The 261084-nt window shown below is 50.1% G+C and overlaps 5 protein-coding genes across 10 annotated transcripts; 1 reads left to right on the plus strand and 4 right to left on the minus strand.

Moving 5' to 3' along the window:
* Positions 1 to 60995: 60995 nt before the first annotated feature.
* PEG10 (paternally expressed 10) lies at positions 60996 to 75058 on the minus strand. The gene is made up of 2 exons (XM_031940769.1): positions 75029 to 75058; positions 60996 to 62550 (listed from the first exon to the last, which is right to left on the minus strand). Exon 2 carries the CDS (start codon positions 62062 to 62064, stop codon positions 61111 to 61113), a length of 954 nt encoding a protein of 317 aa, XP_031796629.1. The 5' UTR covers positions 62065 to 62550; positions 75029 to 75058; the 3' UTR covers positions 60996 to 61110.
* A 304-nt stretch (positions 75059 to 75362) lies between these two features.
* Positions 75363 to 132683, plus strand: SGCE (sarcoglycan epsilon). Of its 5 annotated transcripts, XM_031940770.1 has the most exons (13): positions 75364 to 75540; positions 97647 to 97754; positions 104893 to 105015; positions 106267 to 106424; positions 110070 to 110142; positions 118794 to 118992; positions 121040 to 121202; positions 123118 to 123329; positions 124025 to 124051; positions 124683 to 124871; positions 128602 to 128645; positions 129673 to 129707; positions 132404 to 132683. In XM_031940770.1, the coding sequence occupies exons 1-13, from the start codon at positions 75456 to 75458 to the stop codon at positions 132452 to 132454; spliced, it is 1467 nt and encodes a 488-aa protein (XP_031796630.1). In that variant the 5' UTR covers positions 75364 to 75455; the 3' UTR covers positions 132455 to 132683. The 5 variants fall into 5 exon arrangements, with proteins under 5 accessions (XP_031796631.1, XP_031796630.1, XP_031796632.1 ...); XM_031940771.1 differs by lacking the exon at positions 124025 to 124051 and having other exon boundaries at positions 75363 to 75540; XM_031940772.1 differs by lacking the exon at positions 129673 to 129707.
* Positions 132684 to 138543: 5860 nt separating this feature from the next.
* Positions 138544 to 151178, minus strand: CASD1 (CAS1 domain containing 1). 2 transcript variants are annotated; one of them, XM_031940776.1, is made up of 18 exons: positions 150679 to 151178; positions 149527 to 149623; positions 148369 to 148489; positions 148115 to 148159; positions 147800 to 147862; positions 147507 to 147551; positions 147165 to 147288; positions 146816 to 147030; positions 146319 to 146741; positions 145989 to 146078; positions 144235 to 144354; positions 143646 to 143802; positions 141378 to 141457; positions 140913 to 141014; positions 140197 to 140337; positions 139916 to 139993; positions 139688 to 139780; positions 138544 to 139269 (listed from the first exon to the last, which is right to left on the minus strand). In XM_031940776.1, exons 1-18 carry the CDS (start codon positions 150809 to 150811, stop codon positions 139003 to 139005), a joined length of 2394 nt encoding a protein of 797 aa, XP_031796636.1. In that variant the 5' UTR covers positions 150812 to 151178; the 3' UTR covers positions 138544 to 139002. The 2 variants fall into 2 exon arrangements, with proteins under 2 accessions (XP_031796636.1, XP_031796635.1); XM_031940775.1 differs by having other exon boundaries at positions 144235 to 144296; positions 145958 to 146078; positions 150679 to 150961.
* Positions 151179 to 163536: 12358 nt separating this feature from the next.
* Positions 163537 to 191587, minus strand: COL1A2 (collagen type I alpha 2 chain). The gene is made up of 52 exons (XM_031940777.1): positions 191409 to 191587; positions 189545 to 189555; positions 189020 to 189037; positions 188387 to 188422; positions 187238 to 187321; positions 186025 to 186081; positions 184815 to 184859; positions 184627 to 184680; positions 184481 to 184534; positions 184143 to 184196; positions 183878 to 183931; positions 183482 to 183535; positions 182335 to 182379; positions 182079 to 182132; positions 181955 to 181999; positions 180780 to 180833; positions 180365 to 180463; positions 180222 to 180266; positions 180026 to 180124; positions 179695 to 179748; positions 179487 to 179594; positions 179246 to 179299; positions 179061 to 179159; positions 178470 to 178523; positions 178193 to 178291; positions 177272 to 177325; positions 176806 to 176859; positions 176651 to 176704; positions 176508 to 176561; positions 175777 to 175821; positions 175138 to 175236; positions 174546 to 174653; positions 174248 to 174301; positions 173074 to 173127; positions 172643 to 172696; positions 172501 to 172554; positions 172296 to 172403; positions 171743 to 171796; positions 171261 to 171314; positions 170563 to 170724; positions 170337 to 170444; positions 169936 to 170043; positions 169267 to 169320; positions 169063 to 169170; positions 168746 to 168799; positions 168256 to 168363; positions 167928 to 167981; positions 167343 to 167450; positions 166647 to 166905; positions 165999 to 166189; positions 165414 to 165656; positions 163537 to 164548 (listed from the first exon to the last, which is right to left on the minus strand). The coding sequence occupies exons 1-52, from the start codon at positions 191476 to 191478 to the stop codon at positions 164402 to 164404; spliced, it is 4104 nt and encodes a 1367-aa protein (XP_031796637.1). The 5' UTR covers positions 191479 to 191587; the 3' UTR covers positions 163537 to 164401.
* Positions 191588 to 247919: 56332 nt separating this feature from the next.
* Positions 247920 to 250865, minus strand: LOC100915785 (nudix hydrolase 24, chloroplastic). Its single transcript, XM_012550359.3, has 8 exons — positions 250643 to 250865; positions 250032 to 250267; positions 249894 to 249957; positions 249615 to 249760; positions 249182 to 249300; positions 248943 to 249090; positions 248731 to 248827; positions 247920 to 248643 (listed from the first exon to the last, which is right to left on the minus strand). Exons 1-8 carry the CDS (start codon positions 250782 to 250784, stop codon positions 248597 to 248599), a joined length of 999 nt encoding a protein of 332 aa, XP_012405813.3. The 5' UTR covers positions 250785 to 250865; the 3' UTR covers positions 247920 to 248596.
* Between the last annotated feature and the right edge of the window lie 10219 nt (positions 250866 to 261084).

A 261084-nucleotide genomic window follows, 5' to 3' on the forward strand; every position in this document is an offset into this window, starting at 1 on the left:
GCTCCCTGGGAACAGCAGGACCAGAGACAAAGATGGACCGGGAAGAGGTCGTGCGCGGGCTGGAGAGGCGGGGTCTGCTGATCAGTCAGGAGCCAAAACTTTGAGAGGGAACCCAACTGACAGCTGGGGGGAGGGGGTAGGGGAGGGTCAGGGCTGCGGTCCAGGGGGCGTGGGGAATGATGGGGAGGTCAGACTGGAGATTGGGGCCCAGATCGCAGCCACTCTGGACCATGAGGGAGTGAAGTCCCTGAGAACTGACGTGCAGCGTCTTGTCCCCTCCAAAAGCATCCACCCCCAACTTGCGTCCGACTCTGACAGAATGCTAAGGAGAAATGGGGCTGCCACAGGCGGCCTCCCTGCCTCCACACCATTAGTGAGGGGAGGAGGCGGGTCAGTGGGTCTGTCTTCCTTCCCCAACATGAACTAAGAGGATGCTACTCAGAGCACGAGGCTGCCAGCTGAGCCTCCTGGAGGGGGGTCCAGGGCAGAGGAACCTGTAATACCTTAGGTTAGCCTGGCAAGGGATGAGAAGTTGCCATTTCTTCTTTGGAAGGGAGTGAGCAGCTCAGCTTTAGAGTGAGGGGCTTCTCTTGACTGACAACTCACATGTACTGCTGGACTGGGTCCTTCCTGGCCCCCGCGCTATAAAATAGATGCCATCTGCATTCAGTGACTCGGTTTCTCCTAAAGAGAAGCTTAAGAGCTCAAAGTCATCTGGAGGACACCACAGGGCACAGCCCCTGGGCCTGGAGGTGAGACCAGAGTTCAGTCTGTCCTCAGACACTTCCTAGCTGCGGGCTCTGGGCAACTCACTTAACCAGTCTGCCTCAGTGTTCTAAAGTGGAGATGATGGGAGCACCTCAGGGCTGTAAAGAGCCAATGAGGTACTTAAGGTGCAGATAGTCTGAGCCTTGGCATACAGTGGGTGCTTAATAAATGCTTGCAATCCCAACCTATGCAATCCCAGCAGTTGGTAGGCAGTGGTCACTGAGAATACCAGGGGTCTTGGGCACAATGCCAAACTGCTTGTTCCGTCAGGGTCTGGGCTCTGCAGGCGGGCAGCCCTACTATGTGCCAGCCCCAGGGACACAAAGAAGGACAAAAATCACTTCCCACCTCAAGGCCTGGGCATCCTGGGAGCTTCACCGGCCCCTCTGGGGAGCCCTGGGAGGATTACAGGACAAAGTGCCGCCAGCCTGTGGAGGGGGCTCGTGGGGCGAGGGTCCCCCTGCCTCTCAGGCCAGCCCGGCTGTGGCTCCCAGTCACGTTCCCACCCAAACCCCACGGGCCCTCCTGGAATCCCAGGGCTTATCCCCACAGTGGGCCCAGGCTAGGCCCCGCAGGCCGGGCTCTCCCTGCCTCTCCCGGCCCAGGCACCTGCACCTTGCAGCCACATTTTTACTGGTCTGACGAGTTTCCCAGGCTCCCAACCTTAAAGGCAGCCCCGGGCCTTCCAGTAATGTGGGTGGGACGGGAGGGACTGACTGGGTTCCCTAGTTGCCAGGCTCTGCCAACGCCTTTAAACTGAATTTAAATTTCTCTTTATTTGGTGACTCCAGAAGCTGCCTGGGAAGCTATAAAAAGCCACTTCTCTGGCACGGGCCAGAGCTGCCCTCGGGGACCAGAGCCCCAAATAGAAGCAAGCGAACAAGGCAGAGAGGAGGGCGGCTGGGCGGGAAGGACGAGAGTTCCCCCCACCCCTCCCGCCACCCCCACCACCTTGGCCTGCCTTCTGCCAGCTGTCCGGACCGGGGCCTTGCAGGGACCGAGGTCCGGGGGGAGGGACAACCGCCAGCTCCCCCACCGAGGGCCGGAGCAGCTCCGAGGGGCGGAGGCTCAGACAGGCCTTTGGGATGGGGCGTCTGTGCGGTCCTCAGCTAAACAGCCACTCTAGGGGACTAAGTGAAGCCACAGGGCCGGGCCGGGCTGTAAGAGGCCCTCCTGCCCCCACAAAGCTTGCTTTCCTTTCAGGGAAAGTCACCGGGGCAGGGCAGGGAGTTTTCTTACTAGAGTCCTGAGCCTTGAGCTAGAGGTGAAGAGGGTGGGGGACGGGAGGCTTAAGGTCTTAATCCGACCCTCCCTAGTGGGACTGGAACTTGGTGGAGGAAGCAGGAAGGGGGGTGGGGTGGGGGGAACTGCCCTCCTGCAAAGGCCCCAGAGGCCGTGGACCACTGACACCAGCCCAGAGTCCTCTCGCCCTTCTCCCAGCGTGCTCCCCATCCCCCAGGACTCGGGCTCAGGAGCCATTAATTTCCAGGGGTCTCATAAACACAGGACTGGGGCTCTCTCCGGACCTTGTGTCCAAAAGTACTCATGTGCTCCCAAACCCATTTTCTGTTTACTGAGGAGTTACTTACGGCCTCATGATAGAGTTTGCAGCTGGTGCCATTCTACTCTTATTATCTGTACTTTTTCTCATTATTTCCCTAGAGATTCTAAATCTTACCCCATATAAACGAGTTTTTAAAAAAAAATTATTGTTCAGGTCTATAAAGCATTCCCATGGCAAATGTTCTTCAGAGAGCCATTCTAGACAGTCATGCAAGAACCTACTTGAAACAACAGTTTTAGCAAAGATGCCGGATATAAAATAACCCCCCACAAATCATCAGCATTTCTGCGTATTACTGACAAAACCCGGCATCGAGAGATACAAAGAGAAATTCCATTTTTTTTTTTTTTTTGGATCATTAAGGTCTTTATTGGAAATTTCTTTTTTTTTTTTTTTTTATAGCTTTTTATTTACAAGTTATATGCATGGATAATTTTACAGTATTGACAAATGCCCAACCTTTTGTTCCAATTTTTCCCCTCCTTCCCCTCCCCCCCTCCCCCAGATGGCAGGATGACCAGTAGATGTTAAATATATTAAAGTATAAATTAGATACACAATAAGTATACATAACCAAACCGTTATTTTGCTGTACAAAAAGAATCGGACTCTGAAATAGTGTACAATTAGCCTGTGAAGGAAATCCAAAATGCAGGTGGGCAAAAATAGAGGGATTGGGAATTCTATGTAATGGTTCTTAGTCATCTCCCAGATCCTTTCTCTGGGCGTAGCTGGTTCAGTTCATTCCTGCTCCATTGGAACTGATTTGGTTGATCTCGTTGCTGAGGATGGCCTGATCCATCAGAACTGGTCATCATATAGTATCGTTGTTGAAGTATATAATGATTTCCTCGTCCTGCTCATTTCCCTCAGCATCAGTTCGTGTAAGTCTCTGCAAGCCTTTCTGAAATCCTCCTGCTTGTTATTTCTTACCAAACAATAATATTCCATAACATTCATATACCACAATTTATTCAGCCATTTTCCCATTGATGGGCATCCCCTCAGTTTCCAGTTTCTGGGAGAAATTCCATTCTAAATAACTGTAGACAAAATAAAATACTGGGATGTCTTTCTGCCAAGACAAAGCCAGGAACTAAGGAACACAATTACACCAGTAAATCTCCATCTAAACAATTGGGAAAATACCCATTGCTCATGGGTGGGCCGAGCTAATGTAACAACGACAATTCATCCGGTGTCGGGGAGCCCAGAAGCCATGCAGTGCTTGGAGGGGGCAGATGGGAGACCGATCCCGAGCCCAGGAGAGCAGGGACCAGCTTGGGGGGGAGGGGGAAGGGCGGGAGGTGCTGGACGAGGATCTGAGCTTGGCCTGGCCTCTCCGTATTCTCCGGGAGGGTTTGGGTCACGTCCCAGACTTGCCGGAGGCTCGGCACTCGTGATGCTGCGGGTCAGCGGCGGTCCGGAGATCTCCCCCCGCTCTCCTCAGCAGCCCGCAGGCAGGGCGTTGATGCGGCTGGCTGCCGGCTTAGGGCAGGGACTACACCCTCAGCTCATTTCCCGGGTTCTTTGACTCTTGCTCACCGACCAAGCCCTAACTCCGGAATCCCGGAGACTTTCCTGGGTGGAGGTGCATGACAAAGAAGCAAAGCTCCCCGGGGGAGGACAGGTGGAGAGGCTCGGATCACTGAGCACCCCTGACTCCGCCCCTCCGCCAGCTCGCCCTGAGGGCGCATTAATTAGTTACTTGATAAATCTGGAATACCTCCAGAGGGTTTCTGGCTACCGAGGCAGGCACTGGGGAGCGGTCCCTGTGTCTTACCCGAAGGTCGCCCGAGCCCAGCTCAGCCTTGCCCACGTCCCCCTAGGACGTGCTGGCTGTCCGGGCTCAGCTTTGCCCCCCTCCCCCCCGGACGTACTGGCCGTCTGGGCTCAGCTTTGCCCACGCCCCTTCCCTGCCCCCCCACCCAGGACGTGTTGGCTGTCCAGGGTTGTGTTGCCCATCAGCTCCCAACTCAAGTCAGCTGGTTAAGGTCAGTATTTAAGTGCCTACTGGATGTCCCGGAAAAGCCAGAAATTCCTAATTCGGCCAGAGGGCAAGGGCTCGTGCACCAGAAGTAAGCATCGGGCTGTTTGCGGGGAGAGAAGGCTCCTCTTGGCTCTAATGCACCCCTGCTCTGGCCGCGGATCTGGGGAAGTGCCCTGCGGCCCCTGGCACTGCCAGCCATGCCAGCGCCCCTGAGGTCGAGGTTGGCAGAGAGGGCCCAAGCTGCTGGGAGCTGGCACAAAGTACCACAATCCCTCCGGGCTCAGTTTCCTCATCTGTAAAACCACACGATTAAACTCGATCGGCTCTTGTTCCAAAGCAACACTGGCACGATTCTACTGCAGGAAACACGTTTAGAAATGCGCTTCCTCAACTAAGACCCGGTGCTCCATTGCCAGGGCCTCCAAACCTTCAGTCACTCTCTCTGGGTCTTCAAGGAGCTTTCCAGTTGCTGGAGGGAGCGACTCCTTCTGAGTGATTCCGGGAAGGAGGTGGCCCCCAGAGCCGGAAGGGGAAACTGCTCCCCCTCCTCAGGGATCCCCCGCAGTTCAAAACTCTGGATTGCCTTAAACTGAGCTCTCCTGAGGCTGGTAAGTGGTGAGTGGGCTCGTCAGTTTAACACCTGTGAACAAACTGCTCTGAAATGAGAAGGGAGCACCAAGATGTGGGGGCAGAGACCCCTATGGTCAGTTTAGGTGCTCCGGGGAAGCTGTAAACTGTAAACCCTGCAGTAGCCAACCAATGGGGAAACGGGAGCAAATGCTCCTTAAGAAGAGGGTTTGTCTTAGTCCATTTGAGGGGGGGGGTCCCCCCTCTTGCAAGAATGTTCCTGAAGGGCCTTCCTGATTCACCGGTGGCTTCCTGGGGTTCTCCATCAGCCACTTGTTTCTTACAAGTAGGCAATCTGTTAGTGCGGCCTAGAACCCCATTCTTGTGCTTCAACAGCCACATAAGCCACTGCGCTCTGGGGTCCCAACACTGGCCAACTTGGGGCTGCAGAAATAAAGCGAGACAACTAAAGTTACAGAACCACCCAAACCGTCTCGGTAGATTCTGGAACTTTTGAGATTAATCATTACGGAGCCTTGCGATGAACCATTGCAAGAAAGAACCCCAGGAACTGACCCTCTTCAGAAACACCTTTGGTAAGTTCTGACCCCCCACCCCGTTCTGTAGAATTTATTTCAAGGAAGAATAAGAATTAGAGCTTATAAAAGTTGCTTTTAAAACAATCGATAAAATCAAGCTCATCACAGCCCATGTCCCTCTGTTTATCCCTGTCAATTCAAGTCAGATTAAGAAAAGAGAAGACTGGAGGATTGTAGAGGAACTTGAATTCTGCCTCACCTAGATAGAAAAGGGGGAGGCAGCGACCTCAGAGGGGGCCCCACACTCTGTCCTAGCAGTTCCCCAATCCCAATACCTGCAGCTGGGGTGGGGGCAGATCAGGCCCCATGAGCAGCATTTTCTGAGCCCTGCCACCTGGAACTCTGACCTGCCCCCAGCCACCCCAGCCCTCAGCAGACTCCATCCAGCTCCTGCCTGAGGGGAGTCTGGGTGTCCCTGGCAGTGCCTTGTGTGGCAGAGGGAAGGGGGGAGCCAGCCTGCCTCTGTCCTTGGTAAGCCCACCCTGGAATATTTCAGTTGGAGAAAGGTATGAGCGATGTTATTTTGTCTCTGTTTGCCCAGTTTCCTGATTGGTAAAGAGAATTAATAATGGTGTTTGTGAGGATCACATGATTGCAAAAGTGCTTGACATAGGGCAAATGATAGCATCTGTGTACACATTTGTATAAATGTGAATGGTTTTATTGAATAGAATTGTTTTGTACTTGATAACTTTCTAGGGGATTTTAGATCTCACCCACCTGTATTTCCAGTGTCTAGATAAATGATTTTCTGGGGGGTAATTTGGAAGTGCGTCCAGCTAAATTACGGGATCTCGAAACCTGGGCTGCTGAGGAATAGGAGGAGAGAGTCTTTTTCTCTTGTCCCCTTCTCTCCTTCCCGACTGCAGCAGGGGTGGGTGGATGAGAGACAGACAAGGAAATAGACTTAGTGCAGGGAAAAGGAGTTGGCTGCCACTGAAAAAATTCTGGAGGCAAATGGCCTGCCTTCCGAGAAGAGACTCACAACAAGAGAAAAGGTCTGTGTGAAGTGGGAAACAGCCCAGAGGGTTGATTAGAAAACCTTGTGAGAATTTAGGGAGTCTTACAAACTAAAGTTAAGTCAATTTTGAAATATATTTTTTGGGTGAGGCTGAGGCAATTGGGGTTAAGTGACTTGCCCAGGGTCACACAGCTAGGAAGTGTTAAGAGTCTGAGGTCAGATTTGACCTCAGGTCCTCCTGACTTTAGGGCGGTGTTCTATCCGCTGCACCAGCTAGCTGCCCTTTGAAATAATTTTTAAAATTGGTGTGCCTGTGAAAAATTGAACCTTGAATATAAATTATCTGACCTATTTTTGTGATCATGAATTTTAGGAATTATCTTGTTTTCTCCCTAAAACAAAAGGGAAACTTTAAGAGAACAGGAAAGTGAAGCCTAAGTCCTCTAGAGAACTCCCAGAGCTAAAATAGCTTGTGAAAAGGGAAAAAAATCCTACCAGTTTTGTCCACTACTGATGAGACTCGGTAAATACTGACTGATAATTAGTTCTTTCTAGATTTGTAGATTCCCAATCTGGCTGCCAGACAACAAATTGTATGTGATGGTTATTAACTGAACAACTTCGAGGTGGAAAATGTGTTTAGAACCTGTTTTTTAGTGTTGCATGACTGCTATTTAGGGAATTAGGGAAATAAAACTAGAAAGTTTAAAGACAGTTACAGCTAGGACCATTTGGGGATCTGCTAGGAAAATTGTAAGATTACTAATTACATTATTTGGCGTTATTGTCATACTGTTAAAATCTAAAATGGGTGATTGCTGCTTTGTTCAAAGCACTTTGCTTTAGCGTATGAGGATGTGCAGCAGAAGTAGTCTGCCCTCTCCCTTTCCACAGGGATGAGGAGGTGTCAAAGAGCACAGTTCACAGTAATCCTAAGGATAAAAACAGACTAGAGCAGCAGAGCATGCGATCTCTGTCAATTCCCTTTAATTTTTAAATTTGCCAGGTTTCCTGAAACCATCTTGCAAGCCAGGTTATCGGCCCTGGAAAAGGAACTTGTGAGTGATGAAATTCCCCAAAAAGGAATGGGCTTAATGAGGATTTACAAGTTTGTTTATTATATAGAAGTGATTTCTAATGATTGATTTTCACTAAGATTAGTTTAAACTCGAGCAGAAGAAAAAAAGAAAAACAAATGAAAGGTGTTCAGTGAAATCTCTTGTGTGTGTGAGTCTGTTAAACTTTATTGTGATAAGACTTATTTAATTGGTTGTATTGTTTAAGGAATCTTAGGAGCAGAAATATATATTTAGCAAAATCATTTGTGTAGCATTGAACTTAAAACCAACTATTTATCAATTTGAGTTATAAGTTTTCAGTACTAGTCAATATCTGTTTTTTTAGGGTATGTAATTCTTGAGAGCTAGACCCACCTGAAACTATTGGTGAGACTTGGTATTTAAGAGAAAATCTCTTGGGACCATAACAATTCAGGGATGATTTTTCTGGTGGATCACTAATACATTCCAGAGAAGTGCTACAGGCCACTCAGAGGGATGTGATATGGGTTGAGATTTGTATCTTGGCGAAAGCTGGAGATAGAGCCTTTGGCTTTGCTTTAGGTGGGATTCTTTTGGCTGTTTCCCAGTTGTGTTCCTATGTTTCCACCTGATTATTCCTGGGTCTGAAATTATTATTTTATGATTGGTTGTCAGCTATGACTCTTAGCTGAAGCCAAACAGAGCTAAGGATGCTTTATTCTGCTGCTCTCACATTTCTGATTTTTTTCCCCCTCTTATAGCAAATTTCTCTAATCAAAGCAAGTGGTCAGTAGAAGAGATGAGCACAATCTGTCTTCAAACGGAAAATATGTAGTTATATCCTGAACAATCAATTAAATGAGTATTTTACCTGGTCATCTGCCCATCCCATAATCTTATGATAAAAGGAATAGTTTTAATCACCAAAAGGTGATACTATTGCAATGCCTCTTCCCCAACTGCAACATCGACCTTCTTAATTCCATACAGGATGTCCTGGTACTGATCTCATAGCTCCTTATCCCAGGAAGCTCCTTTAATGCCCACCTGCCAGCCCTTACTAATCAATCTACCCCCACCGACGTGTGTCTCCCACAGATGTGGTCCTCTGTCTCTTTGGGGACTCGCCACCCCCAAGATGCCTGTGTCTAATCTCTTTGACCACGTCCAGCTGATTTTGCTTCAGACATCTTAGCTTCCAGTTCCTGGAATATTGATCTTTACGAGGTCAGGCTTTTTTTTTGTCACTGGACACCTCTGCAGCCGAGCTTCCTTCTAGCTTTGGCCCAGACACTTCATTCTTTCTGGATCTATTATTTGTACTCTCCTTAGCTCTTTCCCAGTAGTGTGCTGAATGTCTTTCAACGTAAATGTGCCCATGACTACTCAGAGGTGTCTCCAGAGTCTCGAGAGACAGATGTACTCAGGTTCTGGAAACCTAGAACTTAACTGGAAGTGAGAATTAGGATTAGGATTGTCAGAGCATACACGGGCCATCCGTGTTTGAAAAGGATAGGGATACTCTCAACCAGAGGAGCAGGAGCAGGAAGGTGAAGAACCCAGAATCCAAATGATAGGAAGTTTGGTTCAGAGAACTCGGAATGCTTAGCCTGGAGATGAGAAGTCTCAGGGCCGAAGGGAACGTGATGGAGATGGTTTCTAGCACTGGAAGGGCTGTCGCAGAGAAGAGAGTTGAAACTTATTCTGCTTATTCTCAGAGGACAGAATCGGCAACAAATGTAAATACAGATTTCATTTCACATAGACTGTGCTCCCGGCTGGCCCCGACCCAGTGTCCACAGCTCTATCTGTCTCTCTTCCTAAGATGCCCTGGGCCAGATAAATACCTCCTTGGGACTTTTTCTTGGCTTTCCCAATCAGGACTTGATCTGGCACAGTTTTTAGGTTTCTGTGGGAAAGTGTGCAGGGAGAGCTAGGAAAAAGGCAAGCGCCCTCTCACTCCGCCATTTTGTCTCTGACCTTCACTTGGCAAACCCACACATGTTCCTGATGGAAACACAGAATAATTAGGAAGGAGATCTTCACGTCCTTGGGTTCTTCACCCAATCAGAGGATCCTAGATCCAGACAGGGAGACCTCATGGGCCAGCTAAAGAATGGAGGCTGGGGTGGAGGGGTGGGATTGTTTAAAAACCCAAAAGTAAACAGATGGTGCTGTCGGTGGCAGAATGAATCCAGAACTCCAAAAAAGAACCTGGTCTTTCCAGAATTCGGCACTGCCTCCTTGACTTTCAGGGACTCAAGCCCTTCCTCAGTGGGCCTTCCCTCATTGACTGACTATTCTCCAGCGACTCCAGGACATTTTCAGAACCAGATCCAATCCCTCCGGCGACATCCGGAGCTCCTGGAAGCTCTCCCTCTCCTAACACATCCTAGGGCCACAGGGATTTCTCTGGCTCATCCTGACTCAGCTGCCAGGCCTCCTTCAGACAGAAATAGCTAACTCACATGTGTGAGGCTGTTGACAGGGAACCCAAGGGCACGATTTTCAACGTACCCCTATTGTTTGGGTGCTACCTCGGCTCGGCACCCGTAACCTTGGCAATAAAGCAACTTTGTGGGCCTAACTCTTCCATCCTTCAGGGAACTCCCGATTCTGAGCTCTCTCCGCTCGCTAGCTCTACCCGGCCGGCACACGGAAGGTCAGTCGACAACGGAGCAGCCGAGAGGGGTCTCTGAGCCTGGCTGGTTCCTGTCTGGTGAAGAGAAGCAATATGGTGAGGGGTGGGGCTGGCGCAAGAGCTTTTCTGAGCAGAGGAAACAGGCTTTCTTTAAGAAGATGCATATAGCTCCAGGCTTGCTTTGGCATCAACTCCAGAGATGTGAGGAGAGGGAGGAACTGGGACAGGGTTTATTGAGAGAGATATTGAGAGAGACAGAGACAGACTGAGAGAGACAGAGACAGACTGAGAGAGACAGAGACAGACTGAGAGAGACAGAGACAGACAGAGACAGTGAAATTGAGAGAGACAGAGACAGTGAAATTGAGAGAGACAGAGACAGTGAAATTGAGAGAGACAGAGACAAATTGAGAGAAATAGAGAGATTGAAAGAGAGAGATTGAGAGAGACAGAGACAGCGAAATTGAGAGACAGACAGATTGAGAGAAACATACAGAGAGATTGAAAGAGACAAACAGATTGAAAGAAAGAGATTGAGAGAGACAGAGACAGACTGAGAGAAACACAGATTGAAGGCAACAGAGAGATTGAGAGAGACAAAGGTACAGAGAGAAACTGAGAGAGAGAGATTGGGATTGGGAGATTGATTTCAGAAGGAGCAGCTAATGGGGGACAGTGGCTATTCAGTGTGGCCCTGATTTCCAGCTTCAAGAGACTTCCTTTGAGACTTGAGAGAATTTTCCCTTGGAACAAGGGCCAGAGAGCTTGTTCAAGCCTTGCGGGGTATCCTAAGCTCTGGAACCTCTCTGATTTGTTTACTGTTCTCTCGGGAGATGGCTTAGTTTACTATCTACTGTTTGCGCAGAACTTCTGAGTGGCTGGCACTTAGGAGTTTCACTGGAGAGTGTGGGCCACCATTCCTGCCATGAGCACTTTGGCTTTGAACTTGTTATTAAGCCGTCGGTATTTAGGGGAGCTGCCGGCTTGCTTCCTCCCTGGAAGACTGGAAAGGATTTGGAGCCCGGGGTTGCCTGGAAACTTGCCCGACATCGGACCCCCAACTGTTCTGCCGGCCCCTCTTCTCCCAGGAGATGGGGAATGCATGCGAGCGGTCCTGGATAGCCTGGCACTCGTAGCTAGATTGTGGATTCGAAGTCCTTGTATTGGTCCTCCTTTAGTCCCTCTCTGGGGAACCTCCCAGCCTCTGGCTTCTGCTATTTGTGCCTGAGGCTCCCCCACCAGGAGGCCCGGAGGTGAGTGATACCTTCATGGCCAGTCCCTGGGCACGAGAAACTGGACAGGGGGCGGCTGGGGTCTAACGGGCTTTCTTCCTTAAAGACCTTGTTTAACTCTGTTTACATAAAAGTAATAATGAAGGCATAAAGATAAACAGATGTGTAGGTGTTCATTATTGGGTTTATTTTACTTGTTGCCACTAAAGCAGATGGATTGACACAGTGTTACAAGTAAACACTCCCTCCTGTGCAATCCTTGCCCAGAAGACGGCTCCCTTGCAGTTTGCAAGGTTCCGGGGGAGCCCCCAACCCGTCCACCCCCTCCCACAGATGCAGAGGCTCATGGAACCTTCTTCCCTGGGAAGAGCCTGGAAGGTCAGTGCCCGAGGCAGAAACGGCCCCATCTCCCTAATGCTCGGTGCGGAAGTTAGGAGCCCACTGGACTTAGAACAAAGCAGACCCAGAAGTGCTCACGGACCTCACCTTCCAGTGGCGAAAGGGCCCCAGGTGTCCGCCCCGGCCGCCCTGAGCCCTCGCCCCGGGGATTTCAGTTCCTCAAGGTTGGCCAACAAAGTCTCGTTGGAACTGGCTGTTACCTTAGAAAATGGAAGCCATGCCATGTGATCAGATATACCTGCTCCCCCAAAGAAATAAGCAAGGAAGGGTGGCAGAGAACGCCAGCTGAGAGACCAGCAGGACCATGGAACGGAGCCATTTGCCCTCAGAGCTGACTCCCCCAGGTCCGTTTGACATGGGGCTGATCCCCTGATTGGGGGCACTTCTGGGACCCCATCGTTCCCCATGGCTGCTCATTTAGGCAGAGCATCCAGAAGCAGGCTTGTGGGCGGGGGGGAGGGGAGCTGTTGCCCCTCCCAGGAAGTTCCCCGAGTTCTGCGGGGAGACAGAAGAGCTGCCCTCTAAGCTGGGCCCCTCCTCACGGTGCAGAAGGCAGGGCTTCCATCCTGGATGCGCCCATGACCTTGCTCCAGCCCAGCTTCCCTCCCACCCAGGTCTCTGGTCACAAGTGGAGGCTCAGAAACTCTGGGACTTTGGGATCGGGATGCTTTAAGATTCTGGGGACTTCCTGTGGCCCCACTCTCTGTATGGCAAGTCAGGTCACGTGTCCAGAAGCTGGCTGAGGAGCCCGGTCCCTGCTCAGCACGTCTGCTCTTCGGCCAGACCCCAGCTCACTCCCACAGGCAGCGTGGTCTTTTGCTTCCCGGATCCTGGGACAGGGGCGAGCACGCAGAGGTGCAAGCGCACACGTAGCCCTTGGCAGGCAGGTGGGTCCCGTGGGCGGCACTGTGGCAGCGGGCTAATTCCTGGGCAGCGGGAAGGAGCCGTTGTCTGGGTGCTGGCGGGCGCCGGGCTTGGCGACGGCTGAGTTAGGGGGAAAGTGGGACTTGGGCAGCCGCTGACTGCAGAGGAGACGGCCCTCACACCTTGCCCTGGGACCCCTCCGGCCTTCCGGCCTTCTCGGGGCTTTGCTGCTGCTTCCAGGTCCACCGAGCCCCCCGGGCCTTGCACTGGCCCCCTGCAAAGGCAGAAGCCGGCTCTCCGGGACTGTCTTACCTGACTTTCCCTGGGGGAGCTGGCTACGGGGAGCCGGGCTGGAAATGGGAGAAGGCTCCCAGGAAGCCTCCCAAGTCCCGATGAGGAGCTGGGAGCCCCACTGCCCCCATGAGAGGGCCTGGAGGTCGAGGCTGAGAGCCGGCCTCTTGCAGGTCTCCCTTCTTCCCGAGGGTCTTTTAAAGTCCTGCTTCTAGAAATTGTATTTTACAAACGGGGGAGCTCTCAAATTCCCAGCGGCTTTGCAGGGGGCCAGTGCAAGGCCCGGGGGGCTCGGTGGACCTGGAAGCAGCAGCAAAGCCCTGAGAGGGCCGGAAGGCCGGAGGGGTCCCAGGGCAAGGTGTGAGGGCCGTCTCCTCTGCAGCCAGCGGCTGCCCAAGTCCCACTTTCCCCCTAACTCAGCCGCTTTGCTGGGGATCTTGGGGATCGGGCTGCACTCCTCTTGGGCCCAGCCATTTCAGTTAGAGCCCCCTTCCCTCTCTCCCTGTCACCTCCACGAGCCCCCAGCTGGAGGAGTCCGGATGCTTTCCCCAGGTGCCTAGTCCAGTGTGGACATTCCCCCCAGGCCCAGTTCTGGCCGGCCCTGAGGAGGGCCCCCTGGGGGGAATAGGACCATCAGCATTAAGTCAGAAAATGAATTTCAACATTGAACTTGAGGTCACTACATTTGGTGCCTTCTTCCCAATTAACCCCAAGATGTATGAGATGTGGTTGGCCGCTCCCTGCCCCTGGCCACCCTGCGGCTCTGCTGGAGACCTTAGAGCCTCGGCCAAGGCTGGGGAGAAGCAGACATCCCGACCAGTCGGTTTCTAGATTCTTCACAGCCTGTTCTTCCGTTGTCATGGCAACTGTCTCTCCGAAGTGGGAGGGGGTCTGGAGCATAAGGGGGGAAACGGAACAGCCTGATTGTCTAGGTTGCCATGCTTACCCATCCCTGGGTACAGGACGGTTTGGCCAGGAGGGGAAATCGAAAAGCCTGGTGAGATCTGAGAGCCCAAAGCCAGGCTCTTGAGGCCCCGAGGATGTCACGCAGAAGCACAATCTGGGGGGCCGGGGGGGGTGTTGGGAGGTCTAGGGCCAGGAATGCTCCGGACAGTTTTTCTTGAGTGGCTGAAGGCCGCGCCATTTCCCCTCTCAGCATTCGCCCTCCCCAGCCCTGGAAAAGTGCACAGCCAGCTCTCCACAGCAGCCGTGGGAAGCCCGAGCTGGTCCCCTGGGGAACCGAACCCCCGGAAGAGTTGTTCCCATCGCCTGCTCTGAACATTGCAGGGATTGGCGAGGAAGCCGTTCTGGGCACTGGGCAACGGGGCCCCCAGGGCTTCATTTCAGTCAATATTGTCACTGGTAAGACCTGAAAGAGGGGAAGCGGGGGGCGGGGCTACGGGGGCCAGAAGGGAGACCAACCTGCACAGGCTGCACCTTCAGCTACTTCATCAGGTTGTGACAGTGAACAACAAGGATAAGTAATAATGACTTTGCGGTGACCAAACTCTCCAATGGAGTCTCCTAAGTGAGGGTGGGACTTGTCAGGGCTTCATCCCAAACAAAGCCCCCTCGGTGTCCTGGTGAACGGCTGATGCTATTTTTATCATGCTGTCTGCCGGAGATATATAGTAAGCACACACTGAAGGGCTCGGCCACTCCATGGAACCAAACTCTAACCTCTTATTGGCCTTTCCCCAGGAAACACTGGGAATCCTTCCTTATGGAACTCTCCAGGGAGGGAGTCCATCCACTGAGCCGTCAAAGCCAAGGCCCAGGGAGTTCAAAAGGCCCAGGGAGTTCAAGAGGCCCAGCCCATCGGAACCGGTCTGAATTGCAAGTCTCTGGTCCTGTGTTTGTCCCCTACAGTGGCCCTTTCCACCTGTGCGGGACTCTGGGCAGGGAGACCTGGCGGACGAGGCCTTTGTGAGAGGAAGCTCGAGGTTCCCTCGCATCCCGACCAGCACTAGCTGTATGATCCAGGGCGAGTCTCTGAGCCCCAGGAAGCCCTTCCTGGGGCCAGACTGCAAGAGGGCCCCCTGCCCTGGGGATGATGGCCGACCAAGGGCTCTCACCCTGATTTTGCCTTTGCCTTCTCTCCCTGCTTCCAAGCCCTGCAGGCACCAGGCCAGACTCCCAGTGACCCACAATGAAGACCCAAAGACAGTAGCGTTAGCCCACAACTGACCAGCAGAGACGGGATCCAAAGCATTCTCGCCAGTGTGGAGCCTGCTCGAATCACTAAGATGGGCAAGGCCGGCGTCCTTCCTTCTCAGAGCTGACCATCATGTTAGAGGCGAGCTCGAGTGCATTTGACTGTGGCTGCTCAGACCAACGCGAGCCCGGGACGCTTTGCCACAGGCTGGATGCACACAGTCCATGACACGTGGGGGGGCTCCTCTGATGCACCCTGCGCTTCTTCTGAGCTGCTTCGGTCCTGGCGCTCCCAAAGCACATAAAGCACTGAGGATGGCCTGGCCCATCCCAGAGTCTCCTGGGCCCTACATCATCGGGGTTTGTCAGGTGGGGGACAAATGTCATGTCTCACACTAGGATCAAAACTTTCCAAGCCCAAAGGGAGAAAGGCGTGACGACCAGCCGCTTGTTTGCAAAAGGTCGGAGGGTTTCAGTCAGTGATCGGCCCAGCAGGACAACGCGGGGCTGAGAAATCTGAGGCAAATGTGGGCTGTGTAAAGGGGCTCCTGCATTATGGTTTGTCCCTCAGTTTGGAGGAGGACTAATGACGTCGTGGGATGATGCTCATGGACTAGGGCTTAGCGAAATAAAGGTGACTCTTCCAGAGTCAGTAAAGGCAGGACAGAAGTCAGGACGATGGCCAGTGTCCCAGGACCCAGGGATGGCCTTGGCCGGGGATGGAAAGCGCCAAGGTCCCCAGCAGCACCTGCCCCAGTAGCCTTCTTGGCTGCTGGAACAGACTCTTGTCTCCACCCATTTCTCGGGAGGAAGTCTTCATACGCTTGGGGCAGGCAGTCCCCCAACTCACCAAGGGCTCCGAGGCTTGCTGGCTCCCCACCCCCTGCTTTAGCCCTTGTGCTCAGGTAGTTTTACGGAGTTGGGCTGCTTCTGCTACAGCTTCCTGAGGATGAGAGTTGAGTGCCAAAGGCAGAACAGCAGCTCTGAACAGGGCTCTGCAAAGCCTTAAATCAAAGGTGCTAATCCTCTTGATTGGTACCTTGGTACCGCACCCACCCAGTATCATGCAGAGGCTGTGGGAGAGGGCCGGTGAGAAAGGCTCGTGGCCTGGGTTCGAGGATGGCCAGCTGGCTGCCCGGGAGATGGAGCCCTGATGTAGCAGGTGGGTGGGAGGGGGAGGGCACTTACAGTGGGCAGCTCTCTCCTGTCTCAGCCAGAAGACAGCCATGATTCTGATTTGCCACCCAGGAGAAAACAGAGACAGCCTCCCCTTCCCTTCTCCTCTCAGCTATTTGCATGTTCTTTCCCCCTTTAGACTGTGGGCTTCTTGAGGGCAGGGACTGTAGTGTGTGTGTGCACGTGTGTGTGTGTGCGCTCATGTGTGGAATAGGAGATGCGTATGGACCTTTCCTTATATCCTTCCCAATTAGCACAGTGCTTGGCTCATCACTTAATAAACGCTTATTAACTAAATCTCTGAAAATGAAAAGCAACTGCTTTTGCCCCAGTCTCTTCATTTCCCTGCTGGCTGAACTTCTCTGGGCTTCTCCATCCTGTCTTGGCTCAGGTACCTCCCCTGGCCCCTCTTCCTTCTTTTCAGCTCTCTTCTGAGTATTGTCTCCTGCACTAGAGAGTGAGCTTCTTGGAGTCAGGGACTATCTTTTGCCTTTTTGTGAATCCCCATGGCTCAGCACAGTGCCTGGCACGTGGTAGATACTTAATGTTTACTGCCCACCTTGCACTACACACATTTTCATTCTGATATTTTGCCAGAATTTTCAGTGTTTTTGGTTTCACGTAAATCTACTTCTTTGGCATCTTGGAATTTCGAACTGAAGAGGGTTTAGCATTTTATTTAGGAGAGAAACTTCTGTTTATTGAATTTTTAGAAAATTTAATTTGTAATAAGTTTTTTCATAAACCATCTAATGCAACCAAAATTATAAGGAAAGCAGAAAACATTTTGCAACAAGTTTCTCTGGTAAAGGCCTCATTTCTAAAATTATAGAGAACTGAGTCGAATTTATAAAAAAATACAAGTCATTTTCCAGTTACTACATGGTCAGAGGATATGAACAGGCAGTTTTCAGACAAAGGAATCAAAGCTATCTCTAGTCATGTGAAAAAAATGTTCTAAATCACTATAGATCAGAGAAGTGCGAATCAAAACAACTCTAAGGTACCATTTCACACCTATCAGAGTGATTAATATGACAAAAAAGGAAAATGTTGGATGCTGGAGGATTGGGGAAACTGGGACAAATGTACTATTGGTGGAGTTGTGAACTTTTCTAACTATTTTGGACAACAATTAATTTGGAGCTTTGACCAAAGGACTATCAAACTGTGCATCCCCTGGAAGAAATGCCTACATTGACCCACACCTAACACCATATACCAGGATAAGGTCGAAATGGGTTCATGATATAGACATAGAGTGACATTCTAAGCAAATTAGAAGAACATAGGATAGTTCATCACTCAGATCTGTGGAGAAGGAAGAAATCTGTGACCAAAGAAGAACCGGAATACATTATGGAATGCGAAATGGATAATTTTGATTATAGTCAGTTAAAAAGGTTAGGGACAAACAAAACTAATGCAGACAAGATTAGAAGGGAAGCTATCAATGAGGAAAACATTTTTACATTTAAGGGTTCTGCTAAAGGCCTTATTTCTAAAATATATAGAGAATTGACTCAAATTTATAAGAACTCAAGCCATTCTCCAATTGATAAATGGTCAAAGGATATGAACAGACAGTTTTCAGGTGAAGAAATTAAAACCATTTCTAGTCATATGAAAAGGTGCTCCAAATCACTATTGATCAGAGAAATGCAAATTTGGACAACTCTGAGGAACCACTACACACCTCTCAGATTGGCCAAGGTGAAGGAAAAGATAAAGACAAATGTTGGAGGGGATATGGGAAAACTGGGAAATTGATACATTGTTGGTGGAATTGTGAATACATCCAGCCATTCTGAAGAGCAACTTAGAATTATGCCCAAAGCACTATCAAGCTGTGCATACCCTTTGATCCATCAGTGTTTCTACTGGGATTATATCCCAAAAATCTTAAAGGAGGGAAAGGGATACGTGCAAATATGTTTGTGGCAGCCCTTTTTCTAGTGGCAAGAAACCGGAAGCTAAGTGGCTGCCCATCAATTGAAGAATGGCTGAATAAACTATGGTACATGAATGTGATGGAATATCATTGTTCTGTAAGAAACAACAGCAGGATGATTTCAGAGAGGCCTGGAGAGACTGGCAGGAACTGATGCTGAGTGAAATAAGCAGAACCAGGAGATCATCATACATGGCAACAAGAAGACTATACGATGATCAGTTCTGATAGAAGTGACTTCTATTCCAACAGTGAGATGCTCTAAACCAGTTCCAATAATCTTATGATGGAAAGAACCATCTATACTCACAGAGAGGACCATGGGAACCGAATGTGGACCACAACATAGCATTTTCATTCTTTTATTGTTTGCTTGTATTTTGTTTTCTTTCTCAGTTGTTTTTCCCTTATTGATTTGATTTTTCTTGTGCAGCAAGATAACTATATAAATATATATGTGCATATATTGGATTTAACATATATATTAACATATTTAACATGTATTGGACTACCTGCCATCTAGGGGAGGGTATGGGGGGAAGAAGCAGAAAATTTGGAACACAAAGTTTTACAAGGGTCAGTGCTGAAAAATTACCCGTGCATATGCTTTGTAAATAAAAAGCTTTAATAAAATAATTTAAAAAAAGAAATCTCAACCCCCAAAAAACAACAAAAACTGTGTATACCCTTTGATCCAGCAATATTACTGCTAGATCTATTTCCCAAAAGGATCAAAGGAAAAGGACCCAAAAGCACCAAAAAATGTATAGCGGCTCTTTTTTTGTGTGCTCACTAAGAATAAGAAATTAAAGGGATGCCCATCAGTCAGGGAATGGCTAAACAAGCTGTGACATATGATGTGTGGAATATTTGAGTGCTGTAAAAATTAATGAGCAGGATGCTTTCAGAAAGAAACCTGGGAAAACTTACATGAAGTGAACAAAGTGAAATGAATGGCAAAAGGAGAATGTTGTACACAGTAATCGCGATATTGTAAAATGAAGAGTTGTGAATGACTTGGTCTTCTCAGCAATAGAATGAGCTAAGTCCCAAAGGGCTCAGGATGAAGCATTTATCTGCCTCTAGAGAAAGAATGAATATACAGACTGAATACAGATTGAAACATAGCATTTTTCACTTTCTTTGAGTCTTGTATAAAGTGACTAGTATGGAAATGTTTTACATAATTGCACTTGGATAACCTATATCTGATTGTCTACCATCCCAGAAAGGCATAGAACTTGGAATTTAAACCTTTAAATAAAAATGTTTAAAATTTAAAACAAAAAGCTAAATTTGCTGATAAACGTGTTTAGATAAATGATTTGTTGAAGTACACTTTTATTCTATTTGTATTCCTTCTCTCTCAGTGAAGTTATCATTTAGAAGTTTAAAATTTTTTGAATGTTATATCTATTTTTGGATCTCTTATTTTGGATTATTCTGGAATTTTTCTTTCTTTGCCATTATTGCATCAATCTACTCCATCTCCATATTGCATTTGCATATGGATGTCTATTAATTTAAGATGCTAATGTGATGAGAACATATCTAACTTCCTTGTTGTAATTGTGATTATTTTGTCTACTTGCCTTGCAGATGCTTTCTTCACATTAATAATCGTAACAGGGCATTGCTTTTTGTATGAAATGTTTTATAATGTTGTGTCCAATTTATTTTTTTATTGGGTGTTTTTCAATTTCTAGATCAATCTGTTGACAAGATATTCCTTGGAAGATGCTGTAATGTTTTTATGTTGGAAGCTCATGGCAGCTGGCAGGGAGTGGAGATTTCCTGATTTTAGGGGTGAGCCATCAAAACTCAAAAACTGAATCCCATAGGGCATTGGGAAGAACTGTCCCAGAACTAGGAAGTTATAAGAGGTTGGGGGAAGCACTCTGACTTACCCAATCTCCAATCTTCCCGGAATTTTAAAAATAGCTGACCAAGTACAATGACAGTGGGAAGCAAAATTTGGTAACTTATCTTTACATCTCATCTTGAAGAAGAAGATTTGGTTAAGAAAATAAAGGTCTCAATGAGGAAGGAAGGATGGAAAGTAGGACTATAGGAGGGAGTCTCACCAGGGAGAGCAGCCAGAGCTTGGTCCACTGCCTCAGGAAGAGAGCTTGCTCACAGCTAGGACTGAGCTGGGATCTCCAAAGCAGAGAGAGAGAAGGCAGCCCCCCTGCATTCTCTAGGGGAACACCCCTTCCATGTCGAGGAGAGCTGGGTGCCCTGGGCTGCATAGAGAGGGCTTGCCTCCCAGTAGTCCCCAGAAGGAAAACTGCACTGCAGAAAACAGAGATGAACCCACGACAGGAACTTACTCGGGAGAATCCTCTGTTCCTCCTGAGGGCTCTAGCCTGGCCATAGGGCTGAGCTTAGGCAAAGCTGGTCAGCTCTTGACAGGGACAAGATGACTTTTTTGACTGAAAATCATCAAGGCTTTCAAGAAGAACCTATGACTCCCCTTCAAACATAGAAAAGACAAAAAGCCTTGAGTTGTTCTGGGCATCAGCCAAGTGATGGAGGTAGCGGTCCTGAAGTGATGGTCCCATACCGCACTGAGGGGAATCCCCTCTGGATCCCTGGCCCAGATGGACGGCACTTAGAAGCAGCCTGGGCAGTTAAGAATGATGCAAGGGGTCGGGGGACTGCAGGGCTTGGCTGCCGGAGGCTATCTCCAGGGACTAGCACAGAACTGAAATAGTCATTGCGCCGGGATAGCCCAGACTCTGCCCTCCAGTGGCATCATTTAAGCCCCAACAAGGGGCATCCGTGAGATCAGAGACTCCACCCCAGCCTCTGGGAGGACATTTTCCATGCTGACCCAAGGAAACTAAGCAGAGGAACTACCCCAAAAGGTGCGGATCCCAGAGGAAACTCACAGAAATCTGGTGAGAAGAGGAACCAGGGTCAAAGCCATTCCACCTGCAAAGGGAACAGCCCAGGAGTGGAGACCACGGCAGAGCCCCCCCCCCCCACACACACACACAAGCTGCCAGCCAGAAAAACCGAAACCAAACAAAAAGGTGCCCCCCCCCCTTCAATTATACCTACAGCAACAGGAGGCAAACAATGGAAACAGCAGCCCTGGGGGCCAGAAACTAAGAGGAACAGGAGGGGCCACAAATCCTGAAAGCTAGTCCCAGTGCCAGGAAAAGCTGACGGGGCCCTCCAGAGTCAGGCAGGATCATCAGCGATCCCTTACCGAGCTGCCTGATGGATGGAGCGCAGGACCCTGGGGACCTAGTCAGCCTCTCACAGGATTTGACTTGGAGGACTGAACGACAAGAACTTGACATCTTTGTGGGGACCAGAGAGTTCCCCAGGAAGCTGTTGGGGTCCCGAAAGCTTTAAATGTGTCTCCTTGGGCTGGGGCTCGAACCCATCTCAGCGAGGGGTGGCCCCCGGGGGAGCCCCTTCCAATCCGCTGATGGCAATGGCAGGATTCTGTTCCCACCCGCAGGCTCCCCGTCCTCTCGTGCTGTGGCCGTCCACGTGACCAATGCAGAGGGGGAGGGAGAGGTTCCAGCAGCGCGATGAGGGAGGGTCAGAGGAACAACGTGGTCTTTAGAATCCCTAGCTGCCCCCGACTCAGCAAACAGGTGCAGCAGGAGATGTTGCGAGTTCAAACCCAGCCTCAGCAGCTTAACTGGCCCGGACTCTAGGCAAATTATCTTAGCCTGTTTGTCTCCATTTTCTCATCTACTAAATGAGCAGAAGGGGATGGCCTTCCAGCATCTTGCTGAGAAATCCCAGATGGGTCACAAGGGGTCAGCTACTCCTGCAAATGACTGAGCAACTGGAAGTCTGGGGAAAGGAAGGAGCGTTTGAAGCAAGGGCTGAACCCCAGGACAAGCGTGTTCTTGGAGGAGCTCACTGACCCCCCCTCCCAATTCTGGGGACACTCTAGGAAGGTTCTCTCTTCTGAGGGTTCGCCTTCAGCTCAGGACACGGCTGCCTAGCCATACCAGCACTGGGCACAGCAGTAAAGCAGGACATACAGGGGTGCTCCTAAGGGAGCAGAACCCTGAACCCCAGGAGCTGGCAGGCCAGTGCCCCTTGCCTAGAACTGGAGGAGACCTGGGGTGAGCAGCAGACTGCTGGGGCTTCTCAGAGGGGACCTGCACCGGGGCTTCGGCTAGATCCCCACCCAAGGAAAAATAAGAAGTTGTTAATGGCGCAGCTCAAGTAGGTGGGGCACCTATGGCCTTTCAGAGGTGATGGAGAAAGCAGTTGGGAACATGAATGACCTGGAAGATGACTGTACCTCGTGGCAAAGACTAGAAACATCTAAAGAGAGTTTTCCACTGATATGTTAGCATTGTGGTTAAGTGTGTGAGCCACATTTATCTCAACAACATGAGGATAGGCAGATAGGTGAACCAGAGGATAGAATGCTGGATGTGGAGTCCAGAAGTCCCGAGTTCAGATCTTGCCTCAGACATCTGCTGGTTATGGGAACCTGGGAAAGTCACTTGACCTGTGTCTGCTTTAGTTTTTTCCTTTGTAAAATGGAGATGATAATAGCCCTCACTATATTCAGTTATTGTGAAGACAAGATAGTATTTTAAAATCCTGACTATTCTTGGGGTAATCATTCTGCTGAGACCAAGGCTGGTCTGAAGGCCCTCCAAAAAGCTAGTCAGAACATTACAGGTCCCTCCTCAAAGGTATTTTGATATTGACCACTCTTCTCAATATACCCTTTCTTTTATTAACTCTTCTATTTTTCCTGCAGGGTAAGATAGATTTCTATACCCTATTAAAAATGTGTGTTTTTCCTCTTTGGGCCAATTCTGATAAGAATAAGGTTCTCACTCTCTTCCTCCTGCCCTCTTGCTTCTTTTTTATGGCAGATAATTTGTACCATTTTACTTCTCTCCCTTTCTCCCAGTATTTTCCTTTCACACTTCTTAATTTCATCATTTTAAAAAAAGATATTATTCATATCAATTCACACCTGTTCCCTCTATCTATAGATACTTCTGATTGCCATAATCATGAGAACATTGAGTTACAAGTATCATCCTCCCATTTAGGAATATAAACAGATAAGCTCTATTAAATCATTTATTATATCACTTTCCTGATTACCTCCTTATGCTTCTCCAGAGTCCTATATTTGAAAATCAAATTTTCCACTCAGCTCTGCTTTTTTTCATCACAAATGTTTGAAAATGCTCTATTTCAACGAGTGACCACCTTTTCCTTTGAAGGATTATACTCAATTTGGTTAAGTATTTGATTCTTGGTTGCAATCCTAGCTCCATTGCTCTCCAGAATATCATATTCCAAGCCTTCTGATCCTTTAATGTAGAAGCTGCTAAATCTTGTGTTATCCTGACTGTGGCTCCACTCTACTTGAATTGTTTTTTTTTTTTTTTTTTTTTTTTTTTTTTTTTTTCTGGATATTTGTTATACCTTCTCCTTGATCTGGGAGTCTAGAATTTGGTTATAATATTCCTGGGAGTTTTCATTTTGGGACCTCTTTCAGGAGGTGATTGGTGGATTCTTTCAACTTCTATTTCACCTTTTAGTTCTAGAATATCAGGACAGTTTGCCTTGACAATTTTTTGAAAGATGATCATGACTTTGAGGAAGACCAATAGTTTTTAAATTATCTGTCCTGGAACTATTTTACAGGTCAGTTGTTTTTTTTTCTAATGAGATATTTCACATGTTTTTCTATTTTTTTCTTTTTTTTGTTTTGCTTTATTGTATCTTGATTTCCCATAAAATCATTAGCTCTATTTGCTCCATTCTAATTTCATTAGCTTTTTGTTTCCTTTTGCACCTCTCTCAATTCTTTTCCTAAATTTTCCTCTCTCTCCATTTTCAAATCTTTTGAGTTCTTCCATGGCCTGAGGCCAATTCCTATTTTTCTTTGAGGGTTTGGATGTAGGAGCTTTGACTTTTCTATCTTCTTCTGAATGTGTTTTGATCCTCCTTGTCACCCTAGTAGCTTTCTATGGTCAGAAACTTTTTTGTTGTTGTCTGCTCATTTCCCTAGCCTATTAATCTGTTTTTGACTCCTTGTTAAAGTAGGTCTCTGTTTCCAGGTTGGAGAGTTCATTGTCCCAAGCTGTTATCAGAGCTCCTTCTAGAGATCTGACCACAAGTCCTTTTTTCTGCCCCGGAATTGTTGGAAGCGTCTGGGCCCCAATAGCTGTAAGAGTTAATATGCAAAAACAACAGAGTGCTGCTTAGCTGGGGCTGGGGTAGCGCTGGCGTGGCCTGCACTGGGCTAGGACACTGGACGCCCACCTAACCTTTCTGCAGACCTTCTAAGTCGTTTTTGGTGTCTCTGACCTGAAAGGCCTGGAAACCGCCAGTACTGACATTGATTCAGTCACTAGACCCATTCTTACTTTGCTTGCACAGGGTCTGGGTTGGGTCTGTGACACTGGTGCTTCCTTCACTAGGACTGTGCACTAGACTCCCACCCTGGTTCCCCAGCCTTTTCCTGCATTCCTTCCAAGTTGTCTTTGGCTGAAAAGTGTTCTACTCTGTCTTTTGGGGTTTTCTGATGCACTGTTTAGAGTCAATATTTAAAGGAATCTGGAGCAGTTTGAAGGAGAGTTTGGGTGACTTCCTGTCTTTGTTCTGCCATCTTGGCTCTGCCTCCTGCATGATGACTTTGGTCATAGATGGACAGACCAAAAGATGGATACATTGGTATAGATAAAAGAAAAAAAGGAAGGAATAAGAAGAAAGGAAGGAAGGAAGGAAGAAAAAAAAGGAAGGAAGAAAAAAAAGGAAGGAGGGAGGGAAGGAAGATAGATAAATAGATGGGTGGATGGATGGATAGATAGATGGATATATAGAAAGAAAGACAGAGCCCCCACATGATACTTATGGCCAAATAGGTTATCTAAATAGATATGCATAGCTCATGGGTGACATGGAAAGACATCTCTACTGTGCTCCACTCCTCTCTGAGAAAAATTACATTTTCTACCTTGAGGGCATCAAGAAAAAGACCAGCTACTTGTTCCTTACCTCATCATCAAGAGGAGAATTGGGCTAGAATTCAACTTCATAGATATCTACTGTGGTCTAGAGATCCAAATTAGGGCTGAAAAGGGAAGTCTCTTTCCTGGGCCCATGGGAGGCTAAGCCTTAGCTTATAACCGCTAATGTGGCCCTCTCCCACTAAATGATGGTCACACAAAGGACTGTACCAAAGAGTGAATAGTAAATAGGTCTATTTGTTCAAGCAAAGAAGCAAGATAGAAATTAGAGAATACTGAAAAAAAGACACCGCCTCCCCCAATGCAGGAAGGAATGAGCTTTTTATCTAGGACTGAGCTGAGTTTGAGGTTTGAGTGGGTGAGAGTCCAACATCGGCCCCAAAGTTCCATTCCAGCAGTTTCTAAGGAGTGTGAATGAGGGGATGCCAAGGGCCCGCCTCCTCTCCCCACCCTCACTCCATGTGTCACCCTCAGAGGGTCGAGCCCGAAGGCTCTCTCCCTGAGAGGTTCTGGTCCTGGCTCTGTCGTCACTCAGGAGGCAGCAGTGGGTCCCACCAGTCCAGACTGGGTTCCGTCTCTCTGCCCACGTGCAGCAGAATGCCTTTCACCTAAGTTACAGCCACCGAGGAAGTCTCTGGGCAGCAGGAAGGGGGCCGGGCGGAAAAGGAACTGGTGTGCCAGGTCAGAGAGGGGACATCATTCAGGCCGATCCTACTTGGTTCACAAGGGCTCCTGTAAGGGTCATTACTGGGTGCCGAAGCTCTGCCCGCCGTGCTCTCTGCAGGCCACGCTCTCTCTTGGAGGCAGAACCCCCTCCCAGGAAAAGGGGTCTCGTCTCAGCAGATGAGCCTGAGTCCCCCCACCAAGAGCCCAGAAGTCTGGCGCAGGACCGAGAACCCTGGCGGTTCCTAGAAACCCCTGGGGTGTGGGTAGTTCTCACCTGGCTCTGCTCCAGACTTCCTCACCCCCCGGGGAGCCTTTCTTCTTTTTTTGGTGGGGGCTCCTCCCTGGAGTGGAAGCTCCTGGTGGGCAGGCCCTGCTTCCTTTTGTTTGCATTCCCAGCACACAGCACAATAGCTGGCCCCTAAAACGCACAACAAACTTCAGTGGGCTCAATCTCGGGGACTAAAGGGGGGTTTGAAGTTCTGTGTTTGATCTGGGTCCTGAAGGGTTTCCACATGACCCTGAGATTCCATCTGCACTTCCTCCAGCCAGCACCCACTCCCCTCCCTCACCGCTCAATGAGAGAAGTCCCCAAGAATAAAGGCAAAGCCCTCCGGCTTCCGCAAAAGCAGCTTTGTCCACGCCATTTCCATCCAAATCATGGGAGAATGTGAGCGATGTAGCCCTGTATGACCAGGAATGAAGCCCCCAGCCCGTGTGCCCACCAGAATTCAGCCTCATGGGCCGGCTGCTGTCTGGGACAATGCCCGCTATTGTTCGGGGAGAGGAAACACAGGTCCCCTTGTTGCCAGTTTGGAGTGAAATTGGAAGCCTTGCAAGGCAGGGGCACAAGTCCAATTCCTCACCTCCTTTCTCATTTGCACTTTGCTGATAAACCCAAGGAAGGGGCCCCAAAGTGGGGTTTGGAGAGCCGGAGGTGGAGACCAGCTAGTCCAGCCCCGTTGCTGGCCATCTCCTGGTTATTGTGCCTCCCCCGCTTAGAGGAGCCAGAGGTGGACATCTTGTCACCTGCCCTCCCTGGATGAATCCCCATTTTCTACTCAATTAAAGGGCATTAATGGGCGGCTGCTGCCATGGCAAGGTCTCAGCAACCCTGCGCATTAGCCAGTGCTTCAGTTCTCCTTCCCATCTCCCCTCTCACTGTCCTGTTCCTATTCTCCCTAGCCCCCAACCCCAGCCCCTACCCTCGTCAACAAAGAAGCTAGCAGAGGGCATCACATAGTTACCAGGAACACAGACCAAGGTAGGCTCGGCCCCTACCAAGTGTGTGACTGTGGGTAAGCCGTTGAACTCCTACCTGCCTCGATTTCCTCAGCTGTACATTGGGGACCTCTCTCAGGGTTTCAGTCAGGATTCAAGTTAAAAGTCCCCTGCTCACAGCTCCCATAATAGGGGAAACAACACGCAAGCAACTGTGTACGAATGAGACAGACGGGAGAAATCTCCCAGGGAAGGCACAAGATGAAGATGGGATCGGAAAGCTGGCTTTTAGCGGGGACTTCGGGGAAGCCAGGGGGTCTGGGAGGCAGAGACAAAGGGCAGGAGTTCTCAGGATGGGGTCCGTAGACAATGCAAACATCTGGAGGCGGGAGATAGAGGGTCACGTGTAATGGTGAGGGTTTGTGGCCACAAATGGTACTAGAACTGCCTGCGACTTCTCTGAGTGACCCCTAGAATTCTGAGGATTCCGCCATTCTCTGGGGACCCAGGGAGAGAGGTAGAGGGATAGAGCTTACCACTGTACCCAGCACATAGTAGGTGCTTCTTAAGTGCTGTGGCCTGAGCCTCTTTCATACTCTTGGGTCTTATCTTGCCGGCCCAGCAGCCGGCCCCCATCTCTTGTCCCCCAGCCTGAAAGGCCTTTCCCTTCTCCCCTCTGCAGTCCTTTGGGACTTCTCACAAGCACATTCCAAAGCCACCCATGCTGCCCCTGCCCCCTTCCTCCCACAGAGACTCCATTTATTCTTGTTCTTAGTGCTGGCTCCCCCACTCAAATGCCCTGGACTGGCTGGCAGGGACTGCCCCCCCGCACAAGCCCCTCTGGGGAGGAGACGCTGATGGAACGTTTTTGAAGCAAATGGAAATTTTCAGCAGCAGAAAGTGCCACAGACGGGAGGGGACTGTGCCTCCCACCAGGGCTCTGGAAATCCTCTGGCTCTTACCAAGGGGTTCTAATCGATGCCCCGGTCTCCATTTTTGGCTGAAGCCTGCCCCCAACCCCCTCCCTCCCCCCACCTCATCCACTCCTTCCTAGCTTCTTTACAAGAAGGAAACCTGTGGTCTTTTTCCAAAACACAGCCAAGGTGATAAAAGTTCAGATCTTTTATTGTCTCCTTCAATATATCCCGGTTAGCTCAGGCCTATCTCTCTGCTTGGTTCTAAGAGCTCCGCTAGAATGTCTCCAAATCCAAAGGTTTGTCCTTCCAATTCTAGCCAGCACCAAGGTAGAAGATACAATGAATCTCTCTTGCCTCGAAGATAAGGCTTGTGGGCTTCCTCACAGAGTGCTCCTCTCCGACCCCTGGGAATGTTCCCAAATAACTCTCTCGAGTGGCTTACTGGAGCTGTATTTATGCTACTTCTCCAAGAGTGGGATTGTGGGATATCTCCCAGCATGCTCTCTGGTCCTAAGACCTTCAAGGGAGGTGTGAATTCGGATATCTCTTTCTAAACCCTGAAATCTCCCAAACATGTGAACTCCAATGAGTACTTAAATATTTCTTGCTTCTATGAGCTCTCTAAAGGTGTGAACACAAGCATCGTTTCTATCAGTTGTACTTAGTACCTTGTTTCAAGTTCTGGCCCAAAATATCTCCTAAGATCAAATCAATCATATTGAACCAGGCTAAATTAGATAATTATTGTCTCTATCAACTCTAATGGCTTAACACTTTGTCAAGATTCCAACAGAAACTGGAGGCATTTTCTCCTCCTAAAACTTAGGGCCACACTGTTTGCATCCCAGTGGTCCAGACCAGTGGGGTCATTATGTCAGGAGATCTTTTTCCCTGTAGCGGACAATGGGAAGCCTGGTAAACTGAGTCCCACTGAGCAAACAGACAACTTTGCCTAAGTAAGGGAAAGAGAGATGACGGGACAAGAACATCAGCCACTTTCCTGCTTGCTTTGTCGATGCATCCATCCAGCGGGCTCGGGTGCCTCCTCCTCTTGTACCACATGGACCATTGAAACAGTCCTTGGCCGTTGGTTAGTGAGTTCTGAACCTAACCCACTTCCTCTCCAGAAGGAGGCTGTTCATTGCTCTCTCCAAGCCTTCCCTCTGTTCTTCTTCCAGGCCCAAGGGGCACCGAGTAGCCAGTGAAACTCCCTCCTCCCTCCATTGTTAATTTTCTCACAGTTTCAGAAAAAGAAACAATGGCCAGGGCTAAGTTTGTTTCTCTCAGGAAGCCAGTGGGCCCCTTACAGGTCTTGGGCCCTTCTGAGACCAGCGGGTTTCCTGGTACTTGCGGGATCCTTAGTGACTCTGTTGTTGGCTGCAGCCATGGCTTTTTTAGGGAATAATTCCTTGAGCGCAGAGACCGCCTTTCGCTTCTGCATGGCCAGCATTCAGCTCAAGGCCAGGCCCGCCATCGGCACTTCACAAATCTTGAGCGATTCCTTTCCATTTGGTTGATTCTGTCTTTCAAGAAGGGGCATTTGGGGGAGCTGGGGGTGGCCTGGAACTCTCCTTATAAATTTACCGCTCCCTGCTTTCTCTCCCACTTGCTCCTAACACTGTGGCTTCTGACCTCAGCTCGCTGTTCACATTTTTCCTTCCAACCTTGGCTGAATTCATGTCTGAGCTTCGCCTGGGGGTGCAGGGGTGCCCCCCTGCTCTGGAGCGCCCTTGTCTCTGGGGCTCCTGTCACCAGAGAGCTCAGCAGGTAGGTTCTCATACAAAGCTGCTCCTCCTTCCAACCCTAACCTTTCAACTTGGGATACCTTGTTAGAGCCGCTCTGCGCAGGGGATATCGCAGCCAAACTTCCGCCTCCTGAGGTCTTCTCTGCTTTCTTGGGCCGTTGGGCATTGGCCCATTCCAGGACCTCAGGGAGAGCTCAAACTGGGGGCCCCCAAGCTTTCAGCTGTTCCCAGAGAGATCGCCAGGGAGTCCTGACCCAGGGTCTGAGTACTTTGGGCTGCATCCAGTGGAAGTCCTGGGGGACTCTCAGGGGAGCCCTTCAGGTGCAGAACAGCCCTGACTATTTGGTCCCTTTGGTCTGGGATTCCTGCCCTTGGTGTCCCTGGCAGCCTGAGCTGGGGCTGAGGACCTAGCTCCAGCTCCAGCTCTGCTTCTGCTCATGGTCCTGGCACCCATAGAGGGCCCCCCAGCCCCCAGCACCTCCCCTAGATGTGGGTCTGCACCAAACCCATGACTCAGAATCAGGTCATCAGCAGTGGAGCTGTCAGGTGCCCTACTCCGGCTCAAAGGCCCTGCAGGATCCTGCCCTGGCCCTCCGATGGTCTCTAGGCACTGGGGTGCTCCCCAAGGCTCACTCCTGGCCATCCCCAGGGTCCCCAGACATCCTCCTCTGTGTCCTGATACCGACATGGGCTAGAAAAATGGTGGGCTAGGGTTTGTTTGCTTAGCTTTTCTTTTTTATAGCTTTTTATTTACAAGATAGATGCATGGGTAATTTTACAGCATTGACAATTGCAAAACCTTTTGTTCCAACTTTTCCCTTCCTTCTCCTCCCCCCTCCCCCCTCCCCCAGATAGCAGGTTGACTAATACATGTTAAATATGTTAAAGTATAAGTTAAATACAATATATGTATACATGTCCAAACACTTATTTTGCTGTACAAAAAGAATCGGACTTTGGAATAATATACAATTAGCCTGTGAAGGAAATCAAAAATGTAGGCGGACAAAAACAGAGGGATTGGGAATCTGATGTAGTGGTTCATAGTCATCTGCCAAAGTTCTTTCACTGGGTGTAGCTGGTTCAGTTCATTACTGCTCTGTTGGTTGCTTTGCTTTTCTAATGAGGATTTGGTTCCACAGATTTTTTAATTATTGGGAAGGAGAAGAGGTGTGTGTGTGTATGTGTGTGAGTGTGAGTTGTGTGATGTGAATATGTGTGTGAGTGTATGTGTGATGTGCATGTCATTGTGTGTGATTGTGTGAGTGTGTGTGAGTGTGTGAATAAGTGTATGTGTGATATGTGTGTGATTGCGTTTGTTGTGATTGTGAGTGTGTGAATGTAAGAGTGTGTGATTGTATATGATGTGCATGTGATTGTGTGTGAGTGTATATGTGATTGTGTGGGTGTGATATGTGTGAGTGTGAATGTAAGCATGTGTGAGTGTGAATGTAAGCATGTGTGTGTGAATATAAGCATGTGATTGTGGGTGGTTGTGTGAGTGTGATATGTGTGTGTGTGATTGTGTGAGTGTGTATGTGTAAATGTAAGTATGTGTGATTGTGAGTGTGATTTCTCTGGGGGCATATGTATGAACGTGTGGGGGGCAGGAGGGAGTGGGCTTGTGTGACAGCTGAATTGGGCATCCTACTGGTCTGCCATCTTGTCCCTGCTTCCAATAAATCCGGTGGCTGTGATGTTAATAATTCAGGAGCGCCTTTGCATGTCCATGTGCCCCACAGACCTGTGCGCTGATGCAAGCGCTTTGTCATCGAGATGGCTTTCTCTTCATGGTCCTCCTCTGTGTCCAGCTGCCTTTCCTGGGGGTGACCCGATGACTTCATTTGGCAGCAGTCTGGAACCATAGAATCCAGATCTGGTGGAGCTCCTGGTCTCCATGGACGGTCTGATATCCAAATTCTTGGTCTATCTTTCCTATTTTTCTCCTATTCACAATCCTCTTTCCAGTTTTATCCTCAAATTCCCTTGAGTGAACTCACTTCAGTCGGGTCTTTCGCCCAAGTTCCCTTTAAACTTGCTTTCTCTTCTTCCCTACTTTAGGAGATGATATTTGTCACCGTCTCCCATCATTCTTCTTTATAAGATTTTACTAATGGGTTTATGTTCTAAATTGGTGTTGCCTTTGACTGCAAATGTCAACCCCCTTTCCGCCCACCTCGGGAAAGATAATATATTCAACATTACAGTGAATCCTAATGCAGAACTGACATGACCTAATTGAAGATGAGTCCCTTGAATAGACCTCCTCTTTCTAGATCCCTGCCCCTGGGTCCTACCAACTCTGGTCTTGACCACCCTGTCAGACCAGGACCAGACATTTTCCAGTGGTTATAGCGACGGTTAGACCACCATGCCTGAAGTCAGAAGGATAAATGAAAGAAGTTGAGGGAAAATTAGGGGAAAAGATTTATGCAATAAAATTATGAAAAGAAAGTCAACCAAAGATCTAAAAACTTAAGGAAGAAAACAACTCCTTCAAAATTAGAATTTGGTAAAGGGAAGCCAGTGGCTTCATAAGACACCAATTAGCAAAACACAAATGAATGGAATAAAAAATAAAAGAAAGTGAAAAACAATAGAAAACCAGCTGACCTGAAAAACAGATCAAGGAAAGAATATAATAAGAATTATTGATCAACCTGAAAAATATGATTAAAAAGAAGAGAGAGAGTAGACACTGTACTTCAAAAAATTGTCCTGAAGTTTTAGAACTGAAGCGTAAAATAGAAATTGAAAAAAATCCATTGGTCACCACCTGAAAGAGATTCCAAGATGAAAGCTCCCAGGTCAAGGAGAAAACACTGCAGGCATCTAGGGAAAAAACAATTTAAATACTGCAGAGCTACAGTAAGGATAGCATATTAAAAGACTGGAACGTGATATTTCAAAGAGCAAAAAATCTGGATTTGCAACCAAGAACAATTTACCCAGCATAAGTGAGTATAATCCTACTTGTGAAAAAACCAAAACTATATCTAATGAATTAAAAAAGTAAAAATGTTAAGAGACGGCATCAAGATGGCAGAGTAAAGGCAGGAACTTGCCCAACCTTTCCCCCAAACTGCTCCAAATTCCTTTAAATAATGACTCCAAACAAATTTTAGAGCATCAGGAGACCCAAAAAGTTGAGTAGAACATTTTCCAGCTGAAGCAACTTAGAAGCTCAGCAGGAAAGGTGGGAGTCCAGCAAGTAGCCCCAGCCCCAGCCCCAGCCCCAGTCCCACTCCTGCCTGGCCAGACCTCCAGATCAGTGCAGTCCTGGTGGCTTCCAGACCTCTCAGGCCAGAATCACCAAAAGGCACAGGGAAGGACAGCAGAAAAGGTCTGGGGAACCAGGGTGGGAGCTCAGCTCCCAAGGCCTGGCCCTGGCCCAGCTCCAGCCCAGACCCTGAAATAGCCCAGGCGATAAAATTCAGGATAGCCAAGGTGTTTTGCAATTTAGAGAGCAGTTTATTCACTGGCCCAGATGGATCTCTGGATCAAGTTCCCTGATGAACCCAAATAGAGACAGGCTTATAAGCAATTCTTGTTCTGCCTTACGGTGACTCGACCACTCGCTTGAGAAGGGGGATGATGGAGAGCTTACAGGATGTCTGACATTATTAGGCAAGCATTCTGTCTGAATATAACATTTCCCTTAATTTAGTTTAAGCAACATTTTCCTATAAGCCTGAGCCCCCTTGACCTAGGGATGAAGGGGCCAGTCTTTTGTCCATTTCACTCCCCACTTTTTATGTTCATAGTTGTGACTCATCCGAGGATAACGGGGAATAAGTACGCAGGGAGCTACAAGGAGGAGAAGGAACAAGAGGATTGGACCTGCAATTAGAGTGACTGATACCAGGACATTGAAGCCTTATAACTGGCCTCCCGGTCATCCAACTGCTTACACAAGGAGGCAAGAGATTCCCTAATGACCCCCGACCAATTTGAAAAACTCTGCTAGGGAGTCTAAGAAGGCAAATGTAAGGCTGGAGAAACTGAGGCAAGGTAGAGATCAGAGAGCTCCCAACATTCTATTAATTGGAGAGTTTGACAGGACAGGGCTCTATTCTCAAAGTATCCAGTGGTGAATGTGAGTTAGACCAAGGCAGGGGTGGGATCAGAACATTGAGACTGGAAACAGAACAGTGGTTCTGACAGCATGGTGGGAGATACTGAACATTCTGATAGGAGCCAGGAAGTCTGAACTCCCCCTTATCTTGAGTCTCATATTAACAATTTATAACCTTAGAGCAAGTGGCCTTCAGTCTTCAATGAACCAGAGGGGGAGTTTTGCAACTCAGGGGATTGAGGCAAAACAGTTAAGGAAACTGAGGCAGAACCAATTAGGGAAACTGAGTCAGGACAATTAAAGAGGATTGTGGCCCAACATTCCACACTCTCTCTCTTCTGAATCCTGTGTGAAGCAAATAAACCAAAATAAAACTAGAAAAAAAATGCAAGGGCAAGTCTCTCCCTGATAACCCCAGAGTTAACAGCAGTACAAAGGCTCCCTGTTGCAAGCATGTCGGGTCCTCTGCAGTTGGGGCACTATTTTAGCCAGAGAATCCAGTTTGAGATTGTAATGGGCTGAGGTTTGAGTTGATGCACTGAGGTGTCAAGTATGTGAGGCTAAATAGTAATTGGACTATACTCTATTAATATACGTGATTGGATAAAGAATGGTCCCTGCCCACTCTCAGTGCAAGTCCTGATGTGTTGTATAGGAAATGACGATTTTGGTGGGTGGAGACAGAGAGACAGGAAGAGAAGCTGGGAGAGATTGGCCTGGGTTCCATACTCCTAGCTGCTGGTCATGTGGCTGCTGGTCATGTGGCTGTTGGTCTAGCTAGCTTCTTGACTCATCTACACACATTGCTATTGCCCATTCTCTTCCACCTCTGATCTTTCTTCACTGAGAATAAAGACTGACGATTTTCCCCTAACCTGAATTCCTGACTCCGGCTGATTTTAAAATACACGGTCTTCACATGAGATGAGCAGTTCACTGTGAGTTAGGTGGTCTGCAGTCATTTGTGCACTTAACTCGGGCTCTGCTTACAGAGCAGCAGGGCTCAAGGGCTCAAGTCCATTCAGGGGGGCAACCCTTTCCTGGGGAGAAGGGGGAGGCTTGGAGTAGCTTCACCTGTCCCCGCCCAGAGGAACAGACAGGGCTGCAGAAAGGATCAGATTGCAGAGCAGATTATGCACAGTTAGATCATCAAGGCAGGTAAACTCCAAACTTTTAGATGCCTGATATCAAACTACAAGGTCCTTTGAGATTGCTGAAATACTAATTAATGAACTGGGGTTACAGGATTGGACAAATAGATCAGAGAGACTGCCAGTCCCAAGAGAAGTGTTTGATTTCTGGTTGTTTCTTAAAAAAAAAAAAAAGAAAAAAAAATCCCAAGAACTGAGTCCATCAGGGCAATTGACAGAATAAGGGGTTCCTATTCTTTCAGGTATTTTTAGAAAAATATACCAGTTTTCCCAACGTTCTATCTCTTCCTCCTTTTTTTTTTTTTTTTCATGGAAAGGAATTATCAAATGACCATTCCACATATAAAATCCCAAGAGTGAATCAAAATCCCTATACATAACAGACTAGTACAGTAGCATTTCCTAAAAATCCCTCAAACATAACAGCAACAGTTACATAGTTTTAACAACTCCCACCCCAAATCTCAAACACACAGTAACAGATGACCCAGTCAAGGTTTAACAGTCAATTATCAACTATTCCCACAGTCCCCCATATCAGTTTATCAGGTGTGAGGAGACAAAGCTTCTCCTGGTGAAGATGGTCAGTGGCTCTCAGTCCATGCAGCGGATGGATGTGCCATGCTGACAATCAAAGCTGATCAAGGTCCCAGAAGCAAGTCAGTATCTGTGATTTGACACAAATTTAACAAATAAAGGTTAGAACAGTCTGAGATAAAAAGAGTGGTCCACAAGACTGCTGCAAAACCTGAAGGGTGAGCAGCTTCCTATGTGAAGAGGTGACTGCTTTACAAGACAGGCATCAACTGTAGTCTCAAGTCTTAACAGCAATTAGGTCTCACAGACACTGTTAATTGTCCTCTTATCATTTAGAAACCTTAAAAAAACACAAATACCCAATAACAGACAGATGACCAGGCTAAATATTTATTTGCCTAAGCATTTAGGATATAATGGTTACATATAATCAGACTGAAAATAGCAAGGTATGACATAATTGAATTGCATTAACAATTCTATTGACCATTGCTCTGACCATAGAGATCAGTTATGGGAGGAAAAATTGCAAGAACTTAACTATAGCATAACATAAGCAGTCAAAACTCAACCTTCAGCACATACAGGATAAAATGGCTTTAACCCAGTTTTATTCCAATAAATTGTCCCACTGTCAGAGAGTAGAGCTTTAAAACTCCCATAAAGTATTAACTAATTAACTATAAGCCCAAGAAATTTTACTTCCAATAACAGGTTCCATTAATCAAATTACTGGTAAATCCTAAACAAATATTTACCATAACCTTATAGTGATAACAGTAAGAAATTTGTCCCAATAAGTTCACAACTTAATTATCCAAGTAGATGTTTCATAAGTGAACATTATACATACAAATCAGTTTGCTTTTTTAAAATACCCAATACATAGAAAAATATCCCAAATTGCATATTGTCCATAACAGAAACATTTTCAAAAGGACAAAGAAAAACTTATTTTCAGAGGCCCTTTAAATAACCTCAGGATGACCCAATACAATCAATTTAAACTTATACAGAATGTCGAAATACCATATGAGAGAATCTGAAAGATTCTTTAAACTTTTAGAAATAATTCTACCAAAGTATGGATCACATTTATGACCATATTCCTCAAACGAGAAAACCATTATGTATCAAGAAACAAATAGTCAGTCAACCTAAAAAGTAAGCCTGTCCCTTTAAATCAGTTTGCTGCACTGGCAGTAACTTGATTAAAAAAAATGACTGGAACACACTTAGGGGGGTGAGGAGAGGAGAGGATTCCCTGTGGCCATCCTTCCCCCACTCTTGCACTCCTGGACAAAAATTTCCTCATGTTCCCCACACTCAATTTCTTACTCTGGAATCCTTCTCAAGAGGTAGCCCATCAGTTTCTTCCCAAGTCTACCAGATTCCCAACCTTCTCCTTTCATGCTACATACTTAAACAATCTCCAACAACTTTCCTAACTAGATGCTCCACTGCTAAAGTAGCAGGAAGCAGTGGGGGGTGGGTGAGTTGAATCTTTATCTTTGAAGACAAAAGATCCTCTTCCCCTTTCTCTCTCCCCACCTCTTCTTTCTGCTGCCAAAAACCTTTCTCTTACTTCCTAAAATCATGCAAACCTTTAATTGTTCCTCCTCAGAATAAACAGATCTAGCATGCAAAGGCAATCAAAATTATTTTTCACAATTTTCAGAATCGTCCCTAAGTTCCTAATCATTTTTTTTTCCTTTCCTTGTTTACTGGAGCAAAATAATTCCTTAAAAAATAGAATTGAGAAATCAAGACACTATTTTTAAAAAATGAACAAAAATGGAAAAATTGAAAAAAAAAGTGAAACATCTCATTGGAAAAATAACTAACCTGGACATCATCTTTCAAAAAATAATCAAGGAAAACAGTCTTGATATTCTAGAATTAGAGGGTAACATAGAAATAAAAACCTATCACCTCCTGAAAGAGAATCCCCAAAGAAAAACTCCCAGGGATATTATAGCCAAGTTCCCAAACTCCCAGGTCAAAGAGAAAATAGTGGAGCCACAGTCAGGATAATACAAGACTTAGCAGTTTCTATTTTAAAGGACCAGAGGTCTTGAAATATGATAATTCTGGACAGCAATGAAGCTAGGATTGAACCCAAGAATCACCCTCTCAGCAAAACTGAGTATAATTCTTCAGAGGAAAAGGTGGATATTCAGGAAAATAGAGGCTTTTCAAACATTTGTGATGAAAAGAGCAGAGCTGATTGAAAATTTCGATTTTCAAATACAGGACTTTCAAGAAGCATAAGGAGGTAATGGGGAAAGTGATATGAGAAGGGACTTAATAAGACTTATCTGTTTATTCCTCCATGGGAGGATGATACTTGTAACCCAATGTTCTCATTATTATGGCAGTTAGAAGGTGGGCATAGATAAGGGATAATATATATTTTTCTCATATCTCTTGATGATGATATATAATATCTCATGAGAGATGAATGTACTGGGAGAAGGGGAAAAGCAGAAGTGGAATGGTGCAATCTATCTGCCATCAAAAAGGAGGCAAGAAAAACCTTTTGCAATGGAAGGGAAGAAGGGGAGGAGAGGGTGAGTAAATTAATCATACTCTCATCAGAATAGGAAAATAACATACACACTCAACAGGAGTATAGGTTACCTATCTTCTCCTGCAGGAAAACAGGAGGAGAATGGGATATGGGAAGGGGGGGGGTAGCATGATAAAAAAAAAAAGAGGACATATTGGGGGAAGGAGTGGTCATTAGCAAAATACTTTTGAGGAGGTACTGGGTGAAAGAAAAGAAAATAAATGGGGATGGGGAAATACAATTAGCAATAGTAAATGTAAAAAAAAAATTTTCACCCAAGTTTCTCTGATGGAATATTATTATTCTCTGGAAAATGCTGAGTAGGACGTTCTTAAGAGAAAAAAAAAAAAAAAAAAGACCTGGAAAGTCCTCCATGAACAAAGTAAAATATACTGTACACAAAGTAATAGCAATGCTCTGGAATAACCAGCTGTAAATGACTTTGTCATTCTCAGTAGAGCAATCATCCACAATTCTGAAGGCCTTATGATGAAAAACCTATCCATACCCAGAGAAGGAACTAATAAGAGTTTGAATACAGATGGAAGCATTCTCTATTTCTCTCTCTATCTCTCTTTATTTTTAACTTGATTTTTACTGAGGGTTTTTAATTTTCATTAGGGTGGGAGATCTATGTTTTCTTTCACAACTTGACTTTTATGGGAATGTTTTACAGAACTTCACATGTGATTTCTTAATTGTGGGTGGGGATAAGGGAAAAAACCTAGAGCTCAAAAATCTTAAAAAAACAAATGTAAAAAAATTGTTTTGAAAATAACTGGGAGAAAATATTAAATAAATTAATCAAAGTTCTTAAGAGAATGAATTAAAGGAGTGTTGATTATTTCTGAGGTAAAGACCAGAACTGAATGGGAAATTTGATTTACAAGAATCAGAAGAAACATAGGAAGGTAAACATGAAAAACAAATTATAAGGGATTTAATGCGGTCAAACTGTTTATTTCGTATATGGGGGAAATTATAACTCTTAGGAATGTTATCATTCCTAGGGTAGTTTGAAAGAGTATAAATAGATAGAAGGTTCTGGATTGAATTGAGTATAATGGGATGATCCTAAAGAATAAAACTGGGTAAAATTGAAGCAATTATCTCATACAAATAAGGCATGAATGGAAGAATTACTATTATGAAAGGAGAAGTGGAAAAGGTGGTGACAGAACTTGTTCTCATTAGAACTGGATTAAAGAGGTAATAACATATCTAAAAGGGTATAAAAGCCATTTTAACATACAGAGAAATAGGAGGGCAAAGGGAGAGATTAAAGGAGGGATTTTTGGAAGGGATTTAGATTTGGGAAGTCAGGGATAAGGTAAAAGAGAGAAAAAAGGATAAACCATGAGGAAAAATAAGATGGAGAGAAACACACAACTAGTAATTCTAACTTTGAATGTGAATAGGATGAACACACCCATAAAATGGAAACAGATAGGAGAATGAATCAAAGACTAAAACGTGATAATACGTTGTTGACAAGAAAGGTTTAAAAATGTAAAATATACAGAGAATAAAAATAAAGGCTAATAGAATTTATTTTGTTTTTCCTGATGCAAAAAAAAAAAAAAAAAAAAAAAAGGATTGCCAATCTTATTCTCAGACAAAGTTAAAGTTAAAATAGATTTAATTAAGAGAGATGAACCGGGAAATTACATCATAATAAAAGGTACCATAGATGATTAAGTAATATGCATCAAATATTATAGTATCCACATTTTTAAAGGAAAAGCTAAATGAATTACAGGTGAAAATAGATAGCAAAACTATAATACTGAGGAACTTCAATCTTCTCGACTCAGAACTAGATAGATCTAACAAAAAACAAAAAAAAACAAAAACAAAAAGAAAAAAGAAGAAAAAAAGTTAGGGTATGAATAGAATCTTAGCTAGATATGATAAATATCTGGAGAGAATTGAATGGGAATAGAAATAAATATAACTGTTCCTTACCAGTAGGTGGTGCATTTATAAAAATTGACCACCTATTAGAGGAAAAAAAAAACCACAACTTTATAATTAAGTGGGGAGGGGAAGCAAAAATGTTAAATGCATAATTTTAAAACCAAAATTCAATAGAATTCATATTTAATAAGAGACTACAGAAATACAGATTGGAAAATCAATTGAAGATTAAATAACTTAATTTTAAAGAACGTGTGGATTAAGAAACCAGTCTTAGGAACAATAAATAATTATATTGAAGAGAATAATAGTAATGAGACAACATACAAGAACTATGGGATGCAGCAAAAACAGTAATGGGAGGAAAATGTGTATCTTTAAATTATTCAACCAATAAAATAGAGAAAGCTTCGACAAAGAGACCTAATTCAGTTTCAGTCGATCAATGATGGACAGAAGCAGCTACATCCAAAGGAAAAAACACTGGGAAATGAATGTAAACTGTTTGCATTTTTATTTTTCTTCCCGGGTTATTTTTACCTTCTGAATCCAATTCTCCCTGTGCAACAAGAAAACTGTTTGGTTCTGCACACATATATTGTATCTAGGATATACTATGACATATTCAACATATATAGGACTGCTTGCCATCTAGGGGAGGGGGTGGAGGGTGGGAGGGAAAAAGCGGAACAGAAGTGAGTGCAAGGGATAATGTTGTAAAAAAATTATCCTGGCATGGGTTATGTCAATAGAGAGTTATTATAATAATAATAAAAAAAGAAAATGCCATATAAAAATAAATAAATAAAATAGAGAAAGAATGGACCAATGAATTGGCTACACAATTTAAAAATCTAGAAAAAGAATAAATTCAAAATACTCAATTAAACACCAAATTGGAAATCCTAAAAATCAAAGGTGAGATTAATCATATACAATGTAAAAAAGTCATTGTATTAATAAACAAAACTAGAAATTGGCTTTATGAAATAAATAATAAAATAAACCAACCATTGGTTAATATGATTTTTAAAAAGAAGACCAAATCAGCAGTTATCAACACTAAAAAGGGTGAATATACTACTAATGAAAATAAAATAAAAAGAATTGTTAGAAGTTATTTTGCCCAAATATGTGCCAATAAATTTAATAATTTAATGGAAGAATACACACACACACACACACACACACACACACACACACTAAACTGCCTAGATTAAAAATCTAGAGAAAATAGAATATCTAAATAAACCTATTTTAGAAAAAGAAATTGAACGGATCATAAATGACCTCCTTAAGAAAATACCATCAGTATACAATGGATTTGTAAATGAATTCTACCAAACATTTCAAGATCAACTAATTCCAATATTACATAAGTTATTTGGATTAATAGGTGTAAGAAACAAGCATTTTAGCAATAACTTTATGAAGCTGCTGGTAAATCAGGAAGGACCTTTATTAAGGCTCTAGAAAAATCGAGTGTTCAAAAAAAAAAGTGAGGGCACCCTGCTAAGACAAACAGCTTTTATTTCCTATTCCCTATTTGCATTTCCCTTCTCTTTTCTCCCATTGGTTGGGTACCTTCAGGGTTTACAGCCTACCTGGAGGACCAAACCACACACATCCCTCTTCCCTCACATTTCAGTGCTCCCTTTTTATTTTAACCCATTTTATTCACAGGTGTTAAACTGATAAGTCCACTTAACCCTGGGGTTTGATTAGACAGCCTGGGGGGGGGGGGGGGTTGGGGGTTGGGGTTAAAGCAATCTAGACTCTTGTATTGTGTTTTGAGAACCTGGGGGAAGGAAGCAGTTTCTCTTTCCATGCTCTATCAGTCACATCTTTGCCCTGGAATTACCTAGAGAGAGATCCACCCTCCCACCCCCCCCACCCCCAGTTCCTTGGTTATACAGAGAGATAGTTATTTAAGGCTTCAAAGTCTTTGTCCTAGCCATGGAGTATTATATGCCTAACCATAAGCCTAAATGCAAAGCAACATTTCCAAACATATTTCTTTCAATAGGCAAAGAAGGACAAATACAATTCTAATACCTAAACACAGAGGAGCAAAAATAGGGAAAGAAAAATATAACCTAATTTCACTAATGAATATGAATACAAAAAAAAAATTAGCACTAACCAAGAAACTACAACAATACATCACAAAGATTATATACATGATGACAAAATGGGAATCTATACTAGGAATGCAGATATGATTTAACATAAGGAAAACAATTAACATAAATTGATTATATCAATAGCAAAAATAATGAAATTCATTATTATATTAATAGATGCAGGAAAAAACCCAACTTTTTTTGTTCATTCCATTTAAAAACACTCAGAATCACAGGTATACTGATTTTCCTTAAAATGATAAGAAGTATCTACCTAAAACCATCATGAGGATAATAATCTAGAAGCCTTCCCAATAAGATCAAGAGTGAAAACAAAGATGTCCAGAATCACCAGTATTATTCAAAATTATATAAAAATGCTATCAATAGCAATAAGAATAGAAAAATAAATGGAAAAAATCAAAATAGGCTATGAGATAATAAAAATATCTCTATTTTGCAGATGATATGATGATATGCTTGGAAAATTCTAGAAATTTAGAAAAAATCTTGTTGAAACTGCAATTTTGGCAAAGTAGTGGGATATAAAATAAACCCACATCAACTATCAGCATTTTTATATAACATCAATAAAATCATACAAGGAGAGATAATAAAAGAGATCCTATTTAAAATAGCCATAGACAGCACAAAATACCTGGGAGTATAACTGCCAAGTTTTTTTTTTTTTTTTTTTTTTTTTTTTATTATAGCTTTTTATTTACAAGATAGATGCATGGTAATTTTTCAGCATGGACAATTGCAAAACCTTTTGTTCCAACTTTTCCCCTCTTTTCCCCTACCCCTTCCCCCAGATGGCAGGTTGACCAATACATGTTAAATATGTTAAAGTATAAGTTAAATATAATATATGTATACATGTCCAAACAGTTATTTTGCTCTACAAAAAGAATCGGACTTTGAAATAGTGTACAATTAGCCTGTGAAGGAAATAAAAAATGCAGGTGGACAAAAATAGAGGGATTGGGAATTCTATGTAGTGGTTCTTAGTCATCTCACATAGTTCTTTCTCTGGGTGTAGCTGGTTCAGTTCATTACTGCTCTATTGGAGCTGATTTGGTTCATCTCATTGCTGAAGATGTCCACGTCCATCAGAATTGATCATCATATAGTATTGTTGCTGAAGTATATAATGATCTCCTGGTCCTGCTCATTTCACTCAGCATCAGTTCATCATCAGCATCAGTCTCTCCAGGCCTCTCTGAAATCCGGTTGCTGGTCATTTCTTATGGAACAATAATATTCCATAATATTCATATGCCACAATTTACCCAACCATTCTCCAATTAATGGGCATCCACTCAGTTTCCAGTTTCTGGCCACTACAACGAGGGCTGCCACAAACATCCTTGCACATACAGGATCCTTTACCTTTAAAAATCTCTTTGGGATATAAGCCCAGTAGTAACATTGCTGGATCAAAGGGTATACACAGTTTGCTAACTTTTTGAGCATTATAACTACCAAGATTACTCATAATCAAGAAACTATCTGAACATGATTACAAAATACTTTTTATATAAATAAAGTCAGATTTCAATAATTAGAGAAATATTAATTCTTAAATATTAATTAATTAAGATAGGCAGAGCCTATATAATAAAAATGGCAACTCTACCTAAACGATTCTACTTATTCAATACTGTTCCAGTTAAATGACCAAAAACATATTTTAGTGTGCTAGGAAAAAAAAAATGAAAAAAAAAAATCTGGAAGAACAAAAGATCAAGAATTTCAAAGAAATTATTGAAAAAAAATCTAAAGGAAGCAGGTTTAGCAGTACCAGATCTTAAAGTATAAGGCAATAATTGCCTTATAATAACACAGTCTTACAAAAATACTGAAAACTATCTTTACATGTATTTAGGAAAATAAAATATGGGAATATGTTTAAAAGGTTTGCACACTGAGTATAAGGCAATCATATCACTAGGGAATCATTATTGTTGTAAGATTAATTGAATCATACTGAACCAGAGAACTATTAATCTCCATGTAAACTAGATATCAATTCCACTGACTTAGCACCTGGTAAGAATCCTGGTTTCAAGTACAGAGTTCTGGCCCATTACAGTTGTTGTCCTTCATTCTCCAAGAGGATCAAAATGATGTCACGATGTTAGAGTTGAATTACAGTGTAATTCCAGTGTCCGGCTGTGGCTGCTCAGACCAATGTGAGCTCGGAACACTCTGCCCCAGATCGGACACAAACAGTCCATATGAACATTCGAGGTGGTTTCTCTAACTGTGCGTCTCACTTTTCTTTGTTTTTGTTTTTGATTTTTTGGGCAGGGATCTAATTCAGTCCTGCTTGGCTCCTAGGGCTCAGCACCTTTTCTGATGAGGGCACGCCATCCTGGGTGGTCCTGTGCCAGTGTGTCCCATGTCATACAATTGAAGCTAAAGTTCTTGAGAGACCTTGAGAGTGTCCTTGTGTTGCTTTTTCTAACCACCTTGTGAGTGACTGCCCTGTGTGAAATTCTTCATAAATCAAAGTGGATACATAACTTGGATTTAAAAGGGGAATATCATAAATACATTAGAAAAGCATGGAACATATTACCTATCAAACTTATTTATAGGAGAATTTATGAATAAATAAGAGAAAACATTGTGAGATATAAAATGGATAATTTTGATTTCATTAAATTACAAATGATTTTCTACAAATAAAACTAATGTAGCCAAGAAAATTGGAAGGGAAATACTTACAGACAGATTCTCAGAAAAAAGTCCATATAGTTTTGTTAAGTGATTATGAATATGAATCATTCTCCAATTGATAAATGGTTAAAGGATATAAACAGGCAGTTTTACAATAAAGAAATCAAAACCATGTATTTTCATATGAAAAAATTCTCTGGCAAAATAAGTGTTAGAATACTCGGGATTGTCGTTCACAATTATTCTTTGAACAGTATTGTTCTCACTGTATACAACATTGTCTTGATTCTACTTGTTTCATTATTTCCTGCAAGTATTTCCATGTTTTTCGAAAATTATTTCTTATATAGCAGGAATATACCCTCATAGTCATATATGACTGTGGTAGCTAGATGGTAGATAGGGTACTGGACCTGTAGTCAGGAGGATCTGAGTTAAAATCCAGCCTCAAGCACTTATTGCTTACTAGTTGTGGACCTGGGCAAATCATATAACGGCAACTGCCTTGTCAAAAAAAAAAAAAAAAAAAAAAACAAAATATATATATATATATATATATATATATATATATATATATACACACTCTTAGTCATTATTGATTTAAGAAATGAAAATTAAAACAACTTTTTTTTTTCTTTTAATAACATCTCACACCTATCAGATTGGCTAAAATGATAGAATAGGAAAATGAAAAATGTTGGAGGCAATGTGGAAAAATTGGCGTAGTAATACATGGTTGACAGAAATGGGAAATAAGTGGGGCAGCCAGGTGGTGCAGGGGAGAGAGCACTAGCCCTGATGTCAGGAGGACCTGAGTTCAAATTTGCCCTCAGACACTTAACACCTGTGTGACCCTGGGCAAGTCATTTGACCCCATTACTTTGGGGAAAAAGAAATGAGAACTAATCCTATCACTTTGGAGAGTAATCTGGAGTTATGCCCAAAGAATTATGGAGTTGTATATGTGCTTTCTCTCAGCATTGTCACTGTTAGGTCTGTTTCTCAAGGTAACGAGGAAAAAGAGGAGCCCATCTATTGTAAAATGTGTATAGCAGCGCTCTTTGTGATGGCAAAGAACTAGAAATAGAGGGAATGCCCATCAGGCAGGCGGATTATGACTGTGAGGGGATATTCCTGCTACATAAGAAATCATTCTAGAAAAACATGGAAAGACTTGCAGGAAACAATGAAACAAGCAGAATCAAGACAACGTTGTACACAGTGAGAACAATATTGTTCAAAGAATAATTGTGAACAACTAAACTATCCCGAGTATTGGAAACACGATTTCGCCAGAGAAAAAAGGTGATAAATAGAAGTATCCGCACTATGGTGTTACGTATGTACACGCAAACATACATACAGAATGGCCGCCTTCTCTAGTGTGAAGCCTGGAGGGAGGAAGTTCTGTGACCTTTAAGAAGTTTGAGATACATCATTTCTGGGTCATCAATCATGCGATTAACAATGTAGCACATTAACTGTTATTATGTTACACGAATGTTACATTAACAAGAGGCTGAGTGACATAACGAATGACAAAGGGCCCGCAGGGAACCACTCAGCTCTCACACACCGTCCGGGAAGAATGGGTGTCCCCGGGAAGGGCGATGGACCCTGGTTAACAGCGAGAGTGAGAAGCAGGCCGTTCTGACGAAGGGCTGGAGGGCTTACTACGATCACGTGGTTCGCCCCCAGATGACCTGGGCAGTCTTGGGCAATGTAATCCAAAAAGTCACGTCCAGACCCGACCGCGCTGCGCACCACGGGCTGCCCCACGTGGGGCGAAGAAAGCTAAGCCAATCCGAACGCTTCCGGGCCGTGACCTTCAGGGACCGAGCGGGCTTCCGGAAAAGTGCCGGCCCTAATGCAACACCCGGCAGCGATGGGAGAACTGAGTGAGGAGGGAGGGGGAGAGACAACTTTGCTCAGTTTGGAACCTGAAGTAGAACCAGAAAACGAAATGTTGGAAACAAAAGTGATGTGAATAAAGGGAGAGTTTGGCAGCCGTAATTTATCGGGAATTGACCCCGATGTGTACGATTAATCCTAGCAGAAATCGGCACTAGCGCGCGCATGAATGTAGCCACAGAATAAACTAGACACGGGCTATGCGTGTCTAATCATAGCCGCGGAAACGTTCCAACTCCTCAGCGCTCGGCCCATCCCCGCTTTCCGAGGGGACCCAGCGCGCGCGCGCGGAGCGCATCCTCTGCTGGATTGGGGGAGGGATCTGTGGGAACGCTGAGCCGGGGCCGCTAGGGGGCGCCGGGGTGCTCGGACCGCCGCGCGGGAGTCGGGAAGGCGCGTCTCCCCAAACGCTCCGCGGCCCTGGGCGGGCCGTCGCCCCTGGGCCTCAGTTTCCTCGTGTGTAAAACGGGCTGGACAGGACATGGCAAACCACTCCAGGAATATTCCAAAAAAAGATCTCAGAAGAGCAGCGCAAAGCTGCCCTGAATCGGTCACGTCGGGAGGTGTCAGTCAGTCAGAAGCGCGTCGGGCCCCGTCGCCTCCGCCCCCCAGCCCCGGGTGCTTCTCGCGAGACAGACGAAGCCCGGTCTGGGCGCGGACTATGCCGCCCTCTGCCGGACGTTCCTGGCGCTACACCCCCCCGCGCGGTCCGGGGGGAACCCCGAAAGCGGCCCTGGAACAGCCGGGGCCATCCGCGCCCCCCGCCCGCACCCGGGCCTCGCGCTCGCCGGCGGCGAGGGGGTCCCGGGCCCCGGAGGACTCCCCGACATCCCCTCAGCCCCCGTTCCTCCGCTGGGCCACGGGACCCTAGCTTACCTCTCAGAGCGCCTGTGAGGCGGACACGCGGGAGGGCCTGACCCGCTTACCCCCCCCCCCCGGCCTCGGGCCGCCCCCCCCCCGCCGCGGTCCCGGAGGGAGCACCCGCTAACGCTGGAGCCGCGGGGAGCCTTCCGTCCCCCCCCCCCGTTATCCCGGGGAACTGAGTCCAGGGAGGGCAACTTCGGGCGCGTCCCCGCGGCTGCGGCTTCCCCCACTGGCACACCCCCGGCCGCCGTCTGCTCCGGCTCACTGAGCCCGCTGGGACACGGCCCCGGGGCCCGGAGACCCTTGCTGCTGTCACCGCGGGACATCCCTGCCCCTCCTCCCCTCTGCTCCTGGCCCTCCTCCCCCCTCCACTCCTGCCTCTCCTCCCCTCTGCTCCTGGCCCCTCCTCCCCTCTGCTCCTGGCCCTCCTCCCCCTCTGCTCCTGGCCCTCCTCCCCCCTCCCTGCTCCCCTCTCTCCTCCCCTGCCTTGGCCCCCTCCTCCTGCCTCCCCCCTCCTCCCCTCTGCTCCTGGCCCTCCTCCCCCTTCCTGGCCTCCTCCCCTCCCCTGCCTCTCCTTCCCCTCCACTCCTGCCTCTCCTCCCCTCTGCTCCTGGCCCTCCTCCCCTCTGCTCCTGGCCCTCCTCCCCTCTGCTCCTGCCCCTCCTCCCCCCTCCACTCCTGCCTCTCCTCCCCTCTGCTCCTGGCCCCCCCCCCTGCTCCTGGCCCTCCTCCCTCTGCTCCTGCCCTCCTCCCCTCCCTCCTGCTCTCCCCTCCCTCCTGCTCCTGGCCCCTCCCTCTGCTCCTCCCTCCTCCCTCTCTCTGCCCTCCTCCCCTCTGCTCCTGTCCCTCCTCCCCTCCGCTCCTGCCCCTCCTCCCCTCTGCTCCCTGGCCCCCTCCCTCCTGCTCCCTCCCTCCCTCCCCTCTGCTCCCTGCCCTTCCTCCCCTCCCTCCCTGCCCTCCTCCCCTCCTCCTCCTCCTCCCTCCCCTCTGCTCCTGGCCCTCCTCCCTCTCCTGCCTCCTCCCCTCTGCTCCTGCCTCCTCCCCTCCTCCTCCCTCCTCCCTCTGCTCTGGCCCTCCTCCCTCTCCCTCCCTCTTCCCTCTCTTTGATACCTCCTCCCCTCGTACTCAGCCCCCTCCCTCTGGCTCCAGGCCCTCTCCCCTCTCCTCCTCCCTTCTCCCTCTGTCACCTTCCCTTCCTCCCCCCCTTCCTCTCCTCCTTTCCTTCCCCTCTTCTCTTCCATGCCCCCCCCTCCTTCCTCCCTTTCCTCCCCCCCTCAGCTCCCTCTTCAGTGTCTTGTTTCCACTGCCTCGGTCCCTTCCTCCTCTTCTTCCCCAGTTCGTCCTCAAGCTCTTTGCTCCCTTTCTCCTCCCTCCCCCCCTGTCCGGTCTCCTTCTCTTTCCTTCCTTTCTCCTTCCCTTTCCTTTCCTCTCCCCTCATTTCTTCCCCTATTTTCTTTAATCATCTCTTTTTTCTTTCTCCTTTCCCCTAGGGTCCCCTTTCTCTTGTTTCTCCTTATTCCTCCAAGGTCACGTTCCCTCCCTCCTCCCTTCCCTCTCTAGGGGAGCGGGCGGCTTCCCTCCCCTTCCCCAGGCCCCTCCGTGGGCTCTCTTTCCTTCTTCCCCTTTCAAAAATCTTCCCTTGCTCCCCGAAAAGCTGCCTTAGAGTGTAAAGTGCAAGAAGGTGGGCACTGGCCAGGGGACCAAAGCAAGAGGGTGAGAAGGGCCAGAGCTCTGAGGGAAGGGGGACAATCCACCGGCCCTTTGGATTTAAAGAAGCTTAAGTGGCAGAAAAAAGAACGGGGGGAGCTTGTGTGGAGTGGCCAAGAGCCAGGAGAGAGCTGCCCCTCCTGTTTGCTCTCCAAGGGAGAATGAGCCCGAGGGGGTGAGGAGAGAGCAGAAGGGGCTTCCCAGGCCGCACTCCCTGAGGAGGAGAGAGGCCGGTGAGATGCTCCTCCCAGGCCGGGCAGAAGTCGGCAAATGGGGCTCTGGAGCCTGGCTGGAGGGGCCTCCAGGGTGGGGAAGGGCCCGGTGAGTTTGGCCCGCCCTTGGGGGCGATTCCAGGCCTCATGGGCTAAGATCTGGCCGGTGGGCACCTCCAGGACGAGCAAGAGCCCCCATGAGAACAAGTCAGCCGAGAGGCCCCGTTTCCTTTCTGGGACGGCGTTATTACATGAGTAGATAATGGGAACGCTGCTTTGGGCAATGCCTCCTAGCTGCGTGACCCTGGGGAAATCCCTCTGTCCTCTCTGCCTCAGTTTCCTCATCTGTAAAATGAGCTGGACAAGGGAAAGGCAAAGCATCCCAGGAAAGGCCTGGAGGGAGCATCTCACCGGCCTCTCTCCTCCTCAGGGAATCATTTCATGAGAAATGTTGGGGGTGTCCAGGGAACAGTTTGAATAGAAAAAGACAGGGATATCTGTTGCAAGTTCAGTGAGATTCTCCCCCCCCCCCCCCCAGCACTAATATGGCCACTCTTGGCTCCCATTTCTGAAGGGCACACGGCCCCGGGCTCCCCCTCCCTTAGGCTTCTGGAACGAGGTACGCAGATTTAGGGCCCCTGGTTTGAGGAGGGCTTGGATGAGCTGGCGAGCCTCCAGAAGAGGGCCCAGCACGGAGAGGGGCTTGGGCCCCTGGGGAATCAGAAGGAAGTGAGTCTGTTTGGATCCAGAAAGGATTCAAGTTTGGGCGGGGCCCTGAGTGCTTCTTTCAGATATCTGAAAACAACCTTGCCCAATTCTTCCCCTAGTTCCTAGTTCCCCTAGTAACCCCAGAGGACAGAGCCGGGGAAACTGGGCTCCCCAAAGCATCCTAGGTGGAAAGGGCTGCCTCAAAAGGAGGCTTCCCCTGCTTGGAGGCCTTTCCAACCGGACAAGTGCGTGCCAGGCTTGTTGGGGCAAGCGTTCCTCTTCTCTGTGAGATTAGGGTTACTCGGAGCACCCGTGGAGGATCTGGGTGGCACCTCGTTGTGGGGGAGAGAAGGAAAGGGCAGGGAGGAGACAGAAAGGCAGAGACGGGGGGGGGGGGACAGAGGGCAGAGTTAGGTAGATTGTAAAGCTATAGAAACAGATGGTGTAGAGCTACGCCTTTTTATAGTCTCATATATGTGCATGTTAAATGTATGTGCAGATTCCATCTCTATAGTTGTATCTGCCCTGCAGCCGTCCTGTCTACCTCTCTCTCTCTCTCTCTCTCTCTCTCTCTCTCTCTCTCTCTCTCTCTCTCTCCTCCCTCCCTCTCCTCCTCCTCTTTTCCTCTCCCCTTTCTCTTTCTCTTCCTTTCTTTCCCTCCCTCTCCTCCCCTTTTCATCTTTCCTCCCTCCCTCTTTTCTCTTCTTCCTTCTGCCCTCTCTTCTCTTCTCCTCCCTCTTTCCTCTCCTTCCCTCTTCTCCTCTTCCCTTTTCCCTCCCTCCCTCTCCTTTCTCTTCCTCCCTTCTCTTCTCCCTTCCTCTTTGTCTCTCTCCCTTCTTTTCTCTCTCATCTCTCTCCACCTGACCTCTTACCTTCCCAGACTCCCTACACTTCCCAGGACTCACCACTACACAGGATGAGCATCTCCTCTGGTGTCTGTCTAGGGGAAATGTCCCCCAGCTTCTGTCCTGCCCTCTGCCCAAGGCCTTTCCCAGCCACACATTCTCAGCCCTGCCCTTTCCCGACACCCCCTGGTTTGCACACAGTGCCTCAGAGGGGAGTTCCTCAGAGCAGGGGCTGAAGTTCTGTCTCCCCGGCACTTAGTGGGGTCGGCACACGTCTTGTCGTCTGACCACAGATTCTACACAGTCACACACACGCATCCGTAACACAGACACCTATGTATAAATACACATATACAGGAATTATAATGTTGGCAATGACCAAGTGACCAAAGTCTCCTCATAGAAATTCAGTCGCAAGTTTGGACAACAGACCTTTGGTTTCACTGAAGACGAGAACCTTGGCGTGGAAATCCCTGTCCCCTGGGCTCTTCCTCGCTCATTGGGGCCCACTGACAACTACTGAAAGTACAGCTCTGAGGGTCTGTGATGGGCCCACAGAACCGGGTCTTCCCACAGAACTGGCCCCTCCTTTTTCCTGATCTAATTAGCAACGCCCCAACCACTGGGAACCCTTCGGAGGGGAAGGGCTGGGCTTGGATCCAAAGAAGGCTAGTCCCCCAGCACTCCCTGAGTGATGAGACACAGCCCGGGAGCCCAAAGCAGGACTCTGCAAATGGCCCAGGAGAGCCAGAGGTTCCGGTCTCGGGGGCGAGGATGGCCCCCCCACAAGGTGGCAGTAGTGGGAGTTACTCTCAGTACCTTTCAGCATACAAACATCTCCTGTTAGCTACACAGTCAGTCCAGTTACTGGCCTGGAACTCCAGGGGAGTCTTGGGGCCACCAGAAGGGAAGGGGGAGGCCAGGGGGGCGAGGACAGGCCGTCCTGCCAGGGTCAGATAGAAGGGACAGAATGGGGGAGGTCGGGACATTCACCTCCCATGTCTGGGACTCACGGACGTGTCCGTGTTCTGTACGACTCTGTGTGGGAGTGGAGTCTCCAGATGTGCAGGAGCAAGGGTTTGTGGTAAACCGGGACCCCATAGAGGAGGTGTTGTTGGTGTGTTTTTCCTGTTGGGGCTTGGGAGCTTCTGGGGAAAGGGGTTGTGTGAGGGGGCCAGGGGGGGAGGTTTGTTGGTTGTGGGTTTGGGGGCCTGAGGGAAAGGGTAAATAGAAAATTTTGTTTTTTAAAGGGGGGCCAGGGAGGGTGGGGGTTTAGGGAAGTAAGTTTGAAAGGATTTGGGGATGGGGGCTTTAGGACTTGAGGGGAAATTGTTGGGTTTTGGGGGCCAGGGCACATGAGAGGAGGTGTAGTGGGGGGCTGGGAGCCCGATGGGAAGTGGTTTTTTTTGGGGCTTTTAGGAGCCCCCATGGGAATGAGGGGGGGGGGCTGCAGGAGCTTGCATGGGAGAGGGGGGGGTGTAAACAGGACTGAAGGAGGGGGGAGGGGGCTGCAGGGAGCGCGGGGAGAGGTGGGGGGTGTTTTTGTATCTGAGGAACCAAGGGAGAGGATGGTGGGGAGTTTGGGGCTGCAGGGGAGGGGGTGTTGGGGGGAGGGCCCGAAAGGAGTGGGGGGGTGGGGTGTGGGGGAATTTTTTGGGTGGGGGCTGTGGGGTGTGGGCTAAGGGGGAGAGGGGTGGGGTGAGTTGGGGCGGGAGTGCATGGGGAGGGGGGTGTGTGTGTGAGGGGGGGGAGGGAGAAGGGGAAGTGGGTGTGTGTGGGGAGGGGGGGCAGGAGTGTGATGGGGAGAGGGTGGTGGTGAGGGGGTGCAGGGAGGGGATGGGGAGAGGAGGGGTGTGGGAGGGGGGCGAGGGAGTTCAGGGAGATGGGGTGTGTGTGTGTGTTGGTTTGGGGCTGGGGAGTGATGGGGAGAGGGGGGGAGTGGGGGAGGAGTGGGCAAGGGGAGAGGTGTGTGTGTGGGTGTGTTGTGGTGGGGGGGGAAAGGGCGGCGGGGAGAGTGGGGTGTGTGTGAGTGGGGGTGCAGGACTGCATGGGGAGAGGAGGTGTGGGGTGGGGGGCTGAGGACGTTGGGGGAGGGGTGGTGGGGGGGGGCCGGGGAGCTGTAAGGGGGAGGGGTGTGTGTGAGTGGGGTGGGGACTGCAGGGGGAGGTGGGTTTGGGGTGCAGGGGTGTAATGGGGAGAGTGGTGTGTGTGTGGGGTTGGGGGCCAGGAGCGTGCATGGGGAGAGTGTGTGTGTGTGTGTGTGTGTGTGTGAGGGGGGGGCTGCAGGGAGCTGTGCATGGGGAGAGTGTGTGTGTGTGTGTGTGTGTGTTTGTTTGGGGCGAGGAGCTGAAGGGGAGAGGGAGGGGTGTGTGGTGGGGGGGCTGCAGGGAGTTGTGTATGGGGAGGTGTGTGTGTGTGTGTGGGTGGGGGCGAGGAGCTGGCATGGGAGAGGAGGGTTTGGGAGTGGGCCAGGACCCGGGCATGGGGAGGGTGGTGGGTTGAGGGGTGCAGGAGCTGCAAATGGGGGAGGAGTGGTGGTGGTGGAGGGGGGCTGCAGGGGCTGGCATGGGGAAAGAAAGGTGTGTGGGGTGTGCGGTCGTGTGTGGCGCAAGCAAAATGGGGGAGAGGAGGTGTGTGTGTGTGTGTGTGGTGGGATGGGGGGCTCAGGGAAGGTACCCGGGAGAGGGGTGGAGTGGGGGCTGCGGGCGCAGGGGGAGGAGCGGGGGGGTGGGGGCCGGGGGCCAGGGGAGGGAGGTGGGTTTGGAGTTGGGGCAGGAACTTACATGGGGAAGGTGTGGGGTGGGGCTGCAGGAGCTGGCAGGGAAGTGAGGGGGGGAGGGGGCTGAGGGAGCCCGGGATGGGGAGAGTGAGGTGGTGATTGCAAGGGACGTCAGGGGAGGTGGTGAGGAGGAGGGGTGCAGGAGCGTCCCAGGGGAGAGGAGGGGGGGTGTGGTCTGTTGGTCTGTTTGGGGGCTGCAGGAGTGCATGGGGGATGATGTGTGTGTGGTGGTAGTTGGCAGGGCGCAGGAGTGTGGGGTAGTGGGGGGTTCAGGGGGCATGGGAGGGGTGGGGGTCAGGAGTGATGGGAAGGGGGGTGGTGTGTGGGGGGGGCGAGGGACGTATGGGGAGGGTGGTGTGAGTGGAGGGGCTGAGGGTGTGCATGGGAGATGTGGTGTGTGGGGGTGGGGCTGCAGGGGGTTGAGGTGTGTTGGGGTGGGGGGGTGGGAGCTGTGGCATTTGGGGAGGGATGGAGGGGGCGCAGGAGCGTGCATGGGGAGAGGTGGGAAGGGGGGGGGACTGCAGGGGAGAGTGGGTGTTGGGGGGGGGCTGCAGGAGGCCAAAAGGGGGAGGGTGTGTTGGGGAGTGGGGGGTGAGGGAGCTGTGCATGGGGGAGTGGTGGGGGGAGGGAAGGGTGCAGGGATTTATGGGGAGAGGAGGGGGTGGAGCTGCAGGGACCGCATGGGGAGTGTGGGGTGGGTGGGGAAATGGAGCAGGATTTTGCATGGGAGAGGTGGAGGTTTGTGAGTTGGGGCGGGGAGCGTGATGGGGGAGGGGAGTGGTGGTGGTTGGTGATGGGGGAGGAGTGGTGGGGGAGGGGTTAGGGGGTGAAAGGGGAAGTTGGTGGTGAGGGGGGAGGGGTGAGGGAGCGTCATGGGAGGATGTTGTGTGGTGGTGGGGTGTGTTTTTTGTGTGGGGCTCAGGGGTGTGCATAGAGTGGGGTGTAGGGGGGGGAGGGAGCGTGGGGGGGAGAGAGTATGTTGGTGTGGGTGTTGTTGGGGGCTGGGGGGTTAAACATGGGGAGGAGGAGTGTGGTGGGGTGCAGGGTGCAGGGGAGGGGTGTGTGTGGGGAGGGGTTGGGAGTTGATGGGAGGGGTGGGTTGGTTGAGGGGGGTTGACTTCATGGGGAGAGGGGGGGGTTTGAGGGAGTGTGCATGGGGGAGGTGGGTGGGGATGGGGGGAAGTTGTGTATGGGGGTGGTGTGGGGTGGGGGCGGGGCCGCATGGGGAGGGTGTGGGAGGGGGCTGCAGGAGTTTTTTAAAGGAATGAGGAGGAGGGTAGGGACCTGCAAGGGGAGTGTGGTGTGGTTGTGGTGAGGGAAAGAGGCCAGGGGAGTTTCATGGGGGAGTGGGGTTGGAGGTTGGGGCTGCAGGAGCGATGGAGGAGGTGGGTGGTTGGTGGAGTGGGGGCTGCAGGGAGGTATGGGGAAAAGTGAGGTTGGTTTGATGGGGGTGCGGATAAAGGGGAGAGTGAGTGTGTGTGAGTTGGGGGCTGCAGGGAGCTGTGCATGGGGAGAGTGTGTGTGTGGACTTGTGTATAATGAGGAACTGGGGAGCTTGGGGAGGGGTGTGTGTGTTGGTTTGGGTTCCCAAAATTCTCATCCTGCCCAACCTCCTCCCCTTTTTTAAAGTACTAGAATGACTAGGGCCCTTCCTTTCCCCAGAATTCCCTTCTGATTCCCATTTCTGAGCCAGCCAGTGGCAGAGCACCGGGTTATACCTACAGAAAAAGCCAAGACTCCCCTGATTTACCGCCCCTGGACCGCCTGGAACCCAAGGGTGCCCGGCAGCTGCAGATCCAGCTGGATCCTCGAGTGGCCAACTAGGAATTGAGCAGCACCGGAAGTATAGCTTTTTGAAGTTTATTTCAGAACACAAACATATATCACTTTTTTTTTTTTTAAACATAAATCACTTAACATTTATTTCAATGACTAACAAGCTTTTTGTTTCCACCAAAGAAATAGGATTTTGATGAGAGTAGCCCATGAAGATAAGCTGTGAAGGCCCTTCTGGTGGGCGCCTTCCATCCCTTCTCTTGAGCGCCTTCCAATCTCTTCTCGTGGGCGCCTTCCTTCCCTTCGTCTGGTGGGCGCCTTCCTTGCCTTCTTCTTGTGGGTGCCTTCCATCCCTTCCTGCACTGCTCTCGCTAGTCTGAGCCCCGGCTCGTCCCTCCCCCTCCTCCCCACCTCAGACCCTCCTCCCTCCGGGGCTCAGACGCGGAAAGACCAGGACCGTGGCGCGCGCGGGCCGGGGCGGGCCGCGGCTCCGGAGCCGCGCTGCACAGACGCTCCCGGGAGGCAGCGTCCGGTGCGCGCCCTGCTCTACGGAGGCGGGCGGATCGTCCCCGCTCTTCCCGAAGGCCTCCGGCCCGCGATCGAGAAGGACGCAGCCACGGTGTCCCCGCAGCGAGGCTAACTAGCCCTGGCAGACACGCTCCTCCGCGGGCGCGGGCGCGGGCGCTGACGGACAGCGCCCTGCAGCCGGCTGCTCCGGGACCCCAACCCACGCTCGTCGCAATTTCCTAAGCCCAGGTCGCTCACCGTTCCACGGTGGCGCGGCCAGGAGGCGGCCGGCGGCCGGCGTGGGCCGGATCCGGAACCGCAGCGGCCCACCGCGAAGCGTCGTCCTCTGGCGCGATCCCTCTGGAAGAGCGCTCGACACTCGGGGCGCGGCCGATCGGCTCCGCCCGGGGACAGGCCCCGGGCGCTCCGGACTCGGCCCGACTGGGCGATCGGCTCCGCCCGGAGCCACGCCCCGACGCTCGGTACTCGGCCCCTGTTGTGGAACCCGCAGAATAGCTCAGTGGCAGTGTGATGGGGGGGGGCAGCGAGGCTAACTAGCCCTGGCTGTTTCACAAACGGTAACAACAACACAACCAACAAGGATTACACGGGACATGCAGCACCGCAGATAAGCATAGGACAAAGTTTCTCAAGGAGGAGCGCGCGCGCGTGCGCGCCGGGACCGAAGCTTCCTCCTGGGCAGTTGGCGACATACAGAACGTTCTGTATGGGGAATTTGGCAATCGAAGACTCTGTGCGTGCTGACTCACGTCCATCAGGGCCTGTCTCTGCTCTGGTGTTTGCTGGACCGGGGGCAGGACTCACGGCAGCCACGGCGGGGGGGGGGGCGGAGGCGAGCAGTTGGGGGGCGAAGGGGGAGTCCAGCAAAGGCGAGCAGTTTGGAGGCGATTGATTTCAAGAGAACAGGCAAAAGTGGCGTGTGGCTGTCCAGGCGAGCAGCGCACAGAGGGTCCCCCGGAAGTACCGGGGGCGGCTCCGAGCCTCCCAGAGGGCCTCGGGCTTTCCTGGTCAGCCTAAGACAAGCTGGTGGGCTTGGCCCCCTGGAGAGCATCTGGGCTGCCTCGGGGCAGTCTCTGAACTCTCTGAAGGGGGGAATGATCATTGATAACAACCGGGAGCCAAGGCTGCCCCTCGAGAGGCTCCGAGGCTTGGGGGGGGGAACAACTGGACCGGTTCCGGAGAGAGGGCAGGCAAGTCTTGGTTAAGGCCCTCTTCCTGGGTCCTAGAATGCCCCCCTCCCATGAATCCTTTGGTGGTTCACACGGACCAGGTAGAGCAGGAATATTGATAGCAGAACATTCTGGCAAGATGTGGGGAACAGGCAGAGAAAGTGGGCCCCCAACAAACATCCTTGCACCGTAGAATTTCCAGTAAGTCAAGTATTTGTTAGAGCACCCACATTTATGAAAAAAGCGGCAAACCACTGGGCCAACAGCTGGTTGGTGATGCAATCCCTTGAGCCCAGAGCCCAGTGCTTTTGGATTCAGGTGAAGGGTGGGGGCCCCCAGCTTGCCTGTCCAGTCTGTCAGAGCGCTGGCACATCTTGCAGGTGGTCACACAAAGTAACGCACGGGACCTCGCAGTGGAGGCCACCCCAGCCCCTGGCTGCGAGACCACGGGTGTAATGACAGAGCCAGAGGACTTGGGTCTGTGCGCTCCCCGACGGGGTGTAAAGGCACGACCGAATGCGCAAGAGCACCTCGGAATGAGCTGTCCCCAGACCACAGGTGCTTCGCGGTCTGGGGCTCCTCCTCCTGCTGCTGCTGCTGCTGCTGCTGCTGCTGCTCGAGGGCTGGCCAGATGGAAGCAGGGGGTGCGAGGCTGGGGGCGGGCCTTCCCGTCCTGGGGCTCGATGGCGGATGGATGGACAGACTGGGGATGCGCATGACCTGGAGATGAGGCAGAGGGACTCAGGCCAGTGGGGAGTGCTTTCACCTGGGGAAACTCCAGAGATACTCTAGTCGGTTCCGGGGCCCTCCTAGCCAGATTGGAAACTAATTTGGGGAGGGAGGGAAAATGTCTTCGTTGGGAAACTGGGCTCGAGAATATTGGAGCCAGGCTCGGGAGCTGAGGTGGGAAATTGGGGCGCGGGAAGGAGCTGGCCGAGAACGGCCGCTCCCCCACTCACGCCGGCTTGGCCGATTTGGGATTTGGGCTAAGTGAGGGTCCTCTGAAGGACAAGGAGAATTAAGGGCACTCTACAGGGAGTAGCGGGGCGCGTCTGGCTCCGACGGCTACTCAGACGGGTTTGGGTACACTGGTGCGGACCGGCACAGTGTCTCCTGGCTCTGGAATTCTTACTAAAGGCTTGGAAGTGGACAATAACTTTGATCTGGGGAACCAGGGAGGGCCCTGGCAGAGGTTGCAAAGGCCGCTTTTGAAGGGGTGGGGAATGGATGTCGGGGCAGAGTGGGGACGGCCTGGCCATCCCCTAAGAAATGGGTTCTCACTCCTCAACTGGCCTGGACGCCCTACCCGATGGGATGATGATGGCCAGTGGGCTGGGACAGGGGGACCTCGGATGTTTGGGGCCCGCGAGCCTGGGGGCTGGGGCTGGGGCTGGCCAGGAGCCGGAGACTGGCCCGGGGGGCGGGCGAGTTCTCCCGAGGAGCACAGCAGCACATGCCAGATGGGAGCTTCACGCAGTCAAGCAGCCAGCAGCGGAGGGTCATAAAGGTGAAAAGCTCTTGGGGGCCAACCAGTCCAGCCCGCAGTCTCAAAACCAATCCCACCAAGAGCTGCCCCCACCAGGGTTCATCCAGCCTCCGCTTGGTTTCCTCCAGGGATAGGCAGCTCACTCCCCAGCAAGGAAGTGCCCCTTCATCTGCAGAAAGCTCTCCTGGGGAGGAAACGCTTCCCTCCCCCACACCGGCAATCAGCTGTCCTAAAATTTTTCACCAGGGAGGTTCAAAAGTGGGCAACAGGACGGTGGCCCAGAAAGCGTGTGGAGGCTGGCTTCCGGCGGTGGGGGCTCCGTCCTGGGGAGGGGCACAAAACGGGGTTCCAGTCCCCACAAGGACTGAAAGAATAAGGCAGGATCCCGGTGCCCGGGAACCTTGGAAACAGGGGGATGCAGAGAGCATGGATGGGGGGGGGGTCAGTGCTGGCAGTAGTATACACGGTCAGAGGAGGACCAGCAGTAAGGGGGTCTTGATGCTGGGCCACACGACCCACAATCTTCTGTACAGGATGGTGGGTTTTCAGGAGCCTCCTGCCCAGAGGCCAGATTGATCTAGGAGCCGTGAAAGGCTAAGCGTATAGGTGGCAGGGGGTGGCCCCAGCTGGAGGGGCTGCGGCGGGGGGGCCGTCCTTTAGCTCAGGGGCGGGGGGAGGGTACACTCACTGGGACAATCACGACAAAAAGGGACCAGCACGGTTGTTGCTGGTGCTGATTTCTTGTAGCTGGTAGACGGTACCAATTTTGGCAATATATCACACGGTGTTTAGACGTACGGTCTCTTCTCGGTGGGTCGCCACGCGTCAAAGGCAGCTCTGATCGCTGGCGAGTTCCTTCCAGGTGGCAGAACAGGTTTTTGAGTTGCTAAGCTTGTGGATAAGGAGGGACAGAGGCAGAGTGGGCCCGCTCCTCCCCTTGCCTGGGAGGGGGCCGTCCCAAAGGCCATGTGTGAAGCGTCAGTGTCTGCAGAGAATGAGAGATGGCCGTCCTGGAAGCGTGAAACTGAGGTCATAGTGTGGGTCAGCGTCTCCGGGGCTCTCAGTGGCGTCGGGGAAAGGGCCCTTCTCCCTAAGGGAGCAAGGCGAGGCCGCGGCCCCTGGATGGTCCTTAAGGCCCCTGGGTGTCGCGGGGAGGGCGCCGGTCCGGGATGACAGTGGCCCGACCGGAGTCCGTCCGGATGCCTTTGGGGGGCGGGGGCGCCCCGAGAGTCACACGACGAGACGCTTCTCCAGGTTAATGTACAGCCGGCGTCTGGGAAGCCGGTCCGGAGTCTGGCCAGACGGTCACGGGGATTGGTCGCCGGGCGGTCAGCCCCACGGCCAGGTGGTGGTGAGTGAGGTGGTCACGAGACGTCTTGCTGAGGTCGCTGGAACGGGAGGATGCGTTGCGGAAGCCGGACAGCGTCAACGGATGTTGGAGGTGACCAGGAAGGGAATCAAGCAGAGCTTCCCGCTCATTTCCCTTCCCAGCATGGACCAGGTGGTGTAGCCCGCCGGGGAGCGGGTCCGGTAGATGGGGGCCGCCTGCAGCTGGTACAAGACGTACGGAGCAGAGGGCGGCGGGTACTGGTTCCAGACGGCGATGGCATTGGGGTTCTGAGAGTCGTTGCAGAGGTACAGCTCTCCCACCTTCTTCATGATGACCACGGGGGCCCCCACGGGGGAGGCGGGCTGCACGCAGACCCACTTGACGTTCTTGGCCAGGAAGTCACGCACGGCCATCAGCTCCGGGTCAGACACGGCGTAGGGGCAGCCGGCGGGGGCCACGGCGTAGTTGTATGGAGCGTGGTAGGGGACGGCCTCCTGGGCCACGGGCACCAGCACCTCCTGGACGTCCATGCCCGCGGGCACCATGCTTGGCGCCATCAGCAGGGCGGCCCGGCAGTTGTGCTGACAGTATTCGGAGTCGAAGACGATGGTCCGGGAGCTCCACATGATGGAGGGGTTGTGCTGGGTCAGCCAGCGCACGCCCAGGACCACGGGGAAGAAGGGGGACTGGGTCACATCGAAGGAGAGTCTCTCGCGATGCTCCCCGATGTCCACCACCAGCTCCTGGGTCTCCTGGGTCACGGGGCCGGAGGCCAAGGGCCGGCCGTCGATGGCTTCCACCAGCACCGGCCAGTACTTGATCTTCACCGGGATCCCGGTCTGCGCGACGTAGTCTTGGTCTATGAAGTTGCCAGAGGCACCGGAGTCGATCATGGCACGGACGGTGCAGTAGGAGCCGTCCGGGAGGTGTAGCGTGATCAGCAGTTGCAAGTGAGAAGATGACGCGTCATCTGGGGGGGACCTTTCTGTTTCAGGCCCGGGCGCTGGGGGTCCCTCTACAGCGGGGCCAGGGAGTTTCCCACCCCAGAAGACTTTGGCTTCTTGGACGGACAGTTGTCCACGTAGTGGCCAGCCAGCCCGCAGTACATGCACAGGTTCAGCCTGCGGCGGCGCTCCCTCTCCTCGGGGGTCAGCTGTGGCCGGCTCACCAGCTGGCCGGACTCGGACTCGGCCGGCGGCGACGCGGCGCTCTGCGGCTGGGGCGAGCCGGACGGGGACGCGCCCCGGCGCGAGTTGAGGCGCCCCTCGATGCGCAGGCACTGGTTGATGAGCGCGGGCAGCGAGCGCGCCACCTCCACGCGGGCCAGCTCGTCCTGGATGGGGTCGCTGAGGCCCTCGAGGAACTGGTCGATGAAGGCCGGCTCGTTCCAGTCCAGGTCCTGGGCACAGAGGCGGAAGGCGCTGGCGTAGTCCAGCACGGAGCCCAGGCCCTGGCGCAGGCGGCGGATCTTGCGGTTGGCCGCCTCTTTGCGCTGGGGGTCCTCGAAGGCCTGCTTGAACTCGTCGATGAAGGCCTCGTAGTTGTTGAGCAGGGGGCTGGACTCCAGCAGGTAGGGGGTGGCCCAGCGGGCCGCGCGCCCCTTGAGCAGGCTGGTGAGGAAGCAGACCCGCACGTGCTCCGTGGGGAAGTCCTCGGGCCGCAGCTCCATGTAGAGGCGGCTCTGCGCCAGGAAGCTGGGCAGCATCTCGGGGGTCCCGTCGAACTTCTCGGGCAGGCCCACGGGGCACTTGCCGCGGGGGGCCGAGAGCCCCATGGCGCCCACCGGGGTGGCCTGCAGCTGCCCCCGTAGGTTGGCGTTCTCCTCGGACAGCTGCAGCAGCTGGGTCTGCAGGGAGCTGTTCTCCTCGGTCTGCTGCAGGAGCTGGGCCCGCAGGGCCTGGACCTCGGCCGTGAGGTCCTCCATGCGGCAGCGGCGCGCCGAGGCGCCCGAGCCGGTGCTGGTCGGCATGGCGGGAGGCGCGGGGGGGCGGCTGAGGCGCGTGCGAGTCAGCCCTGCGGAGGGTTCGTCACTGCGCAGGGGCCAGAGCGCGGGGAGGCGGCGGCCCCGGGGGAGGCGGCACCCGGCCGGGGAGCCCCAGGGACAGCCTGAGCCGGCCAGGGGGGACTCCTCCAGCAGCGAGAAGAGACGGTCACGAGGGCGGGGGTCGGCCAGCGGGCCGCAACTTCAGCGGGAGTTCTCCCGAACCCCCGTGCCCCACCGGGCGGGGCCACTGCAGGAGGATACGACCGGGGCTTCCCAATCACATTGTGGGGCTGTTCTAGCGCAGGCCGGACTGGGTTGGACGCTGCCTCCCTGATGCCTCCTCCGGAGCCCCCACCCCCCACCCCAGGGTGGGGGGTCTGGGTTTAGACAGCTCCCAGGTCCGGCTGTCTCCTCAGGGTCGGTGCTCGCAGGTAATGGGGTCTGCTTCCCGAAGGGCAAAGATGCTCGTACCTATGAAAAAAGAACAGGGAGGATGTCAGGTGAGCTGAAGGCGCCCAAGGAGACCATCGGGGCCAGGGTCTGATTCCCTGCCAAGAACACAGAAAAGGATGTAGAAAAGAAGCTTGGGAAGGACCCAACTGTGAAACTGGGGAGGGGGAGGCACTGAGGGGACTTTGGGAGGGGGAGCACTGAGGGGCTTTTGGGAGGGAGAGACACTGAGTAGGCTTTGGGAGGGGGAGGCATTGAGGGGAATTTGGGAGGGGGCAAAAATGAGGGGACTTTAGGAGGGAGCAGAAATGAGGGGGCTTTGGGAGGGGGTATGAGACTGAGGAGCTTTGGGAAAGAGAGGCACTGAAGGGTCTGTGGGAGGGGGATCCACTGAGGGGAATTTGGGAGGGAGAGACACTGAGGGGACTATGGGAAGGAGGGGCACTGAAGGGTCTTTGGGAGGGGGAAGCACTGAATGGAATTTGGGAGGGGGCAGAAATGAGGGGACTTTAGGAGGGAGCAGAAATGAGGGGGCTTTGGGAGGGGACATGAGACTGAGTAGCTTTGGGAAGGAGAGGCACTGAAGGGTCTGTGGGAGGGGGATCCACTGAGGGGAATTTGGGAAGGGGAGGCACTGAGGGGCTTTGGTAGAGGGCATGGGACTGAAGGGCTTTGGGAGGGGAAGGCACTGAGGGGTCTTTGGGAGGAGGAGGCACTGAGGGGTCTTTGGGAGGGGGAAGCACTGAGGGGAATTTGGGAGGGGGCAGAAATGAGGGGACTTCAGGAGGCAGAGACATTGAGGGCCTTTTGGGAGGGGGCAGCCCTTAAGGGGACTTTGGGAGGGGGCAGAAATGAGGGGACTTTGGGAGGGGGAAGAACTGAGGGGTGACACTGAGGGGACTTTGGGAGGTGGAGGCAATGAGGGGCTTTTGGGAGGGGGAGGAACTGAGGGGAAGTTGGGAGGGGGCAGAAATGAGGGGACTTTAGGAGGCAGAGGCACTAAGGGGCTTTTGGGAAGGAGAGGCACTGAGGGGACTTTGAGAAGGGGAGGAACTGAGGGGGGACACTGAGAGGAATTTGGGAGGGGCAGAAATGAAGGGGCTTTGGGAGGGAGCAGAAATGAGGGGACTTTAGGAGGCAGAGGCACTGAGGGGACTTTGGGAGGGGGCAGCCCTTGAGAGGACTTTGGGAGGGGGCAGAAATGAGGGGACTTTGGGAGGGGGACGAACTGAGGGGTGACACTGAGGCGACTTTAGGAGGCAGAGGCACTGAGGGGCTTTTGGGAGGGGAAGGAACTGAGGGGAAGTTGGGAGGGGACTTTAGGAGGGGGAGACACTGAGCGGTTTTGGGAAGCACTGAGGGGGCTTTGGGAGTGGGAGGCACTGGAGGGTCTTTGGGAGGGGGAGGCAATGAGGGGAATTTGGGAGGGGGCAGAAATGAGGGGACTTCAGGAGGCAGAGACATTGAGGGCCTTTTGGGAGGGGGCAGCCCTTAAGGGGACTTTGAGAAGGGGAGGAACTGAGGGGGGGACACTGAGAGGAATTTGGGAGGGGCAGAAATGAAGGGGCTTTGGGAGGGGGCAGAAATGAGGGGACTTTAGGAGGCAGAGGCACTAAGGGGCTTTTGGGAGGGAGAGGCACTGAGGGGACTTTGGGAGGGGGCAGCCCTTGAAGGGACTTTGGGAGGGGGCAGAAATGAGGGGACTTTGGGAGGGGGAAGAACTGAAGGGTGACACTGAGGGGACTTTGGGAGGTGGAGGCAATGAAGGGCTTTTGGGAGGGGGAGGAACTGAGGGGAAGTTGGGAGGGGGCAGAAATGAGGGGACTTTAGGAGGCAGAGGCACTAAGGGGCTTTTGGGAAGGAGAGGCACTGAGGGGACTTTGAGAAGGGGAGGAACTGAGGGGGGACACTGAGAGGAATTTGGGAGGGGCAGAAATGAAGGGGCTTTGGGAGGCAAAGGCACTGAGGGGCTTTTGGGAGGGAGAGGCAGTGAGGGGGCTTTGGGAGGGGGAGGAACTGAGGGGACTTTGGGTGGGGGCTTTATTCTAAAGTGACTGAGAGACATTTGTGCTAGAAAACTGGGGGAAGAGTAGACTACAAAAGGTCCAGGGGGGGTTGAGGCTGTAAGACTAGTAATGTGGGTAGATTGTGGGGTGGGGAGGTTAGATAACAAACAGGGATGGAGGAGTTTGAGGATAGAATATATTAAGGAGGGTAGGCTGGGGGTGGTGATTATAAGAGAATTAGAGAGGGTGGGGATAAAGCAGGGATAAAGAAAGTGGGGAAGGGGCCGGAGACAAAGTAATCAGGATAACTTGTGGGAGCAAGAAACATTCAAAATGGGAGGGGAAGAGGGGTCAGTGTGAGAGAGTAGTGGTAATGAGCAGGTTGTGAGGAGGAACTAAACTACCCCCCAAATAGGGAAGGGTTTGGGATTAAAGGATAGGGGGAAAATGGGGAGGGGGCTGTATTATAGAGACAAAAAGGAAGTGAAGGCTGGAAGACTAATGTAAGAAGGACAGATTATAGGAGGGGGTAAATGTGTAGAAAAAGGGCCGGGGTTTTGAGAACCCTAACCCCAGGGACCAGATGTAATAGGAGTGTGTCGTGGAGAGCTGGATTATACAGAGATGGAGAGAGGTATCAGCTTGTAGGACAAAGTCATTGGGAGCCTAAATTGTGGAGCCTAGATACAAAGGAGATGGGGAGGGGGTAGCAAATAACTGGGGGAAGGGTTAGAATTTTTAAAACGGGGGAAGGACACCGAGTCTCCAGGAGGGCAATAATGAGGTGGTGGGAAAGTATTTAGAGATTGGGGGGAGAGGGTCAGAGGATGCCACAGTCAAAGAAGCTAAATCATTTTTTTTTTTTTTTAAATAGGAGGCGGTGAGATGTTACTGGATCATGGTGTGGGGGGTGGAGTTTAGGGATTTATGGCAAAGATCTGGGGAGACTAGAATCTAAATAGATGAGAGGGGTCTTGAATAACCTTAACCCTAATCCTAATGACATTTTTAAGGGGGAGGGTCTGTTCTAGATTAAATAGATGGGGAAGAGAACTGAAGGTTAGGAGTTCTAGCAAAGATCTGGGGAGGCTAGAATTTAATAGATGGAGAGAGACTTTGATAACTCTAACACTCCCCCCCCCCCAGGGACCTGGTGTAATAGGGGCCCATTGGGGGGAGCTGGACTTTAAAGAGATGGGGAGGAGCTCAAAGGTTAAGGATTTATAGGAAAGTGTTGGGGGGCTTTGAATCTATGGAGCGAGGCTTTGAGTCTCAGGAACCGTAGCAATGAGGGTCTGTGGTGGGAGGTGGCAGAGTATTCAAAGATTGGGGGGATAGGTTTTACTACACTTAGGGAAGCTGTTAGAAACTGAGGAGGGGCGTGAGTGAAAGGAGTGTCCTAATGAGGGGAACAAAGGGGAGGGGACAAAATGTGAAGCCAGAGCGTGGGGCTTTGAGAACCCTAACCCTAGGAACCTGATGTAATGGGGGTCCGCCATGGGGAGCTGCAGGATAAAGCTGAGGAAGGGCTTGGAGGTCAGGATTTATAGCAAAGAGTTTGGGGGGCTCGAATTTTACCAGATCGAGAGACTTTGCAAGCCCACCCTAAAAATGTGCGCTTTTAATGGGGGTTAATCGTGTGAAGCTGTATTACATAGGAATGAAGAGGGGTTGCAGTTTAGGGATTTATAACAAAGATTTGGGGGCTAGAATTTAAATAGATGGGGAGGGGCTTTGATAACCCTAACCCTCCCCTAGGTACCTGATGTAATGGGGAGCTAAAGAGATGGATGGAGGACTGGAGATTAAAGATTTATAGGAAAGTGTGTGTGTGTGGGGGGGGCTAGAAATAGATGGGGAGGGGCTTTGGGTCTCCAGAACTGTAGCGCTGAGACAATGGTGGGAGGTGGCCAAGTATTCAGAGATTGGGGGGGGATGGGTATTATAGTTAGGGGAGCCAACGTTAAAAATGGGGAGAAGGGGGGTGATGTTGAAGGAGTATCCTAATGAGGGGAGTATGTGGGAGGGGGTAAAATGTAGTCAGGGTTGGGGCTTTGATCACCTAAAGCCTAGTCCTCCCCCCCAGGGGGAAGGCACTCCTGGTCATGGGGGAGGGTGTGGAGAGGAGAGCAGGAGAAAATAAATGCTCCAGGAGGGAGTTTGAGCACAGAGTACAGGACATAGTGAGGAAATGATGAGGGGGAAGCGGGGGCTGCACTAGAAAGAGACGGGGAGCTGAAGCTAGCAGTGGCGATGAGGGGAGGATGTGGAGGAGGTGGGGGACACGGGCACATTCTAAGGGGACGAGGTAGGGATTTGGGGCTTGAGAATTACATTGGATTGCGAAGAGATGGGGAGGGATATGAAGCAAGATGACCCCAGTGAAGAGGACTGTGGGGGGCGGGACAGTTAAGAGATGGGGCCGGGGTAACCCTGACCCTAGAGGATTGCGATATGGGAGAGGATTGGGGGAGGGGGAGCTAGATTATAAAGAGAGGCAGAAAAGGGCTGGGTCCGGAGGTGGGCAGTCCTAAGGGGAGGTTGTGGGAGCCAAATGATAGCGAGATAGGGAGAGGAGTAGGGATGATACACAATGACTAAAAGGGGAAGGGGACTGATTCTACAGGACACTAATAAAGGGGGAACTTGAGGGGAAGGACAAATAAAAATGGGAGGCGGTTTGAGATTAGTCTACTGTGAGTGGAGGGAGAACCGACTCTAACTAAGGTGAGGGGTCGAGGTCTTGGCTCTGAAGTACTGCAGGGACTTTGGGGGGCTAAAGTATAAAAAGGGGGGCAGTTTGGGATGAGAGGATTATAGCTATAAGGGCATACTGTAAAGAGGGGCTAAAATACTGTTGAAAATAAGGAAGGTTTTGAATCTTTAGCACTAAAGGGGTGGGGAGGGGTCCTGAGATTTGATAATATCCAGAGGAGTATGGGACAGTGGCGGCGCCCACCAATTCGGGGGCTGAGAGAGGGGAGGGGCCTTGATAACTCTACCCCTAAACGCCCGTAGCAATAGGCTTAAGCTTTTTGGAGGGGCTGTTTGGAGGGGCTAATAACAAGGGAGGGGGGGTGTCACAAGGCGGGAGGAAGGAACATTGGAAAGGGGGCAGGATGATTGGGATCCAGAGGCCCAAGAAGACCTGGGGCCAGCATTTGAGAAGGAGTTTAAAGGTTGGATTCTTTTAACTACGTTAGAACCTAGGATTTCTTGTGATTGTTTTTATTGTTTTTAGATGGTTTGGGAGATTTTTGGAGGGAGTCAGAGTGAGGGAGTTGAAAGCCATGGCCTATATTGATAGAGATATGGAGGAAGCTTGAACTAGAGGACAGAAATCAGGCTAAGCCATATGAAGGAGGGGGCGGGGCTGCAATGATGGGAAGGGGTCCTGAGGATGAACCCAGAATATGGGGTATGTCGTAGCAGGGTCGGGGTGAATTATTAACAACATCCTCCCCAGGAGAGAGAGGTGCTTTAGGGCTATACAGATGAGAAAGGGGCTTAAGGCTAGACCAGGATAATCAGGGAACATGCTAATCTGTAAGGGTGGAGAGTGGAGCTGAAGTACCTTTAAAGAGAATGCAGCGGGTAAAGCTTTTTGGGGGAGGGGTGAAGATGAGGTTGTAATTGTGAGGAGGGCTCTAGTTTTGGGGAGGGGGCTTGAGATTGATGCCCAAAAGCCCATTAAGGTGACTGGAGGGGGCTCTAGTTTGGGGGAGGGTTTTGAGGATTAACCAAAAACCATTAAGGGTGAGGTTAAGAGGGGGCTCGTATGAGGGAGGGGGCTTGAGATTGGTTCGAACCCCATTAAGGTGAGGCTGTAAGAGGGACTTGTTTTTTTTGGGGGGGCTTCAGATTGAATCCAGTAACGACCATAAAGGCTGGACTATAAGGGGAGGGGGCTTGAGATTGGATGCAATAAGCACCATTAAGGTAAATTTGTAAGGGAGGAGGCTATAGTTTTGGGGAGGGAGCTTGAGACTGGATGCAATAAGCACCATTAAGGTGAGGCTGTAAGAGGGACTCTGGTTGTTTTTGGGGGGCTGCAGATTGAATCCAGTAACTACCATAAAGGCTGGACTATAAGGGGGGGCTTGAGTTGGATGCAAACCCATTAAGGTGAGGTTGTAAGAGGGGGCTCTAGTGATGAGGAGGGGCTTGAGATTGAATTCAGTAACCACCATTAAGGTGAGGCTGTAAGAGGGACTCTGGTTTTGGGGAGGGGGTTTGAGGTTTGATCCAGTTACCACCATAAAGGTGAGGTTGTAAGTGGAGGGACTCTAGTTTGGGGGAGGGGTCTTGAGATTGAATCCAATAACCACCATTAAGGTGAGGCTGTAAGAGGGACTCTGGTTTTTTTTGGGGGGCTGCAGATTGAATCCAGTAACCACCATAAAGGCTGGACTATAAGGGGAGGGGGCTTGAGATTGGATCAGTTGCCACCATAAAGGTGAGGTTGTAAGGGGGGGCTCTAGTGATGAGGGAGGGGTTAGATTGTTCTCCACCTTGGTGAGGCTGTAAGAGGGACTCTGGTATTTTTTTGGGGGGGCTTCAGATTGAATCCAGTAACCACCATAAAGGCTGGACAATAAGGCGAGGGGGCTTGAGATTGGATCAGTTACCACATGAAGGTGAAGTTGTAAGGGGGGGCCTCTAGTTTCGGGGAGGGGACTTGAGATTGGATCCAGTAACCACTAAAGGCTGGGCTATAAAGGGTGGGGGTTTGAGGTTGCATCTAATAACCACCATTAAGGTGAGGCTGTAAGAGGGACTCTGGTTTTTTTTGGGGGGCTGTAGATTGAATCCAGTAACTACCAAAAAGGATGGACTATAAGGGGAAGGGGCTTGAGACTGAATCCAGTAACCAGCATTAAGGTGAGGCTGTAAGAGGGACTCTGTTTTTTTTTTTGGGGGCCAGTTGAATTTAAAACCACAAAGGTGGGTTATAAAGGCGGGTTTGAGGTTGCATCTAATAACCACCATAAAGGTGGGCAAGAGGGAACCTGGTTTTTTGGGGGCTTCAGTTGAACAGAACCACCATGAAGGCTGGACATAAGGGAGGGGCGAGATTATGCAAAAGCACCCAAAGGTGAGGCTTAAGAGGGTCTGGTTTTGGGGGCCAGATTGAATCCAGTAACTACCATAAAGGATCGACTATAAGGGGAAGGGGCGAGATGAACATAACCACCTGGTGAGGAAAAGAGGGACTCTGTTTTTTTTTTTGGGGGGGGGCTTCAGATTGAATCCAGTAACCACTAAAGGCTGGGCTATAAAGGGTGGGGGTTTGAGGTTGCATCTAATAACCACCATAAAGGTGAGGCTGTAAGAGGGACTCTGGTTTTTTTTGGGGGGCCTAGAGAATGTAACCACCATAAGCTGGACTAAGGGAGGGGCTTGAGATTGGATCAGTTGCCACCATAAAGGTGAGGTGTAATTTTAAATGAGGAGGGCTGACCGAACCAGTAACACCATAAAGGCTGGACTATAAGGGGAGGGGGCTAATTGAACCAGAACCACATAAACGTACATAAGGGAGGGGCCAGTTGATGCAATAAACCAAAAGGTGAGGTAAGGGGACCCATTTTTTGGGGGGCTGCAGATTGAATCCAGTAACCACCATAAAGGATGGACTATAACGGGAAGGGGCTTGAGACTGAATCCAGTAACCACCATTAAGGTGAAGCTGTAAGAGGGACTTTTTTTTTTTGGGGGGGCCCAGATTGAACCAGGAACCACCAAAGGCGCCATAAAGGGGGGGTTTGAGGTTGCATCTAATAACCACCATTAAGGTGAGGCTGTAAGAGGGACTCTGGTTGTTTTTGGGGGGCTGCAGATTGAATCCAGTAACCACCATAAAGGCTGGACGATAAGGCGAGGGGGCTTGAGATTGGATCAGTTACCATATAAAGGTGAAGTTGTAAGGGGGGCTCTAGTTTCGGGGAGGGGCTTTGAGATTGGATCCAGTAACCACTAAAGGCTGGGCTATAAAGAGTGGGGGATTGAGGTTGCATCTCATAACCACCATTAACGTGAGGCTGTAAGAGGGACTCTGGTCTTTTTTGGGGGGCTGTAGATTGAATCCAGTGACCACTATAAAGGCTGGACTATAAGGGGAGGGGGCTTGAGATTGGATGCAATAAGCACCATTAAGGTGAGGTTGTAAGGGGGGGCTCTAGTGATGAGGAGGGGCTTGGGAATGAATCCAGTAACCACCATTAACGTGAGGCTGTAAGAGGGACTCTGTTTTTTTTTGGGGGGCTGCAGATTGAATACAATAACCACCATAAAGGCTCTACTATAAGGAGAAGGGGCTTGAGACTGAATCCAATAACCACCATTAAGGTGAGGCTGTAAGAGGGACTCTGGTTTTGGGGAGGGGGTTTGAGGTTGAATCCAGTTACCACCATAAAGGGGAGGTTGTAAATGGAGGGACTCTAGTTTGGGGGAGGGGTCTGAGGTGAACCCAAAACCACCATTGGTGAGGCAAAGAGACCTGGTTTTTTTTTGGGGGGCTTCAGATTGAATCCAGTAACTACCATAAAGGCTGGACTATAAGGGGAGGGGGCTTGAGATTGGATCAGCCCACAAAAGGTGAAGTGTAAGGGGGACCCCTAGTTTGGGGAGGGGCAGTTGGATGCAAAGCACCAAAGGTGAGGCAAGAGGGACTTGGTTTTTGGGGGGAAAACCAGAACACCATAAAGGATGGACCATAAGGGAACTTGAGACTGTCGAACCACCATTAAGGTGAAGCTGTAAGAGGGACTCTGGTTTTTATTTTTTTTTTTGGGGGGGTTCAGATTGAATCCAGTAACCACCAAAGGCTGGGCTATAAGGGGTGGGGGGTTGAGGTTGCATCTAATAACCACCATAAACGTGGGAGGCTGAAGAGGGACTTTTTTTTGGGGGCTGGATTGTCCCAACAACCACCATAAATGCTGGAGTATAAGGAGAAGGGGCTTGAGACTGAATCCAATAACCACCATTAAGGTGAGGCTGTAAGAGGGATTCTGGTTGTTTTGGGGGGCTTCAGATTGAACCGAAAACTACCATGGCTGACCATAAGGGAGGGGGTTGAGATTGGATAGTGCCAGGGGGGGAGGACTTGGTTGTTTTTTGGGGGGCAAAGATTGAATCGCAACACCAAAGTCTGGGCCATAAAGGGTGGGGTTGAGGTTGATTCCACAACCCCTGGGTGAGGGCTGTAAGAGGGACACTTGTTTTGGGGAGGGGTCTTGAGATTGAATCCAATAACCACCATTAAGGTGAGTCTGTAAGAGGGACTCTGGTATTTTTTGGGGGGGGCTTGATTGAATCCGAACCACCATAAAGGCGGGAATAAGGGGGGGGGCTTGAGATTGGACGTACCTAAAAGGTGAAGGAAGGGGGGGGGCCTCTAGTTTCGGGGAGGGACCTTGAGATTGGATCCAGTAACCACTAAAGGCTGGGCTATAAAGAGTGGGGGATTGAGGTTGCATCTCATAACCACCATAAAGGTGAGGCTGTAAGAGGGACTGTGGTTTTGGGGAGGGGCTAGGGAATGAATCCAGTAACCACCATTAACGTGAGGCTGTAAGAGGGACTTGCTTTTTTGGGGGGTGGATTGAACCAATAACCATAAAGGCTCTACTATAAGGAGAAGGGGCTTGAGACTGAATCCAATAACACCATTAAGGTGAGGCTGTGAGGGATCTGGTTTTTGGGGGTTATTGAACCAAACCACCATAAAGGCTGGACTATAAGGGGAGGGGGCTTGAGATTGGATGCAATAAGCACCATTAAGGTGAGGCTGTGAGAGGGACTCTGGTTTTTTTTGGGGGGCTGTAGATTGAATCCAGTAACCACCATAAAGGCTGGACTATAAGGGGAGGGGGCTTAAGATTGGATGCAATAAGCACCATAAAAGTGAGGCTGTAAGAAGGACTATGGTTTTGGGGAGGGGGCTTCAGATTGGATCCATTTACCACCAGAAAGGTGAGGTTGTAAGTGGGGGGGGCTGTAGTTTTGGGGAGGGGGTTTGAAATTGGATGCAATAAGCACCATAAAAGTGAGGCTGTAAGAAGGACTCTGGTTTTGGGGAGGGGGCTTCAGCAACCACCATAAGGGCTAAACTATAAAGGGAGGATCCAGTAAAGGCGCGGTTGTAAGGATGGGGGTCTTGCCACTGGATTAGTTTGAGAGCAGTGACAGAATGCGGGGGCGGGGGTTACAGTCCCAAAAGGTAGGACTCCAGGTTGCTTTTTAGCGTCTGTGCTGGGGAAGAGGCTGGGGCCAGGCAACCCCAGCAGCTGGGGGGCTGGGGGGCTGGACTGCAGTGAGTGGGGAGGGGAGGGGGCGCCCTGCAGTCCCTCTGCTCCGCGTAGCTTGGAGCTGGCCCGAACAGTCGGGGGGGCGAGGGGGGTGGCCGGTTTGGGGGGAGGACCGTGCAGGCAATGGCGCAGCGGGCGGTCTGCTGCAGAAATCGGGTGGGGTCCGCAGTGGCTGCGGCAGCAGGGGCAGTGCCAGGGGCCAGCCCACTTCCGGGGTATCAGTCTCCCCATCTCCATCCCGCAGCCTTTTGCTCCTCCCAGGCGGTGGTCCGGAGATGGCAGACTGCAGAGGAGGGGGCGGGGCGCGGACCCCTCCCTCCCAGGCTACGGAGGAGGGGATGGGCACTGCGGCTTAGGGGTCCAAGGCGGAAGCAGGCGGGCTGCGGTGGGGGGGGCACTGCAGTATTGTGGGGGGGACTGGGCTGCGGTAGCTGTCAGCTCCCCAGAGGCGGGCAGAGGTGAGGCGGGGCTGGCGGGGTGGGAGAACGAGGGTCCGCATTGGCCGCTTCCGCATCTGCAGAGCGGTCCGCGGGGAGGGGGAAGGAGCCGAGAAGGGAGGGGGCTGTGCTGGGGGCAGCAGGGGGCGGGGCCAGGCCGCAGCCGTCAGAGGGGACGCCCCTCCCTAGTGCGGCACAAGGCACCCAAGGGAGGGGGGAGAGGCGGTCCGCCGCCGCCGCCGCCGAGCCATTTCTTCTTACCCAATTACCTGTACCCGCAATGGATTCTTCCAAATCTTTCCCCGGAGATTGAGGGCTACTTGGAGCCTTGGAGAGCTAGTCCCCCTCCCCTTAATTTACAGGAGAGGAAACTGAGGCTCCAGCGGTGAAGCACTAGCTACCGCAAAGCCGCACTAGCGAACCCTCCTGTGACGCCACTGCACCACTTGGAGCCCGCCCACCCCTCCCTCCCCTCTCCCCCTCCTCCAATCTCTAACAGCCAAGTCCGAGTGCCTTTTCTCCATCCTCACTTCCTGGTCTATGCGGTATTTGCTCTGCAGACCACCCCCTCCCCTCCTGGTGGGGTCCCGCCCACCTGTCTGCTGCAGCTTTCCCACCCAGATTTTCGACGCAGTTCCAATTTCTCTCTGCCCCCCCCCCCCAAGGTAGATGGCCCCCTCCCCAGGCTCTGTCTTGGACCCCTTTATCTCTACCCCATTTCTCGGGGTCTCCTCAGCTCGTTTGGGTCCAGCTATTACGCCAAAGACCCTCAGATCGATTCAATGAGCCCGATGCTCTTATTTCTACCCCCATTTCTCGGGATCTCCCAGCTCGTTTGGGTCCAGCTGTTAAGCCAAAGACCCTCAGATCGATTCGATGAGCCCGATGCTCTTATTTCTACCCCCATTTCTCGGAGTCTCTCAGCTCGCTTGGGTCCAGCTGTTAAGCCAAAGACCCTCAGATCGATTCAAAGAGCTTGATGCTGCATCACACCCCCCCCCCACTATAGAATTCATTCGCATCCCCCCTTTTCAAGACCTTCCCAAGGGGGTTTCACACCCCATCTTCGGACTCCCCATTCCTTCACCGTCCGCCAGCCACAGTCAATCGGCAATCATTTTCCCTTCTCCGTCCCCCGCATTTTCATCCATCACCAGCCCCCTCCCCCCTCATCACTCACCTGGACTACCGCAATGGGCTCAGTCTCCCCCCAATCTTCCACACAGCTGCCCAAGTGAGGCACAGGTCCTAGCGCGTGTTCCCCACCCCGCCACCCCCACCAGTGAGCTCCAGGGGCTCTCTATCGCTCCGACCACAGAGACGAACGTCTCGAGCGGGCTTTGAAAGCCCCAAGAAGGCTGTCCCTCTCTACCTTTTGATCAGAGAGCCTTCTCACCGTTTCCCGTTCCGGACCCTGCAAATGCTAACCCTCCCGCACCTTGTCCGGGGCCTCTCTCCCCTCCTCCCTCCCTCCACGCTCTCTCCCTTCTCCCAGGTCAGCTCGAGACGCCTTCTTCCCCTCGCAAAGTTACTTTGTAGCTTTCCGGGATCCTCTCAATGTCCGCCCCCTAAGACCCTCCAGGGGCTGAGCCCATTTTGACCATCAGCCAGCCCTGACGCAGTAGGCGTCAAACTGAAGCCCTGAATGATAAGAAAAGAGGGTGGGGGCGGCCAGCCAGGGCTGGGGGGCCTCAGGGGGCGGCGGCCTGGGGACTGCCCTGCTCGAAGGCGGGCTCCACCTTACCCGACACCCGGCTCTCGGACAGCCTGGCGGACTCGAGGTGAGGCCGGCCCGCCCTGGGAGGCGCCGGGGGGGCAAGGGCGAGCGGGCTGGGGTCCGGGGGGCGAAGGCTGCAGGAGCGTCGGGAGAAGCGACTGCACGAGGCGAGACTCGACTCCGTCTGGGCAGAGCAGAGCGCGGGGCGGGCTACAAGAAAGCTTGTGCGCAGGCGCGGCGGCTCCGCTCCTCCCCCGCCCGCCAGGGGCCTGGCCAGCACTGCAGAGGCAGCTGGCGGGGGCGGGGCGGGCCGGCCGGAGCGCTGTAACGCCGAGGGCGGCCGTCAGGGGGAGGCCGAGAGCAAGGCCGGCCGGGCCGGGCGGGGCTGAGAGGGGCCGAGTGGAGTGAGGAGCCTGGGCTGAGCCCGAGCCGGAGCCCGAGACTGAGGAGGAAGATGCTGCGGGCGCCGGGAGGAGCAGGGGGGGGACCCTGCGTGGGCAGGAGCTCCGCCAGCGCCGCAGCCTTGCTGCTGCTCACAGGTGCGTCTGCGACCCCCAGGATCCCCGGCGAAGGACGGGATGGGCCGTGAGGGGGAAAATGGGCAGCCGAGAGGGATTCCACCCCCCCCCGTGTCCCGCGTGGGCCAAAGGGGCGTCTCAGCGCTCCCCTCGGGGGGCCGCCGTCTTCCCGCCGCGCAGGGGGGGGGTCTGTGCCGACTCTCCCCTACACAGGCCCGTGTCCTGAGCACTCTTCTCCCCTCCCCCTCCCGTGGCACCCACTCGTGATGGAAAATATGAGCTGCTCCCCCATCCCCACCCCCTGAGTTCCAGAGTCTCAGCTGCTGCGGCCTCCTTTTCTCCCTCTGCCTTCCCGAGGCTCCAGTGCGAACTCAGGAGGTCGGTCCTAGGGGCACTCAGGGGGACTCCCCCTCCGGGCCCTCCCTTATTGCCCTCCCCGAAGCCTCCCATGCCCCCTGCTGGCCCCCACTTCGGCAGTCTGCTGTCCCCCAGGAGCCTTCCTGGGCCCTAACCCCAACCTCACACATGCCAAGTCCTGTGCTGGCTTTGCCTGCCATTTAGCCTTTTCCCCTTTGCTTGGTTTGCAGAGGGTGCCCAGTGCAGGCCCGGTAAGACCCAGGTACAAAGGTCTGCTTTTCCTGGGATCCCAAGAGGAGCCGGGATTCTGATGCAGAAGGTCTTTGTCCATTTGGTCTTTCCTGTGTGGATGGTTGGGCCACAGGCTTGGGAATAGTGGTGGGTCTCCGGCCAAAGGCGTTCTCATGATGGAGGGCGTGAGGGCACAGGCCTATCCGACTCAAGGGCGTGTCTCTTCCATTTTAACCCAGGGAATTTGGTGACTATAACCCTAACTGCCCAACCCTGTCCCCAATCATGCAAGAAACCTAGATAACCCAGGTTCTTTCTGCTCTTGCAGCTTTCAGGTAATTTCTACATGGATAATCTTGTTCTGCTCTACATTTATACCCAAGACACACTCACATGCACACACAGCTCATACACACCAAAAAATCCGGGTCAGGAAATAAGGAAAATAAGTCAGGGGAAAATAATCCAGCCCACTCTGGTTCTCCTTAGAATTCCTGTGTGGGCTCAAGCTCCCTCCACCTCTTCCCTCAGCCTCAGCCACCCTGTGGGACTCTGCCCCCTTGGCCTTTACTCTCCTTAGAGACACCAACACTGGGCTGTGCCCTAGGATGCTGCTCACCCGGCCTACTTCTTTAGTAGGGAGATTGTTTTCTCCCCTTCCTGCCCTCCTCCAATATACTGGGCTGGTCCTGCGGATGATGGTAGGCCTTTCCTCTCAGCTTCCTCTCATTCTAGCCATCCAGATCCTTGTAAGGGCTGTCAGCCAGCCTCTCAGTCATTTTCCCTGGCTCCCAGGCTCCCTGCTGATGCTAGCCACTGCCCTTTCACGGCAGTCATCAGCATACATCCTGACATCCCCTCATTCGGGTGAAGTCCACAGGGATGATCCCTCTGCCCTTGATCTCCATCTCTGGGGTGTCCTATGGCCACAGTCCTATGCTCTGACTTCTTGTGTGATTACAGCCTCCTATTCTTCTTCTCCCCCTGGGCCTTGCTAGCCTCCAGTCCCTCCATGCTCTCTGCCTCTCTGGACAATGCTGGCTGCTCTGGACAAAGTTCAGATGGAACACTGTCCACGGTCCTTGCACCTCCTGTGGTCCCCAGCTCCAGGTTCCTTCCCTACTGTTGGTCTTCCCAATCCTCTTCTTTGCTGGGTAGTTCTCCAGTCCCTCAGCATCTGTTCTGAACCTATTACCACATCCATACCTGTGCCCATTTAGAACCTCACCTCCTTTGAAAAAATGAAGGTGAGAATGGCAGCGTTCCTCTTTACTTTTCTAGCCACATCCCACGGTTCTCCTTTGCTCTGGGCTCAGTGGAAGAGGCAGTCCCCTCCTGTCACTCCTCCTCATGTCTTCATTTTCTTTATTTTTGTTTCCCCCCCCACTTTTATAGATCTTTTATCCTTAATATTTAATCCTTAAATATTATTATTTTCAAATAATAAGATTCAGAGATCGTCTTTTGCCTTCCTCCCCTACAACAAAGACAAAAAAAGAAGAAAAAGAGGAGAGGTTGAAAGCATTTCAGTCCAACTAGCCCATTCCTGGACCCTACCTCGACAGCCAGTGAGCTTTTCCCCTACCTCAGGATTAGTGGGGGAAGGGAAACAACATTTTCTCTGCCACACCTTTGTTTTGTTGGTTATTTAATTTGTGTATGTTACTTTTCTTCCTTTGCTTTGCTTCCTTCATTCTATCAGTTAAAAGAAACTTTCACTGGCTTCTCCGAATTCTTCATAGTCATTATTTCTTATGGAGAAGTAATAATTACTATTTTCATGGATCACAAGGCAATTCCCCAATCAATGGGAGTCAACTTTGTCTTCAGTTCTATGCTATAACAAAAAGTCCTGCTAAGGATATTTTGTGGTTAATGAGACCTCTCTTCCTCTCTTTTGTTTTTCCTCTTTCCCTCCTTCTCTCTTTCTTTCCTTCTCTCCTCTCTCTCTCTCTTTACACACACACACACACACACACACACACACACACACACACACATCTAGCAGCAAGTGGAATCTCTGAGTCAAAAGATATAGATATTTTAGTCACTTTATTGTCTAATTAAAAATTTCTTTCCAAAATGGTTGGACCAATTCAATAAGCTACCATCAACAGAGTAACAAGGCGTTCATCTTTCCACAGCACCCCCAGTATCAACCAATTCTATCTTTTATCATCTTCCCAAATTGCTTAGTGAGTATGAGATGAAATCATGGGGCTAATTTGATTCAAATTTCTCGTTAATGATCTGTAGTATCCTTCACGTGATTGTTAATAATTTGCAATCTTTTGAGGACTGTGTTCATAGTCTTTGGCCAATGGATATAAAACCACTGAGGAATGGTGGCCCTCAGTATTGTCTATATGGATATGTGTGTATTTCCAAAGCTCATCTAATATCAGGCATTTCAGGAACATTTGATATAAAGATATTTTCCTCCAATGACAATTTGCTTTTGTGTGTTAGTTAATTGAATTTGTTGCTTATGAGGGCTTTATAGTTTCAGGTCATCAAAATAATCAATTTTATCTTTTCTGCTCATCTCTCTGTATTGCTTGATTAAGAACTCTCCTCTTTGCTGCAGATGTGGAAGATATTTGAGCTGATTCTCTTAATTTTTTTTAGGATGTGAACTTTAACATTCAAGTTATGTCTCCATTGTGAGATTATTCTCTAATAGTCACCCTCCTCTTTATCCATGGTCTCCTTCCCTCAGTACCTATAGATGTGCCCAGGTCTTTCCTATTCTGGTGAAAACCTTCCCTTAGTGCCATTCTTCCCTCAATCTATTAATATGTATATATAGTTTCCTTTCATAATCAGATTTCTAGAAAAAAGCTGTCTACACTTTATCACTTCCCAATTACTTTTTTTGTAAATTAAAAAAATTGGATACTTATTATTTTTAAATTTTGAGATCCAAATTCTCTCATTCTTCCCAGTCCCTCTCTCACCCATGGATAAGGCAAGCAAGATGGTTCACATTATACAAGTGAAAAAATGGAAAATCTATTTATGTATTAGCCATGTTGGGGAAAAAAAGGCAAGAAAAATAAAGAAAGTGAAAAAGGTATGCTTCAATCTGCCCTCAGATTTCATCAATTGTGTCTTTGGAAGTGGATAGTATTTTTCATCATGGGTCTTTTGGAAATACCTTAGATAATTGTATCGATCAGAGTATCTTGAGTCATTCACAGTTGATTATCATTACAATGTTGCTGTTATTGTGTACTATGTTTTTCTGGTTCAATTCACTTTGCATCAGTTTATACAGATCTTCCCTGATTTTTCTGAAACCATACCTCTCAGATTTTTTTTTTACAGCACAATAATAAATATCACATCAAATATTACAATCATATACTTGTTCAGTCATTGTCTCATTGATGAGTTTCCAATTCTTTCCCACCACGAAATTCGTGCTATAAATATTTTTGTATTTTTGTATCCTTTTTTTTTCTTTTATCTGTTTGAGATACAAGTCAAGAAGGGTATTGCTGGATCAAAGTGCACATACATTTTTGTAGTCCTTTCAGCATACATCCTGACATCCCCTCATTCGGGTGAAGTCCACAGGGATGATCCCTCTGCCCTTGATCTCCATCTCTGGGGTGTCCTATGGCCACAGTCCTATGCGTAAGTCCTTAAACTTGAGCATAGTTTAAACTGCTTCCCAGAATGGTTGGATCAGATCACAACTTTACCAACAGTGCATTAATGTCCATATTTTCTTTCCCACATCCTTCTTCTCAGCATTTGCCATTTTTCTTTTTGTCATGTTGGCCAATATGATGGATATGAAGCGGTACCTTAGAGTTGTTTGAATTTATATTTGTCTAATTATTGGTTATTTGGAACATTTTTCATATAACTATAGATAGTTTTGATTCCTTCTTTTGAAAATTTCGTGTTCAGATCCTTTGACCATTAAACAGTTGGGAAATAGCTCTTATTTTTATAAATGTCATTCACTTCCCAATAGATTTGAGAAATTAGGCTTTTATCAGAAAAACTCGCTACAAAATTTCCCTCCAGTTTCCTGCTTTCCTTCAAATTTTGACTGTTTTGGTTTTGTTTATGTAAAAGCTTTTTAAATTTCATGTAATCAAACCTATCCATTTTATTTTCCATGATCAGACTCTCTATGTCTTGTTTGGTCATAAACTCTTCCCTTCTTCATAGATCTGAGGAGTAAATGATTCCATACTTACCTAATTTGCTTATGCTATCATCCTAACAACCTCAACAATCTAAATCTTATATACATTTTTACTTTATCTTGGCAAATGGCACAAGATATGTTGGTCTATGTCTAGTTTCTGTCCCATTGTTTTCCACTTTTCTCCAGCAGCTTTTATTGAATAGTGAGCTCTTACCTCTAATGCTGGAGTCTTTTGGTTTATCAAACTCTAAATTATTATGAAATCTTTTACCACTATACATTGATTACCTGATCTAGTCCACTGATCCATCAGTGTATTTCTTAGAAAATACAACATTGGTCTGGTGATTTCTACTTTGTAATATGGTTTGAAATCTGATACGGCTAGGCCATTTTTCTTCACATTTGTTTTCAATTATTCCCTTAATATTCTGGACTGTTTGTTTTTCTACATGAATTTTATTATTTTTCTAGTTCTATAAAATAATTGCATAGATGATTTTATAAATATTTTATTTATAATTTACTTATAAATTATAATTAGGTGATATATTTTATATAAATATAATTTCTGCTATTTTATAATATAATTTTATTTATGACATATTTATACTAATTTGAAATTACTATTTATAATTAATGAAACTAAAATTAGTTTGGTTGGTATGACAATGAATTAAGTACATTACTTTAGGTAAAGGTATAATTCATTTCCCCCCTCAATCATATTTTATTTTTCCAAATACATGTAAAGATAGTTTTCAACATTGACTTTTATAAGATTTTGTGTTCCAAACTTTTCTCCTTCCTTTACCTGCCCCTTCCCCAAGACAGCAAGTATTCTGATATAGGTTAAATATGTGCAATTCTTTTAAACAAATTTCTGTATCTGTCATGTTGTACAAGAAAAATCAGACCAAAAGGGGGAAAAAAAAAAAACTTGAGAAAGAAAAACAAACAAACAACACTAAAAAGTAAAATCCTATGCTTTGATTCACAGTCTCTAGTTTTTTTGGCATTGAAAGCTCTGAATATTCTGGTCTCAGCTTGTTTCCCCAGGATGACTAGATTTTACTCCCCCTTTACACGGTGTGTCTGAACCAAACATATCTGCTCACTTGCTGTTTCCCACTGATGGCGTTCCATCTCCCAGCACCTCCTCTTTGCATAGGAGTTCCTCTCTCTGCCTAAAATGCTCTCCATCCTCTTTTTCACCTATTAGGAACTTCAGCAGACCATCTGAGATCAGCTCAAGTGCCACCTTCTGCAAGAAGCTTGTCTTGATCTCAGCGGTGATTTAGTGGTTTATCCCTCTCTGCCTTCATCATTTTGGGTTGGTTTTTAAATAGCCTGAACGCACTTTTGGGTGAATGTGTCTTTTCCTCCTTTTGTTCCCTCTCCATACCCCCATCTCCCAGTAGAATGTAAGGTAGGAACCCACCTTCTTTTCTATCTATTCCACCTAGCATGTGGTCCCTGGTACATATAAGTCTGGGGATCTGTGATTAAGTTTCAAGCATGCTTGGGAGATTCTCTGAGGGAAGGATTTTGAGGAAGGGTTTCACTCTACTAAGCCAGAGTGGGTGACATCTGTCATGTGTCACATTTGCAGATGAACGTCCTTTTTTTTTTATTTGTACTAGGGATACAGAGAATTCACAATTCAAGTGGGAGAAAAGCGAATATAACTGAAAACACATTTCCATTGAAGCTTCCCAAGCAGTGATTGGCAGCCTGTGGGTGGATAAAACTGCTGGCAGCAATGTTAATAACATGCTGAACACTCCCGTCTTCCATAGCCCCTCCCTCAGAGACTTTGGTTGTAGTTTCTGGGCTTTCAAGAAAGTGCAGAGACTAAGAGTTAATTGTAATCTTTACAGGAATTGTGTGTAGCACTCCAAGAGGGTGAGGAAATTCAAGAGATAACTCTCACGGAGAGTCTGAGAGCGACTTGGAGAGTTAACTCATCTTTTGAAGGAAGCCTAAGGTGTGGAGAGAATATTCTCTAATGGAAGTCTAGATCTAGTTGAAGTCTTCCATTCCTCATGAGCAAGTTAACTAAGTTCTCATTAATTCTGAGAATTCCTGCCGTTCAGAGAGGAACTCAATTAATTTATGTTTTGAAGAAAGGCAGTTAATTGACATTTCTGAGAAGTGAGAAGTGCCGAGCTAACTACATTCTGAAAAGAACAAAATTATTGATCTGTGGTCCCAGAGGCCTTGGCAGCTGGCGGGTGAGAAGCATTCCACCTAGTCCCCAGCTCCTTTGCCCTGCTTTGCTAAGGCCCAGAGGGATTCCTCTGCGACCTTTCTCCCAGCTGATACAATGTTAAGCATCTATGACTCTGTGGTTTTTTTTTTTTTGTTTTTTTTTTTACTGTTACTAAATAACATGGGCAGTGGTGCTGGAAAGGGAGAGAAGAAAGCCCCAGGAAAAGAGAGGGCTTTCCAGTTTTACAGGTGGGACCTCGATCAGTGAACGAGTGACTGCATTTTATGTCATTGCTGAGGGGATGCCAGAACATCCCCTTCCAGTGACTGCCCTTGGATCAGTGAGCAAAGGGAGAAATAAAGTGACCAATGGGTGTCTGATCAAAAGGAGGGGCTCACTGTCCTCTTTGAGGGCTTATTTGCATTAAGAGTCATTCCATGTGGAGTGGAGTCCATTACACTGTAGAGTTCACAGTGGCAACTGTGAAATTGCCACAATTCTATCGGGTGCCTCTTGAATTACAGTAAAACGGGGAAATGGACTGACTAAAATTAAGTGAAGGTCCCATAATCTTTTTAAACTCAATATTCCTTTATTTGGCACTTCCTAGGTACAAGAATTGGGGGTGGCAGTACAAAGATAAAAATGGTAAACAGTGTTTACCACCCAGGGAGCTTACATTCTACAAGATAGAGGAAGCCCTTTCCCATTAGAAAGCTGAAGAAAACCGCTTCCCATCCTTCCATTAACATTGGAACCTTTTGTTTCCAATCCAGAAGGCTGGATTCGGAAGAGCTGATTTGTTCTAAAGCTGGCAGGCTGGCTTTCATAACCATCAGATCACCCGATCTTTTTATGAAGACCTGAGATGCCTTTCTTTCATAGGTGGGGTTGAAACAAAAAAAAAAAATTAGTGTTTTCCCGTTGGGAAAATTGTGGCTCTTGGTGGTGGTCAGGTCAGAGCAGTGCAGCCACATTCATCCATAGCAGGGTTACAAAGTTTCATCTTTTTTTTTTTATTTATTTAATAGCCTTTTATTTACAGATTATATGCATGGATAACTTTACAGCATTAACAATTGCCAAACCTCTTGTTCCAATTTTTCACCTCTTACCCCCCACCCCCTCCCCAGGATGGCAGGATGACCATTAGATGTTAAATACATTAAAATATAAATTAGATACACAATAAGTATACATGACCAAAACATTATCTTGCTGTATAAAAAGAATCAGACTCTGAAATATTGTACAATTAGCTTGTGAAGGAAATCAGAAATGCAGGTGGGCATAAATATAGGGATTGGGAATTCAATGTAATGGTTTTTAGTCATCTCCCAGAGTTCTTTCTCTGGGCGTAGCTGGTTCAGTTCATTACTGCTCCATTGGAAATGATTTGGTTGATCTTGTTGCTGAGGATGGCCAGGTCCAGCAGAACTGGTCATCATATAGTATTGTTGTTGAAGTATATAATGATCTCCTGGTCCTGCTCATTTCACTCAGCATCAGTTCGTGTAAGTCTCTCCAGGCCTTTCTGAAATCATCCTGTTGGTCATTTCTTACAGAACAGTAATATTCCATAATATTCATATACCACAATTTATTAAGCCATTCTCCAACTGATGGACATCCATTCAGTTTCCAGTTTTTAGCCACTACAAAAAGGGCTGCCACAAACATTCAGTGCACATACAGGTCCCTTTCCCTTCTTTATAATCTCTTTGGGATATAAGCCCAGTAGTAACACTGCTGGATCAAAGGGTATGCACAGTTTGATAACTTTTTGAGCATAGTTCCAAACTACTCTCCAAAATGGTTGGATTCGTTCACAACTCCACTAACAATGCATCAATGTCCCAGTTTTCCCACATCCCTCTCAACAATCATCATTATTTTTCCTGTCATCTTAGCCAATCTGACAGGTGTGTAGTGGTATCTTAGAGTTGTCTTAATTTGCATTTCTCTGATTAATAATGACTTGGAGCATCTTTTCATATGACTAGAAATAGTTTCCATTTCTTCATCTGAGAATTGTCTGTTCATATCCTTTGACCATTTTTCAATTGGAGAATGGCTTGATTTTTTATAAATTAGAGTTAATTCTCTATATATTTTGGAAATGAGGCCTTTATCAGAATCTTTGACTGTAAAAATATTTTCCCAGTTTATTGCTTCCCTTCTAATCTTGTCTGCATTAGTTTTGTTTGTACAAAAACTTTTCAGTTTGGTATAATCGAAATTTTCTATTTTGTGATCAGTAATGATCTCTAGTTCTGCTTACAAAGCTTCATCTTAAGAGTTCCCTACATTGTCTTAGACCTCATGGTGGACAGATCCACGGCTCCCCTGGTAATTAGCAGAGGGACCTGCTCTCAGCAGCAGAGCTCAGCCTTCTCCTAATAGCTGCCATGAAGGGAGGAGAGTCTGAACTTCTCAAAAAAAAAAAAAAAAAAAGGTTATTGTCATCTCTTAAGATCAGCAACTTTCAGCCTTAATGGCATTTGCCTGGCTTAATTATTTCAAACTGAAATACAGTTTTAGGAAATTAGGAAATTAGGAAAAGAAAAAAATTGCCATGTGCACAACAGAATGTAAGAAAGATTCAAAATATAAAGCAATACATTTTCATTTCAAGAAAGACTATATGATAAGTACTATACCTTGTGTCCAGACCTATTCATCTTTGCTTTGTTGTAGGTTTTCTTTTGTTCTCTGCTTTGTACTTTTTACTAGATTCTTTTTTCTCCTATCTTCCCCTCCCCAAGGCAGCTGCAATGAACATGTATACATACATATATATATCTATACAATACATATACATAATACACACATGAGTATATATACATATTTAGACATATACATTCATATGTCTGTGTAAGACTATACCATCCAGTTTGTCCTCTGTTTCTCTGAAGGTGGATAATATCTTCTTTTTAAACTCAAAGTCTTTCCATATTTTTCTGATTACACCAACTCATCATTTCCTATACCACAGCGATATTTCAACCTTATAGTTTCTAGCTGTTTTAATAGTCTAAAACCATATGGATTGATAGGACTGACATATAGTGTAGTTTCTCTATTTTCTCTTTTAATTAAATTTATTTTAGCTGTAATTTTGTCTGAGATCATGATGTAGTCATCCTTGGGGTTTTTTGTTTGTTTGTTTTTTAGTTTTCAACATGAATTTTGTAAGATTTTTCTTACTCTTCCCTTAACTGCCCCCTCTCCAAGCAATCTGATATATATTAAACATGTACCATTTTCCTCTTTCCCTCCCTTCCTTACCTTCTCCCCAAGACAGCAAGTAATCTGAAATAGGTTAAATTTGTGCAGTACTTTCAAACCTATTTCTATATTTGTCAATTGTGCAAGAAAAATCTCTAAAAAGAAAAAAAATAAGAAAAAAAAAAACAAGCAAAAAGGTGAAAATAGTATGCTTCAACCCATATTCAGTCTCCAAAGTTCTCTCTCTGGATGCAAATGGCATTTACTATTCCAAGTCTACTGAAATTGCCTTTAATCACTGCATTGCCAAAAAGCCAAGTCCATCACAGTTGATCAGCACATAATCTTTCTGTTACTGTGTACAATGATCTCCTGGTAAAGCTCATTTCACTCAGCATCAGTTCCTGTAAGTCTCTTCTGGCCTCTCTGAAACCATGCTGCTGATGGTTTCTAAAAAAATAATATTCCATAACATTCATATACCATCACTTATTCAGCCATTCTCCCACTGATGGGCATCCACTCAGTTTCTAGTTTCTAGCCACCACAAAAAGAGCTGCCACAAATATTTTAGCACATGTGGGTCCTTTCCCCTGTTTTATGATGTCTTTGGGATATAAGCCCAGTAGAGACACTGCTGGATCAAAGAGTATGCACACTTTGATGGCTATTTGAGCATAGTTCCAAATTGCTCTCCAGAATGGTTGGGTCATTTCACAACTCTACCAACAATACATTAGTGTCCTAGTTTTCCCACATCCCCTCCAAAATTTATCATTTTTTCCTGTTATTTTAGCCAATTTGAGGGGTGTGAAGTGGTCCCTCAGAATTGTTTTAATTTGCATTTTTCTAATCAATTGTGATTTAGAACGTTTTAAAATAGGAGTATAAATGGCTTTAATTTCTTCATCTGAAAATGGTCTGTTCATATCTTATGACCATTTATCAATTGTACTCCTCCTTTTTTACATAATAAATTCTATTCCTTATGTTTGTGTGGATCTTTTTTCCAATCCCTCCTGACTCTTCTGCTTTACTCTTACCTGCTTCTTTGTCCTCCTATTACATAACCTATCCCCCAGATCCCTCCCTTGTCTTCTTCCCTCACCCTTTTGCTTTGCCCGCTTGTTTCTATGTGAATTTAGAAGACTTTTGTAGCCTTCCAAATATATATGTTGTTCCCTCTTTATCCAATTTCTATTAATCTACACCCTCTTTTGTGCCCCTCTTATTCTTTTCTCCCACCCTCTTATTTCTTTGTAAATTTAGAACACTTTTATTCCTTTCTAAATGTATATCTTGTTCTCTAACTCAGATCTGATGTGATTGGGGTTCCCTCTAAAGACCCCTCTTTTATCATCTTCCCCTTCTTATCCTTTATTCTTTTATTTCTTTCTGAATTTAGAAGATTTTTATATCCTTCTAGCTATATGTTTATATGTTCCCTATTTAACTGATTCCCATTGAGAGTAGGGTTTCAGAAGTACCAGCTCTCCTCTCCCATCTAATTCCTCTGTGTCACTTCTTTCTCTTGAACCTCATTTGTATAAAATCATTAATTTTTTTTACCTTTTCCTACATGATACTCAGCTCTATTCCAGTCTTTCTTTCAAACTACCCAATTACTAATGACAACCTTAGACATATGTTTACATTTCAGTACATAAAAATTAAAGTCTGTCCTTATTGAGTTCCTTAAAATTAGTCTTTGGTGTTTACCCTATATTTCTCTTGGATCTTTATATCAAATTTTCTATTAAGTACAGGTCTTTTTGCAACAAAATCCTTAAAGTCTGGCAATTCATTGAATATTAAAAATTTTTTTTGTTCAGAATTATGCTTAACTTTATTGAGTATGATATTCTCAACTTCAACTTCAGGTCTTTTGCTCTTTGATATATAGTGTTCCAAGATCTGTAGTCTTTTATTATAGCCACTGCTAGGTCTTGTATGATTTTAATTGTGGCTCTGACATATTTGAATTGGTTTTTTTTTCTTATTGCCTTTGATTTTCCTCTTGATTTCAGAATTTGGCTATGATGTTACTTTAGGTTTTCCTTGTAGGATCTCTTTCAGGTAGTGATTACTTTCCCCTCTTGTTCTAACACTTCAAGACAATTATCTTTAATTATTTCTTGCATTATTGTATCAAGATTCTTTTTTTTTTTTTTGATCATAGCCTCCAAGTAGTCTGGTTATTCTTAGGTTTTTCTCTTTTTGATCTGTTTTCCATGAGTTGTGTTTCTTATGAGATGCTTTGAATTCTCTTCTATTTTTCATTCTTTATAATTTTATTGTTTCTTGGCTTCTCATAACTTCTCTGACTTCCCCTTGCCCAAAGTTGTTTTCTTAAGATTCTGGATCTCCTTTTGCACTTGGTTGACTTTCTTTACATAATCTTTTTTTTTTTTTCTAAAATTGTTCTTATTTAAAAAAAAATTTCCTCAATCTCTCTCGTTTGATTTTTAAACTCTTTTTTGAGTTCTTCTATGAATTCTTTTTGGACAGACCATTTGGTGTTACTCTTTTGGGTAGGAGAGGCTTTTATTACTTTAGTATTTTCCTTTGAGGATGAATCCCAGTCCCCCCAAAATAACTTTCCATAATTGGGCTTTTTCTCTTTTGCTTGCTTTTTTTTTTTTTAAATAGCAGCTTGTTATTATAATCATCTCTAGTCCTAGATAATAATCTACTAGGTGTGGTAGATGTGCCTCCGGCTCAGGTCTTTCTATAGTTCTTCCTTCCATCCTAGAACCCCAAACCAAGAGCTCTACCTCCTATAAGTGCCTTCAGTCAGCAGCATTCCTGTCCCACTGCCTCTGCACTCACCAGTCTTTGCCGGTTTCTTCTTGCCCAGTTTCCCATCTTAGCAGTACAGGTAGGCCTGGTATTTCTTATCAGCAGAACTTCCCTCAATCTTCTCAGACTCAGACACCTGATTCTCTGCACTTTCTAGGAAGTGAAGGTTCCTGTGGTTGAGGCTGAGGCTGTCTCCCAACCCAGTCATCCCCAGGATTCACTGTTTGCTATTTTGGAAGAACTGGCCTGGAGGTGTTAACATCTCACTGGGGCCAAACCTCTGCCCTGGTATCTTTTTTTAGATCTCCAGTTGTACCATGAAGATCACTGTTCTGCCCCAATCCCAATTTGTTTTTAATTGCTCATATTTGCTTTGAGACACAATTTTGTCTTGTTTAGGGGGGAGAGATCTGGAGAGCTTAGAATTTTCTGATCTGTTCTGCAGATCTTCCCAGCATCCTCACTTTTTCTTTTCTTGACAATGAATGTGATCCTTTAAGTAAGTTCTTTTGTTATATAAAAGCCAAGGGTAGCCTGAAGAAGGACCCCTCTCCACTTTCCCTGGTAGCATTTAGCCTGCTCAGATCAGTTTCCCAAATCTCATCCAAAGGAACAGACTAACAGAGACTCTTGTGTGTATGTGCTTTTTAGGCCTTTAGGTCTGGGGCCATTTGGTCCCTTCTTCCAGAGCTTTGACAAACTTGAATGGGATTAGGATTCACTTCATGGCGGCAGGATTGATTTATTGTGTGGTCATCCAAAGATCATTGCCTGGTCTCCAGAGATGTAGCAGGAGTCTCTGGGTGGGTAGGATGTTCTCAAGAAAGAAGCATCTCATGGTTTCATGGCACCTTCCAGCTGATGTCTAATTGAGTGTCAGCTTTTCAAAAAAAAATTGTCCTTTCGAAAATGAGTTTTCTTATACTTTTGAACAGTTGAAGGCTGCTGAGCAGCCACAGTGGACAAAGAGCTGGGCCTGGAGTCAGAAAGAGCAGAGTTTCAATCTTGCCCTAGACTCTTCTTGGCCATATGACTCTGGACAAGTCTTTCCTTTGACCTTGCTAATAGATATGAAGTGCTTTGCAGACTTTAAGTAGTGTATCAGGGTTCCTTGTTAGAATTATTAAAGTATCATTTGAATGAAGGAAGCATACTATGCACTTATGAGTCTTGGAGCTCCTAATTTGTGTGCCTCAATGGGAGAGCATGTAAGTATACTCAATGTTCTTGCCAGCCTTTCTCATCTATTACAGATATTATAATCTGTTAATACTCTTCACTTGAAACTTATAGAAGTACCATTCCATGGATCATACAATTAAGTCTTGGAGAATTTTGAGGGGGTTTTCAATTCAATACATCTTTTTAAAATCCCACAAGGCCCAGAGTTTCTTTGTCATAGAATTGTATTTAATTGTTGCCTTCACTTCCATTAATAATGACAATACCAACCAAATACCCACCAGCCCCAAAGAACAGAAGAAAATGGGATTTGTTAGAAATTAGGAATTCTAAAAGTGTCTCTTCAGAGGAGAGCAGGCAGTCTTGGGGCTAGTTTCTAAAGGCCGGCCGTGGAGTCGGAGGACCTCATTTCTTCACAGATAGGCTGGGGGACTGGACAAGCAGTGCTTGGTGGTATAGGTAACTTCCCCACACTCCACTTTTTTTTTTAATTGAAGCTTTTTATTTTTCAAAACAGTGGACAATTCTTTGACATTAGCCCTTGCAAAACCCTGTGCTCCAATTTCCTCCCTCTTCCCCCCTGCCCTCCCCTAGATGACAAGTAGTCCAATATATGTTAAATATGGTAGAAATATGTTAAATCCATTATATGTATCCATATGTGTACAATTATTGCACTGCATAAGAAAAAAAAAGAAGCAAAGTAAAATGCAAGCAACAAAAAGAGCGAAAATGCTCTTCTGTGGTCTACACTCGGTTCCCATGGTTCTCTCTCTGGGTGTAGATGTCTCTTCATCACTGAATAATTGGACCTGGTTTGAATCATCTCACTGGTGAAGAGAGCCACATCCATCAGAATTGATCATCATATAATCTTGTTGAAGTGTATAATGATCTCCTGGTTCTGCTCACTTCACTTCACATCAGTTCCTGTCAGTCTCTCCAGGCCTTTCTGAAATCTTCCTGCTGGTCATTTCTTATAGAACAGTAATATTCCATAACATTCATATACTTCAATATATTCAGCCATTCTCCAACTGATGGGCATCCACTCAGTTTCTCGGCACTATTAATGGGCCACCACAAACATTTTGCACATGTGGTCCCTTTCCCTCCTTTGAGATCTCTTTGGGATATAAGCCCAGTAGTAACACTGCTGGATCAAGGGGTCTGCACAGCCAAACTTCACATTTCAAATCAGCCCTTTTGTTCAGTTGGACATGAGGAGAAACCTGCAGTTCGGTCTCTGAGCCTTCCCCTTCTCTCCCATCATTGCTCTCCCATTGTCTCTCCTCTCTTCCCACAAAGCCCTGTTCCTTCATCCAGCCATGGAGTGATACTCCTATCTACAGGGCTCCCCTCCTGCTCCAGACAGTATCTCTGGGCCCAGATGTCCCTGTGCTAAGGACCCAAACCATGTCACAATGGCCCATGGAGTCTTTGGAGAGACCTTGCCATGAAAAGCCTTAGGGTAAAGGGCATTCGATGCTGAATTGTATCACCTGGGAATCACACCAGCACCAGAGTGCCGCCCTGCTCACCTCACAGAGTCCTTAGTTTCCCTCCGGAGCTCAGCTCTGAAAGCTTTCTGACATCCTGAAGTTACTCTGTATCTTCTAGAAATGATTTCTCCTGTTGCTTTGGGTGTATACATCCAGCTCCCCCAAAGAGTGTGTGAGGGCAGGGACCATTTCCTTCTGATTTGTGCCCTGGAACTCCAGGCCCTGCCTTGATAGGGATAGCTGAATGGTTGGTGTAGGGGCTGTAGAGGGAGCTTCAGAGCCATCGAGGCAGACTCTTCCCCTTTTGGAAATGGTTGTCCAGGACTGGGTGCAGGGCACACTGTGGCTGTACTGGGCTTCGGCTTCAGAAGATGACTCGATGTCTGGCCTGTCTCTAACCTGGGCCCTCTTGTATCTTGTATTTGAGGCTTGCTCACCTGGTCTTGTCAGCTCTGACATCCAGTATCCCTGGCCCAAAGGATCATCCTTGACTCGCTGGCCATGTGTAATCTATGGTCCTGACCGCACCCCTCTCTGCTGACTTGCTCCCTCTCACCCTGGCAGGTGCCCTCCCCTCCCCTCTAGGCGCTGACCCTGCTCCCTCATTGGATTGGGTACAGTACTGAGGTTAGATAGTCTTAAAGACTGAATGAATGTTTGTTATTTTGAAACAGATAGAATCCATGGATGGCCTAAATAAAACTGCAAAAACTGGCAGGAATAAATATAAAGTTTTACGGTTCAAAAAATAATTTTGTAAACATGGGACTTCGGGTAGGGAAAAGCTTGTGTGTGTGACCTTTGGCAAGTCACTTCCACCTGCTTTAGTTTTCTCAACTGACAAACCCTTCTCTTAGGGTTGTTGGATCAAATGAGATCCTATTTGTAAAATCCTTGACGCAGTGTTTATGGTACAGTATATGTCGTATAGAAATGCTTAGTCTTTTCCCGCCCTCCTTTCTCAATTAGTTTAATACTTAGGGAAAAGGGTGTTTTGTTATGCTAATCATAATAGCTAATATTTATATTTTGTATTTGATTTATGGTTTTATATTAATTTATTGTGTGGGTTTTTAAAGTGATTTTGGAGCTCAGACTTTGGAGCCAAGAGATTTGTGTTCCATTCCTAGTTCTTCTTATTAACTCTATAAACACTCTCAGCCTCAGTTTCCTCATCTGTAAAATGGTGGGGTTGTTCCTTCCAGCTCCACACCTGTGATCATATATCCAATGCGCAGCAAGAAAGCGTGGAACCAGACCAGAAAGAGTATGAGCACTCCACGGTGTCACAAGGGATGACAAACGCCCCGTTTTCCGAGCTGAGCTTCTTTGCCTGCTCTTCACTTAGGGTCTGGGGTCCCAGAGATGGACCCTCCCCCAAAAAACACTTACATTCACACTTTCTCAGCATCTTAGGTGCAACTTGGTGGAGAGATGATGTACTTTATTGACTCATCAGGCTAGCCTGATGCATTTCTAACTATACAATCAGCCACTCACCTTACACAGCCGGTAGTAAAACTTTTAAAGTTAAAAAAAAAAAAAAGGACCATAGATGCTAATCTATTAAATTAACACCTAATAATACATCTTAGTATACTTATGAACCTCAATCACTCTTTTCCACTAGGGCAGACAGTAGCTAAGGGGAGAGAAATGTTCAGGGAAGCACCGAGGAGAGGAAAATCTTGGTGTTGGGCCAACTCGGAACCCAAGGCTTTTGCGAGTCAGGTCCACTCAGAAACTTCTGCCCTTCACAGTCCTCCTCAGTTCACCCTTGCCTCCAGAACCTCTTTCGCTGGTTTTGGGGGATGCCAGAAGCAATGCTTTTTCTTCTCTAATCTAAATAGTTTTTAAGCTCTTTCATTGATAATCCCCTTTAAAAGGCATTTGGGAACCATTAGCTCTTTAGGAGGCTGTCAGTTCTCTCTAAGCTGGGCCACTGCCAGGCTCACCCAAATGGCCCTCTCTGGACAGTGCGCCCAGATGGGCCAGCTCCTTGCTTGCCAAGATCCGCCTTGTCCAATTAGACCGGAGCACGGGCCGACTCTTCAAAACTGCCTGCAAAGTGGCCGGGATGGCGGCAGAGAGAGCTACTGCTCTCTCCAGCGCCAGGACCTGGAGGGGAAGAGTTGGCGCAGGCACCCTGGGCCCCGTCCCTTCCCTCCTGGGAACCTTTCAGGTTCTTTCATTAACCATCCCTTTGAAGGATGCTCTTTAATCATGCTTTGGTCACCAAATGTTGATTCTCATTTAAAAAGTTTTATCTGTGGGGCAACTGGGTAGTGCAGTGGATAGAGCACCAGCCCTGAAATCAGGAGGACCTGAGTTCAAATCTGATTTCAGACACTTCCTAGCTGTGGCACCCTGGGCAAGTCACTGAACCCCAATTGCCTCAGGAGAAGAAAAAAGTCTTATCTTCTCTAATGATAAGTGATATATGTAAATGAGCTGATATACTGTCATGCTTAGAACTTCTGGAGTCAGGAAGACTTATCTCCTGGAGTCCTTATCAGATGTCAGACACTTCCTAGATGTGTGAGTCTAGACAAGTCACTTCACCCTGTTTGCCTCAGTTTCCTTATCTGTAAAATTAGCTGCAGAAGGAAATAGCAAATCACTCCAGTGTCTTTGCCAAGAAAACCCTAAATGGAGTTACAAAGAGTTACATCACTGAACAACAACAGCAACTCCGTGCTTTGCAGCTTTGAAGTCCCCTGCTTGGTCCTCCCCATCTTTGCTTCTCTCTGCTCATACTTTTCTGATGAATCCAAGATCTCTCTTTGCCTCTTTTCCTACACGTGCTGGTCACCATAACTTTAGAGGGGAGGGCTTTTACCCCACAGATTGTTTCCCCTCTCTAAGTGTCCAAACACCACCTGAAAGCTGCATGTCTTCATACAAACATTGTGTGTGTGTGTGTGTGTGTGTGTGTATGTGTGTGTGTGTGTGAGAGAGAGAGAGAGACAAAGAGAAAGAGAGAGAGAAAGAAAGGAGAGGGGAGAGGAGAGAAGAGAGAGAGAGAAAGAGAGAGAGAGCGAGGAGAGAGAGAAAGGAGAGAGGAGAGAAGAGAGAGACAGAGACAGACAAAGACACAGAGACAGAATTAAAACAAAGATTTTTTTCCCCTTTTCTTAGGAATTGAGAGGTTCACCCCCAGTAGTGGCAATCTCCCACATCATTCGACAATATCTTCCTTTACAAAGACGGTTTTGGGTGCCTTTACTAAACAGCTCCATTATCTTAAAGGGCCAGTCTAGCTTAGCAGCTGTATTTAATATGAACCCCCTTACCCCCACATGTTATTCTGCCTGCTTTGGAAAATCAGTCCTCCCCTGGCCAGTTTATTGTGATTCCCCAGGGCAGGAGAGCCATGTTCTGTGTGGGCCGGGCCTGGTTCGCCCCATCTCAGTGGGAAAGCTTTATTTCAAACGAGGGGCTGGTGGAGCAGTTGCCCATCGATCAGGAACTAGCTGCGTTAGTTGTGGTGGAGGGGCCGAGGCTGAATGCTGCAAGATGAAAATCTCCCAGTTCTGCCCAGAGACTAGATGGAGAGGCCCCTCCTTCCGCTTTGCAGAGGTCGGGGACCATGGCAACGCTGCACCTCATGTCAGGCTGTTGCCAGCAGCTTGGTTAGTTTAGCTAAATGGAAGTTCCCCCCTCCTCTTCAGTTTTTGCGGAAGGGAGGGGGAGGCAAGCCCCTCGGAGGGCTTAGGGAGAGGAATATATTGGGGAGTGTAGACAATCTAAAACTAAAATGTATTCGTGCAATTAAATACGTGTGCATATCACACCAAACGAAAGTGTGGATTTCAAGCATCAATAAACACGTATTAAATGGCGACTCTGCGCCAGTCACCATAGGCATGCAGAGACCCCAAAATGGCCACTGCCCTTTCCTCTGGGAGCTCCATTTCCTCCGCTTCTTTGCGGATTCAGGTGATCTTAATCTTATAGGATGAGAATCCATCTTGTGAACGGTGGGGTGGAGAACAAAGATATATTGACACTTGAGGGGAAAAATGTCTCTAGTCATTCTGGTGCCATTTTAGTCCCTGTGCTCTCTAGCAGGATTATCATGGAGATTTGGAAGGTTATGGTGAAACTTTTTTTTTTTTTTTAACAGCTTAGTCTAGTGCCTGGAACACAGTACATGCTTAGTAAATACTTATTTTTTTTTCTCTCCTTTCCTCTTCTTCCTTTCATTTGTTGTCCTGCTTCCCTCCATAAAGCCCTACAATATAATGAGATAATCTTTATGTTTCGGGGTGTTTTCAACCCTAAAAATACAGAACCTGTGGCAATTTGAAGACACAGAATCGCAGACTCTCAGAGGTGGAAGGAACCTCAGGGGATCCCTGATCCAACCCACACTGACCCACCATCTCTTGTGCAGTGTGCCCAACATGTGACAGGCACTTCAAGTGTCGGGGAGCTCATCACCGACAAGGTCATTCCTAACAAATCTCCAAATTAACAAAGGATAAAGTCAGCTTTATCAGTCTATCACAAAGATTTTGTTAACAGGGGTAAAATGCTTATTTCTTTGTTCTAGGACTTACCAGCCTGCATGGACATGTTTCTAGTTGGCTCTAAGGGCAAAAATTTCCCCTTATCTTAAAAGATCTTTGGCATCTGTTTGAATTGCTGTGAAGTTCAGGCCAAAAGAAAGAGAGTTATCACTGCGAATAAAGCTTGTTCTATGTAAGAGTCTAGGTAAAATTTTTTAAAGGGAGAATCAAGGCACCTAAAATTGTTTGTAGGTATCTTAAAAAAAAAAAAAAAAACATGCTACAGAAATCCCGACTCCTAAAATCTCTGGGATGTCTCCCCAGTTGTTCCATTCTGACTGAATCCTTGATCACTGACTAGGATCTTCTAAGTATATCCAGCAATGATCAGGAAAAGGGACAAGCTGGGCTTTAACCCAGCCAACAGGGATGGATCCTCATCCCCATCTTGGTCCACAGCATGGTGGCAAGCACAGCAAACCCACTGGTTTTCCAGCATAGGGACTAGGGGTTGCCCTTCAGCTGAGCAGCCATCTCTGGCTTAGCTGATCCATGTTCTGCACCTCAGGACCCTTTTGTGTTTCTCATTGATGCCCCAGGGCCCCATATGGTGCCTGGAACACAGTAATCACTGTTATATTGTGTGTTATATTGACTCTAATCCTACAACCTCCAGGAGTCCTTGTCTTGATCTAAATGAAATCTAGCCTCTGCATCCAAGTGTTTTATAAGTTCCTACAGAATTCAGGGTGCTCTTTGGATCAGTTTCAGGATTGTTAGATTTTCATTTGGGTTTCTCAGGGAAGAAAAATGGGCACTCATCCCTACTATGGATGTACATAAGAATTGAACCTCCATCCTCATGCATCCCCAGAAAGGTCAGCAGAGCTCCCATAGAGTCACCCTTCATCCTCTTGGCTCTAGGAAAGCAGTTAGACATTCATTATATCCCTTCTAGCCTCTGCTGAGAAAGATCTGACCTCACAGCACTTGTGGGAATAGCTGCAAACCAACTCCTTCTTCCATGTGTTTCAGGGATAGGGAGACACCCTGCAGATGAGGCTGCGGATTCTGGTTGTGAGCGACTCCCTCTGTGCAGCCACATCCGTGTTTTCTGCCAGAGTACCGGCCCCTTTTGGAATGTCTTTGTTGCCAGGGAGACAGATGGCTCTCTTCCTGGGAGAGAGTGTTTTCCTGTGGCGGTGTTTCTCCAGGAGATTTTTCCCATTCCTTTCTTGGTCTTTTTTCATTTTAAAAATGCTAGTAGAGATGCTTATCAATTAAGCCCTGGATTTGGGAGGGAGAGACGCAATTGCAGATCTCAGATATTTACTAGGTGACTGGCTTGGAGCCTCGGTCTCCTCATCTGCCTCTCAAGGTTGGGGTGAGAGAAGCACTTGGCAAGCCTTGGAGTCTTGGGGAAGTGCTGATGAAGACTTAGAAAGTGCTTCATCTGGGCAATCACCACTGACTTTAAATAAGCTGCCGGCTACCGGCCAACTCTGCTCAGTAGGGACCTGTGGAGGGAACCGATTGGCAATAGTTTGAGTTCCTCCAGAAGGTTAATGAGAATACTTGGGCGTTTAAATGTCTGCCTTTTACACATGTGTACAAGCTGAATGTTTTCTTGGCATAGACTGGAGTCTTTACGTGTATGCACAAAATATACACATCTGAATCCTGAAACTTTGGCTCTCCTTTGGGCAAAGAACACAAGGAGATTTCAAAACAAATTTTAGGCAAATATCATGAAACTTAATATCTCCACATTAAACTAGATGATGTTGAAAACTGTTCGGCAAAATCTGATGCAAAAGTAAAGATACACTAGTTGGGCTAGGAGGGATCTGGTCCCAACTAACTGTGCTTGATCTGTGGAAATCTCCTTTGATCTGAACATTAATTCGTTCTTTTTTGTACATTTGTTTTATTCTGAAAAGCTTTTTTAATAAGCAGTGCTGATGACATACATGGGACAGTGAACTGGAAGACGAAACAAGCCAGCAGTTTTATTATCAGCAGAAAAAAGGCTGCTGAGAGGAGCGACGGTGAGTTAGGTGGTGACTTGGCCCCCGTCAGGGTTTGGGGACATGTCCGCTTCCACTTTTCCTCCTGCTCTCCCTTTCGTGTCTGGTTTCTCAAGCAATGGTAAGTCACTCACAAAAGAACGTCTGTTTCCTGATCTTCTAAACCTTCTGCTCCTTTCTGTTCTTCATCTTATTTTTTTCTGGATCCTGCAGCTCCTGCCTTCTTTTGCCCCATACGCCCACTGCTCTTGCCTTGACGGTACTTCCACGTAACATGTGCTTGCCTTCATGCTGCAGTTGTGCCGTTTCAGCCTGTCTAGAAGTAGTTAGTGTGACATGATCTCAAGAGACTGGAACTGAACCCTCAGGAGAGGCTGGCTTTGGCGTGTGGCTGTGTGCTCTGCGCTGTGGTACAGCTGGGGATACCGAGGAGAGGGGATCTCTGCCTGCAAGGGCCATCCATTTTGGTGGGAAAGGAAGTAACTGGCCACACCCCAAATCGACAGAGTGTAAATGGAATATCAGAAAAGATAAAGAGCTGAGGGAATTAAGCGAATGGGTAGTAGGGGGGGAATAGCAAAGGCTCCCTGGAGAAGGCGGAGAAGGCGGACTTTGGAGTTTACAAGAAAGTCAGGAGGATGTGTGAGGAAGGGAAAGCATTGAAAATGTGAAGCAAAGCCAGGAAAAGAGCACAGGGCTGAGAGATGGGAGTGTCCTATGTGAGCCACAGCAAGGCTGGAGTCACTGAAATCCAGAATCCAGTATTAGGACGGAGGACTTTCTGGTTGATCCTGAAAGTAGCAGGAGCTCCTGGAGTTAAGGGGGTGTATGTGTCGGGTGAGGAGGAACATGGTCAGACCGATGCTTTAGGAAGCTCACTGGCTGGGTGAGTGGAGGACAAGGACACCCGTGGTCCCGGCCCCAACCCGGAGGCTTGTGGTGAGAGCCTGAGCTAGATGGTCACGGGAGAGAAGAGGACAGTTGGAGAGACTTGGCAGCAGATTGGGTATGAAGGGCAAGGGGGCAGGACTAATCAAGATGACCCCTAGGTTGCAAGTCTGGGTAACTGGGAGGATGGCAGTGCCCTCCACAGTTATAGGGAAGGCGGGAAAGGGACAGGGATTGGGGAAAAACATACGGAGTTCAGGTTCGGACTTGGTGAGAGATCCAGTTCAAACTGTCCAAAAGGAAGTTCATGATGCGAGCCCATACATCAGCAGAGGGGTTATGGCTGAGCAGTGAGATGAGAGAAGCTTCTTCTTCAGGTTAAGAGTTGATTCCTTGAGAGCTGATAAGATCAAGCAAAATAGGCTAGAGGAGGAAGAGAGGAGGGCCTGAGCACAGATTGTTGGGGGGCACCCACAGTCAGCTGGTGGGATCTAGATGAAGACCCGGCAGAGAAGGTGGAGGAGCTGGCAGAGAACCAAGAGAGGGATGGGTCAGGAAAACGTGGCTGCCGGAGCCTGCTGCAGAGATGTCCAGAACGATCAGGACTGAGAAAAGAGTTAGCGGGGAAGAGCTCATTGGCAGCTCTGGAGAGAGGAGTTTTGGGTGAACGGGAAGGTCAGAAGCCCAGCTGTAGAACAAGAACCCATTTACTAAGCACCTGCTGTGTACTTCTAGCACAGTGGCAAGTGTTGGGAAGGAAGCGGAGGCAGAGAGTGGCGTGGATTTTCCAAGGAGTTTTGCGTAGAAAGAGGGGAAAGAAAGAGGGGACCACAGGAAAGTTTAGATGGATCTCCTCCATCCTGTGCTGTTCACTTTTTTATTTTTTAAAGAATAACTTTTTATTCAAAATAGTTTTCAACATTTATTCTTGCAAAGTTGTCAAACAGGATTTGGTATTCATATGTATTAACTTGAATCTTGATCTGGGCCAATTATGCAATCATTTATGATTTCTTGATGATTCTACATCGATAGCCCAAAATTCTGTTAGGATACTTTGCTAAATTTTTAGATCCACCATAGTTAGTATTTCCTGATCTACAGGTAATCCAGGAGGAACCTTTCAGTTGATAAGATTTAAAATGGCCATATGTATGCATGAGAAAGAAGAATGGATGGAAGAAGGAAAAGTGTGGAGGTGGCTCCAATAAACTGCTGTTGGGGATGAGACCCTGGACCAGAGTGGAGCCAAGAAGGGGAGCTAGATGGTGAGAGCCACGTGGCAGGAGGGCTTCCGGACAGGCTGTGTGTGGGAGGGCCAGGCTGAGACCAAGCTTGGAGAGTTCTTTCAGGCCTTGAATTAAAAGAAGAAGAAAGAGGTAGGTTGGCCTTGAGCCATCATTGTAAAGGAGCTGCCATTCTATCATGAGCCTGCAGACACAGATGGGGATTCTGTTTGGAGTCTTTCCATTTCTATTTTGGGTTGTGTTGTGGATTTCCCCCTTGGGTTAGGAGGATTGTGGGTTGTTGTAGTTATTTTTATTCCAATGAATTTGCTGCGTCTGCCTACTACTAGCTGTATGATACTGGGCAAGTCACTTAAACCCATTTTGCCTCAGTTTCCTCATCTGTAAAATGAGGGTATGTGTCAGTCAGTCAGTAAACATTTATTAATTGACTCCTATATATTAGGCTGTGTCCTGGGGACAGAAAGGAAAGCAGAAAGATGATCCCGGTTCTCGAGGAATTTACAGTCTAATGGGAGAAACAGAGGAAAGGTCCTCAAATAAAGGGAATCAGGAAGATTTGCAGCAGATAGGATTTCAGTTGGGGCTCGAAGGAAGCCAGAGAAGCCTGGGGACACTGACAGTGTCCTACATGGGTAGGAAACTTGTCATTGATCCCCCAGGCCACTGGGAACTCTTGGAGTGACATGAAGAGGAAGGGAGCTGACCCATGTGGATCAGACTTTGGAAGTAATTGAAGCAGTTCCCCGGGTGGCGTCATGATCCCTTGAAGTCTTTTCCCTAACCCATGAGTCTGTTCTTTTTGTTCTGGACTCGTGGGGGGAACTCCCAAGGGGAACAAGAGTTCCCCACAAGGAAATTCACAGAGAAGATTGTGCCTGTGTAACTTGATGAGTAGGAGGGACAGGTTCAAGCTTATCTGGACAGAGTTTGGCTGCAAGTCTTCTTGAACCCGAGACCAGCCGTCTCTCCACTCTAGCTTGCAGCCTCTCTCTTTGCTTGAGGAACCAACAACTAAAACCAACGTGTCACTAGTTTTCCAATCCATTGGCCAGTGAGGTGTTGGGGAAGTCCATATTTAGCAAGGGTAGGTACATGAGATATTGGGAATGGGCCTAAAAGTCAAATTAGCAGAACACTCAAAGAATTTCCTTGCAAATCATCCACTGGTAGAAGGCATGAAGACCCCTGGCTACCAAGAACTACTTGGTCTTCCACTCATTTGGCCCAGGCTACTCCAAGGGGTCCTGGAGCAGTGATGCCCCAGGCTTCCTCATTGCAGCTGGGCCTTGCATACTATTGATGCTTAATTATCACTGGAAAATGGGGACCCAAACCTCCAGGTTTTCCTTAAGGGCAGTTTTCCTAAGGCATTTATGTGTGCCTTAAGAAGCAGTGTCTGGGAGGATTCTGGGAAGATGGCAGAATAGATGGGTGAATTTCAAGCTCTCCAGATTTTCCCTACAAATAAAATAAATTTGCCCCTCAGGACGAATATAAACGAGTGAAAAATCAAGAAGGCAGAACAGGAGTCCTCCTGGTGCAACAAGAAGATTTGAAGCAAGCCCCTGGGCCCAAGATTAATCTGTGTGAAGTGCAAATATCTCTGGACTAGCTCCACAGAAATACAAGGATGGAACTCAGGCAGAACCACAGAAACTTTCACCTTCTGGACTGTGTGTGGAGTCAGGGTCTGAGTCATGGTAAAACCAAGGAAACCTCAGCTGATTAGGAATGCCAGGCCCAGCTGTGCTTCAGAGAAGCTCACTGGGAGGGAAGGAACCAGTCCACAGGGAGTGCAGGGTCAGGAGGCTGGGAGACTACAGGCTGCTGACACTTGTAGGAAGGTGGAACTTTTGGTTTGGGGTTCCAGGTCAGAGAAGGGAGCCCAAATGAAGTTAGAGGTACCATCTTCCCACCTCATGATTAGAGGTGCTTAAACTAATACTTCTTTTTCCCTGAGGCAATTGGGGTGACTTGCTCAGGGTCACAGCTATGAAGTGTTAAGTGTCTGAGGACACTTTTGAACTCAGGTCCTCCTGACTTTAGAGCTGGTGCACTATCCACTATGCCACTTAGCTGCCCCCACTAATACCTCTTATTTACAAAGAAAGAAAGAAAAATAAACTGGCAAAGAAGAAAGAGCCCCACCATAGAAACTTATAGGAACTGGGAAGACTTGAGTTCATCTTCAGAGGAGGATACTGAAGTAAAAAAAAATTTTTTTCTACCCCAGAGAGTAATGTGAAATGGCTTCCTTTGCAGAGAAAATTTATGGAACTTAAAAAAGAATTTAAAAATCAAATGAGAGACATTGAAGAAAAACCAAAAAGAAATTTAAAAACCATCCAAGAAAAACAAGATTATAGGAAAAATGTTAACCAACTAGAAAAGGAGATCCAGAGTCTCAAAGATGACAATAATTCTTTGAAAATTAGAATTGGGCAAGGGGAGGCCAGTGAAGCTATAAGATAACAAAACAGTTTATAAAGAATGAAAAAATAGAACAATGTGAAACATCAGAAAAAACGATAGATCTGGAGAACAGATCAAGAAGAGAAAATAAAGGACTAATTGGACTTCCTAAAAGTTGAGACTAAAAAAAGGACTTTGACACAATAATGTGAGCAATAATGCAAGAAAATTGTCCCAGAACAATAGAGCATGAGGGGAAAGTAGAAAGAAAAAACCCACCAATCATGGTCGCAGTGAGATCCTTTGTGGAAAACACATAGGAATATTATTGCCAAATTTCAAGACCCTCAGATCAAAGAGAACATTCTGCAAGAAACAAGAAAAAATAATTCAAATATGCTGGAGCTACAATTAGAATTGTTCAGGACTTATCAGCCACCACAATACAAGACAATAAGAGGTCCTGGAATCATATCCACAGACAATCAGAAGAACTAGGCTTGTGGCCAAAACTATCACGTCCAGCAAAATTGTCTGTAATGTTGAATGAGGAAAAAAGAGACATTCAGTATACTTGCAGATTTTTAGGACTTCCTGTGAACCAAAGCCAAACTTAACAGAAATTTTAACATATAAGAGCCAATATCAAAGATCAGTTTCAAGAAACTCAACCTGGACAAATTGTTTATGCTTCTTATATGTACTATAGGGTTAAGATTGACATCAACAATAAGGAAGCTCAAAAGAAAGATTGGGTCAGTTATGGTAAAAATAGTAGTTATGTTATACAAATGAGGTGCAGAGGGAAAATAGAGGCATTAGAGCTGGGAAGAGTGCTCATAGTTCTGAAAACCTGCTCACATTGGGAAAGGGTTAAATAGGGAACACTACATATATACCACGAAAGGTATAGCACCCTCCAAAGTCTATAAAGAAATAAGGAGGGAAGAATGGACAGATGGGGAAGTAAAGGGTGAGGGAAGAAGACAAGGGAGGAATCTATGCTATTAAGTAATAGCAAGGCAAAGCAGGAGCAGAGTTAAAGCCAAGAGTCAGCAGGGATAGCCGGAATCCCTGGATCTCTTGGAAAGATATGCACGTGTGTATGTGGGAGGATGCATGTGTATCTATGTGTATGTATATATCTACATAAGCATACATAAATATATCTTAACTATAGCCTGCTTAGAGGTGGGGGGGGAGAAGAATAAAATAAAAAAAGATGCTCAGCAGGGAATAAAAAAAACAGTTTACAAGGGAGTAAAGAAAAGATTGGGGGTGGGGGGAGCTTGATTTATTGTTTCCTGGATGTCTGAGTTTATTTTCCCAGAATAGCTAAACATGGAGCTACTAGGCAGTAGTACCTGGGGCAGTGGTGGTGCCAGTGGTGCCAGTGAACCTGGGGCATGTGGTGGTGATGGGATTGACCCCGACAGCCTTTTTTACCCCTTTCCCCCCACCTCCCTGCAGAGTAAGGTCATAGTCAGAGTCACAGCTAAGAGCCAAGGAGTTTTTATTTTATTTCACTTTTTGGCAAGAGTGGCCATCTCAGACTTCCCTCCCAGGGAGAGGCAGGGGAGGGACAGCTCCCCCAAGGTCCTGCTCTCGCCCACCAGGCAGCTCTCCTTTGCCTTTTGCTGACTGGTCATCTGGGCTCTTTGAAGACCGTGGTGTTGAAAAGAATGCTGCATTCTGGCCAGGAAACAACAGAAAGGCAGCAGGCTTTGTTTCTTGGCACAACTGAGCAAGTGCAAAGTCCTATGGCAAGGGAACATCCGTGGGCTGGTGCCTGCAGACGTGGTTCCATGGCTCTCCCTGGGGTTTCTGCTTCCTTTGCAAACACGGCCCTTATTTTGGCTCAGTGACGTATTGGGTTCTGCCTCTTTGCTCTTGAGGATTGAAAAGCCTGGCTGTAGTCTAGGTGGGATTCTTTACCTCCTGAGACACGGTGGGGCATGGACCACTGGAGAACTGGGGCTCCCACCCTGGATCTCTTGCTGTTTCTCACTAGGGTCAGTGACTTTGACTGATCTCAGTGCAAGAGCTGGTCAGATTTCCCCCTAAGGAAATGCTTTGGAAGCCTTCAAAGGCTGAAGAGAATAGGAACGAGTAACAATTCCTATGCTGCCTGACTGAAGAGATGAGGGCAGTTTCTCTCCCTGGACTAAAGGGTTGGGCCCTGCTGCTAGATACAAACGTGTCCAGTTCACTGCTAGATACAAGTGTGTCAAGTTCATTGCGAGATACAAATGTGTCCATTTTGCTGCTAGAGGCAAGTGTGTTCAGTTCCCTGCTAAATACAAATGTGTCGAGTTGCTACACATGTATCCCTTGGTCTCTGACGTCTGTCTCCTCCTGCTTGGGGCTGCGTGGTAGCCTCTGGCCAGGGATGCCCAAGCTGCTGCAGGCCGGGCGGGGCCTGGCTCCCCGCTTGGTTCTAAAGCCGCCACAATGTTACTAACCAGTATGTTCCGCCTGCCGCTTTTATTTCTCCAGATCTGTTCCCGGCACAGAAATAGCGAATGCGCCAGGCTGGGGCCGGCTGCCCCCCTCCAGCCAGCATGTCTCACCTGCCTCTTTTCTGTCTCTCCTTTTTCCTTCCTTTTCAGTGTACACCATTCTCTCTAAGGTACAGTCTGACCGGAACGTGTACCCATCTGCTGGAGTCCTCTTTGTTCATGTCTTAGAGCGGGAGTACTTTAAAGGGGAGTTTCCCCCGTTTCCGAAGCCTGGTACGGGATGCTTTGATCTTTCTGCAGGGGTGGGTGGGGTGCTGGAGTCAGTTCAGTGTTCCAGGGCCCGAGAGAGGGCCAGCATTCCAGGCAGGGCCAAAGTGTTGGGATGGGAGACCTGGAAGCAGATGAAAACTTGTCGGCATGGTTTTTAGCTTCAGCGGCATTAGCTTAGCCCTCTACGAGTGGTTATCATTGGGCAGTTGTCATTTTCCCAGCGAAACATTACGAAGGTTGTTGCAGAACTTGGAGTTTTGTAACATGTGTATAAAATTTCTTCTTTGTGAGAAAGTTAAGGTCAGGGTCAGGACCACAAAAGAGAAGCTGCAAACGTTAGGATAAATAGATTCAATAAAGAATCAATTGGGAGCATTACTTACTAGAGTCAGCAGCAAGACTGTAAAAAGACTGAGGAGGGGGGAGAAGAAGGAGGGAGTTTGAACATTTACTCACACGATGCATGAACATATAAGAATGTATTTGCATTGTGTCTGTAGACACGACTGACTAAACGTATTAAAATAAAGAGAAAATCATCTTTTTTATTCATTTTTAATGGTAGTATCATGGTTGAAAAATCCATAAAATGTGTTTTGCTCGGGATTAGAAGATAGTCAAGTGCAAAGAACTTTCCATCCCAGAATTGTTCCTGTCGCCAGCATCAGCCCCCACCCCAGCGTTGCCTTGTTTTTCCATGGGGAGATATGCCCACAAGGCAGGTTTCTTTCTGTGAGTGGTCGGGGCCTCTCGGCTTTGGGACTGAGACTGGCTGCTCAGGTGACCCGGGCCTCCCATCCTGCCCAGAAAGGATGGATGGCATACCAAGTTCAAAGCCAATTGGTCTCTGCTCCAGTTGTTGTTTGTTTCTGAAATGTAGGGGGCCCCAAACAGTCAGACCCCAAGCATTTGTTAAGTACTTCTTGTGTGCCAGGTACCCACCTCTCTAAGGTCCACTCATGAGGGTTAGACCCGTCACCTTTCTGTTCCTTTCCCAAGCAGGGAAACAGGGTCTTCCCAGGGGACTTGGTGAAAGAGCCATCTGCTTTTCAGCAAGTCAGAGCAACCTTCAGTGAGCCTTTGCCCTCCAGACTTTTCTGGCATCTGGAAGGGACCCCGGGCCTTATTATCTTAGCATATCTGATATTCTCCTAAAAGCAAGGAAGACAGAAATATTTTCAGAAATGCAAGCAAGTGCGACTGGGGACAATGGCTATCGTGCAGGTTTTCCTTAATAACCTGTTTCTTGCCTAGGGGAGATAAGTAACGACCCCATTACATTTAACACAAACTTGATGGGCTACCCGGACAGACCTGGCTGGCTCCGCTACATTCAGAGGACACCCTACAGTGACGGCGTGCTCTATGGCTCACCGACGGCCGAAAACGTGGGGAAACCAACCATTATTGAGGTATCCTCGGCCTGCCCGGGCCCCTTGGGGACTTGAGACCAGGCGGGGTGAGACTGAGGCTCTGTGGTTGCTCCCCTTTTTAGGGAGATGGTGTCTGGAAAGACTTGGTAGGAAAACATTCTCTGCTTCTGTTCTCAGTGTCAGATGGTTATAGGAAAATCGCATTCTTTTCTTACAACCAGGGGAAAGACCAAGCTCAATTTTCAAAAAGAAAAGTAACAGGGCAGTTAGGTAGCTCAGTGGGTAGAGCACCAGTCCTGGAGTCAGGAGGACCTGAGTGCAAATCTAAATTTTGATACTAGACATTTACTAGTTATATGACCCTCGGAAAGTCATAAGTGCCTCAAAAATACAGAAGTAAATGAAAATAAAAGCCATTGTGATGTCTGCACCTACATGGCCTTGAAGGTTCCTTTGACATCCCCTCTGGGGCTCACAGCCGGGAGGCTCCTTCTCCAGGAAGCCTTTTGCAATCTAAGCTTGGGGAAGGAGGCTCAGAATTCCCGCAACCCATGCCCAAGACTTCCTTGTCTCATTCTAGCATCTTTGATCTTTGCTGAGCCGTACCTTTCTCCCTCCCTCACTGAAGTAAACGTTCCTTGCGAACAAGCTGTCTGGTAACCTTTAGCCACTGCGGCTACTTGCCCTGTGGCAGCTGGCTAGGCTCTGGCAGCTTCCAGGCAATCCCCATACATTTCTGGCTCCTTCCTCTACTTTTGAATATTACCGAGAGCAGCAAGCTGTCCTGGAATTAATTAGTCAACCAATTAACCTTCTGAGGAAATGCTGTACTTTGTATGGCCACCTGATGTCGCTGTGGCTGCCTGTGAGCAGCTCCCCTCCTTCCTAAGCCCATGGACTCAGTGGCCCCCAAAGACTTGTTGAGATAGAACCTGGATTCTGCTCCCCCCTCCCATCCCCACGTCTCAGTCCCCACCCTGTAGCTTGGCTCATCCTGGGGGAAAGGCCCTGTCACAGGACGCTGTGACAGCTAACTAAATGCCGCAGCCAGTCAGCCAGAAGCTTCCAGACAAAGATCTGCAGTGCAGACTCCTCCTTTCCCACTCCCATTCAGCCCAGCCAATAAAAGAGGGCTGAGGTAAAAAAAAAACCCCAAAGCGCCGATTGGACAGGCTGAGAGCTCCCCCAGATTTCTTCAGCAGAGCTGACTGCCAGGGAGGGGAAAGGGCTGGAGTTCTCTGCTGTGGTCATCTCGGCCCTTCTGAGTCACCCAGTGAGTCCTGAGCCCCAGATCTCCACCCCCTTTCCCATCTACGTCACAGCTTCTTGCCTATCTCCCACCTCCACTCAGCAAACACACATCTTGGAGTGCCCCCCAAATCTTCCATTAATTCACTGGTTTAGGAAGCTCCCAAGTGAGCAAAAGACCCGAGACCCCCGACAGCTGCTCAAGATCACAGAGACAGCAAGCAGCCAAACCCAGCTTTGACCCAGGTCCCCTCCCTCCAGACACCCTGACCTCCCCACTGCACCACACTGTCTCCTGCCAGCGTGTGCAGTCAGGTTTTGGGGAAGGGACTGAAAAAGGAGGCCTCGGACCCCAGAAATACCAAAGGAGCACAAAAAGTGGGATGGATTCTGGTCATTGGCACGGAAGGGACCCCATGGTCAGATCAGCAAAGAGGGCTGATCTCACTGTCAGGGCTGTCAGGGCAAAGGACAGAATTAAAAAGCAAACTGAAAGGATGATGAGGAAAGTGGAAGTGGGGGCAGTTGAATCCACTCAGTCCTAGAAGTCTAGATGAGTGATTAGCAGTGAGAAAGGGCAAGTGGGCATCAGCACTGCTGATCCTGATTGCATATGGCTACCCCTGCCACCAGAAGGCTCCCAAAGCCCCTCAGTCAGGTGGAGGCCAGAGACAGGGCAGCCTGGAGAGTGGGGGGAGCCATTCAGGCTGCCCAGTGACTTAAAAACCACAAATGAGCTTTTTCCAGGCTGTTTTTATTTATTGTTGAACATCTTCCCATTATATTTGATCTGGCTCAGCTGCACTTGGGAGTTTTGCCTGACACCTCCAGGTTAGAGTAAAAGGCGTTGGTCCCACTGGTCCCATCTTACAAAGATGGACGCCGGCCTTTGTCTCATAAAGCTGAGAGAACAAAGCCAAGCACTTTACTCTAATTTAGTTAAAAGTCAAGCATTCAAGAATGAAGATTGAAGAAAGATGACAATCCAAAGAAAACTGGAAAAGATCTACCCCAAAACGGAGGTGGAAATAGTTTGCCTCATTGAGGACAGTGGATCTTCCCATGTGGGACCCATGTGGAACGGGCTGGCCTTTTGTGCTGACAGGGGAGGTGTCAGAGGAATGGTACCCCAAAGTTGCCAGATTGGGCCACATCTTTCTAGAGATTTGTGCCAGAAAAGGCACGGTGGAGAGCGTGCTGAGGGATTGGAATAAAAGGTGTCAGAAAGAGGGAAAATTACCAAAGGGGTGGCAAGGTCTCGAATCTTATTTATAAGCCTAAAGGTGACTGAGAAATCTGCCCTGGCATTTAGGAATCATCATTCATATCGGAGTGTACTTGAGTGTGTGTTCTTGAGTGTATTTGAGGAGTGTGGCGGGAGTTAATGACAGCTATATCTTTACCCTCCTAGAACAGACCGAAAAAAGGGAGAGAACAGGTCAAGCAATGGATTCAGTGGAACAAAATAGTGCTCTCAAGGCATCTTCCAAGTTACATCAAAATCTTGCACAATTCATTGAAAGCCCCAGCAGCAAAGATATCCTTGTCCAATGGCCCTCTGAAGGCAGGGAGGTATCTGCTTACCCAAGGTGTCACCGCTGCAATGGAGGAGACGCAGAGCAGAGTCTGGGGGTTGGAGGGGTCCTTCTGTTATCCCCGTTTAGAGATGACACAGGCTTGGTTGCCTCGGTTCCCAGCAGAGCGCAGGGCCTCCTGGCAGTGATCCGTAATCACTGTTAAAAGTTTCACAGGAAAGGCCAGATGGACAAAGCTAGTCTGACATTCAGATTTCCTTGTTATTGGTTCTTCATTCTTGAAGAGGAGCAGTGACATCAAGAAGCTCACAAGTGAGTTGGACTTAAGTGAGACAGGACTGTGGAAAGTGACCAGCTTCGGATGCAGGGGGAAACCTCAATTTTTTTCAGGAAAGTCTTTCCCAAGTTTCAGTTTGTCTGATTCAGTGATTTAAGGCTTGGTAAAAAAAAATGGGGCCCAAAAATGTTTACTTTGCTAACTTAAAAAAATCAATCTGAGTGGGAAAGATCCTTAAAGTTTCTGGACAGAACAGAAACAGTTGCTATTTACTTGGCTCATGGGCCAAGATTTCAACCTGCATTTGCATGAGACATCGTAGAGATTGTCTGTAGGTCCGGGAGGCACAGGACAGATGGATGATGAATTGGGCTGGAAGTTGGACAGGAGGAAGAGATCAGTACTGGCAAAGGCAGAGAGCCTGATGTATGGAGGGTACAAGGGGAACTGAGGAGTGGCATCTGTAGTATTAAACCAGCTTAGTTCATTATTGTCCAACTGCAACTACACTTACTCTGGGAGGCTAAAGAAAGCTTGCTTTGTCCTTGTGAAGGTGAATGACAAATGCCAGCTGAAGGGCATTTGTATTTTCAGATCAGCTCACCCCTTTTTTCCTCCTTCTAGATAACAGCCTATAACAGGCGCACCTTCGAGACAGCACGGCACAACTTGGTCATCAACATCATGTCGGCAGAAGGTATGTCTGACATCAGAGTGACTTTGGAGCAGGGTAGGGGCCTGGATGTGCATGCTGAAAGGGGACTTAGCCAAACCATAGCCAGGTTCAAACAGCAGGAAGAAATGTTGTTGAAACTTTCCTGAAATATTTTATTTCTGATCTATAAACTGAGGGACTTCCATAGGGTTTTCTATGTGGGACCTTCCTCCCCCATTTAATCCTACTTACTGTCAACTACCTGTGTGACTCTGGACAAGTCAGTTCCACTCTCTCTGAGCCTCATTTTGTCTCCTTGTAAAAGGAGAGGATCACAGGCCCTAAACTACAGAATCCTGAAATGAGATTCTTGGGTTAAAAAACAAAAACGCCTCAGACAAAGTTAAAACTAAAATAGATTTAATTAAAAGAGATAAGCAGAAAAACTATATTATGTTAAAAGGTGCTCTAGCTAATAAAATCATATCATTACCAAATCTACATGCCTCCAAATGTTATAGCATCCACACTTTTAAAGGAAAAGCTAAATAAATTACAGGTGGAAATAGATAGTTAAACCCTAATAGTGGGTTTTTCTTCTCAGAACTAGATACATCTAACCAAAAAATAAATAAGAAAAAAGTCAGGAAGATGACTAGAATTTAGATAAGTTTGATATATTAGACTTATGGAGAGAATTGAATGGGCACAGAAAGGAGTTTACTTTTTTTCTCAGTGGCAAATGATACCTTTAAAAAACTGACCATATATTAGGGAATTGTGCCATATATTAGGGAATTAAAAACTTATAGTTAAATATAGAAATATTAAGTCCATCATTTTCAGACAAAATTATATTTAATAAAGGAAACACAGATTAAAAATTAATTGGAAAAAATAACCTAGTCTTAAAGAATAAGTAGGTTAAAGAACAAGTAACTAGTTTTATTAAAGAGAATGATGAGACAATATACCAAAGCTTATAGGAGGCAGCAAAAAGGTCATCAGAGGAAAATTTTTATCTTAGATCAACAAAACAGAGAAAAAGCAGATCAATGAATTGGGTACGCAGTTGAAAGAACTAGAAAAAGAACAAATTAAAAATCTCCAAATAAGCCCCAGATTGGAAATCCTGAATACTAAAAGTAAGATTAATAAAACAAAATATGAGAAAACCATTGAATTAATAAATAAAACTAGGAACTGGTTTTATGAAACAACCAACAAAATAGATAAACCATTGGTTAATATGATTTTTTTTTTAAAGAGAGAAAATCAAATTGCAAGCATTGGAAATGTAAAAAGTGAACACATTACTCTTTAGAGATTCATACCTAGTAGTGTTGTTAGGTCAAAGGATATTCATGACTCTATAGCCCCGTGGGCATAGTTTATATCTCTTGAACCTTTGTCAATTGGGAAGTGGCTCTTTTTTTTTCATAATTAATATATTATTAAAGAAGATAAAATTAAAGTAATTATTAGGAGTTATTTTGTCCACCTGTATGATAATAAATTTCACAATCTAAGTCAAGTAGAATACTTGCAAAAACAAACTGCCTAAATTAATAAGAAAGGAAATAGGATATTTAGATAAACCTATTTTAGAAAAAGAAGTTGAATAGACCATCAGTAAGTTTCTAATATCAGGACCAGATGAATTTGCAAGCAAAGTCTACCAAACATTTAAAAATCAATTAATTCCCATTATAAATTTAAAAAAAATTTTTGTAATAATAATAGGCAAAGAAAGAATCCGAACAAACTTCTTTTATGAAACAAATAAACTAAGAAGAACAAAAACAGAAAAACCATTACACTCCAATTTCATTATGAATGTTGGTGCAAAAATCTTAAACAAAGTACTAGTAAGGAGATTATGACAATATATCACAAAGATTATGCATTGTGACCAAGTAGGACTTATGTAAGGAATGCAGGGATAGTTTACCATAAGGAAAACTATTAACTTCATTGATTATGATAGTAACAAAAGTAACAAAAATCATATGAATATCTCAATAGATGCAGAAAAAGCTTTTAACAAAACACAGCACTGATTCCTATGAAAAATTCTTCAAAGCATAGGTATAAATGTATTTTCCTTAAATTGATGAGAAGCATATATCTCAAGCTATGAGCAAACATATGAGTATAATAAGCAAGAAAAGCCTTTCCAGTAAGATCAGGAATGCCCTGATCACCAATATCATTCATTACTAGAAATTCTAATAATAGAAAAAAAAAAAAAAAACAAAGCAAAAGAAATCAAAGGAATTAGAATGTTCAGGGGGTAATAAAACTATCTGCTTTTGCAGATGACATAATGATATATTTGGAAAATCCTTGAAATTCAACTAAAAAGTTAATTAAAACAATAATTTTAGCAAAGTAGCAACATATAAAACAAAATCCACTTAAATCATCAGCATTTCTATATATCACCAACAAATCCTTGCAAGAAGAGATAGTAAGGAATTTATGATAACTGTGGACAATACAAAATGCCTGGGAGTCTACCTATGGAAAGACAAACCCAGGAACTATATGAACATAATTATAAAATAATAATGAAAAAAACTAAAGTGAGATTTAAGTTATTGGAGAAATATTAACTTCTCCATAGATGGGCAGATAAAATAAAAATGATAATACTACCTCAACTGATCTATTTATTCAGTGCCATCCCAATTAAACTACCAAAAATATTTTGTTGAGCTAGAAAAAATAATAAAATTCATCTGGAAGAACAAAAGGCCAAAAATAGTAAAGGAATTCATGAAAAAAAAGGTAGAAGGTTTATCAGTAACAGGTCAAACTATATTTTAAAGCAATAATTATCAAAACTATTTGGTATTGGTTAAGAAATAGAAAAGTATATCAGTGGGACAGAGTAGACATATAATATTTAACAGTAAAGAATTCACTTGATGTTTAATAAACACAAAAACCTAAGCTATGGGGATAAAAATTCACTATTTGGTAAATAAATGCAGTTCTGGGAAAACTGGAAAGCAGTCTGGCAGAAATTAGATATTGATTAATTTTCTTACATTATTTACCAAGATAAGATGAAAATGGGTATATGACTTAGATATAAAGCAGAGGTGTGAAACCTTTTTTCTGCCAAGGGCCGTTTGGATCTTTATAACATCATTCATGGACTATGCAAAAATTGTCAACTTAAAGAACTCAAGCAGTGGCTTTCAGCCTTAGAAAAGGCTTTTGAGGGTCTTAAAAGGGCTTCTGGGATGTACCTTTTCCACCCCTTATGTAAAGAGAGGTAAAATAAGTTGGTTAATAGTAAACTATATTATCTATTAGATTTATAGATAGGAGAATTTATGAATAAAGAAGATGTAGAATATATTGTGGGACATAAAATAGATCATTTTGATTACATTCTGTTAAACAGGTTTTGCCCAAATAAAACCAACGTAACCAGAAAAAGCAGAAAATTCAGGAGTGTAATTTATGACCAGTTTCTTGGGTGAAGGCCTCATATCTCAAATATACAGAGAACTGAGCCAGATTTATATATATCGCTGAATTATTCCTCAATTGATAAATGGTCAAAGGGGAAAAAAATCAAAGCTACATATAGACATAGGGAAATGTACTCTAGATTAATATCGATTAAAGAAAGGCAGATTAAAACAACTTTGAGATACCATTTCACACCCATCAGATTGGCTAAAACAATTAAAAGGGAAAATGAAAATGTTGGAGGGGATGTGGAAAAGTGGGATACTAATTCCATCAGGAAAGTTCTCTGGAATAATTTTACCCCCAAAGTTATAAAACTTCCTGAGCTCTTTGACCCAGCACTATTACTACCAGCTCTATTTCCAAAGATGATCAGGGGAAAAGGAGAAGAATCTACATGTTCTAAAAGGTTTCTAGCAGCTCTCTTTGTGGTGGCAAAGAACTAGAAATTGAGGTGACTGATGCCCATCAACTGGGGAATGGCTGAGGAAGTTGTGGTATATAATTGTGATGGAACACTACTGTGCTTTAAAAAATGATGAGCTCCCATGATCTTAGAAAAACATGGAAAGAGACAAAGAACCATGAAAAGAGCAGAACTAAGAGAATGCTGTATACAGTGACAGCAACACTGACTGAAGGACTCCACTGTTCTCAGGAATCAGCTGCAGAGGATCTAATGAGGGAAGGTTCTCTCATCTCCAGAGAGAACTGGTCTGTGGCAGTTTGTGATGTCCACATAGAAGTCCCTGTCTAGTGGTGGCCTTTGGGGGTTGGGAGAAGAGCTCTGGGGAGACTGGGAATTCAGAATGTGGCAAAATAAATAAATGGAGCAACAAGAGCCACTTAGGTCACCATTTGCTTGCTGATAGTTTGCCATTAAGTAAATATCAGAAAATGTCATCTTAAAATGGCTGTGTTCTCAGATGCTAATTGTTTTCCCAGGATGCGCCATGATATCTTTTGGGGGATCTGTGAAAACCAAGGACAAGAACCTTGTGGAATTTCAGGGTCCACTTTCCTTGCCCCTATTTTGGGTTCAGACTCATTGTTTCTTTCCCCCGAGGCCTCCGATACTTAAAGACATGGCACTATTCTTGAAAATTTTTATAGTCAGAAATAATGTCCACCTCTGGAGCAAGGATAGGGATCTTTATGAAGATGCTAAGGAGGGACGAAAGGTGATTAGCAGAACCCCGTCCCCCTGCTCTGAAATGGCCACCTTCCTCTGCCGCTTTAACTCCCTAAATGCCAGCTCTGCCATTTGGCTCGAGCACCTGATTGGGAAGGGACCAACCCCCTCCCCCCCCCAGAACTATCAATGTCAACATTATTTTGAAGTGGAGGGAAACCCTCCTCACTGACTTGGGACAGGGTGACAGAAACCCCTTTTCCTAATGGAGTTGCCCCTCTTTGCCTTATGGGCCAGAGGCAGGCACGTTCTCAAGCTGCCTTTGTCTGTGTTGGTGGGACAGAGCTCCCAGCGGCCGAGGCTCTCAGTGGGCCGGGGCTTTCTGGCCTGGTGCTTCTGCTGGGAGCTGACCCTGGAGCCTGGGGCTGCCTCTCGGGATAGCAATCTGGGAGAATTCTCATGAGCTCTCAGTGGTTACAGGGATCCCAGATCCAAACCAGCCTCACCAGGCAGTCTCTCATCAGAAAACAAGCATTTGTTAAGCACCTACGGTGTGCAGGCCCTGTGCTAGGGATGCACAAGGAAGGAAGCTGCCTAATGGAAGAATACTGTTAGAGCCGGCCAGCATCCCTGCAGCAGGTTCCTGGCGCCCACGGCCCTGCCCTAGGCTTGCCAGAGGTGTCACCGCATTGGCTGGTTTTATGCTGCAGAGGGGCTGATTGATTACCTAGGAAGACTGCGGGGGAAGTGGCTGATTGATGGCTCCCGGGGACTCAGCTCCTGAGTCCTGCAACAGGCTCGACCATGGAGCTGAATTTTTATCCCAATGGATGTGAAAGTGAATTTGAAGATTTGTGGGAAGAGAAATTGTCTTAAAAAATATGCTCAAATGTCCCTGAAGTCTCATCTGTTTGTAGGAACCCCCACAACACAGCACACTTCCATCCTTACGGCCTTTGAGGTCCCTGTATACTCTATACCTCCATTTCTTCTACTTTTGGGGGTCTACTCCACATCTCCCTCTTTCTAGCCTTTGAGGAGTCCCCCATAGCATAACACACCTCCATCTCTCCAGCCTCTTGGGGTGGTCCCTCAGCACTCTATCTCTCCTGCTTTTAGGTCTCCCAATAATGTAGCATTCTTCCATATCTTCTGCCTTTGGGGGGGGGCTGCAGCTCTCAGGCCTTTGGGGGTCTCTACACAGTGTCCCACATCTCCATCTCTCCTGCCTTTTGGATGGTCCCCCCATAACACAGCACATCTCCATCTCTCTGGCCTTTGGGGGGGGGTCTCCATCTCTCTGGCTTTTGTTGGTCCCCGCACAGTGTCCCACATCTCCATCTCCCCTGCCTTTGGGGTGGTCCCCCATAACACAGCACATCTCCATGTCTCTGGCCTTTGGGGGGTCTCCATCTCTCTGGCTTTTGGGGGTCCCTGCACAGTGCCCCACATCTCCATCTCTCCCCTCCCACACTTTGCCCAGGGATCCAGCTGGCCTGTTGGCCTTTCTCTTGAGAGCCGCCCTGCTGGGATGGCGGCCATCTTGTCCTCCTCCTTGTCCCCTTGCCCCGTGACCAGGCTGCCGACATTTTCCTGATGGTATTTTTCCTCTGCTTTTCTCAGAGGCCCCTTCTCCTGTGAAAGCTACCGAGCAGAGCCACTCAAGAGGCTGTGGCCATGGCAACGGCCGCCGACCGCTCCGTGCCTCTGCCCCCACGCCCTTCTTTGCAGCAGATTCTTGTTTTCACTGTGAACAAAGCAGGAACTGGGGAGGGTGAACAATGATTCTCCAAATGGGAGAAAACAAAATGGAGACTGGCTAGCGAGTGCAGGGGGGTGGACCGCTGGGCTTCAAACGGCCTTAAGGAAATGCTTTGTAGCAGTAAGTGCTGGGATCAGCCCCAGGGCGCTCAGGCAGAGAGGGGTGAGCCCAGCTGTGAACCCCAATATAGCCCCTTTTCCATGTGAAGTAATGTTATAGGACAGAGTGAAAGAGAAAGCGCAGTTTGCAAGCCAGGGCATAAACAGCAGAGGGGTTTGGGAAATGCCCTAGTGCCGGGCCATTTCCAAAGGCTCCTTCCAAACAGATCCAAAGGATCCCCTAGTTGGGGCTCCCCAGTGTGGGATCTGGGGGAAAGGCATGAGCCTGAGACCCTCGAGGTTGCAGGAGGCCACCACGTTCTGGGGATCAGCTGCTGAAAAGGTGCCTGTTACTACAGGTAGCCCCAGTTGGTTGTATTTTCCAGATAACCAGTGGTCTGGCTGATGGCCAAAGGTTTCTGAAGGAACCAAGTGTCCAGACACTGGCGCTCCTTCCTGTTCCTCTTCTCCCTTGTGCTTCTCAAGGAGGGCAATATTCCCCATGAATAAAAACAAATTATTCCCCAAAGGGAAGCCTTGGATGTCTCTAAAGGTGCTTCTTTAGCCATAATGTGGAAGGACTAACAGGCGGCGTCCTTGTGGAAAGGCTGCTTTTTTAACCATTTGCGGGAGAGAAACTGAAATTGAGAGCTGTTTCCCACAGGCTCCTTATTGAGAAAAGAATGTTGGGTCCAAGCTGCCTTTTACAGTTTCAAGGATTTGAGGCCCAAAATGGTGCTGAAGGAGTGGCTGAAATCTTCCCTTTCTCTGTCCCCTAAAGGGCTATGGTGGAGCCCAGCCCCCAGTTTCTGGTAGTAAAGGTAGGATACATGGTGGAATGGCTCTGGAGCCCTGGACCCCAGATTTGGTTTTCTGACCATTGAGTAACAGGAGCCAATCAAATGCTCTTATAAACACAGGGACATGTCTCCACAATTGGAGGGGAGCCAAGTGGGCTAATGCTCCAATTGAGCTGAGGTTAGGGAGCAAAATGAGGCAAGCCAAGGTGGTGGGGGTGGGAGTTAGTAGAGCTATTGGGGGAAGGAGAACAAATCAAAGAAAGCACTGCCCAACTTTTTCTGATGAGATGAATGATTTTTGAACTGGAAAGGGTCTTGATCCCCAGATCAGTCAAGGGCTAGTAAGAGTCCTTGGCTGCCGGGGGCAAGATCTATCTGTATGACCCAAGTGACCTTCATCCTAGGGTCTGAAAGAGCAGGCAGGGGTGGGGGCTGACCTCCTAGAGTGGAGGAAGAAGAGGGAGCCATTCCAGCCTAGACTAGGGAGGCTGGCTTCCATCCCTGAAAACTCCTAAAATGGATTATTGACGGGATGGTCGCTGCACATCCAGAAAGGGAAGCAGTCATTACTGTGGGCCATGATGGCTTCAGCAAGAAGGGGATGTGTTAGTCCAAGCTTATTTCCATTTTTATTGGGACTGTGGATATGTCCAACTCTTTGTAAAACAATTTGGGATATTTTTAACAAAGATATTGGAGGGATTTGCCATTTCCTTCTGCAGCTCATTTTACAGACGAGAGAACTGAGGCAGACAGGTGAAGTGGCCAGGGTCACACAGATGGGCAGCGTTTGAGGCTGGATCTGACCTCGGGAAGAGGAGTCTCCCTGGCTCTCAACCCCACACACTAGATAGATCTGCTTTGCCAGAATGGCCGAGGGCAATGTGGTCGTTTGACAGAGTATTTCATGCTGATCTTATGATTAAGAGGACTGAGTTAGCTGGCCACACAATTAATATTCAGAACTAGTTGAATGAGTGGACCCAAAGGGTGGCTGGCCATAATGTGGTATCTGTTTGGAAGGAGTTGCATACACACACACACACACACACACACACACACACACACACACACACAGGTCTGGGTGGGGTCCTGTGCTTTTGGGCAGTTTTATCTTGGATGTCATGTTCCTCCCATTTGCAGATGACACACACCTGGGGAGGGGGGATGCTTAGGACACTGGGTAATGGGGAAAGGGTTCAGAAAAACCCCGATGGACTAGAGCAGTGATCGGCCATTCCTCCCGGGGGCAGAGGGACTGACTTTCAGCCACTGCGTCTTTTCTGTGTAAGCTGCCGAGCTGCTTTGAGCCGGGATCCTGTTTCCATGGCAACAGTGCTACCACTCTCGGTGTGTTCATTGGGTTTCTGTAAATTATCAAGTCCGACATGTACATTTTTCTCCTCAAAAACTAGATTTCCCGTTACCCTATCAAGCAGAATTCTTCATAAAGAATATGAATGTGGAGGAGATGCTGGCCAGCGAGGTTCTCGGAGATTTTCTCGGGGCAGTGAAGAATGTCTGGCAGCCAGAGCGTCTGAACGCCATTAACATCACGTCAGCCCTGGACCGCGGAGGACGCGTCCCCCTCCCGATTAACGATATGAAAGAAGGGTAAGCAAAGACCACGTTTTCCTGCGGCGGCGTGTGGATTTCAAAATGGCCGACCTGGTTTTCAGCATTCTCACCCACTTTATCCTAAATAAAAGCTGTTTCCCAAAACTCTTTAGTAAGGTCAAAAAATCCTCTATCAGATGTAACAATAATAACAGTTTTCCACGCTGAAAAGGGGGGTGATGGAGAATCGCCATCTTTTATCTTCCAGTCCCCCTATCTGCAGAATTCTTGTCTTGCCATGCCATCAGAACTGTTGGCTTACCCTCTACTCCCTGGCTAGGAAGGGGCTGCATTTGTTGGGGGGGGGGCAAGTCACTTAGATCTGAACCAGCATCTCGGCCTGTCGTGATCTCTGAAGCCTTTATTCCACGGGTTAGGTAGTTCGTCCTCCATACATCTGAGGAACTCACTGCCTGTGTCTTTGTCTGAGTTGTTGATAAAAGTGGTAAAGAGCATAAAGCCAAGCCCAGACCCCCTGGGGTGCTCCATTGCGGGCCTTCGTGTTGCCAGGGAACAGAAACTCTCCATCCTTTGTGCTTGGTCATTTGGCCAGTCCTGCATCCATTTAACTGATTTCCATTTCCACTTGGCAAGTCTGTACTCCTCCCGCAATCAATAGTTTGTGTTACATGCACTCCCAGCATGAAATCACACGTCCCCCACAGGAGACATCAACTCCTGGACGGGCCGACTTTCTGGGTTCTGTGCCCATGTTGCAGGTTGTCCAAAATCCAATTCTCCAGTCATTGATTGACTAATGGCTTGTGCTGAGCTGAGGGCTAGGGATGGAAGGAAGGGACTGGGGAGGACCCAGGATTGTCCATCCTCTGCCGAGGGGAGCCGGCTCCACTTTGGGAAAGCTCTCCTCAGCAGGGTGTTTATCCAGTTGTGGAGCTGAAACTTGCTTCTCCAAGGCCCTTCACCAACATGGCTCCTAGCACACAGGACTGAAGTTTGAGGAAGGACATGCAAAGCCAGTGGCTCTGCCCTCCTCTGAGCACCCTCTGCCAAGCTGGAGCGGCCTCTCACAGGTTTGCTGGCCACTCTGCTTCAGAGTCCACTTCCCAAGGATGTTTGCTTTCATGTCAGCTTGGGGACAAAAGGGGATCCACTGACTGGGTGTCTCTGTGTGTGTGTCTCAGTCTCCCCCCCTCTCTCTTTGTTTCTCTCGCCTCCTGTCTCTGTCTCTGTCTTTGTTTCTGTCTGTCTCTGAATGTCTGTCTGTCTGTCTGTCTCTCTCTCTCACACACTCACACACAGTCTCTCACACATGTGTTTCTCTCTCACATACAATTTCTTGGTCTGTCTGTCTCTCTTTCTCTCACACACACACTCACACACTCATCTCTCTCACTCCACCCCCACGAGGCGGCACATCCGCAGGATGATATCTCAGCAAGGGACTCTCCTGAACCCCCCCACCATTAGCCAGTCAGTACCTTCCACTGAGCGTCCCAGTGGATTGTCACTCATTCATTTTAGGAGAAAACCTGCTTTGGAGACTGATTTGTTTTGCCCTCATTGGGTTGAGAGCCAGCCCACACCCTAGTCCTATCTCTCTCCCTCTCTCTATCTCTGTTTCTCTCTTTATATCTCTCTCCTCCTGTCTCTACTGTCTCTATATCTCTGTATTTCTCTGTCTCTGTCTCTCACACATAAACACACACACACACACACACACACACACACACACACACACACAGTCTGTTTTTCTCTCTGTCTCACACACATATAATTTCTTGATCTGTCTCTGTCTCTCTCTCACACACACATACTCACACACACACTCACACACTCATCTCCCTCACTCCACCTCCACGAGGCGGTACATCTGCAGGATGACATCTTAGCAAGGTGCTCTCCTAAGGTCCCCCTCCCCCCTGCCTCCATTAGCCAGTCAGTACCTTCCATTGAGGGACCCAGCAGATTGTCACTCATTCATTTTAGGAGAAAACCTGCCTTGGAGACTGATTCGTTGTGCCCTCATTGGGTTGAGAGCCAGCCCACGCCCCAGCCCCGTCTCTCTCTCCCTCTCTCTCTCCAGGGTCTATGTGATGGTCGGTGCCGACGTCCCCTTTTCCTCCTGTTTGCGGGAAGTGGAGAACCCGCAGAATCAGCTGCGATGCAGCCAAGAAATGGAACCGGTTATAACTTGTGATAAAAAGTTCCGAGCTCAGTTTTACATCGATTGGTGCAAGATTTCCCTGGTAAGTATCTCTGCCACTTTGAAGGTGTGAGGGCTCATGGGGGTGAGGGGGAGGCTTGATGGGGCAGCATCGCCCCAACAGATTTGCCGCTGCCCGTATTTCTGTCAATCGCGCCAAGTCTCAGACCCGATTCCTCGCTGGAGGACAAACCCTTCTTGGAGACTCCAAGTCTCTTGAGAGCAGAGGCTGCCTCCTTTGTGCTGGGCACATAGGCCCTAATAAATGCTTCTTGGTTGCTTGGAAACCTGTCTCTTCTCAAGCAGATGCTGGCAGTCGGTTAACAAATATTAGGCACCTACTGCATGCCAGGCACTGTGCTAAGCCGTGGAGACACAGAAACACAGAAAAGTTCCTGCTTTCAAGGAACTTCCTGTGAGTTGGGGCAACCAGCCAATCCTCCTGCACAAACAAGAAAAATCCGGGTAAACTAAGCAGCAGAGGGAGGCTCTGGGCTTCGGGGAGAGCAAGGACAGTCCTGGAGAAGGTGGGACTCCCCACTGACCTTGAGGACTAAGGACAGCTCCTCCCCTGGCTGGGGCACCAGCTTATGTCTGAGAGGCCTGGCTTTTCCTTCAGAGAAGGTCGGGCTGCGCTGGGAGGGAAGGTTCCACTTGGGCTACTTCACCCCAAGGCCCAGTCCTGGAGGCTGGAATCCTGGCTTTGCCGTTTCCTCCCCGTGGGATGCCCTTCCCCTCTCTGGGAGCTTCCCTGCCCTCCCAGTGAGTGATCTCTGCGAACTTGACAGTCCCGCCAGCTAAAAGCTCACAGTCCTGCGCTGTTAAGTTAGTCCGATGCCCATTTGGGAGGCGCTTCCTGTGGATGCCAAGTCCTGGGCCCGCAAAAACCGGCGCAGAGGCTGCCCTGGCCTGGGAAGCTTCCATTCTGCCCAGCGAGAAGGCTAGAAGGCTAATCCTCCCCCATGGGAGCAGAGCGTTCAGTCATCCCACATCCCCACATTTCTCCAGTGTCTGCTGAGTGCCCAGCACTGTGCCAGGTAGTGGAGCTACCAAGACAAAAGAGCCCTCCCAAGAATTGGATTTAAAGGTGTCCAGCAGCTTTCTGTCTTAGTGGCTTCAAACCTGGTTCCCACAGGGGCTTGCTGCCTTGGGACGTCCCTGGGGCGGCTTGCAGTCTCAGTGACAGTCTGAGCCGGCTCCCTCACGTCCCATTCCAGTAATCCCCATTTTCCAGTAACCCCCATTCAGGCGGGTGACAAATGTGGGGGACACATCAGTGTTTTCATCTGGTCAGTCCTGGCCCCAGTCCCTCAAACTCAATGCCCCCAGTTCTTTCTGAGCTGAAAATCTTTAGCTAGGGTGCCTGGAGGCCATCATACGAGGGATGGTGCTGGCTCTGGGACCAAGGAAATCAGGGCTTAAATTCTGGGGGAGCAGGAGCATGGGGGAGCATCCTTTGTGTACAGTGAGCTCTCTGGGGGCCTTCTGCCTGGGCCCAGCGTCTTTGTGGAGAGGACGCCCAAGGGGCACGCGCTGGTGAGCTGGCCCCTTGCAGCTGCAGGTTGGGAATCCCACAGTCAGAGCTGGGGGAAGGGGGAAGCTGGTGCTGGTCCACATGCTTCTGTGGCATAGGTGGACACCTCTCTTTGTCATCTGGGACTCACCAGAGTTCCGGGTCTTGCTACAAGTGGACAGAGGCTCTTTTCCTGGGATTCCTGGTTGCCTTGTCTGCTGTCTCTGGATAACTGGGAGCTGGTGGTGGCCAGACGAACCAGTGCGCAGGACTCTGGGCTTAGAGCCCTTATAGTTGTGTGCCTGTGGGCACAGCCTTTCCCATTTCCCCATGAGTGCAGCTGGTTGTGCTCGGGCTCCAGGATACAGCGCGGCCCAGCCCTTGGCCCGCGGCTCCCGTGGCTCTCTGCGGCTAATCCGGTGTCACCATTTTTCTCTCACTGCAGGTTGACAAAACCAAGCAGGTGTCCACGTACCCGGAGGTGGTGTGCGGGGAAGGCATCCTGCCTGACGGGGGCGAGTACCGGCCTCCCCCAGACTCGCTGAAGAGCAGAGATTACTACTCGGACTTCCTCATCACGCTGGCCGTGCCCTCGGCCGTGGCCCTGGTGCTCTTTCTGGTGCTTGCCTACATCATGTGCTGCCGCCGGGAAGGCGTGTGAGTACTCCGGCCTCCTGCTCGGGAAGAGTGGGCCGGCTCCTCCACTCACCACAGCCAGCTCCCGCTCCCGAGGAGCTCCCGGGCCGCAGACTTCTCCCCAAACCGGCGGAAACCGTGGTTTCCTCTCACCCGTGTCCCCTCACCGTAGACCCTCCTCAGTGCACCTAGGATTCAGATCACATTGCGCAGTCCCAGGCAGCGAGACAGCCCCTCCAGAGCCAGCTAGGGCCCAAGGATGTTCCCGCTCTGACTTGGGCGTGGACGGAAAGGCAGTGGCCGCGTGGGAGTGGTCCCGAGGCCGGAGACTCTGTGCGGCCGGACGCTCCGCGCGGCCTCTGTCACCCTGGACGCTCTGCGCGGCCTCTGCCGGCCTGGCGGGAGCCGGAGGTTAGAGCGGTAACAGGCTTGGAGTCGTGGGTCCCACGCGGCCGCAGGCCGAGGTAGCAGGCAGGGAGCCAGCGAGCAGCGCCGCCCGCCCTCCATCGTCCACGTCACCCAGTTCCATCCCATCTCCGCCTTTCTTGGTTGCAGGCCGCAGCTTCTTGTTTTCCATGTGCGTCTCTCATCAGTCCCGGCTCTGTGTGCGCCCTCTGCGGCCTCTCCACCTCACGCTCGACCACCATCAGCACATAGTTCTGATGTTCCCGATATCAATGCTATGATTTAATTCATACATTTTGTTTTGTTTCTAGGGAAAAGAGAAACATGTACACCCCAGAGTAAGTGTCTTCTTTCCTGCTGTTTTTGTTCCCATTGACCTCCATCTCTCCGTAGTCCTCCACGCTTCATCCATGTGTGTCAGGCGCTTGTTCCATAGTTTATTCCAACTGCCAGAGCTGCTTTGTTAACTAGACAGACCTTGGAGGGGCAGGAGAACCAGGCCCAAAAGAACTCCAGGCAGGCGCCCCCCTTTCCAGCGCAGACTTTCAGAAAGAGTGGAGCGAGGGCAGCCCCCGAGTGCAGAGATCTCCCCTAGACCTCCAGCCAGAGCTCTCCCGCCCCGACTTTCTGCGCATCCGGGAGATGCCCCCAGGAAGGAAGGGTCTGTGTAAAAAAACGGGAGAGAGCGGCAGAGTGCCCCAGAGCACAAGGCCCGCGCTCTCGGCAGGGAGATTTCCGCCAGCGCCGCTCTGCAGTTTAGTTTGCCGCAAGGATCCTGGATCTCGAGATTAGCCAAATGACTATTTCAAGCTCCTTCCCTACACTCTTTGCTAAATATGTTTCCTGTTTCAGAGGTAGTCTAGCAAGCCTGAAATGCAATAATCTCTGTTCTGATTTCTATAACTTTTCAGGCCTTCCTGTCCGGAGGAGCCCGTGACTCTTAATGATTCTTTCTTTCTTCTGACCTAGCATCCAACTGGTTCATCACAGCGCTATCCAGAAATCCACAAAGGAGCTGCGGGACATGTCCAAGAACCGGGAAATCGCTTGGCCCCTGTCCACACTGCCCGTGTTCCACCCGGTCACTGGGGAGATCGTCCCCCCGCTGCACGCGGACAGCTACGACAACACCAGCATGCCCCTGATGCAAGCCCAGTCGTAAGTAGCAGCGCTGTTGGCTGGGAGTGCCCAGGTTCTGCCCCAGAGCCGCTGGGAAAGTTTCAGAACACGGGCAGGTGTCTGAAGGAGCTTGGTGTGGGATGGGGCCTGATTACAGGCTGGGCCACGGTCCAGCCGGGTGCTCTGAGCCCAAGGCCAGTCACATCTGCCCAGGATTCAGTGCGTGGAGCTGAGCTGGAGGGACCCCAGAGAGGCTGGAGCCAACCCTCCGAGCCTCTGCATCTCAGTGATTCTCCCTTTAGCTTCAGCTTTTTAAGGGGAATTTCCCACCATGCGTGAGCAATGGGATGCTGCTGCTTCTCTGCCCACCTTCTCCCCAGCCCCGCCTCTGCCATCAGCGGCCTGCCCCAGTCTCCATCGGCCCCTGGCCAGGAGCCGGCCGCGGCCATTTCCTTGTTCATCCTCGTTTCCTTCTCTGGTTTCCCTCTTGGCAAGCGCTCCAATGCCCTCTTTTGCAGAATTCCCTTTCTTCTCTCATCTGCCCCTTTCTCAGATCAGGAGCATTGGGCTTTCCTCAAACCTGGGTTGGGGAGGGGTGACTTTCCCCAGTCCCAGCCTCCCCAGAGCTGGCGGGGAGCGGTGGCCCCATCCCTTGGGCCCAAGCGGGCTCTTGCCCAGACCGACCTTGCTCGCTGCCCTGCTCCCTGAGTGGTGGATCTCGGCCTCTTGGGTGCCGGCTCGCCAGCTACGGTTTCCATGTCTGTGGAACCCAGTGTGATGTCTGAGAACATCTCTGTGAATGGCCTTTAGCCTTCAAACTCCCTGGGCCTGAAAACGGCATGCTGAATTCAAGCTTCTTGCTCCAGGCCTAGGATCCCCCTTAATCAGGCAGAAGATGCTGCAACAACCATTTCTCACTTTTCTGTACATGATTTCCAGAAACTGTCCACAAGGAAATCGCATTTTCCCATTGAGACACTGTGGCAGGTTAGGGTCCGGTTCTTGACCAAGAACTTGCTCTCCCAGAGGCAGAGCTTGAGCAGTGCTGGGCCGTAGAGCAGAGACCCCTGTGGGAGCCCCTGCCAGCCCTGGAAATCACGGCAAAGGGGCCAAGACTTGACGCTTTTGAGCTGGGGAGGATTTCAGAGGCTCGTTTCATTTCCTCATTTTTATGTTGGCAAACCAAGAGTTGGTTAGTCGCCCCGGGTCATCAGACTGGCCAGTGGCAGGGCAGGGGTTGGCACTCCCATCGCCTACGGCTTCTCAGTCCCGCGCCATCCCTCCCTTCCTTCCTACCCCAAGATGTGGCTGGGCTGTGCCCTACTGTCCCCAGGAGTTGGAGCCACACAGATTTCGGGCAGTGTGACAGAGCCGGGGTCCCTGGGCCTGGAGCCCAAGCAAAGTTTGCCCTTGGAACAGGGCTGTGCCTTAGGTGAACAGAGCTAAGCTATGAACTTGACCCCTCAACTCCTCAGAGCCTGAGGTGGGGCACGGTGTGTGTTGGGGATGGATACGCCCCCCGACATGGGGGGAGGAAGCAAGTTGTATGATGTGAGCACTCCTTTGTTTGAAGAGAAAGCGGGCACTGGATGTCCAGGGAGTGCTCATTGGGGTGGAAAGCACAGGGCTTGCTCCGTGGGAGATGGAAGGCCGACCCATGGTCCATCACCACACCAACCATGGCCACGATCTCGTATTGTTCCTGCTTGCCGTCTCAGACTCTGAACATGCGAGTGGGCAGGCCGGATCCTTCCTGGACTCGCTCTTCCAGGGCAGGAGGCAGTTACCTCTTCCCTGAATCTCTTCCAAGTCCCCTTTTTGACAAATGGTCCCTGCAGAGCCTTCTCATTTGGAAGGCTTCACACTTAGCGGGGAGGGGCTCCCTTGTTGAGCTGCTCTTCTTGGCGTGGCTCCTTTCTCCTCCGGTACTCTTCACCAAGTGCAGGAAATCACAAAGGCTTACCTGGAATAGCAGAGGGATTAAGGGGTCCCTCTTTGGCCTGGAGAGCCGTGGCTCTGGCCAGCGTGGCTCCTGCTGAAGAAACTGGGCAAAGGGAAGGCTGTAGCTGTAAGGGCGTGAGGGTGGTAGCTGGGAGGAACATCGAGGGAAGTTATCCTCAAATGGCTGTCTCGCTCAGGGTCCTTCCCATGATACCGTAGCAGCAGATGCCCGGGCCTGCCGCGCTTTGTGTGCACGTGGGGGCTGGTGCCAGGAGTGGGAGGTTGGATGTACTTAAGGAGGGGGAGGCTGCCCACAATGACAAGGTCTTGTGGATGCTTAGCAGTCGAATCTGCCACGCGCCAGCCTCCCGGGAATAGTACGGGCTTGTGATACGTGTCTGAAAAGGCAGTTTTGCCCACTCTTTTGCCAACAGCAGGTAGATAAGGAAGCTTAAATATTCTGTGCGTCATGTCTACTTGATGAGTAAAGTTTTACTTTTCTTGATAGACATGGTTTGTTCTGGGTGGTCATTACCCAATGAGTTCTTGATCACTTTTGTGTCATGGATTGTCCGTCTAGCAAATTCCCCAGACTCTCTCAGAATCCTGTTCTTAAACACTTACCCTATCGGATCACAAAGGAAAACCAACTGCATTGAGATAAATGCGCTTTTGGCTCCCCAGTTCCGCAGACCCTGAAGTCTATTTGTGACTCAGGGTGAGGCTCCTGAGTTCTGGTTCTCTGGAATAAAGGAGAAAACAGCTCCTAGAAAAGCCAGTGGCAGAGCAGCAGAACACTGTGGGGCCATTTGGGAAAATCTAGGCCCCGAGACCGAGGATTCCCCTTCCCTCCCCCTCGCCCTTTTTTGCCCAAATCTAAATCTTTGCAGGGTCCCAGCACAGGAGGCTGACTGGGATGAGCCCGTATGTGATGGCCGCCGACCCTCATGGCGACTGCTCCTTGGACAGTGGCCGGGACTGGAGCCTGCGTGATCACGGGGGGAGGGGGCCGTTCTGTTGTTTCATTTGTGTCTGAGCCTCCCTGACCTCGTGGGGGTTTTCTTGGCAAAGATACTGGAGACCTTGGCCACTCCCTTCTCCGGCTCATGTTATCGATGGGCAAACAGGGTGAGGTGACTTGTGCAGGTTTAGGACTTGTGAGATGAGATTTGAACCCGGGAAGAAGCGTCTCCCTGGCTCCAGTCCCTGCACTCTGTGCCCTGTGCTGCCCCCAGCCCCCAGCCAGGGGTGAAGAGGAGCCTAAATGCCCACTGCACCTGGTCTGGAGGGGGAGACCATGCTGCGGTGCTCTCCCCCTCCTCCTCCCCTCCCATTCAAACCCCGCTGCTGCCTCTGTAAGGCACAACCTCTGGTTTTACCTGCCCCCAAAACTTGGCTCTCCCTCCCCCCACATTCTCTCTTCCTCCTCCCTCCTACAAGCTCTCCTCCTCCTCCTCCCCCTCTCACATACTCTCCTCCTCCCCCTCCCCTACCCCACAGGTTCTCCCCCTCCCCCTCCCCTTCCCCCATGCTCTCCTCCCCCTCCCCCTCCCCCATGCTCTCCTCCCCCTCCCCCTGTTGGGTTCCTTTTCAGCGGAAGCTCCTTGAGGGCAGGGCTGACTCCCTTTCTGCCTGGGTGTCCCGGGCTCAGCCAGCGCTTACTAAGTGTTCGCCGCAAGCCTCGGGCTGGGGAGGAAAGGAGGAAGAGCCACCCACCTGCTCTGCCACTGGGCTGTGCCCCAGGACCGTTAAGCAAGGAACCCAGCTGCCTTCCTTGCTCTGCAAATCATCTGCACCCTTTTTGCTCAAAAGTTCTCATTGTTTTTAGGAACCTGCCACCCCAGACTCAGATCCCACAGCAGCAGGCGGCCGGTGAGTACCCCGGAGCCGCGGGCGCCGCCAGTGCCTGCGGGCCTCATGCCGGGGACGCACGGGGGAATCAGTCCGGGGGATCAGTCCAGGGAGGTCGGGGGGTCGGTCCAGGGGGTCCGTGGGGGATCGGTCCCAGGGGGGTCCGTGGGGATCGGTCCCTGGGGCGGATGGTGCGGATCAGGGCTGAGGGGACGGCAGGGAGGGCGCCTCGGCTTCCAGGCCGCTGCTAACCGAGGAGATGAAACCGTGACTGGGGGCGGCCGCGCGCCAAGGTCCTGCCCTGGTTATGGGCGCCAGGTCCCAGAGCGCGCTGCCGCGGGGCAGCTGCTGGGGACACCCGGGGGCCCTTCAGGAGAGGGCGCTGCCCTGAGAGGGGCTCACAAGGCTGGGCGTGGGAGGGTGGCCCGGCTCTTCCTCCTGTCCGGCCCCCCCAGTCCTTTATCCCTGGGCAGCCCCTTCTCACGGCGGGGGGTTTCCTCTGGTAGCTCCCGGCTTTCCTCCTCCTTGGCAGTTGCTGGTGGGCACTGCCTTTGCTGAAGCCCCACCTGGCTGCCCAGGCTGGGTCCCCCCCCTCCGGGACTGGCCCGTTCCCTAAGCCACGTCGCCCCCTCCCCATCTGGGTCAGTCTCCCCTCCCCTTCCCCCCCGCCCCGTTCCTAAGCCATGCGCCCCTGGCCGCTGGTCAGAGTCTCCCCACCCCTTCCCCCCGCCCCGTTCCCTAAGCCATGGCGCCCCCTGGCCGCCGGGTCAGAGTCTCCCCTCCTCCCCCCGCCTCATTCCCTAAGCCACGTCGCCCCCTCCCCATCTGGGGCAGAGTCTCCCCTCCCCTTCCCCCCCGCCCCGTTCCCTAAGCCATGGCGCCCCCTGGCCGCCGGGTCAGAGACCAGTTGGCCCCGGGCTGGCGGAAGGGCCGCCCTGGGGCCCAGGCGTTGGCCCCGACAGAAGCCAATTAAGGAAATGCGCCGGTTTCCATGTTTGGTGTTTTTATTTAAAACCATCTTCTCTGTTCCTGCTTTCGGGGCTTTAAGGAGAGTTCCGTATGACAACTTTTCAAAGATTTGAGGCAAGTATCATGAAATCCTTGTCCAGGTTTTGGCCCAAAGGGCGAGAACCTTGTGCCCTCCCAGGCAGGCTGCTCCCCCCTCCCCCCTATGTGGACCGCTACTTTTCAGGTAAATGTCCCCAGCAGGGGGAGCCAGAGCGACCATCAGGCGCCCCCCTGTGGCGGCTTCCCTCAGATTCTTTCTGTTGGGAGGAGGGAATGGGGGAGGGGCCATCACTCCAGCGTCACGTGTCCAGACTGCATTTTAAAGAAATGACATACTTTGTCCCTGCGAGGGAGGGGGAGGGCGGTCGTCCCCATTTCACAGATGAGGAAACTGAGTCTTGGAACTCTTAATGCGAGGTCCCCAAGGTTGGGCCCAGCCCGCGTCCTCCAGGGTGACTCGCTCCCGTGGGACGGTTTAGACGCCTCGGGAGCATCTCGAGAAAAGACAGCAGCAAGTGGGGGGGGGGGGGGGGGGCGCGCGGGGGGGGGAGGGGGCGGGGGGGGGGGGCCTGGGGGGGGCCCAGCCCCCATCGCCTCGGCCCCTTTTGGAGCTGCGAGCCCGGGTGGGGATGGGAAAGGCGGCTCTTCCCCGCTCCGCCGCTGTGGGTCCTTCAGCAGACACGGTGTTCTCGGGCAGCAGAAGGGAGGAAGAGGGGAGGAGAGCTCCAGGGGCACGGCCCCTTCCGTGCGCCGGGCCAGTGGGCAGGCAGGTACAGCTGAGGAAACTGAGGCAGAGATAGGCGGCCCACCTGCCTCTGCGGGGAGGGGACTGTGGGCTCTGCTCAAAGCCCGAGCATCCGGGGAAGATGCCTAGGCCCCCCCTTCTCCCCCCAGCACAAAGATGCCCGTTCTCCGATCCCTCCCATCTGGCCGCCAGTTTTCTTTAGGAAACGTCCTGCAGAGCCCAGTTTGGGCCCCAGCCCCGAGTCCGGCTTCCCGGGCCGGCCAGGTCGCCGGCCGGCCCCCCCCCCCCCCCCCCCCCCCCCCCTCTGGCCCCCCGGCCCGCCCCCGCCCTCCCCGTCTGGCCCCCCGGCCCGCCCCCGCCCTCCCCCTTCTGGCCCCCCGGCCCGCCCGCCCTCCCCGTCTGGCCCCCAGGCCCCAGAGGTGTGGCGCTCATCTTCCCCAAGTGCCCCCAGCCCCTCCTCGGCCGGCCCGGGGTGGGCACAGCTGGGTGCGGGCGGGCGTCCTTCCCCTCTCCCCGCCCGACGCGGAGCTTCCCCCGCTCCCGTCCAGCCTCGTGCGCGCCTCGCCGCTCCCTGACCGGTCTTTGTCCCCCTGCTCTCAAATGGCTTGCGGGGCGGTGCCCCCGAGGCCGGCCTTGGGGCCTCTGATGCGAGCAGCCCCGCAGGGCCTCCCAAGGGGCAGGAGACGTTTTGCAGAGTCGTGGGGCCCCGAAGCCGCGTCCCGCCCCTCTGGCCCGCCCACCTCCGGGGGTCCTGGGCGCGGGACACCCCCTCCCCGCCGCCGCCTGGCCGGGGATGATGGCGGATCTCCCTGAGGAGACGCGCGTGTGCTGGGGGAGGGGGGGCGCTCACCAGAGAGGATTGCTGGCCATGGGCACCAATAGCCTCCTGGGCAGGCAGGCGGGTCCTCGCTGCGGCCGCGCTGTCCCGATCAGCCCCGAGGTGCGGATGTCGCCGGACACCCCCCTGCGGCCTTCAGCTCCCCTGCCTCCGCCAGACTGACTGCAGTCGCGGGGAGTCCCTCCCCCCCTTGGACCCCGGGCCGGACGTCCCCCAAGGCAGGGGCCGGGGCCTTCCCTCCGGGAATGGCGAAAGCCTCGAGCTTCAAAGGGAGCCCCTCCTGGGGAAGGAGCCTCGAAGCCGCCCGCGGAGGCCCGATTCCGGTGGCTTCCCCCGGAGCAGAATGGGGGTGGGGGCCCGCCTTGTCTCTTCTCTCCCAGGCTGGCGGCATGAGGGGCCCGGCCCTGGGCGGGGCAGCTGCGCCACGGGGGCTGGGGGTCTCCGGGCCGGTGGGCCTGCCCCTCCTGCAGGTAGCCTGAGATTGAGGCCGCCCCAGATTGCCCCCTCAGCCCCCCGGCGCGCTCTCACAGGGCCAGCGCCGCGCCCGGCCCGCCCTGCTCCGGGGTGGGGAGGGGGGAGATGTCACATGGACAGGTGGGCGGGGAGTCGGGGTGCCTCCTGTTCTCTGTGGGCTGCCGGGGACTGGGGCGGGGGGAGAGCAGAGGGGGCTCTGGGGAAGGCCATTTTCCACGTGAGTCCCCTTCGCAGCCACGCCTAGATGCCCTTGCAGGGCGCGGGCTGAGGGCCGTCCCCGGACACGGCTTCCCACACCGGCTCTCCACGACCGCTTCTCCTCGCCAGTGGCCTGAGAAGCCGGGACGTGTGGGTGCTCACTGAGGAGCAGCGTTCTGAGCCGCGGCCAGGGCCTCGGGCGGGGGATTTGGGGGCGCCGCGGACCCGAGTTCCAATCCCGGAGTTTCCACTTAGTGCTTCTGACTGTTCAGACTTCAGTTTCCTCACCTGTGACCTGGGGCTGGGGCAGTGGCACCGGAAGCTCCCCGGGGCAGCGGGGGCGGGTGCTGCCCTCCTGGCAATTGCCTTTCCCTTTGAGCCGGTTAGAATTCGCCATATCGGAGCCGTGGCCGCCCCCCCCCCCTTCCTTCTCGTCTCCCCGCTCTCACGGGCCGGAGCCGGCTCAGCTCCCGGCAGCAGCGCACGGGGATCCTCAGCGAGCTCTTTGCGTTTCAGGTAAATGGTATCCCTGAAGAGCGGAAGCTGACGGAAGCCATGGATCTGTGATCCCAGCCGCCTCCCGCTGGTCTTCCTCGTTCGGCCAAAGGGTGCATGAGCTTTGCCGGTGGATAGTGTGCATGCCCACCGGGTCCCGAACGAGGAGCATTTAACCGACGGACTCGTTTTTGTACTTTGGACATTTTGGACAATTTGTACGACATTAATGACTTTATATTTGTTACATTAAAAGTGATCTTTAAAATAAACTTATTAATAAAGATAAACTATCCTGCAACTTCCTGTGATTTCAGCTACATATGGGGGGGGGGGGTACTAGAGCAGAGAGAAGCAACTAATGATGTCTGAGAATTGGATTGGGATTTCAGAACAATGGCTTCTAATGTGATTAGACCAAACCTTTGCCCCATTTTAGGGAGCAGACCCAGGGCCCCTCGGGAGAGAGCACCTCTGGGTGTCCGGGAGTCGCCTGCTGACGGCAGCTGGAGAGAGAAGGCATTAAGGGCAGGAAAGGGCAGTGGCCGCGGAGCGATCATCGGGTCGCTCCTTTGGGGGTTCTTGGTCCTTGCTTCCTGAAGAGGACTGCGATGGGGCAGGAGGTGGGGGTGCAGGGCCATGACATGAGAGTGAATTGGAATCCAGTGAGGGAGGGATGGGGGGCAGGGACGCTGACCCACCCAAAATAGCTGGGATTTTTTCAGTCTGGTGTTGCAAGGTGTAACAACACACCTAGTAGGTGCCTAGTGGGCCTGGAGTCTAAGTCAAGAGGCAAAAGTGTGATTCTGCTGCTGTCCGGAGGAAGAAATCTCTCCTGGAAACCCCAAGCTCTAGTGGGCACCGTGAGGGTGGGATTTCCCCATGTGGACAGAGGGAGAGGAGGGAGGCAAAAAAGGGAAGGAAACAGGTGTCTGCCTGCATGTTGGGACTGTGTGATCGTTTATTCTGAGGGTCGCTCAGTCAGAGTCTGCACACATTTGGGCAGCATGGACCCCAGGCTTCCTGTGGGGGCAAGCTTTCTTTCATAGAACTGATCACCAACGAGCTCAGACTTGGACACTTTCTGCACTTTTATTGGCTTAAATAAACCCTTTTTAGGCTTAATTTCTTTATGTTTAATTTAATGTTCATTTCATCTTGTTGATGCAATATGGCTTCTGGGGGAGAACGCAATAATTTTCAGGTCCCCTGACCTTAGGGGGCTTCCGTTCTGACAATCTGCAAGCGATTCTAAATCTTTGGGCTTTGGAATCTGATCCGGTGGTCCTCTGATACTATGGTTCTATCAATGATTGTAAAAGTCTTCTGGCCTAGGAATAGAATAGTATTTCTTCCCTTAGACCCTAGGGAAGATATATTAGGGATCCCGAGATTATTGTTCTAGCTCTGTCTGTCAATGATTTCAAGTCTTCTGGCCTTAGATTAGTCTTAATTTTAGTCTTTACTTATTCTTAACGCTACCTTCTGTTGGACAGTGCTAACCAAATCCTTGAGCCCGCTCCGTGTTTCTACCTCTAAGGCCACAAAATAGGCAGATCTGTAACATGAAGAACTGGATCAACGTGGCTCCTTGCTCCGGCTTCCTTCTCCTGGAATTTAGGTCGCTTCAATTGGTGGTACAATGACAAAAACTCCTTGACTTGGAGACGGGTTCAAGTCTGCAAATTCTTTTGAGACACCTCGTGACACCGGTCTGTGGCTCCCGACCGTTTGGGGTTCCTTCCCACCCTCAACATTGTTGGCTCCAGTCCTCTTCAGAGAAACAGAGTCCTTCGATGTAGGAAAATAATCAGTGTTACAAAGGGCCTAGGAGACAGTGAGTATAGATGTGCCTGCTTAGAGCTCTCCCCACAGGCCGACTCAGATTTCTTGTGTCAGGACACAGGGATGACACTTCGGTTGTACTTAAAATATAGAAAAGTTAGGTCTGTGATCAAAGGGAGCGTACCCAATGAAGGGAGGCAGCAAACGTTTCCAGGGTCTTCCCAATCTGCCAAAGGATGAGGATGGAAGATATGAGAGAGAGACAGAGATAGAGACAGAGAGAGAGACACACACACACACAGAGAGAGAGAGAGAGAGAGAGAGAGAGAGAGAGAGAGAGAGAGGAAGAGAGGGAGAAGGAGAGGAGACAGGCACAGACACAGACAGAGACAGAGAGGGAGGAGAGGAAGAGACATATAGAAAGTGTATGTGAGAGTGTGACTACGAGTGTGTATGTGTGTTGGTCAAACAAGGAAGCAAAGCACGTGCACCTGGAATGTAAACGCAGAGAAGGAGTGAGTCCGTGAAGAGACAATTCAGGGAATCCGAGGCTGAGACGCCTCCAGGTCAGCGCCCAGAGGCATCGGGGTCGGAAGATGGAGCTCCCGCTGACGCTTAAGTCAACCTCATAAAAACAAGAATCCAGATGGCGGCCATCAGCGTTGTGCTAATATTAAATGGCCTGACAGTCACTACAATGCTAGAAAAAAGCCATCCTGAAATACACTGAGAGGAACGAGGGCTCAAGAGTCTGCCAGGAAGCAAAGCAGGAGGAGTTGGGGCCGGAGACCCGGCTCAGGTGCCCTGCTCTCTGAAGAGCAGCTCAGGAACCCCGACATAGACCAACGACCCCGGCAGGGTCACGCTGAACACAATCAAAGGCCCCACTGGGGGCCAGAACTCGAGTATCCAAGAAAAAATGGCCGGGGGGGGGGGTGGCAGAAAGCTACCGGGTCCCAAGGGGCTCTGGGTCAGCACCTCCAGCAGCGGGTCCTACCCCGCATTCAGCCAGACAAGGGTCCCGGCCGTTGACATGCACAGACTGAAGGAGCAACGAAGACGTCATCTCTCCTTTCCAGTGAAGGGGGGACCCCCAAAAGACTGAGGCCGTAGAAGACAGAATGGGCAATTTTAACCAGTTTAAGGGTAAAAGTTTTTGCACAGATTGTTGGAGACTTTACTTTGGAGAATTGCCATGTGCGTCATGTCAGCTGGTGGGGTGGCCCAGGAGGCAGGAGGGGCGTGGCCTCCGAGGCAGGAGACTGTGTCCTACAGGTGCTGGATCTTTCCTTAGGACTCCAGCACTGACTCCCTTCTGCGGATCCTCCTGCTGCAGGGCCCTGTGGGCTGGGCTCCGGGTAATCCCGGAGGAGAGAAAAGATAAATGGCCAGATTTGCTCCAGGCAGGAGAAAGATGTGGAGAGAAGCAGAGAGAGGCAGAGGGAAGCAGAGGGAGGCAGAGACGCAGAGGGAGGCAGAGACATACACCTGCTCCTGCTGACCCTGCTGAGAACGCCGATAAATAAGGCTGTTTGGCCTCTCGACACCGGCTCGTCCCCATGTGTATCCGGGGAGGATTGGTAGGCATGGCCCCGGCAATCGGCGGCCTCCGAGGGAGGCTACAGCAGATGAATGTGGTTCGAGTGAGATGGCAAACGGGGGATCCCTCCTCTAACGGAGGTTTAAGTGGCCCCTCCCCCAGAAGGGGGACTGACCAAACTGGCGCGAGCCCCCCGCCCTCCATCCCTGGCCAAAGAGAGCGGCCACAATGCCCAGTGGGAGAGCAGCAAAGGGAGCCACGATTCACCAACATTTTCGTGCAAGGAAGGGGGCCATCGGGGGAATGTCACCGGGACTCGGGGAGACGTCTGGGAGTCTGCAGGCTCCTGTGGGAGCCCCGTGGGAATGGGGACAGGGGCTCCCAGCAAATCGGGGAAGTTCAGTGAGAGGGGTCCCCCTGATGCCGGGCTATGGCCTTGGCACAAAGCAGGTAGAACCTGAAGTCTATTTGCCATCCCTGTGTGAGGGGGAACTCGGCTGAGGCTCCACAGAGGGATGGGGCCCCCCACGCACGTATAAAAGTGAAGGGATTGAGCAGCTCCATCGGCCGCCGGAGCCCCCATGGAAGTGCTGAGATGCTCTCCAGGCTCCCATCAATCAGGCCACCAGGTGTGACACAACGGGAGAGCCTCTGGGGAAGCACCTGGCTGCCTGGAGGCGGGCTTGGTCCCAGGGGGAGGGTCTGCATCCGGGAGACACTATGGAGGGGCACCTGAAGGGGGCGCCGGGAAGCCTGGGAACGAGGGGGACGAGGGGCGGGGACTCCCGGAGGCGCTGCGGCCACGCCCGTGTGGGAGACGCTCCGGGCGCCGGGGCCGCGTCCTGGCAGCACCTGGGTAAGCCCCCGTGTCCCGAGGCTCCCCCAGCGCTTCGTTTCATTTTTGAAACGTTTTACTTTCCCCCGTTACGTCCGAAAAGAATGTTTGAGCGGGGAAAAGGGTTTTGCGTTTCCAATTCGGTCCCTCCCGAGACACGGAGCCGTGGGCGGAGACTCCCCGCAGCCGAGGGGCTGATGGGGACGCGGCAGCGGGAGCAACTGGAGCCGCTGGCGGCCGGGGCTTTTGGGGGCTCGAGCGGAGAACGGCTCCCGGGGGCCCGGGAGGGGAGCTCGCGCCCCTGCAGAGAACCCTAGGAGCCGGCCCTTCTTGCGGCCCTGGGGGCCCGGGAGGGGAGCTCGCGCCTCTGCAGAGGAGAACCAGAGAAGAGGTGGCAGGGTGGTTCTTGAGGGCCGGGGGTCTGGTGGGGAGCTCTCCATGGAAGCAGCTCCTCAAGGTGCCCTTTTCTGGGACCGAACTTCTCTGCCCCCGCTGGTTCCTGGGACAGAACTTACTTCTCTGTCCCCGCTGGTTTCCTAGGCTGAGAGCAGGTCAATGCCTCTGTATGAGTCCCACGTGCCCCACCGGCGGCGCCCCAGCACTGCCCTCCCTTCTCTTCTTCAGGCCCCTTGGCCTGTGCCCGGTGAGCACTCCCTGCTCCATTTGGCCACAGAGGGAATGGGCATGGAAGGGGTGCCCTCTGCGCTGGGCAGAGCAGGCCCTCTTGGCCGTGGGCGGCGGAGACCCCCGTGTGGCGCTGGGCCAGTCCTGGGCTCAGAATAGGCCACGGGTGAGGGGATCTGACCTCTTCCTTCCTGACCCCGGGGTGGGGGTCGGCACTCTCAGGGCTACCTCAGTTTCCCCATCTACTTCCATATCATCAGGAAGCATTGAGCACCAAGGGGAGGGGAGCACAGCTTTAGCTTCTCTCATTATGGCTTGGGGAACCGGAACTGGGGGCCCCCCACCCCAGCTCCATTCCCCTGGAGTCTGAATTGTTGGGGATTTTGTTACACAGCAGAGTTGGGGGTCCTGGCTTGGGGGACTCTCCTCCCCTAACTGCCTTCTTCTCCAGGCCCCAGGTGCCCATCTTTTCCTGGAGGTCCCCCCAAAATGAGGTCCCCAGAAGCATTCGGTGCCCGGTCCTCGGCCCCCCGGCTCTCAGTGCGGACCGAGAGGTCATTTTGTCGCCAGCCCCATCACTGCATGACCCAGAATGAGCCAATTCCTTTCCCTGCCCAGCACTTAAGGGCAATGCCTCCCCTCCTACCCCCACCTCGCAGAGGGTTCCTGCCAAGTCCCACCCATTCCTCCATGTGGGCAGTGACAATCCAAGGAGCATGGCCAGGGGTGTCGACCGTCCCGAGGCTGGGGGACCAATGGGAGAAAGGCAGACATCGGCTTTTCCAAGGGGGGGAGAACACAAGCTGGCCCCAACTCCCAAGCCAAATGGGGTACACGTGCCCGCCATGGTGGAGGGGCTCGAGGCGGTCCCAAGCAGCCGCACGGTCCGAGCCCACCCCCCACCCTGGCCCGCTCTGCACCAAGTCCGGTTTTTGTCAGAACGGCGGCCAAATTTCCGGCCCGTTGGGGTCCGAGGGCCCTGCCAGACAGGGTGACAGGGGCCGGTCCCCTACCCCACAGCCCCGTGCGCCTCCCACCATCTTCTGAGAACTGGGAGGCAGTCCCGCCCACTCCGGCCCCGGGCCCAACGCCCATCTTGGAGGGGAAACATTCCAGTTGGCGGCAGACAGATGTGGAGCCCCGTCTAACTGGGGGATCCCTAAAGTGGTCCCCCTTCTGGGGGGGCAGGAACAGAGTTGACAGAAAAAGGGAGGAGGGGGACCCCCCAAAACTCCCAGGGAAGCAGGATTAGCAGCCAGGGAGATTCTGAGCCCTGAGGGGGCCCCGGCAAGGGCCCGACGTCCAGCCCTCCTCCTTCCCAGGCTGACTGGGGGAGGGACGGCTGCCTCCCAACTGAGCCCAGAGCCACAAGCCCCCCACAGGAAGCAAGCACTTTAATTGATCTCTTGCCAATACAAAAATAAGCATCCAACGGAACGGTCCGGACTTCTTAAATTACTTCACACATTCACGGAACAGCAACAGAAAATATACTTACCCCCCCGCCCCCCAAATAAGTGCAATCTTCTCAACCATAAAAATCATAAGCCCATCTGTACAACAGATAAATAAATCCCTACAAGAGTCAGCTCGGATCAAACACAAAGGGGAGGGCCCCCGGCTGGCGGGCGAGCCCTTGCGGAGCGGGGAAGGACTTCCCGAACAGAGAAGAAAGGGAGTGGTCTCGGGAGCGGGGGAGGCTTCCGGATGGAGAACGTCTATGTTGGCTAAAGCCGACATGAGGCGTGGCCCCCCCCCACCCCGGGCCCCAGCTCCACCGTGAGGCATGGCCCCCCGGGTCCCCCTCTGGGCCCCGGCTCCAACGTGCAGCCCCCACTACCGCCTCGGGTCTCCTTGGACGGCAGACAGGAGGAGGAGACCGGAGAAGAAGGCCGCCAGGCAGGCCAGCCTCTTCCAGAGCGCCGAGCTGTCCTTGGGGATGAGGACACGGGCCAGGTCATTGGTGATGCGTGAGATCTCGTGGGCCACGCAGACAAAGATGAAGGTGCTGACCGTGATGTTGAGCGTTGGGCTGCCAGGGATGAGCACCAGGACGCCCCTGGTGTCGGCCGCCAGCCAGATGTGGTACTGGCAGATGAAGAGCTGGGGGGGGGGGGGCAGGGAGTGGGTCAGGGCCCAGACCCAAGGGCGGCGCCCCCCCGCCAGGGGAAGCAGGCGCCCCCGGCATCAGGTCAGGAGGCAGAAAGGGAAGAAACCCCAGGCTTGGGGCCCACCTCAAACCCTCCGACCAGTCAGAAAAGCCAAGAGGGCCCGGGGAGCCCCAAGGGGAGGGGGGCACAAGGGACCCAGGACCATTCTGAGCCCCTGAGGGAGAGGGCAGCCAGACTGGGCTAGGGGGTCGGAGGGAGGTCTGGAGCTCCAAGAGAGGGGAAAAGATAGGGAGAGGCAACTGAGAGGGCCCCCCACCCCCCCACAGGGAGGAGCACCCCAGAAGGGGAGGGGAGGAGCTGCAGTGACATCAGGGGGTGGCAGACACGCTCAGACCCCGGGGAGGACGCACCTCTAAGGAGATTTTCCCAAACCAAGCGAAGAAGGAGCTGTACACTGAGCGGACGTATCCCGGGATGTTGCGGATGAGGACGAAGGCGAGTATCTGAGTGGGGAGCAGGAGTGGGGGGTGTCAGCTGGCTCTTGGGCAGTGCCCAAGCCCCTCCCCCCTTCCCTGGTGGTCCCCTTCCCCTGCAGGCCCCCAGCCCAAGTCCAGCCCCCCACCCCGCCCCCACCACACCTGAACCACTGACACAGCCGGGTGAAGCTCGTTGCACTCGGCCTTGGTCTTGCAGCTGCTGGCCCAGATGGAGTAGGTCTAGGGGGGAAGGGCCAAGCGTGGATCAGCTTGGGGGTGCCCCCATTCCCCTTCTCACCCGGCCGACCGGGCACAGGCCCAGGCACACCCAGGGTGGAGCCGGTCTGGCTCTCTTCCTCTCTCCCCATTTTACAGTGGGCAGTTCCTCCCCCTCCCCCCAGGCCAGAGGGACCTCGCGTCCGTGGCGAGGCTGGCACACTCACCAAGAAAGAGACCACGGAGACAAAGAGGAGCAGGTTGGACATCCTGTTGGGGAGCAGGGGTTCCCCCTTCCCCTCCGAGAGCACCTGGCGCTTCTGCAAGGCCAGGTACACAAAGGCGAACAACATGCCATGGAATACCACCTGGGGGGGAGGAGGCCTTGCTGAGCGCTACGGCTGGTCAAGGGGCCCCATAGGGGCCAAAGGGGCCGGCCCCCACAGAGCGGACCCCCACCCCCACAGAGTGGATTGCAGCCATGACAGAGGGGACCCCTGCCCCCACGGAGCGGACCCCAGCCATGACAGAGCGGACTCCTACTGCCACGGAACGGATCCCTGCCCCCACAGAGCGGACCCCAGCCACAACAGAGTGGACCCCCAACAGAACAGGCCCCTGCCCCGACAGCCTTTGTGGGCTGGAGGCCCTGGGGAGGCTAGGGAGCCTGAGGCAAGCAGGGGCTGAGTGGGGGTCATGCCTTCTCCAAGGAGCATCCACTTTGCGTCAGCCTACGGACTTCCAGGGCCCCCCTTTCATGCCCCCACACTGAGCTAGTTCTGTGAAAGTCCCTTCCATCTTGCCCCAGACCCTCCATGTCAGGCTGCCTGCCTGGTGGCCCCCAGAAGGAAGAGGAGCCATGGTCCACCCCCAGAAAGCCTCTCGCCTCTGGGGAAAGGGGCCCAGGGATCCGTGCAGGCCCCAGGCCAGTAGGATGACTCACATAGCGGTCCAGTTTCCACCGGAACCACCACTCGTAGACGTTCCCATTTAGCTCGAAGCACTTGGACAAGGGCCAAAGAGAAAAGATCTTCTCGAACGCCCCCTGGAAAACACAGTGGGCAGGCTGAGAGAAGGGGGCACACAGGGGGGCTGATGGACCCCAGAGAGTGAAGAGTGGGGGTGAAGATGGGCTGCCGGCCCCCATCCAGCTGCCCCACAGGCCTCCCTGCGGGCGGTCACAGGCCCAGAAGCCCCTCTGCAGACGGCCCCCAGGCCCCTGGAGGCAGCAGGACACAAGACCCTCTGGGTCCTCCTTGCAGTCGGGGGCCAATGGGAGAGCTCTTGGCTCTGGGCCAGGAAGGCAGGGTCCCCGGGGCCTCTTACGGTAACCACCCCTGAAATGTTCTCTGCCAAGGACCCCAGGGGCGGGAGCCCCAGCCTGGGGAGGGCGCAGGGAGGAACAGACCTGAGAATAGGCCAGGAAGCAGATGCAGAGGAAGAGGAGCCCAAGCTTCATCAGCAGGCCCAAGTGCCAGAAACAGCTTCCTGGGAGACAAGAGGGGCTCGCGTCAGCGCGGCGCGCTCCCCAAGGGCCCCGTGCAGCCCCCTCGGACCCAGGGCCTCTGCCCGCTGCCCCCCCGGGGTCCCCAGGCCTCTCTGCAGCTCCACAGCAAGGCTTTTCTGAACTCAGCAAAGCGCAGCTCTCCGCTTCAGAGCAGGACCAGTGACCCCATGTGAAGATGGTATCTTCCAACCCATTAAAAAAAAAATCCCTCCGCTTTTCCCCAAAGCTCCACTGCGTGCTTCTCCTTGCCGACATTTCCCAACGTGTCCTCCTTTCACCTTACAGAGCCATGACCCTTCTCAAGTTGCCCACCCCCCAGTGGGCCGCCGCACTCTGCGCAGGGGTCCTGCACCCCGATCAAGGGAGGGCCCTGTGGCCACCTAGTCAGTTTTCTCGGTGAGGCGACGGGTCACACAGTTAGGGAGTGTTCAGTGTCTGAGGCTGGATCTGATGAGCCCCACGCTCTAGCCACTGCGCTGCCCCGCTGCTCCTGGCCATCTCATGTGAAAACCGGTCTCTTAGGTAAATGAAATACTTTCCCCAAAATGAAACTTCATTTTTTCCTACCAAGCCAAACCCGCCCTCTCTCCCTGGGAAAGCCCTGCCTCAGCCCCTGTGCCCCCAGGCCTGTGCCCGGGATCCCTGGCCCTGCTGCTGGCCCAGTGCCCAAGCTGCCCATCATGGTTGGCACACCTGCGCTCTGCCATGTGTCGGCCTTCTCCGAGACCCTTCTCACTTCTGTCGCCCTCCTCTGCCTCCCCTGCCCGGGGGTGCCCCAAAGAGCTGCTGGAAGATGTTCTCATCTCCTTGCCAAGCGTTTCCCCCCAATTTCCCCATGGTGTGAAATGCCCTTCTGCATGGGGCCTGTCAGAGCTGGGCTGGGGCGCATGGGAGGAGGTGCGAGCGGCCCCTGCTCCCGGGGTGGGGCCTCTGGGGTTCCCTGCCCCCCACCCCGAGGGCCCCTGGGTCTTGGGTCTGTTCTGAGTTTCTCCCCAGCTCCGGGTTTCAGATCACAGACACCCAGTGGTCTTTCCTTTCACAAAGGATCCTTTTTGGGGGAGCAGCGGCACAGCAGGCAAAGCCCCTGGAGTCAGGAGCCCCTTGCGCCCCCAGTCCTGCTGGGTGAGCGGTCCCGGACGGAAAGCTGCATATGTGATTTTTCAAAACCTCTCCTCCTCCGAGGTGGCGGCGGCGAGACCTCATGTGATCTTGGCCGTGGATTCGGCTTCCCCCTGCTTCCTGACTCAGAAGCCCTGGATCGTTGTGGGGCCTTTCAGGAAGTGCCCAGTGCTTCCCGCTCCTTCCACACACCCTCCGGGCTGGGAATGCTCGGCAGCCCCTGGTGACGACTTCCAGCAGGACTCGGACTCTGGTGCGCAGCTTTCGGACAGTCCACGGGGTTTTCCCTCTTCCCGCCTGGATCTCTTCCCTGGCTCACTTGTCTTTTGCTCCGAGAGGCTTTTCCCTTTTGCCTTTTTCAGTCTTTTTTCGCCGATACGGTTTCCCATCCCACGGAGCCCTTGGCTTCTACTTGGACCGTTTTGACTTCCAGGATGTCCTGGGTAGGAGGCTCTGTGCCTCCCCAGCACCAAGCTGCCGACGCCCTCGCCAGTTTTAGCTTCCCCAGCTCTCCCTGCTCTGCCGGTTTCCCTCTAGTGCCCTTTTCAAATTTAGAACAACTTTTTAACACTTAAAGACTCTCTCCTTTCTTCCAGAAATTCTAGATGAATCCCCTGCACAGGGCCATTCTGCGCCAGACCACGCTGCCAGGGCCACCAAGCTCGTCCCCATGGCTGACTAGGGGCTAACACGTATGAAGGGCAAGCGTGACCCGCGTTTTACAGACCACAGAAGTGCCACGTCATCCCGCTAACAAATGTCTGAGACGGGATTTGAACTCGGCTTTTCCTCCCAGTGTTCTGGCACTGGTGGCTCTGGCGGCCTTTCTCCGACTCCCTGAGCCAGCCCCGAATGTTTCTGGATTCCACCCGAATCTGCTTCGGTGGCTGATAGTTGGAGCAACTCCATCACACTGAGCCTGCCGTCCTTCCAGGAGCCTCGGACAAAAAGGAAACCAGCCCTTCCTTTGTCTCTCCTCTTTCTTGCTCTCCCCTGCTCCCTCCTCCCCCTCCCCACGACAGCAGCCAAAGACAATGAGCGCTGACTGACCGTTGGCTTTCTTCTGGGTGATCTGTGGCCACAAGGCCAAGGTGATGTAGATGACCAAGAACCACATGGTGACCAGGGGCACAAAGTAGTAGAATTGGTAAGGTCGGTCCATCACAATGCACAACACCACGACCAGGAAATTGAGCCGAAACAAAACCTGGGGGCAGAGAAGATGGATCAGTTGGGGCCCGGACACCGCTAGCCTCTGCTAGGGGTCGGTTCTGTAGGACTTCAGGTCCAAAGGGCGATGGCGGACTAAAGGAACTTTGAGGCCTTGTTTATCACATATGTCTGTGGCCGGAGCTCATGCCACCTCATGCTCCTTATACCTTAATGGGCAAGATCAAAGAGGAAGCAGGAAACGAAGAGCCCCTCTGCTAACTGGGAAAGCAGCAGCTGGGGGGCTGGGCCCCCCCACGAGCCTGCGCAGGGCAGGCTCGCTGAAGGGCTCGACCATCTCCTTGCCTGACTCTTTTTGTGTCTGTGGAAATTAGGGTCACGTGCCCCAGAAGGTCAGCTCGAGTCTGAACCCCCTTCGCAAATTTCTGACACAGAAGGGCTTGTCCCCCCATCCTCAATCCCCACCTACCTGACACACTCTGTGGATCCCGAAGTCTCCTTTGATCCAAAAGTACGAGAAGTGCCCGTAACCTGTTTGAAATAGATATGCAGCAACCAGAACTCTAATGTGCATATACACAGGCAAAAACTGTTGGCAAAAGAAACGCATTAAATCGGGTGGTTAGGCTGGCACAGACTCCCTGGCAGGCCCGCAAGCCGCCCACCCACCTCCCCGAGAAGGGGTGTGACCGGACGCCGCCGTCCTGCCCACCCCCCTTTTATATGACATCACGCAACATTCACCAGAGACCCAGAGGACACAAGGGGGATGACAAGAGTTGGGTGTCCGGCCCCCTCCCCTGACTGTGGGGCGCCCCTGCCAGAGGACGTGCATTTTTGGGCCCCCGACAGGAATTTGTACTGGGGTGCCCTGGGCTCCACCGCACCAGGCACAGGCTAACTCTGGCCTCCATGGGCTCGTGGGGGACAAGCGGGGCCTTTGTTTCCGAGCAGAAACCCTCTCACTAAGGGGAGGGGAAAGTAGGCCGCGGCCTGGGTCCCCCCTTTCCCGATGGCAACCCGTCCTGTCCCTCTCTCAGGAGGGGACAGAGGCCAAGCTGCTTCCTGTTGGCTAAGGGCCAGCCCCCCAAGTGGGCAGGGGTCCGTTACAAAATGTGCCCCCCCATGGCTCCTTCTGCCTCAGCAGTGCCTCCAGGCTCTAAGGAAAGGCCTCTGGCCCCTGGCCCACTATGGGGGGGCACAGCCCTGGAGCTGCTGGTCAAAGCCCCAGTAAAGAGGACGGGAGTGCAGTGGGCAGTGCCCAAAGGCAACCGGGAGCAGTATGTGCCAGCCTGGTCATGGAGGACCGCAGTGTGAATGGCCACGAACAGCCAAACTGAGGGCTAAGGGGGGACGGACCCGGGAGGTCCTCTGAGCCAACCCGACCCACAGACACATCAAGGGGGAGCGAGACAAAGGCAGGCCCAAATCTTGGGGCCTAGAGGCCACGATCAGGAAGGGGCCAGGAAAGGTGGCTTCGGACCCCCTGATCCCACAAAGATCCACCCAACAACACAGGGACCCCAGACCCAGTGCTTCCTCGTCCGGCCTGGCAGGACCGAGCCCCGTCATCAGACAGCAGAGGCGCTGGCCGGGGTCTCAGCGAGCCCCAACTAAGAATGCCCATCCAGGACTGCCTGGCCCCTGGGGCTGGGGAACCAGAAGAGGGCCACGGGGGGCCACCCCTGCCACGGGTCCAAGAGAAGTTGCCCTGGAAGGTGAAGGACTAAGGACAGGCTCTGAAGGAGGAGCAGGAGATGTTTCGGGGGAGTGATGGTGGGACAAAGTCCAGGGGGCTGCAATTAGAACCGTGGGAGGGTCCCCCCAAATGAGAGCTGGCATTTAAGCAGTATTTGCAGCAGGGGGGCCCAGGCTCATTCCCTCACTTTAAGCATCCCCTCCTTCGCTCCTAATTCTGGATTGGGGGGGACCAACATGTGTCCTGCCCGCCAAGAGCACCTAACCAGAGATCCAGAGCAACTCCGGCTTCTCCTTGGGGAAGGCAGGGACCCCCGCCATCTCGGGGGAGATTTGGGGGTTTCAGGGACGAGATGATTATGACGGGCTCCCTCTCTCTTCTGCCTTCCCACTTTTCTTTGGGGCCTGAGAGTCAGGAGGAAGGGCGAGAAGGGGGAGGAGGGAAGAGAGGGGGAGGAGGGCCCATCCCAGAAGCCGGCGGGAGCCCCATTCACCAGACAGTCTCCGGGCCGCTGGAAGCCTTACAGTGCTGGCCCCCGAGATGTGGTAGATGAGGATGACCAGCTGCATCCAGCCCTTCCACTCCTCCGTCTGCTCCCGGTTCAACACCTTGGTCTGGGGCAGGGGGAGACCCGGTCACCAGGTGGGCAGGGACAGGTAAAGCGTGACCCCTGCCCCAAATGCCCCCCACAGCCCAGGGCTGCCCAGCTGCCACAGCTCTGGTGTCAGGGTCACTACCCCCCCCCCCCCGGGGAGGTTCTCTGTGCGTTCCCCGCCCCCCCCCAGGTCCTGCCCCCAGGGGGATCCTGCACCCCCCCCCATGCTGCCCCCAGGAGGATTCTGCCCCCCACCCACCTCTTTGGTACTCTCGTTGTAAAAGAGGCCCAGAACCAGGATGTAGATGATGGGGGTGAAGAAGGAGGAGTGGGTGTAGAACTTGTTTTCCTTCATGAAGAGGTCGGCCCGGTCGCAGAGGTAGAAGTAGGCCATGATCAGGCCCAGCTTGCAGCAGGACTGCAGCACCACCTCCGAGGGGCAGGCGGGGGGTGCGGGCGCCGCCTTCTTCTCCTCACCCAGCTCCGCGTCGGCGCAGGGCCGGGCCCGCCGGGGGCCGTGGCGCTGCGCCAGGTGCAGGGCCAAGCAGCCGGCCACCGCCAGGACGAAGAAGCCGGCCGCCAGCTTCTGCGTGAGCGTGGGGGCCGCGGGCGGCTGGCAGCAGGAGCCGTCGATGGGCCGCACCACCTTGTTGCAGCAGCCGTTCATAAGGATCATGGCGCTCTGTGGGGAGATGGGGCATGAGTGGCTGCAAGGCTTCCGGCAGGGCCCCGCCCAGGGGTCGGCCGCGCTCTCACCGTTTCCCGACTGGACTCGGGGAGGTGGAGGCCGTCCACGGACTCCATGATGGTCTCCTGGGCGATGAGCTGGGAGACGCTGAACACTCGGACTCTGGACTTGGCGTTCTTGGTGCTGCCGTTGAGGACGCCGATGGCGGCCTCGTTGTAGGCGCTGATCTTCTCATTGGTGATCATGCGCCGGTTCTCACTGAGCAGGTCCTCGTAGACGGGATCTGCACCCAAACAGAGAGGCCCAGGGCGCCTGGTGCCGGGCCTCCTCCCTCGACACCACAGGCGGTCCTCCAGCCGCCCCTGCCCCCTCCTCGCCCCGCCCCCTTCTTCTCCCCTGCCCCTCTTGCCCCCTCACCTTGCAGCACCCAGTACACATCGCTGCCCTTGGCCAGTTTCTCCAAAAGCGGGGCCAGCGCCGTGAGGTTGGCCCGGTACTGGGCGAGGGCCTCCTCGCTGCCGTTGTGGGCCTTGATGGACCACTGCAGAGAGGGCGTGCCCATCAGTGGGGGCAAGGCCGAAGCCTGACCCCCGACTGGTCCCCCACAGAGGGGCTCCTCTGGCCCCGCCCCCGTGCCCCCAGAGCAGGTGCCCAACGAGGGGGCGGCTCCCTCCGCGGCTGACTCCACCTGTCAGGTGGTCAGACCCATTTTTGGGGAAAGGGCCCCAGGGCTGGCAGTGTGTGCTGCCCACTACTCACCGTGGCGGCTCCCGCTACGATGACATGGGGCTTCCCCATGGGTTCCTAAAGGGGGAATGTTCCAATGTCACCAGCAATGAAGGAGTTCCCCCCAGGGGGTGGGGTGACTTCCCAGGGAGATGGAGAGGGAATTTTGGGGGGCCCCTCTGAGGGCGGCTAGGTATGATGGAGGAGCCATGCTGGCTTTGGGAGGGCTGGGCTTTGAGCCTGGCACAGAGAGGGGAAGGGAAGAGGTGTCCCGAGCCCTGGGTCTTAGGGGTTCCCAGAGTCTCACCAAACCCCTACAGACTGACCTCGGTCCACACTTTGATACATTGTCTCATGGAAGCATTCACTTCCGGATGCCACAGGAAATCCTGAGAAACACAAACCCCCGGAGAAATCTCAGTCCTGCCCGGGGGTCCCAGGGTGCCCCCACAGCCAGAGACCAGCAGGGCAGGGCCGGCAAGCCCGAGGGCTCAGAGCCGCCCACCATGGCCTGGGCAGACGCAGGTATGATGGTGGGAGCTGCTCCCTCCCTCTGGCTCTGCCCGTCCTCCCAGACCGCGCCCGGACGGTCGGGCACTAGGCGAGTGGGCGTGACCCACCCGGCGCTCGGCGGCACTCACCACTCTGAGCGACGCCGCCTTGTCTTCAAAGGGGATGTGTTCATGCTGCCAAAGGGAGACAGAAAACGGCCACTTAACCAGGAGAGGCTTTCAGTAAAACCTGGCTTCCCACTCCTCTGCTTTTTGGGGGGAACCTGGCTAACTGCAAACATGGCGCCCTCCTGCTGGGCAAGTGACCCCCCCCCCCTTCCTAGGAGCAGGAGCCGGCCCCCCACCCCTCCATCAAGTGGCCATCTTCCTCCTGCCGCTCTCACCTTATTGCCTTCTTCTCTGAATTGAGGGTTGATAATTTTTACAAAAGAAGAGAACAGCTGGCGAATCCTGGAGTCCCCAATGAAGGCGACGCGCTTGTCCGCCAGGCACTCCTTGGCTTCGCTGCAAGAGACGGAGCGCTTCCTTTCAGAGCCATCACCGGGACCCCTCGGTGGCTCCTGATGGAATCGGGCTCTTTCTGCCTGCTTCTTCTCGCCCCCCCCCCCCCCCCCCCCCCCCGCCCCCAGAAATCAGCAGGGGAAAAATGCTCACAGAGGTCGCACCCGGCCTCCCCTGAGAGAGTGAGAGAGCCTCGGATCTGACGCCGGGCCGGTGAACCTTCCTCCTTTCATCAGAGGGTTAAGTGGGCACCGAGGAGCCTCTCTGACCCCTTGGTCTGGGGGGCCCTCATTCAGGAACAGCTGCTCTCCCCAGCAGGAGCCCCCAGGGAGGGGATCGGCCTGAGAGACGGCCAGGCGGCCACCTTCTCACCAGCGGCCGTGTGGCTGTCATGAGCAGCAGGGGCCATCGCTCAGGGCTAAGTCTCTGGAACTTTGGAGCACTTTGGAGAGAGGACTGTGGGGCTGAGTGGGGGCCACAACACGGGGCTCCCACCTTTTGGCTGGGTTTGCTTTGGATTTCTTCCCTATTTTTCCTTGTTTGACCTGATGTTTCTTAGACAGCATGGTAAGTGTGGAAATACGGAGAGAAGAACTGCACCCCTGGGGGGGGGGGGGTTGGTGTGGCAAGGGTGAATGTGGGAAACTATCCAGGCATGGATTTTAAAAACCAAAAACTTTAATTATTTTTTTAAAAAAAAGTATGCTCTTCCTTTCCCTCTCTCCATCCAATTACTGGCTGGCTGCTCCTGGGGTCTCCCCTTCTCCCTGGGCCCCCCCTCTCCTGGGGTCTCCCCTTCCTGACGCTGGTCTGAAAGTCAATGCCCCGCCAGCCAAGTTCAGGCTGGGAACGGCCCAGCAGGGCCAACATCCCTCTCTGGAAGGACCCCAGTTTCTTCAGCCCTTTGCCTACAAATTGATCTCCCTCGGGGCCGGATCCGCAGGTTCCAGAGCCAGCCCGACCCACAGGCTCCCTCCAAGCCCAGGCCCGATCCGGGGGCCGCCCTCCTTCCCAAGCGGCCTTGGAGCCAGGAGCGGTACCTGACTTTGTACTTGTGCATCATGCAGCTGTGCGGCTGCCAAACCTTCTCTCCGAGAAACCTCCCGCTCGAGACCAGGTGCTCGCAGGAGTCATGGCCTAGAAGCGGCGGAGGGAGAACCGAGAGGTCGGTGACTGTGCAGCCCGGCCGCGGACTCAGGGCTAGGGAACCCCTGCCCCTAGCGGACCCTCACAGGGCCACGCGCATGCGGCCGGGGGAGGGGCCAGGGCAAGCTGGGCCGAGGGGGCCTGCACCCCACAAACCCCAACGGGGGGGGCCTGAGGAATGAGGCTACAAACGGGGGATGGGAGCCCAGGCTGTGTCGGGGGCCCTCTCGGAACTGTCATTCCCCCCAGAACAGGGCACGGGATGGCTCAGTGACTTGTCCAGGGTCTCTCTGATACAAAGTATCCCAGGACACGTCGCTGCCAGGCCCTCGGTCTGTTTCAGACCCCGAGGGAATTAACAAGGAGCCCTGGGAGAGCAACAAGGGCTGCTGAGTCCTTACAGGCGCCAGGGAGGAGGGGGCGGGGTCAGGGGAGACTTGGGGCGGGGCCGGGAGCTGGGGGGCGGGGCCGGGAGCGGGAGGGGGCCGGGAGCCCGCGGGGCGGCTGCTGACAGGAGGGAGAAGGGAAGCGCCGGGCCCTGAGGGACCCCTGCGATATCGGGGGCAGGGGCCCACCGGCTCCAGGGCAGCCGGCTGACTTTGACCCCAGGGAACCCGCGGTCACTCGAGGAGGGAGGAGCCAAACCTAGAGACTAGCGGGGAGGGGAAGAGCTCAAGGGATGCCAGGGCTGGACGAGGCCTGGCAGCCACGTGCCCCCAGGGGGACTAAGACAGGCGAGGGCCAGATGGGGGCGCTGGGCACTCAGGGCGCGAGCTCGGGCGTCGGTGCCGAGCGCGCACTCGAGACAGAAGGCCGGGAGCGCGCGCTGTCGCACACACGGATTGGAGCGGGAGGGCGAGCTTTGCCTTGCGCGCAGCGCACCAGGCTCCCGGCGTACCTCGAAGGATGGGGGCGGGGTGGTTTCTCGGCGGTCGCGCACGCGCGCTGGGGCAGGAGGGCGCGCTCGCTCGGCCACGCACGCGCGCTGGGAACCTCAGCCCGCCCGCCCTCTCCGGCCCGCCCGCTCGCCCGCCGGCCCCGCTCACCCGGATAGTAGCGCAGCGCGGCGTGGCCGGCGGCCAGCAGTAGCACGGCTGCCAGGGCGAGCCCTTTGGCGCTGCTCACACTGAAGTACTGGTTGATCTCGCGCCGCCCGCGCGTGTACGCCAGCGCCGCCATCTTGGATCCTCCATGACAACAGCGCGCGGCGGCGGCGGCGGGAGCGCGGGCGGGAGCGCGAGCCGGACCCGGGGCAGGAGCAGGGCCTGGACCCGGCTCTCAGAGGTTTGGCTGTCGCTCGGAGGCTGCAGCCAAGGCCGCAGAGCGGCCTGCAGCAGCCGCCGCCACACGGAGTTCTTCGCCTCCGCCGCGCGCCACCGCGGCCCCGCCGTGCCCGCGCGCTCTTCCGCGCCTGCGCTCTCCCGCTCGCCCCGCTCGCCGGTCTGCGCCTGCGTAGAAGCGGAGCCCGCGCCCCGCCGCCCCTCGGCCCTCTCGAGTTGCGGCTGCCGAGCCTCTTCTCCCCGGGCTGTCCCGGAGGCAAAAGCAACGTGGGCGGGGCCGGGGCGGGGCCTTGGGCTGGCGGAGGCTTACGGGGGCGGTGCTAGGCAGTCTTGGCAGCCCGCTGGGATCGGGTGGGGGCAGCAGGGGGGAACGGGAGGGGAGCTGCGTGGGGTCGCAGGGCTCAGCTTGTCCAGTCATCCGAGATCAGGGCGCTGGCTGCTTGTCCATTTATCCGAGGTCTGAGCAGCGGGTTATCCGGGGCCGGTGCAACGGAGACAGCTTTCCCAGTTATCCGCGGCCGGAGCAGCGAGGGGCAGGGGGGCACCTGGGTGGGGAACGCGGCTCGCCCGGGTATCCGAGGTCAAGGACGAACTGCTGCTTGTCTCGTGGCCCGAGGTCGGATAGCCCGGCGGGCCAGCGCTGTGGGCAGTGTGGCTCCCAGGCCCAGAGTGGGTCTCGGTCACAGCCCAAGCCAGCCCCGCCCTCGGGGTTATGCCTACGCCCCGGGAGCCTCCAGTTCGCGCTCGGGGGGGAAGGGGCGGCCGTTGTGGCCGCTTTCTTCCCGGCACTTTTTGTGGCTCCTTGGCTGGTGTAGGTGGCTCTCCTTGGCCGGAGGTCCGAGTCCAGCTTGGGGCAAGCCCCGGTCCCGGGTTGGGGATCTGGGAAGGAGAGTCAGCATTCCGAACACTGGGTGGCACCTCCCGCCCTTGCCACCCGAGCCATCCCTGCCAGTCTCTCCCCTCGGGTCCTTCCCTCCCTCCCCTATCCACGGTCCTCCCCTATCCACGGTCCTCCCCGCACATCTCCCGTTTGTGACCTTGAGTTGCCAGGCCTCTAGCCCCCATTAGCGCACATTTATTTAGGGGCCAGTTTGTTACTCGAAGTCTTTAGAGCCCAGAGCACGCGCTGGCGGCACTCAATGAATGCTTGGTAGTGGACGGCTTCCAGAATCATCGAATGGGAGCCGTGGGAGGCCATCTAAGCCCTGGTTTTGCAGAATGGAAGGATCAGTAAGTGCCTACGTGTAAAGCACTTGCTGGCTGGGGCTTTTAGAAGAACAAGTCCCAGTAGTTAGCTGGGGTACCTCACCCGTGTGTACACTTCTGGGAAGGAGAAATCCTGTGGGTATAGGTGCAGCGGCCTTGGGCTGCACAATAACCAAGGGAGCCAAGTGCCTGCGGAGGGCAGGAGAAGGGTCAAAATAGGCGAGTGTGAGGCAGGAAAGAAAGCAGGTGATTTAGGGGTGGAGAACGGGGTTTACAGAATGCTAGTTTGGGGTTGGATAAGGGTCAGAGGCTCGGTGGGGATGAACGATTGAGGAATGAGTCCCAGGACAGGCAACGGGTCTTCCTGGGTCCCACTGGACTTGTGCTCTCCACAGACACAGGGCTTCTCCACTTTTATACCTCTGTCCAGAAGATTCCTCATCCCATGGCATCCTGTGGAAAAAGAAGTGCCAAGTGAGCCACGATGACCCCATGGGTCCCAGCATGTAACAATGGGGAGCAGAGTTCTCAGAGCTCCTGCCTGCTGCCACTTCTGGGTAGAAGCTTGGGCAGCTAGCTTCTGGAAATCTGGAGGGTGTCATGCAGAACCTGAGCAGGTATTCTGCTAGTTTTCTGATTGACAGCTGGACCAGAACCAAGTCTTGGGACTGTATTTGTGGATCTTCTCTTGGGGGGGGGGGTCTCAACACAGGCACTACTGCAGCCATATTAACTCCCTTCTGGGTAACCAAGTAGCCTATATGTACATTAAATGCTTATATATATATATATATATATATATATATATATATATAAATTTATAAATATTTTTATATGATGTATGTGCTGTAGGGAGTGGGTATTTCTCACCTCCGACTCATTAACAGATGAGGTCCCCCAAGCTCCATTGCTTATTTCTTCCAGCTTCAAGGAATACCCCCTGAGACTCCTTGAGCTGCCATTTAGTGTATTTCACTAGTAGGAATGACATGATCGATACCCTAATATTGTCCCATGATGGTCAGTGTCTCCCCGGTATCACTAATGAGCCGATATCTTCATTAGCCTTTCACATCGATTACTTTTTGCAAAGGTAGACATAGCTAGAATACCGTCAACACCTACCAGGACTGAGGATGCTCTTCCCGTGCTCACAACCTAGGGAAAGCAAATTGAATGTCAGGCAGTTGCCAGAAGCTTCTCTCTGACCAAATCTCAGCTGCCAGATCATTTGTGGCAGGTGGCTCGTTGGGCTAGTCTGGGTTCTGATTTGGCTGCAGTGGCTACTGAAGTCTCTGACATGGACTCCCAGCACTAGACCCCTTACAAAGGCACTGGTGGCTCTTAGAAATATTCAGAATCCATTGTTTCATCTCCAATACGCCTTCTGAGATTAGGAAAGAATAGAGCAGAAAGAAGTGGGAGGACAGTATATTTACAGAGAACATTGCAGCCTGAGCACTGTGTAAAATTCTGTCTGGCTCCCCACCGTAAGGTCGTCTCATGAGCCCATGATCCTTCAACTCTATTCTACTGGGAAAACTACTTTTTTCACTAGCAACCTTGTTGAGAAGAGGTTGTATAGGGATGGTGATGAAGGGTGCAAGTGCCCTGCAGTGGGCTAAAGAAAAGGCTAGTTTGGCTGAATCTCAGAGCACGAGACTGCCAGGACGCTGGAAAGGTAAACTGGGGCTGTTAGAGACTTTCCTTTGGAGAATTGCCATGTGTGCCATGTCAGCTGGTAGGGTGGGCCCAGGAGGTAGGGGGCATGGCCTTGGAGGCAGGAGGCCGCGTCCTACAGGTGCTGCATCTTAGTCCGCAGCACTGACTCCAGTGTCTCCCTTCTGCGGGTCTTCCCACGCAGGGCTCAAGTGAGCTGGGCACGGGGTAATCCCAGAGGAGAGTAAATATAAATGGACAGATTTGCCCTAGGCAGGAGAAGGATGTGGAGAGAAGTAGCGAGAGGCAGAGATGTAGAGGGATAGAGAGAAGCAGAGACATATGCTTGCTCCTGCTTCCTGCTGAGAACGCCAATAAAGAAAGGCTGTTTGGCCCCTTGACACCAGCTCGTCTCCATGTCTATCCGGGGAAGATTGGTATGTATGGCCCTAGAAATTGGTAGCCTCAGAGTGGGACGTTACAGGGTTAGGTACCGAAAGGATTTAAAAATTAGCGCAGAGTTGTTTCATCCCAGAGACAACTAGGGTCCACCAGAATTTATTGGGAAAGGAAATGATGTGGTCAGGTCTTCACCTAAGGGAAATCACTTTCTCATCTCTGTGGAGGATAGACTGACATGGCCTGTTGGAGGTCCTAGGGCACCTCAGGGACCCAACCACCACTCACTCTGGTTTAAAGATGAAGTAAAAACAGGGCCTTGATTCCAGTCTTTGGGTACAAAGTTCCTTCTCAAACAGTCAATAAGCTATGAAATGATGAGATGAGAGCCTCTGGGATGAGCCAGGCTGTAATTGCAAAGATTCTTGACTCAGGTCCTAAAAAGGACAAGTGTTTAGAATTTTTGAGATGAATATATGCTATCAGGTCACCTTAACATGACAAACTGGAGAGAATAAATGGGGAGGGTACTCCTACTGCTTATGGACTTCCCTTTTCTTAGTGTCCAGGCCCTTTATACTTGTCCCAGAGCTCTCTGCAGGCAACCTCCAGCTTTATTCAAGCCTAAAATGACATGTTGGAAGAATACTGATCCAACTAAGGGAGGGTAACAGAAGATTCTTTCCCTACCCCAGAACCAGGCATTTTGGAGAAGAAGGAAAGATACCAAGGCAATGGGAAGCTGAAGGGATAGGGACGGGCAAGGGAGGACTGATCCTTTTTCTTCTTTTAAATAATATTTTCCAAATTGCATGTAAAAACAATTTTAAACATTCACTTTTTAAAATTTTGAATTCCAAATCTTTTCCCTCTGTCTTCTGCCCCTTCTCTGAGACAGGAATTTGGTGTTTCACATGTACAATCATGCCAAATATTTATTAGTCGTGTTGTAAAAGAAAACACAGACCAAAATGAAACCCAAACACTAAGAAAATGCAGCAAGTGAAAAATAGTATTTGTAGATCTGCCTTCAGATTCCATATGTTCTTTCTCTAACATTTTTCAACATGAGTCCTTCAGATTTATCTGGGATTATTGTATTGCTGAAGACAGCTAAGATATTCATAGTTGATACATTATTGCTGTTACTATATACAATGTTTTCTATTGCTGTTACTGTATACAATGTGTTCCGGGCTTTGCACATTTCACTTTGTAATCAGTTCATATAAGTTTTCCTGGGTTTTTCTTTTTTTTTAATCTATTTATGTGTATATTTATTTGTTTTAACTAAATTTTTTATATTCAAAATATATACATGAATAATTTTCAACATCCTTACAAAATCTTGTGTTCCAAATTATTTTTCCTCCCTTTCCCACACCACTATATGTTAAGCATGTGCAATTCTATCCATATTTCCACAAATATCATGCTGCACAAGAAAAATCAGATCAAAAAGGAAAACAAGGAGAAAAGGAAAAAAAAAAAAGAGAAAAGAGGAAAAAAAGTAAATACTATGCTGTGATCCAAACTCAGTTCCCACAGTCCCCTCTCTGGGTGCATTTGGCTCTTTTTGATAAGAGGAACCCTGAAACTCTCTCTCTCTCAGACTTTGGGGGGAAAGCTTGAAAAACTCTCTCAGAGAAGCTCTCCCCCGAAAGACCGCTCCAGGGAATCAAGATAAAGTGGTTTCATTTTGTGATCTGGGTGGGACTAGTTGTCCAGGACCACTCTTACTTAGCCCCAACTGGAGATCGAGATCTCTATCTAACTCTATTGAGTTGGAGATTAGTCCAAGGACACATTCAATCTGAAGATTCTCTATTCTGATTTCAACTCAAACTGCTTCCAGCTCCCACTAAGAGCTACCCATATAACAAGCTTCCTTCAGCTCAATTCCTTGCAGAGGGCCAAAAGCAGGAATCATGCCAAGGAACCTCTCTCTCTCCTTGGCATAGTTGTGACCCTCTGCCCGCTGAAAAAATATTCTCTTTTCAGCATTTCTCTTTCTCTCTCCCCACCCCACCCCTCTCTTTTGCCTATTTCCCTAACAGGACCTTATTTACCTCTCTGTTGGGATTTCTCTGCTAGATTGTTACTTCTCTCTCAGGACCTTGCCACTAAGGAAGTCAGCTTCCAGTGCCAATAAACTTTTGCCAATCTAACTTTGGGGGGGTTCGTAAATGCATTTAAAAAGGACCTGCACTGACCAGAAGGGGTTTCCCACAGTTCCCTGCTCTGTGCCAAATCTCATCATTTTTGGCTCCCTGACCAGGAATCGAGGAGAGTCAAACTTCATCATCTTCATCATAAAACCCTTGGAATTGGTCTAAATCATCTCATTGTCTAAGAGAACCATGCCCATCAGAATTGGTCTTCATAAAATCTTGTTGCCATGTACAGTGATCTCCTGGTTCTGCTCATTTCACTCAGCATCAGTTCATGTCAGTCTCCCCAGGCCTCTCTGAAAGTATCCTGCTGATTGTTTCTTATAGAACAATAATATTCCATAACATTCATATAACATAATGTTGAGGGGTGAGGATACCCTGACAGCAATGGGGGTCCCCAGGCCTGTGTTGCAGGTTTTACAAAAGAATTTGCAGTCCCAATCTGCAAGTGAAATTTCTGGCAAAATAGGTCTATTTTCACTGAGAAACTCTCTCAGTGGCTCGCTTCCTGATTAGGAAGATAGCCATGTTTGGGGTACAGAGTCTTTTTTATTTAACCTTCTGTGGTTTGGGAGTAGGGAGTGATTAGAGCCTAATTTCCAAATCAATAAAGGTGGTGATAGCTTCCCAGACCAAAGTGATTCCCAGATGAATTGGAGGTCAGAGTTTCCCATGGGAACCAGGTAATTTTCACAGAGCCAGGAGGGATTGAGATTCAGATGGGGATCATTTTTAGGAATTTCCCCAGGCCAGGTGACCCATCTCTATAAAGATCAGGCGAACAGAGTTCTATTACACTATTCAGCCATTTTCCAACTGATAGGCATCCACTCAATTTCCAGTTTCTTGTCTCTACAAAAGGGGCTTCCACAAACATTTTTGCATTTAAGATCTCTTTGGGATATAAACCCAGTAAAAACACTGCTGGATCAAAGGGTATGCACAGTTTGATACCCCTTTGGATATAGTTCCGATGGTTGAATTAGTTCACAACTCCACCAACAATATATTAATGTCCGAGTTTTCCCACATCCCCTCCAATGTTCGTCATTTTCTTTTCCTGTCATCTTAATCAATCTGAGAGGTGTGTAGTGATACCTCAGAGTTGTCTTAATTTTCATTTCTTTGATCAATAGTGATTTAGAGCACCTTTTCATATGACTAGAAATGGTTTCAACTTCTTTATCTGAAAATTGTCTGTTCATATGCTTTGACCATTTATCAGTTGGGGAATGGCTTGAACTCTAATACATTTGAGTCAATTCTCTATATTTTAGAAATGAGGCCTTTATCAGAACCCTTGAATGCAAAGATGTTTTCTTAATTTATAGCTTCCCTTCTAATCTTGTCTGCATTAGTTTTGCTTGTATAAAATCTTTTTAAATTAATGTAATCAAAATTCTCTCTTTTGCATTCCATAATGTACTCCAGTTCTTCTTTGGCCACAAATCCCTTCCTCCTCCACAGATCTGAGAGGTAAGCTATCCTTTATTCTTCTAATTTGCTTATAATATCACTGTCTAAATCATGAACCCATTTTGACCTTATCTTGGTATAGGATGTTAGCCCAGGTTTTTCTAAAACCAACTTGCTCCTCATTTCTTGTTCAGCTATTGCCCAGTGGGTGGGCATTCCTTCAGGTTTCCAGCTTTTTGCCACCACAAGGATGGTTGCTATAAATATTTTGATACAAATAGAGGACTGTTCCATCTTTGGCTGTTTTTCAATCTTTATGTTGTTCCCAAAGTTTCCTCTTTTTGGTTTGGCCTGTGGGGATGCAGCCTCTCTGTGCCTTTTCTTTGACACTAGGATGATGTCTGGGCTGGTCTCCATTCAAGATTGGGTTCAGCCCTTAGAATTTTTTCTTGGATGCTAGCAGAGTCAGTTCTCTCGCTCTTGTTTCCTAGACAAAGACCTTTCTGTACTTCCTGTTCTTTGAACACCAGGAATCCAACTTTCCAATGAAAGAACTGAGATATCCCTGCCTTCCTCCAGGAAATGTCCTTCACTGGACTAGCCAACATAGTATCTTACCTGGGGTCTGAGACCTGGGAGCTGAGCAGTAGACCAGAAGGTGACATGTATTCTAGAAGGGAGGTGTGTCTTAAAGCCATTAATTTCCATTGAGTGAAAGGAGTTTTAAGCTCAAAGTTGTGTCCACTTTTTGCTTCTGCTCACCAAGTCCAGTCACCCTAGACCAAGGAGACCACATCTGGGATCCCGTCACTCATAGGATGAACATACAGCAAAAAACATCAAAAAGCAGAGTACAGGAAACAACTGGCTAAGAGGGTCATGCAATGAATATCCCCTGGATGAGGAACATTGCAAACCCAAAATACAAGGGAAAGGTGATCCTTTCAGGAGATAACAGATTTCCTCATCAAAGTGGTGGCACTTCCTAGGTTTGACTGAGAAATTCATACAACACTTGTCCAATCTGGAACTTTGGTGTAAAAGAATTGTAATGGCCTTTGCAGGATTTAGCACTGCCCGGGATGAAACAAAAAAGTCAATAGAGATAAAAATATTACGTTTGGAGCTAAAAAAAAAAATCAACTTCACAATACAAGATCAGGAAAGTACATTAACAAAAGTTTGTCTGAAAAATATCTGGGGGCTTTATTGGATTGCAAGCCCAGTAGGAATCATCAGTATGACCACAGAGTCAAGAGAACTGATTGCCTTAGGTTACATGGAAAAATATATTTAAAAAGGAAGGAAACAAGGATTTTTAAAAAACCAACTATATGCCAGGCATGTTGCTAAGCATTTGCCCATAATTCATTTCATCCTCATAAAAGCCCTGGGAAGTACTATTATCATCCCCAGTTTACACGGGGAAACTGAGGCAAACAGGTTAAATGACTTGCTCAGTAAATATCTATGACTGTATTTGATTTTGAAGCTTTCTGACCTCAGACCTAATGCTGCATTCATTGCAACAAGGTTTTAGGTGGAATGGAGAGGATGTGAGGCCTTTTCAGAAAATTGATCCCAGCCAAAGTTTGGGGCTACAATTCCAGGAAAACCCTGTTTGCTTGTAGCCTTGCTTAATCTCACACAAACCAATTTATAATCTATAGTTCTCCTGCTCTGGTTCCCTGGGAGTAGATGACAGATTGTGAGCCTTGAAACTAAGTCAGGGAAAACTGGCGCCCAAGATGGGGGAAAAATTGTTTTGGGGAATAAAATCGTGCTCTGTTGCCTGTCCTTTGCCTCACTCCATTAGACTATGCTTATGGAGGCAATGCCCTTTTTGTACAGAAATTGAATAACCTGCTTTCTGCTCTGGCTCCTAGAAACATCGATTTGAATTATTTTGGGTTAGTGGTCGCTAGAAGATTGAATGGACTCTAGCCAAAGATCATGCCCTAGATAGCAATCCAGTATCTAAGTGGACCCTAGTGAGGAGCAAGCTGACCCCGTGTAGTTATCTTGTACAAACAGCCACCCTATACTGATGTCCACTATTAACTTATATGGGCAAGCCATAGATGTCAGCTTTCAAGACCATCTTATATAAACAGGAGCACCAGTTAACTTGCTGATGCCCACTGTTAACATAGTTGTCACACCTTGCTCTGGAGCATTTCTCATAAAAGTCCCCACTTCCTTCCTTGTAAATGGTGAGTTCATTAGGAATTTTGCCAGCTTGCAAAGTAGTACCATAAAATTTTGCCCTTTGACCTGGCTTGAGCCTCTGAATTCATCCCAGACAACTCCCCCTTCCTTGACTTGTACCTCATCACGTTTTGTTGGACTTCATCAGCATCTTTAGCTGTGTGCCCTCACTGCAGCAAGGCAATCTTTTTATGTCTCCTTAATTGACTCACTGCTCCATTCAACACAGCTAGCTTTTCCAATCTTTTCATCCAGCATGATGGTCCTGGAATCGGGGAGACCTGAGTTCAAATCTAGCATCAGATGCTTACTAGCTATGTTTCCCTGATCAAGTCACAACCTGTCCTTTATCTTAATTGTAAAATGAGGGTAGTAAAAGCACCTCTTTGGCAGGGTTGTCTTGAGAGTTGAATGAATTAATATTTGTAAAGTGCTTAGCACAATGGCTAGCATATAATATGTGCTTTATAAATGCTTATTCCCTTCCCCTTCCTTCACCCTTCTGCAAAACTTTGGTTGCTTTTCCCCCACTCTCTGCAAAGAACCTTGCCTCATATTGCCCTGAAAAAAAATTGGAGGCTATTTGGAAGCTCCCTCTTTTCCTCTCTCCTGGGTTTTTCTTCTGCTGAGTCCTCTCTTCTTCTGTTTTCTGCTCTTGTGGGCCTCCCAAACCCTCTGCCTCAATTGCTCCAGAAAGCCAAGCCAGATTTGACACGGTCCCATGCAGCTCATGGGTAATTTCCGGTGATGACTCCAAATACACCAGAATGTCTACACTCAGTGTCATACCATAGGCTGTTTTCCCAGAACCAGGCAGGCCACGGGACCCAGGGAGGATGAGATGGGCCCTGGAAAAGGCAGTGGGGGGTGGGTGTGAATGCATGTCTGCTTCTGGCATCCTTTTTTATCTGATATGATTGAGCTGCTCATTCAGGTGTAGAGAGCTGGTGGGCGTCTCTGCGAAGGACTGGGAGAGGATTCATTCCACAAAGAAAAGGAGTGTCTGGCGGCTAGAGGGGGAGCAGGTCAGGGTTAGATCAGGGATGGGGTAGGGTCGTCCCCTGTCCATGGTCCTGACTAAAACCTTGGATTCAACTGTAACCCTGACCCAAACCCCGATGTCCGGGATTTTCCTTCTGAGAATTGCCATGTCCGCCATATCAGCTGATGGGGGGGCCCAGGATGTAGAAGGGGGCGTAGCCTCTGAGGCAGGAAGGGGCGTGGCCTCTGAGGCAGGAGGCCGATCCTACAGGTGCTGGATCTTTTCTCAGGATGCAGCGCTGACTCCAGGTGTCTCTCTTCTGTGGATCCTCCTACCCAGGGCTCAGTGGGCTGGGCTCGGGGGGCCATCCCAGAGGAGAGTAAATATACATGGCCAGATTTGCCCTAGGTAGGAGAAGGATGCGGAGAGAAGTAGCGAGAGGCAGAGATGATGTAGGCACACAGAGACATACATATACCTGCTCCTGCTTCCTACTGACCCGTTAAGAACGCCAATAAAGAAAGGCTCTTTGGGCCCTTAACAACAGCTCTTCTCCATGTCTATTGGGGAAGATGGGTGTGTATGGCCCCCGGCAATCAGTAGGCTCGGAGTGGGAGGTAATACCCAGACTCTAACCCTAACCCCAACCCCTACTCTAATCCTAAACCCCTCTCTAACCCTAACCCCGACTCTAACCCTAAGCCCCTCTAACCCTAACCCCGACTCTAACTCTAAACCCACCTCTAACCCTAATCCTAAATGCGCTCTCTGAGGGGGCCTTATGTGCAAAATAAAACCCCCTAGGGCCAATGGCCTCCAAGGCCTTCAGGCTGAGCTCTCTGCCCTCAGATTCTGGCTTGTATTTGGAATGAGGTGTGAGCACAGGGAATCTGTAGGGAGGGAGGGGGGGTGTTCTTTTAGGGATGAAAAACCGTTGGGGTCCCCTCAGCCACCTCACCAAACTCGGGGAGCCCCCACTGTCTAGGTGGGATTGTTTGGGGAACAGGGAGGGTGAAAACGCTCAGTTGCCCCCCTTTCTTGGTCCCTGAAGTCAAAGGCTGGCGTCCACCACAAAGGTCCCTTTAGAGACGCTTAAGCGGGCCGGCGCCACACGGTGTCCCATGGACTCGGCCCTCTCTGGACCTGGCTTTCTTCAGCCACTCAGTGAGTCTTATTCCAGATCTGAGGTTGTAAGGTGCCCTTGGAGGGATCCTGGAGGAGGACCTGTCTGCGCTGCTTTGGGCAGAACCACCTTCCTCCCGCCCTCGTTGGGCTTCCCAGGAACTCTGAAATTCCCGTCACTCGGTGCCATCTTGGGGTGAATTGTTTTCTGCTGGAGACCCTGCCAAGTTTCTTGCTCCCCGTATATTCTCTACCTCCCCCTTTTTTCTCAACAATCTCCTCAGCCTTCCAACAGTTCCTGGACTGTGGGGAGAGAGTTCCTGGCTGGCCAAGGGCAGGGTGGATGGCATCCGCCCCAGGGCCAACTCTGCCCCAGAGTGAGCACTGCCCGGCAGCATCTGTGTTTCTACGGGCCGGCTTCTGGGCTACGTTTTCCGTGAGTGATCTCCTAGCTCGTGGAGTGCTAGTGGTCAGAGAAGACTCAAGGAATGGGCCATTTTGAGGAACCCACCAAGTGGGTGGGCTGGGGCTGGGGGAGGCCCTCAGCCTCCGGGGCTCTCACTGCAGCCTTAATTCATCCGACTTTATGCCGCTGGGTGCCAGAGCTTGGATGAGAGAAGGAGTCTTCTCTGGGGCCTGGAGAAGAGGATAGGTTCTGTGGGCCCGACTCCTCCCAACTCGGGGGCCCTCTCCACAGCACAGATGGGGGCTGCTTTTCCATGCAGGTGGAAGGAAGTGGGCAAGAAGTTTGTTCTGTTATTGCCTCTGCCTCTGCCCCTCAGGACAAACCCGAGCTGAAGGACTGAAGATGTCCATCTCTGTCCTTCTCACACCTTTAGGGGATCCTGGGGCTTTGAGGCTCCAGGAAAGTGGCCAGTGGGCTCCCACCCCCGAGGGCTGCTGTTGTGAGCTTGACGGCTTCTCTGTCCTTGCCCCAGCTCTGTTATCTCTCAGGCATCCAGCCAGTCCTTTCTTTCTCATTGCACTGTCCTCAGCCCTGGGCATCAGATGGGGCACATCATGTACTCCCCCTGGCCCAAGTCCTGCCTGCCCCTGTACCTCTGAGCTCGCCAGTCCAAGGGGTCACAGGAGAGGGGGCCAGGTGCCCATCTCTGCCATGTGTTCTAAGACCACCTCCCTTGGGGGATTTGCCCCCTTTCCTCTACTGTTCCTTTCCCCTTCCCCACCAAACACACACACACACACACACACACACACACACACACGCGTCAACCTTTGCTCAGGGAGGACTGTCCACGGGAGGAAGCCCAGCTTCTTTGTCCCACTGCGGATGCTGGGAGCCACGTCTGCACCCATCAGCGCTGCCCACTGGAGGCTCTGGCCCAGGATGACAATCTCCCTCCCCATGCTGCAGCGTCTGAGGCCGGGCACCCAGACAGGGCAGCAGCTGCGGTCACGTACGAGGCATCGGAGCAAGGAAGTTCACTGAGTCCGGCCTTTCCTTTGGAACACTGGACATGCTTTATTTCGTTTTCTCACAATTTAATTAAACATCTCACATATACAAAATAGGCACAATTTGGTTTTCTCGGCTTGCTTGAGGAGGAGGCTCCTCAGGACCCCCTGACGAGGACGAGAGCGAGGTGGGGAGAGGACGAGAGCGAAGGGGGACAGGACGAGTGCTGGGGCGTCAAGGACGGGCAAAAGAGCTGCCTGCTTTGTGGGGGGCCCGGGCGTGGGTGGAGACCGCCATTCCCCCAAGCGGCCGGAGCAGGACAGAGACAGTGCAGAGAGCAGCGGCTTCCAGGGTCCGTTAGCACCAGCGCCAGGCTTCCAGTATCGACGTGACACTCTGACGTCCGCAGAACTAGCACCTTGGGGGGAGAGGGAGGAGTGGCCCTCTGTCCAGCACCTGGGGTGGGGAGCACCTTCATGCGTGGGGAGCACCTTCATGGGGGTGCCTGAGGTAGGTTACACCTTTGGAAGTCGGGCTTTTAGACTGCCCTCTGTGGAAGATACTCAGAGGCCACAAGTGGTGCAAACGGTTTGGGTTTTTATTTTTTATTTTCGGTTTCGGATTCGTTCTTTACAAAGGCGGACCTTTCCCACCACAAGATGTTAGGGTGTCGAGACACTTCCAGTCCTTTGGGGAGGGGGGATCGGGGCCCTGTGGGAAACTGCATTGCACGGTGCTCCAATGATCCTGACCCTTCTCTTTTGCCCGGAGTTAAGCAGGAGATGAGCAGAAGAAACAGAAGGAATCAGATTTCAGGACAAAAAAGGAAGGAGAAGTGGCAAAGAGAGGACATTGGGGGGAGTCTTTTTTTTTCCTTTTCCTTTTGGTAAATTTGCTGTGAGTTCGTTATTTGAAACAGACTGGGCCAATGTGCAAACGGAGTTCTTGGTCTGTGCCCCCAATGTCCAAAGGCGCGATGTCCAGGAAGGGCAAGCGGGAAGGCTTGTTGGTCTTGTATTCGATGACGGTCTTTCCCCACTCATTGTTCTTTCTCTGTGTGGAGAAGAGGAGGAGGAAGTCAGCACAGGAAGGCCGTGAGGGACCAGTGCCTGGGAACTGCCCTAGCCCCAAAGAGAGCCCTGGGGTGGGAAACGGGGCTTGCGGCTCCCCTAGAACTGCCGTAGCCCCAAAGAGAGCCCTGGGACGGGAAACGGGGCTTGCGGCTCCCCTAGAACTGCCCTAGCCCCAAAGAGAGCCCTGGGACGGGAAACGGGGCTTGCGGCTCCCCTAGAACTGCCCTAGCCCCAAAGAGAGCCCTGGGATCGGAAATGGGGCTTGTAGCTCCCTGGGAACTTGGGGGCTCAGAGCCCATTGCGAGCCGGGGGGCTTTTTCTGGGTCAGTGCCCTGAATGCTTTGCTACAACGAGGGTCTCCAGAGGTCAGGGAAGCAGGGTGACCCTGATCCAATCCAGGAGGCAGGGTCTGGCTTTTGGGGGCCCCAGGTGAGTGAGGACACCTGCCATCTTTCTTTGCAATGCCCTCTCACTAAGAAAGGACGATTCTTTCGATTCCTTTACTTCTTTTTTTTTTTTTTTTTTTTTTTTTTTTTTTAACACCGCGCTCGTCACCCCGTCGGGGCCGCTACCGAACAGAATATCGGCCCTAGGAGCAGGGCCCGGTCCGCAGGATAGGGGCAGGAACCGCCACTCCCCCCCCCTTCCCCAAGCGGGGCGGGAGGGGAGCCAGGAACAGGCACGAGCGACAACCGAGGCCGTCCCCGTCGTCTGCCCGACGGCCCTCCCTCGCGGGACCAGGGTCACCACATCGATCCGAGCGCTTCCTTTACTTCTAACTTTCCCCGCTTCTCCAGATTGCCCCCCCCGGCCTTCTGGGCGCCCCCCAAGTCGCGGTGACTCACGGAGCAGCCGTCCTCCAGGACGGTGTAGGTGAAGCGGCTGTTGCCCTCAGCGGTGAGCTCCACATCGTTGGAGCCCTGCAGGATGACGGCCTTCTTCAGAGAGCCGCTCTCGGCGTCCATGTAAGCCACGCTGTTCTTGCAGTGGTAGGTGATATTCTGGGAGGCGTGGTTGGCCAGCAGGCGCATGAAGGCCAGCTGGGTGGCCATGTCCTTGGAGGTGACCCCTTCCATGTTGTATTCAAACTGAGGGGCAGAGCCAGGAAGGCAGTCAGGGGCCGGGTCGTGGGCAGGAGCCTCGAGCCAGGGGCTGAAGGCCCCAAGAAGGAAGGGAACAGCCTGGGGAGTGGGGGCCTCCAAAGGGTGATCCCTATATTTTCTGGGTATACCTGGGGGTGTCAGGCTAAACAGAATTGTAGAGGTCTGCTGACCAAACGTTCAGCGGGCCGATCCCCCTCCATGTGGTCCCTGTAGGACCCCCCAGGGGAAGCATGGATGCCCGAGGGCTGGGTTTGTGGGGTGCTGTCCCCCAGAAGGACCCAGCTTAGGAGTGCCCCATGGAGCCCCTGGAGAGGACTAGCGGCTCACCTGGGTGCCACCATTGAGCGTCTCCCCAAACCACACATGCTTCTTGCCCTGGGGGCTCCTGGGATTGTGCCAGGCCTTGGCGGGGATGTTCTCAGGCTGGGCTTGGATGCAGGTCTCCCCAGTGGAGAAGTCACAGTACACTTTGATGGCGTCCATGGTGCAGCCCTGGTTGGGGTCGACCCAGTAGAAACCTGCCGGAGGACAAAGCAGGGCAAGCTGCGGTCACCCACCCGTGAGAGTGTCCGCTGGACAGCAGGGGAGGGCTGCAACCCCGGGCTGGGGGGCTCAAGGGGGGCTGGGGCCTTCAGGGCCTGGGCTCCCCGGGATACAAGGGACAGGCCAACGGGGGATGCCCCAAGTCCAGGCACATCCTACCAAGGGGAGCTGCCAGTGAGCACCCAAGGGGGCAAAGACTGAGATGTAGTCAGTGATTCGGGGGTGAGCCGGGCTGGGCCCCACGATCAGGGAAGGGGCTCACGAGCAGGGATGGGCCCCACAAGCCGGGTTGGGGCCCATGAGCAAGGAAGGGCCCCATGGTCAGGGACGGGGCCTACGAGCAGGGCCGAGCCCCACAAGCCGGAATGGGGCCCATGAGCAGGGAAGGGGCCCGTGAGCAGGGCTAGGGCTCTGGCTTTCGGGCCCACTCACCGCTGTTCCAGTCTGGGTGGCTGAGCCTCAGGTCTCGGCAGGTGCGGGCAGGGTTCTTCTTGGAGCCTTCGGGGCTGAGGATGGTCTCGATCTGGTTGTTGAGGGATTTCAGAGTAGCGTCCACTTCGTAGTCCTTGGGTCTGAGGGAGGCCTGAGTACGAGGCTGGTCAGCCCGGTAGAAATCGCCCTCATAACCGAAGTCGTAGCCGCCGCCACTTGGGCCGGGGGGACCGGGCAGGCCGGGGGGGCCGGGAGGACCCTGTGGAGAGGGAAGGGAGAGTCGGTGTGGAGGGAAGGGTGCGACACATTCCAGGACAACCCGAGCTGCATCTGCCCATTCCCTGACCACCGGCAGCTCCTGGATCCCAGGCGCTTCTGTCCTGCGAAAGCCTTCCTTCCCAGAGCCCCAGGAGCTTGAGCCGCGAAGGGGAAGCCCCTCAGAGGGTGTGATCTCAGGGTCAGGATCAGAGTCCCCAGGATACCCAAGAGCTGGGCTAAATGGCCAGTGGGGACATAAAGGTGCCTCCTGGGGGCCTCGGCAGGGAGAGTGTCCAGACTCGCCTGAGGGTGCAAGAGCTCTGTAACCATGGGCCTGGGATTTCCCTGGTGGGAGCAACCATCATGACAAAGGTCTCCCTCCCCTCTCAGCCTGTGACTGGCCAGGACCCAGGGTACTGCGTCCCAAAGGTCACTTACCGCGGGGCCTTGACTGCCCTGAGAACCACGCAGACCAGCGGGCCCAACGGCACCTGCATGTCCAGGGCGACCATCTTTACCGGGAGGACCAGAAGGACCAGCAGGGCCCTGGGAAAGGAAGAGAAGGTGGGTCAGAGGGAGCTCGGGGCACTTCCGGGGCCAGAAGCAAGGACAAAGAGGGATACAGAGACAGGGACTCTCCACCTCCTCCTCTTCCTCCTTCTCTTATCCATTTCCTCCCTTCCTCCTCCTCCTTTTTCTCTTCCTCCTCCTCCTCCTGTCCATCTCCTCTTCCTCAAGCTGTCCATTTCCTCCTCTTCCTCCTCTCCTCTTCTTTCTCCTCCTTTTTCTCCTCCTCTTCCTTTCCTTGTCCTCCTCCTCCTTCCTTTCTCCTTTTTCTCTTCCTCCTCCTCTTCCTCCCTCTCTTCCTGTCCATCTCCTCTTTATTCCCTTCTCCCTTCTGCCCCTCCTCCTTCTCCTCTTCCCCATCTCCCCCCTTCCTCCTTGGCAGAGACAGGACGAGGGCCACCTGATGCCAGTGGCCTTGGGCCCCGAGGAGGGAGTGCCAAGCTGGCGCCCACTCACCCTGGGGCCTGCAGGGCCAGTTGAGCCGGGAGCACCTTGATCGCCATGTTGGCCCTGTGTGGGAAGAAAAGCAGGTTCAGAAGTTCTATAAAGTAGCGCCGAGGGCCCGGGCCAATTGTCCGAGGCGGGAGCCGGGGCGGGCGGCCCCTTCCTCTCTGCAGCCCTGAAACTCAGCCGAATGTTCCATCCGGAGCCACCTGGGCGGATGGGAGGACCGGGGTCCCGACACCCTCAGGGGCAGCCCGGCCTTCGCTTTGGCGGCTGCGGGCTGGGGTGGGTGGGCCTTGGGGCCCCCAAAGTGCCAGACTGGGCAGGGGTGCCTACTTACAGAGATGCCGGGGAGGCCTTGGAATCCATTGTGTCCTTTGAAACCATTCATGCCTCTCGGTCCCTTGTCACCAACTTCTCCTTTGTCACCTCGGGGACCTTGGGGACCCTGGTCAACAGAGAAAGAAGGGGGAGGATGGAGGTGGGGGGGACTCCAGCTTCCCCCGGGGCTGCTTTCATCTTTCTATTTAGTTCTAGGGCCACAGGGTGGAGACGTCAGTAAGAAATAAGGACCCACTGAGGAGATGGCCTGGAATCTAATGCCAGAGGCAGCGTGGTGCAGCGGGCAGGGCTTCTGGACGCAGGACAAGCACTCCAGGACACACTCTCTAAAATCAGGGGAGGGGGGCTCAGGGCCCGGGGGGAGGGGCTGGGCGAGCCCCCAGGCAGTGCCACGGCTCCTCGGACCCCAGGGAGCAGCTGCAAAAGCCATGGGGAGCTTTAAAAGGCCCAGAGCTGAAGAAATAGCAAAATCTCCCCAATATACTTACACTGGGACCTCTTGCACCGAAGGGACCAACAGGACCCACTGAGCCAACAGGACCCTAATAGGAAGGACAAAAGGGGAGGTTACTTGTGACCTTGCCCAGGACACCCGGATCCCCTGCACTGAGGACCCAGGTCAGACCTGGTGGGAAGGGCCCAAGGGGCAGTCTTGGCCAGGATGCCCGGGTCCCTGCACTGAGGACCCGGGTCAGACACTGAGGGGCAGCCTTGGACAGGATGTCTGGGTCCCCTGCACTGAGGACCCAGGTAGACCTGGTGGGAAGGGCCCGAGGGACACCCCATAGGATGACAGATCACTCACCGGCTCACCGCGGTTTCCAGGCTTGCCAGCAGGACCCACAGTCCCATGAGGCCCAGGAGCTCCAGCGTTGCCAACAGCACCAGGATTGCCGGGGTAGCCTCGCTCTCCCTGTGGGGGGCGGGAAAGGGACACTCAGCCTGGCCACTTAGCAGGGCCTGGAGATGTCCCAGCAAGTCAGAGACGACACTCAAAAGACGGCTATACCTTGTGACCAGCGAGACCGTCTCGGCCGGGAGGACCATCGTTGCCGGGGTTCCCCTGTAAAGTATAGGAGAGAGCGGAGAGTGTTAGTGGGCCAGCCAGGACCACTTGGTCTGGGCCAGTGCCCCTGCCCTGGGAGAGGGCCCAAAGCCCTCTGCCCTGCTGAGACAGGCAGCCCCCAATGGCCCCTGGGGGTTTCTGGGCCAAGAAGCCCCTTGCCCCGGCCCCTGCTCTGCTCTGGCTCGCCGCTCCGGCAGAAGGTAAGAGAGCCTCTGCTCTGCTGTTCAGGCCACTTGCTCAAAGGCCCAGACCGAGCCCATTTCTACTGTATGGGACCCAGCGCAGCAAGACCCGGGCCCCAAGGCCTGGCCCTCTGAACCTCAGCTTCCCGCCTCCCGTGTCCAAGGAAGGGTCCCCTCCTCCTTTGTCACTTGTCCTTCCTTCACTGTGACCCCCAGTGAATACAAGCCCTCAACAAGTGGGGTCACAGCACAGAGAATGGGGATACAGCTGTCCTCCCTCATTTCCCTTTGGGGACATTCTGGGCCTCGCTCGCTGTCCCGGCCTAGCCTGCCCCCCGAGAACTCCCGACTATGCTCTCGAGGCAAGGGCCCCCCCAGGACGGCAGCCCCCCCCATCTCCCCTCCCGAGCCTCCCGAGCCTTTGACTTACATCACGCCCAGCTTCGCCAGGAGCACCATTGACGCCAGGGCTACCCACGGCCCCGGGGGGGCCTCGAGCTCCGGGAGGACCAGAAATGCCAAGAGGACCGGGTTCACCCTGTAAAGGCAGAAGAACCTTCTGGGAACCTGGAGCAAACACCATGGCCCTTGGGGTTGGTGGGAAGGGGCTAGGGACCAGCTGGGAGCCAGGGGCCAGGGCTCCACTTCATTCTGGGGCCATCAGAGCTGGGAGAGGGCTTCAGATTCTGGGGGCCTTCCACGCCCCTGTGCTGTGGGACGGGCTGGGGTCCGCTCGGAGCCTGTGGCAGGAGGAGGGAAGGGCCCAAGGGCCACAGGAAGAGAAGGGGCAGATCTCTCCCCGCCCGCCCTTTGCGGCCAGCCACCACTCACCAGAGAGCCCGAGACCCCGGGAAGACCACGCTCGCCTCTTGAGCCGGGGAGACCCAGAATGCCAGGAGCACCGAGAAGACCTTGAGGGCCTGAGGAGCCGGGGGGACCCTGTGGAAGAGAAAGGGTGTCGAGTGCTGGGTGCCGTCCCCGGCCCGTGTGGCTGCCGGGAGCGCTGGCTGGGGGATGGCCCGCACGCTTTGTCGGGGGGCTGTAGGATGACACTTACACTGGCACCGGCCTCTCCGGGGGGACCCTTCTCTCCAGCAAAGCCAGGGGGGCCGACGGCGCCTGTCTCTCCAGCACGGCCGAGGGGACCCTGGTCACCACGGGGACCCCGGGGCCCTTCTTTTCCAGCAGCACCAGGGGGACCGGGAGGGCCAGTGATACCCTGCGGCAGGTTGAGATGGTTACAGCCCGCCCCAAGCAGCGCAGGCCATAGGTGCAAGGGAGGCCGGGGAGATGGGGGCAGGTCCCCAAGAAATCGGGGGAGGGCTTCCCCTGGCCTCAGGAGCTACCCCACGTCTCAAGTCAGGGCAGGGCCTGGCCAAGCAGAGTCCTTGGGACCAACTTTGGGGGCTGAGAACTGCACTCCCTCTTTTGGGGGGCCCTTCATGGGATCTCCTTTCTCCTCAATGCCTGGACTGGACGTTTGCTCCCAGGAGGAGCTTGGGGCCGGCCTGGCCGACTCTGGCCACAGGGGGGGGGGGCGGCTGCTAGGCCTGGACAGTGACCCGAGTGGGCCTGGACTTGCCTTTGAGCCAAGTGCCCCCTGAGGAGGAGCAAAAGGCGCTTTGGCTGGGAATTAAACCTGTCCCTCCCCCTGGAACTCTGGAACGGGCCCATGTTGGGGTGCACGGGGTCCTGGGGGCCCGGCTCGGGCCATGTTGCCCCTCGGCTGGTCAGGAGTTTGGAGGGTTTACTCACAGCAGGCCCGGGGGCTCCAGTTCTTCCAGCAGCACCAGGGAAGCCAGTCATACCCTGGGAGGCAAGGTCAGAGTTAGGGCAAAGTCTGGGTGGGGCAAGGCTGAGGGGTGAGGGCCCGGGCGCTTGGAAGCCCCCCAAGTTGTGACCAAGGCCACAAGGTCCGACCAGAGGCCCCAGACTTTCCCTACCCCCACCCCCCCCTTCACACTAAGGATAGCACCTTGGGGGCCGCCCTTCCATGGGGAGGGTGAGAGCAGCTGACCCGGGACAGGGGCATGGCTGAGGGTGTCCCTCCCCCGGAGGCTGGAAAGGCGAGAAGGGGAGCCCAAGGCAGGTCTGCCGGCCCAGCCAGGGGCCACGTTCCCACCCAGAGTCTCCAGAGCCGGCCTCCCCGGCACAGGTGTGTATCCTCCCAGCCCTGGCCGGCCCTAGAGGTCACCTGCCGTCCACCCGGCCCCACAAAGGCTTTTACAGGCACTTACAGGGGGACCGCCATCGCCACGACCTCCAACAGGACCAGGGGGGCCATTGGGACCCTAGTGTAGAAAAGGAAGAAGAGGAACAAGAGTTGGTGGTGCTCCCACGGCTTCAGCCTCAAGCTCTCCTCTCGGCATGGGCGAGACCCTCTCTGTTTTGGGGGCCACCCCCGGATTTCGGCTCAGGAAGCCCCGGTGGGGTCGGGCTGTAGCCGTCAGAGGCAGCTGGGGGTCCCGGGAGGGCTCAGCTCCGATATTCTGAGACCCCCAGCCACCCAGTCTGTGCCTCAGTCCCCCAATCTAGGAAAGGGGAAGGATGGGACTTTGCCCCCATCTCCTGATGGGCACGGGGGGGAGCCAGTTAGGGGGCGGGTACACAGAAATCACTGAGGGGAGGGACGGGGCCAGAAGTCCGACCTTGGGGCAGTTCTACTTGACATTCGCCCCACGTGGGCTCAGGACTCGGGACACGTGGCTAATGGCGCATTTGGTCTGTGGGATCCCCCCAGAAATCGGGCCAGCGCCAGGCAGTGCCAGGCCAGCCAGGAGCAGCACTCACCGCGGGGCCAGCTGCGCCCACGGGGCCGGTGGGGCCCACGATGCCGTTCTCTCCCTTAGGCCCCTTGGTTCCGCGTTCTCCCTTTGCTCCAGCTTGGCCAGCAGCGCCCTAGGGAGACGAGAACCAGCAGAGGGGTGAAGGCTCCATTCTGCCCACCCTGCACCCCCCCGGCCAACCTCCTCAGGGAGAGCAGCCCCGTACTCACAGGAGGGCCAGCAAATCCGTTGGGGCCTGCAGGCCCGGCCTCTCCACGGTCACCCTGGGTGGAAGAGGGACAAGAAGGTCTCACACCCTGGCTCTGACTCCCCATCTCCCGGGCTGACAGAACCAGGGCTGGGGCTACTTACAGGAGCTCCTCGGTTCCCGGTGGGACCAACAGGACCGGCGGGACCAGCTTCACCCTGGAGGATCCAAAGGTTAGTGAGGGGCCAGCTTGGCAGCAGGGCAGGCTCAGGGTGGGCAGACGTGGATGGAGGAGGGCCCTGGGCTCCCTCCCCCTGGGCTCCCTGGGCCTGGGCCTTGGGGAGAGGGCCTGCTGCAGGCCATGTCTAATAGAGGAGGAAGTCTGGGGTGCTTCGGCAAGGACCCTTCTGTCCAGATGGAGCAGCCCTGGCTGGGGGCAGTAGTAGTCTGGGGTCTGGGGTCAAGGCTGCCATAGCGGCCAGGAGGCAGAGCAGGGGTTTCAAAGTGGGGCGTCACTGCCTGTGGAACGGGGCTGGCTTAGAGCCGCAGAGAGCTGTGGGGAAAGGTCAAGCAGTCACAGGCAGGGAGTACTTACCCTCTCCCCAGTGGCTCCGGCGGGACCCGGGGCACCCATGGCACCAGGAGCTCCCTAAGGGCAGAAGGAGAAAGGGCTCTTGTCACTGCTCACCAGGGAGCACTCTCCTGCTTCTCCCCCTCTTCCTCCCTTTCCTCCTCCCATCTTCTCTGTCTCTGTTTTGTTGGCACATGTCCACCCCCAGGCACAAGGTCTAGGGGATCTACCAGGGGTGAGCCTCAAGAATCAGGCCATGAAAACCCTTAGGGACTCTGGTAGCCCTTCCTCCCCCCGTGCAGGAGGGTCCGTGCTCAGGACCCACTCAAACTCCAGGGCAGCAGGGGAAACATGGTCCAAGTAGAGCTAAAATGGGCTGGGGGCAGCTAGGGGGCGCAGTGGACAGAGCATCAGCCCTGGAGTCAGGAGGACCTGAGTTCAGATTCCGCCTCAGACACTTAACACTTCCTGGCTGTGTGACCCTGGGCAAGGCACTTAACCCCAACTGCCTCAGCAAAAAAATATTTAAAAAGGGCTCAGGGAAGTGGCCCTTATGCCTCCAGGACTTTCCCTGGGGTCTCCTCAATGTGCAAGCTGCAAAAGGGGGGGTCTCAGGCGCCAGCTCCCATCTCATCTCTCCCGGGCCCCAGCAAAGCTAATGGAAAACCTAGACAAGGTCACATGGCATCCTTTGGATGGCAACTGAGGCTGCAGTTTTTGTTCCTATTTAGTGGATGTGACTTTTGGGGCAACTGAGGGACTGACTGAGCCTCTGTGGGTACCCCCAGGGCCGACATCCATTACCCTGCAGCGTCTGTTCCTCAGGGAGGCCAGACTAGTGCCCAGTGCTGGGCAGTGGCCCTTGGTGCCCGCTTGGGAGGTGCTGATGGCCCAATACTGGAGAGTGGCAAATCTAGGGCCTCTGGGGCCACAGCCCATGTGGCAGGGCATCCTAACCCACAGTAGGCAGCTTTCCTGTTTGAGTCACCCCTCAGGGCTGGACTTCCCGGGGGAACCCCCGATCTCGGCCACTCTGACTTCTAAAGGCCGGTGACTGCCGCCTGTGCTTGGCACTGCTTGGTAAGAGCTTGAGGGGCAGAGGAAGGGCAGGAAACCATATCCATCAGGGGCCGGAGGCCAGCAACCTCCGACAGGTCCTGGCTCCTTCTCTCCCTGGCTCCATGGAGGCTGGACTCACCCGAGCGCCGTCTCTGCCTGGGTTTCCGAATTCTCCTCTGGGACCAGTTTCACCCTGGAAGCATAGAGGGCCACGTGATTTGGGGTTCAGAACTGCCCTAAAGAGGTGCTGCATTTCCAGGGGCAGGCAGTGCCTCCATCCCACTGGGCACAGCCCCAGGGCCCCTGGAACCCTTCTGGCCCAGTCCTGGCACAGTGGCTCCCCCAAGGAGAAGTCCTCCCTCCCTCTCTTCCAGGTCAGAGCACCCCCTTGGTGCCCACCTGCCCTCCATCCCTGCTCACGCTGCTGTCCTGCTCACCTTTTCTCCTTTGCCTCCAGGGACACCGGCTGCACCACGCTCTCCTGGCACTCCACCGGAGCCAGCTGGGCCTGCGTTTCCAGGGGCACCAACCACACCAGGCTCTCCCTGCCCCCCAAATGAAAAACCGCCTGGTTGGGGGAGTGATGGGCACAGGCTGACCCTGTCTCAGCCCAAACCATTAAGAGGGAAGGATCTCCCATCACCCCCTGCCATCCCTGGGGAGAGGGGCTCCCCTCCTCCCCAATATTTGCCAACGATTTGTGCCCCTCCTGGTGTGGAGGAAGTCCCCCCAGGCAGCCAGGCCTTCCTTCCCCAAAGGGCACGTTCAAGAGGGGTGCCTCTTCTAAGGCAGCTGGGTGACCCAGGGTGCAGAATGTCGGTCTTGGGTGTAAACCCAAGCCCAGATGCTTCCTAGCTGGGGGGCCCTGGGCAAATCACATAAGCCCCTTTGTCTCAGTTTCCTCATCTGTAAAATGAGTTGGAGACTGCCACAAAAACCCAAACAGTCGGGCACGGTCAGCTGCCTAAACTACTGCCCCCTTCTGTGACTTTGCCCACTCAGTGGCCAAAGGCTTCCACCGCCCCCTACCTTGTTGCCATCGGGGCCCGGGGGACCAGATGGACCGCGGCTTCCGATGGAACCTGTAGGACCGACAGCTCCGCTTTCTCCGGGGGGACCACGTTCACCCTGGAGGGGAGAGGGCATCGGGAAGAATAAGTCTGGGTGGGAAGGGGGGTACGCTGGCATTTGGGGCCCGATCAGGGAGAGTGGGCTCTCTCCTGCCCGATGGGAAGGAAGGCGAGCCTCCCAGTCCCTGAGCAGACAAGGGCCGAGCATCCTAGGCTCCTTGGGCCCCTCCTTAAGGTGGGTGCTCCCCTCCGCTGCGGTGTACCCCTCCGCTGGTGCAGCGGGCCCCTGGGAAAAGCCTCCCACAGGCCCCAGTCATATTTCTAAGCCTTTCATCTGCAACAGGACACAGATCTGCGGTTTGGAGTTTCTTTTACGGTTCTGAAGAACCTGGCCAAAGCTGCGCCTTTCCCCGTTTCACAGCTGGGAGCCTTTAAAGGGGACCAGGCCGGCTCTGGGGACAACAGTAGCCCCTGCACAGGCCCAGGGGGCTTGGCCTGTCGGCATCCCCCTCGGACGGGGGGCTGACCACTTGGGCCCACCTTCTGCCTGGTAGTGACCCTCAGTCCCTTCCGAGGGGCGGCCCCCAGGGATACTCACTCTTGGGCCGGCAGGGCCAGGGAGGCCAAATTCACCAGGGAGACCCTAGAGAAAAGACAAAGACAAGTCAGCCTGTCCACTGCCGCCCCCATGCACACTCAGGCCTCCCCAGGCCTGAGGAGAAGCCGGGAACAGAGTGCCCACTGAGACCAAGTGGGTGGGGTCGGGCAGGGGGCTGGAGGTGCTGGGGAGTCTGTGTGTGTGAGACAGGGCAGGGGTGCCACAGAATCCCTGAGAGACAGGGCAGAGATGCCACAGAACCCCTGAGAGATAGGACAGAGTGCCACACAACTGCACCAGAGGCAGGGCAGGGTGCCACAGAACCCCTAAGAGATAGGGCAGAGATGCCACAGAACCCCTGAGAGATAGGGCAGAGATGCCACAGAACCCCTGAGAGATAGGACAGAGTGCCACACAACTGCACCAGAGGCAGGGCAGGGTGCCACAGAACCCCTAAGAGATAGGGCAGAGATGCCACAGAATCCCTGAGAGACAGGGCAGAGATGCCACAGAACCCCTGAGAGATAGGACAGAGGGCCACACAACTGCACCAGAGGCAGGGCAGGGTGCCACAGAACCCCTAAGAGATAGGGCAGAGATGCCACAGAACCCCTGAGAGATAGGGCAGAGATGCCACGGAACCCCTGAGAGATAGGGCAGGGATGCCATGGAACCCCTGAGAGATAGGGCAGGGTGCCACAGAACCCCCGAGAACAGAACCCCACACTCACCCTTTCTCCTACTTTGCCGCCTTCACCTGCAGGGCCCGAGGGGCCAGGTAGACCCTACATCAAGAGAGAGGCGGAGCGCAGGTTAATTCTGGTTGGATCTGGGCCTGGGGCCTGGGGAGGGGCCGGATTGTGGCCTGCCTTACCTGGAAGCCTGGAGGACCAGCGGGACCCTGTTCGCCTTTCCCACCTTGTACACCCTAAAAGCCACAAAGGGAAAGGTCATTTTTTTCTGAGCCAGAATGCAGGCGTGGTGCCCTGCTGAGCCCAGGCCGGCCACGTGGGCCGGGACAATACTCACCGTGGGGCCGGGGGGTCCCTGAGCACCGTTGTTCCCATCGGGGCCAGGGGCGCCCTGTGGAAGAGCAGAGGCACGGGGTCACTCGGGGCCAGTGGCAAAAGGCCCTGAGTCCCCGGGCCTGAGGCCGGTCGCTCTGGATCCTTCTCCTTAGAGATGGGGGAAAGCCCCAGGCCTGAGGCCAGTCAGGCCTGGGTCGGTTCCCAGGCTTCTCCCACTGGCCTCGGGAGCTCTAAGTAAGGGAGGGTCTTAACTGAGTGCGGGCACAGCCACCCCACACCTGGCCCTTCTAGGGCATCAACCCACCTCTGGCCAAGCAAGACGGCTGTCCAGAGGCCAGCCTGGGGTCACCCTGGGGGCTGGGAGGCTGAGCGCAGGGCCCAGCATTTGCACCCAGGCCACAGGGGTTCACGTTCCAGCCGGCCACTCCCTCACCTGCTCCCTGATGTTTCTGGGCCCCTCCACTCACCCGAGCACCAGCGAGACCAGCGTGACCTTTCTCTCCGGCTTTGCCAGGATCGCCCTGAAAAGAAAGTGTGAAAAGGAATGGAGGCTGACCCTGAGGGACGGGCACGGCACGGGCACACAGGGCGCCGCAGCTGGGCCTGCTTCTGCTCCTATCTCACGGAGCCTCATTCACATACTACACTGGGCTCTGGTGGCGGTCGGCGGGTGGATACGGGCCTGGCACAGGCCCATCGGGCCGAGTGGTCAGTGGGCAGACCCAGGCCCATCGGGCCGAGTGGTCAGTAGGCACACAAAGGCCCAGTGGGCCGAGTGATCAGAGGGCAAACCTGGGCCCATTGGGCCGAGTGGACGGAGGGCAGACCCGGGCCCATGGGGCCGAGTGGTCGGAGGGCAGACCTGGGCTCAGCAGGCTTCCTGGTACAAATATATTGAGAAGTGCAGACTTCACCATGGTGGATTTTGAGGACATGAAGTGCCTCCATTACTTATAGAAGGACAAGGGACAGGAGGATGGCACAGGGGCGCCTACACTGGGTCCCCGGGAGCTCCAAGGGAGCAGAGTGCCAGGCGAGACCAGTGCCTATGAAGCTGCGGACTTCAGCACAGGAGGTCTTGGCTGTCACCAAGGGCTCCTGGGGGAGGAGGCAGGCAACCCAGCCCAGAAGAGCCGGGTCCCAAGCTGGGGGGGTGTCTGGGCTGGGTCTGTGCCAGGAGGCAGAGGGCACCTTCTCTGGAGGGCACTGGTGAGATGTGATAGAGGACCAGGGAGAACGTGGGGCCACAGATCTGTTCTGCTGAGGGTCTGTGAGGGGTTTCTCCCTGCTCCCCCTGCTCCGACCCCCGTCCCTGGTCCCCTGTGGGCACTTGACCCATGTGGCCAAAGGAATGACCACGTGGGAAGGTGGGGCGCCGCCACACTTACATTAGGGCCTTTGGGTCCTGGGAAGCCGATGTTCCCGGGCTCGCCTCTGTTCCCAGCAGGACCTGTGGGGCCGGGTCGGCCATCGATCCCAGGGAGACCCTACAAGAGACCGGGGCGCTTAAACTGAGAACTCCGCGCAGGCTTGCAGGCCATGGCAAGCCTGCTTCCTGGACAACGCCTCCAGGGGGGCACAGGGCCCCCACAGCCTCCCACTGTGTGTGCCCGGCTGATCCTGAGCCTGGCGGGGGGGCCAGAGGGTGGACGTGGCTATACTTACGGCAGGGCCTTCCTTCCCAGTGGGGCCGACGTTTCCAGGGGAGCCAGGGAGACCCTGGGGGTGGGAGAAGGTGCATTTAGTGGCTTAGCTTTGAGAGTGAGGGAAAGGGCAGGATTCAGCGGGGGGTGAGGGGTGGAGGAGTCCCCAGCCTCTGGCTCTGGGTCTCTCAAGTTCCCAGTAAGTAACCGACAAGTGCCCGGAGGCGCCAGAGATGTGGCCACCCTCGCCCCCAGCCTACTTACTTTCCCCACAACTTCCCAGACCCGCTGCCCTTCTCAGTCCCAGCTCTGCCCTTTACTAGTGACTCTGGGGGTGTCGTGGCTCAGAGATTCCTCTCCCCTGTACCACGGTCGCGGGACGGCCGGGCCCTGACCACTGGGCCATGGGCTCCGGCAGAGCGCTTGCAGCCCCCAGCTCACCGACCCATGAACCATGACTTGGGATATGACCCCCCAGCACCTCCCACCCACATCAACCATCTTCAGAACAAGATAAACGGGTTGGCCCTTCTGGGGACTTTCCCGGGTCCTCTGATGGGGACACCCCCCACCCTGGGCTTGAAAAACTGCCCCACGCAAAGCGGCCACTTACACGGGGGCCCATGAGCCCGGGCTCGCCAGGCCGGCCGGCATCTCCATTGGGGCCTCGGGCTCCAGCAGGTCCGGAGGGGCCGCGGTTACCGGGGGGACCCTGTTTAGCAAAGAAGGAGACGGGAGGTGAGCTCTCTGTCTGGCCTAGTCCGCACAGGGCGGGTGGGGGTCTCTGGGTCCACCTACCATGCCTCCAGCTCGGCCGTCGGCTCCAGGAAGACCCCGGGATCCAGGGACGCCCTGCCAAGTAGGACAGAAAACGATCAGATCCCCCAGCCATGAAAGCCTCCCGGGCAGGGCCCCCCAAGTCAGAGAGCCACCCCTGGGTATGGTTGGGGCAGGGAGCCACTGGCCCAGAGGCAGCTTGCAAACACACGCTTCTGTAGCTTAGCCCAGGAACCCCACCGCGTGACCGGCTTCCACCTACTCTGAGGCCGGGGGGGCCCATGGGGCCCGTGGATCCTGGCTCTCCATTGGGTCCTCTCTTGCCTTCTTCACCGTTGGGGCCGGGAGGGCCTTGGGGCCCGGCAGAGCCCTGTACCCCACAAAAACAAGATGCAAAAGGAGCAGTTACAGCTCTGCTCAGTCAGGCAGGGGAAGGGGCCCCCAAACTCGGTCGCGGAGCAGTTACTCACCGGTTCTCCCTTGTTTCCACTCTCTCCTTTGGAACCAGCAGGACCAGGCTCGCCCTAGAACCAAGGCACGGGGGTCACTGGCCAAAGCTCCTGGCAAGGCCTCTGGCCCAGAGGGTCATCTGCTCTCAGAGGAGCAGCCCGGGGCAGGGAGCGGAGGCTGGGACGGGCCTGTGGGCAGAGGCTGCACTGGGAACGAGAGATCCGGAAGGTCCGGCCATCCTCAGGATGCGCAGCCCCCAGGCTCTCAAAGCCAGTTAAACCAAGGATGGGGAGCCCCTGAGAGGGTGGGGATACAGGGAGTGGGGGGGGGGAAGAAGCTGAAACGACTCACCGCAAGTCCTCTCGGACCGGAGGCCCCAGCAGCGCCGGCAGGACCAGGGATGCCACGGGGCCCAGGCAGACCGGGGGCACCAGCCACACCAGGGAGACCCTGTGAACACAGCCCAGAGCAGCCCCCTGTCACTCTCTGGGGGCCGCCAAGGGACCCACACAAGAGCCAGCCCAGGGACACGTTTGTGAATACTTACCGCTGCCCCCTTGGCTCCCGTCAGACCATTGGCACCGGGATTCCCCTAGGAGAGAAGCGGGGATGGTGAAACTGGCCTCCAGACCACCCTCCCCCGCCACAGCCTCCTCTCCCTCCCCCGTCTGCCAGCCCAGGATCCCTTACCGCAGGACCAACAGGACCAGTCATGCCAGGAAGACCCAGCTCTCCACGAGGGCCGGCGGGGCCGGCGGGGCCAGGGTTGCCGACAGGGCCGAGTTCTCCCTGGAAGAGCCAACACAGAGAGCACAGTGACTGCCAGAGGAAAAGCCGGCGAGCCGGCCTCGAGCCCTGGCTGGCCACCTGTCAGCTGGGAGACCAGGACAAAAACTTCCCCTCCGGAGGCCCTGGGGCCCCTGCTCTGGGCTCAGCAGGGCCCACTGCCTTCCTTGCCAGCTCTGAGATTCCCCGGGCTGTCCTACCCCACCCTTGTTTTCAGCAACTATCCATCACCACAGATTGGCCAATTCTAGGGACCGCCCCTTGATAAAGGGAACTATCCAACTGAAGATGGTGCTGGGGAAAGGAGATCCTCACTCACCTTAGGGCCAGGGGCGCCTGGGAAGCCAGGGGGACCCGCCGAGCCAAGGGGACCCTAGGGAGGCAAAGGAAGCAGTTCAGATGTTGTCTCCCTGGGGCCAGAAGGCAGCTCCCGAGCCGCTGGGCAGCCGGCTTTTCAGTTTGCCAACAACGGCAAACAGCGGTAACACCATTACCCAGAGTGAGGGTCTGACCTCAGAGGATGATGGGAAGAAACCCTGGGTGGGGGGGCAGGTGGGGAGCTAGCCAAAAGCAGCCAAGAACACCAAGAGCAAGGCGGCGTCCTGCAGAGTGCTCTGTCCCTGCGGCAAAGCCACGCCCCGACGCCAGTGTGGTTCACATGGCCAGCAGGGGCCAAACAGCCAACTGGGGCTCGGGGCCCGGGAACAGGCCTGGCCTGGAAATGCAGGTTTCTCAGCCCTCGAAGAGCTTGAAAGCACTACATGCACCCACTCACCCAGACACTGACACACAGACGCCCAGACACACACCCCACTCCTTATCAAAAAGCCCCCTGAGGTCGCCTCTATGGGACTTTGCCCACCTTAAGAGGCTGCCCCCGCGGGCCGCTGGTACCATTTTACTTGTTACTGGGAGAAAACGATGGGGGGAGGGGCCCTCATCTGGACACGGGTCAAAGCCCCGTCTTAATTTCCGGACAGCAGGTCCAGAGAAGCTCCTTGTGCCGGCCAAGGCGCAGGTTGGACCGGCCATGGCCTCGGGCACCGGGGCAGGGCTAACGGGAAGTTTGGGGGTGCAGAAGAGAGCTGCAGGTGACCCCGCAGACGCTCCAGGTCTGCGAAGGCTGGGGGAGGTCCCACACCAGGCTCCTCCCAGTGGCGATCCGGCCCGTTCCCTGAAAACCTTGACGTCACGGCCACAGTCCTGGCCGGGCCTAGCCCCTCAGGAAGAGAGCTGCGCTATGGAGCTCTGGGGGAGGGGGGTGCTTGTAGGGGCGATGGCTTTGGGGGGAAAGGCGGGGACGGCCCAGGGGCCCTCGGGGGCTTGGGCAGACTCCCTTTCCTCTCAGCGGGTGCCTCAGGCTGGGACCCTTTCGAGGACCGCCAGGAGTCCGGGGCTGGCGTCCGAAGGGATGGGCCTCGGGATGGGCCTCGGGGAATTCCGTGCGGAGCCCTCCCCCGCCCCATTCCTCCCCGGGAACCCCGAGAAACTTACGGCGGGACCGACGGGGCCGACGCTGCCATCGCTTCCGCGAGCTCCCTGTGTGGAACACGGACAGTCTCGTGAGGACCCGAGATTGCGCAGAAGCCCCTCCCCCCAAGGGATCACTAGTTCTTACCGCGGGGCCGGGCCCTCCGATGCGTCCCCTCTCTCCTGGGAGGCCTCGGGCTCCCTGGGGGCAGAAAAAGAGACAAGGAGGAAACTTTGGGCTTTCTGCTCTCCCGCCGCTGGGGCCGAGGCGGGGGCTTTCCCGGGTCACTGAAGGCCGGAGAGGGATGCGCCCCTGAGCTGTTCCAGTCCAGCCGCAGGGACGCTGCGCCTGGAGACGGGGCTGGGGCGTCTCCCTCCCCAGAAGGAGCCCTCGGCACACTTACCGCTTGGCCAGGGGTCCCATTTTCTCCGGGGGCGCCGGGTTCACCCTAGGGAAAGACAGACAGACGCTGTGAGGGAAACGTTCTTGTTCGGCCCGCGGAAGCCAGCGGGCATTCGGGACTTCCAGTCCCACTGACCCGCGTGGGGGTCCCAGTGCCCCCCTCCCTCCTGGGCAGGAGAGCCAGGAGCAGTGCAGAATGAAAAGCCCGCGATAGCCCGGGAGGAGCCCGGGGCTCAGAGAGACTGTTCCGAGGCACTTTGTCTCTGGTGTCTGACAGCGAGCTTCGCCCCTGCTACAGCCTGCAGGGAGGACCCCCACCCCCCACCAGCGTCCCGTGCCCGAAGCACGCTTCTTCACATTGTCCTGTGAGCCGGCTGCTCCACGTCACGCCTCGGGCTGCACCCGGCTGGCCTGCACGGTGCGTGTAAATGCACACACTCAGGCGTGCGGGCAGACCCGTGTGCGCACGTATATGTGGGGGTGTGCCTGCATGTTTGTGTGAGGTGTGCATGTGTGCATGGGCATACGTGTACGTGTGGGTGTATGCATGTAACTGCCAGTGCATTTCTGCAGCTGTGTGCATGTTTGTGTAAGCACCTGTGAGTGCAGGTGTGTGCACAATGTCTATGTGGGCATTTGTGGGCACGTAAGCACCTGTGTGCATATTTGTGCATTGTGCGTACGTGGGCGCACAGGCATATGAAGGTGTTCCTGTGCATTGTGCACCTGTGTGTGCGTGTGTGTGCACACGTATACGTGGGGGTTTGTGCGTGGTTGCATGTGTGGGTGTTTGTGGGCATTTTTGCACACATGGTATATGTGTGTGTGTGCATGCATGTAGAGCCTGTGTCAGGTGCACCAAATACATGGGTGTTTGTGTGCATGTAAGCACCTGTGAGTGCATGTTTATGCACGTGTATGCACAGTGTATATGTGTGTGCCCCTGTGTGCCCCCCTCCCCATGTGTGCCCCTGAGCACTGGGCGGTGGCCCACAGGCCACATGCTCGGCCTCGCCCAGGGGGCTCGCAAGCAGGCCAATTCAGGACTGGACTGAAACGGGCTCTTGCCGCCCCTCCTCGGAGCCCCCCTCCTCTGTAGCTCCCTCTAAGAGCCACCTGTCTAAAGTCGGTTCCAAATCAACCTTTACCTTGACTCCAGGAGCCCCAGCTTGTCCTTTCAGTCCATCAAGACCATTGTGCCCCTAAAGAGAGGAACCAGCAGGTAAAGTTCTACCTGAGATGCCCCCTGAGCAGGACTTCTCCTGGCAGCGGACCCTGGGGGCCCTGAAGAGAGCCCGGAGGCCCAAAGCCCTCCCTCGGGCACTGAGTGTGGGGCCCTATCCCCAGACCCTCAGGCTGGACTTGGGAGACTGCTGGGGGCTGGATAGGCCCCAAGGGCGCAGCAGAATCCCCACCAGGGTATGTAAGAGCATTGGGCCTTGGCCCCATCCTGCCTGCCCCCCAACCCCGGGCGCCCCCCTAGCTCTCTTGCTCCCCAGACAAGTCCAGTGTCCTAGATGATGAACCGGAGAGAGGACACGTACCCGGATTCCCTTGAATCCAGGCAGACCGGGAGTCCCGGGGAAGCCTCGAGCGCCCTGCAGAGAAACGGGGGGAGTCAGTTGTGGCCCCCACCCCCAGACCCCAGCCCCGGTGCGTGCTCTCAGCTCAGGCAGCCTTCCCACGACCGGGAGCTGGGGTGACCTCCCGCGCGCTCCCTGAGCCGGGTCTGTCAGACGCCTGGGGATGGCCATGGGAGCGGTCGCCCCCAGGCCCAGAACGGTGACCCTGCTCTGGGAAGAGTCTCACCTGGGGTCCGACAATTCCTCTCTCACCAGGCCTTCCTGGCTTTCCAGGGTGACCCTGTAAGGAAAGAGACGGGAGAGTCCTTCCATTGGTGAACGCTAGGGTGGCGCTCAAAGGAAGGGAAGCCTTTCAGAGGAACCCCAGTATTTCGGGGAGAGTCCCACGTGACAGAAGATGGCCCCTTAGTCCAACATGACTGCGTCCCCCACATGGCAACACCAGTCCTCTGGAGGAAAGCTGTTTCCCCAAGGAAGCTCGACTGAAGTGTGTGCTTTAGCCCAATCTGCTGAAGCCCTCAGCCCCACTTGTGCCCCAGTAGGGGGCCCGAGCCCCCCACTTACATCTTCACCACTCTTTCCAGGAGGTCCAGGGGGTCCTCGGGCACCTGCGGGGCCCTAGGGGAATGGAGAGAACACACTGCTGTTAGCCCCGACCCCTGTAACACCATAGAAGTCACCCAGACCCATGTCGGGGTATCTCTACTTACAGTCTGACCAGGCTCTCCCGGCTCACCGGCGGGTCCTTGGAATCCTTGGGCACCCTGGGAAATGGGAACGCCACAGAACAGCACATCAGCATCCTTAACTTGGTCTCCTCGTAAAAAGAGACTCATTCGAATTTACTCAATTTACTTCAATTTGCTCAAATGAGTAAAAAACTCTTGCATTTACTTACAGGAGGTCCACTTGCACCAGGGGGGCCTCTGGGTCCCATCAAACCCTGTCAAGGGAATACAGACGATGACCAATGGAGAAAAGGCAAGGGGAGTTGAGCCAGCTCCGGGACCCGGCTCAGGGGAATGGGCAGGCTGGGAGGGGGAGAAGACCACCACACTGACCCTCCCTCCCTCCCTCCTCAGACAAGACTGGATTATCTGGGATGCTCCTCTGTCCTCCATTCCGGACAGAGGCCCTGGGATCTGGGAACCTCTTTGTGGAGGCCATTAGACGCAGGAAGCACCGAGCTGGGCCGAGGAAGGGCTGAGCTTGGACACTAGCCTGCCGGGTCACCAGCCTCGGCCTACTGTGTTTTCCTCAGCTGTGATGGGGGCCGCTTCCCTCCAGGACAGAGGAATGAGCGAAGTGCTCTTCCTAAAGCACTGCCGCCCTTCGCCATGCTAGAACAGCTGGGAAGCAGGACAGGGTTTGGCAGAGGGGTGGCAGGGGATGGGGGAGACCCCTTGCCTCCCTCCCCCCTCCCCCCAAAGGGGCTTCTTTCTGACTGGTTCAGGAGAGCTTGGGGAGTATTGGAGAGGGGGTGCAGAGAAAAGCCCCATTGGGCACAGATTTTCTGTGAGGCTGGCCAGTAAATTTCTCCTGACTCCAGGGCCCAAGGCCACCATGCCTAGGCAGCTCCTGTCACTCCAGGCTTTGGGGAGGGCACAGGACACAATGCCGCCCCTACGAGTTGTTGCATCATGACAGACGGAGAGTGGTGGACATTTCTAACCCTCACGTCCTAGGCCCCACAAGCCAGCCAACAGGCCGAGCACTCGCTCTGAGAGCTGGATCTAGAATCACTATTTATTAAGCTGAATGCCAGCAGGTGCCCAAGCCCAGCTCTCTGGCTGGCACACAGCAAGATGTAGTTCCCCTGTAGCCCAGAACCCCAGCAATCACTGGACATGCAACAGCCCACTAGATGACCCCTGTCCTGGGGGGTGCGCCATCTTGCCCTCTCAGCTGAGACTGGACTCTCCCAGGCAGGCTGAGCCACACTTTGCCCAGAAGCCAGGCTGGCCATGGCCCCACAGGCACCGGCACCACATTGGCCACCCTGGTTCAATGTTCACGGGTGAGCACTTTCATTTTGTGTCATACCATGGCACGATAAAGAACGGGGCGACTGCAACAACCCCAAACTGTGATTTGGCTGGAAATCCTACCATTGGTCCTGGGCCCATGTCCAATCCTTTGCTAGCATCGTATTGGGCTGCGAAGTTCTAAGGAGGGAAAGAGAGAAGAACGCAAGTGAGCGGGCTTTTCTGACCATCTTGGGGTTAAGCCAGCTGGTTCTGGGAGTACGGTCTCCTGTCTCAGACCCCTCTGCTTTTCTTGGGAGAACAGAGGGATGGTCCAACATGTGGGAGCTGCCATCGGGCCAAGGTGAAAGAGCCCCAGCTGGGCTGGAGGGGGAGAGAGCGGGAAAGTCCTTCCTTTGGGCAAAGTCCAAGGCATCTTTCTGTTCCCCAAAGTGTCCACTCTGCCCCCCTCCCCCACTGCCAGCCCTAATGAGTGGTCAGCTAAAGGTCCACCCTGTGCCTGAGGTGGCTCTAGTGGGGATGGATCCTTTCAAGTATAGGGAGGTATACTTCAGGGGACCCTGAAGCTGAAACTGAACTGGGGGTCAAAGCCACCCTTCTGAGACCTGAGGGACAGAGGTCAAGAACTAGTCAGGATCATTTGAGAGGTCAAGAACTAGTCAAGGTCATTTGAGAGGTCAAAAACTAGTCAGGGTTATTTGAGAGGTCAAAAACTAGTCAGGGTCATTTGAGACAGCCGAACAAAGGCGCTCCTGTTCTAATTACCTTCGACTAAATTAAGCCTGAATTCATGTTTTGCTAGGTTCTATGAATTCTAAGGCAACTGAGCCAGAAAAGAAAGGAGAAACAGAAGGAAGGAGGGAAAGAGTAAAATAGAGAAGGAGAAAAGGAGAAGAAGAGGGAAAGAAGGAAGGGAGAAGAAAAAAGGAAAGAGGGAACAGGAAATGAGGAAAGGAAAGAGAGAAACAAGGAAGGAGGGAAAGAAGGAGAGAGGGGCAGGAGGGAAAAAGAGACCTGTTGGCAAAATTGTAAAAATGGAATCCATTTGTTTAATTTTCATCTCAAAGATGCTTGAAAGTAGCAAATAAACTAGTCTCCATCAGCATTGACTTCAGCCCCTTCTCAGAGCCAACTGTTTACACAGGGATTAGAATTACTGAAGAGATCTTCCCGTGAAAGAATCAAGTCTTCCACACAAAGCAGATTTCTACCAAAACTATCAAGGAAAACCAATCCCTCTGAAGCCCTCAGCCCTTCTATACCCTCTCCTGGTCTTTTAAATGTAACAGTCCTGTGCTAACATGAAGGTTAAATGCAAAAGTGAAAAGGATCTTACCCCACCAAGACCAGGAGGACCAGGGGGTCCGGGAGGACCTGGGGGACCATCTTCACCATCTCTGCCTGGAGGGCCTGGGGGACCCTGTTGTGCAAAAGATGAGTTAGTTGAGCACCAAGAAGGTCCTGAAATCAGTGCCGGGGATGACGATTCTCAGGCAAGAGGGGTAAGTCATCCCTTTTCATAGATTTCTTGGGAGAAATGGTTGCCATTTGCAATCAAGTAGATTCAACATCAGACACGTTCATTTGGGAATATATCAAATGGAGGGCTATATTGCCTCTGTGATGCCCAGAAAAATCAGACCCAGTTAAAATTCTTCACTCTGTGAACTTCCTAGAATTAATGCTCAGAATCTCTTCCCAGAGGTCTTGCTCTTTGCTAGTCTTTCAGCATTTTCTGAAACTCGTAAAGAGAAACTGAGATCCCTCCCTCCCTGTTTGTTGTTTGGAATTACAGATTTCCCGGGTAGAACAACTTTAATGTAATCATTACTTTGGGAGATTAGAATATTTTAAAATACTATCACTGGATTCCTCTTGGCAAAGTATCTTTGATAGAGATGGAATTGGGATCATACTTCTTGGCCCAAAGAATCCAGCAAAGATGAATGCAGAGGGGATTTCTATCGAGTCAAAATTCATAATTCCACAGTTATAATCATCAAATGGAAAATGTCAGCAGAGGAATGCCACAAATATTCTTTTTAACCCAATAAATATTGCACACACAGTAATTCCTTACAGAAGAATACTGGACACAAAATAGGGAGTGGAAGAGCTCCCACTGGCTGTCAAACAACCCCATACCCCAGAGCACAGATTTATCATGCCATTAAAAACTACATGAGGATGAATTAATCAAGCAGAAACAAACAAAAATATATCCTTGGGATTGAGAGGAAGAGATAAATCAGCCAATAAAAAAGTCCATCACAATAATGCAGATGGGGGGGGAGGGGCAAGGTGGTAGTGATGAAAAATGGATCAATGAACATAAATGTATTTGCTCTACTGGCTACCCAGTTGGACCATTTACAACATGCTCTGTTAAAATCGTTGCTTATTGTAAATTAATTTGCCAGTTTCTAGGGATTTTTAGTGCAAGTTGTTCTAATATGATCGGATTTTATAAATCAAGATTTCTTACCCTTTGACCGCGTGGACCTCTATCTCCTTGTGGTCCCTTCAAGAGAGAGAAACACGACTCAGCTATAAAGCTCAAGGTGACTTCTGGTAAACAATTAAATCATTCTCAAGTATGGTTCATTGTTGGGACTGGACTAACTAAGCCACTGTGGTCAAAGTGAATTTGAACATAGCCTTTTTTAAAATGAGGGAGGGGGGAGCACCAGACAACAAGTGCCAGCCCTTCTGGCAATACCTGTGCTGGTATTACTGTCCAGGGCAAATTGTAGGGTGTGAAAAGATCTTTGCTACAGATTGGACAGCACATGTAGACATGAAAACCTTGCAAAATTTCCTCAGATTAGACTCATTAACCTTAACCCATTATAGCCACACCATCGGGCACTTTCAGACATGTCTTTAGCATGCAATCAAGGCTGACTCATTTGGGAGGAGAGCCAAATTTTCCTTTGTTTTCCTCTAACTTCATAGATTTTGTCATTTACCTAATTAACCCCCAATTAACCTGGTCAAACAGTTGAAAACCACACACACACACACGCATATTTTTAAAAAATCTACCATATATCATATGACCTTTAGCTGTGAAAAGTTAGTGCATCTCCAAATTGTAAAAGAATTAATTCACGCTTACCTTTCTTCCTCTGGGTGGCTGGTGGGAAAGAAAGAATCAAAAGTCATTGGGAAGAACAAGCCAGACAGGCATGTCTAGCTGATGGATTTCAGGTTAGCATTTGCAAACGGACATTTCGATGTTAGCAAGACCATTCACTTATTTACTGGTGGCAAAGTGCATGCCGCGCTGCTTAGGGCGAGAATGGAGTTAAGGATCTTGCCTGCAGACAGGTATAAAGGCTTCATCCTTCCCAGATTGTTAGGAGGGAAAAGTGTCCCTGGCTTTCCACGGTCCTCTTGCCCAAGCGACTGGCTCAGAAGCCCCAGCCTCCCCCTCTTCCTTATGCAGCTCTCCTTGCCATGGCCCAGCCCACAAGGGTGGGCCCTTGCGGGGGCAGCCAGTCCCTACCACCTGCCACCAAGAGCCTTCCTACAGTTCTTGGGATTGCTGCCTATCAGCGACAGTGTGCACCACCCCTTCCTCCCAAGTAACTTGAGCCTGGCTCCCAAACTATAAGCAAGAATACCGAAAAGTGATACTGACCTCCTGTACAGCTGTAGGGGAAAGGAGAAAAGAGAGACATCATTATTTTGGATTAAGACATCATTGGGTCACTGACATGGAATAGCAGCCACAAGGCAGATGATGAAAACCAAAAGAGGAATGGCCGGAATCATTGGAAAAGCCCCATCGTGTCCTATAGCTTCAAAGAGAAGCATTGGAAGTGGGAGGGAGACCAGATCCCATCAGAGGTGGCCTGGGCCAGCATCTGGCCCTCAGGTAATTGGACAGGAGCTTATAGCACACCAAGTCCCAGTCCATGAGGGGGAATTGGCTGAGAATTAATTGTAATTAAGAGCATTGGCAGATAAACGAAATTCTCCAGGTTGGGATATTAATTAGCAAATGATTTACAACCACAGGTTAAAACTTCTCCACAGTAACTCATTTCCAATGTCCTCTCTTGGGCAAAAAGGGCATTCTGGGCTTTGGGCCAGGTCCTGGCAGATGCCATACTGAACGAGAAAACTGAGCCCTTGTACCAGCCCCTCTAAGGTGACTAGGAGGAAGGAGCAGGAAGCTGGGGGGCAGGGTAGGGCAGATTCTCGAAGACCCCTGGCTCTGACCCTGAGCTTCAACTACTCTTAAATGTCTCAAAGACTAAAAAGAGAAACAAGTCAATATTGTTGGATTTCCTTCCTAAGCTTCAAAATTGTCCCAAACTGTAGCTCACCCCACTGGGTGGGGTATAATGAGCCATATCCTGACTTTAAGAAAGCAAGGGTCCTGCTCCAATTTGGGGTGGGTAATTGATCCTTAGAAAAATGCTCCCCGGAACTATTTCTGGGGCGACATAGATCCCCCCCCATTTGTTGGGTGCCACAGAAAATTGGACTCGTCCTTTCGCTGTCTCCACCGACCGGAGGTGGGGTGGGGTACAAATAATGTGAGCTCGCCTCTTCCCCAACAGGGCACCCCGAATGAGCGATTTGCTTCCTTCCATCAGAGCAGAGAGGCGGGATTTAACTGAGTTTTGGACGTGGGCGTGCAGATATCGAGGAATGGGGTCCGAGGTGGAGTACGTAATGCAGCGGACCCGCCCTCAGCCCTTTCTTTATTCCCCCCTCCCCCCCACAGCCTTGTGCCCCGCCCCACCCGGGTTGTCCATTCGGTTCGAATCAGTCCCTAGCCCCCCTCCCTGTGCATTCCCAGCAATACGGGGACCTCGACGGCTGGGGGGTAATCCCTCTAAAGCACAGAGGTAGGCGAGCTTCCTCTAGTTTCCTGGTTCTTGAGGCGCCCCTAAGAAAGCTCCCGCTCCCCTCCCCGGGCTGCGGCGGGCAGGGAGTCTCGGATTGCCCACAGGCGCGCCCAGACGGGGCGGCTTTCTAAGATAACGGCGGCTTTAGCGCCACCGGCCTTCGAGGAACCTCAGCGTCCCCAAAGTGGAACTGGGGTATTGGGGAAAGCCCACGCCGTCCTGGGGCCCTTCGCAGACTGCCCAGAAGAGGGCGCCCAGTGCACACCGACGTCTCCGGTGCCAGAAGGAGCCCCGGGGGGCCAGCCTGGGCACGCAAACAAGCTCGTTGGGGATGCTCTCCAAGAACGTGCGAGGATGCGGAACCGGAGGGACGGAGGGGACACCTTGGGAAGGCCCCTCCCTCGGTTTACAGCCGAGGAGACTGAGGTAGAAGTTGGGGGGAAGCGGGATGGGGCGGGGGGAGGGGACACCCGGCCGCTGCTCTAGAGACGCCGCAATTTGAACTCCAGCCCGAGCTCCTTGCACAGCTGCTGGCCAGAGCAGCCTGGCCGTCCCTGGCCGTCCCTGTCCAGCGCCGGCTGCCCCCTACGTTTTCCACTCCTGGGACGCCCCGTGGCCCCAGCCCCCGGCCCGAGGCCCGCTTACCCTGAGCTGCGGCCAGGCACCAAGTGGCCGCGAGCAGCAGCCAGAGGCGCGCGTCCGCAAAGCTGAGCATGTCTGCGGTCCGAGGGACGGACGGACCTCAGACGGACATGCAGACTCCTTGGGGCGCGGGCCGGGCCGGGGGCTGTCGGAGGAGCGGAGGACTCTGAGTCGTGGGTCCGGCCGACAGGAAGACCACCGGCCGCCGGCTGGATGCTAAAATAAGGTCGGCCGGCCGCCTGTATTTATCCGGCCCACGGCTCGGGGGGCCTGGGGTGGCCCCAAGCGCGCAACAGCCAATCGGAGGCGGCTGGCGGGGGCCCGGGGACGGGAGGGGGGAGCTGGGCGGAGACTCGAGGGGGGGCTTCGGGGCGGGGCGGGGCGCTCAAATTGGTTCCATTCTTTGTGAGGACGTGGACAATTTTGAAGCTTAGGAAGGAAATTATGACTTGGCTTCCCCCTCCCCCCCATACTTCCCTGCCCAGACACTCATAGATTGGGCGCATCTGAGTGGCCCCGAGGTCCCCGCTCGGGGCACTGAGGTAGGGGGTGGGCCGGAGGGAGGGACGCGGGGCAGGAGCTGTCCAGGTTCTACTTTACCTGTGCCAGCCGCGGGTGCGGGGATAGGGAAAGGCCGAGAAGGGGAGGAGTGAGAATGGGGAGACTGGAGGAGGTGGGGGGGTTAGTACAGCGTGGCACAGGGGGCAGGGAGCCCCCCCTCCCCTCCAGCACTCTCCCCACCCCGCTCACCCAGCCACAAAGCACCCAGCCCTAACCACACCCTGGCTGGGGACTGTCCCCGGGGAGCCGTCCAAGCTGGGTTCCGAGGGAGTCCCCGTCACTCTCACCCAGTGAAATCTCTGCCCACCAGAAAGGGATGGAAAATGGGCTTCCTCCTTTAGAGCCGTGACCTCACTGGGAGCCTGTTCCTGGTCTCTTTGCCTTTTGAGGCTCACAGGGGGCTCAGGCTTTCTGACCTAGGGGTTCTGTTGCCCGCCCTTGAGGATCAAGGCTCAAGTGACCTCAGAAGTTGGAGAATGCTCTTTGGAGAGGGGCCATTTTACTACTGAAGAAACTGAGGCAGGCTTTGAACCTTTGTCTTCCAGACTTAAGAAGCAGATTGCTGAGGATCCAGCTCCTGGGAGGCTCCCCCTCCCTCATTCCATACCCATTTTCCCTCAGTTTGGGGGCAGGGCCCAAGAAAAGTATGATCCTGCGGCTCTGTGGAGGAGGGAAAAAAATCCCCCTGCTCCCCCTTCCTCCTGCTGGTATGAGCTGGCCTGGCCCTGCTGCCGACAGCCCCCGCCCCTCACAGCCAGGAGAAGCTGGGGAGAGCCAGGGCCAGAAGACACTGAGCTAATCCCCAAAGCCAGTAGTCTAGGGCAACCTGAGGCCCAGCCAGTCTCCCTTTCCCATGAAAACAGCCCAAAGGGAGCAAAGTTAGCCCAGCTCTGCTTACTCCTCTCTGCCTGGCCTCCCTGTTCTCTCTGCTCCCTCTTGCCTCCCCTTTCTGATTCCTTTTGCTCTTTCTCTGGACTTCCTGACCAAGGAAATGAGGTATCCCAGATTCCATTCCCCAAACTGTGAGAGATCCCAAATAAAGAGGACAGATTCACAGAGGGAGACCCCCTCCACTTCTGCCCGGTGCCCCAGAGTGGGATGGGCTCTGAAGAACAATTTGCGCCAGACCTACTTTTTCCATTTCATCTGCACCAGCATTTTCTCCATCACTTTCTTATGTCCAGAAATCAACAAATCAAGCCCTGACTTTTAGTTTCTGCTAATTTCTGAGATATAAATGTTCATACTGAAAATTTAACAATCAGCTCCCTGGAACCTGTTGGAGCTGATTCCATAATGCTACTGCCTCTTTCACTCAGTACCTGCTATGTATAGAAACTCCAGGACTCTCTCCTTCCTTCCTGAATGAGTTCAGTGTTTGTTTACAATTTTCTCTCTTGCTCAACCCTTGCCTCTGTACCTGGCACTTCAGCACTTGAGATATTATGACTGCTTCACTTTCTTAATCTGCTCATTTCCCACGACCTCCACTCTACCTCAGCTATGTGGTCATGCCTCCACCTTGCCAATACCCACAAGTGGGCTACCTCTGTGGGCAGCAACTCCGAAGAACCCATTGGCTTCCCACCTCTCCCTTTGCCCTCCCTCACATAACTCACTTGCATGATAGGAAAGGGGAAAAGGGAGCTCACAGAGAATAGCCTCCATTTTTTTCTGTAAACTCTGAAACAAAGTTATCAGCTGAAGTAGGAGGAAGACCCCACGGAAGGTTTTAGGAGGGATGAGAAAGTTGGGAAGGGATGCTGTGAAGAGCGGGACAATGAGCGGAGAAGGGAAGGGAGGTACAGCAGGATTGCCTGGTGGCAGTGAGGGCCCAATTGAGAATAAGATCAGTTTGTAGTGGACCCGGTCAGAACAGTTAGGTGGATTTTCTCCACCTTCGTGCATTAGCATGTGAGAAGGAATAGAGTGGGAGTGCTAGGAGTGATCCAAGGCTGAAAATGGGCAGAGCAGTTAGACATGATAAAGGCCAGGGACTCGAGAGAACTGAACAGTGAAGAAAAGAGAAGAAAAGAACAGAGCAGGCTTATGTGAGGGAGGGCAGAAGGAGAGGTGGAAAGCCGGTAGACTTGGGGATTTCTGTGTCCCCTGAGGAGGTGGCCTTATTTCTGGCCAAGGACAACGCCTCCACCTGTTCAAATGCGCCCTTTGATCCTGCTCTCGCTCCCCTTGCCTACTGCTTCTTCTCTACTGACGGCAAACATCTTCATCCTCAACAACAAAACAAACCCCGATCCTCACTTCATCCTTCCTCACCTCTAACTGCCCTATTTTTCTTCTGCCTTTGTGACCGAGCCCACTGAAAAAGCGACTGCAATCAGAACTCCACTTTCCTTCTTCCCACTCTGGAGCAAAGTGGCTTCCAGCCTCTTCATCCCACAGAAACTGCCCTCTCCCAAGTTAACAATGATCTCTTAGGGGCAGATCCAGCGGGCATTCTCCCTGCTCTCCCTGCAGCCTTTGATGCTGTTGGCCCCTCTCCCCTTCTAGACACTCTTTTCTCCAGGTAGGGGGGACACAGCTCTCTCTTTTCTTCTTAACTGCTTAACCCCTTCTCAGTTTCCTTTGCGGGATCTTCATCTGGGTCATATGAACCTTCTAACCCTCAGTACTTCCTAACTGTGTGACCCAGAGCTAGTCACATGCCTTCTGTTTGTCTCAGTTGCAGCCACTGCCATTACCATTGAGTAGGTATTGGTAGGTAGTGGGTTCCTGCTGACTGCCACAGGACCAGTGACGTCCCTTCTAGCTTTCAGTCTCAAGATCTTTCAACATGGATTTGTAGGGACAGATTCCCTAATGAACAAACCCTTCCAGAGGCTCCTGAAGGAACCGTCTTCCTTGCTGAAGGTATTGAGGTGCTGCAGCCAGTAGAATATTTGACCTCAGACCCTTCCCAGTTTTTGAACCCGGGGCAAGTCCCTCTGTTTGCCTTAGTTTCCTCATTTGTGAAAATTGTTATATGGATTAGTTGAGTCTTGATTCTCTGGGACTGCACTTGGGATTTTTTGGTGTGTGTGTGTGTGTGTGTGTGTGTGTGTGTGTGTGTGTGTGTGTAAAGATACTGAGTGGTTTGCCATTTCCTTCTCCAGCTCATTTTACAGATGGGGAAACTGAGGCAAGGTGGAGGAAGTGATTTGCTAGGATCACACAGAACGTCTGAAGCCCTATTTGAACTCAGAGGTCCCTGACTTCAGGGGGCTCACGCCGCCTCCTTGTCCTCTCTTCGAAAATGGGGGTAAGAGATAAGCCGCCTCCCAGAGGCGCTGTGAGCCCCAGAGGAGTCGATTTGTGCGGGGAGCCCAGCCCGGGCCCACAGTCGGCGCCGACAGATGCGCACTAGTCGTACGGGATCACCCAGCAGCGCGGGGGCTCCCGAGAGCTCAGCGATCGGGGCCTTTGGAGGGACCCAAAGCGCCGGGGTAAAGCTCGGGGAGCGTCAGGGGAAGCGCAGCTCGGCTCTCGCGCCGTGGCGGGGGCCCGAGGGCCAGCGGCCGGCCCTCCCCCCTCGCTGCTGATGTGGCGGCCCCGGCGCACTCAGTCAGGCAGCATCTGGGCCTGGGCGGGGCCGGGGGGATGGGCAGCGAGGCGGACGCGGAGCCTTCCCCCTCTCGCTCATTGGTTCCTGGGCCCCAGACAGTCCTGCCCCCGCTGTGGGCTCTTCGCCGCCAAGCCAAGCTCGGCCCGCGCTGTCCATCTGGGGAAGCGAGGGGAGTCCTCGATGTGGAGAGGAAGGACCTCCTAGCTGTACAATGGGGTAAACTGAGCCTGGGGAGATTACGGGATTGAAACCCAGCTCCTCGGCCAGGGCCCTTTCCGCTGCACCACACTGCCTATCCCCGGGATTTCCTTTGTCCCGATGCACGTTGTCCCCGGCTCTCCCGAGGCTTGCCTGGAGGTCAGGCCGGGCTCGCAGTCCCCGAGCCCGGGCTCCCTACATCTTTCTCACTGCCCTTCCTTCCCTGGTTGGGTGCTTTCATTACAGGTGCTCGTCTGGGTGTGTGCTCCCTTCTTCCTTCTGCTGGGACACTGGCCCTTCAGCCAGCAGAGGGGGGCCTGATGCCCCGAGGCCCGCTGGGGGAGAGGGTCCCAGAGAGCCTTCGCTGGCCTTCACGGGATCTGCTGACTCCTCCATGACAGATGGGCGGGACGAGAAATGCTCCTGCTGAGCTCTTCCACAGAGGGAGCTGTTCCAGGCAGCAGAGGTGGGAAGCTGAGGAACCTAGAACCCAGGTCCTCAGGAAGGCCAGGTCCTCAGGAAGGCCAAGCCCTCAGGAAGGCCAGGTCCTCTGGAAGGCCAGTTCCTCAGGAAGGCCAGGCCCTGTGGAAGGGCAGGTCCTCAGGAAGACCAGACCCTGTGGAAGGCCAGGTCCTCAGGAAGGCCAGGTCCCTTCAAGGCTCTCCTCAGAACCTGAGTTCTTAACCCCCAATCACACATTTCCCATTCCCCAGATTTTGTATAGGTTATTGTGTGGCCGTAGGTGGGTTGTTAATTAGAGGCTGCTTCCCTTCTGTCTAAGCCCCACCAGCACCAAGCATGGCGCCCGTCCTACAGTTGGTACTAAATAAAATTCTGTTGCATTTGTACCAGAAACATAATGGTAAGTGAGGAGATGTTGGCAGAGGGAGGGGCGGAATACAAGAAGCTGATTGCTAGGGTACTTATTTCATTTTCCTCCCGCCACAATAGGACACATCCATTCTTTTTTTCTTTTCTTTTCTTTTTTTTTAAATTAAACCTTTTTATTTACAAAGCATATGCATGGGTAATTTTTCCAACACTGCCCCTTGCACAACCTTTTATTCCAAATTTCCCCTCCTTCCTCCCACCCCCTCCCCTTGCTGGCAGGTAGTCCAGTATAGACACATCCATCTCAAACTCATTTCAATGATCTCTATCCACCTGGGGTTGCTTAAGCTCTGTATTGACCTTTTTCTAGTCTCCATCCTTATCAGCCTTTTCTCCTGGACCTGAGCCTAAGCCAGATCTTGCTATCCCCCTTCAGTCTCTTGCTTGAGCTCCAGTCTTGTCACCCGCTGCCTGTTGGTCAATTCCCTGATGAGCCATCCGCAATCTCAAACTCAACATGCCTAAAATGGAACTCTCTCCTTTTCTCTGTCTCTCTATCTTTGTGTTCCTTTGTCTCTCCCTCATTCTGGGTCTTAGTTCTTTCTCTCTGCTCTCCCTGTCTCTCTCCATCCCTCTGTCTTTGTCTCCCTGCTCCTAGCTTTCCTCCAGACTTTTCTCTTTCTGTTCAGAGCATCAATCTGCCTAGTCAGGCGGCCTCTCAAGCCTGGAGTAATCCTCCAATGGTTTCTTTCCCTCGGCACCATATTGCATTGATTTCTAATGATTATATACATATACATGTATGTTATGGGCCACAATTCTGAAACCAGGATTCTTACGAGGTGTTGTCAGTGGAATTGATAAGACAACGGTTCTCTAGTTTAGCATGGTGATTAACAGTTCTCTAGTTCAGTATGATTGATTTAATCTTACAACAAATAATGGTTCCCTAGTGATATAATGATTGGCTTATACTCAGTGTGGAGTTTATAAGCAAGGACTGAGAGCCACAGAGGACAAGCGGACTGGAGGCAGAGGCAGATTCACTTCCTCATCCACCTTTGTGGTGGCTGGAGGCTGAAGCACAAACCCTTGGACGCAGACTCACTCCATCTCACACCATTGTGGTGGCCCATCCTCCTGCATTTTCTCCACTGAAACTAAGTCCCCTCTGAAGGCCACCGGAAAGCTAGCTGGGCACCAGGCAAGGAGACAATAAAGGTGTCTTTAACACCTGACTGTTCTTGTGGTGATTACTCTGCTGGAAGGAAAGCTGCTCCAGAGCCCCAGAAAACCAAACAAGAACATTACACGCATATATATTTCTGATGATTATATTTCTGCCTCCTCACCTTTGCTCTTATCTCTTCCCTCCTATAGGTCCACATCCCTTCTCTCTTGGCACGTTGCATTAGCCTGATTGGCTCTCTTGCTGTCAGTGTCTCTTCTCTCTGATCAAGCTCCCCCAGTCCCTTCCCCCTCCCCCAGAATATTCCCAGATCACAACATCTGATCTTGTCCCTCTCCTGCTCCAGAAGCTCCAGGGGCTACTGCTGCTTTAAGGATAAGATCCAATCCAGTCCCTCAGCTGGGTAGTTAAAGGCTTTCTCTTTGGTCAGCTTCCTGCCCTTCTCCCATTTTACATTAACACAAACTCCCCTTCCTCCTGCAAAGCTTTGGCTGACCAAACTCTGTTCCTAGAAGACTTTCCTTTCTGGTTCCTGGAAGACTTTCCTTCCTGACTCCCCCACCTGCTAGAATGGCTACTCTGTCTCACCCTCAGATTACCAGGTATTTACTTAGGAGCTAACCTGCTGTTTTCCCCCAGAGATTTCTGGCTGTTCAAATATCATCCCCATTTCACAAGTGAAGAAGAGGAGGCTCAGAAGTTGCCCTCCTGTCAAAGTTAGACCCAAACTCAAGCAGTCTATCTCCCAGTCCTGTGTCCTTTCTGACATCCCTCAGGGGCTCCTCCTATTTTAATTCGGTTCACCTCAAATTGGGCTGATTGCTTTCCTTTCTGTTCTCTCGGGTCTGAACTTGGTGTAGACACATCAGGACAATTCCAGTCACCTGGAAAATTCCTTTTAGGAATTGTCCTCTGGTTTTAATGCTGTCCAAGCCATATGTGACTCTGTGGCTCCATAGAAGATGCTGGTCCAGCAGAGCCCCCCCCCCCCCCCCCATCTTTAGGATGGTTCATGACCTCCTTCTGTTGCCTTGATTTGGCCAAGTCTCTTCCTGTGCCTCGGTTTCTTTACTTGTCAAAGTTTTCTTCTGTATATAAAGCATATGAGGGTGTGTTGCTAATATTCACTTAGTGCTAATAGCAAACTCTTGTTTTACTTGGAGGACGTCAGTATTTTCTGTTAGGCTCAGGGGCAGACGTGGTTAACACCATTTGCTCAGACAGCTCGGAAGTTGCCCAGGAAGAGAGCAATGCTTGCTGGGGCTTGGCCAGCGCGGGGCAGCTGGGCCACCTCTGGAATGTGCCTCTGCAGAGAGAGTTGGGAGCTGGGCGGCAGCTGCCGAAAATGGAATTTACCCTTTGCAGGGAGACTCGGGTGAGCTCCCTGCAAACAGGGACTTTCCTCTCTTTATTCTGAGGGGAACCAGCAGCGTCCACTGGGATTGCCCGCCTGCCTCGAGTCCTTGGAGGCCAAACTGAGCTTCCCAAATGCTAAAAGATGGCCTCCTAGCCCATCGGTTGGGGAATGAGCAGGTTGGGGCTGACCTCTGCCAAAGGAATTCTTCTTAGCAGAAAAATAAGGTTTCAAGGACTTAAATGTCCTGAGTTCCCAGCTGAGAGGAGGGGGAGGAGATATGGGAAGGAGGGAGGGTCCCTGGGACTAATGGGCTCACCCAGCACCTATACTCCCCATAATGATGATAATGTTTCTTGGTACCACTCTTGAAACATTATCATCATTATGCAGTCTCTGCAGAGACTTTCTCTTATGTTCTTCCATTTGATCTCTTCATAGAAGAGAAGGGTAGGCAAGAGCGAGTCTTCTTTTGTTTCGTGGTGTACACAAGGTGAGGGCAGAATGAGTCAAAGGAAAAGTGAATTTTAGGCATTCTTTGCCTGTGGCAATCTGGAAAATAAAGGGGAAGAGGTGCCTGGAGTGCCGGGAAAGCAGAAGATGCTCAAAACTGCCTACCATTCACAGACGTGAACTTCACCCCGAGAACTCGGAATGTAGGACCTTTGTCCATTGACCAACAAGCCAGTGCATTGTCAGAAGAGCTGATCCATGGTGATTCTGACTAAAAATGAAACCAGAAGACAAAAGCTGTCACTTAATGGAAGGATGGCTCAAGGATTCTTCCTAGAGAAACAATAAGCATTTATTAAGCACCTACTACATACCAGGCAAGGGGTTAAATGCTAGGGGTATAAATCCAGAAGGACATACTCCCTGACTTTGCTGAATTTACATTTTTATCACGAGGGATATTTATAATATATAGATATATTTGCATATACTCATATATGACATATATACATATGAATGAAGCACATATATATAAATTCAACAATTACATATATATGTATAAATATATATGTAAATACACAACGTGAATAAAAACCAAGATGATTTTCTTGATGGAAGAGATATTATCTTTTAAGATGGGAGAGAGAAAATAAGATGAAACCTGTTGAAGAAGGTGATACACATACTGGACTTTGAAGGAAGCTAGTGATTCCAGTAGCTTGGGGGGCGTGGGGAGGGGGAGGGACCAGCACTCCATGTCTGTGCTTATATGGGGCACCGAATGTCCTGAGTGAGAACCTGGAAGAAGCTGTATTAGAGGGTGTGTGGAAGGGGGTAACATCAAATAAGGGTGGGAAGCCAGGTTGGAACAGGCTTCTAAAGGGCTTTAAATACCAAAGAGGGGGTTTGTGTGTACCAACAGAGTTATGTTTTATTCTAGCAAGAATGGACTCGAAGGTTACTGAGCGACTGACATAGTTACACTGGGGTTCCTAGAATATCGTTCTGGCAGCTGAGAGGAACATGGACCAGAAGGGACAGAGACCAGAGGAGAGAACCAGGTTCCAGGTAAAGGCTGGCGGCCTTAGGGACGGAGAGCAGGTGAGGAGGCTTGAAGAGATTGTTGGGGTAGAAATGCCAAGATTTGGTAACTAATTGGACATGGGGCATGAGACAGAGCCTCATGGGATTGGAAGCCTGGGTGAGGGGAGGATGGTGCCCTCGGCACAAAGAAAGGGTATGCGAGTGGGTCTTGTTGTCTGTTGAAAGGTGATAAGGAATATCATTTCATGGGGAGACTGTGGTGCTTGTGAAGGGCAAAATGATCCTTCTTAGGGAAAATGAAGCTTCAAAGAGGATAAAGAGGTAAGAAAGTCCTCTGAAGACCTTGAAACAATCTCCACGCCAAGGCAACAGGTCTTCAGACAAATGCCCCAGTCAGGCCCTCTAGGGAAAGGATGATGATGGGCACTGTACACAGGAACTCCTTGCCCAGCAGAGAGGGAAGTGACTGGGGCCACACCGACCAGAGGATGTTACAAGCCCCTTGCCTGGCAGAGGAGGAAGTGACCGGGGCCAGATGGGTGGATGAATAAATGGATAGATGAGTGATGGGTGGATGAGTAGATGGGTAGATAGATGAAAGGATAGATTGATGGATGGATGAACTAATCAAGACATAGACTTGGATATAATTTGTCTGGATCACTTGACTGGAGTTGAGAAGACTCAAATTTTACCAGCTGAGTGACCCTGGGCAAGATGCTAAATTTCTCTCTGTTTTAGTTTCTGCATCTGGAAAATGGGGATAATAATAGCATCTATTTCCTATAGTTGTTGTGAGGATATAATGAGATAGTTTTTTTCTTCTTTTTAAAAAAAATTTTAATAGCTTTTTATTTACAAGTTATATGTATGGGTAATTTTACAGCATTGACAATTGCCAAACCTTTTGTTCCAATTTTCCCCTCCTTCTCCCCACCCCTTCTCCCAGATGGCAGATTGACTGATACATGTTAAATATGTTAAAGTATAATTTAAATACGAAATAAGTATACATGTCCAAACCATTATTTTGCTATACAAAAATAATCAGACTCTAAAATATTGTACAGTTAGCCTGGGAAGGAAATCAAAAATACAGGTGGGCAAAAATATAGGGATTGGGAATTCTATGTAATGGTTCTTAGTCATCTCCCAGAGTTCTTTTACTGGGTGTAGCTGATTCAGTTCATTACTGCTCCATTGGAAATGATTTGGTTCATCTTATTGCTGAAGATGGCCACATCTATCAGAATTGATCATGAGATAGTATTTGTAAAGCATTTTGCAAGCCTTAAAGCTTTAAATAAATATGTGCTATGAATTTACATACATGGATCAATGGATTTTGTCAAGTTCTAATCATATGCTAAGAGGTCCTGAGCTCCCTCCATCAGGGCCTGAGGGCAGATGAGAATCAAAGTGATGGCAATGGTCTGACTCGCTTGGTATGTACTTCCTATGGCCTTTCTTCAGGCTACCCTGCTCACTTCTTTGACAAACTCTAAGGATGTGCAAAACTATTTCTACCCTTTGTTGAAGTGGCCAAAAATCGGAATCGAAGGGTGTGCTCATAAATTGAAGACTGCATGAACAAGTTATGGCATATAAGTGTGATGGGATACTATTGTGCTGTTAAGAAACAATGAAGGGAATAGTTCTAGAGACACCTGGGAGAACTCATTTTTCCCAAGAGTAGAAAACTGGAGGAACTGATACAGAGTTAAATAAAAAAGAATCAGGAGATTGATTTATATAACAAAAATATTGTGAACACAATTAGCTTGGAAAGAATTAGGAATTCTGATCAGTGTAATAATCAATCAGGAGATTAGGGGGACTAATGATGAGATGCAGTACCCACCCTTAGACAGCAAGGAGAAAAATTTGGAGTGCAGCGATATATAATATTTTTGGACATGGCCAATGCAGGAATTTAATTGACTGTTGACAATAGAATTAATTAACTGTTCATCTTTATAACTGTTTTTATTTTTAAATTCTCAACTTGATGGGAGGGAAAGAAAACAAATTTTGGCTGATTAAAACTGAATATATTTTATTTTATTTTAGTTAATTAATTAATTTTCTATTATAGCTTTTTATTTATGAGATATATGCATGGGTGATTTTTTCAGCATTGACAATTGCAAAACCTTTTGTTCCAACTTTTCCCCTCCTTCTCCCCATCCCTTCCCCCAGATGGCAGGTTGACCAATACATGTTAAATGTGTTAAAGTTTAAGTTAAGTATAAAATAAGTATACATGTCCAAACAGTTATTTTGCTGTACAAAAAGAATTGGACTTTGAAATAATGTACAATTAGCCTGTGAAGGAAATCAAAAAAGCAGGTGGACAAAAATAGAGGGATTGGGAATTCATGTAGTGGTTCATAGTCATCTCCCAGAGTTCTTTCGCCGGGTGTAACTGGTTCAGTTCATTCCTGCTCCATTGGAATTGATTTGTTTCATCTCATTGCTGAAGATGGGAATTGATCATCATATACCACTGTTGTTGAAGTATATAATAATCTCCTGGTCCTGCTCATTTCACTCAGCATCAGTTCATGTAAATCTCTTCAGGCCATTCTGAAATCATCCTGTTGGTCATTTCTTACAGAACAATAATATTCCATAATATTCATATACCATAATTTATTCAGCCATTCTCCAACTGATGGGCATCTACTACTCAGTTTTCAGTTTCTGTCCAGTACTAAGAGGGTTGCCACAAACATTCTTGCATATAGAGGTCTCTTTCCCTTCTTTAAGATTTCTTTGGGATATAAGTCCAGTAGATCTGCTAGATCAAAGGGTATGCACAGTTTGATAACTTTTTGAGCATCACTCCAAATTGCTCTCCAGAATGGTTGGATGTATTCACAATTCCACCAACAATATATTAGTGTCCCCATTTTCCCGCATCCCCTCCAACATTCCGCATTGTCTTTCCCTGTCATCTTAGCCAATCTGACAGGTGTGTAGTGGTATCTCAGAGTTGTCTTAATTTGCATTTCTCTGATTAATAATGATTTGGAGCTTCTTTTCATATGGCTAGAAATAGTTTCAATTTCTTTGAGAATTGTCTGTTCATATCCTTTGATCATTTATCAATTGGAGAATGGCTTGATTTCTTATAAATAGAGTCAATTCTCTATATATTTTGGAAATGAGGCCTTTATCAGAACCTTTGATTGTAAAAATGTTTTCCCCGTTTATTGCTTCCCTTCTAATCGTGTCTGCATTAGTTTTGTTTGTATAAAAACTTTTCAATTTGATATAATCAAAATTTTCTATTTTGTGATCAGTAATGATCTCTAGTTCTTCTTTGGTCATAAATTGCTTCCTCTTCCACAGGTCTGAGAAGTAAACTATCCTGTGTTCCTCTAATTTATTTATAATCTCATTCTTTATGCCTACGTCATGAACCCATTTTGATCTTATCTTGGAATATGGTGTTAAGTGTGAGTCAATGCCTAGTTTCTGCCATACTATTTCCATTTTTCCCAGCAATTTTTGTCAAACAGTGAGTTCTTATCCCAAAAGCTGGGGTCTTTGGATTTGTCAAACACTAGAACATTAAAGTTATTGACTATTTTGTCCTTTGAACCTAACCTGTTCCACTGATCAAGTAGTCTATTTCTTAAAGGCTATAAATATTAACAGATGAATTGCTCTTTGACCCAGAGGACAAGAGAGAGCCGCTGGAGCTTCTTGAGGAAGATGGTGATATAGTTAGGAAAATCCCTAGCAGCAATGTGAAAGCTGGGTTGGAGGAAGGGAGACTGGATGGAGCAGGGAGCTGGATAATGGGGACAGAATAATGGTCCATGGAGGAGATGGGGAGAAATGAGCTGGGGTTATGCTTGTGAGTGGAGAGGAGATGGATGAGAAGTATTAGGGAGGAAGAAATGAGAAGAGTTGGCCACTGGTTGGACACCATGGGGTGAGAGAAAGGGAAAAGTCAAGGATGAAATTGAACTTCTGAGTCTGGGAGATTGGGGTAACAGAATTTAGGAAGAGGGAGAGTGTAGGGGAAAGATGATGAATGCTATTGGATAGCGATGTCTACAGGAATTTAGGTGAAATGTCCCAAAGGCAGTTGGAAATGTAGGACTAGAACCTAGGAGAGGATTGGGATTGAGTTTTTAAATATGCATGGAGATAACAATTAAGTCCATGGGAGTTAATGAGTTTCCCATGAGAGATGTTATAGAGAATGAAAAACTGAGGCAGCAGAATGATGATGAGTTCAAATGCTGCCCCAGATCCTTATTAGCTGTGTGACCCTAGACCTCTGCTTATCTCCATTTGCTCAACTGGATGATGAGGATCGTACTACTAATTTTAATATTTAGTAACAGCAGTTTTTAGAAGAGAGGGCATAGGGCAGTTTGGGGGCATTCCTCCCACTGACGTACCTACAGTTAAATTGGGAGCAGTTCTGTCTAATGATGAAGGAGTTAAGGCAAGGGAGAGCAGGATGTGGTGGTGGGGGGGGGATGGAGGACATGTTTTCTGCAGTGAAGCTCTCCTCTGTGACCCTTCCCTTAATGTCCTGTATGGTGATTCAGTGAGACAGCGAGAAGAAAACCACGTATTGTTGATCCTGCTGCCTTACCAAGATTCCCCCCAATTTCTGAGGTCTTGGCTCTCTATTTGCCTTGACTTCAAGGCAGGAGGTCTGAGGGGCATGAACTTTATGTCCCAGAAGTGGAGGAGACTCTGAAGGGGACTTGCTGGCAATGAAGAGACTCCTGTCTTCTCGAAGGAACCTTTTCCTAGGTCAAGGGCAGAAAGCCACTGCTGCTTTTCAAGAGGATCTTTGGCTAGGATGGCGGCTGGGTCCTTGGTGCTAGAGCAGTAGAAGGAGGACCAGAGCACGCACAACTCGGCCTCCAGTGATATCACATGGCCATTGGGTGCTGCCGGCTACCTCAGATAAGGTCAGGATGGATCCTGGAGCGTTCTGAATGCCGGTCTCACCTCGAGTCAGCCCTCCTGGGCCTCTCTTTGTTAGGTCTGTGGAGCTCTGTGGGCCTGGCTCAGGGCTCAAGGAGCACGATCCCCGGTGGCAGCTCTCAGATCAGCTCAGGGGCTTCCGCAGCCTGGTCGAGCTGTGCCCAAAGCCACGGCCTCGCTTTGGGCTGGGGAACGTCACCCTTTCTGGGAAGGGCTGCCTTGGAACCCCAAGCATCACTAGGGGTGGAACCCGCGTCTCCGAGAAACGGGAGCAGCTTCTGGGAAGTGACTTCTGAACATTCAGGTCTCAATTTAGTTCAGTTCCCTCCAACGAACCTTTCCTTATTAAGCACCAGCTGTGTGCCGGCGCGTGTCAAGGTGACAACAGAGTCCCGGCTCTCAGGAGCAGCGAACAGAGCTTTTCGTGCCTTTACAATGCGCGCTTTTAAGGAAGCGCAGAGAATCAATGAGCGAGAACGCCCTTAACAGCGACCATTGCAGCTACAGTTAAAAAAAAAAATGAGCAAATGGAAATATTACATTGCAGGGAAGGGGCTCAGGGAGAGGGAAAATATCTGCCAGGGCCCGAAGCTGTTTCCCTCATCAGGGGCCTGGTTGGAGAAATAAAGCAGAAACAGATGTCGGGCGGGGGAGGGCGGGATCCACCCACTGGGGGGAGGGCGAGCGCGGCTCGAATGCGGACTCCCTTGGAGAGGCCCCGCCCCGGCCCTCCCACCAATCACAAGTCCCGCCATCTTTCCTTTCTTGGGGGGTGGGGGAAGGGAGAGGGGGGAACAGGCCTGGGCCGGTCTGGATCATTTGCGTATCCTCAGGATGCTCTCCCGGCTGACTAAAGGAAGTTTGGGATGTTCTCTTAGTGGCCTAAAAGGAAGTTTAGGATGCTCTCTCAGTGGCCTAAAAGGAAGTTTGGGATGCTCTCTCTGCTGACTGAAGGGAAGTTTAGGATGCTCTCTCAGATGACTAAAGGAAGTTTGGGATGCTCTCTCTGCTGACTGAAGGGAAGTTTAGGATGCTCTCTCTGCTGACTGAAGGGAAGTTTGGGATGCTCTCTCTGCTGACTGAAGGGAAGTTTAGGATGCTCTCTCAGATGACTAAAGGAAGTTTGGGATGCTCTCTCGGTGGCCTAAAAGGAAGTTTAGGATACTCTCTCAGTGTCCTAAAGGGAAGTTTAGGATGCTCTCTCAGCTGACTAAAGGAAGTTTAGGATGCTCTTTCAACAGACTAAAGGGATGCGCATGAGGCTCATTAGAAAAGGCCTCTGTGGGAGGCAAAGTAGAATTTGAAAAGGAGAAAAGAGAAAGATGGGCCTGAGATTCAAGGGCAGAAATTCGTGTTCACATTTTGCTAGTTGGGGCCTCTGAGGAAGAGAGGGCCAGATGGAGGGAAGAGGTTTCCCACTGGGTCCAGACTCTCCTCCCAGCGGTTTGGGAACAGGCCAAGAGCTACAGGGAGTGTTCCAGCCAAATCGGGGCCATGGCCAAGTCAAGCAATCTACTTAAAGGCAGCAAAGCCTCACAGAGGCCGCCCACGGTCTGAGGCCAGGAAATAGGTTTACTTTTCCACCTTCCACTTGAGGACTTTCATTTGCAAGCTGGCAAATGATCAGGGAGCCAGGGGCCGGCAGTCCCTTGGAACCTTGAACCCCACTAAACCCTGGGTGGCCCCACCCCTGGGAGCCCCCTTCCTCAGGGCCTGAAATGGGACCTGGAGTGAAGCTGCTTTCTGTCTCAGGGATGGGCAGCCTAGCAGAAGTGTGCCCACCTTCGCCTCAGACTTTCTGAGACTTGTTTAAGAAGGGCTAGTAAGGAACCTTCTTAAAGGGCAGCTTCACACAGTCCGGAGAGTGGAGACGATCCGGGACTCTCAGTGTTGGGCTTCAAATGCTAATGCCAGTGTGACATGAATGCCACGTGGGCTGACAGTTGGACTGGACATTGTCATATAGAGGATTCAATCATGGGCTGAAAACCCAAGGAAAGCTGAGGAGGTGTAAAAAGGCTTTGGGGGATTATAAACAGGGACTCCAGGGTTCCAGGTAAGATGAGAGTGAGGGAGAAGAAAGCTCCTGTCCTGGGGCTGAGTGAGCTGTAGTGCAAGCACACTAATGGCAAACCCATTAATGAAAAAGTTCTGGCCATCTGGATCCAGAGGCCCAGCCCCACTGCTCTGTGGTTCCGTCTCTATGGGTCCACTGATGTCATTTCATCCTTTACTATTCCTTCTTAACTGCCAAGATCTCTGGGGGTTGGGGGCCACCCTTTGCTCTGGGTCTGAATGGCTCAGAGGTCAAGGATTCCCAACCTGTCTGCATGTTATCTCTAGCCCTTACCGTGCGCCCAGACCGGAGCCATTTCCACTCACCCATCAGACCCGTCTTTGTGGATCTGCTTTGCCATTCTTACTATTCTTAGATCATAATGCTAAAAACAGGAGGGCCCCTGGCATCTCCAGGAGAATATAAGGGCCTGAACCACCAGAGAAAGCAAGGATCCATAAATGTGAGGATATCAACAGCAGTTAATTTTAGAACTGGAAATGAAGGGGGTCCCCATCACTTGGGAAAAGTATGGACAGGTTATGATACCTGAATGATGGACTCCTCTGGTGCTGTGAGAAATGATGATAAGAGAGTTTCAGAGAAATGCAAAGGAAAGCGAGCAGAACAGAGAACCATGGATGAAATGAGAGCACTTCTTTCAGGACAAATTTGAGGAGCGTAGGAACTCTGATCATCACAGAGCAGCTGTGGTTCCCAAGGACTTGTGATAAAGCAGGGCCCTGCCTCCGAGTGAGGGATGAGGCCCTGGGAGATGGCTGGAGACCCGGAATGGGAGTGGGTCAGGGAGAGGTGTGGGCAAGGCAAGAATTCCTTTTTCTGACTCTGCATATTTTTCACAAGGCTTTTCTTTTGTTTTCTTTTTTGGTCGGGAGGTGGAAGGAAAAGAAAAGAGATTTTCTCTTCATTCAAAACTTAATTTAGTTTTTTTTTTAAGACACCCACTTTTTAAACCTTCTACAATAGTAAGTCCTGGTATTCTACGTGTAAGATCCTTGTCCAATGAGCAGAGGGCTGATTCCTGAGGGGAGGAACAGAGCCACGTCCTCATTGGCATTGTTACTATAAATGAAACCAGACACACACACACACATACACACACACTCACACACACACTCTGGAAGTTTCCTAGAGTGTCCTGAAAAGGGTCTCATCAGAGGGTTGATGAGCAGGGACTAATGAAAAGCCTGTGTAGCGTGGGTTGGGCTGGGCTCTCAGGGCATTCTCCTGGTAGAAGATGCTGATGGGTGCCCCTGTCCTCCATCAAATGCCCCGAGGACCAGTCCTGGATGAGTTGCCTCCCTTTTGCCTCTCCCCTCTATTCAGCTTCCCTTTAGCCCTGATCCTAACCAAGCTGTGCTTCTGTCATTGCTGATGAAAGCTTTGGAGAAGAGCTTAAAGGAAAGACCCTCCTGGAAGGCAGCCTCTGACCACGTCCCCCTTCTCCTCCATGCCCTTTCTTTTGCCCAGACACTGTCTTTTCTCCCCACTGCATCAGCATCCACATCATTTCCAAGGTCTGTTCTCTGCCTCAGTGGGGGGAGAGGGAGGCTCCCACCAGCAGCACAGTGAAAGGGTGATTTAACCACAGGAACCACGGTTTAGAATAGTATGAAAATGGAACAAGAAATGAAGACATGAAGCTAAAATGAGACGGAAAAATAAAGTAACCCAGAAATCTTCCCCAGAGCAGCATTCAAGCCCTCCCCCACATGGCATTCTGTCCCAGACTGTTGGGGAAAGAGCCTAACTTAAAACTGGGAGTCTGGCACCTGGGCTTTAGTTCCAGACTTGCCACAATTTGGGTGATCTTGGGCACATCACTTGGCCTCTCTCCTTGATTGCCCGTACGTGTGAGATGTTGAATTTGGACCGGGCAGAATTAGAATGTATGGAGGTTCAGAAGGAGAGAGGAGGGAGTTACTGCAGATCTAAAGTTTGAGGTTCAGTTGGCCCAGACCTACTGGCTGTTCTGCTCTGGGAGATAGAGGAGGGAGAGGGGCTACTTGGCTCCTCTCTCTCCATCAATCCTCCCTGTCCCTCCCCCTCCTAGCTACTGTTGGGCTCTGGTGTGATAGGGGGACTTTGGGCGGCAGGAGCAAGGTCACGGCCTTGGATTCTCTTCTAGGACCTTGCCCACAAATTCCAGCCACCACACGCCTTTGAATTTCGGGCTCCTTGGTTCCCACCCAGCCACATATTGTGGAATCCAGTCCTGAATCAATCTGAGTAGAATCCTTCTTACAAGTAACGATGTAATTGCATATCTGATTGCTCACCATCCCCAGGAATGGGGAGGAGAGGGAAGGGGGATAGAATTTAGAACTCAAAACTTTAAATAAACATGTTTTGAAAATCATGGGGGAAAAGCGATGAGACTGGCATTCTGGCTGCCATGTGGTAGGATCTCTGTTCTGGGAGGCAAGGCTGCTCATTCTGGGGCTCTGTGCAGGTCCACATTTATACCTAGAGAGCTGCTCACCTGTCTGTCCTCCCCAGCGCGTGGGGCCTCTTTGCTAAACTTCCAGACCTGCCTCAAGGTGTACTGAGAAGCAATTTCCTTCTTGGGGATTTGGAGGCTTCCAAAGCAAATAAAACTTAGTGCTTCCAGCCACAACTTAGGGTGTGGGCTCAACCATCAGTCTGGCCTGGTAGAGAAATTCCAAAGGCAAACCCTCCCCCTCCCACCCCGCTCCTCCTCTGGCCCCCCTTGCTGATGTGGCAGCCGGGGATGCTGGGGCTGCTCATTAAAGAGACCTTCCCACTGCCTCTCTGGAGGGGCTGTGAACGTGGCAGGCGATGCTGCATTGATTCCCAGTGACATCACCTGCACGTTTTGTTCCAGCCTTGTACAGGGAGAAGCAGAATGGGAGTTGAGATTCTGGGTGGATTCCCATGATTGTGGAGGGGAGAGCAGGGCAGAGTTCTGGTGGGGGCCAGCACGGACCAAGGCCTGCCCTCCGCTCCTACCGATGTGGTCCCAAGTCACTCACGGAGACCTTGCTGACTGAATAAGGGAGGGACAAAAGCCCAATCAGGTTCTTGCCCAGCCCCGGTAGGTGCAGCAGATGGATGCCCGTTTTGTAAATGGCATCCATTCCTGGATAGGAAAGGCAGGGGCTTGGGGGTGGGGTGGTTCTTGTCCCAACTTTTTTCCAGATACAAAAGCAGAAAGTTTGTTCTGGTCAGAAATCTTTCTTTCTTTGATTCATCCCCCTCTGGTGTCTGGCAGCCTGGCAAACTTGCTCTGTTCAGTAGCAGAATAAAAGGTCCCCATCAAAATAGATAGATGAACTGGGAGGGGTCAAGTGCCAGCATGATGCCCAGACTGGACAGTGGTTACTGATCATCATGACTAGCAGAGATCTGGTGATCCCACCCTGGTGGGATGGGTGGACTCCACCCTTTATAGGTGTTTGGCAAGGAAGGGCTTGCCAGAGCATGGGCTCACACCAGGCAAGTTTACCTAATTATTTTTACAATTACATGGGCAATTTTTAAACATTAGCTTTTTTTTTTAAAAGTTTTGAGTTCCAAATTCTCTCTCTCCCTTTCTCCCCCTCATTGAGAAGACAGACAATTTAATATAGGTTATACATGTATGGTCATGAAAAACATTTCCATGTTCATCAAGTTGGGAAAGAAAACCCAGAAACCACCCCCCAACACCCAAATAAAGAAAATTTAAAAAAGTGTGCGTCAATCTACATTCAGACGCCAACAGTTGTTTCTCTGGAGGTCCTTGGGAATTTTCTTGGAGCACTGTATCGCTGAGAACAGTCAAGTCATTCAGAGTTCTACATAGAACCACGTTGCTGTTACTGTGTACAATGTTCTCCTGGTTCTGCTCATTTCACTATGCATCAATTCATGTAATTCTTTCGAGGTTTTTCTAAAAGCATCCTGCCAGTTCACTTCTTATAGCACAATAGTATTATGTTACAATTATATGCCGACACAACTTGTTCAGCCATTCCCCAATCTCTGGACACCCCCCTTGACTTCCCAATCTTTGCCATGACAAAAAGAGCTGCTATAAATACCTTTTCTATAGACAAGTTCTTTTCCTTTTCAAAACTCATTTTGTCTGTCTGTACTACATTTTGTAGTAATGGTATTGCTGGGCCAAAGAGTATGCACAGTTTATGCCCCTTTGAACCTAGTTCCTAATTGTTCTCCAGAATGGTTGGAATAGTCCACAACTCCTCCAAAAGTGTATTATTGCCCCAATTTTCCATTTCTCTCCCATATCAAAAATTTTCCTTTTCTGTCATATTAGCCAATCTGATAGGTGTGAGGTGGTACCTCGAAGTTGTTTTTAATTTGAATTTCTCTGATCAATAGTTATTTAAGACACTTTTTCATAAGAGTAAGTTTTGTTTTCTTCACCTGAAAACTCCCTGTTCATATCCTTTGACCATTTATCATTTGGGCAGTGACTTAAAGTCATATTATTACTTTCAACATTCACTTTTGCTAAACCTTGTGTTCCAAAATTTTCTCCCTCTCCTTCTCCCCCCCTTCCAAGGCATCAAGCAATACAATATAGGTTAAACATATTTTCATATTTGCCATGCTGCACAAAAAAATCAGCTCAAAGGGGAAAAAAAGGGAAAGAAAAAAAAGCAATTTGGCAAACAAACAACAATAACAAAAGGTGAAAATATTATGCTTTGATCTATATTCAGTCGCCATAGTTCTCTCTCTGGATGCAGATGGCAGTTTCCATCACAAGTCTATTGGAAGTGCTTTGAATCATCTCATTGTTCAAAAGAGCGAAGTCCATCACAATTAATTATCCCATAATCTTGTTATTAATGTGGACAATGTTCTCTTGATTCTGCTCACTTCACTTACATCAGTTTATGTCTTTCCACGTTTTTCTGAAATCAGACCATTCATCATTTCTTATAGAACAATAATATTCCATAACATACATATACCATAACTTATTTAGTCATTCCCCAGCTGATGGGCATCCACTCAGTTTCCAGTTTCTTACCACTATATAAAGGACCGCCACAAACATTTTTGCACATGTGGGTCCCTTTCCCTCTTTTTTGATCTCTTTGGGATATAAGCCCAGTAAAGACATTTCTGGATCACAAGGTATACACAGTTTTATAACCCTTTAGGCATAGTTTATGTATATGATTTAATGGAATATTATTATGCCATAAGATATGACAAGCAGGATGATTGGGAATGTTGTACACAATAACAGCAATGTTGTTTGATGATCAACTATGAATGACTTAGCTATTCTTAGTGACTCAACAATCTAACATGTTCCTCAAGGACTGATGATGAAGCATACTCTCTGCCCACAGAGGAAGAACTGTTGTTGGTTAAATACATACTGAAGCATGTTATTTTTCCATTTTCATTTGTCTTTTGTTTGAATTTTCTTGTACAAAATGACGAATATAGAAATATTTTACGTAACTGCATATGTATAACCTATAAATATAGGTTGGTGGCTTACCATCTCAGGGAGGAGGGATTGGAGGGAGGCATGGAAAGAATTCTCCATGTTTCCATAAAAATGTTTAAATAAAATGGAGAAAAGGATGGCAAAGGATGATATGGGTAGATAATATCATGAAAACAACAAACATGAACTTCGACAGACTTTGGGAGATAGTGGAATGCCTGGCATACTGTGGTTCATGGGATCATGAAGGGTCACACATGACTGAACAACCAAACAACAAATCAATTCATTGATTTATATTCATCCCTGAACATTTAGAGAAGTAGTGTCCTCAAAGAACTTCTTTAGCTGTGTCCCATCCATTTGGGTATATTTTCTCATTATTGTCATTTTATTTCATGAATTATTGATTGTTTCTATGATTTGTTCTTTCCCACTCATTCTTTAGGATTAGATTTAAATTTTTAGAATTAATTAGAAATTAGAATTTTAGAATTTAGAAAATTAGAAATTTAGAATTAATTAGAAAAATTAGAATTAATTTTTTATTTTTGTTTTTGTGGTCCTTTACTTAATGTAATTTTATTGCATTATGATCTCAGAAGTATGCATTTAATAATTTGATTTTCTGCATTGTTTGTGAGATTTTTAAAGTCCTAATACATAATCAGTTTTTGTGGAGGTGTCATGTGCCATTGAGAAAATGGTATATTCCTTTTCATTCCCCTTCAGTTTTCTCTAGGAATCTATCATATCATATTTTTCTAAAACTATATTCATCTCTTTAACTTTTTGTTTATGTTATGGTTAGATTTATCTAGTTCTGAAAGGGGAAAGTAGAGGTCTTCCATTAATATACTTTTACTGTCTATTTTCTCATGTAATTTATTTGGTTTTTCCTTTAAAAATTTGGATGCCATACAATTTAGTGCATACATGTTTAGTTTTGATATTACTTGATTGTATGTAGTTCCTTTTAGGAAAATGTAGTTTCCTTGCTTGTCTTTAATATTAGGTTTATTTTGGCTTTTATTTTTGTCTGGAAGCATGATTGCTACTCTTGCTTTTTAAAAAAATTCAGTTGGTGCATAACTGATTCTGCTCTAGCCCTTTATCTTTAGTCTCTGTGTCTCTTTTTCACATGTTTCTTGTAAACAATATATTGGTTTTGTCTGTTAACTGCTTCTGTTTTATACATGAATTAAGCCCATTCACACTGACCATTATGATTACTAATTGTGTATTTCCTTCCCTCCATCCTGCTTTCCCCAACCTCACCTCCATCTCATTTAGTTAGTACATTCTCTCTCTGTTTCTCTCTCAAAATCAAAAAGTGTTTTGCTTTTGACTGTCACTTTCCCCAATTTACCCTCCTTTTTAGTAGTTTCCTCTTCTCTTCTCCCACTTCTCTTTTGTTTTCTTTTAGGGTGAGATAGATATTATCTATACCCAACTGAGTATGTGTGTATTATATGTTTATTTCACCAGACAAGTTTAGCAGGGACACCATAATAAGTAGCACTAGTGGGCTTGATGGGAAGAACCAGCAGGTCGATGGGAAGGGATCCGTCAGCAGAGATCAGTTGCCAAACCCATTCCATGCAGACTTGTCTTTATGTCAGAGTTAGTGGAAGCAAAATATTACAGTGTCTTAGGGACAGAGCGAGCCTTAGAGCCTCTCTAGAGCAACTGTTAGCTCCCTGAGCTTGCTGTTGTTCCACATTATCCTGGACAAGCCTCTGCTTGGATTACCTCTTCAGGGACACCCAGTGCTGAACCAAGGGAAAGGAACCATAGAGAAATCAATACAGTAACAAACATACATCCTTCAAATGTCTTGGCATCCAAACTCATAAAGGAAGCTTTAACTCAGCTACAAGAAGATAGAGATTGTAAAACAATGATTATAAGAAGTGTCTTTGCCCCTTTCTCAGTTCTGGATATGAGTCTCCAGCATGCCTCTGTGTAAATTTTTTTTTTGCTGACAACATTGGAACTGCTCTCAGTTATCTGATAGAATCACAGGAAGCACACAAGAAGGGCCAGCCATCCTTCTGCTGCCTTACTTAATGAGTATCCTTTTTTGCTCCTGGAAACCTGGCCAGTTCCTAGAGTAAACATAATTTTCCTAAAGAAATGAACAAATATTTTCCTTGGTGGACCTCTTGTGATGGAATATCCTATACCTGAGGAAGATCCTAAATAATGAATGGGTCTAAGAATAAATCATAGAAGCAATAATTATGTGAAAGAAAATGATAATTAGTAAACATCCTATGTATAGTTTATTTTATCTTGGATACCAAGCTCTTAACAGAGAAATTTGCTATGAAACTTTTTTTCCCTCTCAAAGACTTCCCTTCTTATCCTAAAGGTATTGATGTTGTCTCTGCAGAAGCTTTTCAGTTTCAAGTAATCAGTTATTTATTTTATTTTTTGTAATTTGACTAGCTGGTAGCTCCCATAATGTCTCCAAGAATTGAAAGGTCCAGCTGATGGAGTAGGAAAGAGATGTGCTGATTAGCCCCAAAAGGGGCAGAATTATGGGAGGGGACAGTCTAAGAGCCATATTTAGGTTCTGGGTCCTGCTATCCCAGAGTGGGAGAGGCTGCTGGAGTGGGGTGGCCTTCCTCCTCTTTGGAAGTCTTCAGGCAGAGGCTGGATGACAGCTTGGGGGCTGTGTTCCCTTGGTGTCCGGGATGGGCTAGACACCCCTGAAGTCCCTTCCATGTCTCAGCTGCTGAGACTGCACTAGCTTTCTCTCCCTCCTCTGGGTTCCCAGAGTCCCTGCTTGGCAACTTTTCCTTTGTTGGATGGCTGCATGGAATGGATCTCTCATGCAGATGTCCTTCTGGGCTCTCCTTGGGCAAGGACTTGGCTGGGCATGAATAGAGTACAGGGCTGGGCAGAGGTCTGAGCCTGGAGACCCAGGAAGCCCTGGGGACTACTGCCCCTCAAACCCCCAAGAACTCCATTCTTGTAGATGACCTGGGAATTGGGGGTAGCAGGCTTGTGAAGGGGGAACCCCTGACCAGGGCACCTTGGTGCTCTCTCTCCCAAGGGTGTCAGCACTCTCAGCTGAACTTTTTTCTTGGTGCCTCTCTGGGGCAGTTTGTGGAGTAGGCAAAAAAGCAAAGGTAGACATTTTTTCCTTCTAGCTCATCAAACACTTATATAACCCAAGTGAAATCTGGTTCTGGTTAGAGTGGAATTGAGGGCTAAAAAAATTCAAGTTGTCTGTAGATTCTACCAAAGCCAGGCTGGAAAAGAAGCAGCTGGAAATAATTAAGACATTGGCAGCTGCCACAGTGGGCAGGGCAGGAGAGAGCTGGGATTTACTTCTTCCCTCCTTCTGCTTGCTTCCCTCCTCTCCCTTGATATGTTCTTCCTCACCTTTCCCTTTCTCTCCCTCTCTTCTTCTGTCCCTCCATCTTTCTATCTCTCTCTCCTCTTCTCTCTTCTCTCTCTCTCTCTCTCTCTCTCTCTCTCTCTCTCTCTCTCTCTTTCTCTTTCTCTCTCTCTCTCTCTCTCCTTCCCTTCTCTCCTCTCCCTTCTCTCCTCTCCCTTCCTCTTTTTCTCTCTGTTCTGTTTCTTCCTCCCCTCTCCCTTTTTTTCTTCTTCCTCCTTCCCCCCCCTCTCTTTCCCTTCCCCCTCTTGCCCTTTCCTTCTCTCCCTCTCTCAGGAAGCTGTTTGGCCATTGAAATTAGCTTCATTCCTTGTGGAGGGACAGGATCTCCCTCTTCCCCCGCGGCAGGGCACTGATCCTCCCCCTCCCAGAGACCCTCCTCTCCATGCTGCTATAACTTCAAAGCAGACCATGGACATGAGGAGGAGGCCCCCGAGCTGTCTGATTTCCCCGGCCCCGTTGCATTGCTGTTAAGCAGCATGTGTTCCAGGGGCCGCATCCAGACAGAGACAGGGAGCACCTTTTCCCTTCTGGAGCCCTGCCTCTCTGCCATCTGGTGTTCTCCTTCCATTAGGTTCTCCAGCCCTGTCTATTTGTGCTCTGAGGGAAGGAGCTTGCAGGCTGAGGTAGTGGCTTTATTCTCAGCAGATTAAATGGAACCATAGTAGATGTTTTGGGTCTCTGACAAAAATGGAATGAGTTGGCTGCAAGTTTCTGTGTCCCCTCGGGGTCAGTAGGGACCCGTCTACACTAATCTGTACCTGATTCTCCCCAACTGTAGGTCTGACTGCATCACCCTCTACTTTAGACACTCCAGTGGTCCCCATTGCCTCTGGTATTAAATAGAAGCTCTTTGGTTTGGGGTTTGAAACCTACTCTAACCAATTTCTCTAGATCCATTCTACATGGAAGGGGAAGGGAAGAAATGTTGAAATCGCGCACACACAGCATGGAAAGTGGCTAAGGCTGCTGGGATCACTCCCAGGTGGAGGGCTTGACTAGATAATGAGCCGCTCCGAGATGTTTCCCTCTTTTGCTCCCCAACCACTCATCTGCACAGGACCCAACCCAGGAATCTGGGAGGCATCTCTGGGCTGAGAATCAGATGGAAGGGGAGTCTCTTCCTGGGGGTACCAGGGCTGTTGTAGAGCAGGGGAGACTGTACTCCTCCTGCCTCCTGCCTGGAGGGGATAATTCTTTCATAGCAGTTCTGAGGAGTGAGAGAAGACAGAAGTTTCTGCCAAACCCAGGCTAAACCCAGCAGAGGGGGTGTATTGTGCGAGGGTTACAGGAAAAAAAAATCACTTACAGAGTAAAAGCAAATACAGTATCAGTGAGATCCAGATCATTGTTTGGGGTGTGTTAAAAAAAAACTAGTTTTTTAAAAAAATTGTTGCCTTTTGTTTCTCTTCTCCCATTTTTTTTTTCCTCTTCAGGTTTTCTACGTTTTAAATCTGCCATTTTCTTTCATTTTGGGGTGAGGCTCCCTATCATGAATTCAATTTTTCCTGATCTGAAAATTGCGGCTTTATGATGTGTTATGAACTCAAATCATTCACTGACCTACATTTTGACCTATTTGACCTATTTATTGTTCATTTCATCTTTTATGATTTTTATTCTTCTTTTGAAATCAGATGTTGTTTCATAATTCCTGGAGAGTCCACAGGATTCTCTTTTGCTTCAGACCCTTTTAGTTTACTTTCCTTTTTAAATTTTTGATAATGAGGTGTATTGTTTTTGGAAGGGAAGAAAGAAATATGTGTTTATTAAGTACCTACTATGTGCCAGATACTGTCTTAAACTGTGTTCCACATTCATTCCCCCCCGCCCCCTGCTTTTTTAGACTAAAATTGTTACCTTGACTCTACCAAAATGATACAAGTGTCTAAGGCTACAAGTAATTAAGAGCGGTATTTAGGCTAAGATGGCATAGGTTATCTCCAAAGCCACAGTCACTTTGCTTTAGAGCTGCTTGTACTCTGTTAGGCTTTGAGCTTTCTTTGGGTCACATTCTGGATCTCATTTGATCTTCTCCAGTCCTGGCAGGTGTGTGCCTCATCATCCCCATTTTACAGATAAGGAAAGTGGACTTGTAGCTATTTAGTGTCTGAGGCTGGATTTCAACTGAGCTCTTCCCTAGTCCAGTCAAGGGTTCTGGGCCCTGTGGTGCCTGCCCCCTAGCCACCATTTCCCCCCTTTCTTTTCAGGCACTTATCGATTTGTCCACTTGTCCACTGGCTTTGATTGAGGTTTCCCTTCCCCTTCATGGCTCTGGTGGCCCAGCCTCTTTCTTGGGTACAGGGCTCGTGGAAGATATTGGTCCCTTCACAGCTTAGACGCTGCCAGCATGTGAAAACCCAGGCCCTAAATGATGCTCGGGCACAAGAAGCACATGGGTCAGCTTAGTTTTTGTGAAAAGCTCTGGCATTCCAGATGCTCTGATTTTCAAAGGCTAGGCCTGGATATTCATGTACTGAGTAGAAATCACAGAACTTAGCCAGTGTCTGGTGCAGAATAGGTGCTTGTCTCGGGTTGATTGACTAACTGACTGACTAAAGCAGAGCTCTTCCTCCTGATAGGAGATAATCGAGCACTGGCCGCTTATGGGTGGACATGGATTCATGTGAAATGAGAGGAGCAAGAGGAACAAAAATTCCCTTGGGACTCTATTGCCTTCAGTGGCCAGAAAACAGATGGAAGCCCTGCTGGAGACACAAGTCCTTTCTTCTGTGTTAGAGACTGAGGCAGCGAATGCTGTGCCACAGACGTAAAACACCCAGCTGCTTTCTTGGGGTTGCTGAGAGTTAACTCTGAGGAAACAGGAGGGACCTGAAGAGGCACAAAGTACCTTCAGATCCAGAGTTTTTCTGGTCTCTCTGAGAGATAGACTGGCCTCTTGGTGAATGCAGGGAAGACAATGAATTATCCAGATGGAGAAATCCGGGTCAAGAATGATCAGAATGGAGCTCACCACTGGAATGCAGAGAGCTAAGCTTTCAGTTTTCCAGACCTTGAAACCGAAGAAGTTTCCTGCTTGAGGAGGATTGGTACGAGCAACTTGGAAGTTTCAGAGTTAAGCCTGCACGTCCTCAGCCACGTTTCCTCTTCTTTTAGATGGAGGGCTTCTCTTCTCTCCATTTTTACCTCAAGTCCCTCCCATCCTCCCCCATTCTCTCCAGCCCAGGAGAGAAGAGAGAATCCTTCTCCAACTGTACCTCTGATCCTATCTCCTCTAGTCTTTCCTAGGATTTGCCTGCTCAGTTCTTCCCTCCTGTTCCTTCATTTTCAATCTGTCCTTAGTCATTTGGTTCCTGTCCTATTACTTACGGATGTACCCACGTATCTCCTTATCTTTAAGATCTCCTATCTTTAAAAACTATTCACTTAACCCTATAATACAGGCTATAGAAAGACTAAAGATCTAGGTAGTTCCCCTAGGTCTCTTTCCCTTCTTAATCAAGCACCTAAACAGGATGGTCTACATGAGTTCCAACCCTCCATCTCTTCTCCAGACCACTCACTTGTCAAGTACTTTGCTTCCTTTGCTTACTGTGAGATTTCCAACAATCTGTTTGAAGGTATAACTAGTGGTGTTTCCTGCATTCTTCTTTCTCTCACCTCCACAGCCTTTCCCCTGATTTTCTCCCTCCTAGCCTCATTACTCTTTCCCAGGTTCTTCTGATGGACTTTTTTTCCTTTTTAGTAAATATATAGAAAGAGATTTTCTCACCCTCTCTTCCTCAGTCTTTAATGAGGTCAGGCTCATTCCCATTCCATTTTATCTTCTGTGATCTTCACTGTTCTTTGATCAGAGCTTTTTTCTCCTTTCCCAGTGTGTCTGGGATATACCTTTTTTATATATCTAAATCATTCACTCATTTGGAGCAGTCCTTGTCTCAAGCCTCTAAATCTAATTTCTTCCACACTACTCTCTAATTTCCCCTAGCATTTTAAACCTAGTAGCTAATGTCCCTATGTTTATGAAATAGTAGGGCATCAGATCCATTTGCTTTTGCATGTTATTGTTCATAGATTGTAAGCTCCTTAAGGGCAGACCCTGGGTTTCTTGTAAAGGGCTGAAACTCTTGAGTCGATGCACTGAGATCAGACAACAGAGCACTTAAGGCTAATTACAGATTGGACAATACTCTATAAGTATATGCTTGGAAAATGGCCCTTCCCACTATCCTGTGCTGGCTTGATAATTAGTGTATACAGAGAATTGTAGGAGGGGCTGGGGGTGGAGTAAGACTAGCCAGGGTCACTTCTGGGCGAGAGCCAAAGACAAGAGGTCGTGGAGATTCTGCTTCCATCCAATTCACTCCTACCTCTAAAGACCAAGAATAAAGACCAAGGACTTTTGCTTATCCTGACTCCAGCTGATTCTAAGGTATCCAGGGTGCCAACACCATCATCACACTTTCTTTATCATATTTGCATCCTGGTGTCTGGCCCATTGACTCTGTTATAGTCTTAAAGGATGTTTACTATTTCTGTCTTTCATTATTTATCACTTCTCTATGGTTTTAGATAGAATGACATCAAGAAATAAGTACATTGATAGAAGATCAGAGATGGAGGGGATCTGGTCATGATGTTCACTGGAAGGGCTGTCACCAGGAAGAGGGACTAGGCTTGTGCTGGTTGGGCCCAGGGAGCAGAACCAGGATTGATGGGAAACTTGGAAGAGATGTTTTTAGGCTGGACATCTGGAAGATCGTCCTCCTCATAAGTCAATTCAAGGGTCAGAGAATGAGGGTTCATAGGGAGACTTCAAACCAAAATGCATGCTGGATGCATACTTATATCAGAGAGGATTCTTGATCCAACTCGGATCATACCAGGTAAGAACTGACTAACTGAAGTCTCAGAGCCTTAGACAAAAACATAATTATAAGGAAATCCCAGAATTCCTTCTTACTGGGAGTTTGGCTGTCAAAAGAGCCTCATCTAGGAAAATTAGTGTTATTTAGGAAGAGGATATAAGGATTTTGAGGCGATTCGGTAACTGATGAGAGAACAGGCCGTTAGCTTAGAGGCTAGCAGTACCAAAGGCTATGATGAAACCAAAAAAAGAATGGTAACAGTTTGGGCTCTGGACACTTGGCCTCTGGCTTCCATTCAGGGAAGACCAATCAACCCTTAATCTGTCATACAAGAATGGATGGTAACCAGACTCAAGTCAAATGAAGTCAACTAGCAAGTGCCTACTAGGAAGCAGACATTGTTTTAAGTACTAGGTATACAAAGAAAAGTTGTTTTATTTTAAAGGGAAGTTTCTGCCCTCAAGGAATGTACAATCTAATGGGAAAGACTATATGTACACAACGAAATAAACAAGCTAGGTGTGTGTGTGTGTGTGTGTGTGTGTGTGTGTGTGTATGGATTAATTGGGAATATTATCCCCAAAGGGAAAGCAATAAAATTAAGGGGGACTGAAAAAGACTCCCTGTAGGATATGGTATTTTAGCTGATATTGGAGACTCTAGGGAAGAAAAGGAGTTGAAAATACGTGGAGTAGGGAAACGGATCATCTTATTCCAGAAAAGGCAAGGAGACCCCTCTGAATTGAAGAATATGAGGAAAGGAGTAAGATGGAGGAAGCCTGGAAAGGGACTAGGTGATGAAGAGCTTTAAAAACCAAACAGTTGTTGTTCTATTTGATTTTGAAGGCATTGAGAAACATTGGAGTTTATTGACATGGCCAAACTTGTACTTTAAGATAAATTTGGCAGTTGAGCGGGAAGAGACTTGGCACAGGCAGACCCCTCAGCACGGTATTGTAATAACCAGACCTGAGGTGATAAGGGTTTATACCAGAGTGAAGACTGTATCAGAGGGAGAAAAGGGGCTTTATTGAAGAGACATTATAAAGGTAAAACCTACAGAATATGACCACAAATTGGATGTTAGGAGTGAGAAAGAACAATGAGCTGATAAAAAGAATAATGAGTTAAACTTGGGTTGAAAGTCTAGGTAACTGGAAGGATTCTAGTGTCCTTGACAGTAACAGAAGAATTAGAAAGGAGAGAAAGTTTAAAGTAGGTGTGTGTGTGTGTGTGTGTGTGTGTGTGTGTGTGTGTGTGTTTGTGCTGGTTAAGGTAATGACATAAACTATATGAACACAATTACAAAATACTTCTCACACAAATAAAACCAGACGTAAACAAAAGGAAAAATATGAATTGCTTATGGCTAACCTGAGCCAATGTAATAAACATGACAATTCGATCTAATTTTATTCAATGACATACCCATCAAACTACCTAAAAGTATTTTATAATGCCAGAAAAAATAATAACAAAATTTATCCCAAAGAACAAAAGCGCAAGAATAGCAAGGGAATTTTTTAAAAAGTGTAAAAGAAGGAAGTCTAGCCATACTAGATCTCAAACTATATTATAAAGTGGTAATCATCAGAACAATCTAGTACTGGCTGAGAAATAGAATGGTGGATTAGTAGAATACATTAGGCACATAATATATTGCAGCAAATGGTCATGGTAATCTAGGGTTTCATAAATCTAAAGATCTAAGCTTTTGGGACAAAACCTCATTATCTGAGAAAAGCTGCTGAGAAAGCTGGAAAACAGTATGGCAGAAACTAGGTATAGACCACCATTTCACATCATATATCAAGATGAATAAAAAGTATTTTATATTTATATATTTTATAGTATTATAAGCAAATTAGAAGAGCATGAACAATTTTACCCATCAGGTCTATGGATAAGGGAATAATTTTAGGACCAAATAATTTAGAGCTTTAAAGAATATAAAATAGATAATTTTTATTATATAAAATTAAAAAGTTTTGCACAATGAAAACAATGCAACCAAAACTAAAAGGAAAGCAGGAAACTGGAGGAATTTTTATAACAATTATCTCTGATACAGGCCTCATTTCTCAAATATATAGAGAACTGAATCAAATTTATAAGAAGACCAGTCATTCCTCAAAATGGTCAAAAGATATGAATAAACAGCTTTCAGACAAAGAAATCTAAGCTATCTATAGTTATAAGAAAGAATGTCTTTAATTACTTTGATTAGAGAAATAAAAATTAAAATAACTGAAGTACCACCTCACACCCATCAGATTGGCTAATATGATAGAAAATGAAAATGATTAGTTGGAAGGAATATGAGAAAAGTGAAACACTAATGCCTTGTGGGTGGAGTTATGAATTGATCCAACCATTCTGGAGAGCAATTTGGAACTATACTCAAAGAGTTATCAAACTGTGAATACCCTTTGATCCATCAATACCATTGCTAGGTCTGTCTCCCAAAGAGATTTTTTTTTTAAAGGGAGGAGCACCTAGGTCATACAGTAAATAATGCATTGGCCCTGGAGAGGAGAGAACCTGAATTCAACTCTTGTCTCAGACACATGAGACTTACTGAGTGTGTGACCCTGAACAAGTTATTTAACCCTAATTGCCTGCCCCACCCAAAAAAGGAAAAAGAAAGTATTAGTCTAGATATTTACAGCAGCTCTTTTTGTGGTGGCCAAGGATTAGAACTCAAAGGGATGCCTATCAGTTAGGGAATGACCGAACACATTGTGGTATATGATTATAATGGAATACTATTATGTTATAAAGAATGACAAGCAGGATAATTTCAGAAAAACCTGGAAAGACTTAAACTGATGCAAGTTGAAGTGAGCAGAACCAGGAGAATGGTGCCCACAGGAACAGCAATGTTGTATGATGAACATCTGTGAGTGACTTAGCTATTCTCAGCAATATAATGATCCAAGACCCCAAAGGACTCTTGATGAAACACACTATCCACCTCCAGAGAAAGAGGTGATATTGATTGAATAGAAGCTGAAGCATGCTATTTTTCACCTTTTTTGGTTTGAATTTTCTTTCACAAACTCATATGAAAATGTTTTACATGATTGTCCATGTGTAACCTATGTGAGATTGCTTACTATCTCAGAGAAGGGTGAGGGGAGGGAGTGATAGAATTTGGAACTCAAAACTTCAAAAAACCCACAAATCTTTAAAAATTGTTTTTACATATACTGAGGGAAAATAAAATATTATTTAAAAAAAGATAATGAGTTACATTTTGAACAATTTAAGTCTAAGAGTTTTAGATGTCTATAAAATATCTAGTTGGGGGTCAGGAGTGACGATAAGTAGATTTGAGAATAATTTGTATAGAGATGAGAGTTGAACTTTTGAGAGCTGATCTTATCTTAAATAAAAGAGTATAAAGGGAAGAGAAGAGAGCGCAGGATGAGGCTCTGCGGGACACTCATGGGTTGTAGTGTGATTTATCGGAAGCTCCAGAAAAGAAGGAAAGAAAGGGAAAAGAAAAGGCATCCATTAAGCACCCACTATGTGCTTGGTGCTATGCTAAGCTCTTTTGCAAATATCTCATGGAAGCTGAGAGAAGGCCCCAGTCCTATGTTTTCTGCCCTAATGGAAGGGTTGACACTCTGACTGTCCCCTGCTAGGGCTGCAGAAAATGAAGAGTGTCTATGGGAAACACCTTGAGTTTTTTCTCCTTATCACAAAGGTCTGAGCTCCCTGATCCTAGAATAATGCTGTCTGCTCAGAGCACCTGGACCTGATCTTTATGACAAACAAACGTAATTTTTTTCTCTGTCTGGTTCACACAGGTTTGGCAGGGCAGATTCCACCCTGGGCTGTCTTATTCTTTCTTGCCACTAATGAATCTATCATCCATTTTCAGCCTCCCTAAGGCCATTTAAGAATCTGAGTGATCCCTTTAATTATACCTCAGAGTAGAGGCCCTGGAATCTCAAGAAGGCAACAATTATGCAGTGTATTATTAGAGAGTGAATTATGGAAGTTTGTACACTTGGTGCAATTCCCAGTATAGTAACGGATGTGGAAAGCCTTGGGGTAGTCTTGGTCAAGCCTGCTTGCAACAGTGACAGTGGAAATGTCCCTGACATGTATCTGAGCAGAGAGGCCTGGAGGGCTCTCTTGGGGTAGACCTCCATTTGCAGTCACTAGAGTGCTTTGCAAAATTCATGTTGTTCCTTTCCTTTGGGCCTGGAACCCCTGAAAAAGTTCTAAAAACCAACCTTCTGGGAATGACTGGAATATTAAAACCATCGACCAACATTTGACATAAGTTTCTGATCATTATTTGCAAGGAAACACAAAAGAATCACGTAGCTTGCTTCCCAAAGCCACCATTCAGTGGGTGTACAACTCTCCCTCCCCCCTTCTCGGACCACCAGTGAAACCTCTGTTTCCAGAACATATTTGTGCTCCAAAGAACAAATGGGATGTCAGTAGACAAAGACATGAAAATTTTCACTGCATATCTGCTGTCTGCTTCTCTCATTTTCTTTGTCTGTCTCTGTCTCTGCTCTTTCTCCCTCCCTCTGTCTCTTTGTCTCTATTCCCTTTCCTTTTCTCTCTCTCTTCCTCCCTCCCTCCTCCCTCCTCCCGACTCTAACCCTAACCCTTCCCCCTTCCCTCTCTTCTTCCCTCTCTCCCCCTCTCTCTAATTCTAATTCTTTTTTTGTCTCCATGTGTGTGTGTGTGTGTCTCTCACTTCCTCTCTCCTTCCTTCTTTCCCTCTTTCTAATTCTAATTCTCTAATTCTCTCCCTATCTCTGTCTGTCTCTCTGTCTCTATCCCTGTCTCTCTGTCTCTGTCCCTATCTCTCTTTGTCTCTGTCTCTGTCTCTCTCACAATGTGATCGATCTTTCTTGTTTCTTGCCTATCTCTGTATTAACCAATTATTGACTTTGGAGGAATAAAATATGCCTAATCTCCACCTCTTATTCTCCAATTTCCATCTTCCTCAACTCTCTTCCCCATCATAAAACACTATAGTTCCTCCTGACCCTTCCTCTGTGTTCTCGGGAATACACATTTCATAATGTTTAAATTCTTCCTAAAGTCAGGAAGATCTGAGTTCAAATTTGTCCTCAGACACTTATTAGCTGTGAGCATGGGCAAGTCACTTAACTTTTTTTGGCCTCAGTTTCCTCAACTATAAAATGGGGATGATTGTAACACCTGCCTCCCAGAGTTGTTGTAAAGATCAAATGATGTAATATTTGTAAAGGACTTAGCCCAATGCCTGGCACATAGCAGGTGCTATGTAAATGTTAGCTGTTGCTGTTATCCAATAGCCCTAACTGAGATCTAATGCTCCCATGATGACACTACAAATTGATGTTATCCAATCTTAAGTGGGCACTCACTTCAGCAAGGCAATCATTCTACCTATAAGCAAAGCCTCAAAGAAAAATTCGGGTTAACAAGCCTAGTAAGAATTCCTAAAAGTCTTAAAGAAAAAGATTTTTTAAAAAGCAAAAAACATGAATTTGAATACCAAGGAAAAGCAATAGAGGAAAAAATGGGGAAAGAAGTGAAGCACTTGGTAAAGCTTGGGGAAAGAGGTACAAAATCTTCCTGAAGAAGATAATTCCTTAAAAATTAGAATTGAGGGATGAGTCTGGGAAGATGGTGAAGTAGGTTGATAAATTCCTGATTTCTCCCACAAATAGAAAAAATTTGTACTTCAGGGTGAACATAGACTGGTGAAAAGCCAAGAAGACTTGGGGAATGTAATGTTCTCTTCTCTAAATTATAATGTTCTGAAGCAGATTTCTTGGGGGGGGGCTTCTGGAGGCAACCTTCCTTTCAGTTCAGGGTAATAATCACCTCAAATGCAACCAGGGATTAAAGTCCAGTCCTTTATTGTCTTTTCCAAAATAGCCCGGTTAGCCCTCTTAGAAACCTATCTCTCTCCTTGGTTCCGAGAGCTCTTGCCACTAGTCCTTTGTCTCTTCCAGCTTCAGCCTCTAGCTCTCTCTCAATCCAAAGCCTCCAGCCAGCACAAAGATAGAAAATGGAATGAATCCGTCTTGCCTCCGAGAGTAGGCCCCTCCTCTCTTGGGCTCCTTTTCTCGTGGGCTCCTCCTCTAGTGGGCTTGTCCTTCTGACTTGTGAATCTCCTGGACTTGTGAATCTCACACTGAATCCTGGCTCAGAATCTCCCAAAGTCTCTAGTCAGCTTCTGGCTTATATAAGCTCTCTAAAGATGTGAACTCTAATGTGTGAACTCTCTTAAAGGTGTGAACTAAATACATAAACATTGTCTCTATCTATTCCAATGATTTAGCACCTTGTTTCAAGTTCTGGCCCATAACAGGGGAAGAACAGGGATTATCAGATACAACTCAACAAGATCTGAAGAAAGACCCTGGGTTGGGATCAACCTGTTTGAAGTTCAAACACGTTCAGGCTAACTCTGCAGAAACATGAAGTGGGGATCTCTAGGGCTAGCTGGTTGTGGCTGGAGCCTCAGCAGGAACCACAGACACTTTCACCTCCAGAACGGTTTGTTGAGTCCGGGAAGACAGAGTGAACTTAGGCTGATTGGAAATGCCAGGCCCAGCTGTGCTGCCGACACAGGGCCCTGGGAGAGAAGGAATCAGTTCCTGGTGAGGGCAGAAGCAGCAGAGCAGGGTCACTGTGAGCTGTGGGCACTTGCAGGAGGGTGGAGCTCTTGGTTTGGAGTTCCTGGTCAGAGTGGAGAGCTGAAGGGAAGCTCGAGGCATCATCCCCCCAAAGTGCTTACATTAATACCTCTTATTTTAAAACATGAACTGGCAAAGAAGAAAGAACCCTACCATTGAAACATATTATGGGAACAGGGAAGACTGGGATTTATCTTCAGAAAAAAAATGTTAGTAAAAAAAAAAGCTTCCCTTTCAAAGAGTAATGTGAAATAGCTTCCTGACCAGAAAGAATTTATACAACTCAAAAAAGAAATCAAAACTCAAATGAGAGACATCGAGGAAAAACTAAAGAAAAAAATTAAAACCATCCAAGGAAAACAAGATTATAAAAAGAAGTTAACCAATTAGAAAAGGATGTACAGAATCTCAAAGGCAAAAATAGATTTGAAAATTAGAATCTGGCAAGGGGAAACCAGCGAAGCTATGAGAGACCAAGAAATAACAAAACAGAAGCACTCTTCTTCTACTAATATATATGCTTTCTTAAATTGATATTTGTTGCCATATATTTTGAATCCTCCTTGAAATTTGGCTGGGCACATGATAATGTTCCCTTTTGTTTTATTTCATTTTGTTTTGTATTGCTTTTTTGTTTTTCTTTTTGCTTATTCTGTTTCTCCAAATAAAATAAATTGGGGAAAAATTAGAATTGGGAAATGGAAGCTAAAGACTCCATAAGACCTGAAGAAATAGTAAAGTTATCAAAAGAAAGTATAAAAGAAAACCGCCCGGATGTTTTAGAACCAAGGCAAGGTAATCAGTCACCTTTGAAAGAAACCCCCAAATGAAAACTCTAAGGAATATTGTAGCCCAAATCTAGAGTTCCCAGGTCAAAGAGAAAATATTGCAAATAGGCAGAAGAAATGAGTCATTGTCAGGATCCTCCAAGATTTAGAAGCCAGAAAGGAATGAAGGGCTTAGAATTTAAAATTATAGAAGCTAAAAGATTTAGATTTACAGCAAATAATAATCTACCCAGACAAAATGAACATAATCTTATAAGGGGAAATGGATAGAGGATTCTCAAGCACTCCTGATGAAGAGATCAGAATTAGATAGATATTTTGATATTCATACATCCAAAGACAAGAGTCAAGAGAAGTATAAAAGAGTAAGCATTAGTGATAAATCAAAAGAGGCTAATGCAAATTAATTTGTTTATATAATATTATGTGAGGAAATTAAAAATAAAACCCCTCAGAACTCTGTGATCACCAGGGCACTTAATTAGACAAATTCTGAGTGTAATTCTGTTATACTTGAATGATCTCAAAAGAATGGAATACGTGGGAAAGAAGAATTCACTGAGTGGAGGTAGAGTAGGTGTAGGAAGAGGAAGGGTAGGAAAAATTATCCTATTTAAATAGAGTACATCTTTCCTTTAGAACCTCCTAAGGAGCTAGCTCTGACAATGTATCCCTTAATTTCATCTATGTGTACTTCCTTGGAAAGGTAATTGAAGTTATCCATGGCATTCAGGATTTCTTCATTTACTATAACTAATAGTTCTATATATGGATGGTGTGGTGGTGGCTGGGGAACGACCTTTGTTTTCTTGGTGTTAATTGTCAAGCCAAAATGAGCATGGAAGGTAGATAATTGACCCATACTACTTCAGCCTCAAAGGCTGCATCGAGCGCACAATGATCTGAGAACAAAAAGTCATGTGCTAACTCTCTCTCCATTTTAGTCTTGGCTTGTAGTCTTTTCAAATTAAATAATTTACCATCAGTGCATACCATAGTGCATTATGTTCCTTTTGTCCTTATCGAAGGCAGCCAAAAACAACCCCGAGAACATTATGTTAAAAATCATACAAACAAGCTTTACTGTATTGGTATCTGGGAAAGTGCAAGAGCATTGTCCATTATCCTCAATGCCCCCTTCCCCCCCCCCCCTTTAAATCTCATTTGGGATAGAATCAGCACCAGGCTCTTTGCTACACAAAAAGTTAATGGTATTCAAAGCCACTTCTTCAGTTAGAAGTTTGGTAAGAAAGGGATTGACTTCAACCTCAGATATATAGTCAATGTTTTCTGTTTTGGTTGGTGATGGCCTGTGGAGAACATGATGGATGTATTCAGCTCATCTCTTCAGGATCACATTTTTATCAGGTATTAATGTGGCTCCATCAGCATTGAATAGTTGAGGTACACCATAGGTCTTTGGACCATAAGTAATCTTCAGGGCATTGTGATGTTTAAAAAGTTTGAAAGATAATTTGGGGGTAATGTAATCATTTTATTAATAATGCCAGTATGTTTATTATTAAAAGAATGGTCATTTGGCCATTTCTCTCTTAGACCAAAGACAATCATGGTTGTGGGCTCGTGACTTATATGTCCAGGGGAAGAAAAATGTTCCTGAAGATGGCAATCAATTCTTATTGGTTAGCAACTAATGAAAGAATGAATATTATAAGGGGCTTAGCCTATTCAAATGAATTTTGATTATGTCATTTACTTCTAAGTTACTCCCAGCCTTGAACAATCTATTCAAAGAATTTATCCCCACCAAAACCTGAGTAGAGCATAATCATTTCTCTATCTGAGTTGAGTCTGGATAGAGAAGATTAGCTCAATCTTCAGAGACAATTCTTGAAATGAGAATAAAAGAAAAAGGGAGAAATTTAAATCTCCCCAAATCATTGGTTATTAACAATCATTTCTCTCAGCATCATAATAGGATTTTGTGTGGTTACTATAAGTATAAAATTGGATTTCAGGTGCCTTCTTGCTCAATCATCTTGTAGCTCTCTAAGCTTCACTAACACTTTGTTAAATTTGATGACATCAAATGCTGCCTTTGTAGGGACAGAACTATCTTGCTAGAGTTCTCATTCTTTTGGTAGCAGTTTCTGAATTTCCCCATCATTTTTGTCAAACCAATATAGATATTTGTGAGGGTTCTGGCCCAGATGAGTAAATGCAGTGTTCTACATCAAATCTTTGAAAACTACTCACTCCTTTTCTGCTCCACTGTCGCCAACCGTGTATTGGCTCAGCTTTTCCTCCAAGTTAAACACAAATTGTTCACACGTGAAGTGCTCTATTTTGTTGTCATTAAGTCTTCTGATGGTCATCTTGCCTTGGGACCACCATTTTTGTTAAATGTGAATGTTAAATGTGATAATGTGTTAATGTTATATGTGAAATGTGATGATAATGTGTTAATGTTAAATGTAAATGTTGGAGGTGATAAGTCATCATTTAGACAATTTTTAACACTCCTTTTTTAGACCCTTCCTCATGCCAAAGGTAAGATCTTTTAAAAATGGCTGCTTAGATACCCAGAGAGCTGCCAAATTCCACTGTGTTTCAATCCAGTGAGAAGACAACCCTATGGGGTTGGCCACTTGTATGCAAGGTTGTGACTACAGCTCCCAGTGTATCCTCACCCACTGCTTCCTCACTTGCCCATCACCACAGGATGTCAAGCTAGGGAAAAATTATAAAACAGTCTGGGTAATATCTTTTGGCTTGTGTATAAATTGGATTTAAGTGAGGCAGAGTTGCTCAAAGTCATCTGTCACACACTGTCTTGCAGATTTAAAAAAGTCACAGATGGCTATCATAATCTCAGACAAAACAAAAGCAAAAACACATCTAGTTAAAATAAGTAAACAGGAAAATAATATTTTATTAAAAGGTACCATAAACAATGAACCAATCTCAATATTGAACATATTTGAGACAGATGGCATAAGTTTCCAAATTCTTAAAGGAAAACTTAAATGAATCAGAGGAGGAAATAGTAAAATTGAAATAAAGCAGGATCTCAATTTACCTGAAGCCTAGCTAAGTCTTTTTTTAATTTAAAATATTTTATTTATTTCATCATTTTTCAATTACATGTAAAAAAATTTAATAACAATTAAAAAAAAACAAGTTTCAATTTGCTTCCTTTCTCCCAAGCCTCGCTCTAGTTGAGAAGGCACAATTCTGAAATCAATTATGTATATATGTGAAATCATGCAAAACACATTTCTATATTTCATCTTACACAAAAAAACAGACAAAAATGAAATGAGAAAAATAATGTAAAATTATGCTTCAGTTTTCATTTAAAGTTCATTACTTCTCTCTGCTTAGGTAGATAATATTTTTCTTTATGGCTCTTTTGGAATTGTCTTGAATCATTGTCTTGATCAGAGTAACTGAGTCACAGTTGATCATCCTTACAATATTGCCATAACTCTTTATAATGTTCCCCTGACTCTGCTTACTTTACTTTGTATCAGTTCATATAAGTCTTCCCAAGACTTAAATAAATCTAACTATAAGATGAATGGGAAAGAACTTAAGGAGATGAATAAATTTTATAAAAGTTAGATTATATAAAAGACCTCTATAGGTCTTTAGGAATAGAAAAGAGTGTAACTATTTCCTAACTGTACATGGAACTAACAGAAATATTGGCCATGTATATTTAAATATAAAAATCTCACAAAGCAATCTAAAAAAGCAGAAATATTAAATGCTTCTTTTTTTCTGAGCATAGTGAAATAACCATTACATTTGCTAAAGAGACTTTTCAAAAATAGATTAAAAATTAATTGGAAATTAAATAACCTTATCCTAAAGAATGGCCTATTCCAAGAACAAATTATAAAAACAACCCATAGCTTCATTAAGGTTAATGAGAACAATAAGACAGCATGCCAAAATTTGTGAAAGTCAGCCAAAGTAATCTGTAGGGGGAAATTTACATCTTTAAATGCTTAAATCAGTGAAGGAAAGAGTAGATCAATGATCTGGATATGCAACTGAACAAATTATAAAATTAATGAATTAAGACACTCCTCCAATTAAATACCCACACAAAAATTCTAAAAATTTAAGGAGAGAGTAATAAAATTGACAGGTTAAAAAAATCCCATAGAGCTGAAAAAATCATGCTAAAAGTTGGTTTCTTGAAGAAAAACAAACAAACAACATTGGTTAATTTGATTTTTTAAAAAGAAAATAGAAAACCAAATTATTGGTATCATGAATTAAAAAAGTAAATTCACAACTAATGAAGATCACATAAAAGCAATTATTAAGTACCATTTTGCCAATATAACTGACAATCTTAATGAAATGGATGAATATTTACTAAAATATAAATTGCCCACATCAACAGAACAGGAAATAAGATATTAAAAAAAAAACTTGATCTTAGAAAAAAAATTGAACAAGTCATCAATTAAGGCTAAGAAAAAATCTCCAGGACCAGATGAATTTACAATGCATTCTACTAAACATTTAAAGAACAATTAATTCCAAAACTTCATAAACTTTTGGGAAAAATAGGTAAAGGAGGAATTATATAAAGAAGAAGACTATCTTCTATAGTACAAAAATGGTCTTGATACCTAAACCAGTGAGAATCAAAACAGGAAAACAAAAGTATTAACAATTTCCCTAATGAATATTGATGCAAAAAAATTTAAATAAAATACTAGCAAGTAGATTGTAGCAATATATCATAAAGACAATACACTATGCCCATCTGGGATTTATACCAGGAATTCAAGGGCTGGTTCAATATTAGGAAGCCTTTCAGTATAATTGATGTCAATAACAAAAGCAACAACAATTGCTTGATTATTTCAGTAGATGCAGAAAAATCTATTGACCAAATACAACTGTCATTTCTATTAAAAACACTAGAAAACTTTGGAATAAATAGAGATTTTCTTAATACAATAAGTAATACTTGTCTAAAACCATGAGCAAGCATCAACTTCTAAGAGATCAAGGAAAGAGGAACAGTATAAAAATATAGGATTACAAAATATTTTTAGCAGCTCTTTTATTAGTCTAAAGAATCGAGGGGATGCTCATCCGTTGGGGGATGACTAAACAAGTAATGGTCTATAAATGTGATGGAGTAAGAGACAATGAAAGGGATGAGTTTGGAAAAACTTAAGAAGACTTGTACGAACTGATGCAAAGTGAAATTAACAGAACCAGAACAATTTATACAATAACAGTAATAGTGTAAAGATAATAAACTTTGAAAGACTTTGTAACTATGATCAACACAATGACCCTTCATAATTCCAAAGGGCTCATGATGAAACTTGCTGTCAATCTCCAGACAGAGAGCTGATAAACTCAGATGAAGGTTGAACTGGGTTTTCTTCCATTTCTGTAATTTTTCTTGCCTTTTTGAATAGAGTTAATTTGGGAGGCTATTTTTTTATTTCTACATATATTTGTAATTTTTTTCTGCCTTTTCAGTGGGCAGTAGGGGGAGATTGTAAGGGGAGGAAGAGAATTTGCAAAACTGAAAATAAAGTAGAAATTGAGGAGCTTTTTTTTTTTCTTTTTAAAGAAAATAACTGAGCAGGGTTATTGGCCCACATCTCTGGTTCTAGACCCAAGACCTCTTCTTCCATAACACACTGCCTCAGTTTGAAGTTAAAATGATAGACCCCTGGCCAAGGAGGGCAGAAACCTAACAAAATGAGGTGGGCATATGAAAAGGCAGGTAAATAGACTGTTGGGCACACAGGCATGCCAAACAGATGGAGAGGCAGGCCAGTGGAATGTTCAGTAGGCATATTAGTCAAGAAGGAAGACAGAAATATGAACCCACAGGCAGGTGAGAAGTTTGATGGGCATATTGGTCAAGAAGGCAGATGGATATATAGACAGACAGGCAGCAAAAGATGATATGATTGAGGGAAAAGGGTTTGATCTTCTGAGCATATTGACTTTTTTTTTTTTTTTTTTTTTTTGCTATGGCAATTGGGGTTAAGTGACTTGCCCAGGGTCACACAATTAGGAAGTATTAAGTATCTGAGGTCACATTTGAACTCAGGTCCTCCTGACTTCAAGGTTGGTGCTCTATCCATTATGCCACCTAGCTACCCCTGCATATCAACTTTTTCAAGCAATGCTGCCAATTCTCAGCTTAGGCTTGGAACCTGAATAGAGGGAGAAATGAACTTTTATATATTAAAAACAATGATATAAGGCCAATAATTAAAAGGAAACCACAACATTAGGCAATCTCATTTTTAATTGGATGAAAGATTGGGGAGGGGATTCCCAAGTTGGAAGGGGAAGAGCAAACAGGTGCAATACCCTGAATTCAGATGAGGAGGGGAGGGGTCCCACTCCCCATGGAAACAATAGCTGCCTGACCAGTGTAGGGCCACTTTTTAGACAAGTCATATGGGCTGCTTGACATGTACAACTGTGAGGAAACTCCTTTCCTCAACCTTAGGATCTGGCCGAGTTTCTGCTCAGCTTAACCCAGATCCTTGATTAAGGATATCTAAGCCTCATCCAAGATGGCCCAACTCCCCAGCTCTGCAGGGATACGTTCAAACAAATGCAGTAAGATTTCCTCCCAGTCCCCACAAGTGAATAAAGTGTTCTCACAATACAGAAATTGGACCAGACCCATAATTGGATAGAAAGTAAGCTAGCTCCAGAATGGAGTCACACGATGGAGCTTGTATGATTCACTCTTCCCACAATCAACCACTTGCTGTCCTAATTGGCTCAAATCTCACAAGGTGGGCAGATGGAAAGTTTCATTGGGGATATGGTCAAGAAGGCAGACAGATCTATGGACAGAGAGACAGACAGACAGGCAGGCAGGTGGGCAAAGGCAGACAGATGGGCAGATAGAAAGCCAGGTGGGAACCCTATGAAATCAGATATCCTCAATCCACTAAATATCCAGGCCTGAAAGAGGTCAGGTCATCAATACACAAAAGTCCTATCACCAGCTGTAATTCACCCTCATTGAGGAGAGGAAGCACTGAATGGGAATTGGGGGCCAATCTTATAATCTCTTTCCTTCTTTTTAACTTTCCTAGTCTTCTTAGTGTTTCCTTTCCTGTCTTCTTTCATAGCCTCTTCATCCCACATTTCTGATTTCCTGGAATCCTATAAATACGATTTATCCATTTCTGCTTATCAAATAGAATATTACACTTCCTGGGTTTTGTGTTAAATATGGGCAATTTGGTATTTTTAGAGTATGCAAAGTAGTGGTAGAATCAGGAGCAAGAAAGAAAAGGAAGAAGCAGGAGAGAAGAGGAGAAGAAGGAGAAGAGGAAGAAGGGGAAAGAGGCAGCAGGAGAATCAAATACAGAGAGGAGTGGGGAGAAGAGAAGAGAAGCAGGAACAAGCTAGAGGAAAGGGAGAAGGAAGGGAGGAGAAGCAGTACAAGATGCAGAGGAGAAAGGGGAGGAGGAGATGAGGGACCAAGGGGGAGCTGGAGAGGAGGAGGAGGAGTGAGTCAGAGGAGGGAAAGGAGAAGAAAGTGAGGAAGGGAGGAGGGGCAACTCAGGAATGAGGAGCTGAAGCAAGAAGAAAAGCAGAGGAGGAGCCCCTTCACCCCTCCATCCCCCTCATTGGCCCCATTTCCACGCTGGTGAAGGGAGGAGGAGGGGAAAACCTGATTTTTCATTGTTTCCCTTTAGCTGAGCTTCTCTCTCTCTCTCTCTCTCTCTCTCTTTCTCTCTCTCTCTCTCTCTCTCTCTCTCTCCCTCTCTCTCCCTCTCCCTCCCCTTCCCTCCCTCTCCCTCTCTCTCCCCGTCCCCTTCCCTCCCCCTCCCTCCCTCCCTCTCTCTCCCCCTCCCGCCCTCCCTCTCTGTCCCCCTCCCTCCCTCCCTCTCTCTCCCCCTCCCTCCCTCCCTCTCTCTCCCCCTCCCTCCCTCTCTCTCTCTCTCCCTCCTCCTCTCTCTCTTCCTCCCTTTCTCTCCTCTCTCTTCCTCCCCCCCCACGCCCCTCTTTTCCTTTCTCCCCTTCCTACACTCCAGCTAAGTAGGAATGATAACAGACAGGTGGACCCCATTTGGCAACTGCCCCAGGCAAGGCTATCTTCTGGCCACCTTCCCATTCCCCACTTCCAGGACCATCTTCCCTCTACGGCCCCCACCCGGGGCGGGGCCTGTGTGGGGGGAGGCTGGCCCTTTAAGGCCACCCAAGCTTCCAGGCTCCCCGAGGCTGAACTCTGGCTCAAGAGGGAGTGAGTCATCCTTTGGAATTTCCTGGGCTAGGACCCCCTCCTCCCCCCAACCCCCCTTGACTTAGGACCACTTCATCCTCCAGCCGGGAGGGTCCGTGGGCAGAGAGGAGGACCTGAGACAGCTCCCTCCCGTGGTGCCCTATCAGAGGAGGCATCTCGCTGTCAATCATCAATCACCAGGGTCCACCCACTGCGGCGAGGGAACGGCCAGGGGTGGGGAGGCGGGAGGGAGGCCTCCCTTCCCAGGATCTCTTCTTCCCGGGCCTCCTCCACTGACCTTTCCGCTCCTTCTGGCTTCGGGAAGAAGGGCGAACGCGAAAGGGGGCGAACGGGGAACAAAGGAAGGAGGGAGCCTGTGTGGGAGCGCCCCGGTGCGGGGAGGCCCTCCGCCAGTCAGTGACCCTCTTGGGGTCGGGGCGGAGGAGGGGCTGGCTGGACGCCGTCGGGCTTGGGAGCCCCCGGCTGCAGACGAGAACTCTGCCCCCGAGCCCAGACCCCGCCTCTGCCAGCTTCCCGCCGCACGAGGGATCCAGGGGGTCCCCGGGATTCGCTGTCCCCGCCGGGCGGGGGCCTCTGAGATCCGTTTGCCCGGCTCTGAGCTCGGGCTAGCACCTTCCCCTGCCTCGGTGACGGGCCCAAGTGGAACTGCCCTTCCCCCTCTGGGACTGTTCCGGGCCCGCCCTCTCCCCCAGGTCAGCCCACCCTCCGCCGTGGCCGCGGCTCAGCCTGGGGCGGCCCCTCAGCTCCGCAGCCTCCCCGCCCGGGGCTCGGCCAGACTTCCCGTCTTACCTCCCCGGCGGTCCTACCTTCTTCTGCCCCCTTCTCTCCCGACCCCGCCCTCCACCCCCCAGGGCTTCATTGTCAGCCCCCTCCCCCCAGCCCACCGGGCCTGAAATCTCATTCTGAGACCACCCCAGCCCCCCTCATTCTAGGATCAAGTAGAAAGCCCTCTTTCGGCTTCTAAAGCCCTTCCAGCCGGCCCCCGTGCCGTCTCACCCAGCCGGCTCGCGGCCTGCTCCCCTCCCACCCGCACCGGCCCGCCGCGGTTCCCCCCCACCCCTGCGATTGAATCCCTTTCCATGTCTCCCCTGCTTCGTTCAAGGCCCGGACCCCCCCCCTCCGCCCCCTTCTGCGGAGCGCCTTTCCCCAGCCCCCGGAATCCGGCCCTCTCCACGATGTCGGTCTTTTCCAGTTTCCTCGGCCTGGAGCTGCTCGGTCCACGGCTCCTCCCCCGTCGGCTGCGAATGTTTGGGTCCTCAGTGCTTAGCACAGACTTGATAGATGGCTGTCCGTGTACACACACACACTCACACACACACACACACACACACTCACACACACACACACTCATATACACACACACACTCACATACACTCACACACACACACACACACACACATGCACATATATACTCACACACATCCACAGATACACACACACGAGTGCTCCACTCCCCTGTCTAGGAGTCTTCTGACCTTCACTCTCCGCATTTTGCCAGAAACTTTTGGGGTAGAGTGCTGGATCTGGTGTCAGGAAGACCTGGGTCCCGATGGAGACTCAGACACTTACAAGCAATGTGACCCTGAGCAAGTCACTTCAACCTGTTTGCCTCAGTTTCCTCATCTGTAAAATGAAGTGCCTTCTCCCAGGGCTATCATAAGAGTTAAATAAGATCCTATTTGTGAAGCCCTTAGCAAAGTGCGTGGCACGTAGTAGGAGCTTCATAAGTGCTTGTATCCATGTTTACCCTTTTTTTTCTTCCTTCCTAAATCTGCCTTCCTTCTTTTCTCCCTCTCTTCCTTCTTCCTTCACTTCCTCTTTTCCTCTCTCCCTCCCTCCCTCTGTCCCTTCCTTCCTTCTCCTTTTCTCTCTTTTTCTCTCTCTTCTTTCTTCCCTTCCTCCCTTTCTCTTTTATTTCCTTCTTTCCTCCCTCTTTCCCTTTCTTTCCCTTTTCCTTCCTCCCACCCTTCCTTCCTTCTTATTATCCAAAGCACAGAGGATAAGGAGCGCCCGCGAAGCTCAGGGTTAGTATCCCAAGCTCTGGGCTAACAGACTGAATTCAACCTGGAGGGCTCTCCTGAAAATGGCACTGGGGCTTGGTACAGCTTCATTTAGAGAAAGTCTCTGAAGGTAGCTTGGGGCTATTTCTGGAGAACTGGGCGAAGGTCTTCGGAGCTGCCACAAGCCCTCAAGCTAAGAATGGGCGTTTCTGGGACAAGATAGCTTTTTTTTCTATCCCAGAGAACAGGGAGGAACAGCAAGGTTAAAGGGCTCACAACAACCCACCAACAATGCAGCAAGACCCAACTCCTGGGAACTTGCACCCTACTGCTTTCCACAGGGCACAAAGCACGTGCCCCCAGCCCAGCCTATCTCCCCTCCACCTCTTGGAGACTCACACAAGCCTCTGATCTTTGAAGGGACCTCCCTGAGGCGTGGGGAGGGCACGTTTGGGGCTGGGAAGGGGGCTGCCATAGATCCCACTGTCCTCACTCTGTCCTCACTATCTATAGATCCCAAAGGGGATTTTCTTCTGTTCTCCTTGAATCTGTCCATAATATGACACTAAATGTAGCTCATCTTTGCTATGACAATGCTTGACTAAGTATGTTTGTTATGATTTTCAGGGCTTTAGCCTAGGACCTGGCTGAGTCTGTCCTTTCTTAACCCTCCCTACTCTCTCCATGGCCAACAATCTCCTTTCCAGACTGCCTTATTCTTCCCAATATTCTACATATGTCCTTAGTGGTATTTTAACTAGAACTCTTTGTGACAGGAAATATTTCTTTTCCTTCCTTTCTTTTTTTTTCTTTCTCTCTTTTTTCTTTCTTTCTCTTTCTTTCTTTCTTTCTTTCTTTCTCTTTTTTCTTTCTTTCCCCTGTTTCTTTTCCCTCCCTTCCTTCCTCTCTTCCTCCCTTCTTTCTTTCTTTTTTCTTTTTCTTTCTTTCTTTCTTTCTTTCTTTCTTTCTTTCTTTCTTTCTTTCTTTCTTTCTTTCTTTCTTTCTTTCTTTCTTTCTTTCTTCATCCTTCCTTCCTCTGTGTTCGTTCTCTCTCTCTCTCTCTCTCTCTCTCTCTCTCTCTCTCTCTCTCTCTCTCCCTCTCTCTCTCTCTCTCTCCTCCATCCCTTACGACAATGTCTACTACACAGTAAGCACTTTAAAAAATACATTTTGATCAAGTAATTGACGCCAGCCAAGGAGAAGCAGAATGAGTGGTCAGAGAGACAGAAGGGAAAAACTAGTAGAGGCCAAGACTTGAAAGAAAGGGAGAAAGGTTCAAATTCTGGTATTGTTTTCATTAAAGGCCTAGATTCTTCTTTTAAGAACTGAAGAATTTCCCTCCCATATCTCAAACTGTATTATAAAGCACTAATTATCTAAACAATCTGGTTAAGAAATAGAGCAGTAGATCAGTGAATAGAATGCAATTAAAATGAAAAGGAAAGCAGAAAGTTGAAGGGAAAATTTTTTTTCAACCAATCTCTGTGATAAAGGTCTCATTTCTCAAATCCATGGAGAACTGAGTCAAATTTATAAAAAATGGAAATAATTTACCAATTGATAAATGATTAAAGGAAATGAATAGGCAATTTTCAGACAAAGAAGTCAAAGCTATCTATAGCCATACTAAAAATGTTGTAAATCAGGACTTTGTAAACTTTTTCCACTTGCAATCCCTTTTCACCAGGGAAATTTTTATGCAACCCCTGGATATATAGGCATATAAAATAAGTATACAAATAAAAAATTTACTGATAATAAATCATAAAGAAATTTATTTTAAAACAAATATTGGCATACTTATGATTTTTACCATTTATCAAAGATAAAAGCAAGTTTAAGTACTAATGAGATGGATGCGTTTGTTTATTTTTACATAAAGAATTAAATCTTGGTGGGATATTTGATACTGCAGGACACAGAACATTCAGAAACCTTTTACTGTTGCTAAATCTTAATTACCACCACATTCAGTTACTTGACTCCATATGGAGTTTGACGCACAATTTAAGAAGCTTTGCTCTAAATAGCTATTGATTAGAGAAATGCAAATTAAAACAACTCCAAGGTACCACCTCACCTATTAGATTGACAAATATGATAGAAACAGAAAACATCGGATGTTGGAGGATATGGGAAAACTGGAACATAGATGGATTGTTGGTAGAGTGGTGGACTGATCCAACTATGCCCAAAGGACTATCAAACTCTGATCCAGCAATACCACTGTTAGGTCTAGATCCCAAAGACATTCAGAAAATGGGGAAAATGACTTATACAAAAAATATTTATAGCAGCTCTTTTTATGGTGGCTAAGAATAGGAAATCAAAGGGATGCCCTTTAGTTATGGAATAGTTAAACAAGCTGTGGTATATGATTGTATTGTATTGTAACATTATGTGTTGTAAGAAATGATAAGCAGGTGGATTTCAATAAAACTTGGAAATCTTAAATAAACTGATGCAAAGTTAGAACCAGGAGAAATGTTGCACACGTGAACAGCACCACTGCACAATGAGTACTGTGAAAGACTTAACCATTCTAAGTAATCCAATGATGCAAGACAAACTCAAAGAACTCATGATGAAATATAGCATCTGTCTCCAGAGAAAGAACTGATACTGAATAACAGAGTGAAGCAGGTGGTTTTTTTTTCTCCCTCCATCCCTCTTTTACTCCCTTCTTTCCTTCTTCTCTTCCTCCCTCCTCCCTCCCTTCCTCTTTTACTCTCTCCCTCTCTTTTTCTTTCTTTTTTCCTTCCTTCCTTCCTTTCTTTCTTTCTTTCTTTCTTTCTTTCTTTCTTTCTTTCTTTCTTTCTTTCTTTCTTTCTTTCTTTCTTTCTTTCTTTCTTTCTTCCTTTCTTTCTTCCTTTCTCCCTTCCTTCCTTTCTTCTCTCCTCTTTAAGTTTTCTTTCACAAAATGAACTAATGTGGAAATGTTTTACATAATGATCCACATATAGAATAGACTTAGCCCAATGCCTGGCACATAGTAGATACTTATTAATTCTAAGTCTTTGCTCTGCATATTTCCATTGGGTTGGAACTTATTACCACTTTTTACCTAATTATCATTTTGAAGACTATAAATTGGAGTATATAAAGCAGGTGAAATGTCAAAAGAGGAAGCTCTGGTATCTCCACTTAGGGGAAGGCTATCCTGACCTACTTTGTGCTCTGCCTCTCCCCTCAAATGGTCTCAAGGCATCTCTCTGCTGCCACTCAGTATCTGGCCCCCTCGCCTACTCTTTCCCTGCCCCCCAAGGAGAATAGAAGTTCGTCAAGGGCAGGGCCTGTTCTTTTGTTCTGTTTTTCCCTCCCAAGAGTCTTGCCCAGTGCTTGCTACGGGGAAGACGCTTGTTAAATTGACCTGGAAAAGAGTAAGCAGGATTTCTGCAGCTTTTCCTAGAACACATTTGCAACCTCGTCCTCACTTGCAAATGATCCTGCCCCAGCTGAGAACCTTGTTATCTTTGGGCAGCATCCCGGTAGGCTGCTAAGTGGGCATTGGTTCCCTTGGAAAGATGCCAGGCCTTGCTGTCTGGGAAGGAGGCCATTTCGAAGGCAACTTCCCCCTTTGCTTTGGGACCTAAAATCGAGCCACTTTTAGCAAGGATTGGGAACAGCAAGCAGAAAAAATGGCGGGATTCTTTTGCTGTAAGTCAACATAACAAACAAAATTACCCAAAATGCACCACCCAAGGTGGAGTTTCTACCAACTCCACCTGTTTCTCTGAGAAATACTAGGGAAAATAACAACCAAGCACGAGTCTCCAAGGATGCCCTCGACCTTTGGACAGGATGCTGTCCAAAGCCTCTCTTACTTCTGTGTCTCAGCAGCATGTAAACTCTCTGAGGGCAGGGCCTTTCTTTTCATGCTTGTATGTGAGAAGGAGAGTGGTCAACAAGGCGAAGTCCTAGGAGGATGAAGAGGGAGCTGAGGTGGCCGGTGAGCCTGTGAGGGAGGGAGAAATGGGAGGTGCTGGCAGAGGTTCCTGGAATAACCTCATCAGTCTGTGAGAGCTCAGCAACCTTAGAACTCTATATCATCTGTACCTCCTGCCTCTCTGACTGGAGAATGGGGCCATGACCTCCAAACCTCCATCTAGGGAGACTGCTCAGCTCAGACTTCTCATTTCTCACCTGGCTGCCCTGCTTAGAGACTTCTTTAACTGGCTTCTTTGCCACATCTCCAAACTGGGCACTTTCTGGAGCTGGCTGCCCACTCCCCTTTCTGCATTTGTATGTTAGTTTGCAAGTTCCTTGACAGGAGAGGCTGTCTTTTTCTCATATTTGTATTTTCAGCATTTAGCACAGCATCTGGCACATAGTAGGGGTATGAACCGATGTTTATTAACTCGTGCGTATCTCTGCTAATTCCAAGAGCTGAGGATCCGTCAGCTTTGCCCACGATATCTGTGTGATCGGAGCCGGCAGCTGCATGGTCTTCCTCTATTGTCTCCTTGACCTGAGCAGTCCCGAGGCCCAGAGACCAGGCTTGGACTCGCCTCTCGCCCCCCTCATCCCTGCAGCTGACGTGGCTGGAGCTAGATTCTGGCTTGAGGTTTTGCGACTCTGCAGCTTTGGAAGGAGTGTGGGACTTCAGGCTTTCCTCCAGCCACATCCACGTCGACTGCAACAAAAAAAGTAGAAATCCAGACTCCTAGGGCCAGACGCATTGGCTTCTAGTCAAGACCCAGCCCTTTATGGAAGACAAGAGGTAGAGATTTTCTCCAAGGAAGCCAAGGCTATTTTTTTATATCTCCCTCTCTCTCTATCTGACACACTCTCTCCCTCTTTGTCTCTTTCCCTTTCTCTGTCTCTGTCAGATTCTCCCCCTCTCCCTCCCCCCATGTACTCCTAACCTTCCCTCTGTCTCTGTCTCTGTCTCTGTCTGGCTCTCTTTTTCTCTCTCTCTGTCTGGATTTCTCTGTTTTTCTCTTCCTTTTGCAGAGCACAGGGAACTCTATAATTGGGCTGGAGTAGAGGGTGAGGAGAAAACGAGAGGAAATTTTCTGTTCTTTGTCAAAAAATAGGATTTAAAGTCTTTATGTAACCATTAGCTTGGAGAGATAGCAGTCTTCCCCACAGGGTCAGCCGGCAATGGGCCAAAGAGGACATGACCGACACGCTTGGACTCTGCCTTCAAGCAACTTTCCGTTGAGGAGGACATGGGAAGAAGCAGATGGCAGTCCCTCGGGGATGTTGCCATCTTCTCCCTGGTGCTGAACTTGTCACCTAGGCTTGTCTGCCTTCTGCAGGGTTGCCATGAGGATCCGCTCACTGGGAGCCTCCATCTGGGCCTTCGGGATGCTCCCAGCCAGGGCTCCCCACCAGTTGTTCGCACATGTGATGGGCTCATTGGTTATGGATCACATATTTTCCTGATGATATCTTTGTACCTGAATTAGTCATTGCTTAAAATATGTGTCCTGCTCAAGTCTACCCCGGCCACTTCCATTTCCCCTTGAATGAGCCAGGGTCACAGATCTTGGAAAATCACCCCACTGTGTGTCTCCCCCCCCCAGCTCTGTAGCATTGCCTGGACGTTGGTCCTTCAGAGTGGGAAAAAGGACCGGGTCGGACTCTCAGGGAGGGCTTCCTGGCAATGGGGGGACATGCAGGGGAGGAGGGAGTGACTGACAGAGAAGTGAGAGGGCTTGTCAGTGCTCTGGGTGGATTACAAGGGATGGCTCGGAGGGGACTGATTGTGAACCAGGAACAAGGGGAGGCCGCTGGTCAGGCTGGAGATGGAAGAATAGTTGGGGAGGGTAGAAGAGAAATGCATAAAGGGCCTGGAGCTTCATGCAAGAGTCTGAAAGGAGCTGCAATATAATCGTAAAGCCTTGAAGAGAGTGGGTGGCAGGGCACAGTGAAGGGCAGGATTTGAAGACTTGGAAGAAAATAAGAAAGTACCAAAATGACCGAGCCACCAATTTCCATGGTAGACAGTGGTTGGGGTCTTCCTGTAAACTCAGCAAATGCATCCTGGTGAAGTTGCTCTTGAACCTAGGCTGTTTGCTGCCAACTTCTATCTCCCCCCCCTGCTCCTCACGGGGGGAAAATCACCTGTCTAATACCTAAGGATGACTTATTTCTCTATACTTACTGAAGGTCTGGCACTGATTCCACACCTCCAGGCCCTGAGATTCTCCCCTTGTGGATGGCAGCTTCCTTAGTCCACACATTATGTACCTCTGCCCTAAAACACTTCCAGTGGACCTTGTAAATAAGGTCGAGGTCATCCCCACAGGCTCCAAGTGGGACATGACAGACCCTTGGCCCCTGCCTCCAAGGGGCTTTCAGGAGAAGAGCGTAGCGGGTAGGAGAGGCTGCCCGGGCTGCAGAGAAGGGTCACCTAGACTGTGACTTTGAGGCTACTCCTTCAAACTCACAGGGATCCTACAGTGACCTCCACAATGGGAGGGAAGTTCTAGAGAACCTTAGAAGAGCCTGGTCAGTGCTGTGGCCAGTCTGGTGACCATCAGGATTCAGGACACTCACAAACATGCCCCAAAGAAACGCATTCGTCCATTTGCTCCATCCCTGGTCATTTCCTTCTCCGGGGGCCTCAAGCTGCAGCCCCTTCGTGGAACACGAAGCCCTTCCCAACTTCTACGACGCTTCTTCCCCAAGCCTAGCTTGGGGTCTGGTCACTTTCCTTGGAGCAAGTTTTCACTGGCCTCTGGCTTTAAGTCGCTTCCCATGCCGTGTTGTTTTTGAGTTTCCTAAGGGTTAAGAAAGCCGTGTTTGTGTGTGTGTGTGTGTGTGTGTGTGTGTGTGTGTGTGTGTGTGTGTGTGTGTGCTCGTGCTCGAGCTTGCCACAGCAAGAACAGGGTGCCCACCCTTAGCTCCACTGAGGGCTTTCTTGTGCCATCTTTAGGAGGGCAAATGGTCTTGGGCTTGAGCAAGCGCGCCATCTGGTGGGTAGAGATAGCTTTGCTGGAGGGGCGGCAGCAGCAGCAAGAGCTCAAAGCTTGTGACAGCAGCCTGGCAGCAGCCTGGCGAGCTTTCCTCCCTGGGAAACATGAATCCGACACCTTCTGTGTCCCCTGCATGCACCCCCTGCCTTCCAGACGGCATTTTCTGGGATTCTGTGCCCACCTTGAGGATGGTGCTAAGTTAATTTCTACCAGTGACAGGACGGGTCAGAGGAATTGTCCGAGTGACAAGAGAGACACGAGCAGGAAATGATGGCTCAGGGGTGCAGGAAGAGCTTCCCGCCCATCACCCCCTCAAAATGGGCCATAAGAGGGGAAAGAGGTTCATAAAATCCAAAAAATCCAGTCGAGGCACGGAGATAGCTATCGAGTGTCTGGACAGAAAGTTTCCCAGAGGCCTAAGGAAATGGAGGAGTCCAAGTTACTGGAAAGTGTCCTGTCTCAATTCTGGGCTCAGACATGTGGTGGCAGGGGACGGGGTGGGGGGGGAGGAGGGGGAAAGAACTGCAATGGTTTTAAGACGGTTCTTCCTGCCAATTAAAGGGTGAGAGTGGGCAGGTAGGAAGTTTAGGACCCTGAGCCCGGGGTCTTGCAGGTTTGAGAAAGGGGAGATTTGCATGGATCCCCACCAAGGACCCACATAAACCTTGGTGTTGGACAGGGAATGTTAACCCATGTCTGGGTATTCCGGGGCTCCCCCAGGACTCGGGCAAACGGTGGCGGCAGCTGGAGCAGCCCTGCCAGGGGCTGACTCCAACTCAGGTCAGCTGCGGTTCTAAATGAAGAACACCCTCACCCTAGTTTGGGACACACGGGTCCCAGGAGGAAGAGCTCTGATGAAAGGGGGACATCCCTGGATGGTCCTTCTCAAGCAAGGGGAACTCTGCTGCCTTGGCCTCCCTCCGCCCTCCCCCTCCCCCTCCCCAGTCACTGTTCCCAAGTGGCTCTGGTTCATCTTTTTTCTCCCTGTTACCCCTTATTCCTTTGATGTGTGTGGGGGGTGAGGGCTCCCCCACCAGCAGCACCCTCTGCCCCTAGCTTTGAGGGGACCTGCATTCTCCTCCCTGGGTAGTTCATCTGAGGAGGGGGGGACAGCACAAAGCTCTTCAGTGCCACACTGGGAGTTGACACCCTCTTTCATTTTCGGCAGCAAGGGGAAGGGCCAGCCAGCTCCAAAACCATGGGACTCGGGAGTGGAAGGGCACTCGGGGGGAAGGGGGGGAGGCTGGCCCTCTGATCTGCTGGAGGAGGAAGCCGAGACCCAGAGACAAAGGGCCTGCCCAGTCACAGGAACATCAGGAAGAGGCAGGGAGGGGCTTGTAGCTGTGGCTGGCACCCGGCACACCCTAAATGCACTGGTTGGCCCCCTGACCTGTGGGAGGCACCTTCATCTTGCTAGTAACTGAATCCCATGGACCAGAAGGAAGGAGCGGGAAGAAAAGCCCAGCAAAGTGGAAAGAGCACTCGAGGTAAGGTCAGGGGACGTGGCTTTGGACCGGGCAGTTATTGATGTCTGTATGACTGAAACTGTCTGAGGCCAGGGCAGGACTGCTCCACCTGGGAGTCCCGGGTCCCCAGGCAATCTGCTGAAACCTGGGGGCCATTTCTCAAAATCAGGCTTTTTTAAACCATAAGGGAAGGAAATTTTGGGGAGAGATGGGTGGAAATCAAGGTATTCATTCCCTGTCCAAGTTCTCAGAAACCCCAAATCTATCCAATGTGGGGATCCCAAACTAGAAAGCCTTTGCTCCAGAAGCCCCTTCCCAGCTCAAACCCCTTAATCCTACGTGAACAGCCTTGGAGGTACCCACTTAGGAGGAGGGGACGAGTCAGTCAATGAGCAGAGGAGTGAGCAGGCAGGAGGAGAATCAAAGAGTGTTTCTGCTCCGATCTGCCACACCAGCCACACCCGGACTGTTCAGGACATGGGAGCGACCGAGTCCCAAGGGCTCTCAACTGGGCTGAGAGGAGGGGAGCATTTATCTAACACCTATGTATGCCAGGACCACGCCAAGCTCTTTACAAACATCGTTTTATTGGATCTTCACACCAACTTCACCATGCAGACATGTGTCATTATAACTGGGGAAACTGAGGCAGTTAGATTAAGTGTTTTGCTTGGGATTGCCCAGTTAGAGTCTGAAGCTGGATTCGAAATTTGGTCTTTCCCTCTCCAGGCTGTGCCCTGTGCTCTGGTGCCCCCTTGCCCAGGGAAAGGGTGCGAGGCCTTTGGCAGAAGAGACAGAGACTGGGCTTTGAGAGAGACTCAGAGCAGGGGCTGGCGACAGCTTGACCCTTCAGGATGAAGGAAAGAGGGGAAAGCTGCAGCCCCAGCTACAGGAAGAAGAATGTCTGATGACTCCTCCCCCCTTCATCTGATGGATGAGACTCCAGCCAAGGAAGACCCAGGCTCTGCTGGGAAACGTCGCCAGCCTTGCTGTCACCATGTCCGCCTTTCCTTCCCACCAGGGTTCACTTCCTTCTTCAGATTCCCACGTGTCCAATGGGAGACACCTGGATCACTCCAGCCTTGACTCCCTCAGGCCTTTCATTGTGCTCTGCAGGAGTTGGGAGGCTCCCCAATCCTCCTGCAAAAACAGCAGAAGTGCCCCAAACTCCGGGCTTTTGTCCCCTTTCCTGGTCCTGCTGCCTTCGGGCATCCTGGGCAGAACTTACAGGGGCTGGTGCATCACGGCCATGAGCTCTGGGTACAGGGGCTCTGGGAAGGACAGCACAGGCAGGTCTGGTCAGGGTCTGTGGCCTGGCTCGGGCCAGCCCGTTCCCTCCTCCTGCCCTTCCTCCTTACCCTGGTCTGGGTGTAGCAGTCCATGTCTGAACAGGAAATCCACCACCACCAGGGCACAGTTGGGCTTAAAGCTGCCAGAACTCACAGCTTCCTTGACCTGGGAGAGAGAAGGAAACGGACTGTAAGCCTTGAATGCCTGCTAGTCAGAGGACAGAAGGGTCCCCGATGTGCGCCCCTTCCCCCCCAGCCAAGGCCAGCCCTGCAGCCCTGACCTTGTCCAGGGGCCAGAGGTAGAACTCCTGCACTTCCCCATCTCCCACTTGGGGGGTGAAAACTTCAGGCACTTCCAGGTCAAAGACAAACAGGCATTCTCGAACCAGAGCCCCCAGTTCTTCCCCATCCATCTCCTCAAAAGTGTAGCTGAGACATGAGACGGGAGAAAGGCCTGTCAGGAAGAGGGTGGGGGCTGGCCCAGAACCCTCAGCCCAGCAGAAGCTTGTGCTGCTTTTACCTGAGGCAGCCCACTGGCTGGGCTTGAGCTGCCAGCTCTGGGGGCATCCGGGCCTCCTCCCAGCTCTCTTTCACCATGGTCTCCTTGACGCCCAGCCCAGCACTTATGCCCCCGCCTGCCTGATGGGAAGAGAGCGACAGGCTGAGTCAGGGCGTCCCAGGGAGGCCCCCTTTGCCCCACTCCCACTCTACTTAGAACCAATGTTCCTTTTCGGGTGGCTTCACGCCCCTTCGTGGCCAGTTCTGTTATTGCTCCCAGTCCCAGGAGAGGAAATCAGGTGAGAAAAGTCAAGTGAGCTAGTCTCAACCCATTCTGACTCCAAGTCTAGCACCCACCCCACCGGCCTATGGGATTCCAGCTGCCCTCAGGGCCTGAGCTGGAGAGTACCCAAAGATAGGGAGCTCAGAGGGAATCAGAGTTTGAGGGGTTATACCAGGTTGTCTAGCAGGCCCGGATAGGTGGCCTTGTGAGGGGACCGCCTTGCCAGCCACATAAGCATCTGCCGAGACCCTGTCCCATCATCTTGACGGTGCACAAAAGCATTGAGATGCGCCCCAAACTGGAGGACTCCCAGCAAGGCTGTGGAGAGAGGGAGTAAGGTGGGAGCCCCAGGGGTCCTAACTCAGGACCCCAGGACCAGCTCCAGAAACCCCAGGTCAGCAGCCTGTCCTTCCCCCTGACCCATGCCCACTTTCATTGTCCTGGTACTCACGGGCTGCTGCTCTCTCCACATTTAATAAGGCCGGGGCTCCGAAACAGGGTCGCACCTCATATGCCTGGAAGGACGAGGCATTAGGGCAAGAGAGGCCCGATGTGACACCCCAAGTGCCCTCAGCCTTGGAACACTCACCTCATCTCGCCACCTCGCCAACCTCACCAGGCGGCCCTCAGCTCGCAGCTGAGCCAGGACCTTGGCCACAGCCTCTGTGCGTTCTTTGGGGCAATGACCCCCTCGAAGCTCTAGGCGCCCTGCCACCTCCACAAACACGTCGGGAAAGGCTTGCAATTCCCGGGCAACAGCAGGTCCCACCAATCCCACCTGCTGGCCCTCTACCACCAGGGGGAGGCCCTGAAAACTGGAGGAGCCTGTGGATAGATGAGGGGCTAGTGAGAAGAGGAAAAGGAAAAGAGGAATGGGGAGGGGAAGGAAGAGAGACAGAAGTGGGGGGAAGAGGAAGAGTTTGGAGAAAAGGAGGAAAAAAGGAGAAAGAAGGAAGAAGAGAAGAGGAGGAAGAGGAAGGAAAGAGGAGGAGGATGGAAAGAGGAGGAGGAGGAGGAAGGCAGCTTAAGGGCAGCTAGGGCCCCAGGATCCCTGAGCTCAGAACAGTGTCCGGAGCTTGGGAGAAGCAGCCAGGCTCGGAAACCAAAGGGCAACTGATGGAGTCCGGCCCCCACCGGCCTCAGCTCAGGTAGCCCTGGGCTCCCCCGGAGCCCCCAGCCCCGTCCGGCTCGGCCCCAGACCTGGCCTCTGCGCGGAGCCGAACTGCTGCAGCAGCCGCTGGATCGCCGCTGTCCATCCCGAGCTTCGGCCCAGGCAGCCCGCCGTGCCAGCCGCCGCCATGCCGTCCCGGCCCAGCTCCGGTACCGGTTCAAGTTCTGGCATGTGTCTACACTATAATTCCTACAGGCTCCTCCCTTTGAGCTCGTGAGCTGCGCGATCCCTTTTCGTCTCCGCCGGCTCGGCCAATCAGAGCTTCCCGAGCCACATCTCTCCTTTCTTTAGGGCGGGAATTCGCTTCCATTATGATCCAATAGGAGAGCGAGTTTGGGAGCTCCTAGGAGACTCCGCCCCTTCACCGATTTCGATTTTAAGCGGGGGTGGGAGTGGGTGGGTGGACGGCCGAAGCCCCGCCTCTATGTCGGAAAAGGACCAATAGACGGGCCGAATAAAGCCTAGCCCTTCTCCGGGTAGAGTGAGGCTCTGGGAGAGGTCACCGGGCAGGGCGTCGGGGTCCTAGGGGTACTCTGGGGATGCTCCGAGCTTAGGGTTAGCGGCTGAGCTGGGGAGCCTCAGTCCATGAACCCTCCCCCACGCTGCATTTCTTCAGTAGAAACAGTAGCAGCAGCAGGAGCAGAAACAGTAACAGTAGCAGCAGCAGCAGCAGAAACAGTAACAGCAGCAGCAGCAGCAGCAGCAGGAGCAGAAACAGTAACAGCAGCAGCAGCAGCAGGAGCAGAAACAATAACAGTAGTAACAAGAGCAGAAACAGTAGCAGAAGCAGGAGTAGAAATTGTAACAGTAGCAGCAGCAGGAGCAGAAACAGTAACAGTAGCAGCAGCAGGAGCAGAAACAGTAACAGTAGTAACAAGAACAGAACCAGTAGCAGCAGCAGGAGCAGAAACAGTAACAGTAGTAACAAGAGCAGAAACAGTAGCAGCAGCAGGAGTAGAAATTGTAACAGCAGCAGCTGGAGTAGAAACAGTAACAGCAGCAGCAGGAGCAGAAACAGTAACAGTAGTAACAAGAGCAGAAACAGTAGCAGCAGCAGGAGTAGAAATTGTAACAGCAGCAGCTGGAGTAGAAACAGTAACAGCAGCAGCAGGAGCAGAAACAGTAACAGTAGTAACAAGAGCAGAAACAGTAGCAGCAGCAGGAGTAGAAATTGTAACAGCAGCAGCTGGAGTAGAAACAGTAACAGCAGCAGCAGGAGCAGAAACAGTAACAGTAGTAACAAGAGCAGAAACAGTAGCAGCAGCAGGAGTAGAAATTGTAACAGCAGCAGCTGGAGTAGAAACAGTAACAGCAGCAGCAGGAGCAGAAACAGTAACAGTAGTAACAAGAGCAGAAACAGTAGCAGAAGCAGGAGCAGAAACAGTATCCGATTCAATAAACATTTAGAAAGGGCCTTCTGTGGTAAGCTGGGGGAGTATAGTTGATCAAATGAAAGGTTGCTTCTGCCCAGCAGCTGCCACGATCCAAGGAGAGGGGTACGGCTCAGAGGCTCTAGTCCTGGGGAGACAAGATAAGGGCGAGCCAGGAAGGCCAGCAAACCTGCTCTGCTTCCCATCAAGATGCCAATAAAAGATGGGGAGCTGATGACCAGGCAGAGCATGGGATGCAGTGGCCGCCACTAAGGAAACACATAAATGGGGCGGAGGAAGGAAGGAGCTCACTTGGTTTTTGTTTCCTTACTTCCCCTCCTCTTTGACCTTTGGATTGGAAGAAAAAAGAATGTAGATAGGTAGAAACATCTTGAAGTTCCCACATTTGGGAGAAGATCCAAAAAAGAGCCCCAGATGTCCCAATGTGGGCAAGCATGATGGAGATAGTCTAGGAGGCAAGCCTGACTTCAGCTCTGGTCAGGATAGGGTACACTGGGTCCAAGTCCTGGAAAATGGTTCCAGGAGGGGGCCCAGCATGCTTGAACAGCTCACTGTGCTCCAGCCTCAGTTGAGGCTTCTGGGCTAGACAATTTCTGGTATGTTCCCATCTCCAGTATCCTCTCAAATGAGGGAGAGCATGTGAATGTCTTTGCAAGCTGTCAGTCACTCCATCCCAGAGGGGGTGACAGATTGTAGGGCTTCAAAAGACCCCAGAAGTCATATGGCCAGAAAGAGGTCCCAGCAGGATATGTGACATGACCAGGGACACACAAAGACCATGCGCCTAAGGCAGGATTTGAATTCAGGACCTCTTGCTCCAGATATCATGTTCTTTCCACTTCAGTTAGCCATTCTCCTTGAGGGTAATTGTGAGTGCCTCTGACATAATAAAAAGAGTGATCTTTACCCAGGAAAGGCAGGGGATAGTGTCTGTGGATCAGACAGCGGGGTTAGTAGCCAGAGACTATACAGACCGGTCAGAGCACATGGATGCTGTGGAGGTTTAGTCCCAGCATCCACGTTTTCTGTGTTTGTGCAGTTTTTAACCTAATTTTCTTGGCTCCTAATTGTGCTCTCTATGCCCAGGGAGAAACATTCTGCCTTGTACCTTAGCTCTTGAACTTCCCTTGATTTATCTGAAGTATGAGTTTCCACTTCCTGCTTCATTGAGTAAAGTTGTGAGGAAAGTGTTCTTCATCCTTAAAAGTGTTACATAGATATGACTCCCATTGAGAAGACCTAGTGCACTGATCTCCTGGTGTGTGGGGATATGTGTGTGTGAATTTTGCTAATAACATCACCGTTCTCCCGACTTTGAAGCCACAAGTTTATTTCTGAGTCTTCTTTCTTTCTCTTCTAGTGCCAAATACTGTTGATTTTCCCTGCAGAATGTTCTCTCATCAGCAGGCAATATTTTCTGAAGCAATTGTTCTCTCTTTAAAACAAACTTTTCTGAATCTCTTGTCTTTGATGGAGAACAGTGATTAAAAACAATACACCCACAATTACAGGTTGTCAGTTGCTTATCAAGATTTTGTTCTGTGTTACTGTACACAAGCAATGCTTTCTGGCTTCCTTCAGATATTATCCTAGTCAGGGGACCCATTCTTCATGTATGTGGAAATTTGAGACTGAAATGTATTCAGAGACTTCCGAAGGCAAACTTTATGTGACGGCTTAATGAGACAAATTGAAAATGATAACCATCATCTTGCAATACCCTCCACCCTCTCTCACCCTTAGGAAAAGCTAATCTGGGAAGGTTCTTCTTGTGAGCCCCACAAGTTCAAGCTAATGGCCAAGGAGAAGAGATGCATTTCCCCCCTGTATGCTCCTTCCCATCTTTTTTAAAGGCTCTGTTGACTGTGCCCAATTCCATTTAATCAGTTAAAATCAATTTATTTTCATAAAAGTATATTTGGTCATTTTAATGCAAGGGGGGGGGAACTCTAAATATTTCCCTCACCAACATACAACTTGTGGGATGCTCTTGTGTCAGTTTCTACATAGCATCAGTCCCACAAAAACTCCCAAGATTGAACCAAGCACTGAGGCTACATGACCTCTGAGGACAGAAGGATCTTAAGGCCCCCATTCCCTTTTTTACAACATAATCTCTCTCTAGACATTATGAATAAAAGACTCCAATTATGCATAGAACAGCTGAAAAGGCCGGAGAAGCATGACAGAAGCAGCTTGAGGACTTTCTCTCTGGTCAGTCACAGAGCCCTCCATTCACCACAAGGTTATTGATGGCAGTCAGTTACTGGAACCAATCCACAGACTCTCAAAAGTACTTTTATTCCATGACATTGATACCATCCACTAATTACTTACTATGTGCCCCATTCTGTGCTAAGCACTTTACAAATATTATCTCCTTTGGTCTTCACAATTTCCCTGGGAGGTATTTTTATTATCCATTTTTTGAGGAGCTGAGAAAACTGAGGTGAAAAAAAGTTCATCAGTCCTATTCTTCAGAGGCTGAGCCTTAAAATGAACTTAAAAAGGGGACGGAAACTTTGAGACTTCCCAAATCATTGGTTATTAAAAATATTTCTGTGTGTCAGAGCCTTGAAATGAAGCCTTTTAAAAAAGGGTGGGGGAACTTTGAGCCTTTCCAAATCATTGGTTATTAAAAGCATTTCTCTCTGTGGCATATCCTCCAAGACTTTAGAATCATGAAGAAAGTTAAAGGCTGAGCTTGGGGAGGAAATTTTGGAATAGTTCTCCTGATGATTGGGGAGACCAGGGGCTCATCATTCTTCTTAACCAGATGATGGAATCATTTGTGGTTCTCTGAGGTCGTGAATTTTACTATTGGTTATCGTGTGATTTTGTGTTCTTTGAACTTCTGGACACCTCAACTGCTATTCAATTCCCTTAGCTACTTGCTCTGGTATTTAAATTGCTGGGCATATACAACCACCTTTCTTGGTCCTCTCCTTTTTTCATTTTAAAGCTATTTTTATTTAAAATGCAGTGCCATAATCAAAAAGAGTTAGGGTTAGGGTTAGGCTCTATGAGCCTTTCTTATGAACATTGAAAGAGCCTTCTTTTCTGTATTTTAACACTTATCTAGAAATACAAAGCCTGTTCTCTTACACCACCTTCATAATTCTTTGCCCATATTTACTTTTCTCTTTTGATGCCTTTTACTTGCAGCAGGCAGTATGCTGAGAACACTAGTGATAGCCCTAATGTGTCCAAGTTTTTCCAGAAGACACCCCAATTCCTACTGGTGAGGATCAGGACAATCATTTCTGCCCTCATGATATAGTGGCTATGAGTCACAGTGGACAACTTTGATAAGTTTTTGAACTCTCATTTCCTAAAACCTGTGCTGGAAAGAGAGCTGCTCTTTCTCTTTTCAACGTCAGGAAGACAAAGTGCTGCCTCACCTCCCACTACTCATTTTTACTTATTTTGACATTTACTGGATGGATAACTTCTATCAGTAGCTGTGGGTATCTATGACCATTCCTTGGAGGATGCTGCTTCCTCTCCCCAGGATCCAATGCTACCCTCCATTCCCTCCCAGATAAGACTTAGTCATGTAGCAATTGCTATATTTTCACTTTCCAGGCCAAGCTTAGCTAAATATCCTGCTATTCCCACCTTCCCTTTTGGAATCTAGGACTAGTGGTAGGTTTCTGGCATCTTTCTTTACTTCTATCAGTTTGAACCCCCATTCTTATGTCTTTTTGCCTCCCCCTATCCCATTGTTGGCCATGGTGACTAGTGTCCCAGTGCCATTGAGCCAATTAATATCAATATCTTTTTATAAGGATATTTCATTCAAAGATATAGCGGGAATTGAAATGCCATTCCTTCCAACACCTGAGGGGGGGCACCCAACACAAATCACAGGGGAAAAGCCTGGAATTTGCTGGACACCTGTTGGCTTTTTATGGGGATGGAGAAATATCTTCCCCCTCACTGCATGCTCTTTTTCATTTCACCAGATCACCTAAGGCTATCCCCCTCAGATCTGCTACTCTGGTAATGCCAGAGAAGAGGAGACAGGTGAGAGGGAAGGAGGAATTGATGTGCAAGGATGTCAGGACCTTCAATGGTATAAGGGTAATTAGAAGGAGGGAAAGAAAATGAATTCAGCTTTGGACATGTTGAATTGAAGATCTCAATTGGATGAACAGTTCAATATTATCCAAAGGGAGAAGAGAGAAAGATGAGGAATGGAGGAATAAATCTGAGTCATCTGCACAGGGACAATAATTGAAACTACGGAGCTGACGAGATCACCAAGGAAATAGTCTCGAAAGAACAGAAAACGGGGTCAGGACAAAGCCATGGTGCACTCCCTCTGTTAACAATCAGGAAGTAGGTGAAAATCTGGCAAAGGAGACAAAGAAGGAATAGTCAGAGTGGTGAGAGAGGAACCATAAGACATTGGGGTCACAGAAACATGCAGAGAATCAAGTGTCCCAGAGAAAAAGGCGATCGACAAGTATCAAAGGCTGTAGAGGGGTCAAGAAGAATAAGGGTTAATCAAAGGCTTGATTTGGTGATTGAGATTATCAGTGAGATTGGAAAGAGGAGTTTTGTTTGAATGAACTGCGGGGAATTAAAAAGAGGAAGCAGAGAGCACTGTATGGAGATGATTTTTATCAAGCTGGAGACCTAGAAGATGCAGTGTGGATGGATAGATCAAAGAAGGGATTTCCAAGGATGGGGAAGACTTGGGCATGTCTGTAGGTAGTAGAGATGAGCCAATGGGCAGGGAGAGATTCAAGATTCATGAGAGAGTTGGGGTGATGGGAAGGGCAATCTGTTGGGGAAGACAGGATAAAATGGGATCCCTTGTGCATACGGAGGAGCTTGCCTTGGTAAAAAGGAGGACTGCATCTTCTGAGAGAGAAATGAAGGAGGAGGCCATTGCCCAGAGCATCTGTGGGATATAAGGTGAGAAAAAGGGAACAAGAAGTCACTCTCAGAAAATGACTTTTTTTCCAGTGAGAGGAAAGGGAAGTATGGGAGGTTTGAGAAGGGATGAAAAGATTTGGAAAAGCAATGGGATAAGTCAACACTGATTGCCTTGCTGCAGGGGGAACCCAATTGACATCAGGTAACATAAATCCATCATGGAGTCAGCAGAATTTCCTGATTTTCTCGAGCTTTCTTGAGCAGCATGTGAGACAGTGATCAAGATGACCATAGTCAGAGGCTTAACTGGACAAGATCTTTGGCAGGATAATGGTTCGGGGAACTCGAGAGCAGAGGGTAGTGTGTAACCAGCACAGGGATGATGGCAGGGATGGAGGGATTGGAGATCACAGCCTGGATGAAGAACATCTGGAGTTGTCAAGTAGAGAAGGTGTACATGTATGTATACACTTATAATATGTGCATGTCCATAACGGATGAATATGGAGACCCTCCATGATTGAACTTGCTAGGTTTGCTCCGGAGGCTTCATGGGCCAGGAGGACACCAGTACAGAACAAGAAATGGAAGTTTCAGACCCGATTTGAGTAGGACATTTACAGTAAAGGCAGTTGCCTAAAGCTTCCTAATGTTGAACTACAATGGTGCACATGAAAAAGTGGGTCTTTTAATGAGATGTGTCAAAAATATTAGGAGACTTGATGGAGGCCCTGAAGTGGCAAGCTGTTATGAGCCCCCTGAGCAATGGAAGTCCTGAGGTGGGGATGGAGATGCTTAAGAAAACATCCCGCCTGCCCCCATTGGGCTGAACCCAAGAGCTCTAGTTCACTACGAGCTCTAGGTGAACTAGGACACCCTTTATACCCTTTAAAATGGGAATAAAACCAAACCAAGAACTTAACAGAGCACTGGGCACCAGTGTAAGTGGGCATCTTCTCTGAACCTTGGAGTCACAGAGAGTTGCTCTGAATCCTGTCCAGGGTCACACAGCCAACCCTGTGTCAAACATGCTACGACCTCAGATCCTGGCTTCTATGGTCCTAGCTCTCTATACATTTTGTTCGTTTGCTTTGAGAGGCAATTGGGGTTAAGTGACGGCTAGGGCCACAGCTTGTAAGCGTGAAGCGTCTGGGGTTGGATTTGAACTCTGGTACACCTGACTCCAGGACTGGTGCTCTATCCACTGCACCACCCAGCTGCCCCAAGCTCTCTATTCATGATGCCAGGAAGCAACACTTGTTCTGAGTCTGGAAGGGAGGGGGGGACTTCAATGAAAGATGTGAGGGGACATTTTCTCCAGGTTTCCAGGCTGGGGTAAACCAGAGATAGGCAAGGGAAAGATGAGTAGGGGAGGGACATTAAAGCTGGACAGGCAGGATAAGACGTTTGTAGCTGGGGGTAAGCAGTAGGGTCATATTGGGGGTTACAGGCCAGGGTCTGATGGATCTGGAGGCAGGGAACCTGGCTACCAGTCTCCTGCCGTGGTCCAGGCCAGAGGCAATGATGGTCTCAACCATGGGGCAGAAACTTTGGGTTTTGGGCATTCTACTACTCAGCTGTGAGTCTGTTCTGTCCAACTCAGTCAATGATCACGTATTCATTAATAACTCTCATTGGCTCTTGTTATGCACTAGGCAGTGTGCTAAGCACTCTTCTTGTTCCAAATCTTGAGTTTAAGGACGAGGATGGAGGTATTGTTGCTTTCCCTTATTAGCTATACCTGGCCTGTGCTACTTGGGGCAAAAAGCTTCCCTTCCCTGAATCTCGGGGAGATTCGCCTGGAAACAAAGGGCCGAGAATGGTTCCGGCCCAGGATTTTTTCCTGCTCTGCATCCTGTGAAGTCCATGAACTATACTTTATGGCCTAGCTGACCTTGGAAAAGGCTAAAAGTGTTCCCTTTTGGAGTTTCAGTTTCCTCATATGCTTTGTTTTCTTTTGTTTTTTGAAAGTCTTAAAGCCTCCTGCTCCAGCTTAAATTTTTATGAATCATGGTGGTGTTTCCCAAGGGAGGTTCGGAATCAGCTGGAAGCTGGATTGACTATAAGGGGGTAGAGAAGTTCTTCTTGGTTTATCTGACACTCTGGGATTTCCTGGGCCCTGACAAAGCCCCTGGTGGCCTCCACCCACCTCAAGAGACCAGGATAAGAGGAGAGGACCAATTGACAAATCCCCAAGTCTCTGAGCCACTTGTGTCTGCTGCAGTAGGACCCTAGGGCCCCTTGTCCTACAAGTCAGCATCCCAGAAGTACAGCCAGGGGAGAGCCTGGGAGCTCAGCTATCCCTGTAGGATTTGGGACCAGGAACTTTTAATGACTGCCATTCCCTTGTATGAAATCCCTGAGGCTTCTGGGAGCAGATCAGAAGGAGACATAAGGACCTTGCTGGTCCAGTGGGGCCAACAATGTCACTACCCCTCAGCCCTGGGCTACTGCTCCTACTTCTGTCCCTACCTTCCACCAATGCAAGTCTCTTCATGAGCCATGGCTTTGGCAGAGGGGAGCCTGACTTCCAGAGATTGGGAGATTTTATCCTGGGAGGTGTCTTTGCTGTTTGTAGCCATCCTCACCAATTCCTGCCCCAAAGGATTCTGGGTGCCCAGTCAAAGCCAGAGAGGTAAGCCAAGAACAAACAGAGAGGTGGGGGACAAAGTGAGAGGGACAGGCTAAGTGCTGGTGGAGGGGTGAAATTCTTGTAACCTGGTGGCTTCATTTTGAGGTGTCTCTTGGTTTCAGAGTCAGAGTTCTATCCCTGTTGGGTTGGTAAGGATCATAGAGATCACTGAAATTCAAGAGAATTGTTTTAAAGATGGCTCAGCTAAGGTCCAGGAAAGAGCAAAGAGCTGACTGAGGACACAAGGATCAGAAATGGTGGTCAGGATTTGAACCTATAGCCAAATAACCCAAATATTGGTCCTGGGCCATTGTGCAGTTATCCCTCTATTTTAAAATCCCAATTCCCCATTCCTAGAAATGAATCATTGAATCTCTTAGCCATGTGCTTGTGCAAGACCCAGCTTTTTCATTCATTGGTCAAATCCTAACATGCATCTCTATCTTCCTAAATGGTCAGTGAGATTGCTTCTAACACCAACTGGATGAACATAATTCTTATACATTTGCACTCCAAACTGAACCCCCTGTTGTGTCCAGAGCTGTTGCTAGGAATTTGGGAGCTTGGGCTGGGGATCCTGTGAAATCAAGTCAGCAGACATTCAGTCAAGAGGGAGGGAGGGAGAAAGGGTTGGGAGAACCAACTCCAGTCATGAAGGTGTTAATGTCCATCAATGCCCCGCTCATAGCTTTAAGCAAAGGAAAGTTGGCCCAGGCCACCCCATAGTATCTCTGGGGAGTGAACAAGGAGAATGAATAGTGAAAATGTCCTCTTGATCAAAATGGCATGTCCCTTTCTCCTGCACACTCGATCCTGTCTCATCCATACTTAGATGTCACCCCAACAGGTCTAAGTATCCATTTTCCCTGTCTTTGTTTGCTTTCTTTATGACCCAGTGGTACAGGGGTTGCTATATTGCACCATGCTCCCAATTTCCCATCGAGTCCCAGTGTCTCAGTCTCGCCTCCTGGGAGTGACCCAATCTGAGGTTGCCCAGGGCCTTCAATGTCCTGTGATCCTCAGCGAGTGGGCAGTCCTTTCCAGATGATATGAAAGAACTACTCCCCCCTCCCTCCCAAGCCATCCTTGGGAAATCCTCCCTTGCCTTTTTATTCTCTTCTCTGTCCTTCTTTTCACAGCCAGATTCCTCAAAATCTGAGGAGGATGGAGTCCTTCCTTTTGCTCTCCTCCCATTCCTAACTCCCTCCGTTCCAGTACTTGACTGCATCTCTCAGATGCAATTGCTCTCCCCAGAGTTGCTCACTTCATAACTAAAGCTTGGCTCAGCTGTTAGCCTACCTTTGTTCTGACCTTCTCCTTTTAGACTCTCTCTCTGGGATGATGTAACTCCAGCTCACTATCCTTCTTTCATCTCTGCCTACTTTTTCTCAGTCTTATTTGCCAGACCATCATCGGCAACATGACCAAAATGGGGTGTGCCCCAAGGCTCTCTCCGGGGTCCTCTTTCCTTCCTCTCAGTGCTCTCTTTACTCCCATAGGTTCGATCATTATCTCTGTGAAGATGACTCTCGGATCTATTTCTCTATCAGTGAATTGCTCCCCT

This window comes from Sarcophilus harrisii, chromosome 5, assembly GCF_902635505.1.
Source record: "Sarcophilus harrisii chromosome 5, mSarHar1.11, whole genome shotgun sequence".
Classification (NCBI taxonomy): Eukaryota; Metazoa; Chordata; class Mammalia; order Dasyuromorphia; family Dasyuridae; genus Sarcophilus; species Sarcophilus harrisii.

Bases quoted from the DNA above. Each gene is read 5' to 3' on its own strand.
- PEG10 (XM_031940769.1), bottom strand. From the start codon at position 62,064: ATGCCGACCAGCACCGGCTCGGGCGCCTCGGCGCGCCGCTGCCGCATG.
- SGCE (XM_031940770.1), top strand. From the start codon at position 75,456: ATGCTGCGGGCGCCGGGAGGAGCAGGGGGGGGACCCTGCGTGGGCAGG. The intron at 106,425-110,069 runs GTATCCTCGGCC...TCCTCCTTCTAG, and splicing joins GGAAACCAACCATTATTGAG to ATAACAGCCTATAACAGGCG. The intron at 121,203-123,117 runs GTAAGTATCTCT...CTCTCACTGCAG, and splicing joins ATTGGTGCAAGATTTCCCTG to GTTGACAAAACCAAGCAGGT.
- CASD1 (XM_031940776.1), bottom strand. From the start codon at position 150,811: ATGGCGGCGCTGGCGTACACGCGCGGGCGGCGCGAGATCAACCAGTAC. The intron at 147,031-147,164 runs GTGAGGGGGCAA...GTTTGGGTGCAG, and splicing joins TGTGTACTGGGTGCTGCAAG to ATCCCGTCTACGAGGACCTG. The intron at 140,338-140,912 runs GTGAGTCATCCT...CCTCCCCCCCAG, and splicing joins GGTGGAAACTGGACCGCTAT to GTGGTATTCCATGGCATGTT.
- COL1A2 (XM_031940777.1), bottom strand. From the start codon at position 191,478: ATGCTCAGCTTTGCGGACGCGCGCCTCTGGCTGCTGCTCGCGGCCACT. The intron at 170,044-170,336 runs GTGAGTGGTGGC...CTGCCTTTACAG, and splicing joins CCGGGGTCTCGGGCTCTCTG to GGTGAACCCGGTCCTCTTGG. The intron at 167,451-167,927 runs GTGAGTGGGCGC...TTCCTTTCCCAG, and splicing joins CTGGCCCTGCAGGCCCCAGG to GGCCCTGCTGGTCCTTCTGG.
- LOC100915785 (XM_012550359.3), bottom strand. From the start codon at position 250,784: ATGCCAGAACTTGAACCGGTACCGGAGCTGGGCCGGGACGGCATGGCG. The intron at 249,761-249,893 runs GTGAGTACCAGG...CTCTCTCCACAG, and splicing joins TGTGGAGAGAGCAGCAGCCC to CCTTGCTGGGAGTCCTCCAG. The intron at 248,644-248,730 runs GTAAGGAGGAAG...TGTCCTTCCCAG, and splicing joins ACTGCTACACCCAGACCAGG to AGCCCCTGTACCCAGAGCTC.